This window comes from Urocitellus parryii, chromosome 3, assembly GCF_045843805.1.
Source record: "Urocitellus parryii isolate mUroPar1 chromosome 3, mUroPar1.hap1, whole genome shotgun sequence".
Taxonomy (NCBI): domain Eukaryota; kingdom Metazoa; phylum Chordata; class Mammalia; order Rodentia; family Sciuridae; genus Urocitellus; species Urocitellus parryii.
Window position 1 is genome coordinate 82,788,179 of NC_135533.1, and position 271,880 is coordinate 83,060,058.

The 271,880-nt window shown below is 39.4% G+C and overlaps 1 protein-coding gene and 1 non-coding gene across 2 annotated transcripts; both read right to left on the bottom strand.

Moving 5' to 3' along the window:
- Window positions 1-914: 914 nt before the first annotated feature.
- On the bottom strand, window positions 915-145,512 carry Osbpl3 (oxysterol binding protein like 3). The gene is made up of 23 exons (XM_026400221.2): window positions 145,477-145,512; window positions 84,042-84,275; window positions 67,065-67,181; window positions 66,851-66,904; window positions 65,836-65,949; window positions 62,067-62,234; window positions 61,353-61,476; window positions 58,982-59,085; window positions 58,688-58,780; window positions 57,399-57,555; window positions 49,286-49,416; window positions 46,232-46,339; window positions 38,445-38,579; window positions 37,155-37,248; window positions 33,845-34,095; window positions 30,055-30,192; window positions 18,189-18,252; window positions 14,941-15,019; window positions 13,718-13,862; window positions 9,043-9,187; window positions 6,310-6,436; window positions 4,593-4,715; window positions 915-1,011 (listed from the first exon to the last, which is right to left on the bottom strand). The coding sequence occupies exons 2-23, from the start codon at window positions 84,132-84,134 to the stop codon at window positions 915-917; spliced, it is 2,661 nt and encodes an 886-aa protein (XP_026256006.2). The 5' UTR covers window positions 84,135-84,275; window positions 145,477-145,512.
- A 46,539-nt stretch (window positions 145,513-192,051) lies between these two features.
- On the bottom strand, window positions 192,052-192,182 carry LOC113190754 (small nucleolar RNA SNORA70). Its single transcript, XR_003301823.2, has one exon. It is a non-coding gene; the product is annotated as a small nucleolar RNA SNORA70 (small nucleolar RNA).
- Window positions 192,183-271,880: the final 79,698 nt, after the last annotated feature.

Here is a 271,880-nt window from a genome sequence, read left to right on the forward strand (position 1 = left end):
TGTATGTTTTTTACTAAACAGGGACATTCCATACTCCATAGACCTGTGGTCAAACAGGAGGCCACAAAGGAGTCGGATGGGAAGCAGGAGATCACTTTTTAATTCATTAAGGACTGAGCTTTCTCACTAAGGAAAAAATTCCTGCTACCTCTCTGGGATGTCATTAGGACTTTAAATTAATGGGGATTTCTCGAATTAAGGACAATTTCTCTGAGCAAGAGGGTATAATTCTGTATATAAGGCAATAAAACTAAAGGGAAGGACAAACTCAAATACTTCCCCTTCAAGAAGGTGCCAGATCCATCTTATGTAAAAACATACATTCCACTAATCTTATACCATCCTCTTAACCACTAAAATGCAAATGAAAATATTCTTCAGAGTCCAGCACCAGCAGAATTGCTCGTCTGAGCAATTCAAGAGCTGTCTGAGGCAAAAAAAAAAATAGCTACCAAATTAAACTTGGGTAGCTTACACATGGGTGAGTAACCCTGGGTTTTCTTATTTCTTAATGCACCTGGGAGAGTTTGATTTATTTTTCTCCAACATAATTTTATAAGGCATAAATTTAATTTGAATTTTCCCTAACCTTTGGAAAAGTAGTGTTAAAGCTTCGTTTTTTTTAAACCCACACATTAACATTCAATTCTTTCACTTTTATTAAATAGTTTATATATAAAAGGAAATATTGAGGTGTTCTGTATTCATATAAACAATCATGGTAACATTTGAAATTGTAAAGAAACCCACAGAAGAAAATATGGACTTAAATACTTACAATGCTAAGCTAAGCACAAGTGATCATTCTAGATAATATCTTTTAAATAGATAGACACAGTTTGTGCTGCTTCTAGGAGCAAACACAGGAGAAGTACCCTCACAAATCTTTCATTCTCTTTACTTTTTTTTTTTTTTTACCACAAGACAGGATGGTCCAGTTTGGAAAAACCAAGATCTTTTCTAAGTTCCAAATAGGTGCCGTTGCTCACCCAAGAGTCGTCACTGGATTTCCTGTGGAAGAGGAAAGAGTTTCTTGCAGACTCTAGAAAGCATTCTCTTATTTTCTCTCTCTCCCTCCTCTCCATCCCCTCCTCCTAACGATCATTCTCACATGCATTTGACCTCCCTGACAGTCCAGTACTGGAACTGTGGGGAGGCTGGGAGCCTGGAAACCATTTTGTAATTTCTGACCTTAACTTCTGAAACTTGGAGGCTGCGAAAAGTGGTGCTTCTGAGAGAAGGACAGGTGGAGGGAGGCTGTGTGGTATATAAAACGTGGCCAGAATGACAGCCACCACTCTGGGGATGACCTGTGTAATCTCTACACATCCATGAGGAGGATCGTAGGATGATAAGTGAACATTAAAACAAAATAATGCTAGAAAGGATTGGAAGCCACAAGAGTCTGCAGAGAATGGTCTTGATTTACTTACTTTTTTGAATAGTTAATATACTGCATAGATTGGAATTCAAAAGACACGAAAGAAAACATAGCTTTTCAAAGTTCTCTTTCTCGTCCTATCTCCCAACCTCCCAATTCTTCTACTGGACACAGTGATGTTATCAGCTTCATTCTGTCAGAAATATTCCATGCACACACACATACACACTCCACCCTCTCCAGGTTTTACATAATGGTAGTACTAGACAGTAATCAGCACCTGGAGTATTTGACATAATATATATTGGAGATCATTTCTCAGCAAACTGCAGTCCAAGGATCAAATACAGCCTTCCACCTAGATACATATTTTTAGGGCCTCATGCATGCCAGACAAGGATCCTACCACTGAGCTACATTCCTAGCCCTGATGGTCTTTGAAATAATGTTTTACTGTGACACAACCATGCACATTTGTTCAGTATCATCTGTGGTTGCTTTTATGTGAAAGCTGGGTTGAGTAATTGCTACTGAGACCTTATGGCCCATGCAAAGCCAGGAATATTTATTATTTGCTCTTTATAGGAAAATTTGGTGACTCCAGCCATAAGAGATTCCTGATTTTTCTTTTAAAGAGTTGTAAGATGTTCCACACTTTTCTAAGTGATGCCCTACTGGTGAACAGTTGGGTTGTTTCCAAACTCTCACCATTATAAATAAAGTATTATGTTATTTTACACAAGTACAAGTATAGTTTCATTAAAAAATTCCTGTAAGTAGCGTTGCTGGGTCAAAGAGCATGTGTATTTATAGTTTTCACTGATATTATCACGTGTTTAGGAGCAAAAGTGGAGCACAGTTCCCCCACATTCTCAGGAACATAGATTTTTATCACACTTGCTTCCCTATCCCAATAGAGGGACACGTTTCAAATGAGCCAGTCTGTGTGTCAGATAGTTCACTGTGGTACCAAGAGGCCTGATTTGGTCTGAGCTGCAGTTTCCACTTGGAATTTCCAGTGATATTTTCACGATTCTTTGACAGATGCCGACAGTAACACCCAAGCCCTCATTTTCCTCTCCAAAAGCCCTTTGCCAGGTTTCTCGTTTGAACAGTTTCAAGGAGGATTGCTATAGCTGAACAACTCTCCTACTGAAAAAATCTTCCCCATCCAGTACTACACTGTAATAATAATCCTTTTATAAACAGTTTTTACAAGTGATTATATTAACAGCCAAAAGGAAAATGAGAGTCGGCTGTCCGACTGTGGTGGTTTCCAATCCTTTTCCATCCCAGACGTCCTTTTTAGAGGACGGTAAAGACAGGGCTGGCCTTATATCCACACTTTGCCTTTGAATGTTCAGTCGTTTCCCAGAGAGCTCCACAGACTTGGTGAGGCCATTCTTAATGCTTTTATTTCAGGTGCACTTGATGAATCTCCTTAACTAGTCTCCGAGACAGTCTGGCTACTCACAATTTTAAATGATCCTAAAATACACTGTAATGACTGTCTCTGTAAACATAGATTTTCTTTTTTTTAAAAAAAGATGAGACTAGGGCTGGGGATGTGGCTCAAGGGGTAGCGTGCTTGCCTGGCATGCGTGGGGCGCTGGGTTCGATCCTCAGCACCACATAAAATAAAATAGAGATGTTGTGTCTGCCAAAAACTAAAAAATAAATATTAAAAAATTTTCTCTTTCTCTCTTAAAAAAAAGATGAGACTAGATGATTTAAGAAGGAGAAAATAAAAGAACCAATATAGCTAAGGGTACGTGTATATCTCATTAACTTGTCAGTAAATCAATTGATTAAACTGTTAACTTATCCATTTTTCTATATGCTGCTTTTTTTTTTTCAATAAGGAATTTAAGGCGTCTCTCGAAAATGCTTAAATGAAGTTGTGAATATTTCAGGATAAAACTCTAGTGGTGTGATCTTAAATTGCTAATATCCTAAGTGGGAGGAAGGAACATTAGCTTAAGGAAAAAGTGCACTATATTGTGGAGATGGAAACATTATTTGTTGCTGTTTTGATGTTTTGGGATATATATTTTAATGCTGCTGAGAGATTAGTAGCTAAATCCTTCTAAAAGTTATTTTATTTGTCCATTAAAAGCAAGCAAACAAATAAAATACCCCCAAACAACAATGCAACACTAGTTTGGGTCCTGAGAGCAGGATGCAGTGGGAGGAGAGCAGGAGCTGGGTATGCGTAGGCCTATTAACTTTGAATAAAACAAAACAAGAACAAAAACAAGCAACAAAAACCCCACCTTAAACCATATAGAGCTCCAGCCACGTTGTCAGGAGAGCCAGGTCCCCAAATGGGATGTTCCACTGGGTCCTGTGTCAAATCACCGACAATTCCCTGGGCCTTTGTTTCTTCTCAGTTAAAATTTAAAAGGGGATGGGGACAGTGAAGACCTACAATCTTTCATACCTCTTTTAAAAAATTAAGGCTAGGCTGGTTGTGGTGGCCCACGCCTGTAATTCCAGTGATTTGGGAGGCTGAGCCAGAAGGATTGCAAGTTCAAGTCCAGCCTCATCAACTTAGTGAGGTCCTAAGCAACTTAGGAAGACCCTGTCTCAAAATAAAAAAAAATAAAAAGGGCTGGGGATGTGACTCAGTGCTCAAACGCCCCTGGGTTCCATCTCCAGTACCAAAATAAATAAATAAAATATCTGTTTTAAATAAGACTTTCTTAGCAAGTTATTTTCAATATATTCCAAATCCAAGCCCAAGTGTATTGGAATTTCTTCCATTCAAGAGTGAAATCACTTGGAATTCCACTTTGGTAGCCAGTGGGGCAATCACGCATTATCTCTATCATTGTATAAAATACATCTATGTGGGTGACCAATCTTAGCTATGAATTCCGTAAGCTGGCCTGGTATTGGAACCAGCTCTGACTATTGCCCTCGAATCTTCCACAGCATCTACTGAAACACTCCACCCACAGGGTGAGGCCCTGCAAGGGTGCTGGGAAAGAGCCAAGGTTGCACAAAGGAAGGTGCCAGTCCCACCCAAGGACAGTGATGAGAAATGTCACAGAAGTCAGGCCCTGGCACAGAGAAGGGTTTTGCCATTCTGGAGAAGAAAAATCCTCCAGAAGCTGTTGTCTGGGGAGGGGAAACTCTTGCTCTCTTTCTCCAGCCCAGCAGCACGAAATGTAGCCAGACCTCCCAACCCACGTTGGATCCAGGCACAAACCTGAAAAACCGAGGCTGGTGTTCCACGTTACTTTCTTCTAAGACCTTCCGCCTTTCTCTCTGTAGCTGTTCAATTCTCTGCTTTTGTATTTCAGCTTCTTCTATGTTCCCTTCTTCTAGAAATCTGAGGCATTGAGGGAAAAAAGTGAAGGATTGTATTTCCAAGAAAACATAACAATCATTACTACTATACTTCCACGTGTTCAAGACTAGATACTCAGAATCTTCTCCTACTTCTAAGACTCCTCTCCCAGCCCTTATCTTGAGGTACAGAGGGTTATTTTGTGAATTGGTGATCTTGACATGGATCAAAATCTTGTACCTATAAAAGGGAATTTGGGGCTCAGTCTCTATCGTCTCCAATTCCACTATGTCTCCCCAACCTTCCCACAGGCAATCCTCTATTATTAGTGTCTTGGGGGAATCTTTCCAGAGATTCTTTACGCATACTTAGGCAAACATAAATGTATGTTCTTATCCCTCCCTCCCTCTTAAAAACACAAATGGTAGCATACTGCAGTATGATCTATAACCTTGAATTTTTCTTTTGCTTTCCTTTTTACTTAACAATATATCTTGGTGATCGTTTTATGGTAGTACTTAGACCTATTCATTTTTAATAGCAGTGCAATATTCAATTGCATGGCTCTAAGTTAATTTATTCAAACAATTCCCTGTTGGTAGACATTTTAGTTCCTCATTTTAAAATTTACAATTAATGCTGCAATGAATGACTTTGTGCATCTGTCATTTTACACCCGGGAAAACATATCTGGAGGAAAAAATTTTTAGAAGTGGAACTGCTGGGTTAAAGGGTGAGTCTGTAATTTATATGTTATCAACCTGACCTTTATAGGGATTACAGCAATTCACATTCCCATCTTCGTGCTACGAGCAACCTTTTCTCTACTCAGAGCATATCAGATTTTAGAATTTTTACCAATCTGATAAGAAATGATATGTCCGGGTGGTTTTAAAATTAGCATTTTCATATCATGACCCAGGCTGATCTTCTTTTCATATGTTTAAGAAAAATCTGCATCATGTATTTTGTACACTGTCCATTTTCCTATGCCTGTTACTTTCTACAGTGTTGCTACTCTTCACAGTAAGAGATGTAAACACATATTTCTATCAGTCACCTATCTTTCAGCCTTGATTATATGTTTTTTTTTTTAATTTGGTCACAAAAAAGTTTCTTTCCTTTTTTAAAAATAAAGTCAAATGAGGTAATCTTTCTTTTGGCTTCTGGATTTTGAGACTTAATTAGAATGGCTGAAGGGCAAGATTATTATTCCATTTCACAGAGTAGGAATCTGAGGCCGAGAAGGATCAAGAAATTTATCATATATCACACGGCTTGTTAATAGCAAACCTAGTATCATAACTTAGTTCTCAAAATGGGTCTCCTGACCCCTCAAATAGACAAGAAGTTCTTAATTATTACATGCAGTGAAACTTTTCAAATCAAGATTTTCTTTTTATATTTCCATAGAAATGGAGCTACTGATAAATAAAGGCTGTGCCACACATAGATGGAAGCTGGTCTCCAACTCTTCCATGACACAATTGTTTAGCCTCCCATCCCTGACTCTATGACATTATCTACCTTGCTCAGTCTCCTTTGGTGGCCTGAAAGTTGTTTAATATGACTTTTTGTAGATTTTTTTAAAAATTTTACATCTCCAGAGAAAAAGATCTGAAAAAAAAATCCTTACCTTTGATCTGGTCTAAACCGAGTGTCAGTTGGGGGCAATAAAGACTTTGACAAGGAGTCCATTTCATTTAACTCCAATGCAAACTGTGTGAAGCCATAATATTGCTCATATCCTTTTGGCATGGGATCTAAAAAAAAAATAAATCATTCATTCACTCCTAACTTGCAGTTCATTTAGATTACAATTTAATTCCTTTACCTTTTCCATCTCAGCCCAGCTACAATTGTTCTCTCTTAGCTCTCAACCATTCCATTTTGATTACAATATTCTGACTAACAAATAGGTGCTGCATATTTCTCTATAAATTTTCTTCTCTGTTAATATTCTATCTACAGGGGTAAGAACTCTGTTCGGTCCTACAGTGAATTGAAACAATGCTGTGAAGGTGCCATACAGTTTGTTTTAAAATAATTTGCTATGAAAATAAACATGGTTAAAAGGACTCTGATCTATTTTCCCTGACCAGTTAGAGTTTTCCTCTCAAGAATTCGTTGTTTTTTCTTTTTCTTTCTTTTTTTTTTTTTGGTACCAGGGATTAAACCCAGGGGCACTCAGCCACTGAGCCATGTCCCCAGCCCTACTTTGTATTTTATTTAGAGACAGGGTCTCACTGAGTTGCTTGGCACCTCGACATTCTAAGGCTGGCTTTGAACTCATGATCCTCCTGTCTCAGCCTCCTGAGCCCCTGGGATTACAGGCGTGCACCACCGTGCCTGGGGAGAATCCATTTTTTCTTTGAGTGATATCAGACTCTCCTGAAACTGCCCAGTACCTGGAACAGTGTTGAACCATAGTACGTAATCAGTAAACCATAGTACATAGTCTTCTTTTCTTCCATTACTGCCTTTCTTTTCACCAACTCTTGTCCCCTAAAATCTTACATGTTTAACTTTAAAAAAAAAAACATTAAGAATATTGCCAACTTGAATTCTAGCAAAAAACCAAGCTAAACACACCCAAGTTTCTATATCAGGTAAGCCAAATGTAGACTAATAAAACTCTTATCATATTAACTCTCGCTATTCATATGTATAAATAAAAATGCTTTCCATGAACTTTCCTGAAGATTCACTTTTTGAAGCTTCAGAAAGTCCTCTTTGTAACTAGTCCAATTCTATGTGTATCCTAAGCATAAAAATAATAGCAAAGCTTCCTATTGTGTCTTCCACCCCAGCCCCCAGGCACCAGAGAGCAAAGATAGTGGTTCTTCTTCTTCTTCTTCTTTTTTTTTTTTTAGTATTTTTTTTTAGCTGTAGATGGACATAATATCTTTCTTTATTTTTATGTGGTGCAGAGGATCGAACCTAGTTTCTCACCCATGCAAACCAAGTGCTCTATCACTGAGCCATAAACCCAGCCTGTGGTTCTTCTTAAAGATGGCCCAGGGATGCTCATAGCCAATGAGGAGACGTGAAGTTAGGAATCACAATGACGGCTTCAATAGTGTTACTTTGTCAAGACTCTGCTTTAACATCCAGAGAGGTTGATAGTTCTCATCTTAGGTACTTCATGCAAAAGAGAGAGACTATCTCACTTGCAAAATCTCATGCATGCCTCTAAAGCTAACCACAGGGACAAGTCATTCCAGCCGCACTGTGACCTCTGCCATGGTGAAAGGAGTGGCCGCCACCTGTTGAAAGAGGCATTCACTGTGGCTGCCTACTTTATGTTCATTTCTCTCGCTTGCCAGAGGAACACGGATTCTGTTCAGGTGGCATTGTACCCTCCCCAAGGGATGAACCCACGTCCATCTGAATCTCTCCTGCCCACCTTCCTGCCAACCGTCGTTTCCAGAACAAGTCTGGGCCCATTTCCTGCTGACTTGATCTAAAGACATATTTTCTGGGGGATCCTAGGAAATACTGCATTCCTGAGGAAAGGGAAGCACTGGAGAACCAAGCTCTTTGTCCTCCCCTTCCTCCCCACTTGGAGCACAGTCACATGGTGATGAGCTATTAAGTTTTGTCAACCTTTTTAAATCCACAAGAAGAAACACCATGGCACACTGAGAGAGGCAGGATGGGCTTCCATTCATTGATCTATGTCTTTGGTCCCAGGTAAGACTGACCATGTAACAGCCAGGGCCACCACCCTCTCTCACTGGTAAGCAATGGCACATAGCCTCATGGTTTAAGCTACTCATGAGTGGTTTTCTTTTTGGTTTTTATCAGCTCAAAGCATCCTAAGAGCTTTTACATCATGCCCCTACTTGGAAACAATCTATTTTTCAGGTAGGAAGGTGATTAAACATTGTGGGACATGTTGAGGGAGGCAGCTGCTTCAAGGACCCAGCGACCTTCTGGAATCACAGGGGAGGTCAGCACAGCTCATGGGTTAGGTCAAACCAGGATCCTCACTCTTGTAGAGTCCCCAAGTCACTTTTTCCAGTAACACTTTCCTCTTGGTCCTTACTCTAGGATGACTTCTTGCACTTCACTGACCTTCCTTGGTAGTGCCCAGCACAGTCACATGTGTGGGACACACGACTGCCCATTGACTGGCAGCGGCCTATTCTGGGGCTGAGAACCCAGGACCTGGCAGCATCTGCGGTGCTGTGGTAAGGACCTGGGGGGACGGTTAGGTGAATGAAAGAAGAGCAAATCCCTCTAACCCGATTCAAAGCAGGTAGATACTGGAGACACTGAATGGAACTGATTCCTGTGGGACAGTGGTTCCTCTTGCCCCGTCCACCTGCCTTCTGTGTGACTCGGGTCAATGGGCCCTGAAACTCACTTGCTCGCCAGAGGCACATGGATGAGGAGGAGCCCCCGCAGTAGATGCTCTCATGCCATTTCCCAAAGAGCCTGTGCACCGCTTTCCCACTCCTGTCAAATACCGTGCCTTCGATCTCGTGGGCATTAGTACTCCAGTATTTTGCCTAGAATGCAAATGAGAGTTGTCTGTGTAGTACTTTGGTGTCAGCTTATTACACATATTAAGAAAAAGCAAAGCAAGAGAATGAATGCTAAGAGGGATTCTAGACCAAATATTGCATATGGCTTGCCAGGTCTGGGGTTGTTTGTTTTTTCTGACATTAAAATGTACAGCACAGTATTTCAAAATACGTATACAATGTGGAATGGCTAAATCAAGGTAATTAACATATTTTGCCTCCCATATTTATTTCAGTGAGAACATGTGAAACGACTCTCAAGTACATGGTACACCATCATTAACTATTCTCACCACTTCTACAATAGATCTCTTGAACTTATTCCTCCAGTTTAACTGAAATTTTGTGTCCTCTGACATTTCCCTCATCCTTCATCCACAACCCCTGGTAACCACCACTACTCTTTGATTCTTTGAGCTCAACTTTTTAAAAGTGTGCATATAAGTAAGATCATGTGGTATTTGCTTTTCTGTGCCTAGTTTCCTTCGCTTCCATGTTTGCCAGGTGCATCCATGTTGTTGCGTATGATAGGATTTTCTTTGTAATGACTGAATAATATTCCATTGCTTGTACATAGCACATTTTCTTTATCCATTCATCTGTTGATGGACACAGACTGATTCTATATCTTGGTTCTTATGAGTAATGCTGCAATGAACATGGGGGTGCAGATTTCTTTTGGATATTTCCCCAGTATTGGGACTGCTGGATCATATGGGAGTTCCATTTTTAATTTTCTGAGGAACCTTAATCCTGTGTTCCCTGTTGACTGTACTGGCTTACATTCCAACCAAGGGTGTGCAAGTGTTTCCCTTCCTCCACATCCTTGCCAACACTTTCATCTTTTTGATAATAGCCATTCTAAGAGGAATGAGGTGATATCTCATAGTGAGATATAATTTGCATTTTATTGATGATTAGTAATATTGAATATTTTTCATGTATCTGTTGGCAATTTGCATAGCTTATCTGGAGAAAGGTCCTTTTTTTTTTTTTTTTTTTTTGGTTTGTTTTTGGTTTGTTTGTCTGTTTGTTTTTCCTGTGCTGAGGATTTAACCCATGACTTTGTACATTCTAGACAAGTATATCCCTAGCCTCTTTACCCATTTTTAAATTAGATTATTTGTTTTCTTACTATTCAGTTCCTTATATATTTTGCATATCAACACCTTATCAGGTATACAGATTGCTAATATTTCCCCCTATTCCAAGGGTTGACTCTTTACTGATGTTTCTTTTGATGTGCAGAAGTTTTTTTGGTTTGTTAAAACCCATCTCTTTATTTATTATTTTTTCTCTTGTTGCTTGTGCTTTTGGGTTCTAGTTTAGAAAGAAAAAAAAAAATCATTGCTTGGATCCTTGTCATAGAGCTTTCCCCTAAGCTTTATCTGAGCAGTTTACAGTTTGGGATCTTATATTTATGTATTTAATCCATTTTGAGTTTTGTATATGAGGTGAGTGAAAGGTCTGATTTCACTCTTTTTGCATGTGGATATCCAGTTTTCCCAACATTGTTTATTTAAGAAAGAGTTCTTTCTCGTTGTGTATTCTTGGTATCTGTCAAAAATTCAGTTAATTATAAATGTGTGGATTTACTTTGGGGTTCTCTATTCTGTTTCCATTGGTCTACATGTCTGCATTTATGCCTGGGTTCAGGTTTTTTTTTTTCTTTAAAAAATAATAACTTAAAAAAAATAAAAAATAATAACTTTAGAGGCTCAGGTTGTGGCTCAGTGGCAGAGCGCTTGCCTCGAACATGTGAAGCACTGGGTTCCATCCTTAGCACCACATAAAAATGAATAAACAAAATAAAGATATTGCATCCATCTATAACTAAAAAATATTTTTTAAAAATAATAACTTTAGTTATTTAGTAAAAATCAGTGGTTAAATTTCTATTTGGTTTGTAATTGGATTATTAACATTTGTGCAAGATACATTTCCCCCTACCTTCCCTACATGCAATGTAGGAATGAAAGGCTCAATTCTATTCTTGGTTCACAAGCCCCCTCCTATGGAGCAGCTGTTCCATGGCTGTCTTTGTGACTCACTTCTAGGGCACTATGCATCTGAATACTACAATTTAGAAGAAATAAATTTGTAACTCATATTTTTTTCCTTAAAGGAAGTAGTTATTTGCAAACCAATCAAGGATAATGTTGCTTACATTTGCAGTTTATTATTTTTCCCCAAAATTAGTACTGCTCGTTCAGATCACAGGAACGTGCACAACCCACGTTTTCTCTGTGTATTGGTTGCCGTCAGTGACTGATGCAGCCACGCGCTCCATTCATTCCAGCTCAGCTCCAGCCCAGTTCAGCTCCGTCTTGTGGGTTTTGTACAGTACCACACTCCAGCCAGAAGAGGGAGCTCCAACTCCCTAGAGTTGATTTTTTTCAATTCTTCCCAACTACCTGGCTGCCCTTTAAAATCTCCATGAAAGAACAGAAGGCATTTCTCCATAAATCAAAAATCCCAGCACTATTTTCAGCTGAAAACAGAATCCACATTTGGAAACCAATAAAGTTGAGTGGCATTTTCAGGCCATATTCTGGTGGTTCAGTTTCTCCATTCCCAGGCTGAGGTAAAAATGGGAAGGAAGGGCAGGGTGTAATAGCATCTCAGAGGCAAATCCAAACTTTAAAACTGAGTTCTCCAGTCACACAAAAATGGAGGTGGTGTGGGGTGTGTGTGCGGGTGACTGTCCTTAAGTTCTTAAGTTAATTATGAAGCAGAGGTCAGATTTTCTCCTAGAGATATTTGCCAACAAATCCAACGCTGCCAATTCAATGGGAGGCCACAGAGGGGCCCAGCCATACTCCATAGGTAACCAGCATCTGCTGTCAGGTTCTCTTTCAGCACTAGAGGCAGGTCCAGTGTTCATTTCTCATAACTACCAAAGTGGATGAGAACAAGGTAGATGGTAGATGTTGGAGTTGAGCATATTTCCTTGGGGAAAATATTCAGAATTGGGCGATCCAGATCTTGCATTGGACAAGAGGTAATATACTCCTGCTCCAGGTTGCCTTTTGATTCTTTTTTGCAGAGAGCTTAGGTGAAGCTTTCAAGATAGGATCCTTTTTATTTCTCCCCAAATATAAGGTCATTACCAGCTTTATGTCTTTCTATAACCCAATTTGACTTACAGAATATCATAAAGACTCCAATCAATCTTATCATAAGTGTCCCCTATGGGTTACAAGTAGAGCAGAGAGGTATTGTGTGAAATTCCACAACTGGAACCTCATCACTCAGCTCATGATTTTGATCTTAGTTAAATGCAAATATTCATTGAGGAGGATAATGCTTTAAAGCCATTTTAAGTGCAAAAGATTTTCAAGGGCAAGAAGGATTCAAGGAGGGAGAGAATATGGAGGGAAACCTCAAATCAAAGCAGTTGAAAGATAAAAAGACTATTCTATATGTCTTTAAAAAAATCTGACCAATCTTTCCACTTATTCTCTGAGTATGATGGACCTCTGCTGTGTGCCAGGCACCCACCAGGTCCAGGCAGCAGAGATGATAAAATGGACCCAGTTTTTTTCTCTTGTAGAGGATGGTGAGAAGGGTATGAAGAGTAGGAAAACAAAACAAGAGCAATTTCAGATGGTAACAAAAACTGTGAAGAAAATGGGTTGAGAAAGAGAGTGACCGGCAGGTTGGGTGGTGATATCAGGGTCTGGGTGGAGCAGCCCAGGAAGAAGGAATTGAGGAAAGAGAGAAGGCAGAGTGGCCCAAGGATGGAGAGGAAGGACGAGATGGTAGTAGGAGCTGAGGTTGGAAAGGGGTGAGGGTGGTGTGTATATATGAGTGTGTGTGTCATGCATGCACATGTGCAAGTGAATGTGCACAGAGCTGAGGATAGGGAGTGCAGACTGTGCAGCACCCTGTGGGAAATTGCTGGAGGATTTTGCTCAAAGGACTGATATGGCATGACTTTTCTTATGGTAAAACATACAAACATAAAACTTCCCATGTAGCCATTTCCAAGTGTATGGATCAGTGGTATGACACACTTGCAATGTGGTGCAGCTGTCACCACTATTTCCAGAACGTTTCATCCCCATTAAATAACTCCCTATTCCTCCCTGCACCAGCCCCTGGCAGCCACCAGTCTGCTTTTTGTCTCTCTGATTTGACTCCTTGAGGGACCTCAAGTGACTGGAACCTGCAGTATGTGTCCTTTTGTGTCTGGCTTATTTCATGTAGGATAAAGTCTTCAAGGTGCACCCACGTTGGGGCGTGATGACGTATTTTAAAAGGCATTCTCTGGCTTTGTGCTGAGGACAGATCACAGGAGAGTAAGGGTGGAAGGAAAGAAGATAGGACGGGCCTTGGCCCTTGTCCAGGTGACAAACAAAGGTGGGGCTGTGGTTGGGCAGCCTCTGGCTCTGATTATGTGTTGGCACAGAGGTGAAGGTGACAGATGCCTCAGATGCCCTTTGTCCTGGGGCACCAGCTCTGCCACCGCCCTTCCAGGGTCAATGTTCAGAGAGCCCCCCACCCCTGAATTACCTTTATGAAATTCACTTTGCAGTGGCAGGAATCGTCATTCAGGTTCTTGATGACGATCTCTCCGTAGTGCTCAATCCACCTCTGTCCACTTAAGATGTTGTGGATGCAAGAGGTCACTTTGTTCCACTCAAAATGATCTCCAAAACTAGAAAGGAGGGAAGAGAAGTAGTAATGGTTCCCAGAGGAGCCAGCAGCAGATACAAACACTGGCTGCATTACAAACTAAGTCTGGCAAGTGTCACTCATCCCTTCACTCGGGGACCTCACACCGACTGTGCCAAGCGGGCACTCTGGGTGTCTGCTCTTCAAGGAGGACCTTCTGCCATACAGCACTCTGGAAGCCACCAGGGACTTTGCTAGAAGCTGTGGTTTCCTGGAGTCTCCTGCTCCCTCCTCTGATGAAGGAGGCAGCTCAGAGCCAGGAGCAGCCTGTGTAAAGTTATTGATCCAAGACAGGGAAGAAGGCAGGAGGAAGGTACAGGAGTCTTACACAATTTGCTACTCATCTATTATTTATATCTTATACAATGAGAGAACATTCTGATTTTACTTATGGAATTAAACAATAACTATGAAGAGACAGTAATAAGAAAAAAACGCTTAGGTGGCACTTGCTATGTGCCAAGTACTATTTTAAGCGCTTTACATATATTATCTATTGAATCTTCACAACTGCCCTTTGAAGAAGGTGGTTTGTTGTCTCCATGTTGCCAGTGAGGGAGCTGCTGATGTTAAAGGAAGGCAGCAGCCTGTTGGAGGACCACCATGAGCAAGTGGCAGAGAGGGCATGGGAATTGATGCAGCCTGGTTCCATAACCCCTGGTCATACTCATTTTGCTTTATAAATAAGTATCAATAATCTCTGCAAGATTGAGACTATGTCTTTTTATTTTTTTTAAGACCATGTCTTTCTAAAAAGGAATTTTTGACAATGAGGCAAGACAACAATGTTAAAGAAAACTACCATTCTTAACCTTGTTAGAGGGTAGAAGTGAATTTTTAAAAAGCATCTATTCAGAGAAACCTGTTCTGCAAGAGGCGTTTCTTCTTGAGGGAAAGAAAAAAATGAGACTGCCCAAATGAGAAATATCTGAACTCACTGTCAAACAGATTAAAAGAAAAATCATACTCTCATTGCTATAGGGTTGGCAGGCATCCTATCCCTAAAGTGGGTTCTTGGCCCTAAATTCTGTAAAGTTTCTAATCACAAAAGAACAACTTACGCTGGCAGAGTCACATGGGTTGTGCCAATAGGAACAATTTCCATGGATTTACCCCAGAATTTGTTTTTCCATCTCACATCTGAAATGAAATACCAAATAATACATACTTAGTAAGACAGTAAGGTAGATCAAAGAGTTCTCAGGCTAGATAAATGAACAACAACAATACAGTACAATCATCAGTTATTATATAGGAAAATATCTCATGTCAGTAAGTACCAACTGGGTACCTAGAAAATCATAAGACAATCAGGGAAACTAAAACTATAAGACAAAATCCTTCCTTTGGAAGTGTTAATAGCATGAAAAAGGTAGACAGAAGTGGAAACAACTTATGAGTACACAGAGAGGCCCAGGTACTCACTGAGTGTGTTATAACTGAATGGAACTAGAGAGGAAGGAATGACCAAAATGTCTGGAGACAGCATCAGAAGAGGTTCATCAGAAGGGGCCATTTAAATGAAGCTTGGTAGAATGTTTAGGAGTTCACCAGGCAGAGAAAAAGCAGCTTAAGGCAGAAAAAATAGCTTATTCAAGCAGACAGAGATGTAAAAGAGTAGAATGTGGTTTTGTCCTATAGGTCCGAGGTTGTCTAGAGAGAAGAGTAGAGATTTAGATGGAGGGAGGAAAACAAAACAAAACAAAACAAAAACCCAGTGAACTCTATAAGCCTGGCTGAGAAGTCTGGTTTGTGTGCACTGAGGGAAAATAAACCTGAAACCCATGTGATTGGATACAGACCTTGCAAAGACAAATAGAAGCAATGTGGAGAATGGAAAAAGGGTAGAAGAGATTAAAAACAAGTCAACAAGAGGCTATTGTAATCGCCCAGGGCATAAACAGGAATGAAGTGAATCATCAATAGCCGTGGGGATGCAGTTGTCCCATAAATATTAAAGGAAGAGAAATAGACAGGCTTAGTGGAAAATTATATAGAAATCAAGAAAGAAAGGGAGAATTTATGAATGATATCAGATTCTTCTAACTTGCATGAATGGTGGTACCAATCCAGGACACACGACTAGAGGAAGCAGGGAAGCCAGTGTGAGCCTGGGCTGGGGTCCAGCTGAGAGGTAAGGCTGAGACCAGGAGTGGCTAGCTGCATAGTATATGAATCTATTTATATGCAATGCCCCAAATAAGCAAAATTATATAAACAGAAAGTAAATGAGCAGTTGCCTAAGGATGGGGGATGTTGAGGGAAATTGGAAGGGGAAGTATTTGCTAAAGACGTTTCTTTTGGGAGTGATGAAAATGTTCTAAGCTTAACTGTGCTAATGACCACACAAATCTGAGTAGAATAAAACCCACTGAGGGGCTGGGGATGTGGCTCAAGCGGCAGCGCGCTCGCCTGGCATGCGTGCGGCCTGGGTTCAATCCTTAGCACCATATACAAAGATCTTGTGTCCGCCGAAAAACTAAAAAATAAATATTAAAATTCTCTCTCTCTCTCTTTAAAAAAAATAAAACCCACTGAATTGTGCACTTTATATGAGTGAATTGTATAGTATGTCTGTGAATTTTATATATATAAATTTGTGACCTAAACGATAAAAAGATAACTAACTGGTTGATGAATAAAAACTAATAATGTATTGTATGGTTTATAACATACATAAGTAAAATGTTTGTCAACAATAGCACACATACACACACACACACACACACAAACACAAAGGTTGGAAGAGGGGAAATGGAAGTATACTTTTAAGTTTTTCATTCTATATGTGAAATAACATTACTTGATGATAGATTGTAATATGTAATATTTAATATGAATCCTAAACTAACCAAAGAGGTATAGCTAATAAGCCAACAAAGGGAATAATAGAGTTACAGGAAGTATTCAATTAATAAAAAATAAGGGAGGAAAAAAGGAAGGGAAACAAAGAAGAGATTTGACAAACAGAAAACAAATAAAAAGAGGACAGTTTAACACAACTCTATCTATAATTGCAATAAGTGTAAAGATCTACACAACACAATTAAAAGGCAGAGAAATGTCAGATTGGATAAAAAAAGATTTAAGAATCATTGAACTTTGAAAATATAAGGAATTATCCAGAAAATGGTTGGAGGAAGAACTGCCCAGGAAAAGGATGATTAGGAACAGAGTCCAGGAGGAAACTGTGGCCCACCTGGAGCACACAGGGACTACCTTGAGAAGACCCCGTCAACTAAATGGACAAGTAAAAATGAACAACAGCAAAAAAAAAAAAAAAAAACATAACTTCAAAATAGCAAAGAAGAGTTATTCATGATATTTAGCAATTACGACATTAGAAACCTTAGGAGAATTGTTTCCAGAGAGTTTTGATGAAAGGTAGAGAGATTTCAAATCAAGCTTCAATTTTAACTTTAACAGCAAAGACTGAGAAAGGAAGCCATGGTACTTTAAACTGATCATATCAATTATCTCCAGAGAGAGGGACTGGGTGGCTGAGGAAGGGGATGGCAATGGAGTCACAGCCTACTGTTTTGTACTTTTTGAGTTTTACAAAGATCTGTAGGCACTGTGGGAAATCAGGTGACATCATTGTTAGCAGAGAAAAATGCTTTAAAAACTGACATGTGCTCACTGTTTGAAAACCCAGGATGCTCATGTTTTATTTCTAAGGTAGATTCCAATTTATTTTTTAATAAATGAAGATGTTAGTAAAATGAATTCACCCATGTCAGAAATATTTACAGCCTTGTTTATTCCTGACAACAATTTGCTACCCTTTCCCATCCAAAATATAAATTAAACAAAATTTTAGGAATGACAATCTTAAAATGAAAAAGAAGTCATCAATATAAAATGTGATTTCAGAAGTAAGATTTCAATGTTTTGAAAACAAAACTTCCCTTGCTATCTATACTCTGATAAATACAGGGAAATATTTAGTATCTCTTGAAATAAGAGAGGCATGACAAGTAGCCATGGAATAAAATAGAGAAAAAGTTACAGGAATAAATAGTGTCAAACTGACAAAGATGAAGGATTTATTTAAAGGGAAAAGCTAAACCATCTTTTTGAAAATATCAAACTAATATCAATTAAAATAAATCACTCAATATCAATAAACAATTGACAAATATCAACTACTCTTTAGAGGTAAGAGGTGAGAATGTCAAGTGGAGCAGGTCCTCCAAAGAGACCTAAGTCTTGGGATTATTTGATCTTAGTAAGCATTTATAGTAATTCCTGAATCAAATAAATCTATAATCATTACATAAAATGGAAGTCAAATATATTAGCACATTACCTTGCCAGAAAACAAAATTTCCAGATTCAGCATGACATGCAGAGATAGGTGGATGGTGGCTGACCTAATAGAGACAGAAGGCAAACACCAAAAAAATGAACAAAATGTTGCATATCATGAAATATCTTCTTTTCTCCTTGATCTGTGATATGACACAAAGTACAGAGACTTCACTGAAAGAAAACTTCTGTAGTTTCCTTCAACAAGTCTGTCCTCAAGAGGGCGCTCCTGATACAGTCATCTGTGAATTGCTCAGCTTGATCAGGGTGTAGAAAGTTGTTAATGGAAATCTCTGGAAACCTCTAGAAGCTTCCCTGGGAATGTGTCCCAGTAGCAAAAGATGAGGATAGAGAGGTATTTTAAAAGGTGTAAAAATAAAAACAGTCATTTGAGGACTGCCCATTCATAAACCAAATGATCTGACATTGGCTACCAGGTATTTTAGGTTTTCTAAAAGTGCTGGCAAATATTTTAACTAAGATGTCCAAGAAAAAGAGTTTAACATGAAACCTCCAAGCAATACAAAAACACTCTCCCTTGGGCTCAGCAGATTTAACTCTTGAAAAGTGCTTTAAAAGCTGATTTAGCCTCATTAAATTTAGCCTCTTTTAAAATCATCTACAAGAAGACTGATCCAAGATAACTTTCTCTTTTTAAAAAAATTTTATTTATTTTTAGGTGTAGATGGACACAACATAATGCCTTTATTTTTATGTGGTGCTGAGGATCAAACCCGGGTCCTGCCCGTGCTAGGCAAGCACTCTACCGCTGAGCCACAATCCCAGCCTCCCAAGATAACTTTCAAAAAGAATAATTTCTGTAATAAAGAGCTAAACAATTATAGAAAGGTTCATTAGCTGTTAAGAATTATGTATTTCTTTTTTGTCAAAATAAAAGTATCTTGAATAAAAAAAGTAATTATGTCCCAGAAAAGAAAATCCCTACAACAGAGACTACCTTTTGATGTAGGGTCACTACTTGTTTTACTCACTAATTAAGAAGATAAAGAGAAAATGGCTCTCCTTCCATTTTCCTGTTATCTTAGTAATACTCAAGGAACATGTTCTGTCACCATCATTCAGCGCTTGGTGAAACATGCTGGTAGTAGTGTTTCCAGAAATTCTCTGAGTTAGCTGGTTCTTAGCAGTAATACCTTAAGTTTAGAATATTTATCCCAAAGCCTTCATATTGTAAACACAGAGACTGAAACCGGAAAGATTAAGTAACATTTCCTTAAACACTGGTAGTTAGGGGAGAAATAGAGGGACACCAGTGTTTCTGGTTTATCTCAAATTGTTTTTACTCCCCCCCCCCAAAAAAAAAAGTTTTAAATAGGTGTACACTGTTTTCAAACACATGAAACACTCAGAATACTAAGTCCAGCCTGGAATGGACAGGTATGTTTGAGGAGAGGAAAAGGACCTCAGATATCAAAGGCATAGCCACTTGCCTTGATCTGGACCCCAATTGTGCAGAGGAACAGAGTTTGAAACCTGCTCTGTGCTCCCCACTCCTGCAGGTGGAGAACACAGGGATGGAGTGACCCTGAGTTGTGTACATCACAGACATGTGTGGCCAGTAGGATTGCAGCAGAACCCACTTGGGCCAGAGAGGAGTACAGATAAAGACTGACAGAGTGTAATCTTTCACGTGACTCAGGGAACTTAACCTCCAGCTGCTCTATGACGCAGGGGGTGCAAGTGTGCGGTCACTTGGTTTCTCTTAGCTCCCACATGCCTAAGAATGACAGTCCCTCACTGTCCTTTGGGATTTTCCAGGGCAATTTTCACTTTAAACTTAGAAACCTAAAGTCCTATAAAAGCAAATCTGTGTTTGCCTTTGATTTTTATTTATGTTTTTTTAAATCCAACCACTTGGAAGTGCTTTCATATTACAAAATGCTGCATCTCCTTCCTCCTTTCTCCCACCCAGAGAGCGCTCGATGAAAACAGCAGAGTTAACTTTAAACCATGGGATCATATAAAAATAAATCCAGGTCAGACAGTCCTTACCTGCCCCTCCACTTCCCAGCCCCACTGTGGAGTGGGAGGAAACTTAGGGAATGTTCCTCTCTCCCAAAAATGTAGACATATTTTAAAGTGGATTATTATAAAGTAGATTATATTCATCCCACAGAAACAATATAATAATGGGGGAGGTGAGCATTATAGCCTTCCTCAAGAACTTGGCATCTGTTATAGATTTAGCCAAATATAAACATCAAAGCAAAATAGAGTATATAAAAACTAGTCACGTATTCTGCAATATAGTAAATCCCATAAAACAGGATAAATAGATTGTCCATATAAATTATAAAAGATGACCTATCAGAGTCAGAAAATCAAGGGATAAGCAAAATAAAGGAAGGAGGAGGGCAGAATCAGGTATCATAAGGCCATAGGGAAGGTCATAGAGCAGAAGGAGGAGATAGGGAGAGAGGCGGGCTGGTGTGGGGAGGAAGCACAGAATGAATTTTTAAAAATCATGCTATATGCATATAAAATATTCCACAAGGAATTTCACCTTTATGCATAAGTAGAAAGAACCAATCAAAAATAAATAAATAGACGAGTGAAAGAAAGACCAGAAGAGTAGAAGAAGGAGAATGAGGGAAGAGAAGAGGGGACAGAAAAGGCAGGAAACGTGAATTGAAATTGAATTCCATGCTGTGGGATTGTGTTGGACTGAACCCGATTACTAGGTATAACTATAATCCTCCAATGTAAAAGAAGGGGCTATTATGCTACTATATATACATCTGATAAAATACAACTTTGATTTTAAAAAAAAAAACTATCATGCCAGATTAATAAATGGCCCTAGATGGGCCCAAAAGATGCTTTCCAAATGACTAAATATCAACATTCATGTATCAGTGATTTTGCTGATTCCCCTTTAGGTTAAATGGGTCTTTGAGAATGGTTTATGTGCACCATTTTGCTTTTAAGAAGTTAACAAAGCTTCCTGGGGCAATTTACAAGGATGCCTTCTTTTTTTAAATACATTTCCTCCAAGAGCAAAAATTATTTGTGAAATGTTTCTGGATCATGCACCACAGGCTGCACTAGGGTCAAGAAGTCAGGAGACCTTCTGTTGTCCCACCAATCCTGGTTCTAATTCTGCAATGTCATCTGCTGTCTGTGTACCTTTGGGAAAATTTCTTAATCCCTTTCAGCCTCAGTTACCTTGTTTGTAAAACAGGACTAACGCCACTGATGGCCTATACAAAGAGACCACACATTTAAAATGTGTACAGAATTGTATACTGTCCAGGCAGAGGCTAGATTTTAATTTTTCTTGAGTGTATGAGAGTATTTCCACCTGGTTCTCATGGTGACCTTTTATCTTCATTCACTTTATTTTATAAATAGAAAGTCAGACAAGACTTGCTCAATGCTACACCATTAATGAGTGACATAGGCAGCATGCAGTCCCAAATCCAGGGCTCTTTTCTCTATGTCCCAGTAGCCTTTCTATGTCTCCCCTCAAAGTGGAGCTCCTGTCCCTCTCAAAGACACTGCACATCATTATAGTCCCTTTCCGTGAACATTTAAAGAAAGCATCTTTTGAATCTGACCTTTCCCACCTCTCTGAATTTCATTTATCTCTCTGTAAATGAGGTCTTAGGATCTCTCTTGGCTTCAAAATGCTGTGATTCTAATATCTGCTCTCATCATCCTCTCTGACTCCCAGCACCACAGGGGGCAGGGGATGCCAGCCAATTTGGAAATATGATTCTAAGGCTCTGAATAGTTTGAATGCCCATGGGAAGGGATAATTTAGAGTTAATCCCTTAATCTTTGGTGATGGCAGTCTTTCTACTGAATAATGAACATAACCTAACCTGTCTTTGTTTATATGGGATTTGGTTTGGTCTCTATTCTTATTCTTATATCTTAATTCAGAACCCCCCCAAAAAGGCAATAGATGCTTTTGAGTTTGAACTGATTCAGCCCCAGAGGAGATACTCAGCCTATAAGACGAATAGAGGCAGACCTTCTAGCTTCCTGCTCCATTGCTTCTCTCCAAAGAAAAGCAATTCCTAATTTATAAGGATTCCTAAGGACTCAATTAGTATATTGTTTTACTGTGCAAGTATTTATATGACTTCTTTCTTTCTTTCTTTCTTTCTTTCTTTCTTTCTTTCTTTCTTTCTTTCTTTCTCCCTCTCTCTCTCTCTTCCCCCCTCCCTCCCTCTCTCTCTCTTTCTTTCCAGAGATTGAACCCAGGGGCACTTAACCACTGAGCCACATCCCCAGCCCTTTTTATATTTTATTTAGAGACAGGGTCTCACTGAGTTGCTTAATGCCTCACTTTTGCTGAAGCTGGCTTTGAACTTGTGATCCTCCTATCTCAGCCTGCTGAGCGGCTGGGATTACAAGCGTGTGCTGCTTCGCCTGGCAAGACGTGTATCTTTCTTCCTATGAGCTTCACTGTAATTCTTCTAATTCTTAAGAACACTTATAATTTATTATTTATTTACATATATGAGGCTTTTCTTTACCCTGCTATAAACATTTTGATTTATGCTTTGAAAGTATTTTATATAAAAGTTAGTGGTCAAAGGAGAAGCAGATGAGGACAAGATATATTTATTTTGTGCATTTTTCTTTTTTGGATTTAGAAAAACATCAAACATATCACTTTTCTCCTGTAACTGCCCAGAGACAGAGCTACATAGCTCTCCTTGTTCCTGCACCCTACAACAGTGTAGGACAGCTTATGGAAAAGGGAACATACACCAGGTGAAAACAATCACCCAGGGAGGGGACTAAGGGGCCATTCTTCCCATGTCATTCATCATTTACTGTCTGACTTGAGGTGTCAGGCACTGTCCTAGTTTCTGGGAATAAAATGATAAACAAAAACAAAACCCCTCACCTTCATAATAGAGTTTATATTTTAGGGCAGAAAAGGACAGACAGACAAGACATGTAAGCACCTCATCTGTCAGTAGTGACAGGTGTTAGGGAGGACAAAGCAGGGGGTGAGGGATAGAGGTGTGGGTGGGGAGCAAGATAGCACTGTCTAACAAACGGAAACCTCTGAGGCTGAAGGAAGCAAACCAAGAGGATATCTGAGAGAAGTACATCCTAGGCAGAGGACATTGCAGATGCCAAAGGCTGGAAAACAGTGTGAATGAATGGGAAGCAGCAAAAAGGCCAGCATGGCTACTGGTGAGGGAGGGGAGAATGCAAAGAAGTAAGGCGACCGATCTGCTGGCCTTGGCGTGTGTGGTGGGCATGGCCAGGATTCTGGATTTGATTCCAAGTTATTTGAGAAGTGGGTGGAGGGTGTAGAACAGATTTTGCTTCTGTTTAGAACACTCACTTTGGCTGCTGCGTGAGGAACTGGGTGTGGAAATGGGACCAGCTTGTGGGTCCAGTGCAAAAGCCTCAGTCACTGATGACCCAGGCATGGGCCTGGCGGGCAGCACCGTGGCGCCCTGCAGTGGGAATGGCTGGCTTCGTAAGGGAGGCCCCTGGGTTTGCTGCTGGATGGATGTGGATTATAAGTCACAGGGCTACTAAAGATGATGCCAAGGAGACTGGCTGATGTGGGTGAGAATGCACCTGCCAACTCTATTCTCTTCCCCTGTGTTCCAAGTTAATTACTCATAAACACACAGCTTCTTGCAAAACAATCCAAAACACAAAGTGATTATTTGACTTAGAAGGGTGGCAAACCACAAAGCAATGGCTTTGTTGCTTTCTATTTGGTTGTTACTAATTTTATTTGAACAGCTTGAATTTCCCCTCTGATGGTATTTCTAAAGTCAATGCAACTAACTTTGATCAGTAGTAAATAACTGTCACCAGAGGTAAAAGAACTATCCACCCAGGTCACACGTGTGTGCCAGGAGAAAAGAGATAAAGAGAAGCACTTGTAAATTTGGCCAAGAAAGTATGCTCAGAGTTCTACAAATGAGCAACAGAAAAGGAAGAAGAATTGAGCCAAGAGAGCAAAGCGGAAAAGACCTCACCTGAGTCTCACATTTCAATGACATTTTCCCCTTGCATTTTAGTAACTTAATAACCACATTCAGCATTTCTGCACAAACTCTCAACAGTAGTTAGCTGGGTGTGGAAACGGTTACAACTACTTGAATAAAGATCTATATGACTGAGGTCTCATGTACACAGAGGAAAAGCTACTTTTAGGTCACAGCTTAAGCAGCTCCAGGGGCACCATTGATTACAAGATCACAGCTTAATTGTGTGTCCCTTCAACACCAAACCCTTCTCAAAGGTAGGAGAAAAGCAGTGTGGCTAACTGCAAGGTCAAAGCCATCATGCTAGCCCCACAGGAAACAACCCTGACCGGCAAGGGAAGAAGGGTGCTTTCCCAGTCCTCCTTTTCTGGGTTTATTTAGAAAGCTGAGACTGATTCACGTTTCTGGCCACAGAGGTGGAACAGCCCAGGGGTGGAACACAGGACAGAATGTTTATGACATTCCTGTCAGTCTCTCATTCACAAAAGCCACACCTCATTCCACAGCAGGAAAGAATAAAGTCCTATGTTAGTTTGGATAGAGTGGCAATTGACAGGGGGAGAAGGAGAGATAGCTGATCATCAAAAAAAGGAAATAACTAGATAGCACTTCCCCATCAACTGGTTGCTAACGCCTCCTGTTGGGAAGGATTGCATTTTCCAACAGGAGCAATCATCACCTGTCTTTTAGTCATGTAGGCATGAGAAGAAAGAAAACCTAAAATCTATAAAAGGACTGTCAGTCCATCACCTACTGTCCATTTGTCCATCCACCCACCCAATTGGCAAAAAAATAAAATAAAAATAAAAATAAATAACCAACATTACATTAAGTGAAAAACTCCTAGGGGTTAAGTTCTGTACTAGGCGCTGGGCATCCAAAATTAAATAAGATCTAGGGCATGTTCTCACTTAAGATAGTTCATAGGCTAGAAGAAGTGCTTATAGAACAGAAGTTTTGACATGTGCAGGACTTTGATCTTTATAATGGCCCCTGGTTCAGTGTGGTTGTGTCCTTCTTAGGAGATAAGGGCGGGGCCCTGGTTCAACTTGGCTTGTGTCCTTATAGGAAGCTGGGTGAAGGGCCCTTGGCTTGGTGTGGTTGGTGTCCTTATAAGGAGATCAGGGTGGGCCCTTGGTTCAGCATGGTTAGTGTCCTTATAAGAGCAGCAGCACAAGTTTTGATCCAATGTGACTTCCTTCATTATACAATTATCTTCCCTCCTATTTAGTTGATATTGTAGTAAAACATGAAAATTGCCTTGCCTCTCATTTTGGGTGTACTCTACAAGTATTTCTTTGTGCTTCCCATGGGGGGGTTCCATTTAATGTCAGAAAGAGATGCCACTCGGATGTGAATCTATAGCAACATGACTTCAGTAGGGTACAGATGCAGCTGCTGAACCTCTCCAACCCTGCCCCTCAGTTACTGATGTTACAGTGTTATATATGGTATTTATTCAATACCATAGAATAAAATCAGGGTGTTTTGATACATTATTCTCTTATAATTTTATAAAAAACTAAAGTAGCACTAGCTTTTATAATTGTCATGAATCTGCTTTACCAGGGATCTTTCTGGCTTCATCAAGATCTGAGTTCCCATCTAAGGCCCTTCAGCGCAACCTGAAGGACTTCCCTCACACAGGGCACATCTAGTGGGGACCAACTCCCTGGGCTCTTGTTTATTGGGTGCTGCAGTTAGAATGTGTGTCTCCCGGGGCTGGGGATGTGGCTCAAGCGGTAGCGCGCTCGCCTGGCATGCGTGCGGCCCGGGTTCGATCCTCAGCACCACATACCAACAAAGATGTTGTGTCCACCAAGAACTAAAAAATAAATATTAAAAAATTCTCTCTCTCTCTCTCTCGCTCTCCTCTCTCACTCTCTCTTAAAAAAAAAAAAAAAAAAGAATGTGTGTCTCCCTCCAAAATTCCTGTTGACAGTTCAGCCTCAATGTAACAGTTTGAGAAATGGTTAGGCCAGGAAGTTCCCAGCCCAGGGATGGGATGTGCACATTATGAGAGCTTCTCTAGCATGTGCAGTTCCCAGCACTGTACGCGTGTGTATGCCACCCCCCCGCCCCACAAGTACCTTTTTCCAGCTGGACACAATGATGTATGGCTATGTTTTAATTAGCTTTTTGAGTGCTGTAATCAAAACACCTAACAAGAACAACTTGGAGGAGGAAAAGCTTCTCTTGGGCAAACAGTTGCAGAGGTCTCAGTTCACAGATAGCTGACTCCATTGCTCTGCCCAAGGTGAGGTCATCCATCATGGGGGAAGGGCCCAGGGGAGGAAAGCTGCTCACTGCAGGGCAGCAAAGAACAGAAGCCTCGAGTGTAGATATGATGAGGTCTTCCAAGGCCACAAAGGTATTACAGATTTTCTGACTCAAAATGAAAAGACCGCTGAAGTATCCCACAAATCTTAATTCTTTTTTTTTTTAAATTTTAATATTTATTTTTTTAGTTTTCGGCGGACACAACAGCTTTGTTTGTATGTGGTGCTGAGGATCGAACCTGGGCCGCACGCATGCCAGGCGAGCACGCTACCGCTTGAGCCACATCCCCAGCCCCACAAATCTTAATTCTGAAGTGCCTTTCTCTGGTTTCTGACTGCGAGTCACTGATATCGTGATTTTAACTCTTTTAGATGAGAAACAACATGGAGAAGCAAGCTTCCATGTAGCCAAACTCCGAAGTAGCCATCACTTCAACCTCTGGGGACATTCGCTACCTTGGACATTCACACTCCTACCCAAACCACAAAGCAACATATACCAGGTCTGGGAGCAAAGAGATGGATGTCACTTTTCAAATCAGAGACTCTGTCAGCTAGAAAACTCAGTCGAAAAACCCAGTTGTTTGCTCCAGGTCCTTTAGCCTGGGGATAAGTTATCCATTTGTTCTTTCTTAGGATAAAATTTCATGAAAAATACTGATTTGGGGACTGCTCAGTTTATTACATTAGTAATTCAGGAGCCTGTACTCATTGTAGGAGGCACAGGGAAGCAAAGAAAGCCTCCAACTCCAGAAGGGTAGCACCTGCCCAAGAGGAAGGATGCTGTCTCTACAAGGCAGGCTGTCTCCTGAGCCAGGAGCAGGAACAGCCAAACTGTCAGGCATCAACCTGAAACCTACAAACACCCTGGCATTCTCCTTCACCCTCCTCAGATGGGTTCAATGAGAAGGCATTCATGTGGGATGAGGCAGCTGGTTAGCACAGACAGACAAGGTTGGGAGAAAGTGTGTATGTGTGTTTTGAATTGGTGTCTTTGGTTAGTTTGAAGAAGGAGGACATGGCCACAAGCTCTTCCCATCTTGGGGGCAGAAGGCAGCCACATATTACTTATATTGGATACTCACCTATGATTCATTTAGCTTCCCATGTAACCTGCTTAGGGGGAAATCATGAGTGCTTACAATGGCCAGAGCTCTCTGGTTCCCATGACAGGTCTGTTTTTCACAGTAAATGCACATACAGCAGGAGCATTCTACCATATACATTAGTCTCTTGTAAGTTTAGCTAGTGTGAATCTATCCCAAGGGACTCATCCATCCTTGAACCAACTATCTGAGACTTACAGGGTGAACTCCACATGCCAGCTCCATCATGATCGGGACTGGTGTTGATTACCATGGTGAGGCTGGCCAGCCACAAGGATCCCTGGCTGCCTAATGGGTGGCTTTCTGTCTTACCAGTGACACTCAACTGTGCTAACTAGAAGAATAGATACAGCAGATCTTATTTTATCTTCTGCTTTTCCAACACTTCTCTTACTATTCTCAACATTTTATATTTAAAGGCACTTTTAACTGTTTCCTCTAAATATAAGAGCAATAACCATTCACCGAACATTATCAGTGTATCATTTCATTTAAGGCTTACCACAACTTTTGAACCAAGTATTATCACCCCTATTGCGTACATAACAGAAACAACTGAGGCTCCGAATGTTTAAGTAGCTGACATGAGGCCACCCCCAAGTACACGAAGTGGCTGGGATTTGAAGCAAGGTCCACAAATCTTACACCTCTAGAGTACTCCATGCCACTAACAATAACCAGATGTGTCTTTCTTGCTTATTTCTTTGGGATGCAGTTCATGGAACTCATTGTGTGATAGTCTTTCCATGGATGTGTGCATATGCCCTGGGGACTCTGATCCTAGCCCCACCACAGCAGATACACCAGCAGATCCTGAGCTTGGCCCCACCCCATCAGCGCTCAGAGGAATGATGCTAAACTTTACATGAGCTCATGTTACTACTCATTCTTATAGCTATTCATCCTACCCTGATTGTCTGTTGTGATTGGGACTATTTTTGGCCTTCTTTTTTTTTGTTTTTCCCACAAGACTGCAATATAATGCCATAGTAACCAAATTATATTTTAATTTATTCTCATTCCATTTTAGGTTCAGTATTTAAATAACCCAGTTGAATTTGAATCAGACAGACCATCTTATCCCTTTAACTACTGGTTTAACCCTCTACCTCCCCAGGAACAGTGTTCAGTTTCTTATTTTAGTTCCTAACTGGGAAGATACTGATCATATGCTTTAGGATTATTATAATTCACTTTCCTTTGAGTTCCCATAGAACACTGCTTGTCATTTTCAGTTAAAAGACAAGTACCATCTTCATGAATCTCATGGTTACACTACCCTTCCCTCTGAGCTCCCTCCCCCGATAATGCCAATCTATTGACAAAGAGGGCAGCAAGATAAGTGAAGAAAGGAATACTTTAGCAATCCACTCTCCCCACCTCCCTTCAGTTTTCTAAGAATTGGGAAGAGACAAATGTATCAAAGCAATGATTTTTAGTGTCGCTCGGATGACCCTTTAGGTATATATTATTGGTAAACATGCTCAATTGCTGATGAATGATGTAAGCAAGGGTGATTGTTTATTTTCTGAATGTATGCACTCTGTTTTAATTAAACAACTTTCCTTATCAACAGATACTTTGGATGTTCCCAGTATGCAACTACTGCATACTATGCCATTATGCATCAACAATGACATCAAATGTGCATAGAGTATTTACATGTCACTTATCAGAGCCTGCTCTAGGTGCTTTGGAGACAGTAAGTCATTTAATCACTATGGAGCCATGCATCACATACAACAATCTTCACCTCCACTTTAAAGAGAAAGTAAGGCACAGTGAAGCTAAGTACCCTGGGTTGTACAGCTAGTCTTAGGCAGAGCTGAAATCTGAACATAGCTGTGTGCCTTTTGTGTATTACTCTGTATTAATACTTATGTGGAAAGAACCTAATGGAACCCCAAGTCATGTAAGTATAATGTTTGTCCACCCATTTGATGAGACCAGGGATTCTTGTTTGGTCCCAATCTCCAAACCCACTGTAATTCCTTGGTACCTGGAACAGTGCCAGGCACACGACATAAATAAATAAATAACTTTCTGGTTTTCAATAAATAACTTTCTGGTTTGAATCATTCATTCGAATGATTCCTCTTGAATCAAAACTGACAACAATGCAATTGGCTTGATGCTACCATTCCCCTGAGTGACCAAATTGACAGAGGGCACCCTTTTAACCATTAAGTTACAACTGGGGCAAGTACTTCATGCTTTGAAAACTCCTTTCACTAATGATTCTCAAGAGAAAGGACATTGTTAATGCATGCAACTAAGCCAGCACTCAGAATTGCTAAGACCGTTGTGCCCACAGATGGTAGCTGGATTTCAGTGGAAGGGAAATGGATCCCCGGCTTTATGTTTCAAAGCACTGTAATTATCTTAGTTGCTTTGAAGCCAGTGAAAGGTGGGAAATAAATATTTTAGAAGCACATCTAATGGCAGGCATAAGCAACTTCTCCCAACAAACAAAAAGCATGCATATCCACCTGTTCTGAAAAAAAACTGAAGCCCTTGTCCTCTCGAATGCACTCATACGTTTCTCCAAGGACCGGGTTAAATGGCTTGCTCCCAGCTCGGAAGTAGCTAGACGCATACGCTGATACGGCAAAGGCAGCCACATACACCTAGGAGAGAAAGGAGAGGACTTGGTTATTTCTGCCTCACTAAGAATTTTTTTTCACAAAGTAATAAAATAAAAACCTTGATTTCTGTCTTGGAGGTTTTATTTCAGGAAGCCAAAAATTTGTCCTTAACTTAAAGACAATTAAACCAACATAGGTTTAAAGTTGTTGGTTTAAATAATATTCATTTTGGCTCAGAAACAAATTAAGCAAACATTTAAAACTGTCCACTCATTTTGATGCCTAAAATCCAGGAGATGTGATGAAGAGGATGACATTTACAAAACAAACTATGCTATTCAATGGAGTCTGGTACTTTCAGGCCCAATAGTATCTGGGAATCTTGATGTCATGGTTTCAGGTAACAAGGGCAGAGTATTAAAAAAAAAAAGCCAAACTTCCTCCAAAAATTCAAGAGGAAGCATCACAAATTTGACCAATCACAACTTGATATTATAGAAAACTAAAAATTCATTTAGTCCAAGGGAAATCTTTAAGAGTCATTTCCTGCCTCTGAGGAACCAGCATAAAATAGAGTGGCTTTGAAGTTCTGATTTTCTAGGAGGAAAAGTAAAACATTAAAAAAAAAATTGGGAGGGAGACTATATGTGAACATGAAATGAGAAAATCTTTTCATGGCCTTCACTGTGAGGACCTCAACATTACCAGCCCCCTTTTAGAGCTTCAAAGAGATATTATCTTTCTTCTCCTCCTCCTCCTCCTCTTCCTCCTCCTTCTTCTTCTTCTCCTCCTTCTCCTTCTCCTTCTCCTTTTCTCTCTCTCTCTCCTTTTTGCCAAAAAAATTAAACTAAAGTATCAGTTTAACATTACAACTCCTAATATTGAGTTGTAATGATCTCAATATTTCTTATTCTCAGCCCAATTCAGGAAGTTTCTTTTTTCTTTTTTATAGTACTAAAAGGACGGAACCCGGGGTGTTTTAACACTAAACTATATCCCCAGACCTTTTTTTTTCCGAGTCAGGGGCTGGCTGAGTCACTGGGATTAAAGGTGTGTACCACTGTGCCCAGCTAATGAAATTTCTTATTTTGAAGAAAAACTGAGTGCTTTTTATAAATCTTCATGAGTCATTTAACTTCCTTTTGTAAAATGTTTGGGTGTTTCCTGTAACAGGATCCACCTTGCCACCTCATGCCACAGATTGCTCTAGAGCTGTTGGATAGTTTATACAAATCAACTCATGGGCGGGGGATGTGGTAGAGTACTTGCTTAGCATGCATGAGGCCCTGGGTTCAATTCTCAGCACTGGAAAAAAAAAAAAAAAGCAATTCTGTACACTCATATTACACTCATATCAGTCCTACCTGTGACTGCCTGTGTTCTTTTTTTTTTTTTTAAATGATTTTACTTTTTAACTACATGACAGCAGAATGCATTACAATTCTTATTACACATATAGAGCACAATTTTTCATATCTCTGTTTCTATATAAAGTATGTTCACACCAATTCATGTCTTCATATATGTACTTTGGATAATGATGTCCATCACATTCTACCATCATTGCTAATCCCCTGCCCCCTCCCTTCCCCTCCCACCCCTCTGCCATACCTAGAGTTCACCTATTCCTCCCATGCTCCCCCTCCCTACCCCACTATGAGTCAGACTCCTTATATCAGAGAAAACATTTGGCATTTGTTTTTGGGGATTGGCTAATTTCACTTAGCATTATCTTCTCCAACTCCATCCATTTACCTGTAAATGCCATGACTGTATTCTCTTTTATTGCTGAGTAATTAGAGAAATACAAATCAAAACTACTCTAAAATATCATCTCCCTCCAGTCAGAATGGCAGCTATTATGAAGACAAACAACAATAAGTGTTGGTGAGGATGTGGGGGAAAAGGCACACTCATACATGCTGGTGGGACTGCAAATTGGTGCAGCCAATATGGAAAGCAGTATGGAGATTTCCTTGGAAAACTGGGAATGGAACGACCATTTGACCAAGCTTTTCCTCTCCTCGGTCTATACCCAAAGGACTTAAAAACAGCATACTATAGGGACACAGCCACATCAATGTTTATAGCAGCACAATCCACAATAGCTAAACTGTGGAACCAACCTAGATGCCCTTCAGTAGATGAATGGATTTAAAAATGTGGTATATATACACAATGGAATATTACTCTGCCTGTGTTCTTGAAACCTGGTATCTGTTCCTTTCTCTGCTTTGTGTTTCTAACCTGTGAAACAGTAACATCACATTGTCTTTGTGGAATGCTGAATGATTCTGAATCACTTTAACAATTTAAAATGGAAAAAATTGATAAACGAGACTTTCATGATGTGAGGGGTAGGGAGGGAGCGCAGGGGAAGGCAAAATGAAGCACCTCCATTCCGGTTGGCGACACAACAAAGCATCTACACAGGAGAATATGGTAACCCCAGAACAGAGGACAAAGCCCACAATAAAGCTCCTGTTCAGTGGTTGTGCTGGGGAAGCTGTGAAGCCTTTTCTCAGGCTCAAGGTTAAGTTCATGGATCAATCAGCTGAACCTTCTAAAGGTCCGTAAATTGCCATAAGAATGAAATACCTTAAAGAATACTTTCACCATCAAAGTCAATTGTTTTCTTTAAAGAAAAAAACTTTCCACAATGTCCACTTTTAACATGTGCCTTAAAAACTATTTGCTTCCCTCTCTGGGCAAAGGAAACAAAGAAGTTAAAAAAAAAATCCACAAAGCTTGTTTTTCCTTCCATCCTTATCATCATTAGTATCAAAAAAGTCTTTGATGGGGGAGGGGGTCCGCAGCCTGAATGGAATGAGAATGGGATGTCTCTTTTGGTCAGCATGAGATTCCCTTTAATCTTCAAATCCCTGAAGTAATGAAGTTTTCATGAGGGTTAAAACTGTAGCATGCTTAGCATTTAGAAAAGATTTCATCTTCCACCAAGGGAAGGGGCTGGCTGGGTGAGGTCTGTGAAGTGTGCCTGGGAGAGAAAGTCTGCACTTGGAGGACTCTGCAGTCTCAGTGCCCCAGGCAGGCAAGGTCCTTACCACTGACCAGGTCACACGTGCAGCGGCCAAAACAACAAAGTCAGAAAAAGCTTTTCAGTGGTTTCAAGAATAAAGTTGCTGTTGTTGTGTAAACTCCCTGTATAAGAGGGAGGAAAAAGGGAATCTTTCTGATGTAAAAACCTCTTCCATGAATGATATTTTCCAAAAACTTAGGAATTGATTGGACAATTCCAGAAATAAAAATGGTCTCTAGGGAAATTTACTCTGGATGAGAAAAACTGCTCAAGAAATTAAATTCTGCCCACCCAAGGCAGTAAAAAAATAAACATGCTGACAGCCTGAAGGCCATGATTTGCAAGCCAAGCTGATCAGAACCATCAGATGGAAGCTTCTGGAGAAAGCAGAAGCACAAACCACAAAGCAGAACCACCCTAGGTGCCAGCTGTTTCAGAGAGGCCCCTTCCCAACCCAGATCCTGGCCAGGTTCCTGGACAGTGAGTGAGGGGAGGGCAGCAGGTATCTCGGAGAAATGAAACTCTCTCAGGAGCCACATGAGAGCCAGAGGGGACCAGCGTCTCTAAGCTCCACCATCTTGGCTCTGATGGGCCTGGTCAGTGGCCACGTGCCTCAGGACGGAGGCTGCGCAGTGACCTGGGAAGGTTGATCCTCACCATCCTTTCCAGGGGACTGGGGATTTGTGCAGCCTTGTCCAGCAGCTCACTGTACTCCAGCTCCTCACAGAGCCTCTGCAGCGTGTTCAGGGGCTCATTGAGCTCCACTGGCATGGCCACTTTGGACAGGTCCTTCCCGATATTGTTTCGCAGAATGTTCCACAAGCTGATGTTACTGGTGTTGGGACCTGGCGCCGGCAGGCAAGTTCTTCTTTTGGACCTTGCTTCCCCACCACTTTCAAGAACAGGCCCTGAAAGGGAAAGCAGCCTGGTTGTCTCTCAAAGCCTTTTATTTATTTATTTATTTATTTTTAAATCCACCAATAAAAGCTAACCTATCAAGAATCCATTTTTACTATTCAACTCAGTTAACTGGAGCATGACTAAAAGCCAAAAATAAGCAAAAGAATTTTGAACAATTATATATCAAAAATTAGGGCTAGCAGTGTAGCTCAGAAGTAGCACACATGCTTACTATGTGCAAGGCCCTGGGTTCAGTCCCCAGTCCCTATATCTACCTACTTCCCTAACTACCAAAACTTACCACAATGAAAACTCATGGACTTTATTTATAGGGAAGCCCTTAAGTTCCTACTCAAAAGCTAGTTCTTCATTGCTTTTATACACTCGGAATAAAACTGAAAATTGGATTTCTGTGACTATAGCAGGTTACATTTATAAAAAACTTAAGATACTTTTAAAAAAATCACTTCAAATTCTGATAAAAACAATTGTGTTTAGTATAGAAGAGCAATAAAGGAAATAACAGTCATCCATTATTCTACCCTCCACCCTCAACAGCAGCCATTTATATTTTGGAATATCTTCATTTAGTGTTTTTTCCAACCATATGCATAGTTTTATGTTCTTATTCAGCTAACAGAAGTATTTCCCCATGTTACTTAAAATTCTTCTAAAACATCATTTCAAATAACCACAAAAGTATTTCACATTATAAATTTGCCATGATTTATTGTTATTCATATTCTGTTGGACTATTAGATTCATTTCAATATTTTCTTATGATGCAAACAAAATAAAACCAGCAAACAAAAAGTCAGTAGTGAACATTCACGTATTTAGTAATCTATTTGATTATTTCCTTCGCATATAGAGAAGCCTGATGACTATGTTAGAGACTGGAAATTTTTAGACTGTTGATTGATACAATCAGAATGCTCTTCAAAAAGTCTAACAATGTCCTCATCTTTTGACAGCAAATGTGAATATTCATCTCCCGAGGCCTTTCTGCTTGTCACTGTTCATTTTTAATTTTTGTCACATTGTTAGATGGACGATGCTATTTTCTTGTTTTAATTTACATTTAAGAACTTTCTAATGTGGTCTGAAATGCTGTCATGAACACTGCTTTTTTTTTTTTTCTGAATTGTCTGCCTTCCTATGTACAAATTTAAACCATAACCTTTCATCTTTTTATTTGCTTTACAATTAGATCCCCTTTTGGCCTTTACCTTTAAATTTGATCCATGAAGTTTTGGGCAAATGAAATATTTACATTTCAGATATATAAATTTATTGATCTCTTCCTTTGCCTCATATTCTGAAACTCCTTTCTCATCCTAACTTTGCCTATTTTCAAATGATATCTTTTACATTACATCATATATCTTATCAATATATCTATGTACATATTTACTTATTTAACACTTACTCATTATAAAGCAAATAACTCTGAATAAAGAAGTTGCTTTGATGAACAGATGAGTACAAAATTGGGTCCCTACTTGGCAGTCTCTTGTAAATCTATGCAAGCAATTAATTGTTCAATTTGTTTTACTAGCTTATATGGGAAAAATAGGACACAGGGAAGTAGCTACAATTGACAGTAGTTTTTAAAAACAGCTTTACAGGCAGTCTCAAAATATTTTCTTTGATTATGCTAATCTAAATTTTGAAATCCTCCTCCATCATTGGCTAATGCATATTTTGCTTTTTAAACTGTGAATGTCAGTCTTCTATGTATTTTACACATATTATTCTCATTTATTCTTTATGACTACCTCTTGAGGTAAACAGCAATATTATTCCCATTTTATAGAGGAAGAAAATGAGGCATAGAGAAGTTAAGCAACCTGCCCTGCCACACATAGGTGGTGAGCAGCCGACCTCGAGTTGGCTAACCAACTTGAATCCATATTCTTAGCCACTTAACCTCCTCTTAGCACTCAGACAGTGATTGATCCTCACATGTGCCAGGTAATCTTTTTGAGAAAGAAATTAACAGGAAACATTCTAAATACCTAGTGTTTATATGGGCTCCAGGGAATTCAAGTGTAATATGTACAAAGACCTTGATTCAATCCTGTTTTCTCCTATAGGCTAAACAAGGTTATAGGACAGAAAAGTTATTTCATTTCTACATCCATCTTTGAAGATGTTTAGAGATCTAATCCTCCCTATCAGATGTCTGTAAAGAATGGAGGAACAAACATTTTTAGTATTCAAATACGAAGAAGAAAGCTCAGTTCTGCCCAGTGTTTGTTTAAGTGAGGGCAACACTAGGCAGAACACAAATAAGTCAGAGTAAACCAGCTCTGACTTGTTCTAAGAGACTCCTGGCCCTTGTCAAGCCAGCACAGCATGGTCTCAGGTTCTAGACCATATTCTTTATTTCAGACTTTGGCCTCTGAACTCTGCATGCTACAAGGACCAGTGCAGAGAAATGATTACTTGGTAGATTCTTTCAAGGGCACCTTCCTAAACAGGCTTTTGTGTGCTCATGAAAAGTCCTCCATCAGACCTGTTTGGAAAAATCCAGATTCTCCTTGCACCCCACAGTTCAAACTAGCATTAAGAAATACCTTTCCCTCTTGCAATCAAGCAGTAATAAGGGGACAACTTAGGATACCTTGAGGGAAGTGTGTTATTTTCAAGTGAATTATCTTAAAGAATCTGACTAAATTACCTCTTACACTAGATCTTTTATTATTTAAAACTCTTAGATTCCCAAAGGAAAGAGGCTATATTCTAATAACGTTTGCCGAAAGAATATTTTACTGCCTAAAGGACAGCTGTTATATCATGTTTAGATACTCACATAAAAACTGGTATACTTTTACTTTATAAAATAAAAATTCACAAAAACAGACAAAGTTATTTAAATGAATTTCTCTTTCAAGTGTGTGTGCTGTCTCTTCACCTAGACTGTAAAACCATGGAGGGTGGGGGCCATGTGCTAATTTTCTTATGTCATGCTGCTCAAGTTCTATTTGTGGCAAGCATTCTACGTATACTTATTAGGATTCCATGAAGATGCTAACTTTCAGAGATCAAATAATGCAAATCTTACCCAAGGTCTGTCTTTCATTATCTAAATCATTACTGAGATTATCCAAGGAAAGATTATCACTTATGTCACTGACATATGAATCGTCATCAGAGATCTATGGGAAAGAAGAAATAATATACATCAGAATGAAAATAAACAAAAGCCAGACTTTTATAATCCCCTTATTTTAAACGATCAAACATACTGCATCCTACATTACAAATCTATAGAAATAATTTTGGATGCTATTTTCATAGAGGCTAATACATCCATCTGCCTAGACAGTGTTCCTAGGAAAATACCTGTTATTAAAATTCTTATATATTCTTGGATAGTTCTTACAAGGAAAAATAGCAAGTAAACTCAAAATTTCTGTTATTATGAAAACTCTTATTAATTGTCTTATTAATCCAGACTGCAATTTCAGAATTTTGTCAGTGTCTGAGAGTCTGGTGTGGAGGTACATGCCTGTAATCCCAGTGGCTCAGGAGGCTGAATCAGGAGGATCAAAAGTTCAAAGCCAGCCTAAGCAACTTAGCAAGGCCCTAAGCAATTTAGCAAGAATCTGTCTCAAAATAAAAAATTGAAAAAAGGGCCAGGGATGTGGCTTAGTGGTTAAGCACCTGGGGTTCAATCCCTGGTACCAAAAAAAAAAAAAAAAAAAAAGAAAGAAAAAAAGAAAGAAAAAGCAATTTGTAGTATTTGGGTAAAAGAAGTTACAATTTGTCTTTGAAATGTTTGTGAAAAAAAAAGGTCTTCTATGGGAATTAATATACAAACAAGATAAACAAGATTACTACTTCTATACTTAAGAGGCAATATTACTAGCACATATTCATAGTAATGTTAAATATGGTATGCAATATTCAAGAAAGTATGATTTTATACATTAATTTAAAGCAGTTTTATATTTATAAATTAATTCTATAATAACCACATAATGGTAACAATATAAAATTATGTAGCATATATTTAATAATTAAAAATATACAGAATGCTAATTTCTTTCCCTTTAATGGAAATATTATTAAATAAGTAGAAGTCAGAATTATCAACTTGCAATTTTAAAAAAGTGTGATTAAGTAATAGAAACAAGGAGGTTTCCAAAACTCTCCACTTTTACAACTGTTTTTCTTTTAGTATATTATTTCATTTTAGGCGTTTGGGGTATGACTTATGAGAGGACCTTCAAAAGGGGCCTAAGGGCCCCCCAAGCTTAGTGTTACAACATATAGATCTTTACTGAAAAGGTTAATCAACAAAGCCACAAAAGAGATTTTCAAGACACCTAGCTGAAAACAATGCCCAAACCTCATTTTCTGAAGAGCTTGGTGACAACAGAACTTCCTGTGCATCAAAAAACTCCGAAAGGGAGTCAGTGATGGAGAGCCTGCTTTCGTTGGAAAGCTGGTGAACCAGAGCTCGGTTTTCATCTCTGGAGTTTTCCTATTTAAAGAACAAACAACAACAATTTAAAAAAATGAATATGTTTAGAAAGAGTCTCAAGAGAATCTCCATAAACAAATGATTGAATTGCATAATACACAAAGGTCACAGGCCCATGCAAACAAGCAACTCAAAGCAGAGGTCCACTTCAAAGTCAAGGAGTGTTAAGCCTCACAAACAAAATGAATATGAAGTCCTTCCTCAAAAGGGAACTTCACCAAGGCATCATCAACACTCAAACACATGCTACAAATCTCACAGCAAAAAAAATGGCTGTCCAGGCCATTCTTTGTTCCGTTACAGAGGGGAAAATTCCAATTCTTTCTGAATCATATCCTCTTATTCGCTACCACCGCAGGGTGCGGGGTGCAGTCCGCTGAATGATGCTGAATGCACGTCTTTGCATGGCTGGGTCGTAGCCATTCAGCTTTCTCCTGCCCCTGTGAACTCTCAGAGGCCAATATGCTGTTTTTGAGGCATCCCTTGACAAATAAATACTGTGTTTTGGTCCAGAAGTGCTCCTGGTGGCAGATCATTCATTATTCATGGATAAGTGAGATGAATTCTCTTTGTCTCTCCACCCACAATGACTCTTCAAGGGAAGGAAACCCCAGATCCTTGGTATAAGCCTGGATACAAACACTCAATAGAGCACAGAGCCTTCCACCCTGCACTCCTCTGGGTTTAGACTTGTCCTTGGGGAAGACGTAAATACCCTGGGAGTGTGATTTCTAATCTTGTTGGAAGTAAAAATTCAATTCAACCCAACATATTAAGTGACTGATTCATATGCAGTCTTAGCTGGCTATGGAGGACTATAAAAAATAATAAAAGATCTCTAGCCTGAAAGGCTGGTGTAGAGAACACACCCCAACACACTAGACCAAGACCATGAAGAGACCACGGGCTACAGAAGCAGAGAGGAAGATGAGATTGACTCTACTTAGGGGTCCTGGGTTAGGGGATGGTTTCATGGAGGTGACATCTGACTTAGACCTTGAGGAAAAAAAAAAAAAACAGATTTAGAACAAGATGATTTAATTCCTTGGATTCAGAGAAGATCATTCCCCTCGGCTTCTGGATGGCTGGTATTTTTCACTGTGCTGGTAAAAAAGCTGCTCTTATACTATGGTGTATTTATTAAACAAGTTCCAGAACAGTCTGGCTAACAAAATGTAGATGTCATGCCCAGGGATTTAATGACTTCTGGATACCTTGCTGTGTCTCATAAACATAAATTATGCCCAAGGAGGGATGCTAGTACACGAGGGCCTACCAGAGTTCATAATTAATAAAAGGCACAGGGTCCCTTTAGGAAGTGTTCACTGTAGAACACATGGAAATATCTACCTTTTTCTCTTGGATTCTTCCTAAATAAGACCTTTGCCCCAGGTACTGGTTTAAAGATCTCACCTATTTAAATATCCGTGTAGCCTTCAGAAAAGCTACCCTGACAGAGTTCATTGTAGAATCTATAAATGATTATCAAAGCTATCATCTTAAGGGGACAGTCTTTCTCCTCAGAAGAGCCAGGCACAGAGCTATTGAGTGTGAAGACACTGCAGTGAATAATAGTTAAGCTCCTTAATGCTTCCTTAAACAGTAAAATTTTCCTGTGTCTCCAACATGCCCCACCATATGAGATGCTAATGATTTATTTACTTGTGCTATTTATTAATTCATTACTACACTCTCCTGCTCTCTCTCTTCCTCCTCCTTGACTTATGGGTCATAGGGATGTCCTGGATGATCAACACTGAAAATAATACAGGTTGAGCATTGCTTATCTGATATGCTTGGGAACAGATGTATTTTGGATTTCTGATTTTTCAATTTTTCAATCTGCACATATACCGATGAAGTATCCTGTGGTATCCAAATCTAAACATGAAATTCACTTATGTTTCATATACATCTTATATACATAGCCTGAAGTTCATCTTATTTAATATTTTAGTGTACTTGCATTTAAAATGAGACCTGTCACATGAGGTCAGGAATTTTCCACTTGTGGCATCATGTTGGTGCTCAAAAGGTTTTGGATTTTGAAGCATTCCAGGTTTTAGGAGTGCTCAACCCACATTCTTAACCCCTAACCCTTTCCAGTGCCCCCATTTCCAGGGCAAGTTCTTAGGAATGCATTTAAAAAGCTCATCTGGACAGCAGTAGCCACCAACCCCTAACATAATTTCCTGAACAACTCAGGGCCTCATTTGTTAAAAATAATAAAATTCAGTTCAATTCAATAGTTTCCCTGTTTCTACCCAAGAGTGGTTGTTTATCTATTATTTACATTACAAAAAAATTAAATAAATATAAACAGTAAACACTCATAATCCTATCATACCAAAATAACTACTACAAACTTTTGGACACATTTCTCCCCATTTTTTTTTTTTTTTTTTTGGAGACAGAATGGGTCTCAGCATGTTACTGGTCTTGAATTGGTGGGATCAAGTGCTCTTTCCACCTTTCACTCCCAAATTGCTGGGATTATAGGTGTGGGTTGCCACACCCAGCTATCTCTAATCTTTTTAATTTGTGTAGCTTTGTTCTGTTTTAAAATAACTAATCATTACACACACACACACATACACACACACACACAATTTATAAACTTTTCCCGAACATTGTACCAAAATCAATTTTTCAGTATTAATGTGTGTTGTAAGGATAAAAAAAATTCACATTAGAAAATACAGAAAAATGTAAAGAAAATAAATATCACTTCAATTTCCATCACCCAGATGCAGCTCTTCTAGCTTACTAGTACATATATTTTTAATTAAAATATTTGTATATACCTTTTTTATTTTGAAAAATGGGGATCAAATTGTATATTATCATTTACTGTCTGCTACATATGCTTAAATTATACTATAAACTTTTCTCAGGTCATTTAAAACTTCTCTGAGATGATGAACTTTAATTCATATTTTATCATATTTATGTGTTATAGAGTGACCATTCCCTATCTTGGAAATTAAGGAAGTTTCCAGATTTACAAAGATGGTGAGCATTTTGTAAATATGTCTTTGTTCATATCTCATTATTTCTTAGATTCAATTTTCAGAAATAGAATTATTAAAAATGTTTAAGGATACATATTACATTAACAAGTAAGAAAACTCCTATTTACATTCTTATATTAAGGGCCGTGAATATCACAATTTAGAACTGCTGTGCTAAGTTAGCTGTTTTACTTTTCAGTAGATTATATATCTTTTTTCTTTAAAAAAAAAAAAAAGATCTGTAGAGTTTAGATGTGAGGAAACGACAGGATAAATGGTGCATGGGCCCTTCCTCTGCATTACTCTGTACCTTCCCATGAGTTTATGAAGACAACCATGTATCATAGGCCAACATTTCTGTCAAAGGTCCCACAAGATTATAATAGAGCTGGAAACTTCCTGTTCCCTAGTGATGTCACATTTGTTGTAACGACAGTGCTAGGCATGACTTGTGTTTGTCATGCTGCCGGTGGAAATAAACTTACTGTGCTGCTAGTTGTATAAAAGTGCAGAACATACAATTATGTACAGCATATAGAGCTTGATGACTATTTTACTGGGTTATTTATGACACTTTTTATTTAATTTTGGACTGTATTCCTCCTACATTTTGTGTGTGTGTGTGTGTGTGTGTATATATATATATATATATATATATATGAAAAATAAAAAATAAAAAAGTCAACTGTGAAACAGCCACAGGCAGGTCCTCAGGAAGGTTCCAGAAGCATTGCTGTCACAGGAAATGATGGCACTACATGTTCTGCTGTCCCTGAAGACTGTCTCTGGCAAGATGTAGAAGTGGAAGACGGTGAGGTTGGTGATTCTGATTCTGCATAGGCCTACGCTAATGGGTGCTTGTGTCAGTTTTTAGCCAGAAAACATAAAAGACAAATGCAATACCATAAAACATTTCTAAAATAGCTAATAGCATATAACCTTGGTGTGTAGAAGGCTATCCCATCCAGGTTTCTATACATACACTCGATAGTGTTCACACAAGAAATCGCACAATGATATTTTTCTTATAACATATCCTAGTAGTGAAGGGATAAGGCTGAATTGAAAAACAAAAATTTAAAGCAAAAATAAAAAAATAAAAAAAATTGTGGTGCATGCCTGAAATCCAGTGGCTCAGGAGGCTGAGGCATGAGGATCACAAGTTCAAATCCAGCCTCAGCAATGGTGAGGCGCTAAGCAACTCAGTGAGATAATAAAATAAAATACAGAGTAGGAGTAGGGATGTGGCTCCCTGGTCGAGTACCCCTGAGTTCAATCCCTGGTACCAAAAAAAAAAAAAAAAAAAAATCCCACAACTGTCTGCATTATATCCTTTTCCATTTATTTGCTAAGGTTTTAAGGTACTTGACATGATTTGTTCGTTGTTTGCATATTAAGCACACTATCATTGATTTAGTATCATTTAAGCCTGTCATTCTCACTGAAAATATTTTTCATAGTCTATTATTTGCCTTTCTATTTTTTGACAAAATCCATTTTTTTCCTAAAAGAAATAGTCAAATCTAGTCAACATTACTTTTGCAATTTTTAAAGTACTTCCCAATTTAGGAAATTATCCCTGATCTAGTAGTTTGATAAATATTCAAATCAATATTTTTCAGTTTAAATTTTTATATTTAACTTGAATTGGCTGGTGATTCATTTTAACATGCAATGCAAAGACTTCAGCTTCTTCACAAATAGCTTTGATCTGCACTAACCTAATTTATTAAGTAATCTATCTCTTCTCCATTGGCTTTTAATCCCTTTCTCATTTATTTATTTTATATATAAAATAGTGTTTGTGCCTGGGAGAGTCATGCTGTCCCATTCTTATAGCATCACCATCTCATTTTAAATACTGGAGCTTCAGTGATTAATTTATTTTCCGGTGTGGCATACCTTTCCTCATTATATGACAGTGTGATGCTATAGAGCAAACGTGCTTTGGCTTAATTAATTAATTAATTAATTTCTATGTAGTGCTGAGGATCAAACCCAGGACCTCGTCCATGCTAGGGGAGTGCTCTACCGCTGAGTCACAACCCCAGCCCCATCAGATAGGGATTTAAATCCCAGCTTTGTTTCTAAAATCTGTGTGTCTCAGAAAAGTTATTTAACCTCTCTGGGCTTTATTTTCCTTATCTCTAAAATCAGAGTCAAGGGTAGGATTTTGGGATATGATGCATTTAAATGTGCCTGCAGTGCAGCGCCAAGCAGGTAGGCAATTAAAATAATTCAGTTTCCTTCTTCACTTTCAGACTTTTTAAAAAAGTTTTTGCCTTTTTAGTCTCATAACTGCACTTTAAATGCAAAAGGATATATGAAAGGCACGGTGTACACAGATAAGCTCAGTAACTTGGGAGGCTGCAGCACGGGGATCACAAATTCAAGGCCAGCCTCAGGAACTTAGTGAAATCCTGTCTCAAAAATCAAATAAAAAACAGCTGAGAATGTAGCTCAGTGGTAGAGTGGCCCTGAGTTCAATCCCCAGAACTGAAGAGGGGTGGGGGGCGCGTAGAAGGTTGTTACCTCCAAAAGTCATTCAGCCTTTCATTTGGGATATAAAATAATATAAAATCATCTTAGCACTGATAACCCAATAATATCAAATTTTCACATTCAGGAATTTAAAACAGGAGGGACTTGATAGGTTGTGAAAATAATTTCTGACAGGAAAAGAGGGATTTTAGAATTCAGGTAGCCAGATCCAACATCAAAGATGGGTAAGTTGTGCTGCTAAAAGAAAGCAAGCCATTGACATTAAAGACCCTAAAATCTGAGCCCCTTGGGCTGCCCCCAATGTTGGGGGCTGTCATTCCAGAGTATTTGAGGTGTCTGGGAGTTACCTATAAAAATCAACTGGAGTCGAACTTTCATTTCTACTTCCTCCAGTGCTTATTTCCTGAAGGCAACAATGGCTTTCCCCTTGCTGGCAAAGTAAGCCTGAGTCACTCTGTGCCTAAAAGGACAACTCATGGGAAAAGAAAATCTCTAAAACAGGAAATAAAGGAGACAACTCCATCACTGAGCCAAGACTCCGGAAGGCTGTTCCAGAAAGTGTGAGTTTGAAAAATGTGCTTGCCACCCTCAAGGACAGTTTAACTACATGTAAGTTTTCAGGTATCTTATTTTTGAGATTAGTATAAACTACGGATTTTTAGGTTAGTATAAAAATACAGATTTTTAAAGACTTGGGATTTGAATTTCCATCTCAAAACACAAATAGCCCCGAATACACATGCTGAGCATAAAATCTTAAAGATATAAATGAAGGTTATCTATTTCACTATTTATTAAATGTATAAATGTAATTTACATGATAATGCTGTGGAAGAGACAAGCTGTCTTTAGGAACAGTCACGATTGCCCTGGTGTTGGCATGAATGACCCTCAGTGACACCCGTCGCAGCCTTGCCTAGGTTGCCTTTAGTGAATGGGCAGGTTTGAGGAGGCCCCACCTGGTGAGCACATGTCTTGGAACAGGCCACAAAAGGAGACCAGTGTAAGTATTGCTAAGGGGCTAAGTCCTGCAGGTAACACTTTAGAGTTGGGCTGGAATAACTGAAAAGTGATCTTTTGGAGGAGGTGGTGTGTCTGTAGAGGAATCCCATTTCTCCACCTCGGCCATGAGCCTCTGCACAGAGGGTTGCCCTCTTGTCAGATGAATGGGCCTGCAAAAGGCACAGCCTGTGCTTCAGTCAGGGAGACACTGTGGCCTTGTGGTCTCTATCCTGACTGGTTTCAGCCTCTGTTCTTCTCATCACTCAATCCAAGAGCTGCCCATGGGACAATGGAATTGTGTGAGGGTTTTGTTTTCTTTGAAGACAGGAAAAGATAAAAGAAAGATTATGATACACATTTAAAAAAAATTATGCCAGGTGGGGTGGTGCCTGCACATAATCCCGGTGATTTAAGAGGCTGAGGCAGAGGATCACAAGTTGGAAGCCAGTTGTACCAACTTATGAGACCTCGACTTTAAAAACAAAAAAAAAAAAGAAAGAAAGAAAGAAAAATTTATTCATATGCACAGACACCCTTTGTCTATTATGTTCCTTATTTTTTATTTTAAGTCTTTTCATTAGTCTCCAATCTAATGAAAAGACTTTTAATGTACTTTTTTCTGACCAAGAGACTTCAATTGTAATGCAATATTCTTTCCCTCAGAGTACATAGCTGCTGTGTTCCATAAAGGAAAGAAATTTTGCAGGAAGAGGAGGAGGGGACAGCAGCAACTTTTTCAAGCAAAAGAAGGAAGTTGGCAAGGAGCTGGGATGCTATGGGCCAAAGAAATTTAGTTTTCTGCAGACACAACAGGAAAAACGTTTGCCTCTCCAAAGCCCCCACTCCCCTAACACCTAGCTAGCAAAAGGGGTGATGCTTAGGAGGGAAATGAGAAGAAGAAATACAGAAGGAAAAATGAATTTGGGGGACACACAGTTTAAAAATGTGCTTAGCAGCATACATTCAAGAAAGCTTTGCATCCCGAAAATCCAGTCCATGTGGCAGCTGTGACCGCAGCTGGTGGTGGTGGAGAGGCAGCCCACTCAGTAGGTGCAGTAGGAAGGCCATGCGACTGGACAGAGGACATCCCACGAAGGGAGGGTTGCAGAGACATTACCTGGCAAGAAACCTACCCACCTCTGCCAGATTGTCACCCAGTTTGGCAACAGCGGGCGAGTCGAGGAGCAGAGACTCGGCATGGATTCTGCGTAAGCGTTCTTTAAGATCTGTGTTTTGTGCTAGGGCCTGGAACATGTTAAAAATAGTGGGGCTCTGTTAATAAATGGATGTTTCTGAGCAGCCCAGCAGGTACCCACAGAAGCCCTATGTGGGAGCACCCTGATCCTCGGGGAGGCCAGTCTCAGAGCCAGGAGAGAACAAACCCGCAACCCTGGAAATGCTGCTCTTCACTACTCTCTTCTCCAGGAGTGGAAGGAGAGTTAGTGAGGGCGGCAGAGAAGGAAGTCACAGGCACCACCAGCTTTTATTAAGACTGGTGGTCTCACAGCTTCTCCTCCTCCTACCCAACTGGCTTTGGTCTCTTTGACCAACAACCCCCTCCCCACTCCTGTGCAATGATTCCAAGCTTTTCTCATCCTTGAAAAGAAACCACTCCCACCTTAGGATTGGTTTAATTTTCACACCAGTTAAACTGAATCTTAGGAAGTGTGCCAGGAAGGAGGACACAGAAGGTTAATTTTACTCTTTTTCCAACACAGGTGCTGATTATTTTATTTGTTTTTCATGACTAAGGTTTTTTTTTTTTTTTTTTTTTTTTAATAAACAAACCTCACTTACCTGCATAAGGATTTATGGACCATGGGAACAGAAACGTATATGGGACCTCTTTTACTCTCCTCTGTGCAAATCCCATTCCTTCCATCAGCCTCTCAAATAGGAGAGACCCGGTCAAAGGTAAAGGAACATGCCTCCTGCTCACTGATCCTCCTACACACTTCCTGACCAGCTAGTCTCCAAATGGTTCTGTCTTTGGATAAGGATGAATGCTCCTGAACGTCCCCCAACACTCCCTTAATCAGCTCCAGAGTCGCTTTTACACAGATCCATCCCATTTGTCTGACTCTTCTAAGAAGCTCAGAGACTTTCCCAGCTGTTGGGGCCTACAGGGCCCACCCACTGGGAGCTTAGTCCACTGCCTGGATCTTCAGTGAGGTTTTTGGCTTGATGTTTTAGTATCCATGGAAGGTACAGGTTGTTTAAAAATCCTCAAGAACTGAGCTGGCATGATAGCTCGGTGGTATGCCCTCGCCTAGCAAGCACTGGGTCAAGGTTTGATCCCTGGAACTGAAAAGAAGATCCTCAGGGCTCATTTAAGAAACACTGAATAAGAACTAGGGTCATTACAATGACATAAACAATCTCTTTGGGGCACTCACTTCATTCTGGTCAATACATCACTGGTATGGTGGCTAGGCGCTTAGTTTAGCCTAGAAATTGTGTTATATTAGTGGCTTCTCTTTCTTTTGTGAACCACAGGCAGAGCTAAGAAACAAACCAAGATTACTTGTTCAGCACCAGCCTATCCTTTCTGATAGCTTTGAGATGATTTTAAAAAAAAAAATTACTTTAAAAAATCTTGGACCAAATCAGGAATCCAAGACAAAAAGGAAAGAAAGGATTGTCCTGTTTGATCTTAAGTTTCCAAAATTGTGAACATGGGTGAAAGAGAATTCCTTAGCAAAGATGAAAATGACTTTGGTCCAGGAAACTATGGCCAAGTATGTCTTGATGTCCACACAAGCAGTTTAACAAGATGAGGCCAGACTCTGTGAGAGGGGGCTAGGAAGAGGGAGACGAGGGGGGGGGAAGAATGTTGAGGAACTCACAAGAGGCACTTAGTGCACCAAGAGCCAATCTAATGGGAACAATAAGAAGTATTTTGTACCACTAAGAAAGCAGAGAAGGGAAGGAAAGAAAAGAAATAAAATAAAACAAAACCACTCTGCTGCTCTCAAACCAAAATAGGAACCTTGTGTGGCTGGCTATTCACTGTGATCCAAATGGATGTGCTTCTCTGACCTTAAAATAATACTAAGACTTGAAGCCAATATCATTTTTTTTCTTTTTACTTTTTCTTCCAAAGATAGCATTCTTTGAATTGTTAATTATAAGAGCTAATGGCAAAGGATTCGTCCTTAACACTACATCAAGAACATTACTTTTCTTAGCCACAAAATGAATAGAAAATATGAGTGGACATTTTCTCTCAGCATCTCATAACAAGATCCTAAAATTCATCTTCCCTACCCAACCTGAAATAGAAAACTCGAATCTGCTTCAGATGGTAATTTCATATGTGCACACACACTTTCTCCTTTTAAAGCAGTAATTTCAAAGTATGAGCGAAGAGTCGGAGCATACAAGTGTTCGGTCTCAGAAATTCTCTAGCTCTCATGGATACAGGGAGAGGGCCAGACAACTTCAGCTATTCAAACAGAGCACATCAATCAAGCCCAACTATGCTGAGGTTTGAATTAAAGTGGATGAGAAAAAGGAGAGTGAGTGACAGAAGGGCTTACTCAAACACATCTGAAGCCTTGACAGTGATTTTTCTGTTACACTTTCCTTTCACCATCATTACCTGACAGACACTCCTGTGTGACTCTTCTCTTTGTGCCCATGGCAGAGGGAAAGCTAAATGTTTTGTACTATGTAATCAAATAAAATAACTTTTGTGTCTCTGAAAGAGCAATAAATAGGATCAGTGCTTTGCCGTAGAGAAGATAAGACTGTCAACTGGAAATTTGTCTCTGTTGCCTGTCATGTGTTAAGCTACTCTAAGCTTGTGGTGTCTCAGGGTGCACACAATCTCCTCCAAACTGTTAGATTTTGTAAGCATTAACAAATGTGTGAGACACACACAAATACACAACAAGAGTTTTATAGAAACAGAAAAATTAAGATAAATTGGAGAGAACTAAAGGAATCTAACACACAATAAAATACTAGCTACTAAGATTGGGGGTAGGGTAAATTTTGTTATTTTTGAATATGTATTGTCTCAGGAAAGGTCAGAATGTAATTTGGATAATTTGCTTGGTTTTCTCCTGAATTTTCAACCTAACCATGAAAATCATGAATTTTCAACAGAACCATGGAAATGGAAAATATAATAATTGACAAGCCAGAACACGTTTGCAGGCATTTCCGTGACTCAGACATGTAACTTACGGATGACAGAGCGTGCTTCAGACCGATGACCTGAGCAGAAGGGGAGGAGGTGGCATCCTGATCCATCAGCTGCTTCAGTTTCTCTCTCTCCGTTGATATGGTATTAAAAGCTGACCTTAAGGCGAAGTAAACTATGAAGATATAATCATAATGAGAAGGAATAAAGGAAGTGGCATAATTGAAAACAAAATACAGTAAAATGTTTTTCTTTTAAAAAAAAATTTAGCCAAATAACAGCCTCAAATATTTTGAGTGCAGAAAAAAATATCCTCTACATGGATAACAGCCCCAAATATTATACAGGACTTTTAAAAAACACATTTGCAATGTATCGCAGCAAGAGTGAACTCTGATGTAAACTACAGGCTCTGGGTGATAATGACCTGTCAATGCAGGTTCTTCAAATGTAACTTGTCCCACTCTGATGTGGGTGCTGACTGTGGGGGAGGCTGTGCCTTTATGAGGGGTGGCCAGAAGATATGGGAATTCTTTATATCTTTTGCTAAGGATCTAAAACTGCGTGAAAAAAGAAAAATCTTAAACTTCACACACATATGCACATTTACAGATTCTCAATGACTAGCAGTTTTTCGTTTTGTTTTGTTTGTAATCTCTAAAGACTGGAAATGGTTAAGAACAAGGCTTACTGGGTATGGTAAGAATGCGCAGAGAAACTAGACATCCCTTTAACCAGGTGATCACAATGAATTAAAAATGAGGGTTAAGCGGGCTCTGGATAGAACACCCTGAAAAAGACACAGCATCTTCTTTGGTGAATGTCAGCCAGGGGTAAGCAATCTGGATTTGATCATGAGGAAATGTAAGACAACTGGCCTGCATTCTTCAAAAGTATCAATTTTATAGAAGAGAAAAAATGACTGAGGAAATGCTCCCAATTAAAGAGGCTAAAGAGGCAAGAAGATGAAATGCAATATATGATCATGGATCAGATACTGTACCAAGGGGAAAACGACATGTAACTTTTGACAACATTTGATTTTGATGTAGAAGGCAGAATAGATAAGAAGTGCTGTTTTAATACTACAATTCCCGAATTAGATAACTATACTATGGCCATGTAACAGGGTAGCCCTATGTTCAGGAAACTTACACTAAAGTATAAAGCCATAAAGAATGACATATGCATAAATCCTCCTCTCAAATGCTTCCAAAAATTAAAAGTGTGTATATAGAAAGAGACAGTGATAAAAATAAATGTGGCAAAATAAAAATGGTAAATCCTCATAAAGGGTATGTGAGAGCTCTCTGTACTATTCTTGTAACTTTCCTGGAAATTTGAAAATTATTTCAGAATACAGTATTGCCTACCCTCTACCTTGTTAGTGCTTCCAGTTGCAGGACCAGAATTCCCACTTCAACTTATGGCACTCAGCCACTCTGTTCACTTTCAAGGACTTTAGCCCTATTAGGTACTCAAATGATTGAACCAAAGTTTTGAAAAACATGAACACATATGGCAAAAAAAAAAAAAAAAATCTATCAGCTTTTGATCACATAATGCATAAATTACCTCCTAAGGATGAGGAAATTGTCATCTAAATTACTGTTCATGGATATCACATTTGAATATTATCTTTCCAATGTCCTTTATTATGTTTTGTTTTAGAGAGGCAGGAATAAGGAAGAGATGGAGACACACTTCTCAAATGACCTGTCATTTACTGGATTCCATGGGCTTGCACTTTCAGAGGTATTGTTATCCAAGAGTGGCCTATTTAGTAACACAGAAACTAAATACACTTTATTGACTTACTTCCTGCATTTAATAGCAAGGAGAACAGCAAAGAGAACCTATCTATGTGTTCTCTCTGAACTTGTTTGAGGTGGTGCATTTAGTGATGAGCTTAAAGCATCTTTAGAAAGTCACAATACAAAAAATCAATTTTCACACACACACACAAATGGTGCTGCTTCTATCAACAGAAGAGAGAAGTCACTTGTTCACTTCATAACTTTAGATAAGTATATGAGGCCTGGACCCTAGTTTCCCCCCATGCAATGGGGATGATAACAGCATTTGCTTTATAGATTGCTATAAAGACAAACAAGATAATGCAGTTAAGGCACTTAACCCAGAGCAGGGCATGTGATAAATAATAAATGCTACTGTGATGATGATGAAGAGACATCCATGAGGGTAAAAGTAGTGGTGATGCAGCCTCCTGATGTGAGCAGCAGCTGTAGCAGAATATCTCTTGCCAGGATAATGCTTGCAAATAACTGCACACTGAGTAGAGATTCAATGAATGAGGGACTGGGCAGAGTCTACTGAGCCAGAGAGCAGCCTTGGGAGGAGAGCGATAAGCCATGCTGTGATCTCACTGCATTTGATGATTTTGATGTCCCATTAGCTAAGCATCCCCATCCCCAGCATGGAGGAACCCCATGACCTTCTCAATAGGTCCCTAGGAGTTAGGGGAGTGGCTATTTCTTCACTATTACATTTATTCCTCCAAATAAAATAATCGTAGCACTCAGCTGGCTGCCACTTTCCCAAATCGATTCTTCTGGCTTTTATATGCCCTGTTACAAAGCAAAACTTTCAACCAAACTAGAAGATTTCTTTCTAAAATTTTGAAACTTGCAGAATACGCACTATTTGGTTCAAAATGTATAGCTAAGACTGTGGTGAGCAGCATAAAATAAACAGAAGGAAACCCATATACTCTTTATATTTTATTGTAAGGTGAAAATCTCTTCCTCAATCATTTGACAAAGGGGTTCAGGAGACTAGATCCCTCTGCATTTCTTAAGTGACCATTAAGGTCCACTCAGAGGATGATAAAGTAGCCATTCAGAGCCACTGAATGATGTAGCACACACAGAGCAATGACTTGAGGCTGCTCATGGAGGATATATTTAAGTCAATTGTCAAAGGAACAGGATCCCAAAGGCCTGGGATATTTCCTGTGACAGGAATGTCTTATTTCCAACTTGATTCTAAGTATATTAGAGACAAATAAAAATCCAAATGAATACTGTATCTATGGACACTAATAAACAAAGCCACATGGAAAGTCTGAGACAGAATTACGAAGAATCTCAAAGAGCACCAGAGCCACTCACCCCAGAGCATGACAGTCCCTCCCCACCCCCAAAGACCTTGCCAGGTGGTCTACAGGCCCATGCTTCTCAGAGTCCTTGCTATCTTCTGAAGCAAGTATATTCTGCTCTGGGACTTAGTCCCTCCTGTTCCTAAGACATTTGCTTTGGTTTCTTCTCATTGCAAAACAGGACCACTTCCTTTTTTTGTGGGGTATTCAAGTTTCAGAAGACAATTATGGGACCTCGGTTTATTCATTTTCTCCCCCCAGGTTATCATTAGCCATTTCTCAGCCCCCCTTGCTGGACTAAGAGAGTGGGACTTTTGGCTGCAAGACTTAAGCATAAGTGGGTGATGTGAGCTGCACCCACAGAGCAGAACAGCACAAGCACCACACAACAGACTGGTGTCAGCACTGTTCCCCTTGCAACAGGCTTCTGTGTTGTACTTTTAGTGAGTTGGACTTTTATTGGTGAGATTATATTACATGGCATATTTGAGTGGCAACAGCTGATCTGAGAGCTCTACTTCTTAACATGTTCCTTCTTTAGCAGTTTTTCAGCATCAGGAAGGAATAAGATCTTGAGGAACACAGTTATGAATGTCATGGACACCACCCCTGGAGAGGCAGTGTGAGACAGGGGAAAGAGAGTCTATAATGAGGCAAACATGAACTTAAATCCTGCCTTTAATGCTTAATTGCTGTTTAGATTTTGGACAAATGCTTGTTTCCACACCTATATATTTGGGTAATCCCTATATCTCAGGAGTGCTTCAGAGAAACAATGAGAAAACACACTATCAGCACTCAACACACAGTAGGACTATTTTTCTTTTTAATAGAATCCACTTTTTTATTTGAGCTATCTTTAAAATATTAATATTCTTTTTTAAAAATATTTTTTCAGTTATATATGGACACAACATCTTTATTTATTTTTACGTCGTGCTGAGGATGAACCCAGTGCCTCATGGTGTGAGGCAAGCACTCTACCACTGAGCTACAGCCCTAGTCCCTAAAATATTAATATTCTTAAAATATTTGGGATGATTTGATCTTCTGCAATCTGCTTAAGTTTCAAACCTCATAGGATATCCATGGTTCTAAAATATTTTCTAATTCGTATTCCATCCAAACTGATTTAGATACGTTAGGTAATTTTACTAACTGGTGCCACTGATTTACTGATAAAGTACATGAATATAATTGCTCAGCAAGCTTATACTGAATTCTAATTTATGAATAATACATTTTAATCCATGAAAGAGTTATCATGGAGGCATACTTGGCATCCATATACTTAAAACAGTTCAGAAAATGACAATTACAACTCAATGCAAGAAAAGACTCCAGGAATAAAACAATAAGTAAATGTAATTTCACTTTGTGCTTTAGCTTTTCGTTTTTTCTCTTAGTTTTTATTATGGCTTACTTGATGACTCATAAGTTAATTTTTTAACATTTTATTTATTTATTTATTTTATGTGGTGTTGAGGATTGAACCCGGTGCCTCACACGTGTTAGGCAAGCGCTCTACCGCTGAGCCCCAGCCTCAGCCCAAAGTTTTTACATTTATAAATGAGGATTTCCCTCACCTCTTGGAAAAGAATTCAAGTCTTGTTTCCTTTCCATGGCAGAGCATGAATATCCACTTCCATCTGGAGAACCCTGACTCTAGTCCCATCCTTTCCCTTGCTTTCTCACCCTAAATCTTTTTACCAAGTTTGGCCATTTCTGTCTCTGCTGCTAACAGAATAGTCTCTCATAAAACCTTGCAACAGTAATCAACGTTGTGAATTCTCTCTGTTCAGCATAAAATAATCATAGAAGACAATGATAGAAGAGTCAGGACTGCTATTTTAGAACACTTAATAGATAAAGCAAAGGAGGGCAGAAAGGTAAACCAGGAATGCACAGGTGGTTGGTAACAGAGGTGGCCTGCTCAGTCAGTATAGGCTTATTAGTCACCGTGCTTCCTAAAGTATTTTCCCAAGGACTTTATTTCCGGGTTGTTAATAGCTGGTGGGGAGTAGAGAGTTTCCCAAATAACATTCAAAATCACTGAGTCATGCTGGGCGTGGTGGCTGAAATCCCAGCGGCTCAGGGAGCTGAGTCAGGAGGATCACGAGTTCAAGTCTTAGCAACTTAGCAAGGCCATAAGCAACTCAGAGAGACCCTGTCTAAATAAAATACAAAAAGGGGTGGGGATGTGACTCAGTGGTAGAGTGCCCCTGAGTTCAATCCCCAGTACCAAAAAAAAAAAAAAAAGGTCAGGTTTCATTGCTGTAGGATTTCTCAGGATCTTGACTACTTAGTTTGTGTGAATCCAGAGGGAACCGTATTTTCCAAACACTTTAAATCATTAAATTCTTGTTTGAAGTTTTAATCATTTTGTGGGTAAAGTGTTTCATAAAATACACTTTGGGAAATGTAAAAGCTAATATATGAAAGAAAAATAATGGCTTTTAGGTTTGGTATATTTTCATCTGTTTGCTTAATTAGGTGTCAACAGACAAAGCCTGAAGCTTGAACTTTGAGTATCAGTTCAACAATGTACCAAAAAATCAAGTTCACAGCTTGTCATGTCTAACAAGGACTTTAAATAATAGGATAGGTATATGTTGGGTTCTACTTGGTCTATAAAACCAGGAGAATTCAGATGCATTTGACAAGTAGGTCACACAGACTGTTACATCAATGGAATTTAGCTGCTTCAAAATTAGCCCCCTAGAACAGGGATGCTGGCAAAAAAAAAAAAAAAAAGAAGCAATAGGCCCCATCAGTAACCAAACAAGGCTTACACAGGAAGACAGGTCAAGATGCTTGAGTTGGAAGACGTGAAAGCAGAAAAGCATGTCAGTCAGAGGACTACCAGCAAATCTGAGAGCTGTTTATTCCCTGAAGCCCCACAAGTAGGGTCCACGGAGGAGACTTCCTGCAAGTGTGAATGCACACAAGCTCCTTAGGCTGCCTGTGGTACTCACAGTCCAACAGCCCAGGGGATGAGGATGTTGATGACCTTTCTTGCAGCACTAACTTTGACCTCCTTGAGGTACATGGTGACTCTGCAGCCAGCTGATTTCACAGAGCCCCCAAAGACAGAACAGCTGGCTGGGGGTCCATTACAGACCTTCAGAGACGTGGAGATTATATGGGTGATCAGGTGACCAGATGAATGGAGCCACTCTACACAGAACCTCTGCCCTGACAAGGGAGCAGCTTCTGCCACCTGGATAAAATCCAAGGTCTTTCCCTGCAGTAGGGAGGCATCGACTTTTCATTTAAAACAGACAGTGCATATTATTAAAAAGTAATGATGTTTTAAAAGAATTTCCTCCCCATAAACCTAAAATGCTCTAGATGTAACTGTTTCTTTAAATATTAAAAAATGCCCAAGGGGCATTTAAAAAGCTCTTAAGGGGTGGGCCAGGCAACCCTTCACATTTACAGACAGACTGTATAATAGCAAAATAATTACAGACAGAAAAAATAATTTTTATCCTCTAAAACACTGAGACATTCTAGTGGTGAATAAGATAGGGTCTGAGGGAGGAATCTGTTAAAAACATGAAATGGGTTACTTTAAAAATGTAATATATTTTCTCTTTAAGAAAAGTTTAAAATGTATGAAAATTTAAAGAAAAAAGATGATAAGTACTTATAATTTCAGCCTCCATCATGAAAACACTTCTAGAATTTTTAGTGTACCTATGTATGCCAGGCATATATCAATTTTTTTCCTTGAAAAATGGGGCCATACCTATACAATGTTTTGTAACATTTCATTTTTATGCAATGACACACTGTGGGGCATCTTTTCCATGTCTATAAAAATTAACCATGGCTACCTCCTGTAAGGTCAGAGAAACACCCTTATAAGTAAGGAGCATGTAAATTGGGGTCAGGCAAGTTGGGATTCAAGTCTCAGGCTGGCTACTTTATAATCACAAGATCCTCCTTTAGCTTCTCCAAGCCTCTGGTCTCTCATCTCTGCAACAGAGATTTAAATATTTTATTGCTCAGCAGTTTTCCATTATATTATGGGATGTAACATGGTTTGTTTAACAGTTTGTTTGTTGACGGACACTGAGTTGTTTCCAGTCTTTGGCTTACACAAATAAACCTGCTCTGAACATTTGAGTATAGGTTTTTACATGGACATAAATTTTAATTTCTCTAGGATAAACACCCAGGAATGTGAATGTTGGGTTGTATGGTGAGTATGTTTGGTTTTACATAACACAACCAAACTACTTTCCAGAGCACTGCACCATTTAACATTTAATACAGCCACCAGCAATATATAAGAGATTCTGTTCCTGTGGATCTCACCAGTATTTGATTTGGTACGCCATTAAAAAAAATTAGCTGTTCTAATAGGTGTGTAGTGTTATCTCATCAATGACTTTAATTTGCATTTCCCTAATAGCTAAAGATGTTGAACACCCATTTCTAACTTTTGATTCAAAGAAACAATGCTATAGTGGATAGTCTTACTTGGATAAATTTTAAGTTAATTGCTACAAATAGACTCTTCAAAGTGAAACTGCTTGATAGGCATATTTTAAAAAATGCTTGAAACATAATATCATATTTTTCTCCAGAAAAGTAAACTGCCCAGCTTTTAGAATGTCATCCCTTAGTATCACATTCTCCTGTATACTTTACAGCATCTCTTGATGACTTATGATACCTAATAAATGTAAATGCTGGGAAAATAGTTTTATATTGCATTGTTTAGGGAATAATGACAAAAAAGTCTGTAGCTGTGATTTTTTTTAGAGAAATATTTTCAATTTGCAGTTTGTTGGATCTAGGGCTTCTGTCAACTGTATAGCAAACAATCTCCCTGTCTCTTCTAAGAGGTTAAAAAGGAAACTTTCGAATGCACCTCCACTATCAAGGAAATGAATACAAATTAGTTTGCTCACGTTCTTAATAGAGCAGAAAATGAACCAACTATGACACGCTCTCCAAGGACATTCCAGTTTCAGGCTTGTGTCGAACACATTCATCAAACACACTAAAAAGAAGGAAAGCTCACTTACCTTTATGGGCAACATGACACAGATCTTCCTGCATTTTAGAAAACTCTGATGAGGTTTCAGAACCATCAGAATAATTTTTATCTTCTCCAAAATCTAGTGTTGACAGATTAGGATTGGAGGAGTGTAGTCTTACAGGGCCAGAAAAAGGTTTAGGGACCTAAAGTGACACCAAAGGGAGAGATTTCTGTTCAGATGCAGACTGTTCAGAACATGTACTTGATTCTAAGATTGGAACCTATTAAGGAAAGAACATTTTATAGGGAAGTTTTCCTACTTACTGAGTGTTAACTTGGAAGAAAAACAAATAAAAACTCAGGAGAAAACTTTCCACAGCAACTTGATTCTTATGAAATAAAAATGGGTGAAAAAAATCACATACTCATTTGGAGATGATAGAAGTATTAAAGCTATGGATTGAAAATGACAGCTAAACCTGCCAGGCTTTCATTTATACTCAGTTCCTTCCTCCCTTCTGCCATCATCACCAAGCAACTAGATGCTAATAATGAATAGGTTTTAAAATGCTCTTCTTTATTTGCGCTGGGGCTTCTACAAAACATACTAGCTTCTCACATGAGTGCATGGAACATTCTTTACTTTGAAAATATTTAAGTTCAACATATAAAGTGCTTTGATCCAAAGAGTATATACAAGAGTACATCAGATCCAAAAGCTTAAGATTTGTTTTTATTCTAACAGTGTTGCCGTTTAATATGTAATATGTAATGCTATTTAATATGTAATATGCAAATCTCGGCCTGTGATTTAGCTGTGCATTGGAAAAGACAGCTCCTAGAATGACACAATGAATTTTTGGTGGGGAACTGAAAGTCTGGAGAAAAATAGCAAGAGAGAGCTCCCACAATGTCTTGGGCCCAGAAACTGAGGCCTGTGGGTTCAGAGGGATGATAAATCCACTGAGCTTCAGCAGGAGAGGTGAGTCAAAGCACGGAGTCACAGCAGCCACAAAAACAGGACACACCCAAGCAAGAAGAGGGCAGACAGGCTAAACATTACAGGGGAAAAACCAAAAGTCCTAGAAATGGTGGCAGTCCCTCCAACTCCATGCCATTTTCCCTTAGAAAACACTCTCTCCCCTGCCCAATACCCATTACAAGCTTAAACTACTATTTAGAGGGTCTAAGCGATGAGCTCATGTCTCTACGTGCAGTATCGGAGAGAACAACTCCAGAGCATTCACTTGTCTGTTCTATTTAAGTCCAAGTAGCCCCAGCACATAGCATGCAGATCCAGCAGGAAAGCAGCTTGCTGGTGGAAGTAACGGTTACCTGCAGCGTTCCTTTAGCATCTTTGCCAATAGCTCTGGACCGCCACCTCCTGTGTGATCTTTTTTCCTTTTTGGGACTTTCAAAAACTCCACCCTTTGTTTCAAAACAGGAAAGAGAGGACAGACAGTAAGGTCCACCAAACCAATAGGGATAAATGCCCAGCAAAGTGACCACTTCCATCCCCTTGAGTTTGGCTCAAGCAACTGGCCAGACAACACCCATTGTTAGTCAAAGGCTGGGGAGGAGAAAGGAAGGCAGAAGCCAGAAGGCGAACAGAGGAGGGCTTGAGCTAACCTGGATGGCATTGATGGCAGGAGCCGAGTACGTCCGATGCAAGACGTCCATACTTTGTAGCAGCTGGCTCATTTCCACCAGGTAAGCATGGCAGTGTGCCAGGTCTGTGAGGGAAGAAAAGGGGAATGCTCACAATTTTCTACCAGCAAAAGGGATCACTGTGCTGGCACCAGAGATTGTTCTTTTTGTATATTAGAGTTTCTATCTGTACAGGTAGGAAACTTTAGTTCCTTTGTTACAAGAAAGGTTGTAGACTTTAGTGGAAAATCAGGCTGCCTTAGTTTGAATCCACTTAATGAACTGTGATTCTTGGGCAAATGACTTAATGCTCTGGGACTCAGTTTCCTCATCTAGAGGCTGGGAATCAGTACACACTTAGCTGACAGAGTTATTTAACTGAGCTGATACATGCAGAGTACTCAGATGGCCTATAGTATGAACAAAATAAATCAGCCAGCAGCATTATTATTTTTTTAAATTTTTTTTAGTTGTTAATGGACCTTTACTTTATTTATATGCAGTGCTGAGAATTGAATTCAGTGCCTCACACATTCGAGGCAAGTGCTCTACCACTGAGCTACAACCCCAGCCAAGCATTATTTTTTTAATATTTATTTTTCAGTTGTAGTTGGACACAATGCCTTGATTTATCCTTTTATAACTTTATTTTATTTTGTTTATTTTTAAATTTTTTTTAGTTGTAGATGAACACAAAATCTTTACACTTTTATTTGTTTATTTTTATATGGTTCCAGGGATCAAACCCAGTGTCTCATGTGTGCTAGGCAAGCGTTCCACCACTGAGCCACAACCCCAGTCCTAATACCTTTATTTTATTTATTTTTATGTGGGGCTGAGGATCGAACCCAGGGCCTCACATGTGCTAGGCAAGCGCTCTACGGCTGAGCCATATAACCTAGCCCAGCATAATAATCCTGCAATAACAGGATACTGCTTCCCACTTGTAAAGACCCAATACACATTAAATGGATGTGTTGATCATGGACCTGAATGAGGATAACGAACAGCTTCTGCAGTTGGACCTGACATGATAGAAGAGTACTCTCAGACCTGATCAGTAACTTAAAAGAGCCCACAACTGGCTGTTTACTAGATGCTTATGGATATTTTTGCTAAGGGAATTAAGGCCCAAAGGAATTAGGTAGTGACTTTTAAATTTTGGTGTCATCAGAAACAACTGGAAACTTGTTAAGACACCTATTGCTGAGTTCCACCAGTTTCTGATTTAGATCATCTGGGATGGACCTGAGAATCTGCACTTCTAATAAGTTTCCCTGCCAGGCCAATGCTGCTGGTGCAGAAGCAACATTTTAGGGACCACTTCACCAAGCTATCACTCAGGGAAGTTCACGAATGGTGTTTATTGGAAGGGTAAAGCCTCCAGCATCCATGGCTTAGTAGAAATAATATCTACATTCAACAAGATGGAAACCAATTTTCAAGGATAGCACCTAACATCTTTCTAAATTATGGAGACTTTTTTTTTTTTTCTTGTTTGGGATTGAACCCAGGGGCACTTTACCACTGAGCTATATCCCCAGCCCTGGGATCCTCCTCTGTCAGCCTGAGCAGTTGCTGGAATTGTAGGTGTGCACCACCATGCCCAACTGGAAACATTTTTTTAATTGCATATGTACAAGTCCCACCCTTAGACAATTAAATCAGAACCTTCCCCGTCCCACTGGTGATCATTCTTTTTTTTTTTTTGGATGAGTCTCAGCTAATTAAACTTAAGAACACTGAGATTCATTGTGGTAGGAAGGCTCAATGTTGGCTCCCTATCAAAATCACCTGAGGATCTTTGGAAAATCAGTGCCACCAGGGACCCACCCCAGACTAATTTAAAGAACATTTTTTGGAAGAGAGACCCAGGCATGGGTATTCTTGCATTTTAAAACTCTTTTGATGATTCTAATGTGCAGCCAAGGGAGTCAACACCTACATTGTGGGACTCTCTATTTGGTCACCCATTCACCTCTGGAACACTAATTCTTAATCATGAAGGTGCATCAGAACCATTTTTGGCACTTATAAAAAGAGAGAGCAGTTCAAAGCCCTGGAGACCCGGATTCATGGGCCCAGGTGGAAGTTAAGTATCTGTACTCAAAAGACTAGAAAAGCAAACCTGTCTCATGGACACACAGACAAGGATGAAAAGGTCTGAAAGGAAAGTGTCTTTTGTTGGCAATGAGTGCAACCTTAATTAGCAGAATATAGGTTATTAGCAAATGAGACAGAATATTAGCAAATGAAACTAGAGAAGGGAAGGTCACAAATTCATCTGAGGGTAAACAAACCAGCATCAGTTCAGAGCCATGACAGAAAGAAGCCAAGGTTTCTGGTCACTTACCTTTTGAGCATTTTTCCATATCCTCTGAAGACTGTAGCCATAAAGGAACTCGTGTCTCTCCACCACAAGAAAATGATAAATTGCTTCCAGTTTGAAATGAATTCTGCTTTGATATACTGCTACGCTGTTCCACAGATGACAAGAGCACATTATAAATGAATACAGAGCCCAGTAGGGACACTTTAGGGTAAAGGATAATAGAGTGGGTTAGTTTCTAATAGACACCATCTGCCTATAATGGGAAGAAGCTTCTAGCAAAATATCACACAGGAGGCCCTTATATCTTTGGCTGTCACCCCACCTTGGCCATACTATGCTATAAGACCTCAGCTGATGGTCCTTATTTTTTTTTTCCTGTCAAATGGTAATACCAAAGTAATTATATAAATGTTTGAAAATATTCTGCAATCCTAAATGACTGTACATGTATGTACTGCATTTTACAACCAGGTAAGAAAATCAAGGTCAAACTGGTCAAAAGACTGCTACAGAGATCTGAGATATTGAGCTGTTCCTTATATACTCTCACACCATTAACAGATGCTCATCTCATCTGGATTCTGACTCACTGGACAAAGAGAATAATTAAGTACCAGCCCAACTTCCCTGTTCCTGCCCTCCAACCCTTCCTGAGACCTAGTTCTTGAGATGGTCCTCCCTCTTCAAAGTTCATTATTCCCCTTTCATGTTCATTATTGGCAAAACACTTATTACCTTCCTATTAGAAATGGAGTCAAATGTCCCAGGTGCAGAATCTGTGACAGTCGACCCTGGGAAAAAGTGATTAACTTCATGTGGAAACATGGCGATTTCATTCTGGCGATACATTCTATGGTGACGAAGTTTGGATACCCACTCATCAAAGACTTCTTCTGACTTCACCTAAAATAAGTTCAATTGAAAGGAAGAAACCAGATAGTCCCTTGCTAAAAGGAAAAAATATTCATCAAATTGAGGTCAGTATTCACATGCTCTTTATAATGGGGCACATGTAGAAATAGCCTCTACTGACTACATTTCTTGTGCTCCATGGGAAGAAGTTTGAGGAGAAAATAGTAACACTTGTCCTCATAAAGAATATATTTAGGTTTTGTTTGAGAGTGTCCAATTGTTGTTACATACATTCAAGTATATGTATATATATTTTTATATAAATATATATTTCAATGACATATGTGTATATACATATATTTCACACACACGCACACACACACACACACACACACACACACACACACGATATTGAACCCAGGGGTTCTCTACCATGGAGCTATAGCCCTGTCCCTTTCATTTTTTATTTTGAGACAGGGTCTCACTAAGTTGTCCAGTCTGGACTCAAACTTTCAATCCTCCTGCCTTAGCCTCCCAAGTCACTGGGATTACAGAAGTGTGCCACTGCACCAGATTTGTTATGCTATTTTAAAGAAACCAAAACAGTACTAGTTATAATTAAACAACAAATAAACTGAAATTTATATTTGTCTCTTATAGCATTTCTGATTCTTTAGTCCCAGCTTTTCCTATCCCCTCTGAATATTATTGGCACCATATTTCTTTCTAAACTCTTATAATTCAAACTTTTCAGATTAATCCTCTCTGAACTGGAATAAATTAGTAAATTCTTTCTAAAATATTTAACCTTGTTCTTCTACTCTGACAAAGGGGATATTGCTGAAAAGTTATGTTAATGAATGTGAAAATTACTTAAAAGAATGTTTTTCCCACTCTCAGATACTAAGAAGAGTATCTGAAAAAGTGTTATGAAGCATAATCATCATTTATTGCGTACTCATTTAGTCATTCTCTTCACAGATGAGTGACTATCAATTTATAATACCTGGGAAGAATGTAATTCATAATTTGTATTAGAAAATATTTCAAATGTTCATAAAAATGCTAGAAAGAATAGAGAAAGCACCCATGTACCATTGATATTTCTTAAAAGTCAATATTTGTGTGTGAGAGAGTATATTAATATTTTCAAGGTGAAAAATGATAAACACCTGCATATTAGGGCATAAATACTCATGAAGCTGCAAATTCAAATAACCCAAAAGAATGTCTCGTTGGTTAACTTCCAAGATAAAAAATTCAGTCAATCCTGTGAAAATCTTTCCCAATGCTACAGCTGAGAACAGGGTGTGCAAATAAACATTGGAGGCATCATCCATCGAGAAACTGTCAGGTTGGCTTCTGTATGGATGAGGAGCAGCACCTACAGGACCCAAGGCTCCCATGTGTCGTTTACAGAAAGAAACAACACAGACAGACATCAGCTTGGTGTCTCCTCTATCTTATGTTCCTGAAATGCACTTCATTTCCCAGATGTGGTTAAGAGAAATTTTGTGAGAATCTTTTGTCATACTTGCACTGATGTACTCTCAGAGGCCCTTAATGCCAAAGTGCTCATTGTGACTCATCTTTTATTGGTTAAACAAGGTAGAAGAAAAACAGCAGAGAAAGCACTATATTAAAAAAATGACCATGGTTCTGTTCCAGCCCCTCCAGTAATTCCAGGACTATGGAAGGACAGTTCTGTGACCTCTCTGTTGCCCAGACCCCTCGTCTATAAAATGAGAGGGTGGACTGGAAGACCTGACATTGAAGCCATGAACTAGAACCCTCAGGTAACTACACCTTAACACTCACAGCCTCAGCTAATATTCAGAAGAAATTAGATCCAAAAATAGATCCAAAAGTGAATCACGCAGAAATTTAATTTATCATGATATTAGTATTCAATGTATCTTAAGACATTTGAACTCTTTAAAAATTAGGAGTTAATTATTATTTTTATTCTATTAACTACAAAAGTATATAAACAAGAACCTAATATTTCCTGACAATGTCAAAACACAGTACAAAGAGTAACTAGAAGTACATGGAAAAATAACCTAAGCCGTTCTTTTAGAAACTGACCACGAAATGGGACTTGGAGTTGGGGTTAATATTTTTCCTATACTTTTCCCCCAAGATTCTAGGTTGTTCCCCCACTTCACACTAGTTATCTGCAAGCAGGAGTGATTTCATCCCCCGGAGAAGCTTGGCAATATTTGGAGACATCTTTGATTGTCACACTTAGAAGGGTACCGTCAGCATTCAGTGAGTTAAACAAGAGGCAAGCATGCTGCTAAACATCCTATGATGCCCAGGACAGTCCCACAATAAAGAATCATCCTGCTCACAGCGCCAACAGTGCTGAGGTTGAGAAACCCTGCTTTACAGTGAGCTAATGCAGAGATTCAGGTGAGGCTAAGGGACAGGGTGCACTTGATGGTCTTGCCCAGCCAATCAAACACATGCATGTGTTAGGCCCATGTTGCTCATCGTGCACATGCTGGAGGTGACAGGGACACATTAGGACCTGGAGCTCATGATCTTGCACTTTTATTTTCCTAAAGTTCAGCCCCAAATCCAAAGTAAGTTGGCCAAGTAAGAAAAGTCTTAGTATCTTCTCAATTTCTAATACTGTTTCCACCTAATAATAAAAAACAGTAACTAAACTTGTTGAGTTTACTGTGGGCCAGACTTTATGCCAGTTTTTAATATGTAGCCCTATAAGAGAAGCACTTTAGACTGTAACACTTTTTTTTTTTTTTTTTTTTTTTTTAGGTAAGAAAACAGACTTTCAGAGATTAAATAATTGACCAAAGTTCAACAGTTTGTAAGCAGCCATGTCAGGATCTAACTAGTTCTGGATCTCACGCTTCATGCTTTATCTTCCTATACCACTTGTAGGGGAGAGAAAAGAAGGTAAACAGATTTGAGACTCACACTTAAAGAGAAAAAACTTCTGATATTTCTCTATAGTATGAGAATTTTAATGGGATCCCTATAAAATCAGCTGAAATTGTAAGACAGGGCTCCACAGATTAAATATTGTATTTCAGGGAACATATTCTAACCTATGGTAAATGGTTATTTATTAAAGATGGTATATGTCAAGAGCTTTGTAATATTTTGAACAACTAATAATAAAATAAATAAATAAAGATGGTGCTGCAGGTGGAGAAGTGATATGAAAACATGAATTTTTTTTGTTGTTGTTGTTATCGATCACTGCACAATCACTAGAGAGGAGAAGTGGTATTTGAAGGATGAGATAAGAAGAATGCTAACCCTTCAAGCAATGTTCTACACAATGGAGAACGGTCACATCATAATATCAACAGGATCCATTAGGAACACTTTGGTGATGAATATCTACATGTTGGCTGAATATCCAAAAGTCATCACTGACTATATAGTGACTGACAATCCCTCCTCAGTATAAAGGGGCTCTGCACAACCTTGCTGGGGGCAGTGGCGAACACCTATGGTTCTAGCTACTTGGGAGGCTGAGGCAGGAGGATTACTTAAGTCCAGAAGTTCAAGGTAGCCTAGGCAACATGGCAAGACCCTGTATCAAAACAACAACAACAACAAAAACAAACCCCCAAAAGGGCTCTGCACATGGGAGAAAGCACCTGGGAAGCAGCCTCACCTTCAGATGGTAGATGTGCTCCTCTGTGTCAAGATCAATGCACTTGGATGACTTCTTTACAGACATGACCGAGAGCCCCACGTCAATACAGCCGTGCAGCTTTTCTCTTTCTATCTACAGACCATGAAAAGGGTCACTTGAGAATCACAGTGTTATAAGTAACAGTCACTTTCCCCACTCTCCCCACCCCTCCCCTCCCCTTCCGCTTCCACTAACACAGACACTACCACTGCTGGAGCACGTGTGTGAGCCAACACTGAGTTCGGCACTGTGCACACGCTGTCTTCTTCACTCTGTGAGGTAGGAGGCACTCTCCATGCTTCACAGAGGAGGAGACTGAGATGCAGAGAGGTTCAGTGACAAGTAGTTCACACAGCCGGTATGGGAGGAAACAAGGAACCAAATCCCATGGCTTGACTCCCAGGACAAGGAAAGAACCTGTTTGCTGCACTGGCTCCTGCTGAATTAATGTCTGGTGTCCACGTTCATTTATAAGGGACTCAAAAGGAAGAGGATGGACAGGAGGCTAAAGGAGGCTAGGAGGGGAGGAATGGCAGAGAGGAGGACCCTCCAGGGGCAGGCCTACTGGCCATTTAGAGCTCTTACAGGGTGACTGCCTAGTGTTACCTCCAAGAGAAACGTCTTGTTGGCCAGGGCCTTTTCTACCAAGACCCTCAGTCACTATAAAGAGTGGGAATGCCAATTGTATTAGTTGTAAGGATGTCCTTTCCCACTTGAAAACCTCTAAGACCAGAACAGACCCGTGGCGACATGGTGGGGGGGTCTTAGACGCATCCCTGACCTCCACTTGACAGGGGGACTGAGCCCACCTAGAACCCAGGGACAAGACAGCAGGGATCTGGCACTTCTGTTCCTCCTGGAGAAACTACTGCCCTCTGTGGCTTCCAGTTCAAGGCACTGTGACCCTCAACTGTACACATTCTCACTCCTGAGATGACGACGAATACCCCTGCAGAATACTTCAGCGGCATGCTGAACCAATGAGAAGACTTACATCCGTTTGGCTCTTGGCATATTTCAAGATTCCTTTGTCGAGGTAGAAAAATCTCTGGGGGAAGAAAGTACAATTCATTGAGATGTTCCACTGAAGCATCCCCGTCCGGTTCTCAAATTTCAACTTCAAATCAAATGTTTAAGTGCCCCAGAACTGGGTGCTCAGTGGGGTAGGGTGGGTACATGTAAAGGAGAGGCCAAGGCCCATGTCTTACCTTGTGCCAGCCTTTTAAGGGCCATTTCCTCTTTTTCAGCAAAAATCCTTTCTGAACAGGCGGCTCCTGGGTGTAATTCATCTCCCCCCTCAGTCCTTCCACCACTTCCCAGCTGTCCTGTTCCAACAAAAGAGTCCATGCTAAATATCTATCTTTAAAAAAATAATGACATAAAGAAGCATTTCATACAATCAGAAAATCCATCAAAGATGAGCCTGGCTGTGTTTGTTGGGAAAAAGAAATTCAAATTTAATTTCCATACAGTCCTTGGACTTTAAAGATTTAATGTTATCATTCAGTGGCATTGAATTTTATTTTTTTTAAAGTCCTCTTTTAGAAGGGAATGTTCCTTTTTCTTTTTGGGTTTGAACCTTGACAACCACAGCTAAAGGGAAAGATTTTACTGCAAGTTCTATTTTTGTTCACCTTGACATCAACACACAATTACTGTTCACTCACTAGACTCCGGTCTAAATGTTAACCAAAAGCTACAGGCATCAGGATGGGAAGGATGTGTGTGTGTGTGTGTGTGTGTGTGTGTGTGTGTGTGTGTGTTAGGGTTGGCTTAAGACATGGCCAAAAAGTATGAGACTGGATGCAAGTTAGTAAGCATGACAATTTGACTGAAATAATAATTTAGTTGACAATTAATTGTCTTCAAAATTGAGTATTTAAGTAATGAAAATCTTGAAGCATCAAACAGATGAATTGGCAACAGGTGTTTTCACCCTATTTTTCCAGAAATAATTTTTTTTCTCATTTTCAAAAACGTACCTTTTTTTTTTTTTGAGTAATTTGTAGTTTTGAAGAGATACAAACAGTTGTTGCCATTAATCTTCCATTATGGTTATTTAGATAATTTCAACTAATTGAAAACAAATTTTAATTTCTAAAACATTAAAAATTCTGAAAATTTATTCTAGAATTCATAAATCATTGCTAAGTTATAAGATAAACCAAAATTAGCAATAACACAGTTACTGAGAGTTACTTTTACAAGTATTATGCATGCTTTTTATTGGGATATAGTGTATATGAAATGTACGTATCTGAAGAGTTCAACTAGAATTTACACACACTTCCGTAACTACCATCCAGATCATCTATAAGTCTTTTCCTACCTGGCCAAGATTTCACATTGACTACCTTGCTCTGAGTCAAGCTCCAGCCTCCAGGCAGAGGCCAGAGGTGCCTGGAGAGAGACAGTAAACCTGGACCTGCACCAGGGAGCAAAGGTAGTTACATTCAGGTCCCAGGACACAAATGGTCTCACAGGGCGGGAATGGACATGGAGAGAAGTCCTCAGTGGCTCGATTCCACGTTGCCATCAAGCCCAATACTTTTTCTGTAACAAGAATTCTTTTCTACATTAGCAACTGAGCTATTTCTCTAAGGATCCTGACAGATCTATGCACCTCCTATCTGATTGCCTTTTACTGTGAATGGAGTTAAAGGTACATTCCAGAGGTGTGAAATCCACAGAGGTCTCCCACAATATGGAGCTATGAAAGGGATTTCTTTGATGGAAAAAAAGAAAAAAAAATTCAGCTTTCAATGTAGAGAATTTTTTTTTTCAGAAAGATAGCAACATTGAATGAGATTTCTTCATAGCAATTATTGCCAATTATTCAAAGTCACTTAATTACACCCAGACAATAATTGGAGACAGCATATCATTAAGTGATGGGAAGCCACACTTCTTATTACATAAAAACCACAAAAATTTATGCTCACATGTATTTTAGCCAGAAAGCCATTCCTCAAAATTAAAGTGTTTTGCTTGTCTAAATGTTAATGAATCATTAAGATTCCTAAGTTAAAAATGCTATCTCCTCCAGAGGTGGACAGTGACTCCATCAATGTGCTATCTTCCTTTCCAAAGGCTCGCCATTCATTTATGATAATATATAGGTTTATCATCCCTACAGGACAAAAGCTCCTTGACAGTAGACGTTTACTAATGATTTCCTCACGATTTCTAACCTGCTATCCTGTGAATAGCAGGTATCTGATGGCAAGTGAATAATCATGGTCCTGGAATAAGGTTGTCAATAGATTCACACTCTTGGAATGTTAGAATTTGGCATGAACTTGAAGTGTGCACATTATCTATGGGCCAAATGACTATTTACAAATTAGGTACAATGTACCCATATTTGTGAAAGAGGGGTGTGTGTAGTGTTGTTATTAAATGTAAATTGAAGGCTCCAAATCCTCTGTAAAGTACTCTAAGTGGATCAAGCCCTTTGGATTTGTCTGAAGACTGCTGAGCAGAAGGCAACCTGCTGAGTGCTAATACTAAGCAATCATGCACATCTGCTCAGTACCTCCCATTGGGCACAGAGCAAATGCCAAGGGGATTAGTTATCATTGCATACTTCACAAAAAGGTGGGGGAGATGGATAAAATCACACCTGTAGTTTAAAGGAAAACAAGAATTAAATTTCAAAATAATTTCAATGATTCACATAAGAACTAGATTGCCCTTGAATTCTTGAGACAGTACATTCCTCCCAGTGAGCCAACGAAGAGAGCAGGGAATTAGGGCAAATATGTTGGCCTTTAACATAAATAAGTCAAAAAAGGTTTGCTTCATTTTTTTTCCCTACAAAATGTCCTTTTTTCCCTCCTCATTTTATCTCCCACCTGGGCTCAGAACTTGAAACTGTTGCCAAGTTGGAAAAGCTAAGTTTGAAGTATTTAAGAAAGTGAAGGCTTCCCTTGGCTGGGAGAGAAAGTGCTGCAGCCAACTCCTTTCCTAGGCTCCACATCCAAATCCTCCCACCCCAGCTTGCTTGTGTGTCACCATTCTTGAATTGGTGGCTGACACCTGACAGCCAGTCCCCAACCTCCAGTGGTTCTCAGTGGGCTGGGGCTGCTCCCCTGAGCCTGTGGAATCCTGGAGTCACTTGTGTCTGTCACAGTGATGGGGAGATGTCTGGCACCTAATGGCTGTGAGCCAGGAGACAATGTAAGACATCCCAACGTGCCTCAGTCTCGCACAATGAAAACGTTGTCCCCCATCCACCTTTCCAAGTGTTCTTAGACATTTCTGTAAGTGAAAGTCTGCTTCAAATCACTTGGGCGTAGAAGTGGACTGTTTCACACATATACCAATGTATTTTTGCAGGGTTTTTATGCACTCTGAATTCTCAGGAATGCAAGTAAGTACTGAATAACTAAGGGAAGACAGTACATACTTTGTTTTTGTTTTTGTTTAACCTTACCAAGCTTCACCCACCATTTGTCTAAACCACATCACTGAAGGCCATGATATATATATATTATTAACATGCCTGTGTTGTCTGCATTCATGGTAACTATATTCTACATGAGGGAGTATCTGACCACTTCATTAAGTTTTCTGGTATGGACATGTCCAGGCTTTTACATATGGAAAAGTATATTTTAATATTAACCACATTCTTTGAATTTTCCTTTATATTACAGAAAATCATGATGTTGAGAGTTTAAAAAATGTGTGCAAATTCCATTTGAGGAGAGTAAAGGGGCCATTAAAATTCTCACAATAAGAGGACATTGGTTAAGGGGATGATGGGATTAAGAAAGGCTGATGAACTGGCACAGATTCTGTGTACTATTGTGGGAAAGAATACCAGGCCAGGACACAGTGTAAATGAAATCCCTTTGAAAATTGAAAGGATTTTAATATTTTCTTATAACTAAGTCCTATTGGTTCCATCTTCAAATTTTTCTTTAAAAAAATAAGTTACACATTAGTAGAGGAAGAGAAATACCAATAGAAGGAAATACTGTAAATACCCAGGACATGGTCTTTGATGATCTCTTTCACCACTGATCCTTTGGTGATGAATGAGGGCATGTGCACACACACTAAGCTAGGTATCTTCCATTTTCTCCTCTAAGCACCCTTCACTTCTCTGTTCTGCTGACTACATTAGTGGCCTTTCTTGTATCAGAGTTCCAGTTGATTTTGTTCAATAAGGAGCATTGGGGGTTTCAGAAGTTCAGCGCATGGTAGGCCGACTGCATAGCTCTGGTGCAAAGTGAGGCAGAACATCATGGCAGAATGGCATGGAAGAGGAAAGCTGAGCAGTTCATGATAGCCAGGAAGCACAGAGCAAAGTGTCTATTTCTGTCCCTTCTTCTGTATTCCCAGCCCCAACCCTGACCCAGGCTCTCAATTGATTTCATGGATTGATTTCCCACTTCTTCTAAAATCAACAACCCTTTATTTGCAGGCTCCATTGCTGCCTACCCTTTGTGCAATATGAAAATGAGTATGACATAGTGTTCATCTTTATTTTCACATCTGTAACTTGTTTACATTGTCTCAGCCTCTGAGAATCTTCTTGATCTTTTCCATCCAAGTAAATTCTTCAAGATTTTAGTTCTGTTTCTATCTCCTTCCATTAACTTTCTAAATTATCTAAACCACATTAGTCAGGTATTCCTGTAAATAATAGTTACTGCTGCCCATAACCAGATAATTTAGCATTTAATTAACTCGTGATTTTTTTTTCCATTTGTATCCCCAGTGCTTTGTCTTTTCTTTCTAAATTATCATAGGGACCATCTTTTCAATTTGCTTAGAATCTCAGAAAAGTCTTATATATGTAATAGGAACTTGGAGAATTCTCCTGGCTTATTACTTTTTCTTGTCTTCAACCAAGAAAATAGATTCAATTCTCAAACCAAGTAAATGGCACTAGGTAGTTAACTTACAAGTAAGTATTAAGCAGTATCTTCAATTCTGTATAGCATGTGATTTAAAACACAAAATAGTATCTCAAGAAATACTATCCAGGGGGGTTGCTTGAAAAAACTACATAAATAATAATAAGATAAAATTATTAGAGAAAACTTTCTAGCTCTATGAAAGCAAGAACTTTCTGTCTTCTTTACTTCCTAAAATACTGAATAGTAACTATTAATAAATATATTGAGAGAATTAATGAAGCAATTACAATGGCTAATGCTAAGTATTTATTATATGTCTGTATGTTAATGGCATGTTTAGATTATCATGCTTAATCCTTGCATAATCCTTCAAGGTTAGATTTATTACTATTCTTATTTTTTGAATGTGGAAACTAAGGAAAAGAATTAGATGATCTCTCCAATACAAGAAGTCTACCTAGTGGTATAGCCAGCCACCTGACTGCAGACTACAGTTTTAATTGTTCTGCTACATATTCTAGCATGCTGCATCTTTACTGTAGCTTGAATACATACATTCTAATGATAAACAAGGAGTGAATCCTAGGCAGTAGGGGGATAGTAGTGGGTTAATCCAGGAAGTGACTAAGACCCCCAAACCACTGATAGGAGTTAAGAAGCAGTGCCCTGTGGGGAGAGACAAATAAGGTCTGGGATCCTGCTCTCTGTCCTGTGGTCCTACCACCCAGGGGCAGGAAGCTAACCCATTGCAAAGACTGCCAAACCTCCCTCATGCACTCTTTAATATCTACAAAGCCTGCCCCATCCCTATCTCAGCCCAGTGAATTCTTATTTTGCCTCAATCCTCCTTCTCCCAGTAGAAATTCTCTCATTCCTGATGATGGTCAGTATTAACACAAACCTGCTTGCACTGTCTGCCTCCCTGAGAATGTGGGTCCCATGCATTATTCATTATAATCTGTCTTTATTCATTATAATCTTATTACCTGGAAAATATAGGCCCTCAATAAATATTTACTGAATGAATCTGAGGACGGGGGAAATAAAAAGTGTCCCACAGGGTGTCGTATTTCAATAAGGCATTAAATGAGCTGAATCTCAGGACAGAAAAAAAATTTAAAAAGAGATGCAGGTATCTCTTGCTAACAGGTGAGTGGCTCCTGCTGTCCTCCACAAACCCGGTGGCTAGGAGTAGGAGATGCACCTTGAGTTAAAAATCCTGAAACACTATGAAGGGTGGATGTGGGCCACCTTAGACATCAAGGCCTTGCTGACAGCCCAAGGCAGATGGGCCCATGTCCCATGATATGGGAGTCACACTGAAAGGGCATCATAAATATCAGATGGAGAGAGAAATATGACAGGGGGCTGGGGCTTTAGGGTTTTTGCTTGAGTTTAAGGAAGACAGTTTGGCCCTGTCATCTGGCATTAAATTCAGTCTGTTTTACTGAATGTCTAAAAAGTGCCAAAGATAGAAAACTGCTTTGCGGTTGGAAAGGCAGCTAAGCATTTATTCATACTCACGAGCTGGCCAAGTTCATTTCCATATTGCTGAGTGCACGAATTGAAAGCACTTCCCTCCAGCACAGCTGTTTGCACAGTGTGCAGCTCCTAGGCACCTTTCAAATGCTGAATTCTCAGTTGCTGCCTTTGCAGTGATGTCAGAAATAGAAAATGATTTAAAATTTCATTCTTCTGCAGCTGAAAATGTTGGGAGAGAAGTTTGTGGCTGCCTCTATCTGGCCTGACTAGAGAGTGGGTTGTTCCAATTGCTTGATCTGTTAGGTTTTTAAAAATCACAAGGCCATACTCAGTATTAAATCACATGGAGCCTAATTTAATCTGTTTTGATCAACTTCAAAGGAATTTGTGATCTTGTAAAGCCTATCAAGAAAGAATAAAAATCATAAATAGTCCCTTTTGTGATTATACTATGGACATATGGAAATACTTGTCGATAGATTATCAATTAATAGAACTCTGATGTCAGACCAAGTCTGTACTTAGATTTCAAACACTGAAAGATGGTGGTGTTGCCTATGAAATGCTTTTTTCTCAAGATGTTTTGACCACCAGCAGGCCTGATAGTATTAGCAATTGAAGAAGAAGAAGAAGAAAAAGAAGAAGAAGCAGAAGAAGAAGCAGAAGAAGCAGCAACAACAACTTCATGAAGGGGAGGGGTGGTGTATGAGATGAACTTCAGTGCTTCTCAAATTGCAATGTGCACCTGAATACCTGGACATCACATGCACATTTCCAATCAGAGGTGTGGGGAAGGGTGCTGAGGTTCTGCATCTGCTCCTGGATCCAAAGGCCACTGAAAGTAACCACATTCCAGAAGATCAGACTGTCTTGAAGAATTGGGATCTGACTTAGACTCCAACGATAAAACCAGGACTAATGGGTGGGAGATATAAGGTCCTGGATTCCAGCTCTGCGTAAGAGACAGACTATCTGATTACATTAGCTAATATGTCAAATAGCAGCATTAGCTTCAGTGTGGTAAGCTCAGGTGACAATCTCTGACTTTAGGATCTAAGTGAGAAGATTCAAGAAAAGAAGAGACTGAACAATGAAGAGCCTGCTCAGATTCTGAAGGCCATGCGGGAAAGAGCAGCCACCACGTGCCAGGAGTTACTGTCCTTCCTCTCCCTTGTGCACAGAGATGTGGTTCCCTATACACACACACCAGAGCTGGGGAAACAAATATCCAGACGACACAGGCCCCAAAGTGTGTCCAGTGTTCTTTCTTAATCAGTCACACCCCACAAACACTACTGCCTTAATTACTTATGTAATAGGAGAATATGCACTTGGTCTTTGGGGAAAATCTTGACAAAGCATAGGAACGAGGAGAAGAAAAGAAGTCATTGCCAGATATCATTGACATGGATAATGACAATGGGGGGAAAAACATGTGAGCTGCCAGGTCTCATGGAGTGCCATCCGAACTCCTTCCCATCTAGGGTTTCCAAATAAAAGAAAAAGGGCTTACTGCAACTGTTTTGATCATAGATGGTTTTATAATTAAAATAGTATTTATTTAAAAAAATTATCACGCATACAATGACTATTTCTACTCTGTTGATGACTCTCACTCAGCATTTATGACTGCAATTACATTGGTACATTTTTAGGTTTCTCAGATATATCTGGAGGTTATTTAATTGTTAAATATTCCCCTAATGGTATCCAGCCCTTTAAGGCTATCAATAGCCTCTTCTATGCACTTTCTCCATCACTGGGTCCTCTGAAGAGCAGTAGCTTCTACTAAAGATGGAGACATCCAACCCATGAATTCCACTCCATACCTGGTAGCCATATAGTCCACTAGCGTGGTGATGGGGTCTCTATAGTTGTGATTATGAGAGTGATGATAGTATTAAAAATAATGACTACTATTTATTAAACATTCTCTATGTGCCTCTGTGGTAATTATATAACCTGAGAGTATTATTATTCCCATTTTACAAATGAGAACACTGAAGTTCCAAAGTAGCTTGTACAAGATTACTAATTATTAAGTGGTAGAAACCATCTGTGGGCAGGGTCTAGACCACACAGAGAACCTCTCAGACAAACGTCCACTCTGGATAGATAGATCACCTAGAAGTACACGGACATGGTAGAGTCCCTCCAGGGGCATCTGCCCACCTCAGTCCCACCCAGCACAACTCTCTCCCCAGTGGAAGAAACCTGACTCTCAATAAGATGATGATGACAGGAAAATGCTGTCTACCACAGGACTCAAGTGTCTTTTCTGGATTGTTTTTTGCTTCAAGGCATACTATAATGATTGCCCCTGCCCCCCACCATAGAGTTATAGAATACTTGTTTTGAACCTCAGAGTTTGAAAGAGATATGTAACTCATCTATCCAGATTTCTTCATTTTAGAAATGATAAATCTAAGCAAAATGATTTGCTTTGGACCACAAAATTAGGTGAGGGGCTTCTGAGAGCCAGAATTCCAAGGCTTCTGATTCCAACTCAACACCCCTCCTGGATCCCTAAGACTGACTTCTTTCCACAGGGGCACCTACCTGTGCAGGAAAGTCTGGGCCAATGCACCACACCTGGGTGTGTGTCACATGAGGACAGGGACTCGCCAATCCCAATACCTGTGTGAATGTGTCTGGGGCCTGAGGGGAGAAGGTGGGGATATATTTTTGCTTTTTATATCTTCCAGCACTGTTTTAATATTTTACCTTTAATGCCTTTTATTTTAAAAAGTAGAATCTTTTAGTGGCACATGGGAGGGCCCTGCCCTTTGGTGTTTGAGCACTGGAGCAAAATACAGACTTTGTACTGTGATAAAACACTTTCACACTCCAATTACAGGGCTCTTAGAACCAAGAAAACTCACTCCCTCGGTGGATGGTACCAGCTGATAACAGTGTGTGCTCAAAACTACTTTTCCAGAGCTGAAATTTACAATCAAAGTAGGCACACATGCTGCATGATAATGCACATATGATTAGGTGTAGGTGGCATAAGTTTAGTACAATGAACTCTTCCTTATCTTTGTTCCAAATCACCAGTGATTTGTTTTTTACAGAACTCTGAAATAACTGGTTCTCATAATGAGAACTTAGTGACAGGTTAAGATCTAGCAAAATCTTATAAATCAAAGAAGGAATGATTTTAGCATTAGGTCGGGTACAGTCCAGATTGTAACTGGCTTCTCCTTAAGGGGGAAGTCCCTACTTGAAGGTCTAAAGCTCAGGATAGAGACACAAAGATGTAAACCCAATTGCCAAAGAAGCTAGTAAATGTTAAAAATAAAAAGACACCCCAAGTTGAAATTTGTGAGTGCCAAATGGGAGATTCAAACAAAGCTGGTGTTAGAACTCAGGAGGGCACAATTCTCAAGGCTATGTCCCCCTTAGCTAGGACTAAGGGCTCAAGCTGGGACTCAGAAAAACTGACACAGAGTGAGAAGTAGAGTGTGTCCAATTCCTGAGGCTACCCTGACAAAAGACCACAAACCTGATGGTTTAAAACAACAGCAGTTTATTAATAGTCTAGAGGCCAAAAATCCAACAACAAGGTATTGGAGAACTATGATCCTTTTCAGGATCTGGGGAGATTTGTTCCCTTGACTCTTGCAATTTCTGGTGGCTCTTGGCATTCTGTGGTGTACCTTGGCCTTTAGCTGGTACTCCAGATGACCTCTGCCTCTGACATCTTCATACCACCTTCTCCTCTGTGTTCACTTCCTCCTGTGCATATTTCTTACAAGACTTATCAATAAGGCCACCTGGATAATTCAGAATGCTCGAGATCCATAAGTTAGTTACACCTGCAAAGGCCCTTGGATTCTGGGAATTAATATGTGGGTGGACCTTCTGGTGGATACCTTTCAGCTCACTTCGGGCAAGAGAGAACATGAGGCAGAGATATGACAGGAATGTGACTCTCCTTAGCTTGTGTACAAGTGCAGAGGGAAATAGCTGGTCAGGTGAGGGTGTAGGCCTTAGCGGGATGTCGGATAATTCTAGGGATCTTGTGTTTGGCCTCTGTCCTATTTACACTGTCACTTCTGGGTTGCTAGCATTTTAGTATTATCAAATCACTACAGTGAACTTTCCCTTCCCCAGGAAAGAACTGTTGAGTCAGTTCAGCTCACATTTGCCCACAGCTGCTCAAGAGCATTCCAGTAACCGCACAGCTGGTAAGTCACACTGCCAACCAAAACATCTGGATCAGGATCCTTCCTTCCTGCATCCTGCACCATGGCCACTGCCAACCATGAACAGGTATGTTCATTTTCTTGAAGCACCTAATGTAGTTTTTATCAAAGTAATATTTTTAAAATGCACCCAAATATATATTTGCAGCTTGTTATTCTGGAACTGCAGAATAGTACAGACAGTGCGGCAGCTTCCAGAGGTATTTTAGAAGTTCATTTCTCCTGCTCTTCCAAGCGGGAATGGAGCTGACAGTCGGTTGTTTGTGGACTTGGGAAAGAACAAAGACACCCTGACAACTCAAATATGTCACTTCAGCTGATGCTTTAACCTCTTCCAATGTCAAATGTTGCTTCTTTATAAAACTTAATGTGGAAATACATTGAGAAGTGAGCCTTATTTCTTTGCCCTTCCTCCCTCTAGGGTACAATGTTACAACCAGAGGAATAGAGAAAAGGTCGGCAGTCAGGAGTAAAAAGCCCATAAAAGGAGAAATGGGAAAACTAAGACAGAAGTATGTAGTTAATTCTTCTCTGATGGGTTCACCAGAAAAATCTCCAGGCAACAGGAAGCCACAGACTGCTCCACTCATTCATGTTAGTCTTGACCCTGCATTCAAAGAGGTGCTGGCTGATGGAGTCTTGTCTAAATGCTTATTTATATAAGGAACAAGGAACTGAAATTAGCTTCTGAAGAAGCTTTCTGAGCTTTTAAAAAGCAAAAACAAAAACAAACAAAAAACAATCCAGTGACCGCCAATAGGACAGTAGCTTGGTTCCCCACCACTTATCAGTCATGTGACTCTGAACACATCAGTTCCTATCTCTGAGCCATATTTTCTTTCCATGGTATAGAAAACAATGCAGCCTGGTTGAGTTGATTTAACACTTTGAAGGATGGTGTGAAAGGATCTGAGGAGCTGTAAAGATGCAATCAGATGGTTTTAACTTTTAGCGTCCCTTGCAGACTCTTCCTCTCAGTGCAGCCTGGACACAGGCCAAATTGCCTCTGCAGGTGCCACCCACCTCACAGCCAGAGGAGGCAACAAGGAAGCAGTCACCTGCAGGGCTGTTTGAGGACTCCCCTGATGGAGGGTGAATAGTTTGTCAGACACTTCCATAGACTTCCTACATGAAGACCCTGTTCTAACTAAGCAATATGCACAAACTTACATGGAAGCAAAGCACAGAAGGGGTATGTAATCTGCTCAAGGACAACCATCTTATAAACAGCCAAGGATTGAATTCACATTGGCTGGCTCCAGAAGTCATGCTTGCTGCCTTCATCTTCTATGACCTTCAACTGTGGTGTGAACATGGTTTGTCCCCTCTGAAGCTCTGGTTAACATTTGATTGTCATTATGGCAGTGTAGGGAAATGGGCCTTTAAAAGGTGATTAGGTCCTTAAGAGGGATTAATGTCTTTTGCTTCAGGAGTGAGTTCTCTCTTCCAAGCCCTGGATTAGTCACCTAAAGTGGGTTGTTACAAAGCAAGGCTGCCCCTTATGTTCCCTTTTCACTTTCTGCCATGAGTTAAAACAGGACAAGATCCTCATGAGAAGATGAGCACGTGCCAGCACCATGCTCCTAGACTTCCCAGTCTCCAGAACCAAAAGCCAAAATAAATTAATAATTAAATAAATCACCCAGTCTCAGGAATTTTGTTATAGCAACAGTCAATGAACTTAGACACCATCTTAGGACAAAGTGACAGTGATTCAGTTCATACTTAACAAAAGAAAGATGGTAAATTTCAGTATTTCCAAAGACATGATGAACTAAAAGGAAATCAATGGGACTAAGCATTTTTCAATTGATAGCTGAAAATATAAACACCTGAACATTATAGCTTTAATGCACTTTTCAAAACTTGGCAAATTCTCCCCCTTTCGACTCACCTGCCTTATGGATTCTGGCACTGAGCCTGGACTGGGTATGCTCTGCAGAGTGCAGCATAATTTAATTGCCTGCATAAGTAAATTTCCATCAGGTGACCCAGGGAGAGCTCAAATGCAACCTTCAATTAGCCTAGGGAAAGCAGGGTGACAAGAGCGAACTACAGAACTGTACAGAGACTTACCTAGCAAATCCCCTGAAATGGTAAGTGAAGCAGCTGTCAACTATGTTGGCAGGATTTACTTGCTGGTTTCTGATTTTCATGCCAAATGCTAACAAAACATAAAAAGAATGGTGCTCTCTTTACAACCCACAGTCTTTGAAATCAGAGCTGATTTCTTATTTGTAAAGATTTGTGCAGCTGCCCTGCCCTTTATAACTTCACATCTTCCTGCTCAGGGCCTTTAAATAGGTTCTGTCCAGATAATAGTTGAAGAAATAAAGCCCAGGGCTCTTGAACTCTTTCAATATAGACCAACCATATTTGTTCATCTTTACGGAGCCTAATCTGGCTTCTGAAATGTGTTCTAGGAAGGAAATGTAAGGAGGCAGGGGGAAAGAGACAAAAGGAAACTGCAATTACTCATATTGTATAGGTCCTTAAATAGCAATTCTTCCCACTTAGGTATCCCATAACCCACTTCCTATATCTACAGAGCTTCATGAATAGTAATCTTTCTACCTAGCAACTGCTTGCTGATTCATTCATTACCTTAACCCACAACTACTGAATGTCTCCTCTGTGCTAGCCTAGGTACTTTCATTTAGTTCTTTTTCTCCTTCAAGAAGTAAGATCCTTTAACATAGATATATGGATAGCACAGTAGCCACACATAAATGCATAGCACCTTTACATTATATGTGAAAAGATCTGGGGTAGGTACAAAGGACAAGTTCAAGTTCAATTCCAGAAAAGAAAGGACAAGGGAAAGTTTGGCTAACCCTGATCATTACCTGGCTGTGCTGGGTGAGAATTTAAGAAAAATTATTTAAAAAGAAAAACCTTTTCATGAACATGATGTTTTAAGTTTAGGCATATAGTGTACCTTCTTAACTTCCACCTCCATTCCAAACACAGTGAAAATATATATAAAGTTACAAGCACCTGGGGATCTTCCATGTTTGTATGATAAAAAACTAGACTACATATCTTCAAAGAAAATGTGATTTGAACCCCCACACACAATCACATAGAGAGTATATTACTGAGCCTTAAAAAAGAAGGAAATCTTGTCATTTGTGACAACATGGATGAACTTGGGGAACATTATCTGAAGAGAAATAAGCCAGGTACAGAAAAACAAATACTGCAAGATCTCACTTATAATGTGGAATTTAAACAAGTTGAACTCAGAGAGTCAGACAGTAGGGTGATGTTCCCAGGAACCAGGGGCTGGAAAAATGGAGAGACGGCCAAAAGGTTCAAAGTTCCAGTTAAACAGCAAGAATAAATTCTGGAGATTTACTCTACATCACAGTTCCTGTAGATAATAACACTGTGTTCTATGCACTTATCCCTGCAGATTCTGCATCTCTGGCTTCAACAAACGACAGACTGAAAATATTTGAAAAGAAAAATTGTCTGAAAACACACAGACGTTTTTCTTGTCTTCATTCCCTAAACAATACAGCCTAGCAACTGTTTATACAGAACTTATATCACACTAGATATTATAAGTAATTAGAGATGATTTAAAGTACCCAAGAAGATGTGCTCAAGCTATAAGCAAATATTATGCCATTTTATACCAGTGGCTTGAGCAGCCTCAGATTTTGGAATCTGTGAGGTTTTGGAATCAATACTCCTGTGGATACTAACTGTATTTGAAATTTGCTATGAGAGTAGATCTTCAACGTCCTTACCTCAGACACACACAAATAAAACTATGTGAGGTGATGGATACATTAATTAGCTTGACTATGTTGTCATTTCACAAGTTATACACATATCAAAACAACATGCATACACTGTAAATATACACAATTTTTATTTGTCAATTATACTTTAATAAAGCTGGAAGGAAAAGATCATGACAAAATAGTTTAAACATCTCCATGAAGTAGAAAACAAATAGAAATGCAGTAGGCAGGGGTATTCGATAGCTTATTTCTGTGGACTAACAGGGCTAAAAATGTCCCCAGGAAAAGGTTCAGACTCACCACCAGAATTCAATGAAGAGGGAAGCCCCTCACCACAGTGAAAGGGGGCTTTAAAACTCTGCTTGCCCAGGGAGGTGGGAGGAGGCAGATAGTCTCTCAACCAGACCTGGGCCACACTGACTACTGGCCTGGTGTTTGACCTTGAATAGTCCATCACCACCGTGGAAGAGCAAGCCCTGGCTGCAAGCATAAGACTGGGTTCTGGACCAAGGTTCTTGCAGGTAGGATACAGGCAACATCAAATCCCTAAATGAGTCAGGGTGAGTGCATTGAAAGAATCCACAGGAAACAAACATAAGATAAGGCTCTCAACAGTAATTCCAAAGCACATAAGAAAAACTAACACCACAAACCATGGCCAATAAAAATCAACATCAGACGAATCCCCTTCAGCCAAAAGGAAAAGAGCACCCTGGAAATGACTTTACACTGGCGTTTTAAAACCTAGGAGGAAGTTGTACAGATAATATTCAGCTATGTTTTAACATTCCTCAAATTAAATTTCTTACTATGGAAATTTTGAACTTTTACACATATAACTTGTACTTTCCAGTGATGTGGCTGGAAACACAGTGTCATCACCATATTTAACAACCAAAAGACCACCAGCTCCGGCTGTGTTCACTCAGAGTGGTAGCGAGAACTTGTGAGGTCCCTGTACCCTGCAACAGGCTGAAGGACAATCAGAATCTCGACCCAGCCCTAGGTGGAATTGACATGGTCTGCCAAGGTGCCCATGTAGGGGAAAACTCAAGTCTATCCTGGGCCAGAACACTCTTCATTAACAGAGGCTAGGACAGCAGATGGCCCAAGTAAATGGCTCCTAAAAATCAAACATGAGCATTATAACTAAATTCAGACTAAAGAGGAATTAAACATTAAATTCTCTACCTTCTCTGCCACACATGAAATATAAGTGTTTACATTTATATTGCAATATCACATTCATATTAAAGTGGGAGATCTTAAATATAGAAGATGACCATTGGATGAATCATTGACCAAACCTTCAAAATCAGAAAAAAGTTGAGTCATCAAGCATACCTCTTTTTACCCTTTATGATATATTTTTTACCCTTTATGATATAACCTCAAAAAAAAAGAGAAAGAAATATGAAAACCAAATTGCTTTCAAACACATTGAAAAAAGTTCCGGTAGTATCGAGCCTGAGAATGTCATGGAACGGCTCCAACTCCTCTGGCGTTATCAGCACCTGCTACTTCAATGAATCATGTTCTCTCCCTTTATCAAAGGACACAATAGATGCTACTAGGAGTAAAGGGAATGGGGTGGGTAAGGGAAATCACACATTCTGCTCTAATCCCAACCAGAATTTTGGCTCAGGGAGAGAAAAACCCTGTGGAAGTTGGCAAAGCAGGTAAGCATAGTTAGCTTCATGAAAATTGAACTCCAGAGAACCCTGGGGCATTAGCCAGTGACTAAATTTAGTCTTTTTTTCAAACACAGACAAATTTAACAAAATGCCCTTCTAAATCCCTCAAAGGAGATCTTGGAGGGCTCCCCAGTGTCAAGTCCATAGCAAACTCTAATTTGCTTAGAATCAGGGATTCGTGGGTAGCAAGTCCCCTGTCCCAGGCAATGTTCAAATGGAAAGACCCATGCTGATGTGACATGAAAGTATGGACGTGCCTGAGGTGGGAGGCTGCTCAATTGTAACTTTCAAGTCTGGAAGTGAGCACACTTGGCGGTTGTTAGGCCAGAATTTCCCATGAGGCAAAAGCAATGCCAACAGAGCCAGAGTACTCAAAAAGCTTGGAGACTCCTCAGGTTGTAAATCTAGCATTTTGGCAGCCTCTTCTCTCTATATATATATGAAGGAGGAAGACTCATAATGATTAATGTGTATTTGCTGCCTTTGATCGAAAACCAGCAAATCTTGCCAGCAGACATTTATTAGAAAGAAAACCAAGAAACAACATAAGAATTACCAGACAGTTATTTAGGAGTTAATAATTCAGTCCTTTGTTTTTGTGTGTTCTTCCTCCTACTTAATTCCTTTTGACCATTTTTTTTATGTTGATTGGGTTCCCTCAACTCACTAGTAAAGTAAATCAAATGAGTCTTAGAGTTATCGTGGGCAGTCTGTGGTTACAAGCTGTCGTAAAAGGTTTGGTGAGGGGAAGGAAGTGGGGGGTGGATATTATAATTACTGGAAAAGTGATTGTTGTTTATCTTGGTTAGCAGGGTATACAGTGGGGCTCTGGGGCCCAACACAACCTTGGTTTTTCATGTGCTCTTTACTAGCTGTGTGTCCCTGGGCAAGTAACCTGGTCTGAGTCAGCTTCCTCATGGGGCAAATGGGAATATTAATACTTACATTGGTGTGCAGTTGTAAAGATTGAATAAAATAATACAAAGAGCCGAGGAGAGTTCTTTCCACCAGCTAGGCACACAAGCTTAATGATTCAAGTTGTGTAGAATTTACTCTCCTCACACAGTGAACAAGAAAACAAATATTCCTAAACTGAGAAAAGGATTCCCCAAGCAAATGTACACATTTTAACACATTAAACTTCCTGGTGATTTAAATGTGCAAGAGTCAAACTTTTACCTGTCGACTTCCCTGCTTGGAGGAGCAGCTACTTGTGCTCCTTGAAGGTGAGACCAATTTCTGGGACACACCAAGGTTCTTTTCATCACTCATTGTCAGTCACTTGGCCTCAATGCAATCAAAATGCCATCAGAAGACAGAGGAGTTGAGAGGATGGAGGTCCCACACAGGTAGATAGGTCAGCTCTTATCCAGTATGCTCAAAAAGCATTTTTAGATGGCCCAGAGGAAATCCCTAAAACCAAAAGAAAAGCAATTAGAGAGGAGTCAGAGACCTAAATGTCTTCTCTAGTAAATCATGTAAGTGTCTTCATATTACACATGACAAAGCCTTGATGCTTAGGTACAGGCTATCAAGGAAAAATGTTTCACACTTTCCTCTTATGGGTAATTTTGTATAGGTGGTTCTTCATGCAGTTCTGTAAGACAACAGGCTTAAGAAGGTTAATATGGAAATTTGAGACACATACAAAATCAGTATCATAAAAAATCCCAAGCCACAATGAGACATCACTTCACATCTACTATGATAGCTATAATTTTTAAAAGAAAGGTAAAAACCAGTGTTGGGAAGGGTGTGGCGAAATTGGAACTCTTAGGTATTGCTGGTGGGAACAGAAATTGGTACATCCATAGCAAAAAACAGTTTGGTGGTTACTCAAAAATGTAAACATAGAATTATCATATGATCCAGCAAGTCCATGTCTAGGTATGTATCCAAAAAACCTGAAAACAGGAATTCAAAGAAAAACTTGTAGACTACTTCTCATGGCCACGTTATTCACAATAGCCAAATGTGGAAATGATCCAAACGTACATCAAATGATGAATGAGGAACTAAATCTGGGAAAGTCATACAATGTAAAATTATTCAGATATTGAAAGGATACACATTTTAACACAGGTGAACCTTGAAACACCATGCTCAATGAAACAAGCCTGACACAAAAGACCACATATTACACGTTTCTATTTATATGACATATCCAGAGTCAGCAATCTGTAGAGACAGGAGGGTGATTAGTGGTCACATGGGTGTGTGTGGGGGGTGTGATGACGGCTTACTGGAGTTTCCTTTGGGGATGATGAAAATGTTCTTGAAATAGATAGTTGTGGCAGGTGAACAATATTGTAATAGTACTAAGTGTCACTAAATTATACCCTTGAAAGTTGTTGAAAAGATGAATTTAACATTGGGCATATGAAACTACAATTTTAAAAAATCCCTTTGTTTTCAGAGAAAAACCCACATAAATACAGTTATCTTATATTAGACAAAGGCATCAAAAACATACATTGGAGAAAAGATAGCCTCTTCAACAAATGGTTCTGGGACAACTGGAAATCCATATGCCACAAAATGAAATTAAGCCCCTATCTCTCACCTTGCGCAAAACTCAAAGTGGATCAAAGACCTACAAATCAAACCAGAGACACTACCCAAACCTCCATCATGTCAGATTACGCCCCCACTTAAGACTCCTATAGCGCAAGAATTAAAATCAAGAATCAATAAATGGGATGGATCCAAACCAAAAAGCTTCTTCTCAGCAAAAGAAACAATCAGTGAAGTGAATAGAGAGCCTACAGAATGGGAGCAAGTTTTTATCACATGCACATCAGATAGAGCACTAATCTCTAGGATATGTAAAGAACTCAAAAATCTTAACGCCAAGAAAACAAATAACCCAATCAATAAATGGGCCAAGGACCTAAACAGACACTTCTCAGAAGATGATATACAATCAATCAACAAATATATGAAAAAATGTTCAATATCTTTAGCAATTAGAGAAGTGCAAATCAATACTACTCTAAAATTTCATCTCACTCCAGTCAGAATGGCAGCTATTTAAGAATACAAACAACAAGAAGTGTTGTCGAGGATGTGGGGAAAAAGATACACTCATACATTGCTGGTGGGACTGCAAATTGGTGCAGCTAATATGGAAAGCAATATGGAGATTCCTTGGAAAACTGGGAATGGAACCACCATTTGACCCAGCTATCCCACTCCTCAGTTTTTACTCAAAAGACTTAAAAACAGCATACTACAGGGACACAACCGCATCAATGTTTATAGCAGCACAATTCACAATAAATAAATTGTGGAACCAAACCTAGATACCCTTCAGTAGATGAATGGATAAAGAAAATGTGTATATATACACAATGAAATATTACTCAGCATTAAAAGAGAATAAAATCATGGAATTTACAGGTAAATAGATGGAGTTGGAGAATATAATGCAAAGTGAAGTAAGCCAATCCCAAAAAACCAAATACCGAATATTTTCTCTGATATAAAGATGCCGATTAATAATGGAGATGGGGGGGGCAGAGCATGGAGGAATACACAAACTTCAGATAGGGCAAAGGGAATGGAGGGGAAGGGAGGGGGCATGGAGGTAGGAAAGATGGTGGAATGAGATGGACATCATTACCCTAAGTACATGTATGAACACATGAATGGTGTGACTCTTTGTGTTCAACCAGAGACATGAAAAATTGTGCTCTATTTGTGCAATATGAATCGAATTGCAATCTGATGTCATATATAACAAATTAGAATAAATAAAATAAAAAAAATTTAAAACAACAAGCAAGAACATTGAAAAAAAATTTTTTTTGAAACAAAACAAAATCCCTGTGCTTTGGAGATGTGTTCTCCCAAAGGCTTTTCTTCTAGAAAAAAAAAAAAATCTGTAACATGATATAACAAAAACTGTGGGGACAAGCAGAAATTTCCACATCTATTAGCATATCAATAATTAAAAGAATGACTATTGACTCCATACAACCTACTGCCAAGCACTACATTAAGGACTCCCACAAATGCTGTTTCATTTAACCAACAGGCTGATGGGAGAATATTATCTCTATATGGAGAAGACAATTGAGTCTCTGTGAAATTGTCATCTGCCCAATCACACAGCTGGCTAGAGGCTGAATCAGGGCACTATCCTAGTCCTTTAGCCATGGTCCTGGAAACTGGCAAGACCCAAATTAGCCAGGTATGGTGATAACAGCTGTTACCCCATCTTGGAGACCTGGAAGCTGGGGAGAAAGATATAGGAGGGAGAATATCATGAGCCAGAGGCAACCCCCCCACCCCTGCCCAATTCCTTTCTATAGCACAATACCAACCTCCCAGATGGCAACCTAGGGTGGCAAAGGCAGTGACCAGGAAGGACAGGGAATACCCCTTACAAGTGGTCACCTGGGCCACTACCTGCCACCTCTGCAGATCTCAGAGTCTTATCTGATGGAGGCCTTCTCGCTTATCAGAGAGGAGAAACTCCAGAATTACCACCTCCATCCACAATGTAAGGGTTAAGGGTAACTAATATATTTAGTTTTGGCTTCAGAAGGCCAGGGATATTTATTTAACACACTAAGTTCCAGTAAGTTCTACAACTTTCCCATGCATATTAATAATGCTAAAAAAATTTATTTAATCCATCCAGTTACTGTGTTTACTGAGTGTAATTTTAAAAGAAGAGCCAGGGGCAGTGGCTCAGCCTGTAATCCCAACAGTTTGGAAGGCTGAGGCAGGAGGATCGCAAGTTCAAAGCCAGCCTCAGCAACTTATTGAGGCCCTATGCAACATAGTGAGACCCTGCCTCAAAAAAATAAAAAGGGCTGGAGATATAGCTTAGTGGTTGATCACCCTGGGTTCAATAGCCAGTACCTAAATAAATAATATCAAATAACTGTCCAGGAACCAGCTAGTTAGATACCAAACTTTTGGTTAATTATTAAATACTAAAATACCTATGCCTTCTCTGATATTTAGATCTTTAAAAATGAGTATGTTAAAGCCATAAGCTCAAACCAAAACAATGAGGAGAAATATCTAAATCTCAGAAAGAAAATTAAGGTACCTATAGCCATAGAAGTCCACTGCCATCTAACTCTCTCCACCAAACACCCCCTCAAACCTCCACCCCCACAATCTGTATCTATTACATGTTGGATCCAATCATAAATAAGAATAAAAGCAGCAAAGTAACGTCAGTCTCTCCATAAAGCAAGCTTTACTTATGAGAACATCACTAAGGGTACCTGAATTAGGAGCAAATTAATCTAGTTTAAAACTGATAAAAGAAGCTGCAAAGATATATTAATTTAATAACAGTGTTGGCTGCTGCTGTTGCAAGGAAGAGAAAAAACAACTTGAGAGAAACCATGAATGACTGAGAATGTGAGTGTGTGTGTGTGTGTGTGTGTGTGTGTGTGTGTGTGTCTGCCACCATTGCTACAACATATACAAGGTGGATGAGGATTTCTGTTTGTGTGGGCAGGTTTTTTGTTTTGTTTTCTTTGCAGCTGAAGCTCTGATAAGGAAGAGTATGGGGCAAGAAGAGTGTGTGAATTATGAAACAGGGTGAGAGAACTGAGCAGTGAAGCGAAAGTCACAGGAATTCTGAAACTGTGCCAAAGCAGAAACAGCACAACTGCCACCCCCAAACCCTCCCTTAAAGGCAACTGATAAAAAGGGTCTTCTTTATCTCTTGGCCTTGCCAACTTCAGAGAGAATAACTACAAGGTTGTGCACAGGCCAAACTGGTTCTCATCCAAGTTGGCATTTAGGGTTAAGGCCTCTGCCAGCACTGCAGCCTCCCTCTCCTCCTCCAGGGAAGCTCTTCCCATATCCATCTCCAGGGCAGAGCCCTGTATTATTGCCCAGGAAAATGCATCTATTTCAACCCCCAAATCTTTCTGCTAGTCTCATCAACAGAAATTTAGTTAAAATGGCCACATGAGGCCATTTTAAAGGGCAAAAGAAGTTGAGTGCCAGGAAAACGTTACAATTAAATGGGGCAGAATAAAGAAGGAGGGCAGCAGTAGCCCAAGTATGAGGTATCCCAGGCACCAAGGTGGCCACTAGGACACAGGCAGCCATTGAATCCACCATAGAAGACTTTGAAGGACAAAGGACTTGGCAGGAGTCCTCAAAAGAAGGGGTGTCTTCTATTCCAAGTAGCCATCTTCACTGTGCTAACTTAGAAAAATGATAATGACAACATTTCTTCAGAGGAGTGTGGGGACAGGATCCCAGGTCACTGATTCAGGGATCTAAGATGATGAGGTGAGTGCTTATGAAAGAGTGTGTGGTTCTCATCCCTGCCCAGTGACCCTTCAATGGCAAACCTCTAATTCAAGGAGTTTGCTGGTTTGAACAAAATAGAAAAGCTTCCCTGCTCACAGACTGTGAATAACTTCAGGATGATAATTTATTTCCACCAGTCTTCTGAGGTATAACTTTGATATGGTAAAGTGCACAGCTCTTAAGTGCACATACATTTATGTACATTTTCAAGTGCATGACTACCTTCCTTCCAAATCAAATATATATATATATATATATATATATATATATATATATATACACATATATTTAAATCATTTACAGCTTCTCCAGACAGTTCCTGGACCAGCTGGGCTTTGCCCAGTAAATCTCTCCTGCAAGTCCTTGTTAATGTGCCTGGAGGGACTGAAAAGGTTTTATGGCTGCTTTTGTGCAATCTGTCTATTACAAGTATTTGATGTGTGGTGAAATTGAGTTTGGAGACTTGCTTTTATGCCAACACAACACCAGGTTCAAGAGTAGAAGACTTATAACTATCCCTTTCCTCTAAATCTAGGAGGCTACCATGCCCAGTGTGAAAAACCAGAAGCACTTAGGCCAAGGCAAAACCCAGAGATGAACTGGGTCGTTTCTACCATTGACACCTACAGCTGTGATAAGTGATGGGCCAGGCCCTGGTGAAACTTGGTGTTTCAGTTGAAAGACAATAGGCACAGACTTTCAAAGATCTACCATCCTGGGGCTCCCACTAGGATTTCTATTTTTTAAAAAAATGGATATTGGTATTAGTTCTTTAAAGGTCTTGTAGAACTCGGCTGTGTATCCATCTGGTCCTGGGATTTTCTTGGTATTTTTTCAAAGAACCAACTTTTTGTTCTGTTAATTTTTTCAATTGTTTCTTTTGTTTCAAGATTTTAGCTCTGATTTTAATTATTTCCTGTCTTCTGCTTTTGGTGTAGATTTGTTATTCTTTTTCTAGGTCTTTGAGATGTAATGTTAGGTCATTTATTTGTTGACTTTTTCTTCCTTTAAGGATGAACTCCATGCGATGAACTTTCCTAATACCATTACTCTTCAATTTATTTCAAGAAATAGAAAAAGAGGCAGCACTTACAAACTCATTCTATGAGGACAATATCACCCTGATTCCAAGACCAGGCAAAAACACATTAAAAAAAGAAAACTTCAGACCAATATCTCTAATCAACATCAATGTAATAACTCTCAATAAAATTCTGGCAAATCGAGTACAAAAACATATCAAAAAGATAGTGCACCATGATCAAGTGGGGTTCATCCCAGGGATGCAAGGTTGGTTCAACATATGGAAATCAATAAACGTAATTCATCGCATCAATAGACTTAAAGATGAGAATCATACGATCATATCAATATATGTAGAAAAAGCATTTGACAAAATACAGCACTCCTTCATGTTCAAAACACTAGAAAAATTAAGGATAACAGGAACATATCTTAGCATCTTAAAGGCTATCTATGCTAAGCTCCAGGCCAACAACATTCTAAATGGAGAAAAGTTGAAGGCATTCCCTCTAAAAATTGGAACAAGACAGATATGCCCTCTTTCACCACTTCTACTTAACATAGTTATTGAAACACTGGCCAGGGCAATTAGACAGATGAAAGAAATTAAGAGGATACACATAGGAAAAGGAAAACTCAAATTAGCACTATTTGCTGATGACATGATTCTATACCTAGAAGACCCCCAAAAAAATTCCACTGTAAAACTTCTAGAACTAGTAAATGAATTAGGCAAAGTAGCAGGATATAAAATCAATCCTCATAAATCAAAGGCATTTCTGTGTATCAGTGACAAATCCTCAGAAAGGGAAATGAGGAAAACTACCCCATTTACAATAGCCTTTAAAAAAAAATAAAATACTTGGGAATCAACTTAATGAAAGAGGTGAAAGATCTATGCAATGAAAACTAAAGAACATTAAAGAAAGAAATCAAAGAAGACCTTAGAAGATGGAAAGATCTACCTTGCTCTTGGATAGGCAGAATTAATATTGTCAAAATGACCATACTACCAAAAGCACTGTATAGATTTAATGCAATTCCAATCAAAATCCCAATGGCATTCCTCATAGAAATGGAAAAAGCAGTCATGAAATTCATCTGGAAAAATAAGAGACCCACAATAGGAAGAGTGAAGCAGGTGGCATCACTATACCAAAACTTAAATTATGCTACAGAGCAATAGTAACCAAAACAGCATGTTATTGGCACCAAAACAGACTGGTAGACCAATGGTACAGAATACAGGACACAGAGACTAACCCACAAAATTACGATTATCTTAAATTAGACAAAGGCACCAAAAACATGCATTGGAGAAAAGATAGCATCTTTAACAAATGGTGCTGGGAAAACTGGAAGTCCATATGCATCAAAATGACCATGCACAAAACTCTCACCATGCACAAAACTCAACTCAAAATGAATCAAGGACCTAGGGATAAAACCAGAGACTCGGCTTCTAACTGAAGGAAAAAGTAGGCCCTGATCTCTGTCATGTCGGATTAGGCCCCAACTTCCTTAATGAGACTTCTATAGTGCAAGAATTAAAATCAAGAATCAATAAATGGGATGGATTCAAACTAAAAGGCTTCTTCTCAGCAAAATAAACAATCAGTGAGGTGAACAGAGAGCCTACATCTTGGGAGCAAATTTTTACCTCTCACACATCAGATAAAACACTAATCTCTAGGATATATAAAGAACTCAAAAATCTTAACACCAAGAAAACAAATAATCCAATCAATAATGGGGCCACGGACCTAAACACACTTCTCAGAAGATGATATATAATCAATCACCAAATATATGAAAAAATGTTCAATATCTCTAGTAATTAGGGAAATGCAAATCAAAACCACTCTAAGATTTCATCTCACTCCAGTCAGAATGGCAGCTATTATGAATACAAAGAACAATAAGTGTTGGTGTGGATGTGGGGAAAAGGCACACTCATACATTGCTGGTGGGACTGCAAATTGGTGCAGCCCATAAATATGGAAAGCAGTATGGATATTCTTTGGAAAATTGAGAATGAAACCACCATTTACCAGCTCTCTCTCTTCCCCAAAGGATTTATTTATTTATCCCCAAGGATTTAAAAACAGCATACTACAGGCACATAGCCACATCAAGGTTTATAGGAGCACAATTCACAAGAGCTAAATTGTGAAACCAACCTAGATGCCCTTCGGTAGATGAATGGATAAAAAAAATGTGGTATTTATATGCAATAGAATATTACTCAGCAATAAAAGAGAATAAAATCATGGCATTTTCAGGTAAATGGATGGAGTTGGTGAAGATAATGCTAAGTGAAGTTAGCCAATCCCCCAAAACCAAATGCCGAATGTTTTCTCTGATATAAGGAGGCTGATTCATAGTGGGGTAGGGAGCAGGAGCATGGGAGGAATAGGCGAATTCTAGATAGGGCAGAGGGGTGGGAGGGGAAGGGAGGGACATGGGGTTAGAAATGATGGTAGAATGTGATGGTCATGATTATCCAAAGTACATGTATGAAGACACGAATTGGTGTGAATTTACTTTGTATACAACCAGAGATATAAAAAATTGTACTCTATATGTGTAATATGAATTGTAATGCATTCCGCTGTCATGTATAAATTTAAAAAAATTAATAAAAGAGATATAAAAAATGGGGAAGAATAAATGGCAATCAATGTATGGCACAGGTTGATTTTAAGATTTTTTTGTGATGAAAAACATTTTATTCTGTTCAAAATAGACATCTGAGAGTTCTTAGTTATGGGAGCTTTAGGTAGTAGCTTAACCTGTATATCTGCAATTCAATCATAGTTGAGATGATTGAGATGATTTCTAAAATAATAATAATAATAATACCTGCAGTTACAAAAATCCAATTATCATGGTTAAAAGGATTACATTTTTCAGCACAAATGCAAACAAATATAACCTCCCTCTAATTATCAGACAGTATAAATTTTGTTAGTATATATTAGAGTTCTGACCTGTTTGATTTCTCCTGCCATTTCTGTGTTAAGATTTTTTTTTTAAATAAAAAGTTTCACTTAGAAGACACCATTTGGAAAAAGATGGAAAGGATAGATAGATAGATAGATAGATAGATAGATAGATAGATATAGATATAGATATAGATAGATATAGATATAGATAGATAGATAGATATAGATATACCACATATGTACGTTGGGAAGGGGCCAGACCTGGTCTGAATTGGTGCTTCCTTATTACAAACTCTGCACCTTGACAAATGCCCTGGTATCCTTTTTTCCTGTATAAAATGGGAAATAATAATATCTACTTCTCAGGAAATTGTGAGGATTAAATGAGAAAATGAAAACAATGAGTAGAATAACCACCCAACAGATGTGAATTCCATTTTCTCCTCTCCTGGCATATGCAGCCCAAGATAAGAACTTATGCCCCTCTTTCAAACAAAAACAATTAAGGATTCTATAGAATTTTAAAATATCTGTATCTGCCAATATATTAACATTTTCCCAAATCCATACCACAAGTGTGAACAGACTTTTTAAATCATTAAAACAGCATGCTTACTTTGGATGAAGGCAAATGCAGAAATTTAAAAGCCACATAATTCATCACCTTTGGATGTTTTTAAAAGCAACTTAATGTCAACTAGTAGATTGGGAACAGTGGCATAGAAAATAGCTATTTATTAATCCACTAGATCTGGGGGTCTATACTTGGTTTGGTTTGAAAATAACTCTCATGAAGATCACGAGGCACATAGTTCTAATTAATTTTCAATTTCTCAGCAAAATGGAGAAATAAATTATGTCCTGAATTACCACTAAAAAAATTGATAATGGGATATCCATTTCTGGTTTATGGTAAAAGGAATTATTCTAATACTAGATATATACCTTTTTAGAAATGGCAGCCTCTGAAACACCTTGATCTCAAAAACATTACATGATCAGAAGTAGAGCTTTGGTTATTTGGCTTCCAGTGCCTCAGACCAGGGATTCAGGATCAGAAATTTCTAGAATGTTCTAATTATAATAACCTCAGATACATACAAGTGACCCGGGACCTCTGTGTGAAGCACTGGCAGATCAGGATCAATGGTCTGGTAGAGAGAACCAATATCTGACTGTTGTGGGGGATGAAGACTGAAGCTCAGAATCCAAAGAAGTTTCCACTCCCATACCATTAAGGACAAACAACTCCCTGACAGAACATTTTTACAGTAATTGCTTTCCCTTGCGAAGACAGCGGTTAAGAGCCTAAAGATTCAAATGCTTTCTCTCTGTATTGTCCACACTTTGTTGAGCATGCATCACAACACTGACTACATATTGGAATTATATAGAAAACTTTAAAAATGCTGATGACTAGGCCACATCCCTAATATCTTTATTACCTTGAAATCTATGGTGGGGCCAGGTTTTGGTGTTTCCAACCCCTCACAGGTGATTATGGTGCAGAACCAGGGTTAAGAGCCACCATTACATGGTCTAAAAGGTAATGTGTACACCTAGCTCTAGCCAGATCATCCAAGGGTTGAATCTTCCAATCTTTAAGAATTGATTTTCCTATACTGACCTCTGGGTTTATGTCCTTGACCTACAATGAGAGAAATTATTAAAAATAAATAAATAATCAATCAACCCTGTGATATTGGGATTTTTTTTTCCATACAGATCCTACCTGAGACAAGTTCCTGGGCCGGAGAATGACCCTCCCCCCTATAAACTTGAAGAAATAAGACATGCTCCATCTGTGGTATTTTTATGATCTAGTAACCTAACCATAAAAGGAAACTAGGGTAATTCTGCACATCTTGTCTTAACCTAAACTGAGTCCCTTCCTACATGTGAACTCACTTATTTAGTAATAATGCACTCAAGAATTTTGCAGCAGATGGACAGAATCCATCAGTATGGAGTTATGATTCTGACCTCTGGATGCCTGTCAGAATGTCTTCAGGCTTGGGCTGGGGGTGTAGCTCAGTGGTAGAGCTCTTGCCTAGCATGTGTGAGGCACTGGGTCTGATTCTCAGCACTGCAGAAAGATAGATAGATAGATAAATAGATAGATAGATAGATAGACAGACAGATTCTACCAAGGACTAAAAAAAGTTTTTAAAAAAATGTCTTTAGGCTTATATCATGTCAATCAAAAACTTGGGGCCAGGACCTGGGCAGCAGTATCTTATAAAAACTCCTCAGTAAATTCCAGTGTACAATTAGGGTTGAGAATAATTGGTGTAGGGATTTCAGAAATTTCTTTCTCTTTCTAATCATCATCACAGCATTCATCCATTTGAGGATTCCAATATCTATCTCAAACCCCTCACAGTTTACCATCAGAAGTTCCGAAAAGACAGGTTAACTCCATCCCTGCTGTGTGTCTGGACTCTGCTGGATGCACATCTACCCCTTCCCTGTTATGGAGTTCACCCCTTGACTCCTGAGGTTAGCCTGCTTTCCGCAATTAGCACCTCTCCTTAGAAAAGAGACAGAAAATAAGGGAGAGGGGAACAATCCTTTTAACTCTTGATGTTTTGTCATAAGGTAAAGTCCACAAACTTATCTTTTACTTGTGCATCTGGATCTGTACATGTTTGCAAAACTGTTTTCTGACTTTTGACCACTTCTGGTAAGCATCAGTTCACTCCTGATGTCAACTCTGCAGACATGATTCAGCATGCCCATGTAGCACTCCTCAGGGCCTCCTGGACTATGAGCCTGGCAGTTCACTGTGCTAGCTCCTGCTTATATATTTATGTGTGAAATAAATACATAAATGTATATTTATATTACATGACATACTGTATTATATAGATAAAACAGTAAATATATATTTAAATGTATTTTTAATATCAAATATATAATCATTCAATATATTTTATATACTTAAATATAATAAATATGTGATAGATAATTTGTTATTTTATTATGGTCAGAACACAATATGAAATTCACAGCTTTCAAGTGTATAATACAGTACCATGAACTAGGGTGGCAGCACACTCCTATAATCCCAGCTACTCTTCAGGCTGAAGCAGGAGGATCTCAAGTGCAAGGCCAGCCTCAGCAATTTGGCAAGGCCATGTCTCAAAGTAAAAAGGTCTGGGAGTATAACTTAGTGGTAGAGTGCCCTGGGTTTGATCCCCAGTGTTGTAAAGGCGAACAACAACAAAAAACTTCACATTGCTTCCTTCCCCCATCCCCCCACCAGTCTCTGGCAAACACCATTTTACTCTCTGCTTTTCAGAATGTGACTATTTCAAATATATAATCGGAGTCATGCAGTGTTTGTACTCTTGTGACCGACTTATTTCACTTAACACAATGTCCACCAGGGTCATCCATGTTATTGACTATTGCAGAATTAATTTCCTTTTGTTTAAAGACTGAATACCATTCCTTGTATGCATAGACTACATACTATATTCTTAATGCATTCAACTGTCCATATGCATTGAGGTTGTTTCATCTTTGCGATTATGGATAGTGCTGCTATGAATATAGACATGCAAACTAACATCCTCTTCACCTTCAAGTGCTGTATACTGGCTCTTATTTATCTGTCCCAGTTACGTAGGCATTTAGTAAAGTTTTGTCCTTCCTCCACTTCTTGGTGCAAGCTTTGGCTCTTGGCAATCTTATCCATGCCCATGGTTTTGCTAAGGCAACTGTCCCTCACTCTGCTCTTTACCCTCCTTCTAGTCCACAGCAGCTGGGTGGCCTTGAATGGATCACTGGAACACCAAGCCTACTAACCTACTGGTAATCCAAGAGCAAACTTCTCACTCCCTCATGCTGATACCTGCTGTGGACTTCCTGGACTCAATTAAGACACCTATCACCCCTCCATCCAACCAAACTTCTTCTCCCAGGTTCCCCAATACTGTAGACTGCAACTCTCTCTGACCCTGACCTCATCACGTCCAATTTGTTTTATATTCTTCAAACACCAATCCATTTTAGACCCTCATTGGGCAATCGGCTCTACTTCTTCTCTCTCATCACTTCAATCCACCTTATATTTTGTCCAATTCATTCCCCAAGCTCTTTCCCCTGCTCCAAAGTCCCAGTGCTTACAGGATAAATAAAAGTTGCAAGGCCTGGCTTGCAAAACCCTCCAGGATACAGTTATACTGAGCTGACTTTGGACTCGTTCTTCTGGTATTTACTGTACATTGCTAAACTTCTGAATAGTTTCCTCACCTGAAAACAGGCACAGTTAACAGGATTAAGCCCTTAGGGTTCTGTAGTGATGAACTGAAATAATGCATGTGAAGCACTAATCATGATCCTTGACAGCCATCACTCACTTGCATTTTAGCTGACATTTGTGCAAGCTTTAGCTCTTGGCAATCTTACCCACACCCATGGCTTTGATTAGACAGTTCTTTGCCATTCTACTCTTTACACCTTCCCTCCAGTCCACAGCTGCATCACACCTATATGTGCACCCTGTATCCTAGCTAGTCCTTCATGGAGCACCCTCCTAACCCACTTATCTCTCCCATTTATGGAAATTTCCACCATCTTCCAAAGATCATTTTAACCATTACCTTCTCCATGAAACCTCTTTTCAACCCTTCCCCTCCCCCTAAATGGTTTTGTTTCTCTTTTTGGACTCCTGCTCTACTTTTGCAGTACCTCCAAGTATTAGTCATGTTTCCTGTATTTTGAGTCACTCTTGGTATTTCTATGTATTTCAGAATATTTTAACCATATCTTCCTTTTGAGATTGCCTTACCATTTTGTCTTTGACTTTGAGAGATAGCATTTCTTTTCTTTTTTAAAAAATACTTTTTATTAGTTGTTGATGGACCTTTATTTTATTTATTTATATGAGGTGCTAAGAATCGAACCCAGTGCCTCACACCTGCTAGGCAAGCAATCTACTACTGAGCCACAACCCCAGCCCCTCATTTATTTTCTTTTTTTGTTTTCCTATGACCTACCTGAGATGTTTCTAGGATACATAGCTATAAGCATCATTGAGGGATTTTCTCTCTCTCTCTCTCTTTTTTTTTTTTTTTGATACTAGGGATGAACTCAGCACAGCAGCTCTCTATCTCTGAGTTGTATCCTGAGCTATATATTTCAGGTCAGTTCTATTAATAAGTTTAACAAGAGTCTCTTGCCAAATACACTTTTTCTCAAAACATGGCAAGAGCTTGCCCTGCAGACTAAACTCTGTCAACACTATCTTTGGTGATCAACACTTGCCAACTCTGTTGATAAAACATTATCAACAGTTATAGGTACACTTTCCAGATCCTCTTCCAGATCATGTTCTATTGTCCTCTGAAAGGTAAAAATACCACACAACTCCTCAAGTCCTTCAGTGTCCGACTGCACCTTGATGGTATTCATGGTATATTTAAGGTTTATTTTGATAGTTATTTTTATTCAAGCCAGTAAGTGAGCTGATGCTTGAAGATCTGATATTTAGGTACATTACCATTCATGCCTTGGCTTCTTGTCCACCAATATCCATTCTCTCTTTAATAATAAGCTCTTAGGTTTCAGTTGGGTTGATAGTTATCTTATAAGAAGCACATTTCTACCTTTCTTCCATCTTGTGCCTTATGACCAAGTACCTCCAATAAGATGTGAGTAGAAGTTATACTTCTTTCAGGTCATGATCCTAAAAAGAAAAGTATATGTATTCTCTCTGCCCTCTCCTGATTCCTGGGGACCAGGAGATGGTGACAACTGGACCCAGAAATGAAAGCTACTAGTTGAGGATGTTAGTGTCACCACACCAGCCCAAAAATAGCTATATCAGTAACGTGAGAGAAAAATAAAATTCAATTTTGTTTAAACCATTTAATGTTGAGTTCTCAAATGTTTAATGCAAATAATATAGGCCCTAGGAAGTTAGCATGCTTTAAAATTAGGAAACTTGGGTCACATCTTTGCCCTACAACAGGAAGTGGCTAACGACTCCTTCCCTGATTGTCTTCCTGCATCAGAATCAGAGTCCCTAGCAAAGAGAATCCTGCTAATACTTTTATTTGTTCCCCCAACCAAAACAAAAACGAAACAAAGCAAAACCTCATTCCAAGTCCTGAGTATATATATATTATCCTCTCCTGAAATCACCCCACATTCTTCAAAGAGTAGGAATTCATTCACGTCATCTTTACTTTCCCCAGCAGGACAGCCCCCTTCACATTACCTGTGTCACCCCGGTGGTCCCAAGAGTCACCATGGGTCTGGATGACTGAATGTTCTGACTGGAGGGCGTAAGTTCACTGGTCAGATGACAATCCCTCCACTCCTGGAAGAATCAGAAATGGCCTGAGTTTTCCTCCTACTCTGCTGTGTGGCCACTCTAACCTGTTCTTCCCTGTCTCAAAAGAAACACTTATGGAATCCTGTGTGCTCTTGACTGCCAAAGGAGAGTAGTCACACTGAGAAAAATTCAATCCCCCACTATGTATCTGGAAAGTACCTACTGCAAGTTCACAGCTTCCTCAGCAAAGGAAACTAAGAGACAGAAGCTTAACTAAAGGACTGCACCGCTCTGAAGAAGATGTGTGAAGGGAAACAAACCAGAATACCTCAGAGGTGGGTGGTCTAATAGGTGGTCACATAGCAAGAGCTCAGTGAGCAGAGTTGTGAGCACAAGGGCAGAGAGGTGAATTTGAACATGGTGTGGGATCTGGCAGGGTTCAGAAGAATGTGCAGGGCAAAGTTGGGGGCAAGGCTAGGAGTGCAACCTCCTGAGACATTTTTCAACCCTGACTCACCCTGGGGAGCCTCTACCCAATTCCAAGGCCCAGCCCTGCGTCATTCCAATGCTTCTGCCACTCTGCGGATCAAGGATCAGGGGAGCTTTTGAGAATTTCCTCAGGTGATCCTGGTGCACAGTGAGGGTTGGGCCAGGGCCATAACATAATCTTGCATCCAGAAAGGATATATTTACTCCACAGAACCACCTTCTTTTATTTTGGTATTTGATTTCACTTGAGTATCTAATGCCAGACCTGTGTCTGCTGCATCTAATTTACACCAAATTAAAATGCAAAGCAGGATGTGACTTAGCAGTTTAAAGGGTAAGAAAAGATAGCACCACCCAAGAACTTAAAATAACATCTGGTGGTTTAAATTTTATCAGTGGGTGGTGTTACCCTTCCTTAACTGACTACTGCTTGCGGAAGCAGAGGACAGTTTTAACAATTGGAACCACACCAGGCCTTTCATTACTTATCTGAAAGAGACTATCAACTGAATCACTATAAAATGTGAAAGTGAATTTTTGAAAACTTCTCCATCTCCTAGAAAAATCTACTTATCCTCTTTTCAGACACACACAAAAAAATTGTTGCAGCTAACAATGAATAACCCTCGATAAGCCTGTCAGCCAAACACTCGAATAACAAGAAACTGGACACCCTGGTGGTTAATGTATGAGATGGACACACTTCCAGTTTGTTGTCCACCCAAGTAAAAATCACCCTGAGCCTGACAGTCTAAGCTTAAACCAAACTATAAAACTAAGTTCCCAAGATATCTCTATTTGGGGTATAGTCTTCCAAAATTATAGGGGCAATAAAAATACCTTGTAAGAAAATCACTCATGCAGTGAAGGTAGTGGGGAGAATGAGGGACACAGGAAGTTTTACTCACTCTTGGGGAAAGGATGACTACAAGAAAATGGACATGAGATACTTTTAAAGGTGCAATCTGGAAAAAGAAAATTCTAAGAAGAAATAGAAGGAAAAAGCAAAGAGAACAAGTTTTTTTAAAAAAAGAAAAAGCTGGGGTGGATTTTGGTAGACTACGCATAAAAGGCAAGAAAAATTCAGATGTGCCTCTGTTAGATTGTTACTGATGTTAACTGCAAAGACTATTTTATTCTCCCTAGTAAAGCATATGAATAAGTAGCAATGTGAAGACTTCATCTTATTCCTTTTTGGTTTTATTTCCTACAAACTAGCACATGACCTGGTAGCTGGTAGGTTATTTATTTATCAAATTGATAACCACCATATATATATATGTATTTTTTTTCACACATATATATTTTCACACATACACACACACATATATATATATATATAAGCTGTTGCTGGACCTTTTATTTATTTATTTATTTATAGCCGGTGCTGAGAATTGAACCCAGTGCCTCATACATGCTAAGTAAGCACTCTACTACTGAGCCACAACCCCAGCCCCTTTACAACTCCTTTTATCTCAGAAGTAGGAAAAAAATTCTAAAGTATTCATCTGTTGAACTTTAAAAATTTGTGAACATGAATCATAATTTTTAGAAGTTTACAAGACTCATGGATAACAGAAATTACAAATAAGAATATCTATTGCAAATAAGAAAATCTAACTCAAAATGTCATGGGTGAATAATGTATTAAAATTCCAGCTGGATTCTAGCATGTTAACTTTAAAAATCAAATTTGGCAACCAGGACCCTAAAGTTCACTGTCAATTTCTCTCCATCATACATTCACTGCAAATATCAGTTGAGTTAGGGAACTTAGTGCCTTGAGAGTGTTTTAATGCCCATTTAATATTTAGATAGCATCTTTCATCAAAAGACTCCAAATGCCATTCAAAGGCAACTCCCTTCTGCTCTCACACCCAACAGCAAAGCAGTCCCAGTGCAGAGGAGTTGACGGTCATAAAATGAGATGCACCCGGTCTCCAGATTTCAAGGCTTATTTCTGACTAAGAGCAAGCTGATGCCAATTCTGATTCATCATTACCAGGCATGCAAGATATTCTTTTCCAAGATGACCACAGCAATTATATCCCATCCCACATGTTCTTCTAACAAAACGACATTGACCCTTTTTCATAGGTAGGCGGAGTCTGTATTTTCTTCTTTGAATCTGGGTGGCCTCATGATTATAGCAGAAATAATGCTATGTGGCTTCCAAGGCCATGGTAAAAAATGGCAATACAACTTTCACTGGATGCTTTCTTGTCTCAGGATGTTTTCCCTTCAACTTAGCCACCGTGAAGTGAGCAACGCCAAGCTAGCCAATATGGAGGGGATCAAGAAGAGGCCCACCTGGAAGAGAACTGAATATCATCTCCTAGAGGTGTAACTGAGTGAACCTTCAAATGTTCTAGCTCCCAGCCTTCTCACCATCCCAGAAACCTGCTCTTTTCACAGGGTCAGCCCAAACTGCAGATCTGAAGGCTAAATAAATTTTGTCATTGTTTTAACCCACTAAGTTGTGGAAACTGATTATAAAAATGTAAACATTCTTATATAAAATAGCGCAAAGAGGTCATGGGGAAAACCACTCAGAACATAAACAATTATTGCAAGAACTGCCCTGCTAGGCCAAAAACAGTCTGCCTTGTCTGTGAGCCTATTTTTTCTTAGCAACTAATGACAGAACTATCAACTATCACCTTAAGACTAGCTTTCCTTAAGATGAGCTTTACATAGTCATTTCAGCTTTCACCAATCACAGCTTTCCAGCTTCCTCAAGCACCTAAAGGACCACTGAACTTTCTTTCAAAATGACTCGTGTAGATTTCTCTGTGATTGAAAGCAGAGGGAGTCAGAGGAGAACAACAACCAATTCATTAGGTCAGAAGCGAAACACTGAATGATCATGGAAATAAATGATCTGTGTGTAGACCAGAGCTACCCAATAGAATTTAGGTGCTGTGTATACCATAGTCACTAGGCACATGTGGTCGCTGAGCACCTGGAAGGTGGCCGGGCCAGTGCAACTAAGAAACTGAATTTTAAGTTTTATTTAATTTTTTAAAAAATTTTATATGTATACATACATTTTAGTTGTCGATGGACTTTTATTTTAATTAATTAATTTTATTTATTTCTATGTGGTGCTGAGAATCAAACCCATGCCTCACACATGCCAGGTAAGGCAAGTGTTTACCACTGAGCCATAACTCCAGCTCAAGTTTTATTTAACTCTAAATTATTTAAATGCACATAGCTATCGTATAGGACAACACAATTTTTAGGCAACAGCATTCTAAATTGCTTATTTCCTCCCCCTTTTCTGTTAGCACGAGATGAGAATACCTTCCAGGTGTGCTCTTCCCTCTGCCTTCTATGGCTGGGGAACAGCTGAGCCACTGCCAAGTGTGTTGGCCAAGACTTCAATGTATTGAGTCACATCCAGGCAATTTTCTTTCCCATTCATTTTACTGTCTGGATAAAATGATATATAGGGTAAAATAAGCAATGGGTTTCAACATGAGCTCAGCAGGGATTTTTTAGTAATAAACCAAGTTTAAACTCATAGGTACTATGAACTGTGTCTATACAGGGATGAGCTGCCCTGAAAGGCTCATATCCTCAGCTCATGTAACTTCAATGGAAAACCATTTAGGAATGTTACCAAAAAAGTGCGTAGAGTTCATAGGTCATTTACAAATGGCTTATGGTGGCTGCTCAATATTAAGACAATAGCCTGTGAGATAAGGCAAAGATTATATTTTAGAAAAACAAAAATAAAATGTTATCAGTTGCCAATTTTCTGGGTAGAATGAAAACATTTACCACTTTCTATCTTCTCAAAGTGGCAAAAGAGTCTTCAGCCAGGTATCTTTTTATAGTGAAGAAGGAAAGGTGAGCAGTTAAGAGAGTCCCCAGGGAATTAACGAAGTCGTAGAAAGTTCAATAAAACTACTCAATGCTACAGTTTGGCCTGCAGCAAAGTTGTTAATTTGGCAAAGAAATGAGAAATTCACCAAGGAAACAGCTAATTCCCAACACTGAAGTTTTCTCACAATCTGATGCCCAATTTACCAACTCAAACTTATTTCATCCACTGCCCAATTTAATAATTCCACCATTTGAGACAAGTGGATATCCTTAAAAGTTTCCCATTCAGAACAACATTCTCATAAACTGCTAGTAGAGTATAAATTGCAACATCTTTAGAAGATAATCTGGCAACAGAAAAGTTCTTTCAAAAATAAAGGTAATATTTGTTTTTTTTGGTGGTACTTGGAATTGAACCCAGTAGTACTCTGCCAATGAGCTATCCATGTCCATACCTTTTTATTGATTGATTGATTGATTGATTGATTGATGGTTCTTGCAAAACACCTCAAATTTTACTCATGGTACAAAAAAGCAATAAATAACACATTAGTACAGAAAAACACATAGCTTATGTAGTTCATCCTTCAAAACCAGAACAGGTAAGTGAAAAGTTAGCACAAGTTCTTATCTTGACTATAAAAAATTAAATTATAAATACACATTGGGAATTGAACTGTTTTTTTCTTCTTTTCAGGGATGTGACATACATGTTTTCTGATCACTAATAATCTACCAAACAATGTATTAAACCAAAACTGACAGATGATCAGTAAAGCTGTCCACTGCCTCTTATTCATGCTGAACTAGACCAGTGACCACTATCTTAGCAGGAGAGATTCTCACAGGAAGGAGAAATTGCAGAGTCCCTACCTACTTCAACAGAAAACCCAACCAATTTACACAGAATGGTTTTAAGCAAACATACACAAACACACGTGACATGCTTCAGCCTCTTTCCAGGAACAGCATTCATTCATGGGTGCCAGTAAAACAGGTGTAATACCATGAAAAGCATTTTTACCTTCACAGAACTAACAACCAAAAAGCATGCAGCACATAATACTTTGATCTTTAGGTGGATAATCATGGAAGTTCCAAGTATATCTCCACTAAGTTTGTCTGAGTATGTGACTATAAAAATAATTTTTAAAAAAATAATGCTTGAAAGAGACTTCTAGAAACAGTAGGACTGCATTAGGACCAGCGAGACACAGTATTACAAGGACTACATATGTTAAGACTGGAAGTTGTGGGCTGTGGTTGTGGCTTAGCAATAGAGTGCTTGCCTAGCACATGTGAGGCACCGGGTTCCATCCTTAGTAACACATGAAAATAAATAAATAAAATAAAGGTATTGTGTCCATCTGCAACTAAAAACTTAAAAAAAAAAAAAGGCTGAAGTTGATTTTCACATGTAGCTTTTAGGTAAAATATATCTCTCGGAGTTGATCCCTCCAACCAACACAAGCTGTCATCAAAGGAGAGAGAGGAATCTTAGGATAGGCAGCCTGCTCAAGTAATTCTGTAAATAAATACTCCCAAATAAAAACCCCATTGAGGGAAAAGGGCTGAAACTCTGACCCATGTAAAAGAGCTGAGTGCACAAAGGACTCATGTAAAGCCTTCTGGGAAGAAAAGGGTTCATCGTGTTGGTTAGACACTTCAATATGTCCTGGGAAAGGTCCCCCAGGTGGAATGGCTGGCATGGGCTTGATCAGAGAGACGTGACTCAATACCAGAGAGGTGACTAGATAGGGAGAGAAGCACTAATATAAGATAGCATGTCAGGAGAAATGGGTCCAGAAGGTCAGGTCATGCTGTTTCTGACCCATGAATACTTAACACAAACTAAGGGCTGCAGAACAGAGTCTGAGATGGACTCTGCTATTGTCATTACCTGAAGTCTCTCTGAGTCTATTAGACCCAGTGATAGCCAGAATGATCCTATTCATTGCCTGGAGGTGGGACCTGGTGCTGCAGATTGTCTGGGAAGCTGGCATAGAAGATGATTTGCACAATACAGTCACCACTAAGCCACTGCTTAAATCCAGTCCCAGGACTTCCTTTTCTGTAGTCCAGAAACATTTATGTAAAAGCTGGAAAAAAATCTGTAAACGTGAGTAGCCTGTGGAACACATCACCAACTGCTTGGTCTTAATGGTGTTGGAATGTAGTGAAAGCCGCCATGCTGAATCCAGGAATTGGCTCTGGTGGCTGTTCTTCAACATATTTTTACACCACAGAAATACATTCATTAAAATTGGGAATGTGAGGGCTGGGGTGTGGCTCAGTGGTAAAGCAGTTGCCTAGCATGCATGAGGCACTGGGATCGATTCCCAGCATCACATTAGGAAAAAAAAAAAAAAAAGGAAAAAAAAAAAAACTAAAAGAAAAAGATATTGTGTTCACCTACAACTAAAAAAATATTTTTTAAAAAATGGGCATGTAGATGAGTTTATTCTCTTCTGCGTCTTTAAGCTCCTGGTAATACATGTCCATGGAATTCTCTGTAATAACTAGAACTTGTCACCTATGATAATGTCCTCTAAATACCACCAGATTCTACAGAGGACACTGGGCTACCTCCATCTGCGCCAGTGAGCGGGCCTGTGCGCCTCCTACCCTGTTGGCCACCTGGACCCAGCCCCCATTCTCTTTTGAGGGCAAGGCAGCCCAAGGAGGCCTTGCTGCCCAGGCCACCCGCTGCTCAATGGCTCAGCTCAGCACCTACATGTGAGAGCCAACCTCAGGCCCCTAGCTGCGGGCCACACCAGCCGGACCTCCTTGCCCAGCCAGGGAGCTCCTTGCTCACCATCACCACGGCCTCTCTTTTTATTTTATTTTGAGGCAGGAACTCCCCAAGTTGCTGAGGCTGGCCTTGAACCTGTGATCTTCCTGCCTCAGAATCCACAGTAGCTGGCGTTACAGCTACACCATGCCTGGCCCAAACCTTACTGACCACAGAAATCCTCCAAATGCCAAATATGCAAATGAGAAGCCATCCCAAAAATAAGCAATGCTTAACAGTGTATTGATTGGGATTAAATAAGTAGGGAGATAACCAATAGAAATCAGAGCCACTGAGTGTTAGAAGCATGAGTCCTAACAAAACAAAAATAAAGCAAGCATCAAACACCTGGAAGCATCAGATCATTCATCATGTCATCCAGTTATGTTCAGCCCACCATGCCTACCAACCTCTTGGTAGTCTCTTTTCCAAACTTAAGAACACATAATTTTATGATAAAGAATTATTTTCAGAAGATTGGAAATTTATTTTCCTTTCTTTAAGGTCCAGTAAAATAAAACTGAATGCTTGACTTTTGGAACTAGGCTTTGTTTGAACTCAGTTATATGCCATATTTCTGCCCACTGCTTACCCACCCTCTATCATAATCCTTCTCACTATGCACACAGAGGCATGGCTGAAATAAAGGTTGATGCTGGTTATTTTCTGGTGGGGATTTTGGGATAATATTTTACTTTCTCCTTTGAACTTTTTTCTTTTGCTCCATTTTTCAAAATGAGGAAGACATATCGCTGAAATTAAAACAAAATATTAATTACTTTTCTGGGTTTTTTTCTTCCTAAAATATTCACCTGATCTTTATTTCTCTTATTGCTCCAGCACTCACCAACCTCAGATTCTGACTCAAATACCCCATCAGTCCTCCTTGTTCTGAGTCGCTTTTCTCTAGTTGTGTCACAGTTGTTGGAAAAACATTACAGGCCCCTTTCCAAAATAAGAATATCTGTTTAATACCATTCCTGTGCACAGTTATCACCTGCTTAATACAGAAACCTCCCAGGTACATAGATTAAAAAAAAAAAAAAAAACAATGGTATTTTGGCTTTTTAAACTAGAGGTGTAAATGGAAACTACCCACACTGGGAATCCCATCCCTGCGGCTGTTATACCACAGTGGTGACATTCACCACGACACAGACTGGATGGACTGGAAGTCAGATGCCTTCAAGCAACCCCCACACCCACACTCACACATTCACACTTCCTCCCCCCCATACACACACACACACACACACACACACACTCACACACATCACACACACACACACACACACACACACACACACACATACATATCTTTCTTTTTAAAGAAAATTAAATAACTCCTATTAGATGACCTGGAAGAAGAAAGAGAAAGTGTTGGGTAGAGGGAGGAAAGAAGGAAGAATCTTTAGTAACAAGAAGTGGCTAGGGCCTGCATCTGCCACTGGACATAGTAGAACTACAACAATGCATTCCAGTCATAGCAACTTATCTGCCACCCAGAAAAAAGATGTTAGTTGTCCACATTTTGTTCATTCCACAGCAGAAGACAGTGGTCTCACTTCTCATAGGTCCTATTCTATCCTCTTCCTGTCCCCTCTCTCAAGGCGTTATCGCGGAAATTGAAATTGTGAGTGCTTTAGATCAAGATCATCACATACCACAGAGACTGATCTATACAAGTAACAGGTTAAAAACAATAACAAATATTTACATCTTAGGAGTATTTTCTAAGTAATATACATATACAGAATTTTACCACTTTAATTGTAGCTCCTGGTTTAAGTTATCACTTCTGTGACAGTTCCTAGTAAGACAACAGTCAGCTTCCATGTTATGGATCAGCAGATAGGATCCTTTCTAGAAATGGCAATTCAAAAAGACAAAGAAAATCAGACTTCAAGTCTGAAAAACGAAGGTGTTACCCTGGTCACAATTATTTAAAATGTAGTCCGCTAAAGACCAGTTTCTCAAGGATCTCTCTGCAGCGGGAGTGAGACCCCCATAGACCAGTTCCTAGTAAGACCCCCATAGACAGTTCCTAGTAAGACAACAGTTTGGAGGTTGCTGGTCCTACATTCTCTCTTGGCACACTAAAAGCTCTCAGAAATCCTGCAGTTAAACAGTAATAACAACCACCACAAAACACAAACATGTTATCTTTTTTGAACTCATTCTAAAGCTATCTGACAATGGAATCCATTGTTTGAAGCAACTCCTACTCATCTACCAACATTCCTTCAGCCTGATGATCCTGAATTGCTTTCAAACTCAGTTATCCCATGAGTCCATGAAAGGATTTGAACTCTCAATTTAGAGGGTGGTTTATCCACAATACACAAAATAACTCAACAAGCACAGGCACCATTCCTTGGTTGTGAATCAGGCTCACATCAGCCAGTAATAACACATGGATATTCTGTTTGCTGTTTCATGGTTTAAGTTCTCACTTCTGGGACAGTTCCTAGTAACACAACAGTCAGCTTCCATGTTATGGCTCAGCAGATATGATCCTTCCTAGAAATGTCAGTTCAAAAAGATAAAGAAATCAGACATCAAGTCTAGAAAATGAAGGTGTTACTCTGGGTCACAATTATTTAAAATGTACCCTGCTAAATACCAGTTCTAAATACTAGATGTGGGAGATCTCCAGAGTCATGAGAAACCATGACCATAAACAACATTCATTGAGACTAGACCACACTTCCCTATTCAACTCCATCCTTCCTAAAAGACCCTCTTCAGACCCTCATTATCACATATCCTCATCTCTACCCACTTGTCTTCTAAGGTTTACTATCTAGACTCAATTCCTTTAGTATCTGTCAGACACTACCCATCTGGATCAGATCTTTCTCTCCATCATTTATAAGAAAGATGCACCCCTCAAGAAAGTTAAAACTCCAAGCTTTCTGGATAAACTTCATAGAAAAATCTTGTGGCAAATATTAATGAGATCTGTGGTTAAATATTCATTCAACTTACCTAGAAACATATATATAAGCAATTAGCATTATATTTCTGCAAGCAAACAAGAAAACAGGATCATTAGTATCCTATGTTCATTGAGCACTTACTATATTGGTTAGGTAAAGTTCTAGACACTGGAGACATTTAGTGCACTAAATTTGAAACACTACACTACAAATAATATCACAGAAGAGACTAGAAAATTCAATAATACCATCTGATGGCTCTGAAGAAAATGGTTTCTATATGAAAAAAAAAAAAGTCTGACTTTAAGGAAGAATTCAGAACCATATAAAAGGGACAAAGAAAGCCTTTTCCAGCTGCTCTTAAGTTACATGATTTAATTCCCAGGATTATCTTTTGATGAAGGTCTTAAGCTTCATTTTATAGTTAAGAAACCAAGACAGAGCTACTAGTCAAACTTTTGAAACATGTTTGATTCCATCTAAATCCAAACCATTTACACAAGAATAGTAAGGTCAGACCTGAAACTGAATTCTGGCCATTTTGAAATAACATTTCACATATGATTGATGAGGACCCAGAAAAGATTCCTCAAAGCATGTGAGGGTGATGGGTGGAAATCAATGTCATACAAAAAAATAGGAAGACTTGTACTTATTTCAAAAGTTGCTACAAAGCTATAGGAATCAATCTTCATGGCAGTACAGACTGCCATGAAGACAGACAGGTCAGCAGCATAAAACGGGGACACTGTTATTTTCATAGACAATCATTTTTGTTTATAAAGAAAAAAGGTTTATCAGGCACATGTCTCAGGAAATGCAAGGGTGAGGGGCCACATCTAGCAGTGGCTTCTTGATGACCCAGGGCCACTGGCAAGAGACAGGGACTGTGTGTGTATCTATGGTTGGTTCATTTTTCAAAAAAGCACCACGACAATCCAGTGGGGGAGGGAACAGCCTTTCCAACAAATGGTACTGGGGTAATTTGATATCTGCAGAACGATGAAGTTAGATGAAATTGAAGTTTTATATTACCCCACATAAAAATTCATTCAAAATGCACCACAGACTTAATTGTAAGAACTACAAACTACAAAACTCTTAGAAGAAAACATAGGAGTAACTCCCTCTGGCCTTAGGTTAGGTCACACTTTCTTAGATATGACACCTAAAACCACAAGCAATAAGGGGGTGGGGGGAGATAAACTGGATTTCATCCAAGTTAAAAACTCTTATGATTCAAAGGATAACATTAAGAAAATGAACCCAGAGTGTGGGAGAAAATATTTGCAGATCATATGTTTAACAAGGGTCTATTATGCAGATTTTATAAAGAACTCTTAAACTCAACATTTTAAAAAAATTGTTTTGGGGGGTGCTACATATTGAACTCAGGGTTGTATGCATACTAGGCAATTGTTTTACCACTGAGCTATATTCCCAACCTCCGAACAACCCAATTTTAAAAATTGGAAAATAGCTACATAGATATTTCTTCCAAGAAGATACAAAAATGACTGATAAACACATGGAAAAATGCTTAGCATTATTAACATTAACGAAATGCAAATCAAAACCACAACGAGATACTGCTTTATATCCTCTGGAGTGACTATAATTAAAAAATATTAATAATGAATAGAAGTGTCAAATACTGTGAAGGATGTGAAGAAATTGGAAACTTCATACATTTGGTAAGAATGTATATTTTGGAAAATGGCCTGGCAATTCCTCAAAATGTTAAATTGGGAGTTACCATATGACCCAGCAATTCTGCTCCCAGATATAATCACAAACATATGAAAACATAGGTCCTCAAAACATCTTGGACAACTGCATAATTCATAATAACCAAAAAGTAGAAAATCTAAATGTCTGTCAACGAGTGAATGAATAAATAAGAGGTAGAATATCAGTACAATGGAATATTACTCATTCATAAAAAGAATTCAATACTAAGTCATGCTATAATATAAACCTTGAAAGTTTATCCTAAATGGAGGTATCCAGAGAGAAAGACCATATATTTTATTATCCAATTTGTATAAAATGTTTAGAGTAAGAAAATATGTGGGGACAGAAAGTAGATTAGCATTTGCCAAGGGCTGGAGGCAGGAGAAATGGTTGCATAATTTTGTGAGTATACTGAAAAAAAAATACTGACATACTGAAAGAGTAAGGTTTATAATATGTGAAATAGATCTCAATTTTTAAAACCCCTTGAAAACTCCAACAGGAAAGTTTTGGAAACCCCAGGAAGACTCCTTTAAAATAGTATGCACAATTGAAAACCAGTGAGGAACATGATATCAACATGAGAGCCTACAATTTCAGATCAGTCCACACAAAACAGCTTCTACATCTATACCATGTAGTGAACTCATGGAAAGAAAAGAATGAAATAGCAAAAGTCAAAGGTCAAAGTCAACTTGTACACATGGAAACACCCATGCAAATTAGGAGACTTATCAACCCTGGCTGCTGCATTAGTCATCATGGGATTCAAATACATCTTCATCTGAAAGGTCATTGAAGTCATATCCAGAAACAAAACCTGGTCTCAAAGGTTTTCTTCTATTTTGAAGAAATAGAAGCAGCTATCTCTGAAGAAGCTTAGTTAGGTCTCTGAAGGTTTATTTACATGCAACCAGGGACTCAGCTGAAATCCTTACAGAATGACTAACAGCAAAATCTGAATGTGATGTGAAAATGACCTTCACACTCTAAAACAATTGATCTTCAATCTGTATATTTGCTTTACATTTAGCCTGTAGATGCATTAGGCCTGCATTACAAAAAAGAAAGTTACAACTCTACTTCTCAGAAATACCACATGTAGTTTAAAATAGATACACGGAATGCAGACATATTCACACAAACCAACCCACCAATAGTCAAAAGCACACAATACAAACTAATGAAAAGCCTGAATTGCACTGTCTGCAGTCAAAAGCACAAGATAAAAAGAGCAAGCACAGACAATGCCAACCTTTGAGAAGTTGTGCTCCAAAAGGTAATTGTAAATCACCAGTCTAAAACTATGCAACCACCCCCCTCACACCCTTTTTTTCCCATAGAAATTGGTTAGCTTGTGGTCATGCACCCAGGCCAACCCAGAAAAGCCTGTGCAATGTACTCAAAGCACAGTGCTAATGTACTTCTTTTAGGGGAAAATGCCTTTCGAGTTCAACTCCAGAATGTAGCTCAGTAGTAGTAGCACCCTGGCTGTCGCATCAGGAAGTGAAAAGACTGCACCCTCTCTGTCCCACCTTTCCCAATGTAACCTAAGCTCATGGACAAACATAGGGCATGGTGCCTGTTGGAAATCCCATCCTTTCCCATTCAGACCTACAATGCCTTCATAAGGGTCCTCGAAGCCTGGGAGGGCTGGTAGTTTTTTGCCACTGTCCCTGAACTCTAATTTCTGCCTATTTGGAAATGAAAGCAAATAAGAGAGCTCTTATTATGGGATTTTTCAAAAACTTTTTGTTGAAGTGCAACTTTCACAGAAAGCATCAAATTGCTGGATTTTTTTTTTCAAAAATACATTGCATAGAGAAGACACATGAAAAGTAGATTAGGAAGGATCAGTAACTTCCAGCAACTCCCCAGTATCTCCTCGGCCAATCCAGGTGCTGTGTTTTGCTACCCAGCAAAGAGGGTGACACGCAGCGGCCACCTGCAAACTACTTGTGCAACTCTATACGTTTTACATCTTTAGTATTGTGGGTGATATTTATCTTTTTCGATTATTATGGGGTAATTTACATACACTGTGGTGGAGATTAACAGGATCAGCCTTGCCTCAGAAAAGATAACCAGGTAGGCAAGAAATAGAAAAGAGGTAAAAGAGACTGGACTGTGTTGTGGAAAGTCCCAATAGGGGCAGTTAGGTGGACTGGGGAGAACCCAAACTTTGGTGCTAAAGGCAGGCTTGCCCTTGCCAGCAGTGTGACCTCATGCTTACTTGCCTCTTCGTGCCCTGATATCCTTAACCAGGGATCAGTCCCCTCACCAGGGAACTGCATGGCTGCATAATAAAATTATATAAATAATAATCATTATTATAAATAAAATTATTATTTCCAAATTATTCCTAATTTGGAAATCTAAAAAGGAAAGTTTGGTTCCACAAACATGTATCTTTCATCAAATAATTGAGACATAAAAATGCACCCCAGGATTCATCATCCCAGCAGGCCCCAAGTGAAAGCTGGGAAGTAGCTCCACCTGAGCCCTCCTCCCCCCAGCTCCCTGTCCCCTCCTGGTCTCCTCTTACTTCACTGAACGCCAGCTCTGCCCTCGCCTCCAGGCTTACATCATTCCAGCCTGTCCCGTGCTCCTGACTCACAGCCTCCCTGCCAAGCCTAATATTGGTGTAACTCCCGGTGTTCGGCTGCAGGTTTTCAGGTGGAGGATCTCAGTCCAATCCTGTCTCCTCCACCACATCCTTTGGGTGAAAATGATAACTCTTCCTCCTCTAAAAGAACTACAGGGCTAACGTGAAATCCAATACCAGCTTATTACCTTAGCATCAAGGCAGGGGCTACAGGGGGGAGTAGACTGACTTATTTATAGTTTTACCTATAAATAAGGAAAAACAAATATTAGAGATACTCTGCAGTATTACCCCCACACACCTACAGTAACAGAGCTAGAAGCACACCCTCCTCTTTAGCAAGAGCAAACCTAATTATCTGGGAGCCTTTCCATCAACTGTGGGCGATGATCACCAGGTGCTCACGGGAGCACAGGACATGCCAGCTGAGGGCTCCCTGCGTGGCAAGACAGCCAACTGGGGCCCAGAAAAGCCTCTTCTCCCCCAGCACCTGAGCCACACTGTATTTACCACCCTCAGGATGACGACTTCCCCCGGCCCCCACCAAAGGGCAGCTCCTGTGCTGACCTAGCTGAGCCAACCAGATCCTCTTTCTCAGAGTCTAGAAGCTGGACATGGGAACCTGGGCAGACTTTGAAGACAAGCAGAACTACAGGGACAGCTATTTCTACCCATGTGCAGGGAAAGCAGATGTAAGAGTGTGATGGTGGGAGGGGGAACAGAAGGAGGAGGAAAGAGAGAGAAGAGCAGAGAGAGACAGAGAAAGGGAGAGGGAGAGAGGGAGGGAGCAGACAGACAAGAGATCCAGAGAAATGCAGAGTGAGACACAGACAACACACACAAAGGCAGTGAGACAGAGGCAGAGGCAGACAAAGCAACAAAGAGGGTGGGGCTGGTGGAGAAGAGACAGCCTGCTGGGCTTGCTCTCTCACAGAGCTGAGTCCCCCAATCCACCAAGACACAGGTGCTTTCTGCTGCCTGCCTGGAGCTCCAGAGCTGCACCCTGCATACTCCAATAAAACCCTCTCTTCCCTGATCCCATTTCTGACACTATTTTTCATTTACAAAATGAAGAAAAATAATTTTAAATATCAACACCCAGTGAGGAAAAGGATCACCAATGTTGACACACATTGTGGAGTACAGTATACATGGATAAAAAATATTTGGTGAATCTATTTAGCCACTTGTGTATAAATTTTATAAAATGTTCTTACTTTTTTTACTCAATATTTCTAATAGGGAAAAGAAGTGTATATGAAACCTCATTGTCCCACAATAGAAGAAAAGTTAAGCACTAAGATCAGAATACATTATTTTATACAGTAAATAATATTTCCTACAAATATTTATGGTTAAGAATGCTGCAGTCCTACATGGGCATTTCAAAGGAAAAACAATTTTTTAGTGTAACTTAAAATGTACACTGGTGTCAGCTCTACCAAAAGTAAGTAAAGCTAGAGACATAAAGGAAGGGTTCTTGTGTGGGAGTGCCTAATAATAATGATCACAAAGGACTCTAGAGTTACAAGTTTGTCCTGAGTTAATTTGAGCCTAATCTCCTAAACCTACAAATCTTCCTTGATAAATTCAATCTGTTTTTCCACTGATACGATTATGAGTTACTGTCTTCATGGATTTCAGAGACTGGCTGGAATACTAATTGCTTTTGTGCTAACTGTTCACAAAAAAAGTAATGCTTTGTCTTGTTTATTGTTGGCTTAGCATGATCCCTGCCCTATGTATGCCTTGTCCAGTCACCTGCTATCTGCCACTGTGGACCCCTGGACTGCTCTGACGCTGAATACTGTCCACGCCCCACCACAGAAATGGAATGTAGAAATGAAGTGGAGAAATGTAACAGTGATCAATTTTATGCTTTGAATATAACCCTTGCTGCTCAGCCACTGCCACACATTTTTAAAATGGACTCTTTCTTTCTCTTCCTCTCTCCCTGCTCCACTCTAATCTCTCCTCGTACATAATCTCAGGGGAAACAGGATTACCTTTCTTTCCCATTTTAGGCAGATTCACCTGTCCCGGTACACACCCATCATAGGAAAAAAGTAATCCAGACTTTGGGGATGGTGCCAAAAGATCTCAAAAATGACTATCTCCCAAATTAACAAGTGAATGACAACTCCAACAGAGAACACATGGAATGTAGCCTTTGAGTCACCTCTTTAAAAGCCCCCTGTTCCTGCTGATGGGCAGAATCACAGACTCTGGGATATGAGTCCCCTGTGTTTCTCCTTTGCAAGCAAAGCAATAAACCTTCTTTTTCCTTTTTCTCAAAAAGAAAAAGAAAAGAATGCTAAATATAAAAGTACACAATGACATAAAAACACATGTTCAAAATAAAGATCACAAGAAAATAATCAAAGAGATGGAAGGAAGCTACATGTGGCTTTTAAATTTTTCTGTATTATCAACTTGCATAATGAGAATATAACTCAATATATATATATATAATTACTTAAAAATAAAAAGAAGGTGAAAAAAGGCAGTGAGAATCTATCCTTATATACTTTTTTATTTTTGGTGCTGGGGATGAAACCTAGGGCCTTGCAGATGCTAAGCTGGTGCTCCTCCACTGAGCTACCTCTACCCCCAGCCCACTATATATTTTTGTACTTGTTTTCCTTTAGTTATGACTTTCATAGTACTATGGTATCTAGCACAGAGTCCTACATAGAATTACTAACTAACTCCATGAACCGCAACCATCCAGTTAAGCTTTTTCCCATTATTGCCATGGTGACATTTTATTTAGTAAATACTTCCTCACTGCCTGCCCAGTTTGTAGGACAATTTTACTCTGATGGGCAACATTTTACTTTGTGAGGCAGCCAATTCTATTTTTAAGTGTTTTAGTAACATCAATTACCTCCAACTTAATCAGCCATCCTGAGGCCCAAATGAGCAGCTCAGCAATCTGATTGTAGTAGGAAGGCCATGTGATACCTGGCAGGTCCCTTTTCTTCCAAGACATTTAGACCTACAGCTATTCATGGTTTTGCCCAGGAATGGCTTTAGCCTGGCTAGGGTGCCTGTTTTTTCTTCCTCCTGATAGAAGTGCCCTGTTTTTCATTTGTGGGTTTTTAAAAAAAATTCCTTTGTAGTTGTAGATGGACAGAATGCCTTTATTGTTTATTTTTATGTGATACTAAGGATTGAACCACACATGCTAGGCAATCGCTCTGCCACTGAGCTTATAGTCCCCACCCCTCATTTGTGTTTTAGTAGCTTTTTTGCTGCTGTGGCTGAAGGACTCAACCAGCACAACAGTAGCAGCAGAAAAGTTTATTTGAGGGCTCATAATTTCAGAAGTCTTAGTCCATAGAAGGCTGGCTCCATTCCTCAGGGCTCGAGGTGAGGCAGAACATCATGGTGGAAGAGTGTGGTGGAGGGAAACAGCTCACACGGGGATCAGGTGACACAGAGAAAATCCATGGCCAGATACAAATATATACCCCCAGGCTACACCCCAATTCCCACCTCTTGCAGCCATGCCCTACCACTTCAGTTACCACTCAGTTAATCTCTATCAGGGAATTAATTGACTAATTGGGTTAAGATTTTTAACAACCCAATCATTTATCCTCTGAAACTTCTTGCATTGTCTTACACGTGAGCTTTTGGAGGACGCCACATCTAAATCATAACGATTTGTTTTTGTGTGTGCATGTACTAACGAGAGTCAAGCTCCCCGGCCTAGCACACATCAAGTGGTCCCTTGAGGCACAGCGGTTCCTTATTTCATCCAAGTCTTCTGGTCTTTCCAATTTAAGGGCACAGTATAACTCTACACATAATTAACATTCAAAAAACATTATCGAAGTTTACTGAATGGCATGACCAAAGATGTAGGTGTTATGTGAGCACAGGGTTGAACCAAAAGGAGCCAAAAGCTGAGATAGAAATATCCCTGGTACACTCTTTACTACCTACAGCCATGTAACAGCTCCCCTCTGTCAGCCCTTCCAACATGCATTGAGCATCTGGGCTGACCCAGGCAGGCTTATCTGACTTTGTCCTCCAAGACCTGGAACACTGTGGATGGTGCCTATATGGAGTAATATGTGGCCGGACAGCTTTTCAAGAATAGAAGAAACATCACAAAGACATTCAGACCTGATGTGGTATTCCTATCTTTCCTTCCTGACCCTCTCATTTAATAACAAAATCCACCTTCCTTCTAAGTGGTCAGTGGGCAAGTCTGCTGGGAGAAAATGGCACAAATATTTCACTGAGTTCTACAAAGATGGTTTTTCTCCCAAGGTAAACTAAGGAAGACAGCCCTCCTACAAGAACAATCTTCCAGCTTCTCAGGGCAGAAAATGCAGATCCTATTCAGATGAGAGTATTTCATTGCTGTTTGTAGCACACAGAATCACAGGGTGTGGAGGTGAGTTCTGCTAGTGGCACATTTAGGCAGGATTTCTCCTTCACACTTTCATGATGTGACACGTACAACCCATAGCCATTGTTTAATGCATATTTGTGACCTGCAAAAAGGATGCCTAGAATAGCTGTCATGGTTTCCATGGATGACTTTGAAGGCAGGATGCATACCTGAAGTTAGAAAGACAGAGCTTATTCTGTTTCATTGAAACAATCCTTCAACATGGATTGCCAGCACTGATAGCTTGAAAGCTTGCCAGCCTCATTCTGCAGTGTGATGCGGATGCAGGCTCGAGTGGTATGAGGTGGGCACCAGGGCAGGCTGGGTATATGAAGGTGCTGGGATCTGAGTATTTCTTCATGTCTAGAACAACTCCTCCAAGGTGTCCAGAATTAAGGAAGATCACAGTGAGTATTTGCATCTATGGAAGTAGTGCTGACAAGCTAGATGCTATTTCATAAAAAGTTTACCAGTTTTCAGTTTAAACCTGTCAGGTCATGTTATGGCAGTGCTTGAATTTTTTAATAGATGTTCATCACGTACAAATTGCAGGTGATCTGACTGTAGAATAGCATTATGTATGGACATTAAAAAAATGCATGCTCAGGTCCTCTTCCTGAGGATTTTAGTTCAACAGTCCTGGGATCTGATTTCAAAAAGTTTTCCAAATGATTAGAAGGTATGGTTACCAGACATAGTGGCACATGGCTCCCAGTTACTCAGGAGGCTGAGGCAGGATGATTGTTTTGAGGGTAGCCTGGGTGATACAGCAAGATCCTGTCTCAAAATTTAAAATAAACTGGGCTTGGGGTGTAGTTCAGTAGTAGAGTGCCCCAGGGTTCAGTCCCCAGGACCACACACACACAGGGGAGAGGAGGAGAGTTGGGGAATGATTAGAGATTACTAAATAGCACGACTACCAACTTACAAGAAGTCTCAGGTCCTCTGGGGTAAATACAAGCCTCAAATACCATGCCTACAAATCTTACCTTTTACCTTCCAACTACACCTGCAGTTCCCACAGCCTATGTAAGGATCTTTGAAACAGCCATTGCCACTTTCATTATAGACACAGCAGAGAAGCCACCACACAAGTTGCAGCTCAGAAGAGGGAGGCCACCTACCCATCCCTTCCTAGCATTCCCAGGCAAGAGCCCACCAGGCTGCCCTTACACAGACTTAATCCTAGCAATTCGATTTATTATAGTAAAGATACTTGCTTGCATGTCTGTCTTCTCACTGAATTGTAAGCCCCTGGAGGACAGACACTGTTCTTTTTCATTTCTATATTCTGCTGCCTAGCAAAATATCTGTCGTGTGATTTGATAGAAACTCAATAAATTATGGATACATGAATAAATGCAACATGTGAAAACAATGTAACTAACATGGCAACAATGAAGACTGACAGCATTATTTTGTTTTAGTTGAGGGGAAAAAAAAACTTGAATGGAAATAGTCACTAATTTTTTATTCAATTAGATTTCCTGTGCTGAGCCTTGGCTTTCAAGAGTGACTCAATCACCCTGGGGCACAGGACAAGAGAAAGCTCTTGGGAGGGAAGTGTCACCCCAGTGAAGGGCAAAGCGGCTTCCACCTCCCGTCTGGAACTCACAGGCCTTCATTTCTAGTTCTCGTCATCTCCCAGAGAAAATTCTGAAGACAGAAGCCAGCAGGGGAATTGGCAAAATGTAGATATATTTTATGTGCAGTTTAGAGTTTTCTGAATAACGTTTTTCTAAGCTACAGGCTTACAGGATTTAAAATATGACTCAGAATACTGACTGTGATGCCAACATTTTTTTATTTTTAGAATTTTTAAGCAGAAAATATGGCAATAAATTCAACCTACTCAGTCTACAAATCCTCTAAACTTCCTCCTGAGAACAGAAAAGCATTTGGCATTTCTTGGGTATTTTATTTGCATATATAGTTATGCTAGTAAAATTTTGGTAACTACAGAAGAATTAATAACTGAAGCTCTAAATGATTCCCATGATTGCTGCTTAAGTTGGCAAAATATCTTTAGGCACAGAAGTTACTTGCTCATGGAAATGTGTATGGGCGGACTGTTCAGTTTTTTTCACAGTGGTACACTTGCTTGTAGTTATATCTGTGGCAAGGGGACAGTTAACAGAAGGGCCACAGATTTCAGAGGGAAAGTGGAACCAGAGAAAATTCAATGACATCTTAAAAATATTGTATGTTTTATGCCAGCTATGATTTGAATCCAACACCTACGTTTATCATTGTCCTCTTTTTTAAAAATCATCTTTATTTAGGTATAATTTATACAATAAAATATTTACATATTTATGTGACAGAATGCACTCCTTTTAAGTGAACAGTTGGATGAGTTTGGAATGTGTATGCCCATGTTATCACCACCTCAGTTAACAAATGGAAAATTTTGCCTCCTTTAAAAGCTCTTTCATGCTCTTTTGCAATCAGCCCTGACCCTTACCTCTGTAATTTCTATCACTATTGATTAGTTTTACCTGTTCTAGGATTTCATATAACGCAATCTATACTCTTCTGGGATCTGACTTCATTCTCTCAATGTTTATAAATTTCTCTACTTTCTTCCTTGTTTCAGCGGTCCTTTCCTTTTCATTGCTAACTAGTATCCCTGTGTGTGTGTGTGTGTGTGTGTGTACACCACAACTCTTCTTCTCCCCAGTGGATGAACAGATGAGTTGTTTCCAATTTTAACCTGTTATAATAAAGCTATTATGAACGTTTGTACGTAGGTCTTTCTGTATGGAAAAACTGTAGGAGCAGAACTTGGGTTGTTGGGTAGCTCAACTTTGTAAATTGCCAAATGGTTCTTCAAAATGCCTGTTCCTTCATATTTTTATCAGCCAGGCCTGACAGCTCCAACTGCTCCATCTTCAAGTCAATGCTTGGTATTTCAGTTTTTTAAATTTTAGTCATGCTGGTGGGTATATAGGTATTCCTTACTGTAGGTATCAAACCTGTTTTATTCAACTTTTTCTCTCGCTATAGAACACAGGCTAACAGGTTAAGAAAGATCACTGGTCAGCATCTGTAATCTTGAATTTTATCAACAACTTTGTCACTAATAGTTACATAATGCCACAAAGACTATCCCATCTCATTTTTCCCTATAGGTAAGACTTAAATTCTTGTTCTAAATAAAAAATAAGCACAAAACAGTTTTGCCAAAAACATCACAGTTCTTTCGTAAATAAACATTTTTGCATAATGTCCCACAGTTTTCAAAGAGAATTTGTATATATCCTATTTAATGCCAAAGGAATAATTATCTCCAAATATTAGAGAGAGAGAGAGGAGAGAGAGAGAGAGAGAGAGAGAGAGAGAGAGAGAGAGAGAGAGAAATTGATCAAGGAAGATTTTATTCAATGTACATTCAAGGTAAGGCTCCCTCTGCCTGATGCTTCAAAGTTGATCTGTCAATCACTGAACCTTAGTTCATCCCTTTAGCTGTCATCTGAGCTTAATTTCAAATTGTACCTTTTTTAAAAAAATATTTTTTAGTTGTTGATGGACCTTTATTTTATTTATTTGTATGTGGTGCTGAGACTCGAACCCAGTACGTCACACATGCTAGGTAAGCGTGCTACCACTGAGCCACAACCCCAGCCCCCAAATTGTACCTTTTTAAAAAAATACTCCAAAAGCAAAAATAATCACCTTTGGTCATTTATGTTTTTCTTACTAAGCTTTAAATTTTATGGAATGACTCAATTAACAAATCATATTTTATATATTTTTGCCTTATGCTTACGTAATATTTCTTTCCTAATGTTAAGCCTCATGTCTAGTAATCTGAGGAAACTAAGGAAATGATGAACCCAGCCTACTTCCATTTTTAGATTGGGAGCCATCTAGTCACAAAGTCATGAAAAGTTCATTTCTGTTTTATTATAAATTACTGAAATTTCTAAACTTGTTTGGAATTCCTGCCGGTGCTCTGAACTCACCCATGCCTGGCTCTCCTTGACCAGATAACAACCCTCTCGGAAACCTCAGGGGCGCCTCATAAATCCTGAAGTTGGGATCTGAATTTATTCCATACCTTGAAATATCAAGCCATGTTGATCATTAATACCTTGTATCACGTTTGCCAGAATCCTGTTAGTTTTAAGTTCCCTAGACACCCCCTGGGTAACTTTCTGTGCTATATAAACCTTTTCTTCCCTGAGAGCTGGGCTGATCTCTAGCCCAGCTTTGGGAGAGACAGTCACTGGCCAGCCTTCATGTTTACAATACAAACTTGCTTTAATTTGATTTAAAATTGGAGTCAGTGGTCTTTTCTTTGCATCGTGATTCAACAGAAATCCCCAAAGTTCATCCTTGTCTCTTTGGGTCTCCATGAGGCAAGGGACAGGGAAAAGTGAAGGCCAAGTCAATGCTGAAGGAAAACGTCCTATTTCCTTATGAGGGAAGCTAAGGAGTTAGAAGAAAGGGTAGTAATCCAAGGTGAGGGGAAAGGCAGGGCAAGACTTTCAAGGAAATTAACTTTTTCAGTTCCAAAGACATATGTACCCAAGAAAAAAAAAATTGCAAATAAAACATCTGGTGCTTGTAAGGAGGTGGGGGAAAAAATCCCACACATTTTATCTTCAATTCCTGTCTAAACAAACAAATTATATATCGCCTATCCAAGATTCAGATTACATTTAACAAAGGTTTCCCCTATCTTGTTCTAAAGATATCTCACAACATGCCAGCAGAAACAGAATCACACTCTTCTTGCTGACAGTAAAAAAGACAAGGGCTTCAGTGGGAGGTCTATTTCAATATGAATGGGGGAAGCTGAATTGCTGCTAAAAAAAGATCACACATTTTAAAAATTGTATGCAGTACATTTCCAAGAGCCTTTTTACCTGAAGGGAAAATAGAAAATAATCTACCTGCCACCAACTCAATAGTTATTAACCTTTCCTGGGTCACTAACCTCTTGGAAATCTAATGGAAGTTATGTTCCCAGACTTTATAGAACAATGCTCTTCTAGTTTTCACAGTCCCAAGAGATCCAGGTACCTGAAAGGCTGGTGTGGACACTTAAAGAGCTAAGGGACCTGGGTTTAGATGAAGGACTCCTGATTAAATGAATTCATTGATGAGATTTCTACTGACAGGAATTCAAATATGACCAATAGCCAAAACCAAGAAAGCAAAATGCCAAATTCAAACATGACAGAATGCGAAGATGACTATTTTTAATTCCAAAAATTCTTTAACATTCTCATAGGAAGTACATGTTCAGAGGTAGAAAATGAGCTGTGGGAGGGCAGGATGCCCCCAGACATCCCGTCCCCAACTATCACCTCCTTCACATCAGGGTAAGCTGACAAGTTTGAACAGTCATTGAGTGCGTGGTGCAAGCGCCTTCCATTTCTAGAATAGGTCTATTCTAAAAGGAGGTGTTCTTTGTAGGGCACAGAGGGAGGAGAGTGCCTGGCTAGAAAAACATATGAGAACAGACTGAAAAATGTGACTTAATTTGGAAAAATTCAGAGCTGTGGGTGAAAAGAGATCATTTGGGAAACCTGAGTTGAAAGGCAGGTAGGCAGAATAAAAGCTTCAGCCTATGTCCATGTCTTAATCCCCAGAACCACTGAATGTCACCTTATATTGCAAAAGGGACTTTGCAGATATGATTAGGTTAGAGTCTGGAGGTGGGAAGATTATCCAGGACTATCCAGGTGGACCCAATCTAATCATAAGGGTCCTACAAGCTGGAGACAGCAGAGCAGCAGTGGACATCTAATTACAGAAGCAGAGGAGAAAAAGGGAAGGTCTGAATGGGCCATCAGCCAAGGAAAGCCAGCAGCCTCTAAGAGACAGAGATAGTAGGATGTGGATTCTCCATAGGAACCTCCCAGGAGGAGTGGAGCTTGCTGACACCTGATTCTAGGCTTCCACCTCCAGAACTTTAAGCCACTAATTTGATACAGTAGCCATGGAAAACTAATACCCTCTTTCCTTTTTTTTTTTTTTAAATGGGTAAGAAAATGAAGTATGATACAGCATATAGAAAAAAATATTTTCTGATGAACAATAACTACATCCATCAAAGAGGCAGAAAACAGCTCTGCATGGACAACCTGTGGTGAATCTATGTGCCTTAAAGGAAAAGCTCCAGGAGTCAGGAAATCTGGTTCTTGACCTTGCTCTTCCACATATAATAATATGTCATTGGGTTTCAGTGATTAATCAGTGAAATGAAACATTTAAACCAGATGAATTACAATTTCTCCTTAATAAAGGCCAGAAGACTTTCTCTATAGACTGGTTCTAACCCCTGGTAGGTTTTTCCCACAAACTGATTCTTGCATGTCTTGTCCTAAAGTCCTTATGCTACCATGTGAGGTTGGGTATATTCTTCTCTGTTGAAAGCGTTGGCAACTGAAGTTTCTGTCTCTTGCCCCACATCACTGGGACTTGAATGTAGGACCCCTTTTTGTCATGGTCCTGTGCTGCTTTTGCTGGCCCAGGTTCACACTGTGGGTCTGTGGAACTGAGGCAGTCTGAATGCAAGAGAGAGAACACCTCCAACACAACCAGGATCATGAATATGCTAGAGAAAAAAAAAAGAGAGAGACAACAAAGAGGTCTGTATCCCGAAATCCATATGCTGGAACCTAATTACCAATTGGATGGCAATGGGAGGTGGGCTTCAGGAGGTGATCCAGTCATGAAGACAAAGACCTCATGAATGGGATCAGTGACCTGAGAAAAGAGGCCCCCTAACTGGGACCTGGTCCCTCTGCCTTGTGAAGACACAGCAAAAAGCATCATTTATGAACCAGGAAACAAGTCCAGGCTCCAAACCTGCTGGTGTTTTGGTCTTGGACTCCAGCCTTTAGAACAGTGAGAGATAAGCGCCTGATGTTTATAAGCCATTCAGTTTAAGGCATTTTGTTATAGCAGGACCAAACTCACAGCACACGGCCTGGCATGCAAACATTTGAGATGCCAGTCAAGAATGGCTTTTCCGAGATCACTTTTTAAAACAAACAAAATTCAAGACAGGAATTGGTCCCAGCAGACCAGCTCCCCACCTCACTGTTCTGAGAGGTAGACTGCGGGTTAGGAACCAGTGAACCATCTTCCCTTTCAGATTCAAATTCCATATGGACCTGAGGCTGCTGCTGCTGCAACTCCAGGCTTCACGGTTCACGGTTCACGGGAGGAGAATGGAAAGGCTGCTGCCCAAAATAGTTTAATAAGGCCAGCAATGATTCACAGAGTAATAACAGGCCAAGCCAGCAGATGCCTGCAAACTGGGGCCCAGCTGAGAGGGGGTTTCACTGCTCAAGGTTACAACAGAGACTAAAGAGAACAGGGGCATTCAATTACACATGTTCAAGCAGGGAAGGATCTTTAGTATCACTTGTAAGCTCCCCAAAAGGGAGTCACGTATGAGGCATTTCAGCTTGACAATTTATTACACTGTCCTAGTATAATAGGACACTAGAAAGAGACCTATGAAGGTTAAAAACAACGATGCAAACCTGCTTTAGAACATGTTCTCTTGAGGGGTTCTGATTCAGGCTTCACATTGACCAAATAAGCTCAGGTGCAAAACAGTAGATTAAATGTATGAATAGTTAAGAAGCAGCAGAATATGAGAAGAACAAAACCATGCGGACAACATGAAGGATATTGACAGGCACAGACTAGTCTAATACCCAGCCTGATTCACCCCACAAGACACATACTTAGATCATTAATCATATTTTTGCTTAAGCTTCTGTTCCCAAAGAAAACTATTCATTGAGCAAAATCTGAAGCTGATTATATAAAAGAGAAAGAAGATTGACTTCTCCATAGTTTATTGGTCTTACCTTCCAATCAAGGCAAGTATTTGCCTGTGCTCCCAGTTTTGATCAGAAATGGATGTGGACATACCCAGTTGAGAAAAGCAAACTTAAGGGCAATTCACAAAGTTCATATCTGTCTGCTTTTGCTGTGAAATTTTGGATTTTAGCCAAATATCTAGTAAAACATACCTATATAAGATATTCATACTTATACATACATATTATATGTGGCATAAATAGAAAGGATAAAACAATAAATACTATTATTTGTTGGCATCACATCAGTTTGTTCTATAAATAGTCACATGGATAAAATGAGAAAAGCAATGTTTGAAAGAAGGAAGGGAGAGAATGTGACAGAGAAACATTCTATGGGAGAAAGTAGATAGACCCAATGCATAACAGGCCTAAAGAATCTAAGAACAAGAATCTAAGAACAAATTAATTTTCTCAGCTGGAGCCAAGAGTTAAAGCTTGGAAGCTATGGAAAAAACATCATATGATAGCATATTTTCATCTGAAAAGTTAAATCTTACCACTTCAATACAGGCCTCATTTGAAAAACACCAGCATCAATCAACTCAACAACTTTTTATTCAAAAATCACACAGATAAACACAGCATGTGCCACACTGATCTTATTGACAAGTATAAGTCGTCTTTGCAAGACACTGAGAAGCAAGGAGCCTTTCATTATAATCCTATCATGTGTCTAAATTATAAGCTTTGATGACAAATATTCAAGTTCCTTGGATCAAAGACACAATCTTAAGTAAAAGAAAATAAGTGAGCTGAGTATTTGTCAACAAAACAAGCAAAACACCTTCATCAACTGCTGTGCCCAAATGGAAAACAATCCTCATATGATGCATGATTTACCAAAAATAGTAATATCTCAGGTCTCAGCCTGTGGCCAGGCCAGTCTTCTGAAAATCATCAGAAGTCAGGATGACAACAGCAGGGAAACAGCATATTGCTAAATGGCTTTATCATCTAAATAAAGACTGTGAAGCCAAGGTTGCCGCCTACCTGAGGTGTAAATGAATGTTTTCTAGGCATATTTCACCCTTGAGAAACAATGTAACGGCCTGGGTTGGAATTAGGCTGACTTTTCACTTATTATCTTCTATTCCTTGGCTCAGGGTTCCATATGCTTGGACTTTTGGAGAGACAGATGGAAAAGCCAGATATGACAATTTTGCTGAAATCCCTTTTCTCTGGGGGAAACTTAATGATCCCTCCTGCAGTTTTGCCTCATTTTATCTAATGCATGGTCTTAAAAGTGATATGTTAGCCATCAAAAAATGAATCACAGGAGTTGTTGAGGGCCACAGCCGAGTCGGGATGACGCATGGCATTTTTGCCAGAAGTAGTGGTTGAGAGGTGACGCCATCGAGCCATTAAGATGATGACTTTTGAGTTCTCGAGGAGTTCCCATTGAGTTCCTGTTGACCTCTCGCGGGGATTCCTGAAGAGTTCCCGTTGGTTGGTGAGTTCCGGTTGGTGTGTGGTATGTTCCTGGAGGAGCAGCGTGGATGGTTGGGGAGAGTTCCCGGGGAGTGTGCTGGTGGAGTTTGGAAATAAAGTTTGTTCCTGCTTGAGTGGCTTGTGATTTGTGCCCAGCCAGACTGTGGCAAGGAGTAATGCAGTGGCTTTTTTCATCTTAAGACCCCTTTTGAAAAATATGTACAAGGTAGTTTATCACTAAGTAGTCCGTATTAGTAAAACAAACAAACAAACCAACAAGAAAATACCTAGATGAATAGAAAGTTGGTTAACTAATTCGTGGTGCACTTATGAGACATCCATTAAAATAGTAAAACAAACATAAGGGCTTTTTAAAAAATTTTTAGTTATTGATGGATCTTTATTTTATTTATTTGTATGTGGTGCTGAGAATTGAACCCAGTGCCTCATGTATGCTAGGCAAGCACGCTACCACTGACCCACAACTCCAGCCCCAAACAATGAGTTTTTTAAGTTTAAAAGTAATTATTGTCTTACAAGAAGTTGTGAACATAGTACAGAGCAATCCAGTGTACCCTTTACCCAGCACCCGCAAAGGTAGCACCTTCCATGTCGCCATAGACAGAAACAGAGAATTAACACTGGGTACAATATAATTAGACCGAACTACATAGTTTGATAAGATTATAGTAAGCTAAAGAGCTTACCCAGAAACTCATTAGCTTTGAATGAACTCATTGAATGTATGTTACATGTGTGTGTATTGTGTATAGTTCATAAAATTGTATAGTATGTATAAATTGATATAATTTCCAGCACAACCCAGATTCAAAACTGTTCCATCACCATGAAAGAACTACAGAAAGCCTTTAGTTCTAGAAATGTTCTACATCTTGATTTGGGAGGTGGTTATGTTATATACTTAAAATTTAAATAATTAAGACTATAAATTCTGACTCAATTTTAAAAGAATGATGATGCAGTCTAATTGGTTGATGCAATACATTAGCTTAAAAACAAGTTACAAAACAGCAATTACAGAAAGATCCCTTCTTCATGTTACTCTATCTGTTCAGGGGGAAAAATTTCCCCCCAAACACCAACATTTAATTTTCCTCTATATATTCTATTTTATGTTTTCTGATATTTGCTTTTTAAGTAATAAGAATGACTTACTTTAATAGAGCAGAGGGAAGACCAAAACCAGAAGGCCTATATAGTCTTCAAGAAGGAATCTTTTTGTCACCACTTAATTCATTGTCAGATTTTTCCTAGTTGAAAGCTAACTTGACTATCTCCAGCACAATCTTCCTCTCTCTTTCTTGAAATACAACCTCTATCAACTTTATAATGAAGGGTCCTTAAGCCACCGGTTCTGATTAAAAATGAACTTGAAAAGGCCTTCCCCGTGATGTCCAGTGTGTTCAAGTATGTAAGAAATTTTCAAAGGAAGTACATACAGACTGTAATTTAAAGCTATCTTTTCCTTTCTCAATCTACCAAAAAAAAAAAAAAAAGCAACTTTTTATGACTCCAAATTATGTGCTAAAATCAGTCAAAGGTGCTCCAGGACCTCAAGTTGCATGAAACAAAAATCCTGCTCTTAACAAGGTCAAATGTGTAATACAATGAGCCGAGGCCCATACTGCCAGTGAAAATTAAGTTCTGGGAATATATGGAAAAGTAACCAAATCTGCCTAGAATGGGAAAGTGGAAGGATTCTGGAGAAAGGATTCTGGTTCTGGGTTTCAAAAGTTTATATTTGGGCTTCTGCCAGGTGCAAAGGAGAAAGCAAGCATGAGGGAGTGTCATTTTAGTTACAGACACTGCCTACGGGCATAGGGCTTGCTGGAGAGCAGGTATGAACAGGTTCAGGAAGATGTGAAGGACAGGATTCTGGAAACCATCTGGAATACCATAAAAGGTTGCCTTCATTACAGTATGTGAAGTAGGAAACACAGGGTTTTAAAGAAGATAGGTAGCTTGCTAGCAGTGTCAAAAGTGAGTTAAAATGGAAAGAATAGAACAGGAAGATCAATGATTGAGTTCTTAACAGTATGGCAAGTGAAAGATAAATCCCCGGAAGGGGCAGCATGAGCAGTTGTGATAGAGGAGAATTTCAATGAATCAATTTTTATTTAATTTTTTTAACTGTATAAGTGGTATATAATCCAAAACTTGGCCTTTGTGCTCAACATTATTCTTTTTTTTTAAAGAGAGAGAGAGAGAGAGAGAGAGAGAGAATTTTTTAGTATTTATTTTTTAGTTTTCAGCGGACACAACATCTTTGTTTGTATGTGGTGCTGAGGATCGAACCCAGGCCTCACGCATGCCAGGCGAGCGCGCTACCGCTTGAGCCACATCCCCAGCCCTCAACATTATTTTTGAGATTTTTCCCATAATGATACAGGTAATTCTAGTTGTTTCATTTTAGCGGCTTTATAGAATTCAGTTGATTGAATAAGCCACAATTATTTATCCATCTCATTTACGTACATTTAGGTTCCACTTTTGTTCTGAAAACAACACAACAGTGAACAAAGCACACATACCTCTCAATACAGATATATGACACTTTTGCACATCTGAAAATAGAACTGTAGGTTTATGGTACAATAAGTTATGAAACATCTTAAACCAAGCTACTTAGTTAACTGTCAAATTATTCTCTAAACTAGTTCCAGGTGATAGTCCCATAGGTAAAACATGAGTTTCCACTTTCCATGTTGTTACCCATATATAGAATAATTAAACTATGTAACAAGAATAGAAATGTTTGTATGTTAGGAAATACATTTAACTGCAATTAACAGAGACATCCCCCACCCCCTCACCCTTCACTGCAAATTGTAGGCCAAATAGACAAGGCTCACTTGCTGCTATAATGTTTGTGTCCCCCACTCCCTCAGTTCATACACTGAAATCTAATTACCAATGTGACAGCATCAGAAGGTTGGGCTTTGGAGAGGTAATTGGGTCATAATCTCATGACGGGGATTATAAAAGAGGCCCCCCAGTCTTGCCCTTCTGCCATGTGGAGACACATAGAATGCTCCATCTATGAAGCAGAGAGCTCTTACCAGATACCAAATCTATCACTTCTTAATTGTGGATTTCACAGCCCCTAGGATCAAGAGTGATAAACTCCTATTAATCATAAATTACCCAGTTCAGAGTGTTTTGCCATTGCAGCCTGAACTTAGATATTTGCATATAAAAATCCAGAGGTAAACATTCCAAAATTGATAAGGTAGCTCAATGGTCACAAATGATCCAGCATCCTTCTGCCCCAACTTCTATCTTCAAGATCATCTCAGAGGTTTTCGGATATAGCTCAGTGATAGAGCCCTTGCTAGCATGCATGAGGTTTTGGTTTTGATCCCCAGTACTACATAGATAGATAGACAGACAGACAATCACCACAGGGCACAAGACAGTTTTTGAAACTCTGGTCATCAACTTTTAAAGCCAAAAGAAGAAAAATTGGCAAGGGGGCATACATCTCATCTGAACAGCTTTCTTTTTATTAGCCTACCTGGACGTCTCATACAGTACTCCTAAGTCACACACATAGGCCAGACCATGGTTACATGGCCACACTCAGCTGCAAGGGAAACTGGACAATAGGATGCTACTGTGTGGTGCTTGTTTTTTCGACATAATGTACCCAGGAAAGACAGAAAGGAAGAAAGCATTCTGTTACTAAGGAAAAAGTACATGATGGGATGCAACAGTATCCATCCACCATAGTGAATGACATAATTAAATAAGACACAGAACACAAAAACAAATAGGAAAACAAATGGAACTCAAGAGGTAGAGGTCAATGAGAAATGCAGATTTAAGAAACCTCAGCATACCAGATGAAATCACAGAAATTATTAAGATACCCAAGGGCCACCACTGAACAAAAAGAGACATGAGGTCAATATACCAAGAAAGCCAAGATTTAAGAGAAAAAAAAGAGAAAAAGTCAATGAAGGAAAGAGGACATGGAGAATATTCAGAGAAGGAAGTAAATCATTGTCCAAATTCAAGGAAGCAATTTTCAGAAGGGAGGAAATGGTTGTGGAATCTTCTGGTAATTGTCCAATAGCCATTCTCTCTGTGCTTCTTGGTTTCTAAAACTCCAGTTTTGTTTAGCTATTGGGAAGCTGCATACTTGAGGAGTTTCGTTTGTTTAGGATGTAAATCTTAACAACCCTAACTCTGTAGGGAAGCCCATTCCCTTGCTATTGATTAGCTTGGGCAAGTGCATATGACGCAGTCCTGGTCAGTGGGACCCTGGGGAATGTTTGGGGGGGTGTAGGTAAATGCTGAGAATAGCAGGGAGGAAGGACTAAGTAAGCTGGGTGCTTAATAGCAGTGTCAAGCCACCAAATTAAGACACTCTGGAACTGCCTCACTTCTATACTTCTTTTATGCAGCTTCTTTTGATTTGGGTTTTCTGCTACTTGAGCCTAAAATCATCCTAGCAGTCAACAAAAGTTATAAACAGGCCAGGATATCATCAGGGGGCCACGGGAGGTAGCTAGGACAGAATGGAATGTCTCAATCTAATTACTGAGGAGGGGAGAGAAATCAATAACTCTATGGACTGTAAATAAAATTTGGTCTATTTCTTCCAAGTATCCTCTATATCTAGATGAAATGAAGACAAGTGCAAAGGCTGAAAATGAAACTGCAGAGGAAAGTTTGTCTTGCTGATGTACTAGGGATTGAACCCAGGGGCCCTCTACCACTGAGCTATATCTCTAGCCCTTTTTATTTCGAGACAGGATTTTGCTGTGTTGCCTAGACTGGTCTCAAACTTGCAATCCTACTGGCTCTGGGAGAAGTAATAATATGAAAGTAGTAATTACAGTGTAAAATAGCTGGTACAGAAATGGCATCTGCCAAAAGATTTCTAAGTAATATCAAGGGCTTCTGTTAATATTAAATCATAAGTTTGTAAGGGAGAAAATAATCAGAGTTAACGAGTAAATACAAAGACAAAAGTAGGCTCTGGGTTGAACCTGAGTTGGAGAGAGATCTGAGTACACAATACCCGGGGTGAGAAAAATTACTGGTACCAGTGACAGTTCATCAAAATGGTTAACTATCCAGACACTTCAGAGGAGAAAGTATAAATCACACAGACTGAGAAAAAAGGGAATACGTTTGTTCGTAATTAGTCTGAAGAACAGGTTCAATGAGTGAGAGCAGATAGGCATCTAGGAAATACAGGGCTAAGATAGGAAGGGAATTTCAGAGATAACCATCACAGAAGTGAAAGTATTAAGGTGTGGCCACAAGGGGTTTGCTGAGGTGGTGTGGGAAGTCACTGAAACCAAGCAGAGGGAGAACAAGTGAATGGGGATGTCCATCAGCAGAGTCCCCAATGGGCACAGCAGAGGAAAAGAGCAGACTCAGGGATCAAAGGCAAGCAGGAGACCGTAGGGAGCTGGATGTTCACACCCCACACACCATTCTTCAATACTTCTAGTTCTAAGAAGAATTCTATTAGTCTTGGCAATAGTTTCAGGTAGACAACAACATACAATATGTAGACCAAAAATATCAGGAAACCCAGGCTACTGTTAGACAACTCCTCCTCATTGGGTCTTCCTTCTTATCAATTGAGAAGTACCCTTGAGGAATAAGATGAGAGTAGCAGAAGCAATCTAATGCATCTCAGATGCTTCCTAAAGTCTCTGCTGCCTGCATTCCTTTCTTCCTATCCCCACTGTTACCTGACAGATTCAGGAGGCAAGGATTGTTTCTAGCTTGTAAGACTGCAACGGCTCCTGCCTAGCTTGCCAAGCTTGGGCCGTCCCCACTCAAAAGCATCCCACACACAGTAACCAAATTAGCCCTCCTAAAGCCCTGATCATGCCACTCCTCTGGCAGAGACCTGAAGTAACTCCTTCTTAACCAGAGCACTAGCTGAGTTCTTACAGCTCCTCAGTCCATGAGCTGGGGCATGGTGGTCCCCTCACCAAAAGCAAGTAAGGGCAATCTATTCTCAAACACAAAAAAGAGATAACAATGAATATTTTTGTCCACTTTAACATTCTCTCCTTTAAATTTTTCTAACTTTGGCACCTATTTCCCCTTGTCTATAACAGCATCTAGTAGAAGAGAGCTCACTTAGCACTAGTACACTTGGTTATTTGGAGGTAATATGTCATTGTATGAAATTCTACATGCCAAACTTATAAACCAGTGATGTACAAAATAATGTCATGGGCTGGGGTGTGGCTCAGGGGTAGTGGAGGGGTACCCTAGCATATACAAGGTTCTGGGTTTTATCCCCAGCACCAAAAAAAAAAAAAAAAAAAAAAAGTCTATAGTGGTAGCATTCAAGGTCCTCTCTCACAAGTTATGACCCAGTTTTTCTTCTCCAACTTTGTCACATTTTTCTTCACTTATCCTAAATGCAGCTAGGCTGGCTCCAAGGACACAGGGCTGTATCTTGTTCTATGTAACATATAATAGAACAAGAAGGAATAGTTTGTTCCACAAGGCTTGCCATGCATCTGCCCCACACACTTGGGGCATCAATGGAAATGTCTGCTGGATCCAACTGTTTCAAGTAGCCTCCCCTTCACACTATCTCAAGAGAAGTTTATATCTCAGAGCTTTATAAAGAAATTAATGGAATTACTTGAATGGAACTCATACAACATGGAATGAACAAGACCAAAAGTACTAAATAGTCAATCTAAATACAGATTTTTTAAGCAACCAATATAAACAACACATAGTTCTAAATGCAACTAAAATCCACTGCTCCTGACCATAGCCCAAACTTAAATCACAGGTAGGGGACTAGAGCCAGGTCTGTTCCCTCTCACACAGACACTTTGCTTCTGTCACTTCCTGCATTTAGACATTCACAGAGACTTCTCTGGCCCACTGTCATCCACACTGCCCACCAATAGAATAGAAAATCAGACCTCAGCTACTTAATCAGAGAGCATTTAGAATCCCCAAAAACTTGAAATTGGGACAAATACAAAGTAGAGAGGTTTCTGTGTTTCTCTGGTTGTGGCCATTTTCCTTCCTATTAGGTGCAAGTCTTCAATCCCTTTTATGAAAACTTAAGACCCTGAAATATTTAGAATTGTTAGATTTCCTTAAATTTTAAAAAGGTATCAGGTTATACATGTCATATATTGTATAACACCCAGCAGAACCTAGACCAGCACCTCATAGCCAAACACATAAATATGTATGAACATCTCTATTAAGTAGGATGTATAGTCTCAAATCAGGGTGGGGCCGATCTTGCCATCAAATGAGCTAATGAAAAATAACAACAATAACAGACCTGCTACTATTCAGATTTTGCAGCTATGGTACGAGACTGTCTTATAAACTGCACAACCCTAGAGTTTAAGGAGCTAGGCAGCACTGCTGCTCCTTCTCGGGGGATAAGATGTTAAGAAACATCCAGGTAAAATGTGACCTGAGAAAGTTTTCCTCTATTAAATTATGCTATAAGCCATTAATCCCTCTGTAACCTAGCCTGGCTATGGCAGCCCAGGGACTTTGATTTATATACCCTTCTATGGTTCCCTGGTCATATTCATGCTGAGAATATGGCTCCTCCCATCCCAATTCCCTCTGTCAGACCACAGCAAGGCACGACAGTGAGCAAGACCAGGATGCTCATTCTGCAGAGGTGACCTGTACTTGTCTGCTTCAATCTTAGAGGCTGAAAGGAAAGGCAGAAAACATTTCATTCTGTTTACTTAACCATTTCATTAAAAAAATAAAAAATAGCAAGCAAGGTTTCTAGCTTCAAGTTGGGTCCCCTCTGAAGATTCTAGAGCAGGAGAATATACCCTTTCGTGACATTCCCAGGCCCAGCTTCCTGGCCCTCTGGGAGAGTTACACTGGTGTTTAGTAACCAGCAGGTTCACTGCCTTGTCATTTAAAAAACAAAAAGGAAGGGGGCAGAAAAAAAATGGGACCTATTCATCCCCACAGATGTGAACACATCTGTCTGAAGACACATTTGTTGAAAATGACTAAAGAAAACAGCCCGAGGACTACAAGAATGGTTATCAAATGTTTGTGCCAGATCTGTCTCACCATTTATGTATGACAAATGTCAGTTTGCATTTCCTCAGACTGGGTCTCAGCATTACAAAACACACCTGTATTGGGCAATCCAATATTAAATGTGTCTATTCTCTGATGAATCAATCGGTTCAAATAATTCTCACATCTTTGTGATGTCACAAATTCCCTCAAACCCCAGCTACACTTCTTTAAAATCTTTCAAGTTTTACAAATGAGAATGTAGAATCTTTTTCTCTTAATAATAAGTAGAAAATACCAGTTGCAAGTTCATTCTCTTCCCACAGGCATACAAATTCCTGTAATTGCTGGCGTCAGGACTGGGATTTTCCAGGTTCATTGATCTTTATAGTCTCTCCTTTTGGAAAACCCATCTGGAATGACATCTGAAAACACTGTCGTTTCCACTGTCTCCACCCCCACCTTCCCTGCAAGAAAGCACCACACTCATTACCAGGAATGTACCATCTCCTTTCTTACCTGCATCGTTTCTAATTTTGCTTTTGTGGGATAATTTAATGACCCAAGTAGAAACATACTTTTCTAAGAAGAGTTCCATTAAACTAGATAAGGTCAGGGTTAGCACTATAACTCTGCATCTATATATATCTCCAAGGAAAACCATCTAATATTAGAGTCATGCTAAGAAATAGATTCAATTTTGAAATAAACCAGGCAAGTAAAATTCAATAAAATGAAAATGTGACTGTAAGAAAAGCTCTCACATTTCCCGGTATTGATAATATCCTCACTACAAGTCAATAAAATAAATCAGGATGGACTGTTAAAAATGTCACTCTTATATTCTAAGCAGGTATGGTTTGGGTTAGTCCACTGAGTCTTCTTACCACTTATCATTGTACTCCACCTGAGAATTCAGCCTGTGAAGTTTACCTTATGTTTCAGATTAAACATATACTAGAAGAGACAACACATGAATTGAGAATCCATTAATTAATTAGTCTTCCCAATACAAATAGGAGGAAAATAGTCAATGAATCCCCTTAATAGGCAACGAAAACTAAGGACAAAATTTAAAATTGGTCAATCTAAACTGAAGGATAATTTATAAAAAAAAAAATTGAGGGGAAAGATTATAAAGTAATCTTGTATTAGACAAAGGGGAATAAAGGGAAGGAGGCAGGATGGAAATAGGAAAGACAGTAGAATGAATCCGACATAACTTTCCTATGTTCATATATGAATACACCATCAGTGAAATTCTACATCATGTACAACCACAAAAACGGGATCCTGATTAGAATAAGATATACTCAATGTATGTGTACTATGTCAAAATACACTCTACTGTCATGTGTATCCAAAAGAACAAAATTTTTAAAACACAAAAAATTTCAGAGGCAGCAGGAATCTTTATATTCTAAGATGCAACATTCTGGTTACAAAAATGGTTGTAGCATTTTCTAAACTTCACATGAGACTTTGAATCAGAGCTTCAAAGTCTTTTTCATTCCCATTAAACTTAACCTGATCAATGACTGAAACTTCATGTTCTAAAAATAAGAATTTGAGGGGTTGGGGATGTGGCTCAAGCTGTAATGGGCTCACCTGGCATGCGCGGGGTGCTGGGTTCCATCCTCAGCATCTCATAAAAATAAAATAAAGTTATTGTGTCCACCGAAAACTAAAAAATAAAACATTTAAAAAAAATAAAAATACAAATAAGAATTTGAAATCTCAGTACTTTGAGCCTCTTCTCCCTTAAAAGACATGGAACACCAAAGGCTCTTCTGTGTGCCCTTTTACCCAAAGGTTTGTACTACAAGTCGGATTTGTATTTTTCTCATCTGGCAAGGTGTGTAACTCCTCCATAAAGTCCTTCTTGTCCTCTCTATTACTGACATTTTAAATGAATGAGTAACCTACACCTACCATGTTATTGTCAAAAAATATTTTAGAAACCATGAAGTAAGAAGCAATAATTCTGACCCAAAGTGGTCAACATTTGATTTTTTTTTTTTCTGATGAATTCTAGGATTGGATATTTTCTTGTATTTGAGTATGTCCAAACCTACTCCTGTCAGGTCATTTGATGATAATATCTTCCTAAGACTTGATACTTCCTATAACTTGATAATAAAGAGACAAAGAAGAAAAATACTTTATTTCTAAGTAGCACCAGTTCTCTTCCACAGGGTAATCCTTTACTTCTTTAAGCAACTCTTCCCTCACCCCCCCAGGATAAATACCTCCCCCTAATTTATTCATTCTCCCACAACAAAGTGTCCAGCTTCGAGCTGGGGATGTGGCTCAAGCGGTAGCGCGCTCACCTGGCATGCGCAGGGCTCTGGGTTCGATCCTCAGCACCACATAAAAATAAAAAAAATAAAGATATTGTGTCCACCTAAAACTAATAAATAAATATTAAAAAAAGAGTCCAGCTCTTCCTCCATCCTTGTTGCTCTGCTAAGAACAAAATCTATTTCAAGTCTGTGTTCTGACCACCGAACACAGTGTGCCACATTTATTCATTCAACAAAGACTTACAGAACATCAACTATTATTCTCAGAACTGGGACACATGGGTGACAAAAATCACTGCTTTCTTGAAGTTCAGCATCTCATCTAGTATATCAAATAATATTAGACACAAAGTAAGAACTCACTAAATATTCATTGAAAACATTCTGCACAAAATGTAATACCTGAATTAGAATACAATTATTTCAAATGTGGTAAACATGTTGAAGGGGGCATGTTCAGACACCGTGGAATGATTGCTGGCAGCAAGTAAAGAAAAAAAAAAAAACTGGAAGTACACCTAAGACTCTGACAAGCTAAGCAGTCTAGAGTCCCTTTGCCACTCATTTTAAAGCTTGAGGACATAAGTGCATTAATTACACTGTAAGACTCTCACTGTTCATAAGAGATTCTAACTATGTCTAGGCTCTGTTCAAGAATAAGTAGGGTACAAAATACATTTGAGAGAGATGCGAATTACATTCAATTTTAAATATTTTTATTTTAAAGCTTAATGGCTTTAAACAAACATTTTATTTGCTTCCTAATTTGGGGAGTCAAGAATTCAGGAAAGATTGGGCCGTTCTCACTTAGTGTCTCCCAACTGGCTGCCGTCAGAATCTAGGTGGTGCTGAAATCATGGCAAGGCTCAGCAGGGTGGGTGTCCAAGGTGGCTCCCCACAAGGCTGCTAATTGACGCTGGTTGTCTGCTGGGAGCTCAGCTGAGGTTGTAGGTTAGAGCAGCTATTCATGGATTCTCTGGAATGAAAATCTCAGTCATTTTTTCTTTCTTTCTTTCTTTTTTTTTTTTTTTCCTCTACTGGGAATTGAACCCAGGGCCTTCAGTGCTCTCCCACTGACCTACACCCATCGACCGTTGACCATCACAGTACTCCTATTCTGCATGGCAGTTAGCTTCCCCTGAACTAGTGGCCCAAGGGAAGCAGGCAAAAATTGCACAACCTTCAACAATTCAGTGTTAGGAGTCACGCAAAGTTATTTCTGCCCTACTCTAAGGGTTGAAGCAGTCACAAGCAAACCTATATTCAAGAAGTGGGTACACAGATTCCACCTATAATGGGAGGTGAATTTTGGGTCACTGTGTGTGTGTGTGTGTGTGTGTGTGTGTGTGTGTATGTGTATGCTAGAGATAAAACCCAGGACCTCCTGCATGCTAGGTATGCTCTACATTGTGCTAAACCCTCATCAGTATGGTGATTTAAAAAAAAAAACAACAAAAAACTGCCATGGTACTTAAAAGAGTAAGCTTAATTCAGTGTATTAAAAAATGCAGTTCCGTATAACACCTTGTTCTAGACATGAGTCATTTTGAAGGAAATCAGTTAATTTTATCAGTTAATTTGTTCAGTACAAATATCTTCTTTAATTAAATAGGCTAAGGTTAACTAATTGATTAGCTTAACAAGAAGGTTATAGAACAGTTTTTGGACTTTGGACTCTCAAGCAACCAAAGTCCACCAACCACAAGAGTCTGCCCACTTCTGAAGGGCAAGTTCACCGTCCACCTTCGAGTCTCCAGGCAGTAGGATTCCTCCCTCCTCTTCTTTGCTCACGTCACTGTTCACATATTTTGGATTCATGAGCTATGGTAGCAGGTTGTGGGGGGATGTGAGGGTGTGAGAGGGGGAGAGAGGAGGAAAGAGAGAGGAACTGACTCCATCTATATGGTTAGCACTGTGAGGATCAGAACTGTCTTCATTCTTTCTCTTCCGCATAGCACCCAGCAAGGCATCCAACAAAGGCTTTCCCTCTGGCTGTGTTCAAAATAAAAAGGATGAGTGTTGCTGTTATTATTCCTGTCCCTTTCATATCTCTAAATCACTAAAATAGTTTTCAACAGGAGACTGGACTGCTGAGTTCCAGCAAGACTTAGAGCTATCCAAAAACAAAGTCAAGATTCCCCACCCCTGACAATGATCAAGTCAATGTGTAGTAGAGAAGACTGACCCATCCCAGGCTGGTGAACCCCAAGATTCCAAGGACTCTTCTAAGAAAGACTCCTATAATTCTGTAAATTACAGGATTAATTTATTAGGATTCTAAAAATTAAATCAAAACTGAATTCCTACAAATGTGCAGGATAGCACTATGCACTATCCTTCTATCTCTCTTCACTATCCTCCTTCCAAAAATGTACTAAAGCAGAGAAGAAGATAGACAGGAATTTCTCTGAACCAAACCCTTCTAGGCATAATGCAACAATCTACAGAAGGTAACAGCCCACAGACCTGTGCAACCTGGCTCTGGTGAAGCACCAGGAACCTCCACGTCATTCCCCACAGGCTGCCTTTGAAAGTCACAAACTCTAATTTCACAGAAAATATCTTGCCATGGTGACTCACAAGAAATGACTCTCTTAGGAGCATTTCTAACATAATGCTTTATCCCTAACAACTTCCCTACCTATGTGGGAAAGGAAGTGGCCAAATACTGCCAAAAATATCTGGGAGTCACTATTTCTAAGTAGAAAGCAGAATAATTCCCGAAATTTGAACATTAGAAATAAACTACATGCTAGCTGGGTGTGGTGGCACATGACTATAATCCCAGCTGCTTGGGAGGCTGAGGCAGGAGGATCAAGAGTTCAAAGCCAGCCTCAGCAAAGGCGAGGAGCTAAGCAACTCAGTGAGACCCTGTCTCTAAATAAAATATGAAATAGGGCTGGGGATATGGCTCAGTGATCAAGTGCCCCTGAGTTCAATCCCCCACCAAAAAAGATGTAAACTACATGCTAAATCTATGATCTGAACACAAGTAACATGTGTGTATATGTATAAATACATATGTATATTCAATTGAAATATGTGTGTGCATGTATATATATATATTCATTTCATACTACCCATGCACCAGACTTTGTACTTGTGTTGGTGATTTGACAGTTGACTGGCAGACAGTAAACAACCCCAAAGCCCTTCCATTTACTTTATGTCAAAGATGCAAGAGAATATATCACAGATTAAACATTAAGAACAATAAGTATCTTTTTAAATATAGTGTTCATTTCTAAATACTTTACTGGCAATAAAAGATGGAAATTTTAAAAAATTCATCAAATACCATATAGCAAATTCACAGGCCCACAGGAAATTCCTTTAGTTAGATCTAACAACAAGGACACATTATATAGAATCACAACTTCCCTGAGCTACTGAAGATGAGACAGAAAATTCTCCAGTGGTTTCAAGTCTGAGAATGCTAACATAAAAAAGAAAGGCTTAGAGAAGACAAGATTTCTATTTTCAAATATTTGAAGTATTGCTGAACAGAAGACATCAGACCTATTCTGCTTCAGAGGAAATATTTGATGTATTGCTACATAGAAGACATCAGACTTACTCTACTTCAGAAGGGAGGCCTAAGGCTAATGGGTAGAAATAAAAGCAAACAGAACTTCATCATTCAAACAATACCTTCTAACAACTTGAAAACTCATAGCTGGAATGAGCTGGATGCAATGGTACTGAGTCTCTGAAAAACCTTTCAGAGGCTAAATGATTTTTGCCAGTAAAGTTATATAGATTACAGACCCAGGTGGTGTACTGCATTGGATGATATGTAAGATTCTTTCCTCTAACCCTAACATACTATTATCCATTCTACAGAAGAGGAAGTTTCCAGCTTTTTTCTTTGAGTAAATAATCTCCAAGTCATCCACTAAAGGTCTCAGGATCCAAATTCTGCATCTTTACATATTTGTCTGCCTGTTGAAGTCAGCTAGTCTTACTAAGCCCTCTGTTATCAAGGACTGGGGAAAGATGTTAGAAGCATCTTAATTGGAAAGGTAGTTAGCGGGATTCCCCAGGAAAAAGCTTTTCTGTGTATACAAAGTGTATGGTTGGATATGATTCATCAGAGGAAACCAGCTGTTTCTAATGCCAGTGCTGCTCCTTGGTCAACAGAAACAGTGAGTAATTGAACAATATCCAGGGGGGTTTAGACCTGACCTTCATGATTTGTCAATGGTTTACTAACAGATGAAACAAACCATGATTTCTCTGGACCTCTCTATATTTTTTTATTTGTTAATTTTACGGTACTATGTAGATTCTAATCATGGAAATATTGTTAATCATCTTACCATGCTGGGGAAAATAAATGTTAGCAATTCAGTATAAATCCACCTGGAATTTATCCACCTTTTTCTTCATATGAATGGAACAGCATTTTACATACTGTTTTATAACCTGCAGTTTTCACTTAATGTATTCCAGATAGCTTTCCATGAAAGGACATACAGACCCACAGCATAGTTTCATATTATTTACTGTATACTGTGTTTCATCAATTCTAGAACATGCTTCTCCCCACATTTAATATCTCTGTTATTGAGTGTCTCATAATTAAGACTGACTTGGCAACATATTTTCTTTCCTTAGCAGTCCATTTTATTTTTTAGTGGTACATAAATTAATGGTGGAGCTTACAATAAACACAGTCTTTGATTCGGTTAAGTAGATTGGCTTTACTGTACATAATCATTCCATTTTGGGTATTGGCCCCAAGACTCTTGGAGGTCCCTTGTCATGTTTCCTCAGTCCAGCTCTGATTTTAGCCATGGCCACAGTGGGAAGTACAGGTGTCTCTTTTGTTCTCTGGAGCCTTCTCTGAAGCCGGGTACCAACCAGCCTGAAGGCAAGTACAGCTCAGAAGTGTGGAGCACAAATTGCCCAGGGCACACGTTGACTGGGGACATTGGGCAGGCCCAAGATGGGTAGCCTTGAGGATGCTTCCTGAGGGATATGTTTTTTGTATGTAGCCAAGGTCACAAACACCCTGACTCAGTGTATCTACTCAAGGTCATAAACATTTGCTTGTGAGCATGTGCTCACTTATGTAACCTATTGGCAAGGTGCCTTCCTTATTTGGCCTGCATATAAAAAAGCCCTATGGAAATGGCTCAGGGGGCTAAATGGAACTGAAGCTAGAGCTGAGCCATGGCCAGGGACTATTGCTGCCCTTGAATAAAGAATGTCTACTATCCCAACCATGCCTCACTTCTTTACCTGCCTAGATCCCATCTCTTGTTTCCCAGGGTCTGAACCTGCCCCCAGGACAGGGGGATAAAGGGTAATTGTAAATGCTCTAGTTCTTATCTTTTGAAAGAAGGAATTTGGAGGTGGAATCAGATTACTTCCAGCATCAACCTTCACAACACTCTGATAAATGGACTTTTCCACCTCCCTGGTCTCTCCATGCTCCCCTACAGGCTTCTTAGGAACACCTCCCAAATAAACTACCTCCACCCAAATCCTTGCTTTAGGCTCTGCTTTCCATGGGAACCAAAACCAGGGAAGACTCAGGGGAACTGAAACAAAGCCCCATTCCAAATGGACTATTCAAACAGTCTCCAGCGAAGCAATGTTTTATGCTTCAAACACATGTTTATAAATCAACTGCTTGGAATTGACAATCCATTTTTCCCACAGAAATTCTATTATAAATGATTAGACCATAAAAACTATTTACTCAGTAACATCATGGAGTGCCAGCACAAAAGTTCCTAAGGAAACTCGTAACATGGTCACATTGCATTTCTTAATCAGAAAAACATCAGTCATTCAATCAAGGCTCCAGAAACAAATATCCACTCACTTAGGCACATACACACAAAAATAGAGACACACATACACACATACCAGTAAAAGGATAGTTCTAAAGAATCAAAGTGCCTGTTTCACTATTCATTTAAGTCCTTCTAACTACTTGTGACTTGAAATTCAACATAGACAGAAAAAGTTAAACTCACTGAAGCTCCTAAAAGGAGCACAGCAGAAATGATTAGTTTAACACAAAAAACATGTGAAACTTTGGTCTAAGATCAATCAAAATCTCATCAGAGCGTAAAAGGAAAGAAAATAGGCCATTAAGAACAAGTCTGTTCAGAATTAAAGTGTTACGGAATTTGGAACCAGAATCAGCACAAAACACAATTTAAACTTCAATGTCCAACAGCTAAAAGTCAAGTATCAATCAAAGCAGACTGAATGTTGAGTTTTAAATTTTTTTTTCAGTTTTATATTTACATAATGGTAAACCTTATTTATTTATTTATTTATGTATTTTGAGATACTGGGGATGGAACCCAGGGCCTCATGCATGCTAGGGAAGTGCTCTACCACTGAGCTACACTCCCAATCCCATTAAATCTTAATTAGTAGATTAAAGTTGCACTTATATGAAATTATATCAAATCCCCACAATTACTATTTGTTTGTTCAACATACAAATCAACAGTCTCCCTACAAAATTCCAATAAGGAAAAAAATAAACCCCTTCCCTGACACCAATTATTGAGACTTGTGGCATTAAGAGATCAAATAATCAAATGTGAGGAAAGAAATTTAGAAAAAGACTATGAAAGAAATCAATCAAAATCTTATGTAAAAATCTTTTTTTAATGGCCTAACATGAGAGGAACCCTTATGGGGTCTTTTTATCAAGTTTCTTAAGAACAAAAATGCCTTTAAATAAAAGCAAGTCCTTGCTCAAGTAAAAAGAAAAGCAAAATCACTTTTTCAATTACAAAGAATTTATATTTAACGTCATGTTTCTTCCAGTAAAGGGCGGGGTGGGGGGGATGGGAATGAGAAGGAAAAGAAAAGAAAAAGGTCACTAAATACTATTCATATGTACATACAAGCCCATGCAGATGCAAAAACCAAAAACATGCTGGGTTCTGGGAAAGAAATTCACTTTGCAAAAGCCAAAAGACCATTAGTGTTTATGATTTAAACTTTATTACCATGAGCACACACAGAGGTTGTCTTTCTATTCCCTCAGTTCCCAGTTTATTGGTAAAGATGAAAACCTTGAGCTTAGAGAAAAAATATATATATATATTCTTTTACTCTTTTTTTCCATGTAAGGGCTGACCAAAAGCACCACAGGGAGAAACCTATTTTAATGGTCCTTGTTGTTTGCAAGAAAAACTCTCCATTAATTTCAGTCTAAACAAATACAAATAAACAGGGACAAACACTTTAGGCATAAACCTGCTTCACAGGCTCTCCAGAATGAGACGGAACACCCACGGGGCACCTTTCAGTATGAATAAATAAACACTTTCAGTGAGACCTCAAGTGCTTTCACTTTTTAAAAAAAATATCAAAAGGAATTATTTTATTCAGACATGAATGAGACTGTAGAGAGCTTTGGTGTTGTTGATAGCAACACTTCTTGGGGATGCTATTAACTGGATTATATTCCTGAATAACTAAAAGAAAGAACAGGAGGGAATGTGGAGGGGCCTCCTCCAGGCTGTTCCCTGAAGCTTTGAAAAAGGAACTCAGACATGAGTAAACCCTTGGGAAGCAATGGACAGGGGCACTTGAACTACACAAACGTTAGAATGGCACACAATATTCTGAACAGCAAGGTTAATATTGGGTGTGAGTAAGAAGCTAAGCAAATTGTAAGTAGTCCAACCTTTGATTTCAGGGATGGAGAAACTGAGTCCCACGAGACTCAGGATTTGCCCAACGTCATGTAACTGCTCACCAGAGACTTGGTTATCTAGGTCGCTTGATACAGTGTGTACCAGTAGACTTCAGAAATACTTCCAATATCTTTGAAGAATAACCTGAAATTGTTTGAAATTTGAGATGTTGCTCTACTGATAAGGAAACACTCTTGTTTGAGCCAACTCCAGAGACTAGATATTTAAATTGTTCATCTAGTTCAATACAAATTATGCCAGGCATATGCATATTCCCTATGCAAAATCCTACAACATTCTTAGCTCTCTGCATTACATCAACACTATGAAGATTAAGGTGAGGTCATTTCAGGGTTCCCTGGCCCTAATAGTATGCAAACCCTTAGCTGAATCTATAAATAACACCACCATCAGGGTTCCCACCCAATTCCCACTATCTCTTCCCCTCCCACATCTCTTTTTAAACTAACTCTGGGCTTTTCAAAATCATACTCCCTTAAAATATTAAAAGATTGAAACCTTCACTGGAGTAGTTGGCTTCATCATCCTAAGTCCTCTGGCAAACATCTACAGCTCAATCCTTGATATCCAACCATTTGTCAGCTCTGCTAGGGAGTTAGCTCAAATCCTTCCAAACCAAGCAACTCATCCTTTAGGTTTCTTTCAAGGAAAATTGTATCAGCAGGCTCTAATTTCCTATCCCTGCAGGAAAGGTCGCTCAGAAGTTGGGTTTAAATGTTTCTAATTAAAGAACAGCAAGTCTATTGCATGATGATCAGACTTTCAATATTCCCTTTAAATATAAGTTTATTAATTGAGCATTTGTTATTACTCTCAGTATGAAAACCAAATACATAATCAGAAAAATAATTAGGCACATTAGGAAGTAGCAGGATTCTATCACTGATTAAGTCGCTCATAGGAAGGAAGTTCACTTTGTTTATTTTGGGGTGCTGGGGACTGAATCCAGGGCCTCATACATGCTGAGTGTATGCATGAGCTATACCTCACTTCTGGAGGATCACTTTATACAGATGCTGCAGATCTGTATATTACCTACTTCAGGTCCTGGCACAGTAGGTGCTCAATAGATGCTGTATGAATCAATGGAAGAAAGAAAAGAGAAAAGAAAAAAAGAAGTCACTTTAGACCAAGGTACAATTGAGACTCCATTTCAAAACTGGTCAGTGCCACCTGACACTTCATCACCTAGAAGAATGTAGCATGTAATCCAGGACAGCTTTTGCTACACAATGTCAGATGGAACAGCTCCTGAAGAAAACAACCTTCATGCTAATCAATCTAACAGGAGTGATAAACAGTCTGAGATAACTCCTCAGATATTAAACATACTTGGAGAAAGGGTCTGGGTAACACAAGGTAGCGGCCACATGAAACTTCTCCTTCCCAGACCTTCTTGCCTATTTCATGGTATTCCACTTTCTCTAAGAGTTATGGATTTCATGTGAGACACACAGTCACTCAAGCCAAACCACCACCCAATCCCCAGAAGCCATCCAGCTGCTCTGGTCAGCACTGAAAAATGCGTTCAGTCAAATACTCTGGAGTATCATTATTGCAAATGAAATTATCTTTAGACATGAAGTTATTATTTATTCTCTGCACCAAGAAAGACTGTTGCTTTTTAATCCTTTCTCCATAAGGATGTAAAAACCTTCCAGTTCTAAGGTAAATCATCAAACAAAAATAGCTTCTAAAGTTCTGTATAATTATGAAGGCTGTTACAGCTACTCTTATGCCAAGAATCATTTACATGACTTGAATTTATATAAACACATCAGACCCACTTAACCTGGGCATTTCTTCTGCAAAGAAAGTATTTAGAAGCAGTACTTTCTCCATTCCCTCCAAATTATTCAGTGCTGTCTAAACAATTCTCTCATACAGCTTAGGGGGAAAAGTGGCAGAAAGAGGAGTACAAAAAGACAAGTCCTGCAATTCTCCTTACCCCATCTTCTATAAATAAGCTTAGGTTCCATTTAATATCACAATAAAGAGAATTAAAGACTTGGATCCTGCTATGATTTGAAAGTTTTGGAAAATTTATCCAGAAATATATATATTAATAGTATTTGGAGGTAGAGCCTTTGGGAGGTAATTAGGATTTGATGAGGTCAGAATGGTGGGATCCCTATGATGATATTAATGATGTTCTAAGAAGAGGAGGAGAGACCTGAGACCCAAGCTGGCATGCTTGCTCTCTCACCGTGTGATACCCTCTACCATATTACAAAGCACCAAAAAGGCTTTTGCAAGATGCCAAGCAGATGCTGAGCAGATACTGATGCCATGTTCTTGGACTTTCTGGTCTCCAGAACTGTGAGCCAAAAGTTTCTGTTCTTTATAAACTCCCCATCTCAGGTATTTTGTAATAGCAACAGAACATGGACTAAGACAGATCCTAAACAAATAATAAAAAGTTATTCTGCATTGACATTCTCTAAGTTCAAATCTGTAAGTTTAAACAAGAAAATGGTGACTAATCAACAATATCTGAAAATTATAAGGGTAGAAGACATTCTGAAAGGGTATTTTCAAAATAGCATACTAAGAATCATATTGGGTCTTATAAGTAGTCCTTCTAGCCAAGGATTCTTGCTGATAGTATTAAAGGGTTGGATCTAAGTGGAGGGGGAGGACACAAGGAAGGTGAGGGAAATGAGCTTACGTTCTCCATAACCATGATCTCAAAAGTCCATAATGTGCTTTAGACAGTGGAAGATTCATGAAGGCAAAGATTTTATTTTGTTCATGGCTATACATACTGGCAGCATGTGAACAGTATCTGGCATATAAGAGGCTCCCCATAAGTTATTTTTAATTAATAAATAGTTATAGCTCATTCATTAATTTGCTTAAAGCCAGTACCAAATTCACCAGTTAATTCTCCATCAATAAGAAAAAAAAAAAAAAAAGCCTTTCCCATAATGAGACTGGTTGCCACTTTGTTATTCTGGGACTTATTTATTGGCCAACAAAAATAGATTGAACACCTACAATGTGCTGAGAATTTTTCTGCTGTTGGGGATACAGTGGTAGACGAGACAGAGGGTGTTCTTGTCCTCATAAGGCTTCTGTTCCAAAGATGCTCCCTGGTTGCTCTATGGAGAACAGGCTACTGGGGTGGCCTCGAGGTCTTTGCACTTCCTATTTCCTCCACCTGGATAACTCTTTACATAGACTTTTGTGAAGTCTGTGATTCCTCTTTCTTCAGGTCTCTGCCAAATGTCACCTATCAGAGATCTGGTTGTTAGCCATTCTAAGTAAAATCAAAAGGCCACTCCTGGTCATCTATACCTTCCAACCTTCTTAGCCATGCTTTAATGTTCTTCATAGCACTTATTAACACCTGGCATAAATATTTGTTTCTAATGCAAACTCCATGAAGGTGGGCACTTTGTACACCAGACCTATTAAGGGGTTTGACACATGAGTTGACATTCAATAAAGGTGTACAGACGCAATGTTTTTAAAAATATATAATCATTTAAGCTCCTTCAGCATATCTATTGTTGTGCAGCTTGGTCACTGTGACCTTATAGATCTTTTGTGCTCCAACTAGTTCTTGGAGATATCCCTGTCCTTATATTTATGAGCTCAGGCTGTTTCCCACCTACTTCTGATTTACCAACTTATTGTACTATCTGCAATCTAAAAGTATAATTTCCACTTTCACTTCATATTCCAGATCATTAATAAAAATATCCATTTCTACCAGGCCCTGGATCCATCTCCATGGAAAATACTTGGGGATTCTTTATAGGATGGTGGTGGCCCACAGCCAACAGCTGGGTATGAACTCAGTGCTGACTTCCATCATCCATGACCCCCTGTGGCATCATGAAGACTTACATAAAACTGTCCTGCAACAGAAATACTGCAAAGCCTGTCCCAGGGTGATCCCTGACCCTGCCTCCAGGGTTCCAGCTGCTTACCAGATAACTAACCCTGTTCCATTCTTCTCAGATATATCCATATCTGCACAAGATGCCCAAAGACAGAATTGCTTGATTCACTAAACAATCAGACCACTCAGACTAGAATGGACCTATCTTCAAAAACTAATCCTTCATCCATTTTCTCTACTCAGGCTTTATTTCCCATCTGTTCATACCATGTATTTGTTGTTACACTGGAACCTCTACTACCTTTTCCACATCTCCTAACTGACAAATGGACTCCTTGCTTTGTCTTTGGCACACACAGGACACCCACTTCTCAAAGATGACACTGTACTTGTAAAGCTGGTCTCATTATTAGACTTAAAACTTTAGGATTCTTTGCATTTTTCCTTGTGAATGTGGCCTTTTCTAAAATTTTTTATCCCCCCCCCCCCCCGCCTTTGGTTCCTTACCTAATTTCCTTTTAGGAGTAAAATGTTATTGTTCACTGAAGATATGCTGTTTTGTTTCTTTATGGGAAAATCCAGCTTGTTTTCTCTTAATTTTCTTTTTATGGAGTTCCTTTGGTCTGTTTAAATTATGTTTTTAAATAAATTATCTTTGTCCTTCTGAATTGCTAGTGCCTGGGTTCATTGTCTGTTGGACCAATCAAAGTGGCAAGACTCTGGACTCATCCAGTCACATCTACAGGTCTGGCAGCTCATCAGTATAAATGAAATAAGTTATGTTCTCTCTGCCTTGCCCAGTACTGTGAAGGTCAAATAAGACCGACTAGGTAGAACTGCTATTTTAAATGTTCTAGAAAGTTCCAGTTTCTATACTTGAATAGGCCCACTGCTTGTGATAAAAGAGGAATTTAATACTCTGAAAGAAGGGGCCCAATTCTATTGAAGTCACGTTAATCCACTCACGTGATCTTTGCTGAAACATGGCAGAACAGACAAAAAAAGAAAAAATTCACCATCATCAATTTAAGGTTTAGGGAACAAATCCAATGCCTGCCTTCTCATTGATCAAAAAAAAAAAGAAAGAAAGATAGATAGAGGATTGTAGTAGTAAATATGCCTCACCAGTCTACAGGGGGTTGCATTAAGCAAAAAATTATGAAGCCATTAGGCTGCTTTTTATTAATGAATTCTAGAAACCAAGCTTTAATCTAGGCTGAACAGCTGAGACTGGATTACATGGTAATAGGGTGCACAGATCTAGATTGAATTGCTGATGCATATTTCTCAAATCATTAGTCTGCAACTACTGTTATTTGGTATATATTCATTCTGCCTAAAATACTCTCATATTTTGACTTTTGTTCTTTTTTAAATATTTTTTTAATGGACACAATATCTTTATTTATTTATTTTTATGTGGTGCTGAGGATCAAACCCAGTGCCTCACATGTGCAGGACAAGCACTCTACACCGAGCTACAGCCTCAGACCTGACTTTTGTTCCTTTAATAACCAAATTATAGGAAGTGAAGTTATTTCCTAAACAATCCACTTGATGTTCTCAATTTTAATAGTTGCTGAAAGACTTTATGTAAACTGCTAAAATACCTGAGTCTCAGCTTTCTCCTTTGTCAAAACAAATAAAAACTGCTTCCTCACTTGGTTATTGTGAGAATTAAAGGAGGATATGCACTTGAGCAGATTTTGTAAATCCTAAAAAAGTAGATATATATGTATATATGTATATGAATGTATGCATTGTGTATATCCATAATTATTACACTATGATTAACAGTCCTCCATGATCTCATTCCTCTTTGGGGAAGGAGGAACAACTTTATTTATTTTAAATAGATAATGCATTCACAGGGTTCAAAAGTCTAAAGATACAAAAGGGTATTTATTGAAAAGTCTCCTTCCCATTCCTGTCCTTCAGCCACCTTTTTCTCCTTTCATTGAATAAATGGACTATAACTTATTTAATATTCTCCCATGTTTAATTTATTTACAATCTTTTACTATACTAACATTTTGTTCACATCGAGCATATTTGTAAGGTACATTTCTAAACGGAGAATTTTGAAAAAGAATGCCAGATTACCCTCCATAGAGGTCTGGAGCAAGTTATCCTCCTGCCAGTCATAAATGGAGACTGTTATTATGTCATCATAATCTCTTACCAAAAATTGTTGTTAAATCTCAGCCAGCAGGATAATAGAAAATGATATCTTAATTTAAATATGGTATTTTAATTTACTTTTTTATAATAAGGTTTTTGGTAGTCACTCTTTGAATATTAAGAAAATTTATTCCACTTTCTTCCTCTAAAACCCTCTGCACATCCTATGATTCAGCCACCCTGAGCTATTTGCTATTCTCCAAGTGGGCCATACTTGGGGATCCTTCCATCTTTTGCTTAATAAAAATTTTTTGACAGTCAAGTTTCAAAGGCATTTCAATGCTTATGAAGTTTTCCTAAATTCCGCCCATGAACTTAAACCTCCTCCCCTTCTCTGGAGTGCCCAGAGTTCAGTTTCAAAGTTTCAAAAAAGTATCATTTCATTGTGACACATACATGAATGTGCTTCTTGGTGGTTGAGACTGTCTCCTTCATCTTAGCATCCCCAATGATGTTCAGCACACTCACTCTACTGTGAGATGGAAGACTCAATTAGAAGGAAAGACTGAATTTTTTCTTTTCTTTTTTGCATATGTGTTCTTAAACATCTAAAACAGCAATGCAAATCTACTGATCGGAATAATAAAATAAAGATTTGGAGACTTGCTTTTGAGCCTATAGGCTCATCTTACAACTTAATAAAAACTGATAAATCTTCCCTCTGTGTTAATGGTTAATGTTTGTTGTTTTAATACTGATTATGACTTACATGACTAAAAACATAAGTGAGATCAAACTATTTATAAAGCAATGTACTAATGCCTAATAAGTCTATGAAAAAATGGCTGACTTCTTTACTAATCAAGATTATGCAACTTAAAAATAGCAAGATACCACTAAACATTCTTCAGAATGGCTGAAATAAAAAAAAAAAAAAAACAGGAAATACCAAGAATGGATGTAGAGCACCTGGAACTCTCATATACTATTGGAGGAAATGTAAACTTGCACTGTAAATTTGGATAACTGTTTGGAGAATCAATCAAGCTATACATATGCCAACCCTGTGACCTGGCAAGTCTACTTCTGGATTTATATTTGATAAAAATGCATATGTATATTGCCAAAAGCTAGGTACAACAATATTCACAGTAGCACCAATCAGTAACAGCCCAAAGTGGGAAGAACCAAAATTCAACAGTAAAATGTATAAAATTTGACATATTCCAAGAGTGGAATTCAAACAGTAATGGGGATGAACAAACTACAACTGCACACCAAAATATGAATAAACCTTACACATTCAAGAGTCTATATGACTCAATTTATATAAATTATAAAGTTAAACACATCTAATCTGATTGTGTTACAAATCAAGAGAGAAATTACCCACCAGGAGTAGAGATGGGAACTGGGGACTTGGATATTTCTTAATCTGTATGCTGGTTACATAGATATGTTCACATTTTTTTTATTTCAAAATTTTTGAGTAGTAGATGGACACAATACATTTATTTTATTTATTTTTATGTGGTGCTGAGGATAGAACCCTGTGCTTCACATGTGGTAGGCAAACGCTCTACCACTGAGCCACAACCCCAGCCCAGATATCTTCATCTTATAAAACACATTAAACTATACATTTATGCTCTGTATACATTTCTTCATGTCTGTTATACTTCAATTAAAAAGCTTATCTAAAATAATAGAAAAGCAATAGGCTAAACCTCCCAAAACAGGGTATGTTTCCCTTAAAATGTCTTTAGTGAATAAATGTTTTTTAATCCTGTGCTGATTATTGGCCACTTGCAAAATCCAATTGACTTGCACTTGTTTCACCCAAGAGATCTCAAATCAAGCAGTTTTCTATTTATGGAACAAAGCAGGAATTCAAATTTTTTGGTTAAGAAACAAAATGAGGTGACCAAAGGAAATCAGCTATTGAGAACAGGCAAAGATTGGAGAAAAAGAGAAAAGAACAGAATTTCCTTTAAATGGTACCAAAATAGCTTTAATTTTTAAAAGAAGTTTTTGTTGAACTACTGAGAAAAAATACAACTATTTATCCCAATATAGATATGTGCCTCCGCACCCAGCTTTCTTCCCAATATTATTTTAAAATACTGCACAACAGACAAAGAAAGAAAGAGCGCACACACCACGGGAGTAGTAATTAATGGCAAATGCAGGTGTCTGAATAGAGGAAAACTAAGGAAAATAAAACACAAATCTTTCCACCTCATTAGTCTTCTAAAAATATCCTCACATAATACAATGCCATGCCCTGCTTGTGTGGTATATAAATGAATGAGAAGCCTAATCAAAATGGTTTTTGTGATTCTTGACCATAGCCCAGATACAAATACTTTGGAGATTTAAAATGAAGACCAAAAAAAAAAACCCCAATGGTGCTGAACTGGCCAAGCAGGGCTTAAAATAAACAGAGAAACTGTGCAACACAAAAGCAATGTATAGCAAATTCAATTATCTGTGCTAATGGAGACAGATTTTTTAAAAAAATTTTTTCCATTAGGCTGAGAAATATCAAAATAATAGGCACTTTGAGACTGATGAATAGACCCAAACACTTGCCCCCTTCTGAACCTGCATTAATTCATTTTTAACTTGATTCCAATTGGATGCAAGAGGGAAGAAAATAAAAAAGATCTGAAGTCTAGGCAACCACCAGGGTAAGGTGAGCTCACAGATGACTCTCAACTTCCTGTTGTAAAAGGAGACACCAAGAAGATGGTTAACTGAAATGCATAGCTAATCCTTGACAATTCATAAGTTGGTCAATGTACAGAAACTGGTTTTACACAGAAACACCACTAAGTAGATTATCTCCACAAAGAGAAATAAGAAAAAGATGGAATGCTACCAAGATGTTAGTTACACCCCTCCCTCTAACCTTGTCCACCTTCAGCCATAGGTGCTAACAAGCCGTGAAATTTGCAGAACAGCAGGTAGCAACAGGAAAACAAGCAAGGGTTTTGGATAACCAAACTTTCAAGTAAAATTTTAAAAATATGGAACGAGTAATTCTTGGTCCAAATAATGATTTTTTTTAAAAAAAATTCTTCTCTCCTTATAGAGAGAATGATTAGAATTAACCATTCATGAACTGAGCTAATAAAGGCATGATGGAAAAAGGAAGATCAAAATTATATTCTTCTCCCTAATGACACAAGCATCTATGCTAACAATCCAACCCAAAACAGACATACACTGTCTTATACTGACCTGGTGTAACGGGTACAGAAAAGAGGATCACCATGATCTAGCCAAGACTAGTGGAAATTAGCAATAGGAATAGTAAGAAGGGCAGGGTTTGTGGCTCAGTGGTGGAGTGCTTGCCTAGCATGTGTGAGGCACTGGGTTCGATCCTCAGCACCACACAAAAATAAATAAATAAAATAAAGGTATTGTGTCCATGTACAACAAAAAAGTAATTTAAAAAAGTGGGGGAATAGCAAGAAGCAATATTCAATGAGGATGAGCTATGGTCCAAGTGTCTGTATCCTTGACCCTCCCAATCCATATGCTGAAAACCTAATTGCCAAGGGGATAGTGTTAGGAGGTGCCTCTTTGGACTTTGACCCACCTGTAAGTAGATTATCAAGATGGAGCCCTCATGAATGGGATTAGTGCCATTACAAAAGAGGCCCCAGGCAGCTGCCTTTCTCCATCCACCATATGAGGACACAGCTAGAAGTCACCATCCATAGAACTTAGGCCCTCGACACCAAATCTGCCAGTACCTTGGACTTCCCACCTGCCAGTACTATTAGCAAAATATTTCTGTTATTTATAAACTTATTCAATTTATGTCTTCTGTTAGAGCAACCTGAATAGAATAAAGCAAGATGGCACATTAATCAAGGAATAACTAGGAGGTCTCTTAGAAGAACTCAGAAGTCCACAAAATAATTGAGAGACTTGGTAAAGGACTCAATAAGCAAGCATGGATTGCATCAGAGCTGAGTATGTTCTCAGGTGTTCACAACTCTGCAGAGAAGTTTTGTCTGCTAAGCCAACTGCCCCATTTGGTACCAGCACCACAATTTTTCTGTGTATCCACGAGTGGCATGTGACCCATGCCTGGCCAGTGGCAACCCTGATAACCCTGGCCCCAACCACCATTTCAGGTTTAGGAGCATGACCCAGGCAGGAGCAATCAGAGCTAATAAGCATCTGTAAAAGGGATGGAGCTGCTCAGCATGGAAGAAATGAACAGTAGTGGCTGAGACATACCCCTGCACAAGGCTGCCTGGGAATGACCCAGAAGAAATGAGTTGGGAGGTGGCATTGTGTACAATCAGAGAAATTAAGAGTTGTGCTGCAATTGTGTACAATGAATCCAAATGCAATCTGCTGTCATATGTACCTAATTAAAATAAATAAATTTTAAAAAGAGAGAAACAAAAGACATAATATGAGCCCCTAGGTCCAGCTCTGACTGAAGCTAGTCAGACTCTTAAACTTTTTAAAACAAAGCCAATCTTTTTTTTTTTTTAATTGTCCTGATGCTGGATGCACTTCTGTCATTTGGAAACAGATGTCTTAAGATATTATTGCTGCAAGTTCCTTTAAAAACCTTTACAGGAATTTTTAGCTAGATTTCCCAGTCTCAGTTATTAAAAAAAATTAAAATATTTTGAAATGGAACATTCTGAGAAATGAATATGAAATCACTTTGTCCCTTATTATTCCCTGCATTTTAGGAGCCTTTGGAGAACTGCATTATTTCTTCTCTCACAGAAGAAAATGCACTTCTTGGCATAATTGATTCTTTACAATTGATCCTAATACCAAGTGATTTTAAGCTTTAAGGACATTAAAAACTTGTCTGTTCAATTCTGCCTTTGTGGCTCCCAGGATGAAGTGAAATTTGAGGATTTTGCTGCTTGAATTCACTTCTTTCTTGAATTTATCTTCCTCTAATGAGAAGAGCAAAAAAGAAGATTGTGTTGGATTCTGTGAGTCTATAATGGGTTCATCATTACAAAACTCCATTCACAGACTTGCTTCTGCAGTCTTCCCGAGGAATCTGGTCAGTACCCTTTGCCTCCTTTTGCTGACATCTGCTCCAGCTAAGCAGTAGTACATCTAGTAGATTTCACATTTGGTTGTCTATGCAAGTGACCTGGGTGAAGTAGAAGTGTGCAGAAGCTGGTCCTGAGCCACAGAATCTGCCAGTATGAAGTGTTAGAAAGGGCACAGGTCTAGAAGTCCAGAGGACTTGGTCCTGGTCAACTAGGAGTGGCATTTCACTGTGTTTTTTCACAGTGGGTAAAACTATGCGTGTAGTGGGTAGTAAGACTGATTAAGTAGATCAAAGTCATGATTAAAAACAAAATGATTCTAGAGCAAGTACAGGAAATATACAAAATGAGCCTAGACTACCTTATAGTGCCAGAAAGTAAGGACACGCTAAAAAAAAAAATCCACAATAATGAGCTCTGTCAAAATGACATAGGAGTCAACTGCAAGAGCTCCTATTGCCAAAGCTAGAATGATTTGAGGAATAAATATTATTGCACTATAAACCAAAATATAAAATAAATACCCATGAGTTCATACTGATATAAATATGGCTTAATGGAAAAAATTAATAAGTGCAAAAGAAAAGAATAGGCAAATCTGCCATAGAAGAAGAATCTAAATAACTTATTACATAGTTCCTCCACCCTCAAGCATGGGGAGCCTAACACTTCACTCCTTAAGGACAGGCTGTGCACAGTGACCTACTTCCAAAGAGTAAAGAATGGAAACAGGAGGGAAAGGATAACTCTACAATGGAGAAACCTAACAAGTACTACCACAACAAGATTATAAAAGTCAGCATGCACATGAAAATGTATCATGAGAGGACAAATCCTCCATGTGACATGGCAAGAATGGCAACTTACCTATGTGATCTTCTTCCCTCAAACCTGTAATCCATTCTAATGATGAGAAAAACATCAGACAAATCCAAGTGGAGGGACAGTTACAAGATACTCCTCAAAATTGTCAAGATCACCAAAAATAGGGAGAGCCTGATGCTATGGTCTGAATGTGTCCCCCGAAATTCATGGGTTAGAAACTTAACTCCCAATGCCACAGTGTTGGGAGGTGGATCTTTTGAGAGGTGTTTAGGTCATGAAAACGGAGCCCTCATTATTACATTAATACCACTATTAAAGTGGGGGGGGGACTTGAAAGAGTGGGTCCTCTGGCTTTCTCTTCTGCCTTCCGCCATGTAAAGACACAGTAAGAAGGCCCACACCACTTGGCAGTGATTTCATCTTGGATTTCCAAGTCTCCAGACTGTGGCAGAAAAAAATGCATGTTCTTCACAAACTACCCAGTCCCAGGTACAATGTTATAACACAAAATAAGCTAAGACATCCAGGAAACGGTCACAGCTAAGGGGAGTCTAAGAGACATGACGACTAACATATTATGGAATCCTAGATGCACTCCTGGAATAGTCAAAAGATACCAGGCAAAAACCAAGGCAATCTAAATGAAGTATGGGTTTTACTTCATTGTTTTTGGTTCATTAATCATGACAAATGTACCATATTAATGTAAGATATTACTAATAGGGAAAACCAGGTTAGCGCATAAGAGAACTCTCTGTACTATCTTCATAACTTTTCTGTAACAGTGAAACTGTTCTAAAATTAAAAGCTCTTTTTGTGTTGGAAAGGTGTGATTAAAACAAACAAACCTGGACAAGCTTTGAGTGTTTCCAGGGCAGATTAGCTCTAAGCCTTTTACCAGCTTTAAAGGAAATGTGGGGGGTACGTTACATCTACAGTAAGAAAGTCTAGATACAAGTCTTGGCTTAGTCACTGATCCCTGGGGTAAGTTACTAACTTATCCTTGGTCTGCTTTTCCCCAGTTGCCTATCAAAGTTAATACCTGTCTTGCCTACCTCACAGTTGTGGTCTTGGGAGGCTGTGTTAGTCAGCTTTCCATCACTGTGACAAAACAACTGAGAAAAATCAACCTAAGAGGAGGAATGGTTTATTTTGACTCAGGGTTTCGAGAGTTTTGTTCCATGTTTACTTGGCCTGGTTGCTTTGGGCCTATGGCAGAGCAGTAGGAGCATGTGGCAGAGGAAGACTATTCACCTTGGGTTAGCCAGGATGCAAAAAGAGATAGAGAAAGGAGCCAGCCTCCAAATATCCCCTTCAAAGCCATGCCCCCAATGACCTAATTTCCTCCCACTACGCCCAACCTCCTAGAGGTTCCACCACTTCCCACCAGTGTCCCAGGATGGCGACCAAGCCTTCAGCACATGAGCCTTTGGAGCACACTTCCAAACAAGAGCAGAAGCAAAGCCTACTAAAGTGATTTACGGACTTGGAAATACTATTCAAAATAAAGGATTCTCTGGATCACCTGAGAATTTATTAGAAATACAAAATCTTGGGTCCCATTCCAGACCCATTAAATCCAAAACTCAGGGGTAGGACCCACAATGAGTATTTTAATAAGTCCTCAAGGGCATTCTGGTGTTGCTGAAGCTTAGAAATCTGCCCACAAAACACCTATCACTGCGTGTCCTATTCACATGGTCCCACTCCTCCAGCTGGCTCTTATTTCCTGTACAGTCCCTGTCACATCTATTAACACTTGACTGAAAAGATGCAGCACTGTCCACAGGGATGTAGGCACATCCATGATCTGCTAACCTTCAGGGTGAGTTAACCATCTGTGGCAAGTTCCAAGTCCCTTACTTCTTAGAACATGGAAGTTTCTTAGCAGTGAAGGAAACTATGGCACCTGTTGGGACCACACATTTCACACTGAGAAAACTCAAATTCCCACATTCTGTCCTCTGGTCTCTCACATTTTTCAGACCAAAGTGGCAATCTATTAGTTAGAAAAGGCAGTTAGTTGTCTTATATAAATATCCAGCTGCATCTGGCCACATACACCTAGAAAAACAAGACCTTTGGGTGCCAGAAGGAAAGAGAGAGAGAGAGAGAGAGAGAGAGAGAGAGAGAGAGAGAGAGAGAGAGAGAGAAAGTTCTAGTCCCTTAATCAAGGGACAAATAATGCAGAACTGAAAGTAACAAGCAAACTGGAATGCTATTTTGGCCTGTGGGATTGCAGTCTAGAAAAACAGGAATTACAAGTCAGGAGTACCCTACACTCGGGGGTTTGCACAGAGGTGCATGCAGTCCTGTTTCTGAACCATGTTTTTAGGCCATGCATGACCTTTATCCTCTTTCTTTCTCACACCTTATGATTGACACCATTCCTTAAACACACACGCAATAAACTTAAGACTTCGCTGGGCTAAAGAAAATCTGAGCTGAAAATCTATCTGGGGGAAATGTTATACTCTGTTTGTGGATATGTGTGCTTATAAGATAGAAGAGCTGCTGGTACAAACAGCGTCCCTCTAAGCACAAACACAGGGCACACATGTGCTTTGTGAGGAGCATCATTATTTCTCAGGCATAACTCATAAATAAATCATACGTATAAAAATACATCAACAAATAATCATTTCTTTATTCACTTCTACTTTGCTTATTTTCCCTGCTGTAGTGTTCTAGAGAGTAATCTCCATTCCAGAAGTTACTGCATAACTTACAAAGATACTACAATGCCACAAAGGCAAGTTCAGCTTAAATCAAAACACCAGCCAAGATTTTGCAGTAGCCCATGGCACCTGTTTTCAGAGGCTACAAATGCCTGTATTCATAGGCCATCTGCATTACCTATGTCAAGTTTTATGGTAATTTTTCTCGTCTCCAACCATCTTTTCTCTCCCCAGTGACCATACAGTAAGTGCTTCAGTAATAACAATATTTACTTTTTGTATCTGACTACTCATTAAACCGATGAACACATAACCCCTTGCTCAAAACACTTGGTGGCTAACTGGCCACACACCCCTATCAGGTTCCCAGCAATTCCTAACTTCCAACCACAAAGTATAACCCACTTTCTGTCTCTGCTCATCATTCCCTTCTGCCAGAAGTATCTTTCTTTCCCAACTTCTCTACCTTTTGATATTGTACAACATTCCGAAGTCCTACTCCGATAATATCCCTCCCAGGATATTTCTGCTTCATTGTGTGGAATGACTACCCACCCCAATTCAGTGGTTATCACAAAAACAGCCCAAAGAGTGGTTGTGAGAGTTAAATCAGTGATATTTTTTCAAAAATAATAGAAAGTACTATCTCACTTTTAGTAGATATGATATGAAAAAAACATGGTAATGATCTTATGATTCCAATGCCTGTGTGGCTAGTTACCCTTCCCCTGCCTACCTCCTAGTTTACCTTCCCCAAGATGCCACATACACTCCGTTTTCTCCTGGAAGCTGTCCCAGAGGTTGTACAGGTTGGGCTTCCCTTGGAAACCTCAACTGTCACAGATTCAGCCAAACTGCTGACCCAGCACTGATCACAGTGGCACCTCTCTCCTGAGCTGCTGCTGGACATCTCCCCTCGACAGCACTTCAAGCTCAGCACGCTCAAAACCAGAACATTCTTTTCCCCTAAGATCTTCCCATCTTTCTATTTTCCCTGACAGTAATCATTGGTGCCATAAATAAGGCAGACAGAGACCTGAAATTCTGAAGGTATTTAATATGTGTATTTTAACCTCAGTAACATATTGACTTTGAACAAAATTCAAAAGGTACCATTTCACTCTCTTGCCTGTCCTCCAGCTCCCACTACTCTTCCTGGGGGAATCTGAAGTTACCCATCTCCTGTATTACCTTCAAGAGATATTTTTTATTTATATATACACACAGTGGGTACTAGTAAATGTTTATCAACCCACATGCTGAAAAAATAAAAACAAAACAACCTGATTGGTCCTGTCTGTTGATATCTATGGTGTAAGTATGCCCACACAACTGATTTCATAAGACCAACTCAAGACACCAGCTTGGGAATAGAAACCACAACTGATCCTCTCAAGCAGTGTAAACTGGCTTCAGCCCAACAGCTTTATGTGTATGTTGGCATATTTATAAATATATGTACATGTGCATGCATAGGTATACATGTAAAATATACTGTATGTGGATATATTTTTAACAAATGGGTACATATCATATATACCTTTGTATATATTACATGTATATCATACTTATGTATGTACCTATGTAGAGCTACCTTATTTTTAACTGCATCATCATTAGCTAGTAACTATTGATGTAAATAATTATTTTTGTTTGTTCAAATACTGAAATACATCATTTTGCACATACATCATTTTGTGCATTTGCATATCTATCAGATAAAATTCCTAGAATTATTATTGCTGATTTTTGAAAGACACCACCAATGGCTCTCTGCAGACCTTGGGCCAATTCATACACTTTGCATGAATATCTACTTCCTCAAACCTTTGCCAACACTGTAATCACATTTTCTGATATTTGCCAATCTGATGGTGGAAAATAGCATCTTACTAAAGTTTTCATTTGCATTTCTTTTTTTTAAATATTTTAAAAATTTTTTTTTAGTTGTCAATGGACCTTTATTTTATTTACTGTACATGGTGCTGAGAATCAAACCCAGTGCCTTCACACATGCTAGGCAAGTGCTCTGCCACTGAGCCACAACCTCAGACCTGCATTTCTTTTTTATGAGGTTAAAGTTTTAATATGTTAAAGAGATACTTTTAGACCATTTTGTGAACTGTATGTTCATATTCTTTGCCTCTAGAGTAATAAGCTTTCTCTTATTGATTTGTTAGTTTTTTTAATATACTGATGAAAGTAGATCTTTATGATATGAATTGCAATTATTTTCCTACATTTTTGACATAACTAAAAAAAATCTTGCCTTATAAAAATTACAAATGTTCAAATGAATCAATCTTTTATTTTATACCTTCTGGATTTTATGTCATATCTAGAAAGAATTTTCTATCTCCATTATTATTGAACTGGGATTCTATTTTCTTTTCCTATTGTTTTAATATGAAATATTTTATCTCATGGAATTTATTTTGGTGGGAAGTGTGACATAAAGTTTCAATTTTATGTTTTGCCTGATGATACCAACACAATAATCTCCACCATGGTATCACCTTTCCCTTCTCCCTCAACCCACTCTCCCAGTCCCTATTCCTAGAGGCTATTGTTCTATTCTTTCAATATTGCATGTCTTTCTTCTTCCACTTTGACAGTCCTCATTCAGGTGTCATCACCTTGTGCCTGTACTCCCAACCTCTGATGTTCTCTACCAGCACCAGAATACTTTCCTCTGAGAAAGCTCCCATCATGTCACTTCCTTGTTCAGAATGGTCCTTAGACTTGTACTGTGGGATTCAGTTGGGTCCCAACTTACCTCTTCATTCCTGTGCATGTTCTGTCACTTTTCCCATCTAAACAGTCCTTCCACTCATCAAACTAGAGAGTTCATTAATCCTTAAAGTGTTATACCTTGGCTCATCCTACACTTTCTGTCTAGAAATGTCCTTTCTACTAAGTCCTCTCTATGTTCCTTCATCTCAATCCTGTGTGTCCTTCAAGACTTGGCTCAAATGTCCAATTCTCTGCAAAAGTATCTCCCACTGCTCCTGAGCTCCTTTGGTTGTGTGTGTGTGTGTGTGCACACACACACGCATTTTGGTCTCTTTGTGAACACAGGGAATCTACTTAGCCCTCTATAGACTTGTGATAGGCTTCTTTGGATGGAAGGAACAGAAAACGAATCTGGCAAACAAAACCAAGGAAAATGTATTAGAAAAATATCAACTCAAGGAACTACAAGGAAGCTCAAGGCAAGCCCTGACACAGCTCCACAGACTGAAAACAGACCATATGATGTACACTTGGAAACAGTCTAGTCAGGATGCATACTCACTACAGAATCTCCAAGATCTTTGGCTTTGGACCCAGTGTCCAAAAAGAAGCATCTTGGACACAGAGCCACCCATGGCTGGGGGGAATGAGACTCCTTGTTCTGGTCGTAGCAGACTGTGTCCAGAGGCGAGAAGTGATTTCTCAAATGGAAATTAGGGAGGGTAAATGTGTGTCAGAAAGCCAAAGAGCAACTACTCCCCAACTTCTGTTCTCTATTGTTTAACTAGAATGGTAACCACCACTATATAAGAAGATCTAATGAAGCACTCAGCCTGACACATGATAGTTTCTCATCAGTTACTGGATGTCATTGGTATTTTTGTTGTTCTTTATAATGATCATCATCACCTTTAAAGGCAGGAAGATTCCCCATTCCCTAATGATTCCAACAAGCTCCAAGGAAACAAACCTGTTACTTCTATATTCATTAGAAATTAGCTCGAAGCAGCTGTGAACCTGTGAGAAAAACTCAAGTGAGCTTCCCCTATATTCTTTCAGATTTTCAAATACCCCTAATTCACCTCAGATGGTAGACAACTGAGCTTTGCTAGAATCAGAGCCAGTGAGTTATTTCCACCTACTTTCAGGGCTATACCAGAGAACAGGTTGTTATATCTCATTCAGATTCAGCTACAAAGGTGATACAAACACAGCTTTGGATTCAATTTCCATCAGCAAAAAACCAAACCTGTGTATAGCATCACAGGAAGCAATTCAAACTCTTAGAAGAGGATTTAAAACCATCCTCCTCCCCAGCTCCACATGGCCTCCTGCAATCCCCAGAGAGACACAAAAGGTCAGGATTCTGCTCATCTCATCCCCCCCAGAGGATTCCCTAGTCACGTCCTCTTTTCTCTTCTTTATGCAGATTCTTGCAGCCTGAATCATAAGCCAAAGAAAAAAATGGAACTTTTCTCCCTGGGGTCTCAATTAAAATCCAGACTCATTCCCTTTGAGTCACATATCATGATTGTAATTAATGAATTCTCTGTTTAACATTTCTGTCTCCTTCTGGACTATAAAGTCCTTAAAGGGAGACTCTGCCTCTAATTCATCATGGTATCCCCTGCTCCCAGCCTGGTACCAGGCATTTTGCATGTGTTCAACAAATAGCTATAAAATGCATGAACAAAAATCTTAGTACATATTTTGATTCTAGGGAGGCATTTACTTCAAGTTTAATGGCATTTGTGAGATTCAAATTATATATATTAGTTTTTGCCTCTGAACATTTAAGATCACTGCCAGCTACCAATGATTTGAAGAGGAATATTGTTTTGATAGGCTTAAACAATTTTAAATTTCTTGAGAATATTACAGTATTTGCTATCAAGACAAGAAACAAGGATGGGAATCAATGCTAGTACATTTTAATACATAAATGGAGAAATGTAATATTGAGAAAAGTGTTTGACCACTTTTTTGTAACATTTTTAAAAAAGATTTTAGAACTTTAACTGTAAAGAGTAAAAAAAAAATAGCAAACTATTTATATTGACAGACTGTGACCCTCTGCTGATCTCTCATGGAGCTGTGCATTGCAACTGGACCCTGCTCTGCTTGGCATTCGAGCTGATATTCAATTCAGTTCCACTCTCGAAGTGTCAGAATCACAGATGAGAATATCCTCCAAGATTGTTCATCTAGCCCTCCGCCCCTCAGAGAACTAGGTTTCCTGTTCCTGCTGTTATTTTGTGATTAAATGTAGATATCCACATAGCAACATAATTTTCATCTAAAGAAATTTTATGTGAACACAATTTGCTTTTCAGCTTTAAATCTGCACACTATTATTAAAGAACCACATTCCACTCATACTCAAGTGGGTCTGAGGCAGTTTAGAAATAATCATATTCAGGCCCCCAAACAAACAACAGATTACTTAGGTAGAGGCAATTATAAAGCTAGTCCAGGGGAAATTCAGTTTCAGGAGAAATTCAGTTTCAACTATGTGTCTACATACAATGAAATTACCACTCAACTTTCTATACTTTTCCAAGATGAAGGAAATAGTAGCTAAATAAAAAAGAGTAAAAGGAAACAGGTGAAATTAGTTTGATTATATATTATTGGATCCAAAATATCTTTTCAACATTTTATCAACAAAATACATTGGGATGTTTTTACATTCTTTTTTACATTCCATCTTTAAAATTCAGTGTGTATTTTACACTTATAGCACTTCTCAATAACTACTAGCCAAATTTCAAGTGCTCAAAGGCCAAACATAGCCAAGGACTACCTATGGACAGTAAAAAGAAGGGCATTAAATTTACAGAATATGTTGTCCAGCTTCAGCAATCATCAACTCATGGACAGCCTTGTTTCCTCCATCATTTCTCCCTACCCCTGGACCACTTTGAAGCAAATTCTAAAAATTGTAACATTCCATCCATATTCATAAATTTCCTTGATTATTTCTTTTTGGTTTGTTTTGAAACAGTTGGTTTGTTCAAATTGGGATTTAAGCAATCAACTCTCGGGACTTCTTTTTAATGATAAGATTTAGAGATGAGGATGTAGCTCAGTTGTACAGTACCTGCTTAAAGCATCTCTGAGGCCTGGGTTTGACCCTCAGCATCACAAGGAAAAAAAAGAAAAAAGATTTTGTTTTTAAAAATCCCAACATAAGAGTCCTATTTTTAGTAAAATGTTTTATTGATTCAGGTATTTATTACACATTTATGTTGTGCCAGGCATGGTTCTAGCTCCAAGATACAAGACTCAAAGGAATTTCCAATTTAGTTTTCATTGTGTATGAGAAAGCTCATGTACTCAGGGAAACTTTAAAAAAAAAATACCATTTCTACCAAATGGCAGATGGGTAAATACAACATGATATTTTTATAATTTATATATTTATATATTATTATATTATATATTAGTATTATTTTATATATATACACACATACACACACACACACACAATAAATGAAGCACTAACTTCTGCTACAATAAGGATGAGCCCTGAAAACAACCTGTTAAGTGAAAGAAGCCAGAAACAAAAAGCCACATATTGTATAACTTCCTTTATAGAATAAGCAAACCACCCAGATACAAAGTAGGGTGATACAATGTTCAAAAGTCAATTATGGTAATGGGTGCACCACTTTCTGATTTTGTACTAAAAGTCATTGCATCATATACTTTAAATGAGTGAATTATATGATATGTGGATTACTTATCAAAACACCTATTATTTTTAAAAATAGAAGTAAAAGAATAAAGTATATTATGTTCACACAATTGAATATGGTCCAGCTGGGACTCTGGCTGGGGCTTAGTGGTAGAGTGCTTGCCTACCATGGGTGAGGACTGGGTTCCATCCTTAGCACCACATACCAAAATAATCAAGTAAAATAAAGGCATGCTGTCCATCTACACCTACAGAAAAAAAATTTTTAAAAAAGAATAATATCCAGCTATAAAACTGATCAAAATGATAAAACTCCTTTAAAAAAATTCCAGTCACCAACCCTCCTCACCCCAAGTCCAGAAACTTTGGAAGTAGGGCCTATGCAGATAAAAAAAAAAAAAATTAAAAATAACCAAAGAAGATCACTAGAATGCAAAAATAACCAAAGAAGAACGGTGGTTTAGGGCAAGATTCAGACAAATGACCAACAGTTGATTACAAAACAGTACAATGACTGCTATGCGTTAAATGGGTAGGCACAGAACACAGTGGCCATTCTCCAACTCCAAGTCAGCAGGAGGCAGAGGAAGGTTCCTACAGGTTGCATTTTGCATTCCATGCTAAAATGTGATATGAGAGAGGAAATGAACAGGAGCTTATGAGTGAAGAGGAAAAGATTATGAAAAGGACAAAAGATCATGCAAAAACTATGGGGCCAAAGCCCATCCAGCATGGCCCTGAGGGTAGGGATGGGTTGCTGCATTTAGTTCAACAAGACTGGAAAAAACAGAATCAATGATAAGTGGTGATTATGAAGCCAGAATCTGAAGCTGATTCAAAGAGATCTCAAGATCTTATATGTCTAATGAAAAATGTAAAATACTCATTAATCAATTGATCAAACACAAAAATTTCATTTGAATTTCACACAAGTTTTAATATATTTTAAATAATAGCATTACCATAGATTTGACTATGTACTACATATCATTTGCAAGATATTTATTCTACAATGTTTGTTACATATAAGAATTTGTGATTCCCTCAAAATATATCCATAGTCCAAAGGTAAGGACAACCAGAATAAGTACTTTCCATGGATTTAATCAGGAATTCTATTACTTCATCATAAACTGATGAAGACTTTAAAATACTGTGGATTAACAAATAGAAAACAAAAATGGAATATTCTAACCACTTTTTTCCTAACAGAATGAAACCAAATATAATTATTTAATATTCTTTTCAAATTGAGTACCTACTATGGGTAGAACACTAGGCCTAGTGATAGGAGGGATAGAAACATGAATGATACATATTTCCTCTGCCTTCAGGGCAAAATCTATAGGGGTGGGTTCATTTGAATAAAAAACTAAGCAAAAGGACAAGAGGAGGGGAGGTACAAAATGCTGAAGGACACCTTCAGTGATCAAAAAAAAGGAACTAAGGACTGACTCATATTTTTTCTTTTTCTGCATTTTTTATTGGTGCATTATAAATTGTACATAATGGTGGGATCTATTGTTAGGTATTTGTACATGCCCACAATATAATTTGGCCAATATCACTCCCCAGCACTTGTTCCCTCTGTCTCTCCCCTCCTCCTACCTCTAGGTCACCTTTCTCTATTGTTCTTCCTTTGAATTTCATGACACTCCTCCCCACCTTTCTCTTCCTTTTTCCTCTCTAGTTTCTACATATGAGAGAAAAAATGTGACCCTTGACCTAAGTTTGGCTTATTTCACTAACAAATTCCATCCATTTTCCTGCAAATGACATAATTTCATTCTGCTTTCTGGCTGAATAAAACTCCATTGTGTATGTATACCACATTTTCATTATCCATTCATGTGCTGATGGACATCTAAGTTTGGCTATTGTGAATTGTGCTGCTATACACAGGGATATGCATGTATGATGACTAGTTCTTTTGGATAAACACTGAGAGTGGCATAAGGTAGTCCTATGGTCAGACTGGTTCCATGCCTAGTCTTTTGAGGAAACTCCACACTGGTTTCCATAGTGGCTGTACTAATTTATAATCGCACCAACAGTGTAGTGTTCCTTTTACTCCACATCCTCTCTAGAATTTATTGTTGTTTGTATTCTTGATGACTGCCATTCTGACTGCTATGAAATGAAATCACAGTGTAGTTTGGATTTACATTTCCCTAATTGCTAATGATATTGAACAGTTTTTCATATATCTGTTGGCCATTTGTATTTCTTCTTTTGAGAAGTGTCTGTTTAATTAATTTGCCCATTTATTAATTAGAGCCTTTTTTGGTGTTAAGTTTTCAGTCCTTTATATATTCTGGATATTAATCTTCTGTCAGAAGAGTAGCTAGTAAAGATTTTCTCCCATTCTGTAAGTTTCTCTTTTCATATACTTATTTACTAAGCTCATAGAATCTTTTTAATCTGATGCCATTCCATGAATTAACTCTTGGCATCATTTCCTGAGCTTCAGGGGTCCTACTGAGGAAGTCATTGCCTGTGCCTATATGCTGGAGTGTTGACCCTATGCTTTCTTCTAGGAGTTGCATAGTTTCTGGTCTGATTCCTAGGCCTTTGATCCATTTTGAGTTGATTTTTGTTCAGAATGAAAGATAAGGGTCTCTGACTCATGTTTTTTTTTTTTTTCAATGTTCAGAGACATTATAATGACAGAAGTAGTTAATGAGTTCAGCCTTGAAAGAGTTAGGTTTTCAGAAAGAGAGAGAGAGAGAGAGAGTGAGCTTTCTAGGCAACAGAAATGCATGGACAAAGGCAAAATGTTTTGGGAATGAAGTTCAGACTGTACTGACACAAGATTGAGAGAATGATGAAGTGAAGGCTGATGCTGAGCCTAGGATGCCAGATCCTGACTTTAGGTCCAAGGAGTCCACTTAACGGGTACAGAGAAGCACTAAGGGTTTGAGTCTCAGCTCCAACGTTTATTGGTTGCCAAGTGAACATAAGCTTAACTTTCCCTAGCCTCATCTGGAGACTAAGGGTCTAGTAGCACCTTCTTTGATGTCACTCTCAAGATTGAATGTAGTAATACAAGTTCACATTTAGGCTAGCATCTAGCACATGAAAGTTCAGTGGCCGTTGCTGCTGTTATTATGAACTATATAAGCCACCCAATAATTTTTTAATAATATTTTAGTACTTAAGGAATTTATCTGATCATGCATGCCATGAAGGAGAGAAAGGTAGGAAAAATCCTACTGTAGGCAACGTCAGAGCAGAGCAAAGTCCCTAAGAGGCAGAACTAAGATACAGGTACGGTAGAAAAGGAGCCATGTGCAAGACACTGACCTGAATGTGATCTCAATAGTAGTAACTGGTAAGTCTAGAAAGAAGTTTCCAGAGAGGGCCAGAAAGCTGACGAATAAGTAGATGCAGATAGGAAAGAAATTTGCAGGGAGCAAAAACAACTGACAATTAAGGCTCTTAAGAACTTCCATCTTCCTTAGTGTCTCACACGCCCCCTCACCTTCCATGGGCATTCTATGCCAGCCCTCCCTGGAGCACTCCGGAAATGGAAATGACAAATCAGAAACCACAGTACTGCTGAGAAGCACATTATAAATAAAAATGGATTATCCAGACCTTGGTACAAGGAAAAACATTGTACTAACCCCCAAAGTTGGAATGAAGTAGAAGAAAAAGGGATCTCTACTTCCTTCCCCGCGCCCTCTTTTGCCATTAGCCCTTTGGGAGGTAACCATGACACTCTTTCCCAACTTCTCCAACCTTCAGTTTCAACATAAGAGCAGAAAACACTAAAATGCTTCTATTTTACTAAAAGGCTGCTACAGAATTAATGGTCTCTAACTGTTCTCCATATGGGAAACGAGAGACTAGCTGGCTTTCCAATACTTCCCCTAAAGGGTAAAAAGCACCACTGTTCAGAATTCATTTACCACAGTGGGTAAAAGCAATCTGATTTCTCTTTAGATTAGGTGAAAGGAGGATTTCCTTTCCTCCCTATTAAAAGCCTCCAATCTACCAGGCCCACAAACCATACACTTAACCACAAAAATCAATGGCAGTAAGAATCTCAACAACTCAGAAAACAGTACACCTAGACACTTGATATTGCCACCAGAAAGTTTATAGCCCAACTTCAGACAGCTTTAATACAATTTATCACTGGGCTCTATGAGTATGAGTTAACATCCAATTAAACAGTAGGACAAGAGACATAATAATTTAGTAGAAAGAGCTAAGGGATTAGAGTCCGAAAAACTAATAAAATCTAGCTCAGCAATTTAGTATTGACCTTGGGTAAATTCCTGAACCTAGCTTCAGTTTCTTCACCTAAAAAACAGAGATAATATCACAACTCTGTCTATGAAGGTGATGATTAAATGTGATAATATAGCCTATGGCAGCCGGGTAGTATCTGGCCTACAACATAACTATTAGTTATTATTGAAAATATAGCTCAAAGATAAAAGAACAAATCTTTTGGCTGACAATAGCTTTTGTTACAAATAAAGCTAAATGCCAAAAATAAATAAATAAATAGATAGACAGATAGATAAATAAATAAATAAATGAAAAGCTAAATGCCTATTGACTGTAATGGTGGAAACCATATTTTAGTTTTCTTGGAAGTGGCCCAGCACAACAAAGAGAAAATAAATAGGCTAGAATCCTGGTTCTGCCTGGATGATTTTGGGAAAATTGGTTAACTTGATGAAGCCTTAATTTTCCATCTGGTTCAAAATATACTACTATGAATCCTGCTAATTGTAAATAAAATCATATAGTACTAATTACATTAATAATAGTAACAATAATAGAGGAGAGTTCAGTAATGTAGAGCAAGTTGATCAGGGGAGGGAGGAGGAGAAGAAAAGGGAAGGAATTGGGAAATGAGGATCAAAACATGTTAAATGCATATATGAATATGGCATGAGACCCACTATTATGTGTGATTATAATGCATCAATAAAAAATACCTAGCTAATAAGACTACTGTAATGTTTAATGAGATAATCTAGGGGCTGGGGATGTGGCTCAAGCGGTAGCGCGCTCGCCTGGCATGCGTGCGGCCTGGGTTCAATCCTCAGCACCACTTACAAACAAAGATGTTGTGTCCGCCGAGAACTAAAAAATAAATATTAAAAATTCTCTCTCTCTCTCTCTCTCTCTCTCTCTCTCTCTCTCTCTCTCTTTAAAAAAAAAAAAAAAGAGATAATCTACACCATACGAATCTTGGAAGTTAACTACTATTGCTCTTCAATGGTAGTTACTGCTATTTGTTAATTTTCCCAACAGAAAAAAAAGAGAATCATCATCAGCTAAGAAATCACCTTTTCTCATATTTACAGAGAAATTTTCACTTATTCATTCCATAAAAATGTACTGGAAACCTGTGTGTCAGGCAGTATTCTTGACATTGAGGATTAAGTAATGAACAAGACTGACAAGGTCTCTGCTTTCCTGGAACTTACATTCTCAAAGGGGAAGGCAGTAAACAAACCAAGATCATTTCGGTGAGAGAGAGAGAGAGAGAGAGAGAGAGAGAGAGAGAGAGAGAAGGAATAGCCAACAGGGTGGCTTGGAGTTGGTGGAGGAGAAGGTCATTTAGCCTAGATGCACTGCAGCCCAGGCCTACCTGGCTAGTCTACTTTGGTCAGAAGGGGGACCTCAACTTGTATGATGCTTGAGGTTGGACTGTGGATGATCAGATAGATATTAGACCTGTGCTTTTTTTCTGCCGCTAAAAGTATATCTTTAGCAGTTATAATTTAAAATATAGTATTTTTAAACGGCCCCATCCCAGTAATCAAAACCTGCGGGGTTAATGCAACATCTATGGAGACTCCAACGCCTCAGCATAGTTCCCAGGTACATGGGAAGTGACAACTTCACAACCCTTTCAGCTAAGAGAGTCTAGGAAGGGCGTCTGGCTTAAGAACTATTTGGGCGATGTATGGCAGTGTCATCAGCGACTCCAGAGGCTACAAAAGCTCCCCGAGGCACCTTTAAGTCCGAAGGGACCAGTGCCGTTGGTCCCCAACTTAGGCATTGGGGAGCGGAGCAAGCCGAGGTGGAAAGGCGGTGGAGCGTCGCTGGGGTCTGCCTGCCGCGCTCCAACTCGCGGATGTGGTAAAGCCTCGCGACTGGCCCAATTAAACAGGTTTCCTGTGCCTCTAGCCCCGGAGCGGCGCCTGGCCCTTCCCCGGGACAGCTTCCTTGCACCGCATCCTCCAGCAAGTACACGCAGTCCCCTGCGCTCAGCTCCTTCTCACCGTCAATCACACAGAAGCTGTCCCTTGACGGAACACTAAGAGGACAGCACCTGGGTCCGACCCCCCCCCCCAGGGGGGGCTACAGCCAACACCAAGAACGATCTCCCTGTCTCAGGTGTGTCCCACTGGATGGCTCTTACCCAGACAACAGGAAACACACTGCGGTCCTCTGGGACTGGCAGCGACCCCCGAAACTGCAACGATTCTTGTACCCGCCGCCGCCGCCGGACCCCCACCACCCTCCAGCTCCATTCAAGCAGATTCCCCACCGCTTACCTGCGCGCTCTGCCGCCGGGAACACCGCTTCGTCCCCCGGTGCCCCGCTCCAGGGTTTGCTCACAAACCGGGAAGGAGGCAAATCCAGCTCCTCAAGAAGCAGCTGACAGTTGCCGCATCAGCCTAGGAGACTCGGACGCCGACCGCCACTGAGGACTGATAGGAGGACCAAAAGCCTAGCTGCTCACTGGCCGTCTGGCGCTGAGGTCCCTTCGTCCGGGGAGGTTCGCTGGCAATGAGAATGCGCTACCAGTTCCCAGTACTTTGCCCAGAACTTCTAGCGCGCAGCCTGGCGATTAGTCTGAGCAGCCAGCAAGAGGCGGGAGCAAAGAGGAGGGGCCTGCGGTCAACCCTGGGGGCGGGGCCAAATGGGGAGGGTAGGGGACGACGGAATAACCCCACTACAACCAATCAGGAGTCGCCCCGGGAAACGAGGTGGGGCAATGCCTTGGGAAGAAGCGGGCGAATTTCGTGACGCGTAGAGGGAGTTGGGGACCTGGACAAGTAGGAAGGGCGGAGGGCGTTGAAAGCTTTAGAGGGGCGGGGCGGGGGCTCTCGCCCGCCCAGCGCGGTGCCTGCGCGTCGTAGGCGTTGTATAAATGTTGGTCGGATGTCGTTTCCGGGCAATGAAAAGAGAGAGGAATGAGGTCGATGTGGAGGCACTGGTAAAGAAGATTCCAGGGGACGTTGGTGGTCAAACACCTGATCACTTAAAGTCAGACTGAGGCAGGGAGCCAAGAATGGAAAAAAATACGTAATGAGAGGAGGACGGTAGGCACCGGGTGTCGAAGGACAGAATTGGTGTGGGACACTGGGCTCAGAGACTATAACCCTGCCTACAGAGGCAGTCATGCAATTCGCACCTGGGTGTCTGGAGAGGCTTGAGGAGAGAGTGGTCGTTTGGTTGGGCGGGGGTGGGGTGGGGTCGGGGGTGGGACGGGTTGCGTTACGGTTGCAATTTGAAATGCAGGAGCTTCTTGATTGACCGGGAAGTCCACCCGATTTAACTGCTCCTCAGCCTCCTTTCATCCCAGCTCGAATGCAAGCAACTGATAATTTGGGGTCAGTTTGCAGACTGCACACGCATCAGGTGCCGCAGGTGGAGGGGTTGGCAAGGAAAATGCACTTACTGAGCGCCTGCTATGTGCTAGGAGCAGTGGTGGCCCTGCACCTGTGATAAAAGGCACACCAGGCTTCCTCTCTCAGGGAGTTTACATTTTAGTGCAAAGGCAGACAATGAACAAGAGACGATGCATATATTAAAAAACAAGAAAATGCTGATGAACTATTAGCACTGGGATGAAGGCCATGTAGAGCTTTCAAAAGTGGTGATCTGTATGATGGGGAGCTGGACAGCAAGGGTAGCTTTCATGCAGATTCTTGAGGTAGGAAAAGAATCTACCTACCGCGTCCAGTCTTCGGAAGAGCATCCCAGGTACTGGGTACCGCAAGTGCAAGGTATTTAACCTTATCATGGACCTATCCGGCCTCCTTCACAGAGCTGAGCAATGCCTGTGGCTCGCTAGGCTGGGCTCTTGACAGGTTCCAGAATACTCAGTTTCCAATCTCCACCAGCACATATCCAGTCCCCAGACTGACCCCAAAGTAAGGTTCTGAGGCTCTTCCTGCAGCTATGCTATCTTCACTTTATTCATCATGCTCGGTTCTCCGCTTTCTGGAACCTTCGCCGTCGCGTAACGTCTGGGACTGTCTGGCCCTCTGGCAAGCGGCGGTCTAGCACAGGGGAATCCCGAGATGTTGAGATGTTGCAGAACGGTCATGCTGCCCGCGTTGGCACACGAAGAATTAATTTCGTTGGAGAAATTTTCAAATTGAATGACTCGGAAGTATCGAAAGCACTCACCAACACCTGAGGAACACAGGTCGAAGAACGTGTCTGGCTGGCATGTGAACCATTCATGCTGAATTCAAGGAGGCACGTTGCCCACCCCAGCTGCTCACATTGTGTTTTCCCAACCTTCCTTTTCTTTTCCAATAACACTTCTTTTAGAAACTCGCTCAGTCCCAGTTCCCGCCCCCTTCCTCAGTCAAGCTATTTCCTTTTGCTTTTTCTTTTCCTCTCTTCACATCCACCTCCCCCTTTTGGACAAACCTTATGTCCAAAAGGAATTTATTTGTAGGACCTTATTTAAACTAGAAGCCTGTTCTTGGCTTTTTCTTCAGTTTCTTTCAAATGGCGTGTGTGTGTGTGTGTGTGTGTGTGTGTGTGTGTGTTTCCCTCATTGGTACTTATGACAGTTAATTGGACAGGATGCAAGAGTTATTCAGGTTGTGTCTTGCCTCCAAGAAAAAAAAGGAACTTTACTGTGTCTTTTCATAATTTCATTTCTTCTTCTACTCCTAAATAAGCTTCTAGGCTCTTCAGCTCCTACAATCAAAAGGGGAAAAAAATTAAAGTTGAAACCCACATAAAGCTAATTATTCTTGAAAAAGCTTGTTAATGTCCTAAAATTAGCTTTCTCCTCAGTTTCATTTTAAAGCAATGATCTGAATATCTACTAAAGATCAATGGTTGCATAGTAAGAGTTCTTAGAGTTCCTTCTTCTTTGAACTATTGGACAAATACTGTTTATCTTTGGAGACATTCCCACAGTGGTGGGAATTTTTCACAGTTGGCTGAGCATTTTTAGCATCTGAAATCTCAAAATAGGTGAGCATGTCCTGCTTGAGTTTGTGTGTTTTGATAGTAAAGGAAACTGATCATAATGGAGTGTAGGCCTCTAGAATCGGCCTACCTGGGATCCTATCTTTACATCATCACTATTTCCTGACTCTGAAATTACCTTTTCTACTCGTACAGTGGAGACCATAATTCTACCTACTGGTCTACAGAGTTTGATCATCTGTCTAAAAACAATTGCCACATAGCCTAGCACAGAGTTCTCAGCACTACTGACATTTTGGGCCAGATGTTTCTTTGATGTGTGATTGGCTGTCCTGTGCATTTAACCACCTCCCTGCTTCCACTCACTACTTGGAAGGAAAACCCTCTTCTCTCCAACTGTAACAACCAAAAGTCCAGATTTTGCCAGATGTTCTCTGGCTGAGGATGTGGCACCTAGCAAAACCCACAGATTGGGAGGCAGTATATGCAATTGCTTAAGGCTGTGGATTTCTGGAGTATAAACTTCTGGAAAATCGTGCTTCCCTAAACCTCAGCAGTAAAATGGAAATCATAATAATGCTAGCTTCTGATAATGCTAATTGTCTAGGAGTAAAAACACTTGTGTAAAAACCATTTGCTTGGTGCCTGGCACATGGTAAGCTCAGAACATGAGCTTCTTGTCTCATTTTCTTCCAGAGAAGAGAAGGCATTGAGCTAGATGAGGAATGGCATATTTTGACTTATTTGCTGCTGCTCCTTTCCCTGCCTCATGGAAGACAACATTATTAAGTCAAGGCTGACCTTCTCACTAAGTTCAGATAGGGCCTTTAAATCCTTCTCAATACAGTGCTCCAAGAAGCCATTACTGATAGATAAGAATCAGCAGTTAAGAGGATGCTACATTGCTATCCGAGAGCTAGAGAATTTTCAGATCTCTAATACTCTCAATTTTCTGGAATAGTGATTTTACATGTAAGAAGGAACTATAGTCATCACCTCATCAACCAGTTTTACAGAGGAGTAGGGGACCAAGGCCCAGGGAGTTCCAACATATTGACCATAATCATACAACCCTGAGGCTGGCTCTCCTACAGTCTTAAGCGGTCCTCTTTTTGCCATGTCTGGAGCAGTGATGCCACCTCCCCCCATGCTGTACACTCCTACACATCTCCCTCCTTCACTGTATCTACAAAAATGAATCAAAGCATTTCATTGCACAGGAATACCTTGGAAGCAGTCTTCCAAAAGTGTTAGTAAGCTCACGACAAGAACTGCACAAGAACTCATCAATTCCTTGATTAAATATAGATTGACTACCACCTTTGTATGAGCAACCATTCTTAGCAGGCACGTCAAGAGATCAAAAGGTGAATCAGTGGGTGTTCCTGCCCTCTTTGCTTTTATAGTTTCATCTTTGGGGCAGATCAAACATGGATATAAATAACTATAATACAAGTTTTTTAAAAATGGAAAATGTCCTAAGAAAGGTACCAAAAGTGTGTTCAGAGAAGGGAGAAATTATTTTGAGAACTAGGAACCAAGAGTCACTTCCTCTGTGTCTTTGTTGACATTTTTAACTTTTGATCAAAAATTCATATTTATTACAGTAAAATTTATTACTTGTTGAGGAAGTTGCCACATTGTTAGGTTTCCTGGTTCACAACGGCTATCGGCTATGGGTGAACCTACAGGTCACAGTTCATTCTAATTCTAAATGAGTCATTTTTGTCAGATGTTTAAAATTGCTGGGATGTTCTAGATTGCTTTAGAAACAATAGGCTAGCTTTCTCCAAACCATTAGACAGAACCAGTTTTTTAAGCATGTTGTACTACAGTAGCATACTTGTAAAAACAAACAACACAGGCAGAGGAATATCATGTTATATACATTAAACCATGAGATAGTATTTCCTTCAGGACCAAACTACTTAAGAGTCAGGCTAACACTTAATTATCTTTAAGTACTAACTCTAAAGCACATACACATTCCATACTATTACCTGCTATAAATACTAAGTATAATAAGAGCCCACATGTAGAAAGCTAGGCCACTGTCAAGTTAGGCTGCTGAGATTTCTACTGCTATCAGGAGTCTGCCTGTAAAATCAGAAGGATTTGGTAGAACTGCATACCCCTCTGTTACAAGCCACACCAGTAAAATATACACCTCGAAGCCTCTTGCTCTCCCTTATTACATCATTTCAAAATTCATGTTTTGCACGAATGCCTCTGATTGGTATGCTCCAAACCACATCTGCAAATCTATCTGCAAGGAAGGCTAGGAAATGCACTTTTTATCTTCCCAGCCCTTGTGCTATGTGAAGACACATTAGAGGGAAGTCGGATTAGAAGTTGAGTGAGCCAAGCCACAGCACCCACTGTGTCTTTTCCTCCAAGTCTTCAACAAATACGCTGGCAGAAAAAGGTTATATATTTTATATCTGCTGTTTTACTCGGCTTTTTCCCTGCTGAGACTAAAGGACGCGACCAGAACAACTGTAGAGGAGGAAAAGTTTATTTGGGGGCTCAAGACTTCAGAGATCTCAGTCTGTAGACAGCTGGCTCCATTCCTCAGGGCTCAAGGTGAAGCAGGACATCATGGTGGAAGAGTGTGGCAGAGGGAAGCAGCTCACATAATGATCAGAAAGGAGGGGGCGGGGAGAAAGAGAGATCTCCACTTACCAGATACAAATGTATACCTCAAAGCCACACCATGCTCCCCGCCTCACCTCCTCCAGCCACCCCCAACCTGTCTTCAGTTACCACTCAACCCCATCAAGTGATTAATTCACTGATTGGGTTAAGGCTCTCATAATCCAATCATTTCTCTTCCAAACTTTCTTGCATTGTCTCACACATAAGCTTTTGGGGGATACCTCACCAAACCATAGCATCCACTTTAGTGTGTTTCAATTTGTAGAGATTAACTCAGAAGACCTAGTTCTTCATGAATCCCTCCAAGTTCCCATCTCTCGTACCCACAAGAGCTATCATGCTGATCCGAACACCATTTCTTACCTGGAAAACTGTAAAAGACCAGGAATTACTTTTGCCCTTCTATAAGCCATTCTGTACTCTGAAGTCAAGTGATTTTTTTTTTAAAAAAAAAACTAAATCTGATAATGAAACCTTTTCACGGTTTCCCATTGCTCATAAGATATAGACAAGACTATTGACATGGTTCTCAAGATCCCATGAGCCCTGGCAGCTACCAGCTTCAGCTTGTGCCTTGTGGCCCTTCCTCTCCACATCACCTGCCCCTAGAACTTTGTTCTGTCCTGACACAGGGCCCTAGCACATGCTGTTCCCTTCCCCTTCCCCGAATGTACTGTTCCTTTCTTTTCATTCAGTTGATGCTGGCTCATCTTTTAAGTCTCATTCAGCCATCCCTTCCTTAGGGAAGTCCTCCTTGATTTTCATGATCAGGCCTATTGAACTGATTGTTGCCCTGGTTGAAATGTTTTGGTTTTCTTTTTTTTTTTGGGGGGGGGGGAGCAAAATTTAATAGACCTACCAGAGTTATATTCTGTTTTTGTGATTTTTCTGATTAATTTCTGTCTCCTAACTGGATTATAGGCATTACAAGTTGGAAGATTATATACACTTTTAATCTTCCAATATCCATCTCAATATCTAGCAGCTAGTGAGCCTTCATATATTAGTTGAAAAAAAAAAAAGAAAGAAAGAAAAGATAAAAGAATCCCAAAGAATGAACTTTGATGGTAGCTGGGTGAGGAATTAGAGGGGGTGCTCTTGTCAGGCCCAGTGGGCAGTGACTGCTCAGTGGCCAGGTCCTAGAGATGATCTTATAATAACTTCACATCAGATAGGTGCTATCTCCTTTATGATCACCATGGCCACAAGTAACTAACTTTTGTCTTTTTTGCACTTCAACATTTTTCCCTATTCCCTAGAAGGCAAACTTCAACTCTGCCAAACATCAAAAGACACTTGAGAAGTGAGCTTTGTTTGGCTGCTTCTACTCTGCTATAGCCCAGTTCCTATCAACCTTTCCCTATGTGAAATGAAAACTAGAAATCCTCCCTGGGTATACATATTTTGCTTTTTTTTTTTTTTTTTTTTTTTTTGCAGTGGGGTTTCACCTTTGTGTTAGGCTCTTCATTTCTCCATAGAGTTGATAGGACTTATACCTTATGGTTTCATTAAAAAAAAAAAAGAAAGTTCTGTATTCCTTGACACTTCTTACTGACCCACAATTCCCTACTGATCCACAGCAATGGGAATATCACACCCAGAGGAAATTAGCACTTAGGGGAAGAAACTGCACCTGTCTTGCTTGGCTTTTATGGACTGTTAAAGTAATGAAGAGAATTTTTGGAACTGAAAATAAACTTTTCTGTGAAGACAATATACTCAATATGAGGCATACCAATACCAACAATCCTTTCTTTATCTCTCAAATGAATACAAGTTGTAGGTACTATGAAATGGGGGAAGAAAGTCTGATTCCAGTGTTTGCTTTACATCAGTATTTCTTGCAAAAACAACTTTATGACAAAATAATAACAGCAAAACAAAAATAATAGAAATTCAAGGAAATGAAGCTGCTTATCACATTAACTATGAAAAAATCTTTTTGTTTTTATTATTCAAGTTTCCTTCTAACATTTTTTTCATGCAGTTGTAATTTTAGGGACCATATACACGTATGCTATTTTTGATATATTATTGTATATGCTTTCCTAATTAATGTTCTATAACTATGAACAGAATTTCATGAATTCATTAATATGATCATCGTAAAGACTGTGAAAACCCCTGAAAAACATGTATGATATCAATTAAACTTGTATCATCATGGAAATAACTGAACTTTGAATACAAAGAGCTGGATTTAAATCTACCTTTTCCATTTAGTAGTTCTTTCTTCTTAGGCAAGTAACTTGAACTTGCTAGATTTTTGCTTCATAGCTCATAGTAGCTGCCTCATAATTATTAAAGGAATTGAAAGTCATAATGTGATCAGCTGAGTCAGGTTCCCAAGGAAAGGAAAATATTTATATAAATTTATTTTTTAAAATAATTCCCCTTTCAATAAGCCTTCCTTTCTCCAAAAAAACTAACTGATCTCTATTTTAATCATGTTACAATGAAGCGTCTATTTTCCCAAAGGCGGATTTACTCTGTTAAAATATTCAGCATGTCTACAAGTCTGAAAATTGGCTTCCTCAAGCTTTGCACTAGTGGAAGTAGCTATAGTGATGTTGGAGCCTATCACTCTCCCCATCCTCTCCCACATTACAGAGCCACATTTCTAAGGGACATGTATAATAATTATACACTGAGCTAATAAGAGTCTGAAAACCTGCTTCTTTATCTCATAAGCTTAAATCACTTCTTCCTCGATTAGGATGGTATCTGAGCAACCACTTTCCAACTAAGAGTAAACAGGAAATCATAATATGACCACATGCTGAAGGAGCCTTAGCTCTGGGCACACTCTGCACTGGACCATTTGTGTCTACCAGTTTATGGCTAGAGTGCTCCTGAACCATAAGTGGGTGTTACTTTAAGGATTGAGGCCAGCAACCTCTGATAGCTATACTCCTTTCAGGATAAGAAGCAGACCCAAAACACTTGGATCTTACAAGCTCCATCCTGGTTGCTTCCAGAAGCTCAGTTTGTCTTGGCAGGTATTGACCTTTTGTATCAACTGTTCTAAATATGAATGGGTGGGCTGCAGTGGCACACACCTGTAATCCCAGCAATTCAGGAGGCTGAAGCAGGAGGACTGGAAGTTCAAATCCAACCTCACTAGGATGTGGGGGAAAAGGCACACTCATACATTACTGGTGGGACTGCACATTGGTGCAACCACTCTGGAAATCAGTATGGAGATTCCTCAGGAAACTTGGAATGGAACCACCATTTGACCCAGTTATCCCACTCCTTGGCATATTCCCAAAGGACTTAAAATCAGCATACTATAGTGACATAGCCACATCAGTGTTTATGGCAGCTCAATTCACAATAGCTAAGCTATGGAACCAACCTAGGTGTTCTTAAACAGATGAACGGATAAAGAAAATGTGGTACATGTATGCAATGGAATATTACTCAGCCTTAAAGAAAAATGAAATTATGGCATTTGCTGATAAATGGATTGAACTGGAGACTATCATGCTAAGCAAAATAAGCCAATCCCCCCAAAAAACCAAAGGCAGAATGTTTTCTCTGATATAGGGATGCTGACTCACAATAGGTAGGGGAGAGGGAGGAGTAGAGGTTCTCCAGATTGGACAGGGGCAATTGGGGGGGGGGGGGAATGGGAAAGACAGTAGAATGAATTGGATATAACATTCCTATGTTCAAATAAGAATATGCAACCTTTGTAACTCCATACCATGTACAACCACAAAAATGGGAAGTTACACTCCACGTATGTATGATATATCTAAATACATTCTACTGTCATGTATAACTAAAAAGAATGACAACAAAAAGCTAACCACAGCAATTTAGTGAGAACCTAAGCAACTTAGCCAGACCCTGTCTAAAAATAAAAAATAAAAAGCACTGAGGATGTGGCTCAGTGGTTCAGTGCACCTGGGTTCAATGTACAGTACCCCCCCCCCAAAAAAAAATAAAGAAAGAAAGAAATAAAGAAATGAATAAATGAGAATGGGCATGTGCCCCAATTCTGGACAGTGAAACATGATGATTTCTCTGCTGGGGGCTTTTGAATAACTTATATCTTTAATAACCTAAACTCAGAGTAATGTTTGTAATAAAAGAATGTTTTTATATAACAGCAACATTATATTGTGGCATCTCCTATGATTCAAGATGACTCATTTCTTTGCAAACTCACTTTATATCCCATCTGGATTATAAGTTCTTTTTCTATTTTATTATTTTTCTTGGATGTCTTTCCTTGACATAAAAGACATTCCATAAATTATTTGTTGAACATATGCACAAGTATACTTTCCTCAAAACTACTATCTAAATTCACTTGACAGGTCGTAGAATCACATTTTCCTTGTCTGCTAGGATACTTTGACGGTAAGCAAGAGAAATTTAATTTAAAAAAAAAAAAACACTTAAACAAGAGGCTATGCTATGTCACCCACCAAGTCTGGAGATCCACTGACTTCAGCATTGGTTTATTCGGTGGCTCAAACATGTCAGCAAGAGACTGAGATTCTGACTTCCTGCTCTGCTCAGTTCACTGTGAGGGCTCCTCCTCAGTCTGAATTGGATACAGATGAAATAATTACAAAGATACATGTCCAGAAAACTATCATACCAGAGGCACAAAGCAACCCCTTTCCTTGAATCCGTTCTATAAGTCTGGCAGCTCTCCCAGAAGCCCCCACCCTGGTCATCATCGTGTTTTATTGGTCAGAATTGGTCACATGAACATTCATACTTAACAGCCATCTTGGGCCAAGACGAAATTGCTGCCATGGCTGATTTAGATTGTAGGGTTCATGTCTGGAAAACAAAACAAAAATGAAAAACCTAAAGTTTGCTTCACACCACTCTGAGTACTGAAGGAATTGTGGAGTCCCTCCCTACATCTCCATTCCCAGATGCCAGTCAAGCCAGATTTTCTAAAGATGGGAGTCTTAGGTGGGCCACTCTTTTCTGTATATCTTCTCTATACTTGAGAAACGCTTGTCTACACATTAACCCTCTTGATCAATAAACTCATTCTTCCCTTGCCAACAGCAGGCTGAGCACATGTATTTTCAAGGATGTCTTTATGGTCTTGGCTATGTATTCATGGCAGAACTTACAGAGCTTCTTTCAGGAAAATGTTTTGATGGTAAATGTTTAGTTAGCCTGAGGGAGCAGGTGTAGAAAACTTCCTAGGGCTGCTCAAAGTAAGCCCAAGACACAGGAAATGATTTGGATGTGGTTTGTTCTGCAAGAGCTCATGCATTGGAAATTTAGTTGCCAGTGTTGCAATGTAAAGAGGAGTGGGAGCTTTAAGACTGGGAGTCTTATAAGAGGTCCTTAGGCCACTGGGAGTTTGTCCAACCAAGAGATTATTGCACTTCTCGTGGTACCCCAGTTAATTCTGCGTCTCACTCTCTGGCTTCCAGTCTTGACATGTTTTTATCACTCCCTCTCACATGTCCTTCCACATTTGTCATGATGTGATGCAGCCAGGGAGGTCTTTGCCACAGACCTATTTGGACTTTCAGGCTTCAAAACTGTGAGCCAAACTTCTTTACTTTATGAAAGTACCCAGCCTCAGGTGTTTCACTGCAGTAATGGAAAATGAATTAAATGCAACATGTCAGTGAGAGCTTGGCTTGGTCAAACCAAACAATAATGACTCCATGTATCCACTGTTTTTTGTTAAAAAAATTTAAACATTTTATATAATATATCAAAAAGTTGTCTTTCTAACATGTAGTCAAATAAAATATCCTGATGAGCCACTATTTATTTTTGATACTAAAATTTTGAAATGCAGTGTGTATTTTTCATTTACAGTGCAATGTCATTAGAACTAACTCACTAGTGCTCACTAGTCTATTTGCTACCATATAGGTCAATACAGGTCAATATAGGTCAATACAGAATATCCACTGTTATTTAAAGGAGTCCTACTCTTCAACAGTGTATATTATTTTGACAGTCATCTCTTTTCAGTTCTCCGACTTCCCCATAACTGTCACTATCATCATGAAATATAAATCAAAGGGGTCATGTTTTTAAGCACTTGCTCATATTTTAATAATTAGCAAGAAAATAAGTTCAATGTTGCTTTTGCTGCTGGGGGAGAGACCACGTTTGTATTTAATGTTCATATTGGAGAAATGGAGATTCCATATTGTTGACAACACACAGAGACAACACAGTGACATGGCAGGGATGTTGGCCACATTGGTCCAGAAGTATTGTCCCTGATTTGGAAAGTGGACACCTAGTAGGGGAGTAAGTAGAAAGAAAGCAAAGTGGGGATCACGGAAAGACTGAAAGATCAAAGGGGGGTAACTACATAACCAAAGACAATATTTACTGACTTCATAGTTAGGTTTAAGTCCATTTCTGATAATAATAGATGACTGCTATTTTAAAACATGAAAAAAAAAACTTGTTTACATTTTGTGTTAGTCAGCTTTGCCTCACTGTAACCAAAATACCTGGCAAGAACAACTAAAGGGAGAAAAGTTTAGTTGGGGCTCATGGATTCAGAGGTTCATCCCATAGCTGGCCCACTCCATTGCTCTGGGCCCAAGATGAGGCAGGACATCATGCCCTCAACTAAGGTAGACTGGTTAGGTTACAGTTCTCACAACCCAATCATCCCACCTCCAAATATTCCTGCATTAACACAGGAGTTTTGGGGGACACCTCATAGTTAAACTATGATACATTATGTTTGGAAAAAAAATATTTTTTGATGCTGGGAATTAAACTCAGAGACTTATGTATGCTAAGCACAAATTCTACCACTGAGCTACAACCCAGATCTTAAATTTCTTTTAGAAAATAGAGAGATCAGGGACGAGAGGTGGGAGGGAAAGGGAGAGAGAAGGGAAATTGCATGGAAATGGAAGGAGACCCTCATGTTATACAAAATTACATGTAAGAGGAAGTGAGGGGAAAGGGAAAAAAATAAGAGAGAGAAATGAGTTACGATAGATGGGGTAGAGAGAGGGGAGGGGAGGGGAGGGGGGATAGTAGGGGATAGGAAAGACAGCAGAATACAACAGACACTAGTATGACAGTATGTAAAAACGTAGATGTGTAACCAATGTGATTCTGCAATCTGCATATGGGGTAAAAATGGGAGTTCATAACCCACTTGAATCAAATGTATGAAATATGATATGTCAAGAGCTTTGTAATGTTTTGAACAACTAACAATAAAAAATAAATAGAATTTTAGACAAAAAAAAGAAAATAAAGAGATCATATAGTATAGATGAATGATAACACAATATAGTGGAATGACCATGAACTTTGGAACCCAAAAGACCTAGATTAAAAAAAAAAAAAAGGTGCTTCTCCACCTGAGTAAAAGGACCATTTTTGATCCCCAGGAACACTAGGCCAATGTCTGAAGATATTTTTGGTTGTAAAAACTGATTGCGGAGGGACTGCAAATTGTTTCAACCACTATGGAAAGCAGTATGGAGATTCCACAGAAAACTTGGAATAGAACCATCATTTAACCCACTTATCCCATTCTTAGGTTTATACCCAAAAGACTTAAAATCAGCATATTACAATGATGCAGCCACATCAATGTTTATAGCAGCTCAATTCACAAGTAGCTGAACTATAGAACCAAATCTAGGTGGCCTTCAACAAATGGATGGATAAAGAAATTGTGGTATATATACACAATGGAATACTACTCAGCCATAAAGAATGAAATTATGGCATTTGCTGGTAAATGGATGGAACTGGAGAACATCATGCCAAGCAAAATAAGCCAATCCCAAAGAACTAAAGGCTAAATTTTTCTCTGCTATGCAGATGCTAATTCACATAAGGGGGGCTAGGGAAGAATAGAAGTACTTTGATTAGACAGAGAGGAGTAAAGAAAGGGGAGGGAGTATGAGGGTAGGAATGATAGTAGAATGAATCAGACACTATTACCCTATGTGCATATATGATTACATGACCTGTGTAACTCTACATCATGGACAACCAGAAGAATGAGAAGTTATACTCCATTTATGTATGATGTGTTAAAATGAATTCTACTGTCATGTATAACTAATTAGAACAGATTTTTTTTAAAGCATAAAAAACTGGGGGGGGGATTGTCAGTGTAGATGCTACTGGCATCTACTTGTAATATTGCTAAACAATAGAGGGTACCCCCTCTCTGTAGACAATTATCTGGTGCAAAATGTCAACAATCCTGAAGTTGAGAAACCCTAGTTTAAACACTAGTTTAACACTAGTTTAAACAAATATATTGGCCTTGAGCTTAAACTCTGAATCGCATTCACTCTTTCCATATGAAAATGGGGGAAATAATACCTATGCTACAGTATTAACACCTAAAACAATGTCAGGCATGGCAAACCAAGATAAAAAGGCTGAAATTTAGAGAGGTTGGTCAGCAGTGTAATTTGCAGAGCCAGGGAGCAACTGGCAGAATTTGGACTTTGTATAAACACTATCATTTTTATCTAGCTTGAGGGGTCTAGGATTCCCCTGACCATTTTGTTAGATGAGCCACTTGCTGTACCATAACCACCTTCCAAAGAACTGATCAGAATTATGTAGATTTATTTGCAGCACTTGCTATCTGGATAAAGCTGAGGTGTTGAAAAAGCAGTAGCCAGGAGCCAAGAATGTAATAGAAGTGATGCCCAAATATCTCCAGAGGGTTGAGATGCATTGCAATCAGCGGATAATAGACTTACTGGATGGAAATAGACAATCTAACGTCACTCTTCCAGGAACAAAAACCCTGACTCCAGCTTTCCAGAAACACAGGATGTTTAAGAGCCCCAACACCACTCCCTCGACTGCTGCCAAAACATACAGCCAAAGTGCTTGAGCTGGAAGCGTCTCAAATGGATTTCTTTAGCAGAAAACAATGGCTCTATAAACAAGCACCAAAGGTGTTGTCCTTCCCTTTCATACATATATGTTTTTCATTGCTATTTTTTTAATCTCAAGAAAAAATTCATGAACATCAGATATAAAATTCTAACATAAACATCAAATATGGATCTAATTCTGGACAGACTACCTTATTTTCCTGGGATAAGGATTCCATATTTACAGGCAATAACAGTCTCAGCTGCAACTAGTATAGCTGTTTATTGCATGTATATTACGTTCCACATTCTTGACATGTACTATAAATAATTCCTGTCTTACAAGGTGAGGATGCCAAGAACCAAAAGAGGTCTAATGGCTTTGTCAGAGATAGAAAGTAACAAAGCAGATTTGAACAGGGATCTCTGAATCTGAGGCTCATGTCATGCTGCTATATCAGCAATGAGAACTGTGATGCACGAAGAGAGACCTCTGCTGCAACTTCAAAGAAGAAAAGGGAATTTTAGAGGGAATATTGGCAATAGCATCTTTAGGTTATGATTCTGGCTACTTTGCAGGAGGCAAAGTGTGGTTGGTAAGAGGAGCTGCAAGTGGAGTCAAATTAGATTTGAATCCCATGTACTAGTAAGTTCTAACACTGTTTTCCTTTCTCACTATATCAATATTTTAATTTTTATATTAATTTGTATGGCTGCTTAATCTATATCATGTACCTATTTGAAGATATTTGAGTGATGGGATTTTCGCTGACCTTTTTATCCCTAGAACCTAGGCAGAGCTAGGCATGTAGTAAGTGCACAATGAACATATTTTTTAAAGGACAAATGGATAAGATGGTGTAGTGTGTAACCTGTAGTCCAGCTATTGAGGCAGAAGGATCACCGGAGCTCAGGAGTTTAAGAGCCATCTGGGCAACATAGCCAGACCCTGACTCACTCTCTCTCTTTCTCTCTCTCCATACACACACACACACACACACACACACACGAAAAAAATTTTCCTGGACTATGCAGTTTTGTATTTTGATGGTAGTAGCTAGCATCAGCAATATGCCCAACACTGTCACTGATTGATCACTAGATGGGTTTTCTTTCCTTTGCCAGAGCTTAATAACTGATGGGCAGGGACATTTACTGTAGGATGATTGAATGCCATGCCTTCTAGCATGTGCCAGGCAGAAGGGAGATACTCAGCAAATTGTTATTATACCAGAGAAAACTAAATGCGTCTGGGGTTTTTTAGACCTTCATGGGCAAAGGGTGGCTAAGATGTTTGGGGAATGTAGGAGTGGAAGTGTGGAAGAAGAATTACTTTCCTCCAGAGAACTAAAAAGTCAACCTGCCCAATACTACAAAGTACTTCTGTTTTTGACAATTTATACTCTCATCAGCAGTGCCTGAGAGTTCCCGTTTCTCTGCCCCTAGAACTGACATAGTCTATTATTAGCCTTTGGATCATTGTCAGGAGATCATTAGGGTTGTCAGTAACCCTACGAAAGTGCCATTCTTATTTCTGCAGGCTTTGCCATCCTGGATTAAACAAGTCATTGAAGAAACAAGTGTCTTTGATTCTTCCACAATACACAATAGCTGACATTCCAGCACCCCTCAAGTATCCTCCATGAATTCGATATGTTTCATATGTCCCTAGCAAAGGCCTTTCTGTTACCCATGGTCCCCCCATTTTCTTCTCTCTCACATTGTCCATGTCAACCCTGGCACCACAAGCATGCACCCCTGCCTGTGTCACAGCAATCAGTAAGAATTATATAGTATTTGTTGATGCTGTTCTGTGCCATTGACCCATCACAGAGATTTTAGAGTGATGGTTCCTTCAGGTTTTTATCAATACAGGGTTGCTAGTGAACTTGCAAATACAGGATAACATAGACTAGACGGTCCTTCACTGCTTCCTTACAAGGTTTTCTTGTGCCGATATTTACCTATGCACATACATCATCCTAATAAAATTCAATTCTCCACAGAGCCAGTCTGTGAATAAAGTTAAAGTCAAAGAAATATTAATTAGATCCATGAAATATTAATTAGAAAGCATTTCTGGTCCTTGTATCCATCTCTTGAAAACCCTTAATGGCCCCCGATGTACACCACACGCTATACTTCTCAAGCTGCTCAAGAGGTCTCATGTGAGAGATCACAAGACTCTTTTTCTGCCCCAGTTTGTGTGTATTTCTCTGCCCTCTCTCCTTCCTTCTTTTCTCTCTTCACTGTGTAGACAAGCATATCCTTTCGCTAATGCTTGCAGCTTCCGTCCTCTGCCTGGGCAACTAAACCCTTAGTGTATGGAAGGAGAATAAGTTTGAGGAAAGGTAGGAATAATCACATTGTAATAAATCCTTCTCTGTCTACCTTGCATCCAATTTTATTTCTACATTTTCAATATATATATAGGATCCTACTACATGTACTAAACAGCGATTGGCTTTTTATTTAATGTTCATATATAATGTATTAGTATCTATTCCTGTCAAAAATTACTCCAAACCTTAGGGGCTTAAAGCATCAAGCATTACTACTGCAGGATTGGGTGGATGAGTTTCAGATGCAACTTCTTTGGGCCACCCTGACTCCAAGTCTCTCAATGCTGTAGCAGCCAAACTTTTGTCTGAGTCTGTGGTCTCATCTGAAGGCTTGATGACAGTGAAATGGGAGTCTTCTTCCAAACTCATGGATGTGCTTGTTGGAGGGCTTCTGTACTTTGCCACATGGGTCCACACAGAGGTTGGTGGTTTGACTCAGGATATGGGAGCTGGCTTTGACCAAAGTGATGATCCCAGAGAGATTGCACCCAAGATGGAAACCAGAGTCTTTTTGTTACCTAATCTTGGAAGTGACACCTTATCACTTCTCTTATATTCTGTTTATCAGAAGACAATTGGCAGGTCCAACCTACTCTTGAGGAGGAAGTGTTACACAAGGACGTGAATGCTAGTGAGCAAGGCTCACTGGGCACCAACAGAGATGCCTAGCATGTGGTACACCTCACTCTTTTTAACTATGGCACAGTATTTCAAAGTTTATATGAACTAGACTTTTACAACTATCAGACATGATTTATTTTTTTTTTCATTTTCACTTTCTTTTATTAAATTGGTTGTGCTTTATTTTCTAATGCTTTAGAACTTACATATTATATTGGTTAATATTAATTTTTAACATTGTCAAGATTTTTATTTTGCTGCCTGTCCTGAGAATAAGATAAGATTCTTGGCATACTTTAACTCCTTACCTATATCTTTATTTTCTTAAAATCACCTGAATTCTTAACACTAGATCTAGGATATATAATATTATGGTACTAGACATACATAAAGGTCTTCAGAAGCACTGAAGATGTGGTTGGTCTGCATTGAGATGTGCTGTAAATATGAAACATATGCTGGATTTCAAATACAAAATAAAATATATTGTTAATAATTCTTACACTGATTGAATTTTGAAATGATAAGATTTGGGGCATACTAGTTTAAATAAAATACATTATTAAAATTAATTCAAATTGTTTATTTTGCTCTTTTTAATAGAGCTCCTCAAAAAACTTTTTACAATTATTTACGTAACTCATATTTACAGCTTACATTATATTTCTACTGAACAGCGCTGCTATGGGTTGTAGTAGTAGTTTTTATTTTTAATGTAATCACTTTATATTCTTAGGAATAATTTCTTAGCAATTGCCTTAAGCTTTTTATCCATATTTTCAAGAACTGTTTGGACTTCAATTTAAGTTTTATTGGTGCTGTCTTTTCATTTTTCCTTGTATCCCATGACTGTCTCTTTCTTGGATTTATTGCTTATTTTGGTAACTTCAACCTTAAGTCATTCTTTCATATAGAGTCTGTGGAGATCAACTTTTAAAGTCCTTATCTATCTGAAAATATTTTTCTCTCATTCTTGATTTTGCTTGGCTGGATAAAGAACTGCTCTGTTTTCCCTTACAATATATTGTTGGTGGTTCTGATCAATATAGGTAATCTGCTCCCTTTTTTCTGATTGTAAGGTCTCAGGGCTTTCTCTTTATTCATACAGCTCAGACTTTTCAGTAAAATGTGTCAAGGGCTGCTTTTATTTTTTCACTTCTTCTGCTTGGTTCTCGGAGGACCCTTCTAGAACAGAAGACTCTCATTTCTTCAGTGATGTCTCTAAAAAGCTGCTCGAGAGGTCTAAAAAGCATCCCACTGTTTATTTTCATCTTTTCTAAATCTCTGGATGACCTATTATAAGGTTGTTGGGACTTTAGAGTTGTCCTCCAGACTCATTTATTTCTCTCCCATTTGCCATCATTCCAGCAGAACCCCTCTGCCCAGTCTTCCTTTGATTAGATCTTCACTGGAGTCCATTCTTCTGTTCTGATACTGATAGTTTTGTTGGTTGGTTTTCTGTTTGTTGTTGTATCTGCCTTTCCTCTTCATTCTGTACTTCAATAGGAATTGAAGAGGAAGAATCCGTCAAAGCCTTTCAGTCACTGGGAATTGTATTCTTCCAGTTTGTGTTTATTCTTTTATTTATTATTATTTCTTAGTTTTTTGGACATGAAGTAGGATTTATTGTTGGACTGAGTGAGAAAGGGGCAACACAGAGAAAGTCTTCTTGAGTGCAGGCTCTACCACTGGGAATATTTGATAAAATAACCATCTTAGCCACCATGTCTGCTAATTAACCTGTATTAAACTTGGTAAAGCCCACCAATTTGGGATGTAGATGTTCTGGTGGCCAAGGGACTTAGACTTGGCCTTGATAAGGGCCTCAAACACATGTTCCTTGTTCTGCAGCTTGGTGCATGCAGAACTGATGACTTGGCCAATGCGAACTCTGGCCATCATGCTCTGGAACTTCCCCCAAAGGCACCCTGCATACCTGTCTAGACCTGAGATAGGACACAGCATAGGATCAGAGACAGGAATGGGTTTTGGAAAGGGCTATCTCCATGGTCCTTCAGGGTGACCTACACAAGCTACAGGCTGCCTACACTTCTGAGGAGGTTACGATTTGCAGCTTTGCACACTAGGATCCCAGTAGCAAAGGAGTTTAACTGGCTGAAGATGCTCTTTTATTGGAGATTTAGAGTTTTTACCCATAGTGCTTGACCAGAGGACAATCTTCTGACAGAGAACACCTACCCTTCTCTATGAACTGGAAGATCATCCTTAGATCAAGCTTGGATATCTCAACTCTTGTCTTGAAATTCATCATTATTTCCTAGATGTACTCTGTATTTATCATGTTCTCAAACTTGCTGCAAGTTAAAATATTTTGTTTTGTTTATTTTAGTTGTTATTTTTATTATGACAAAATGCACATTACATAAAACTTATAATTTTAACCATTTTAAGAGTATAATTCAGTGATGTTTACCACATTTGCAATTTTGTACAACAACAACAATTAAACTATTAATGACCCCACTCAAAGGGGATGTGTTAGACAGCTTTTGGCTGCAAGTAACAGAAAATGCAATCTAAACAATAAGGACACATTTTGTCACCCTAAAGGGAAACCCAAGTTTTGTAATATACTTAGACAAACAAGAAGGTTTAAGCTCTAATTTCCAAATGCCTCCAAATTTGGGGATGGGAGTTGAGAAGGGTTCTACAGTAACTGTCATCTTCAAAAGGGATTTAATAAATGGTCACTTGTCTGTGGACTCAGAGATGACAGAAGTGTCTCTGATACTTGGCTACAAAAAAAGTACTCAATTCTCCAGTGAGCTACAAACTCAACCACTTGCAGTACTGAGACAAATAATCAAACATGATGACATGCCAGTAATGTAATACCAGGGTAAATTAAATCTTGCAGTATTGATCACTGTGTTTTTAATATTCCATTCAATAAAGGCCTTTCTACTTGACACTTTTTCTTTGAATTCCAATAGTCAGTTAAATACAAGTAGGTGAGTGAGCCCAGGTTTTATAGATTAGCATCATAAACAGAAACTTCAGCCATGTTAAAGCCTTGAACGAATAAGTATGAACTAATTTCTTTTCTAATTTTTGGACACAAAGAGGTGGATATTTAAGCATTCAGTAAACTAATGTATCATACCTGACACTTATTATACATCAAATACCTTTCAAAGGGCTTTTGAACAGTCCCGTGAAATAGTCAGAAAAGTATTAATGACCCCATTCACAGGGGATGTGTTAGGCAGCTTTTGGCTGCAAGTAATAGAAAACACAGTCTAAACAATAAGGAACATTTATAATATCACAGAATTATTGCAAATATAAATAAAATTAATATTCCAGAAGAGGAGGAAGCCAATTAAAATACTAGCTGACAGGATAAAATTTGTGTATCTATCATTTATCTATAACTTACAAAGACAATGAACAATGTTTTGCTTTGTTTAGCTATTTGGAGATTTAAAGATGGGAACTGGCCACATTTAGAACTATTATGTCTTTCCATTTCTGGGTCACAAATTCTTTTTTTTAAAAACCTCTACAGGCTACAGTTGTGGCTCAGTTGTAGAGTGCTTGCCTAGCATGTTTGAGGCACTGGGTTTGATCTTCAGCACCACATAAAAATAAATAAATAAAATAAAGTTATCTATAACTTACAAAGACAATGAACAATGTTTTGCTTTGTTTAGCTATTTGGAGATTTAAAGATGGGAACTGGCCACATTTAGAACTATTATGTCTTTCCATTTCTGGGTCACAAATTCTTTTTTTAAAAAACCTCTACAGGCTACAGTTGTGGCTCAGTTGTAGAGTGCTTGCCTAGCATGTTTGAGGCACTGGGTTTGATCTTCAGCACCACATAAAAATAAATAAATAAAATAAAGGTATTGTGTCCATCTACAACCAAAAAATTAAAAAACAAAATCTCTAAAACCAAAAAAATTGTTGCATGCTGGGCTCAAATATCACAGAGCCCATGAGAATCCAAGTGACACTGTCATAAGGAAGGACACCTCAGGGGTCAGAAGCTGGATAAGCTCCAATCCAGCTTCTTTTTGAAGAATGTGGCCAAGTTCAAAATCCAGTTCCTGGTGAGAAGGTCTTGGAATCTTGGCCAAGCAGTTTGTGGAAACCTAACAGGTCAGGAGGAGTCAAAGAGCACTGAGGGATATGAAGTCAAGGAGGAGGGGGCATGTGCTGATCACCCACAGCATGACCAGCCTTTTAGACTTCCATTCCATTTAATGCTATATGAGGGTGTGCTGGGTACCATGCTCTGGCTGCATTCTCCACTGTTTCTTCCTTTGTGCCAGGACTGCACAGAGGTTCTTTAAGCATGCTCTGCAGACTCGATGCGATTGTTTGTTGCCTTGTGAGCGAAACTAGCCACCTTTTCTTGGAACATTATTTTGACTTAAAAAGAAATATTGGCAGAAAAACAATGGTTATTTGGCAGTGCACAGTCTAGCAGGAGAATATCCTGGTATCCCAAGAGGCTAATAAAATATTTTTCCTTGTTTAACAACATACCTGTGCAAAAACCCGATTGTTTTCAAACAAAACAATGAATAGTAACAAATTCGATGCAGAAACAGAATTGAGAATTCAGTTGCCTTCCATTGAGTCAGATTTCTAAAAATGTAAAATAGTGTCACTCCTCTCAGAATTTTTTCTTTTGGTTTGGGGAAATAAAAATGTTTATGCTGATATTTTCTGAGTTTATTATTTTTATATGTATGGGTAATATTTAAAAGTTTACCAGTATTACTGTCAAGTGTGATAAATATACAGTTTAACCTATATAACCAATAGTTCTTTGCAATCCTCAATGATTTTAGTGTAAGGAAGTCTTGTGACCTAAGAAATTGAAAATCATTAATTTAACAAAAAGAGATACAAGTTGTTCTGAATTTATAGTGAATAGCATCATTTCACTTAGGTAATAAGTAAGCTTGGCCATTACCAGCATTGTGAATTCAAGCAAGCCTTCAGCTTTTTTATGTATGCATTATGTTAAATTTGAGAATTTAGGGAAGACTTAGGAAATTTGTTGTGATGGTTAATTTCATGTATAAACTTGGTGGGGCCAGGGTGCCCTGATGTTAGATCCAACATTCTGGTACATCTGAGAGTGCTTTTTGTAGATGACATTAACATATTAATCAGCAAACTTTGAATAAAGCTTTTTTTTTGTGTACAAGGATTCAACTCAGGAGCACTTGACCACTGAGCCACATCCCCTGCCCTATTTTGTATTTTACTTAGAGACAGGGTCTCACTGTGTTGTTTAGCGCCTTGCTTTTGCTGGGGCTAGCTTTGAACTCACAATCCCCTTGCCTCAGCTTCCCTAGTGGTTAGGATTATAGATGTGCACAACCGCACTCAGTTTGAATAAAGCTTATTACCCTCAATAATGTAGGCGAGTCTCATCCATTCAGTTGAAAACCTTAGTACACACACACACACACACACACACACACCTAAACAGGAAGGAATTCTGCAGCAGATGGCCTTTAGACATGAACTGCAACATCAGCTCCTCCTGGGTCTCAGCCTGATGGCCTGCCCTGTATGTTTTGGATTTGCCAGCCTCTGTAACTGTGAGGCAATCCCTAACATAAATCTGTCTTGCCAAACATATATACACACACAGCTGTTTCTCTGGATAAACCTAATACATTAGTCTTCTCAAATATAAAGGATTTACAATAATAGTCAATAAATTCTTGGTGGGGAAGGAATAAAATTAAAAATAAAGGGACATAAAAATGTTTAAAGTTTTATTCATCATGTTAAGTAAACATATAAACTATGTTGAAATAGCACCAATAAACACATATATGACTTATATAAAGTCATGGTTTTAAACCTAAGGCGTATGCCTGGCAAAATCACAAAATAGTTGACCTTTACATACTTCTCCTTGCTCCTCCTCAGCCCTTTTCAGGGGACTTCCCCATCCCCCAGGGCTTAAGCATTCACATTTTCTCAGTTTCTTTAATTTTGTGAAACTATTTCCAAGTAAGGTGTTAATGACTTTATTCCTCCTAAAACAAGTTATATGTTAAATGGCATCTGAAAAGAAAGAGGAATGTTTAGCCCATGAAAGTAATTGATTTCTAACAGTGAGTGTGAATTCTGAGTAGAATGAGGTATGTGAGGTAAGGGTCTTTCTGAGGGCTCTCAGATTGGGCAAAGGAGTTCACCACCCTCTGTATTTGACACATCTTTACAAAGGACTCTCAAAGCAGCCCAGGTATAGCAATCCTAACTCTGTACCTGGCACAGTAAAGTAGATAATGTGCATGGAAAGTGGTGATGTAAGACACTGAAGAACAGAGCTGATCCCTTTCTATAGGAGAAGGGCAGTGGCTGTCATCTGACATCAGCTCATGGGACAGAACATCATGCATGTCCTCTCATAAACCACACACGTCTACATAATTTAGAATTTGAGGATTAACTGTGGTGCAAACAATCAGGTGTGAGTGTTTTTTTCTCTCCCTCACCCAAATATAGAAATTACTTTTTATCTGTGTATTTAATATTTATACTTGCAATATAGCCAATTGAAGTCAGCTCTCTGCTAGATATATGTAATATGCTGCCATAACACAATAAACGGGTTTGAAAATTTCAACTGTATGAAATATGGGTTGAATTACAGCAAAGTTAGTAAAGTGACTGGAGTGAGTCCATGCAAATTGGCTTGGATTTTCTTGTCTCCATTCAAATCTGATCCCACTGCTTGGTTTGGGGTCAATGCCAACTGGTTGCAGTTGTTCACTCTACCTTAAATATTGATGGCGACCATTCTTGGTCCTGTGTCTGGCTGGGAACTCAAGGGCAGAGGATCATTTCCAGGAACTAGCACACTGGTGAGCAAGCATCCCACTGGGAAGGTTTTGCTGCCTCCACCTGCCTGGGAAGGAGTTGCCTTCTGGAACTTCAGTTTGCTAGCATTTAACAGGGGAGTGGATCAAGAGTCAACAATGAATCAAAAAAATATCCAAATTGAATTATCGTGGAATCTATACCTATATACATACAACTGTCTATACACATAGAGAAGCTTTGAGTAAAATGTAGAGGTATAAAAACCATCCTGGTACAGAAGACTAAATATTGAGAGGAAAAGGAAATAGACTCCACGAGTTAACTCATAAATTTAAAGTATTCTAACCTTAAATCCCAAAGAACTTTTTGGGGAGCTAAAAAATAAAATAATTCTAAAGCTGATCCAGAAGAGTAAACAGATTACTACTGTCAAAATGTTTGAAAAATAATAGGAAAGCATGCCTCGCCAAAACAAACTCTGAAAAACAAATAAAGCCACACAAAATTTTGAAAACCTATATGATAGAATTAGAATTGATATATAAATCCTAGATCAGAGCAGATATATAAGAAGCTAATTATGGTGTATAAACTAACTCAACTTATTATAAAGGAGGCATTATAAATCAGTTCAAAAAGAAGAATTACCCTATTAATAAAGGGAAAATTCGTCTAAGTCTAGGAGGAAATAAATCAATTTAGAATTTTCACCTTATATATCAGCCAGAAAAAGTCCTACATGAATCAAAGAACTAATTTTTTTATTGATTGTTCAAAACATTACAGAACTCATGATATATCTATCTTTCATACATTTGACTCAATTGGGTTTTGACAAAGAACTAAATTTAAAGAAGAAAAACAAAATAAAAATGAAACAAAACAAAAACATTTTTTTCTAAAAACTAGATAATAAGAACTTTTTAAACCTAAAGTAAATGGAAAAAGTCACAAAAGATAATATGATTTGATGACTTTACTATTTATTATTAATAATTACAAAGCAAACAAGTTACAAAAAACTAGGACCAAATGTGCAAAATTTTTCTTATATACATATTTTATAAAAAATACAAATGTGTTTTTGTAACAATGCCTATAAAAAACAAGGGTTGGCTGGGCACGGTGGCACACATCTGTAATCCCAGTGGCTTGGGAGACTGAGGCACGAGGATCACAAGTTCAAAGGCAGCCTCAGCAACTTAGTGAGGTCCTAAGCAATTCAGTGAGACCCTGTCTAAATAAAATACAAAAAGGGATGGGGATGTGACTCAGTGGTTAAGAGCTCCTAGGTTCACTCTCTGGTTAAAAAAATAAAAAAACAAGAGTTGACAATGAAATTATGAAAGACCGAAATAAAATTTTAAAAAAGGAAAACTTAATTTCAGTGAATATCAAAAAATGCATATTTAATAAAAGCAGAATATGTTTAGGATCTTGGAGTAGAGAGAGACTCTTTTCAAAAGGACACAATAAGCATAAATCAGAACAGAAAAAGACGAAAAACTAGAGTCTATTAAGATGTATATGGGGCTGGGGATGTGGCTCAAGCGGTAGCGCGCTCGCCTGGCATGCGTGCGGCCCGGGTTCGATCCTCAGCACCACATGCCAGCGAAGATGTTGTGTCCGCCGAGAACTAAAAAATAAATATTAAAAATTCTCTCTCTCTAAAAAAAAAAAAAAAAAAAAAAAAAAAAAAAAAAAAGATGTATATCATTTTATCAGAAAACATCCCTAAAGAGTAAGAAGACAATCAAACAGTAGAAGAAGATATTTGATATCAGAAAAAGGAGTCAAATCTAGAATATAAAAATTGCTTACACAGTTCAATAACAGATGGACAACTTTATAGAAATGTGGACAAAATATTCAAGTAATTTAAAAAGAAGATTATCTACAAATGGCTAGTAACTTTACAAAAAAGAGTTCAATGAGAATTAAACACCAAGAAATGCAAATTAAAGCCACAATGATAAACCAGCATAGCAAACTAGCTAAGACGCAAAAGAGTATTAACCAGAATTTTTTGAAGCTAAAATTCTTATTCACTCCTGGGAAAAATCTAAATTAAAGAACTATATTGGAAATCACTGTTGGGCAGTGTCTATTGAAGCTGAACATAGGCATACCTTGTGGTCCAGGAATTCCACCTCTATATGTATGCCCATCAAAAATATCTTCATATAATCACAGAAATGTTCATGGTCCAAAATTGAAAGCCATCCAAATGTCCATTCATAATAGACTAGATAAACACATGATATACTGGATTTCTAAAAGTAGAATAATATACTAAAACAGGAAAGAAAACAGTGAGAGTAGTGGTTATACTGGTGGAGTAGTGACAATGGGGCCCGGGGGAATTTCTGAGTATGGTGTTCTGGACGTTGGTTGTTCAGGTGGACTTGCTTTGGGACAACCATACACTTCTCTGTGTGTATCTTTACATAATTTCATTTTTAAAGTTTTAAAATAATCAGATGGCATCTTTTATAGTTTCTAAATTGATAATTCTCATTGTTGGCAAAGGTACAGTACAAGTTACCTTACATACTTATTGGTATATCTGGAAATCTAATCAACCCTGTTGGAAAGCTTTTTAGCAATATGGATAAAAACTCTTTCAAATGATATGTTCTTTGACATGAATCTATACTAATAATCCACTAAAATGAAGATAAAATAATGCATAATAAATTTAAAACTATGTACATATGGTACTATCTAAACTGTTTTAAATATACTTAGAAAAAAATAAGAAGAAAATATACCTGCCACAGTCTGGCTGGGCACAATCAGGAGCCACTTGTCAAAAGAAACTAACTTTAGTTTTAGAACCACACACGCCAAACAAAACAGCTCCTCAGGGAAAACTCTCAGAGCCCTACTGCCACCACCGGCTTCCCACAAGCCTCTCCCCAAAACCACAAGCCTCTCCACCTCCCACAATCCTCCTGCTCTTGAGGCCGATTGGCTGGGTCGTGTGGGCGGAGCCAAAAAAAGTCCCCCAATGAGCAGCTCCTTAGTCTGAAAGGGCAGGGAAACAGCCCAATGAGCATCACCGCAGAGGAGCCAATCAGCTAGAAGTTGCTGGGGTGCTGTGAGCCAATCATCAGCTGGCAGTCTGAAAGTTTTGCTGGCGCCCCTTCAGCTGTGGCTCTCAACATATACGAAAAATTATTATTAGAGGTTGAATGTTATTGTGCCCAGCCCCCCCCCCAATTTTTATGTTGAGGGCTGGGGGTGGAGGGCTGGTAGCTCAGTGGTAGAGTACTTGCCTAGTGCATGCAAAGCCCTGGGCTCAATCCTTGGCCTCCCTCCCAACAAACACACAGAAAATTTGCTTCCCCCCCCCAATGTGAATGGCACTAAGGGGTGAAGCCTTTGAATGGTAGTTAGGTTTGGAGGAGGTCACTAGTGTGGGGGCCTCATGATGTGGTTAGTATCTACATATGAAAAAGCAGAGACATGAAAGCTCCCTTTCCCTCCACCATGTGAGACCACAGCAATAAGGTGGCCATCCACCCCCCTAGAAGAGGGCCCTTGCCAGAGTCCTATCTTACTGGCACTCTGACCTTGAGCTTTCTGGCTTCTGGAACTGTGAAAAATAAATGTGTGTTGTTTAAGTCAAAGTCTATGGTATTCTGTTATGGCAGCCCAAACACACTCAGACAGCAATCAACTGTTATACCTGTGATTGAGGGTGATTTTTATCTATTCTTATCATTATTTTCCTCAAACTTTATGAATTACATTCTAATTTTTATAAAGCACAATTCTCTTTAATGTGTGACTTCGTCCCCACTGTAAAGGTCAAACAATAGAAAAGTGGAGAATAGAACAATAGAGAAACACATGCAAGTTTCCTTTTAACACTCTCTCACCAATCCTCCTTGGTGGATTTTGTTTCTCAAAGGTAAGCACCAGTTAACAGTCTGAATTTTAAACAATTTATATCTATCTTTCCAGATGTTTTACTTCTCATATACGAACAAGCATATATATGTAAAGAAATAGGTAAAGAGTTTGGTTTAAAAAGATACTTATCCACAAAAAATAAAACCACTGGGGTGCTGGATATTGCCAGTCTGTTGGTTTTATTGTTTGACCCACTCAATGATTTAAAAGGTTTCATAGCTACACTGGTAACCACAACATAAACTGCTTAGCACCTGTTCTGCTCCACACCTGGCCCTCCACATTTTCAATACAGGCTTGGCTTCTATAGATCTTTGTGTTTGTCTTTCTGGATCCCTTTAACATATCATAAGATGCTTTAAATCCATGCATGCATGTGTGCACATGCGTGCACACACACACACACACACACACACACACACACATACACATTCTGAAAAATAAGTATGTTTGCATGTTCATGTCTAGATATACCTCATTCATTTCTATGTAGTATTCAATGATTCACATTACTTCATAATCAGATTTTTGAAAGGTGCACTTTTTTCAATGCAAATTTTCAACTTGATTCAGGTTCCTGAAAGCATTTCTATCTGTCCATTAGCTATGAATTCTTTTAGTATCTGTTTAATTTTTCATCAAAGATGGTTCGTGAAAGGATGTGTTGGTGATTTGGAAGGCATTCTTATACTAAATGCTACATAAATAAAGACTCCTGTTTGCATAGTAGAAAAACAAAGTTATTATTTAGAAACTACTGTTATAGGGACAAATGAGGCAAGGCACCCAAGATAGCAGGAAACAGTTTTATTTGGCTGCAGCCTGGTTCAGAGGGTACAGCCTTTGCTGTAATCAATCAATCCCCTGAACCCCAAGTTCAGGGAGTTTCAGAGTTTTATACCTAGTGTGTAAGGGGAGGGGCTCAGAAGTTCACAGTCTGCAGAAGTCCACATAAAAGCAGCTTTTGCTTTCACTGTTCTGGGCAAGTTAACTCTTCAAGGACAACACCTGAGAAGGGGAGAGCTTCTCCCCTTTCTTTCCTCCCCCTGCCAGCTGTTACCATGGAGCCCATTTGTAACTTATCTTAAAAATGTAGACATCCCTGTGAAGCCCAGCTCAAGGCCAGAGGCCTTGTTTGCACATTTCTTCAAAGTACTATACTGGATACATGTTTGTGAAAAACTAGTAAGGGGGTGCCCAGCACCTGGAATGCTGGTATCTTCTCGGCCAGTGGTTAAGTAAACAGGGTGACATGAAAATAGGAAGTTTATCTACAATGGACTCTTTTCCTGACAGTCCTAAAATTAGCCATGGTGAAGAGGGCTTTTCTGTGGAGAAAAGGGGTGCCACTTCAATTCCCCCCTTTAATGATGCTCCCCATAATTTAATCCTTTGAATTTAAGAGCATCATTACCATTATCTTGGCTTAAAGTCTTATACAATGTCAAAACCTTAGTTGTTGCCATCCTTTTAACAGCAGCTTCTACAGTGGACCCAATAGTTTTAATGCACAGTGGAGCCAAACATGGGAGCAATGAACAGGCTAACAGCAGAATACCCTTACACCAGTTAAGCTTTTAAATCTACCAAGAGTTGAAAACCATCTCCCAAAAGCATGTTTGGGACCCAAACTTTAATGCCCTTCTAGGTATGAATGAGCACATGTGCTAGCTCTCTTGTGTGGTTGGCTATTGTCATCCATTTGGATGCAATAATCTGAGCTGTTGAACTCTCCACATATTTCTTTTTCCTTAGCCAGTAGGTAAGCTCATGCCAAGCAGTTTTGATAGTTAGCAACTTGCATCTGATCTGTTGTATAGCTAGGAGGTCAAAGGCTGTGGCAGTCTTATTAATAATAATTTCTAGTACAGCTTGTAAGTGAATAATTCTGTTTAACATGTAAATAGGAGTTCTATAATGTCAATTGCCATTTTGTGCCCAGGTAGTGAGACCATAAGTGGCAATAATCCTCTGGGGTGGCCAGTTACCTTCACCCCAAGATTGGTGACCTCCTAAATCAAGTTTCTTTTCAATGGACCTCTTTTTCCTTTCCAAACCGTCATCCATCTATAACATACCTCTGGTGGGACAGGTCCTAAATATATGTTTTACCACCTCTTAGATATAGTAGATTGTCTTGACACATGGTTCACATGATCTCCATGGTTGGAATAGGAGTAGGGCAGAACCTCTTAAGGTTATCAAAGGAAACCAAACTAAATAATTGACTAACACTTTGGTTAGCATAGGTTAAACAGCATGAATTAACAAAGGCAAACTAATAACACCAAACAAATCCTAGGAAACTTATATAAGCAAGATAAAAAAAAATATAAGAGAAATTTTGTTACCCAGAGTCCAGTCAGTTAGGAGTTACTGTTAACAAACCAGTAGTTAAAACCAAACAGAGAACTGTGTATATACCTAGAAGCAAGGAGTGGTAATGCATTACTGTATAAGAACTATCTCAGAGGTTGAAAGAGTTCATTAATCCTGGTGGGAAGTTTATCTTTCACGATGTATTGATCAGTTAGTCCTTCCTGTGTGGTTGAAACAGGGCCGTAGTCTCCTCAAACTTTGGCCGTGTGTAGACCAGTCAGCTTCCGATGTGACTGGAGCAGGGCTGTTGTCCTTCTGATCCTCAAGCTTCTACGGTGCTCCTTTTTCTTCAGGGTGGTCAGCTTCAAGGGCGTAGCAGCATCTGGAGAGCAGGCATGAATCTGGTGTAGTGAATCCAGGGACCTATCTTTGCAAACTTTACTGCAGTTGGGGTGGATAAAATAACATTGAAAGGGCTCCTCCAAAGAAGTTTAGGGGCTGAATATTTCATTCTTTGACCCAGATTCAAACTCCAGGCTTGAAGGAGTGTGCACCTGGGTCAAATTCACTGACAATCTTTCTCTAACCCATTGGTTGAGAACCTGTAAAGTTTTCCCTAAGTCCTGAAGCTGTCGACTCAGGGTTAATTTCCCTATCTCTCTTAAGTCTCCCTGTAGTCCCCTAATAAGAGGGGGGGCCTCCTATATATTATCTCAAAAGAAAAGAATCCAGTCCTCTTAGTGGGAGTGGATCTAATCCACAACAGTGTGATAGGGAGAAGTTCATCACAATGTAAGTCTCCTGACATAGCTTACCCAATTGAGCCTTAAAGTCCTGTTCTTCCTTTGAACTTTACCAGAACTCTGCAGCCTATAGGCAGTACATAACTTTCATCTGATATTTAAACTCTTGGTTAGTAATCGTATCACTTCTACCCCAAAGCTGGCCCATTGTCTGAGCCAATAATTATTGGGACACCTTAGCCTTTTCAGTGCCGGTGGGAAAGGCTTCCATCCAGTCAGAGTATGAACTCACAAAAAAAACAAAAGTTATTTATAGCCCCATGAGCATGGTAGTTCAGTGAAGTTTACTTCCAAGTCTTTAAAAGGTGTTCCTCCTATAATTTGGATTCCTGGTGAAAGCTTTGGCTCCTGACAAGAATTGTTGTGAGCACAAACCTCATATTGTTTGCATATCATCCAGGTGATGTTTGTGAGCTGGGGATCATAGAAATGTTGACTCAGAACTGTCTCAAGTGCTGTATGTCCAACATGTTTTCCTGCGAAACTGTTTGATAAAGGCTGGGGCTAGAAACTCCGGGATGGCTATTCCAGCCATCAGAAAATCTCCACCATCCACCTGGGAGAAAATTTTCTTGTTCAGTCTTAAATCACTTACTTTCATGTTGGGAGTATGTTGGCTCCCATTCTGTTAGCTAGTCGGCCAGGCAGAAGGGCAGCATTTAAACCTGGGACTGGATTTTCTTCCCGTTTCTTGCAGACAGCTAACCTGGCCTTTTTGTCAGCTCTCCGGTTGCCCTGAAAAACCATAGTGTTTCCCTTTTGATGACCTTGGCAATATATAATCACAACTTTCCTGGGAGCCCACAGTGCATCCAAAAGTTTAAGAATTCCTTGCCCATACATCATGCCTTTTTTTTTTCTCCTGAGTTAATGAGCCCCTTTTCCTTACATAAGGCTCTATGAACATGAAGATAGTGAACGCATATTTTGAGTCTATAAATATCCATATAGACTCCTGCTGTCAACTGAGGTGCTTGAATCAAAGCAATAAGTTTTACTTTTGTGCTGAAGTTCCCTGAGGCAGACGTTCTGCCTTGACAGTAAAGTCCAGAGTGACCATTGCATATCCAGCAAAACATACCTCATCTTTTATTACACTGCTTCCATCTGTGAAGTACTCTGCATCAGCATCTTCGAGAGGCTGGTCTGTTAGTTCTGGTCTGCTGGAGAACACTTCATCCATGACCTCAACACATTTGTGATCAGGTTTTCCAGGTCCAATGGGCAGCAAAGTTGCTGGGTTTAGAGTTCTGACGACCTCAACATAGATATGTGAGTTTTCACATAACATGCCCTGATATTCAACCAATTTTTCATTAGTCAATCAATAATGTCCTTTATATTTTAACAATGTCAAAATTGAATGAGGAACTCTGACAACCAGTTCTTGTCCCATGGCCAGTTTATCAGCTTCCGATACCAGAAGAGCTGTGGTTGCAAGGGCCCCCCCAAAAATGGTGGCCAGCCCTGGGCTATAAAGTCCAGCTATTTGGACAAATAGGCCACTGGACGGTGCCATGTCCCCAGCATCTGATCAAAACTCCCAAAGTTACTCCAGACAGATCATGGACATACAGAAAGAAAGGCTTTGTGAAGTCAGGGAGCCCTAATCCAGGTGCACTGGTGAGTGCTTGTTTAATGTCCTCAAAGGCCTTTTGCTTAGTTGACCCTCATATAAGAGGATCCCATTTTCCCCCCTTTGTGGCTTCATAGAGGGCTTTTGTCATAACTGAAAGTTGGGGATCCATATATGTCTGAACCCAGTAGCCCCCAAGAATTCTCTAGGCTGATGGCAGGTTGAAGGGACTGGAATTGAGCAGATCTCCTATTGTCTGTTCTGTTGCCGAGTCAGATGATAACAAAAGTATTTGACCTTTTTCTTGATAGATATGGGCTTTTAAGTTAGAGTCCAGTGCTGTCCCAAGGATGGTGTACTCAAGCCCCTGGGGGGAACTGTCATTTAGGGAAGGGAGGCATACATAGAGCGCCTGGCGCTTTAAGATGCAGGAATTTTTTGTTATCTCCCAGTGCAGGATATTGGCTGCTAGGATTCTCCAACTCTTAAATCTAATGTAAATCTTAGCAGAGACTGATGACCTGGGACATCATTTGTGTAAAAGGCACCTATGTCAATTTCGCCGTGGGCTGTCTGCCAAGGTTGGAGGTCAGCCGTGTGGTTCCGTGAAGGTCCCAGTGTGGCAGCCACATTGTGCCCACCTAGGTGTTGCTGTTTGACTGCGTGGCTTTTTCCTCTTGCCAGGTGGGAGCCTGCTCTAATTGTATACAGCGGCTGCCCCCTTGTGTTTTGTTCAGTATGCCTGGGTGCATGGGGCTCTGTGGCCCTTCCTGCTGGTGGCTCACAGTGTGTGGCTTGGAGCCAGGGTGGCGGATCCTTTTGGATATGGCCCACTATCAGCTGTTAACATGAACATATTCCTGGTTCATATGGGGGCTTGCAGCAGCTGAGACCTCCTGAGGCGCTGGGTCCCATGCATCAGATACAGTTGTGTGTGTCTATTGGACCCCTGTCATATTTGTCAATCATAGACTTCCGAGCAAGTGGGAAGAAACTGAAAGGAGGGGCTGAGGTCAAAACATTCATTTCTTCTCTGTTCAAGTCTTAGCTTTTGAGCATGGCAGTGGGTACTTGTCTGCCAGGGCCATTGGTGGCTTCCCCTTTTGTCTGGCTACGCCTTTTTTTTCCCCTTATAAACATTTGGACCACTGTCTTTGTACTAGTGAGACCCCCCTTTGAGTGAACTCCTGGTTTGTAAGGAGATCCATCTTCCTCTTTATCTTTCTGGTCTGCCTGTCTTTAAGTCTCTGGATCTCGATTGATGAAAACTGTGGTGGCCATCAGCTCACTGGCACACTTCTCAGTAAAGCCCTCTAGGATGGTAAATTTTGGCAAATGGCTCTTTGAGCCTGTCCCACAAAGGCTGCATTGATCACCTGTTGCTTGCGACTGTGCATTTCTTCACTGACAAACTTGCACTGTGGCTGCTACACTTGTATGTGCCCTTCCTCCCCCGGGCACCTCTGGGCAGAGAGAGGGGCGGCAGCAGCGGTGGCCTGGACATTTAGCTCTGAGTCAGTTGGGCACATTTCTTTTGATCATTGTTGCCAGTTTCATAGGGCAGAGGGGCCTTAGGCAGATGTGGGGCCCAGAGAAACGTTCAGAGCTATTGAGGGTGCAAGAGGGAGATGCTGGAGCAGCAGGAGGCTTATCTCAGCTCTGTTAGTCTGCAGATGCTCGGCTTAGGCTAGGGCTCAGGGCTGGCTCGGATTCCTTCTAACTCTTGGGAACAGACAGTGTGCTTTATTCTCTCTCTCTCTCTCTTTTTCTTTTCTTTTAGACTTTCTATGAGGGCTTCTTGACATCTCTTTATTTTAGACCTTCTTCTTTGTTGGGACCCCATCCTAGGTCTGGATAATGGGCTGCATCAGATCAGTCATGGTCCAGGGTTTCTCAATGTAGGAGGGAGTATGATTTTTCCAGCTTATGAGCTCAATGGTGGAGAAAGGCTGGCACACAAAACTGCCTTGTTTTCCTCAGGCGTTTCCCTCTGGTCAATATGGGCAGGTCCTTGAGTCCCTTGCAGGGGCACCTGGAGAGTTCTCATCCGAGTTGTGGCTCTGATCTTGGGACAAATCTCCCACCTCAATCTTGGGAGGTGAAAGAGTCTTTGGTCCTAGGAAGCCTTTGGCTCTGAGGCCATCACAGAGGAAGGAATAGCCAGTACTGGGGGGCTATCATTTGTTGCCTCTGAGGACAAGGGGGCTGAGGGGACACTCTGCTCTCCCAGTGGTCTTGGCAAAGTTGGTCATGGGTCCTCTTCTGGCTCATGGGGAAAACTGTTTCCCTTCCTGTCTTTCCTACTCAGGTTTTCTGTTTAGCTGCTTTCCACTGGGTCTTAGAGACCACTAGGCTCCTGGCTAACATCAGCTTGGACTGTCCATCTAGACAGGCTCTCAACCAAGGGGGCTGTTTCTGTATTATCTCTTGCCAGCAATCAGTATAAGAGAATTGGTTCAGAGTTCCAACAACAATCAAAAGGACCTCAGCAATGACTCTCTCATCTAAAGATCCCTCTGGTGGCCAGCCCACATCTTGGGTGAGCCACTCTAATTCACAGAGTATGCAACCTTTGTGGAGTGAGTCTCACCCCACAGTTACCAGGAAAAACCTTCCTAAAGGTTTCTCACACACATTTCAGAAGGCTCAGTTTCCTTAGGTGCCTCCCATGTTCCACCCTGCATTGGTGTCGCACACTTAGAACAAAACACACTTAGGACAAGACTCACTTCGTCCATCTCCGGCCGCTCCCCTTGCGGGGACTCAGGGCCCTCTTAGCCTTTCGGGTCGTTATCAACCCTGACCTGGAGCTTTCACCTAGACTTTGGTTGGTGAAATTCCTCCATAGACTGTAAGAGGGGCCACGGAACCGCGGATCAGGACTCTGCACTCTCTTCGGCCCTTGGATTGGGTCGGAACCCTTCCCTTTGTCCGCCTCATTCACACACTTTCACACAGACATGGCCAGGACAGAATTTCTATACCACCCAAATTCCAACAATTCCAAACCAAACAAAAAGGGAGTCACGGTTTCCCCTCTGCTCGCTGACCACAAACAGAGACTACTCAGGTGACTCCACGGGTTCGTTTCAGCTCCAACCACTTTGGAGGGTACTCTGTACCCAACAGAGGGTGATCAAGCCTCTCTTCCACCTGCTTAGGCCTTGAAGGGGAAGTCAGGTGGGCTGCAAACCCAAATGGACCCGGGTCCTACCTGTTCAGATGGGCGGTGCTCCAAAACCCTAATTCTGGTTCCTGCTGCCTGTGGGTTCTGTTGTGCTCCAGGGTGGCAGCCCCAGGGCACTGGGTGAGTCATTCTCCTTCAGGCCAAGAGTGGCCTGGGGACGCCAAGGGGACCGCTGTCCCCCATCACCCGAGGGAAGCTGGTCCTCGGAGACAAGAGAGGCAGAACAGCCTTCCTTACCTTCTCTGTTCCATCTGGGTCACCAAAAATGTTGTAGGGACAAATGAGGCAAGGCACCCAAGATAGCAGGAAACAGTTTTATTTGGCTGCAGCCAGGTTCAGAGGGTATAGCCTTTGCTGTAATCAATCAATCCCCTGAACCCCAAGTTCAGGGAGTTTCAGAGTTTTATACCTAGTGTGTAAGGGGAGGGGCTCAGAAGTTCACAGTCTGCAGAAGTCCACATAAAAGCAGCTTTTGCTTTCACTGTTCTGGGCAAGTTAACTCTTCAAGGACAACACCTGAGAAGGGGAGAGCTTCTCCCCTTTCTTTCCTCCCCCTGCCAGCTGTTACCATGGAGCCCATTTGTAACTTATCTTAAAAATGTAGACATCCCTGTGAAGCCCCGCTCAAGGCCAGAGGCCTTGTTTGCACATTTCCTCAGAGTATTATACTGGATATGTTTGTAAAAACTAGTAAGGGGGTGTCCAGCACCTGGAGTGCTGGTATCTTCTCGGCCAGTGGCTAAGTAAACAGGGTGACACGAAAATAGGAAGTTTATCTACAATGGACTCTTTTGCTGACAGTCCTAAAATTAGCCATGGTGAAGAGGGCTTTTCTGTGGAGAAAAGGGGTGCCACTTCACTACCTTGAGGAGACTTTCTTTTCACATGGAATGGGTTATATACAAATGTCAAAGGAAACTTCATAATTTTTGTAGATATTCTTCATGCTCAGGAAACAGCAGGTAGTTGAAGATCTTATAAACCATGTGTACCTCTGTCACCTCAGACATCTTAAATCTTTTTTTAAATTCTAATTTGTTATGTATGACAGCAGAATGCATTATAATTTATATTACACATATGGAGCACAATTTTTCATATCTCTGGTTGTACACAAAATAGAGGCACACCATTCATGTCTTTACACATTTATTTAGATTAATGATGTCCATCTCATTCCACTGTCTTTCCTACCCCCATACCTCCTTCCTCCCCTTTGCCCTATCTAGAGTTCGTCCATGCTCCCATCCCCAACCCCATTATAAATCAGCACCCTTATATCAGAGAAAATATTTGGCGTTTGGTTTTTTGGGATTGGCTTACTTTACTTTGCATTATATTCTCCAACCTTATCCATTTACCTGCAAATGCCATGATTTCATTCTTTTTTAATGTTGAATAATATTCCATTGTGTATATATACCACATTTTCTTTATCCATTCATCTACTGAATGGCATCTAAGTTGTTTCCAGAGTTTACCTATTGTGAATTGTGTGGTATGCTGTTTTTAAGTCCTTTGGGTATAAAACAAGGAGTGGGATAGCTGGGTCAAATGGTGGTTCCACTTCCAGTTTTCCAAGGAATCTCTACACTGCTTTCCATATTGGCTGTACCAGTTTACAGTCCACCAGCAATGTATGAGTGTGCCTTTTCCCCTACATCCTCACCAACACTTTTTGTTTATATTCTTAATAGTTGTCATTCTGACTAGAGTAAGATGAAATCTTACAGTGGTTTTGATTTTCATTTCTCTAATTACTAGAGATGTTGAACAGTTTTTCATATATTTATTGATTGATTGTATCTCATCTTCTGAGAAGTATCTGTTCAGCTCCTTGGCCCATTTATTAATTGGGTTATTTGTTTTCTTGGTGTTGAGATTTTTGAGTTCTTTATATATCCTAGAGATTAGTGCTCTATCTGATGTGTGTGTGGTAAAAATTTGCTCCCATTCTGTAGGCTCTCTATTCACTCCACTGATTGTTTCTTTTGCTGAGAAGAAGCTTTTAACTTTGAATCCATCCCATTTATTGATTCTTGATTTTAATTCTTGTGCTATAGGAGTCTTATTAAGGAAGTAGAGGCCTAATCCCACATGATGGCGATTTGGGTCTACTTTTTATTCAATTAGGTGCAGAGTGTCTGATTTAATTCCTAGGTTCTTGATTCACTTTGAGTTGAGTTTTGTGCATGGTGAGAAATAGGGCTTTAATTTCATTTTGTTGCATATGGATATCCAGTTGTCCCAGCACCTTTTATTGAAGAAGCTATCATTTCTTCAATGTACGTTTTTGGTGACTTTGTCTAATATAAGTTAACTGTAATTATTTGGGTTTGTCTCTGTGTCCATTGGTCTACAAGTCTATTTTAGTGCCAATACCATGCTGGCTTTTTTACTTGGCTCTGTAGTATAGTTTAAGGTCTAATATAGTGATGCCACCTGCTTCACTCTTCTTGCTAAGGATTGCTATAGCTATTCTGGGTCTCTTATTTTTCCAGATGAATTTCATGACTGCTTTATCTAATTCTCTGAGGAATTTTATTGGGATTTTAATTGGAATTGCATTAAATCTGTATAGTGCTTTTGGTAGTATGGTCATTTTGACAATATTAATTCTGCCTATCCAAGAACAAGGGAGATGTTTCCATCTTCTAAGGTCTACTTTAATTTCTTTCTTTAGCATTTTGTAGTTTCCATTTTAGAGGTCTTTCACCTCTTTTGTTAAGTTGATTCCCAAATATTTTATTTATTTTGAGGCTATTGTAAATGGGGTAGTTTTCCTTGTTTCCCTTTCAGATGATTTGTCACTGATATACAGAAATGCCTTTGATTTAAGGGTGTTATTTTATATCCTGCTACTTTGCTGAATTCATTTATTAATTCTAGAAGTTTTCCAGTAGATTTTTTTGGGTCTTCTAGGTATAGAATCATATCATCAACAAATAGTGCTAATTTCAGTTCTTCTTTTTCTATCCATATCCTTTTAATTTGTTTCATCTGATTAATTGCTCTGGCTTGTGTTTCAAGAACTATGTTAAATAGAAGTGGTAAAAGAGGGAAACCCTGTTTTTTTTCCAGTTTTTAGAGGGAATGCTTTCAATTTTTCTGCATTTAGAATGATGTTGTCCTAAGGCTTAGCATAATAGCTTTTACAATGTTGAGATATGTTCCTATTATCCCTACTTTCTCTAGTATTTTGAACATGAAAGGGTGATAAATTTTGTCAAGTGCTTTTTTTGCATCTATTGAGATGATCATGATTCTTATCTTTAAGTCTATTGATATGATGAATTACATTTATTGATTTCCATATGTTGAACCAACCTGGCATCCTGGGATGAACCCACTTGATCATGGTGCATGATCTTTTTGATGTGTTTTTGTATTTGATTTGCCAGAATTTTATTGAGAATTGTTGCATCTATGTTCATTAGAGATATTAGTCTGAAGTTTTATTTCTTTGATGTGTCTTTGCCTGGTTTTGGAATCAAGGTGATATTGGCCTTATAGAATGAGTTGGAAGTGCTCCCTCTTTTTCTATTTCATGAAATAATCTGAAGAGTATTAACATTAGTTCTTCTTTAAAGGTCTTGTAGAACTCAGCTGTGTATCCATCCAATCCTGGGCTTTTCTTGGTTGGTAGGCTTCTGATGGTGTCTTCTATTTCATTGCTTAAAATTAATCTGTTTAAATTGTGTATATCATCCTGATTCAATTTGGGCAAATCATGTGACTCAGAAATTTGTTGATGCCTTCAATATTTTCTATTTTATTAGAGTACAAATTTTCAACATAATTTCTAATTATCTTCTGTATTTCTGTCTGTTATGATAGTTCCTTTTTCATCATATATGTTAGTAATTTGAGTTTTCTCTCTCCTTCTCTTTGTTAGCATGGCTAAAGGTTTATCAATTTTATTTATTTTTTCAAAGAACAAACTTTTTGTTTTGTCAGTTTTTTCAATTGTTTCTTTTGTTTCAATTTTGTTGTTTTCAGCTCTGATTCTAATAATTTCCTATATTCTGATACTTTGGGTGTTAATTTGTTCTTCTTTTTCTAGGGCTTTCAGATGTAATGCTAGGTCATTTATTGTTGACTTTTTCTTCTTTTAAGGAATGAACTCCATGCAATGAGCTTTCCTCTAAGTACTGCCTTCATAGTGTCCCAGAGATTTTGATATGCTTTATGAGCATTCTCATTTACCTCTAAAATTTTTTCAATCTCCTCCTTGATGGATTTTGCAACCTATTGTTCTTTTAGTAGCATATTATTTAGTCTCCAGGTATTGGAGTAGCTTTTATTTTTATTTTATCATTAATTTCTAATTTCATTCCATTATGATCTGATAGAATGTGGGGTAGTATCTCTACTTCTCTGTATTTGCCAAGAGTTGCTTTGTTGCATAATATATGGTCTATTTTAGAGAAGGATCTATGTGCTGCTGAGAGGAACATGTATTCACTTGTGGATGGATATATGTCAGTTAAGTCTAAGTTATTGATTGTATTATTGAGTCCTATAGTTTCTTTGTTCAGCTTTCGTTGGGAAGAACTATCCAGTGGTGAAAGAGGTCTGTTAAGGTTACCCAGAATTATTGTGCTGTGGTCTATTTAAACTTGAGAAGAGTTTGTTTGATGAATGTAGATACTCCATTGTTTGGGGCATATATATATTTATAATCATTATGTCTTGTTGGTGTATGGTTCCCTTGAAAAGTATGAAATGTCCTTCTTTATCCCTTTGATTAACTTTAGCTTGAAGTCTACTTTATTTGATATGAGGATGGAAACCCCTACTTGCTTCCATAGTCCATGTGAGTGGTATACTTTTTCTCAACCTTTCATCTTCAGTCAGTGGATGTCTTTTCCTGAGATGAGTCTCTTTGAGGCAGCATATTGTTGGTTTTTTTTTTTTTAAAAAAAACATCCAATCTACTAGACTGTGTCTTTTGATTAGTGAGTTTAGGCCATTAACATTATGGGTTATTATTGAGACATGATTTGTATTCACAACCATTTTTGTTTATTTTTGGTATTCAACTTGACTTGGTTTTTTCTTTGATTGGTATTTACTTTAGTGTAATACCTCCCTCTGCTGATTTTCATTGTTGTTTTTCATTTCCTCTTCATGGAATATTTTGCCGAGGATGTTCTATAATGTAGGCTTTCTAGTTGTAAATTCTTTTAACTTTTATTTATCATGGAAGGTTTTTTATTTCATCATCAAATCTAAAGCTTAATTTTGCTGAATACAAGATTCTTGGTTGGCATCCATTTTCTTTCAGAGATGGATATATGTTGTTCCAGGATTTTCTAGCTTTTATGTTCTGGGTTGAAAAATCTGCAGATATCCTAATTGGTTTCCCCCTATGTGGAATCGGATTCCTTTTTGTAGTGGATTTTAAGATTCTCTCCTTATTCTGTACATTAGGCATTTTCATTATAATGTGCCTTGGTGTGGATCTGTTGTGATTTTATACATTTGGCATCCTGGAAGCCTCTTGTATTTGGTTTTCCAATTCATTCTTCATGTTTGTAAAATTTTGTGATATTATTTCATTGAATAGATTGTTCATTCCTTTGGTTTGGAATTCTATACCTTCCTCTATCCCAATAACTCTTAAATTTGGTCTTTTTATGCTCTCCCATATATCTTGAACGTTCTGCTTATGGTTTCCTACTATCTTCACTGTGTGATCTACATTCGTTTCAAGGTTACATATTTTGTCTTCATTGTCTGAAGTACTGTCTTCCAAGTGGTCTAATCTGTTGGTATGCTTTCAACTGAACTTTTAATTTGGTTTATTGTTTCTTTCATTTCAAGCATTTCTATTTTGTTTTTGTTTTTGTTTTTTAGAACCTCTATCTCCCTATTGAAGTAATCTTTTGCTTCCTGTATTTGCTTATGTAGTTCTTTATCAAAATGATCTTTTGCTGCCTGTATTTGCTCTCTTATATCATCATTTAATTCACAGAACATTTTAATGTGTAATCCTGAACTCCTTATCTATCATTTCTTTTCTGTCTGGCCATGGATTCTGATAATGTAGTATCTTGATTTATTTGGGGCACTTTCTTCCCTTGCGTTTTCATGTTTGTGTGTCTTCCCTTCTAGCAATGCACATCCGAGGAATCATCGTTTTACCCTATAAGCTTATGGTGCCCCTGAAGGGTTCTAATACCTCTCCTTGGAGGGGAAGGATGATGTTAACAGATCCCAGTACAAACAATATACTACCTTAAACCAAATAGACTATTAAGACATTTAGAGTTTGGTCATAATATACAGAAATGATGATTTCAATTAATATCGACAATATCAACAGTAGGTTTACAAAAGGGTTTTACAGTTTCTGATGGTGGACAGAGAACTGGGGGTGAGGTGTAGGATGGGATGTTGAGAGGGTAGGAGGTGAGGATATAGAGTTATTATATCTTAGGATGTGTGAAAGAAGAATCTAAAAAAGAAGTTTAGTAACAGGAGAAGATAGAGGAAGTAATTTTGGGTAGACAAGTAAGTGGGATGATAGTAAAGTACATAAAACAAACACACATAAATATTAAGAAAAATAAAAAGTATAAAAATATGAGAAAAAAGACTATACAACACAACTGTAATATTCTACTCAGACATCCTAGTCCTCAGTATCCTAATTCATGCAAAGTACTTGGTTTCACATATGTTGGGGATGTGAGGGCAGGAGAATAGAGTGGGAGAAGGGAAAAAAAAAGAAAATCTCAAGGAAGAAATAAGGATTGTTTTGGTTGGAGATCAGTATCTTTCCTACTACCCTTCTCATCCAATAGATGGGGTTATCTGTTGTTAGCGGGTATCTCCACTCTCAGAATGGTGAAGGTTACCAGAGTGGGAGGGTTGGTCTTTGGTTCAGGGCACCTAGAAGTGGGCTATGGCACCTGCTGGTACCCAATGGGAGACTGCATCTCAAGGATCTCTTCTGGGGCCAGCTTGTGTGATGTGGGCAACCTGGTCTTATCTCCTTATCTCCCCTGTAGACCTCACAGTTTCTGTTAACTAAATTAGTCTCTAAACTGTATCTCACTCACCCTCTCCCTTTCTACTTCTTAATCGGGACTTTTCTCTATGGAGGTCTTCTGGGTTGAGCTTTGGGGACTGCACACATGTCTTGGAGAGCTGTGTTGTACTGGGCAGTCACCGTGCTGGGTTAGTGGCTGCTGAGGAAAGAGGGGAGTTGGAAACTACCTGCCCAGCCGGTGTTCCAAACTGGGAGTTACCCCAACTAAAGATGGTGACACAGGTGACCCAAGATGGAGGCAGCTACTTTCAGTAATGGGGTGTCGGGTAGGGTGGGGGGAGCTGGGCAATGGTGTTGGGTATTGTGTTCAGAGATGAGCTCTGTGGCCACAGTGTTGTGGCTGTTGTCTGTGTTCAGAGCCTGTGAGACATTGCCAGGTGCAGGTAGGCTATCACACAAAGGAGAGAGACTATGGCAGTGGCTGCAGAGTCCCCAGACGGAGGCAATAGGGGGAGCCCCATATTTGTAGGTGGGAGTCCACATGGGAGTGGTAGCACATGGGCAGCAGCCAGGTGTCCTGTGTGGGAGCAGAATCTGGGATTTCTGCATGGGTGGGTGGCCAGGAACCCTGTGTGGGTGCTGATGCCAGTGGTCCTGCTTGGTCATCCGTGAATCCTTTTTGGGTAAGTAGTCAGGAGTCCTTCTCTGATGCTGAGGCCTGGAGCTCTGCACGGGCAGGGCAGCTGTGATTCCTGCACATGAGCAACTGTTGAGGGCAGCGGGGATCCTCTATCACTCGCAGAGAAGCAGTCTTCCCACTACTTGAGTCCCAGGTCACGGAGTGACACAGATTGCTGCCTCCCTCTGGCCATCTTGGATCCCCTTAAATTTTTGATTATACTCAGTCCCGTACATTACTGTATACTGTCTTGCCTTATGTTCCAATCTGTTAGTTTATATATTTCATGCCTTGTTGGTTTAAGTATTTAAACCTTACATCTCCCAAATGCAGTAATTTTCTTGGAGAAATGGTATATATATATATATATATATATATATATATATATATATATATATATATATAAAACCTCTATGCAGATGAAATAAAAACCCAGCACCCACCTGGCTTGGTCTCAGCAGAGTATTGCAGACTGATTCTAGCAGTCAAGGGTAATTAGAAGTAATTCCAGTCTTAACTGGTGTTTCTCTGATATCATTAGAAGAGGATCTAATGCATAGCCCAAGGCAACAATTCTCCAAATGCTCCTTCCCTGAACAATCTGTCCCAAAGTGTCTTCCCTTAGAACTCACTTTAGTCTCTCCTTTTTCAAAGCCATTGCCCATCCTTGCTGCTCTGTTCATCCCCAATGGATTACTTCCAATCCCTAGTTTAAGACTCAGGCAGAGGTGGAGATGGAGTTGGGGATAGAAGGGGACAGTCCTATTAGACAACACCAGAATTTTCCACCTCAAATGAGGAAATGGGCATGAGAGATGGAACAAAATCTAATTACTTTTGCTTAGTCATTTTTGTACCTATTAAATATATATACAAAGACTAGATCTATTATAGACAAGGTCTAGAACTCAGCGTATTAAAGCTGAGATTGTTTTGGAAATCAAGGGAGAGGTTTTTTGCAGTTTGTTTGCTAGTTTTTCTCTTGAGAAAGAAAGTGATATTTACTGAATGCAGGATACTGTGGAATGCCCCTTTCATATTATTTTGTTCAGCTAGTTCAACATTGCTAAGAGGAACATATTATTGCTTTGGTCTTACACTTGAGGAATATAATGGGTTCCTTCAGTGTATCTGTACAGCTCATTGCATTCTCTAAGAAATTGTCCTGCCAGATTCCCCCATCCACAAAGGTAACCTTCTTCATTGTTGGGAGCTGAGGTATACATGTGACATGAAGTGAGCCAATCAGGTGTTCTGTCTCAGGAATTTGAAATTAAGGTTCCATTTTGGCAGTGGCTGGAACTGGAACTTGTAAGTCAATTAACCCTTTCAGAGAGTGGGTCTCTGGATAATCTCAGCTAGCTGACTTGCATGGTGAGGTAGGTAGAAGCTGGAGAAGGACAGTGTCCCTGATAACCTGCTGATGGAAGAATAGAGAGACTAAGAAAACTACTGGGGAAGGGGAGATCTAAGAGCAAACCAGATGAGGGAAAAGAGAAGAGCCCTTGGGGAAGTTTTAAGAAGAGAAGGGGAATTTGAAGGATTTGCTGGGCGTGTGGAGACACTTCTGCACTGTCCATCTTGTGGGAGTCGTAGCAAGATCAGTTGAGGCCCTTCTGTTTTGAGGAGTGCAGGCTGTTCCTGAAGCAATGCATTGTCCTGTGTCAATGCTAGAGTGGGGCAGGAGCAAGGGCTGGAAGTGAGGCTAGCTGGCATATGCACTAAACAGGTAAACTGTGGGGCTATGACAGATCTCTATGGACAGAGGAGCAGACAAAGGATTTCCTCCAAAGCCTGGCTTCTGATCTGTAGAGAGATAAGAAATCTTGTCTTCAGACAGAAATAAATGTGAGGGATAGAGTAACAGTCTTATGTTTTGCGGGTGGTGGTAATGTTTGGTTAGACACAATTTCTGGTTCTTGCTCTTTTCTGAGGTCTTGCTCCTTTTGGGCCTGTTATGGTCTAGATGTGAGGTGTCCCCCAAAAACTCACAGTGCAAGAAAATTCAGAGAAGAACCCAACCAGTGAATTAATCCCCTGAACGAGATTAACTGAATGGTAAGTGAAAGTGGGTAGAGTGTGGTTAGTGGAGGTGAGAATTGGTGGTGTGGCTTTGGGGTACATATTTTGTATCTGGTGAGTGGAGTCTCTCTCTGCTTTCTGATCATCATATGAACTTCTTTGCTCCAGTAAATTCTTCTGCAATGATGTTCTGCCTCACCTCGAGCCCTAAGGAATGGAGCCAGCCTCCTATGGATGGAGATTTCTGAAAGCTTGAGTCCCGGAGTAAACTTTTCCTCTTCTAAAATTTTTCTTGTTGGATCTTTTAGTCATAACAGTGAAAAAGCTGATTGAATCGGGGCCCTTGCTTCCTGGGAGGCATTCTCACATACTTATTATAAATTATCTTTTTTACTTCGGCGTAGCTCAGTATGGGTTTCAGTACTAGCTATAAAAAACCTTAATACCATTGGCTCTCCGTATCCACAGGTTTCACATTTGTGGATTCAAGCAACTTCAGATTGAAATTGCTTGGGAAGAAAAATGTGCCTGAACTGAACATATATATGTTTTTCTTGTTATGATTCCCAAAAATACCATGTAACAACTATTTACACGGCATTTACAATTTATCATGTATTATAAGTAATCATAAGTAACCTAAAGATGATTTAAATATAGAGGGGGAGGTGCTCAGGTTGTATGTGAATACTACACTATTTTAAGTAAGGGACTTGAGCATTGGAGGATTCTGGTATCCTTGGGGATCCTGGAACCAATTTCCTCTGGGTACAGAGGGAGACAGCTATAATTGCATTGAATCTATGGCTCCTACAGATTTAAGAATTGATCAAAGTCCTCTAGCTACTGAGTGGTACTTGCTGGGATTCAAACCCGTCTCCTAGCACTCTCCCCCTCACATTCTGCCCAGTCACTCTTGTCACCTCCCTGTTTTTCAAATGCCAGACTCATGCCTATCCTATTGGGTTCTGTTTATATTGCTCCAAACAATCTTCAAGGTCACTCCCTCACCTCATTCAGGTCTCAATTCAAATGCCACTCAGAGTTACCTGCCATGACGACTTCATCTAAAATAATTACTTTCGAATTTCTTTCTAGGCTTTATTTATCTATTTAATTTTTACTAGTATGTATCAATTCCTAATTTCATAGTACATATTTATTTTACTTATGTAATTCTTTTAATGAGAATATAAGCTTCTTGAGGGCTGGGATCACCTCTCTTATTTATTGATCTATTTTTGGTGCCCTGAGTAGAACTTGTATTTGGCATGTAGGAGGCACCTAATAAATGTTTAATCAATTAATTAAGTGCATATTTATTTCCAACTTCCATGTTATTTTCTTGGCCCCACAGTGCATGATACAATCCTAGGAATATTCACAAATAACACCCTCTCAGGTTAAGGATGGAAACCGTGTCTGAAGGGCATGCTGTGGAACTCGACTCCTTGGTGTGCAGGTACAATGGGTAACTGATGGCTATTCTTCTGGACCAAAGAAGTGGAGGCGGTTGCAGAATGCTCTCATCCAGTGTTTATAACAACAGAATCAAAAGTGCATAATCTCCTTTCTAGCTGCTTTCCCACGGTTAGTTTTCCTGGACTTGGAAACAAAGCCTCCGTGACAGAGTGCTTTTCTCCCCGTGGTACCGTGTGGTAACTCACAAATGACATCTACTGTGTGCTGATGTTTTCAGGGTCTGTGGCAAAAGACTGTTGACTTTTATCATGCCCACTGTCCCCAATCAGCCCGAGAAAGATTCTGGCTTGCTAAGGCTATCCTGACTCCACAATAGAAAAACTGTTGAGGACTTGGCAGGATCCAAAAGTGGCACTTATGGGAGGTCAGGAGGGACACATTAAAGAAGGATCCAGAGGAAATGGGGGCCAGTCTATCCGGGCCAGTCTAGGCTCTTTCGGTGTATCATTTTGAAACAAGCCTATCAATCCAAAGGTTTAGCTATGGCTTTCACATCTGCCCCCATGATACCATGAGGATGGTGATTCCCACTGATTTTATTGCTTTCAACCATGGACTAAGGAGAAGATCCAAGGGTATATCCACCACCAGTACTGGAAAAATGCAAAGATAGATACGAAACTCCAGGAGGGGGAATGGGAAGGGCAGTAGAATGAATCGGACATAACTTTCCTATGTTCATATATGAATACATGACCAGTGTAACTCCGCATCACGTACAACCACAAGAATGGAGAATTATATTCCATGTAAACAGAATCTTTAAGGTTACAAATTCAGAGCAGCTTGAAAAAGACAGTTGATAATTTTTTATTTGATGAATCACAACATGAAGCCAGACATTTACCCAAGGTGGATGATAGCCTGGTTTCTAGCCAGAGTCCTGTCTGATGCAAGGGAAAGATGCAGAAGTATTTATAGCCATCTCCAGGCCTGGGGAGACAGTGCCTGGAGCCTTCCCACCCAAGCACATGGAGTCAGAGTCACTAAGACTATCAGTTCCATGATAGGTTAAAGGCACTTTGTTCCTTGACTTAGCCCTGCCAAAATTCAAAACCTGGTGAAATGGCTGCCATGGCTGACCAGATGTCCTTTCTTCTCAAGCTCCCTGACAGGAAATGAAGAGGAGATCTCATTCAGTAACTCCCCACCTAGCTCCCACAATCTGAAGACATTAACAGTTCATTCCAATCCTCCCTCCCTCCCATCAGGAGCTACCCAGATGGTTGCTTACTCTTTCCCTTGCCTGGGCATATTCTGAAGGCCTACATGTCCATTACCACAGGAAGTGGCAGCCTTCTGTCTCACCTCTTTGCTTTGTTTATCATTTAAAAAATATGACGCGACAGGAGGGATGATCTGATGCCCAGAGACTGAGATGTGTCAACAGATGGCGTGGCAGAAGGAAGGGGTCCTGACCGTACACAGAGCTACAGGTGGAAGGAAGGCCTTGAGGGAGAGAAGCCAGCAGGAAGCCATCTCTTCCACCTTCAGTTTGAAAGTCCTGAAGTGTGTGGCACAGCAAGTCCACTTCTGAGAATTTATCTTTATGCCAGTTGGGGTCCAACCTAGAAAAAAGAAAAAAAAAACCTGGGTATTTGTGGCAGAGATTAATACAGGAAGTTGTCTTCCACATTAAGGGGCACATTCCAGAGCTGAGCACCATCAGAAAGCTCTCCACCCACTGGGCTGATTGGACCTAGGGGAGAGGCATATAATCAGATGAAGAACAAGGTCACCTGAGGATTCTACTGGGCCTGTCTGGCAGCAGTCAGACCATAGAGGAGAGACACAGTTGCTGGTACCTGATCTTCTGCTCCCTCTACTTTCTGTCTCCCATTTATACCTCCCACTGAACAAACCCAGCTGGAAACCAGGGCTCAGCCTGCGGGGGCTCACCCAGCCCTAGGAGACAGAGCAGAACCAGAAGAGGGTAAGAAGTGGACCTGCGTGCTCACTGGCCTGGGGAAGCAACCTGAAGTAAAATAACATGCATTTCAAAAACGAAATGCTTGCAAATGGGTAAATCATAGATTCTTGTACCTAATTATAAGAATTAAGTTTGGATTTAAGAAGTGCTGAAATCATCAGAATCCATTCTAGAGAAAGAAATCCTGGAAAATATAATGGAAGTAGGATAGACGGAATAAAAGTCAGAGTTAGGATAAGTAAAAATAGATTGTGTACTTGTAAATGCTAAGGGGAGAAATAATTCTAGTTGACGTTGGATAAAATATGCTGAGACAAAACACAAATTACAGCTCATGTTCTCACAAATGATCTGGCCCCCATTTATAAGAGAAGAATGTCTAAATGTTCCCTGCGATATGACATGAGATGGAACTGGTGACAAAGAATCATAGAAAATATGCCCTTTGCCAGGCACAATGGTGCATGCGTGTAATCCCAGCCGCTTAGGAGGCTGAGATAGGAGGATCATGAGTTCAAAACCAGCCTCAGTATCAGTGAGGCACTGAGCAACTCAGTGAGACCCTGTCTCTAAATAAAATACAAAATAGGGCTGGGGACGTGGCTCAGAGGTTGAGTGCCCCTGAACTCAATTCCTGGTACCAAAAAAAAAAAAAAAAATAGAAAATATGACCTTCACCATGAGGTCTGACCACATGTTTAGGCACCAGTTCAATATCCCGATAGATGATTGGAAACAAAGGATAAAATTGACGAGAAGACAGTAGCACAAGAACTCATCATCGTGAAGCTATGGCCTAGTCCTTCACAATGATGAGAATAAGATTAAAAAAGAAGAGATAAATTGATCGTCAAAGAACAATCTAATTTTCATGTTGCCAAGAAAACCTAAACACACAGAAGTTGTGAATTACAAATAGCATATATCAAAGAAGGAGAAGGACAAAAAAGTCTCAGAATAAGGCCAGCTCTTTAAATCGAATTCATTTTGATAAAATTAACTTGGTATATCTTCCCATCTTTCTCCTTTTGCTACAAAGTAATATTTGGTGACTACTGCATTTTACAACTCCTGAATTTCTTCCTATTATCAAGATTCTGTGACCCTGGCCTGTTTTGTTAGAGCAGATTTATTCTATGTCAGGCATGAGCTAAAAAGATTGTTAAGTGAATAGTTAAATTTAATTGATACCCAGAGAGGCAATTGATTTTCCATCAATCACCACCAATGAACCTTAGTGGTAGGAGGAAATCCACTCTCTCAGCAAAAAGAAGGAGGAAGTGTATTGGTCTCACCCTCACCCCCAGCAGCCTTCCCATTGGAAACAGATGAACTTGACTTCTATTGCTAAATCTCTTTGGACCACACTGAGCACTTGACTCCTAAAGCAATCAATCCCTCCAAACTAATCAAAAATTTATGGAGTTGGGAGTGTCCTGGTGCAGGAAACATCATCCAAACTGGGATGATGACAGCAAACCAGAGAATGAATCTTTTTGAGATTTGACTATGAGAGATATGTAGAGAGAAGGTAGCTTCTCATTATGCTAATGTGGTACCATCATCAGTCTGGAGACTCAGTGGCTCCCCCAGAGGCCCCGCTCTGCCATGTGGCTGTGTGGAGTGATTCCTGAAAACTTAATCTTGAGCCTTTCTTTCCCCTCTCAATGGCTCTATAAGCCATTTAATATCTGCAACAAATCCTTTCCTGCTTAAATTGGTGAGAGTAGCTTCTGTTCTCTGAAACCAACTTTTGACTAATGCAAATGTAACTCCTGCATTAAAGGCATCCTGGCCCCTGGGGGAGCCAGGCAAGTAAACAAATCCATTTGTGCTGACATTCTGGTATACAGACTGCATTGGGCAGGTAGGAGTGAGCCCCCAAACCGGAAGGAGCCAAGGAATGGTTCACGCTGACCTTGAAAACTGTATGGGAGATTAGCAGAACACAGAGTGAAGTCATCCAAGGCCAAAGACGTGGCAAGGGCATAGAACATGAGCAGTGGGGTTGGCAGGGTAATGCAGAAAGTGGCAGGCAACCATATGTTTAGAGAGCAAGAAAACCGAGTGGGGGAAGGTGGAGCAGTTTGGAAGCCCCTTTGAGTGCATAAACTGAGTGAGGTTGCAAGAGCTCTGACTGTCCTGCGCCTCATGCTTCACAGGATCCATCTGAGGGTGGTGCTATCATCTGGAGATGGTTTGAGTGTGTCCCCCAACAATTTCATGTGTCGGACATTTGGTCCCAAAAGAGGTGGTGGAATCTTCAAGAGACGTGGCCTAGTGGAAAATGATTAGGTCACTGTGCAGTGCCTTTAAAAGAAATTAATATGGCTTTGTGGTACCCCAGTTAGTTCTCATAAAAGTGGGCTGTTCTAAAGTCACATTCTTGGGATGCATTTTCCTTCCTGCTTCTCTGTCATTTACATTTCTGCTCCTCTGCCCTACCTGAGGGAGCCCTCACCAGAAGCCATACAGATGGGCCACCTGACCTTGAAATTTTAGCTTCCAAAACCATGAGCTAAATAAACCACTTTTCTTTGTAAGTACTTTGCATCTGGTATTTGGTTATAGCAACAGAAAACAGACTAATACGGTAAGCCTGTCACATTCCTGTCACATCAGCCCTTTGCTGTCGGGAGCTGCTCTGGACAGAAGCTATGTGCACACCTTTAAGTCCTGAGTAAAGAGGAACTGAACAGCTATTTTACCCCACAATACATTGGGCTTAACCTCTGCTCTGATAAGAAAGGTGTGGCTCCAAGGGTGGGAGTCACCCAATGGGGTTGAATTACACCCACCCGTTCCCTTGTAATCCTACCCCTTTGCCCTTTTTGGGATAAAATGTTCCATGGAATCTCCCCTTGTGTGACCCCTATATAAGAATAAAGAATTCCAGTGGCTCATTCTCTTTCCACAGACCCCTAAGTTCACAGAGCCATCCTCTGATTTTGAAAAGGTACTTCTGTGTGTTTGCGTGCTTTCTTCACCGTTTTCTTAAGTTATTGGAATAGTCATATTTTGTGAATCCAGCATGAGGGCACCAGCTCAGGTAGATGGTGATACTTTGCCTGCTTCATCCTTCCAATGATAGCCCTGATCCAAGGTAGGTTAATCACTGTGGCCCTGTCCTATAAAGCAAGTACTCTGATCTCTGAACATAAAGAAAGAAGAAGGGAAGGTGTGGATAGATTTGCCCAAGTCTGTGACTGCTTTAAAAAAAAAATCAGGAATCAGCTCTCTCCTTTATCTCCCACATTCAGTATGCATTCATTCATCTCTTTGTAATTTATCCATCTATTTATCCTCCATTCATCCATCCATTCATTCATCCTTTCCATCCACTCTTCACTGTTGATATTTCTCTGTATCTATTTATTCCTGTATCTGCAGCTACAATATCAAATGTTTAGTGCTTAGTATAGGTCAGGAAGTGCTCCAGAGGCTTTACATATATCCACTCAGTTCATTGATCCTCACAACCACCCTGTGAGCTGGGTGTTATTTTTATCCCCATTTTACAGATGAGAAAATTTGTCTCAGAGAGGTTAAGTAACTTGCCCAAGGTCACACCTTACATCTATGTCTACCTACCTTTGTCTTTATACCGTTCCTCAAAGGGGGACTCTCATTCCATGGATCACCCAGTTTGTTGATTCCATTTTCCAAATACCTCTCAATTTTCCCCTTTCACTCTTTTTATTCAAATTCTATTGTATTTAGTAAGGGATTCTGTTTTCCAGTTAGTCACTCAAATTTCAACTTCCCCTTTCTATTCCTCCACATTTCACAACTTACCCCCAGCACAAGTGGGGTGATCATCCAAGAACAGTGTTCTTAAGGAAGCTGTCCTGAGCACTGAGGTACATGTAGCATGCCTGGCTTGGGGCTGCTACATGGTAATTGCACCCTGCAGGCACTATGAGAAACAGAAATGCCAGAGAGACATTTTTAAACATCTTAGTTGAAAATCTCTATTAGAAACATGTACATATGGGCTAGAGATGTGGCTCAAGCAGTAACATGTTTGCCTGGGTTCGATCCTCAGCACCACATACAAATAAAATTAAAATGTTGTGTCCACTGAAAACTGAAAAATAAATATTAAAAAATCTCTCTCTCTCTTTCTCTCTCTTTTCTCTCTCTCTCTTAAAAAAAAAGAAAAGAAACATGTACTTATGTATGATATAACACTTAAACCTATTTGAAATCCTTAGATAGGTTTATTCATTGAGACACGTTGATCCCTGACCACATCAGACACTGGGCTAAGCAGTGGAAATAGTGGTGAATACACCACACCAGAGAGGCTGAACAACTCTTCAAGGGTTGCACAGGAGCAGTGCAGGCAAGAAGAGCAACAGGAAATGCCTCCTGAAGAGTAAGACTTGAACTGCCTCCTGGAAGAGGAGCCACAGTTGGCTAGGCAGGCTGGCAGCAGGGAGAGGACGAGCATTCTGATCAGAAAGAGCATCATAGGCACAGTTCCCCGTGAGAAGGAGGTCACATTGAGTCCTGCAGACACAAGAAATCTGGTGAGGCTGGAGGAGAGCAGTGGAGAGGGGGAGGTCCAGGAAGAGGCAGAAGAAAGCCATATTCTATGCAGAATCCAGGGGCCATGTCCAGGGTACTGGCCTTCATCCCAGGACAAACAAACATGGTTGCTTTAAAAATCAGTTTCACCCCAGGTGTAATTTAAAAGCAGTAAAATGCCCCTTTGTTGAGTGAGCAGCTCAGTGAGCAGCCACCAGCATAGTCAAGATAGAGTGCACTGCCATAATTCAAAAAGTTCCCTCCGGCTCCTTTGTAGTCAATCCCCGGCCCCTGGCAATTGTGGCTCTGCTTTCTCTTTCACTTCAAACTAGATTTGCCTGTTCTGAATTTCAGCGAAGGGTACCAGTGCTCCCTCAGGCTTCAGTGTGGAGAAGAGGTTGGAAGGGAGAATGCCTGGGAGAGGTCCATTAGCAGGAGCCTGCAGTCACCCAGACTTAAGCTGCAGGGTGATGAGGTCAGCAGAGATGGAAAGACATAACACGCTGGGGACATAGGACAGAATCCAGCTTCTTAGCCCAGCTCCAAGGTCCTGTCCTGGTGAGCCCAAAGCCATCCTCCCCAACTGAAGTCCACATGTGTGATGCTCCCTGCTCAGAACTGCTCCCCAGTCCCAGGCCCAATCAAGGCCCTCCATACATATAGCTCTACTGTGAGCTGCTACCTCCCTTTGAAAGTCTCTGAATCTCTACCAGGATAAGTCTAGTTCTTCCTGACAACCCAGCATAAAAGTCACCTCTTCTGGGGAATGTGTCCCAGCTTTACCTGGTAGATTCAATCATTTCCCTTTTCTACCATCTCTGCAATCTCAGTAAAATCTGTAATATTATTTGTGTATCTCAATCCCCCACAGACTGGAAGTTCCTTAATGATAGGGGCCCTGTCTTCATCATATTTCTTGTGTGATAGATACTCAATAAATAGCTGTTAAACAGATCAGTACCCTCCTTAATGATCTCTATCTCCCTCTCTCTGTCTCCCACTCCATCTCTCTTTGTCTCTGTCACTATCTCCATCCCCATCTTTATCTCAATTGATCTCTTTTATGCCAGAGGTTGCTGTGAAGTCATGAAAATAAACCTTGGTGATAATCATAATAAAATGGGTAGAGGACTGGGGCTTATAGCTCAGTGGTAGAGTGATTGCCTTGTATCTTCAAAGTCATGGGTTCGATTCTCAATATCTCACACACACTCACACACACACATAGAAATTTATTCCCATGGCCAACCAGATTGCAAACAAGCATGGAAGTTCAAGTTAACATTCTTAGACCTACTTCTCTGTGATAGGACTGTTCTGCTGATGAGAGCAGCATAATATTTTGGCCTGCAGCTGGCTGTGCCGATAGCATACAGAGAAGACCCAGGGACACAATTCTGGGAAGCTGGCTTGGTGTGCTCCCAGTCAGCTAGAAACCCACTCACTTCTGACCCAGCCCCGTGTTCTGGATTAAACCTCAGAAAGACCAGACAACCCACTTCTTGGAAGACTGGCTGGCAGGCCTCACCCAGCCATGCTTGGGTCACCTCTGGCTCCTGTTTCCTAACTGCAAGAGCAGATCTGTGATCTGGCACAGTGTCCCAGATTACCCAGGAGTGGATCCTAGTCCAGAGGGAGCTCATTTGTGATCACTGAACCATGATTTCAGAAGGAAATGACACTTCCTTTCTGTTGTCTTTTCTTCCCACTTATGCTTGCTTTTTATCCAAATCCTATTACCCACCCTTATGCTCTTAGAACAGAGTCACCAAGCTGAGTAAGAAGGTAATGAGATAGGAGGAAATGGATGTTGGAACATGCAACCTCATGGGTGCTTGAGATCATTGCAAGCCATATTTGAGTCGACAGTCCCTTCTTTTTTCTAATTATTAGTGTTCTTTGCAACAAGAAAGCCCCCAAATCTGACTTATTTATGGTATGAAGGAATATTCAAGTATATTCTATTTTAGGCCTTCTGACCTTGGAGGGTTTGTCTTAATCAAAATCAGGTTAAGACTTCAGCACTTGCACTGTTTGAAATAAGTTCTACATTTTCCACTTAAATCATATCCTTTGCATGAAATATTTGCTGTCATTGGCTAAAGGTTGCAGAATAGATATTTTTTAAATTTCTTCTTGATCATAATGAATAAAGTTAATTTGAGATTTGATTCTAAAATACATTACCATGATTAATTGGATCTGGGTGTTCTTAATAAAGGGGAAATCTAATGGACTTTTAAATATGTTAATATATTTTTAATTTTAGGATAGTTTTAAATTTACAAAAAATTATGAAGCTAGTTTATATACCTGACATACAGTTTTCCCTATTATTTGCTTAAATTAATAATATTACACTTAAGTTAGTTTACTACATTTGTTCTAATTAATAAATCATTATTGATACAATGGTGCTAACTAGTGGACAGGGGATATAGTTCAGTTGGTAGAGTGCTTGCCTCGAATGCACAAGGCCCTGAGTTTAATCCCCAGCACCCCACACAGACATATACACACACACACACTCACACACACACACACTCACACACACACACACACACACACAGAAATGGTGCTAACTAAAATTCATGCTTTAATCATATTTCATTAGTTTTAACCTAACATACTTTTTCTGTTCCAAGATCCCATTAGGATATCACATGTTTGGTGCTCCTTATTCAGGTTTCTCCTGGCTGTGGCAATTTTTCTTGTTTTTAATGGCTTTGATAGTTTTTGCCTATTTTGTTCTTGCTGTTCTTTTTTAATGTGTTAAAATATGCATAACATAACATTTTAACCATTTAATTGCATGGTTCAGTGGCTTTAGGTACATTCACATAATTGGGTAACGATCGATTACCACCATCCATCACCAGGTGCTATACCCATCAAACAAAACTCCCCATTACCTCCTCCCACCCACCCCTGGGAACTACCATTCTACTTCCTGTCTCTATAGAGTTAACTCCTCTGGAGATTTCACATATATAGAAACATACATTATTTTTCCTATTGTGTCTTGTCTTATTTCACTTAACAGTAAGTCCTCAAGGTACATTCATATTATAGCATGTATCAAAATTTCACTCCTTATTAAATTTGAACAATATTCTGTTGTTTGTATACACCAAATTTTGTTTATTTATTCATGTTTTGATGGACATTTTAACTGCTTATATCTTCCAGCTATTGTGTTTATTTTTAAACTGTCAAAAAAGTACTATTGTCACATTACTTTCTCGAAAAATGCCAAAGACAGTAAAACCTGCATAAAAAACTGGTTCTTTGGGGTTGGAGATGTAACACAGAGGTGGAATACTTGCTTAACATGTGAGAGGCTCTGGATTCAATCCACAATACTGCAAAAATAAATAAATAAATAAAATTTTAAAATGATCCATTTGGTTAACAAGAAACTTTAAAAAATATGTACCAGATCCTTTGCCAGTTGCTGGGGAATACAGCAAAGAAGTTAACATGTCCAAACCAAATAATGAGTCACAAAAGTAAACAATTCCAGCATTGCATGGTGTGTGTGTGGGCGAGGGTGGATGTGTGTAAGGAACCAGATCATAAAAGACTGGATCAAGGCCTGTGGAGAAGGAGGACAAGAAATCTTCATACAAGTGATATTAGAGTGGCCTTTTGAAAGCATCAAATAAGTAGAAGAAGTATATTCTGAGAGGAAAATAATAATGTCATTAAACAGTATTTTTTTGTGCACAAATAGTGATCATTCAGATTTCCAGTGTGTGCATGTCTAGGTTATGGACTTAGAGGACTGGTGCCAGGACACTTGGGTTCTAAATTCCAGCTTCAGCACTTACAATCCCTGTAATTTTGAACAAAATTCTTGACTCTACTTTCATTACCTGTCAGGAAGGGTAAAAAAAATAATATCTCCACCAAAGGACTTTTTAAATATTAAATGATATAATTCCAATCAAATATTTGGTATATACTTTCTAGGATGAGGGAAGCTTTCCATAACAATTCTTATTATGGAGGCAGAAAGGAAGGAGCATTTGAGATTAGTAAGAATTAGTAAAGAGAAACCATGCAAGCTACAGCAAGGAAACCTCCCAAATGTTTCCATCCAGGGGGTGGGGAGGCAGATCTGCACCTGAACAGGTGAAAGATGGGGTGAGAGAGGAGGCAGGGGAAAAGGCTATTTTAATAGTCCAGGGAAGACAGAGGGACCCTGAGTTCAGGCAGTGGTGATGGGGATAGAGGATCAGGGGCCAGGAATGGATTTGAAAGATATGAAGTGGGTAAGACTGATGGAAATTCTTGACCACTTAGGTGAGAAGAGATAGGCAAGAGTATGGGACCATGTCCAGACTCTGGCTCTGTGCTTTGATACTAGAGGAGTCACCAACCAAGATCATGATATAGAGGCAACTGTGGTTTGCAGGAAGCATGCTGTTTGTTCATGAGTGTGGAGGTGAACAATGAGTTCAGTGTTGGACCCAAAGACTTTGAGGCACTAAAGACTATGAGGAGGGAAGGAGATGGGTCAAGGTCAAAGGGAGGAATTGTTTTTATTTATTCATTTATTTATTATCTTTATTTGGGCAGAGAAAAATATTTTTTGTACTACTCCCAGCCATCTGCCTTCTGTTCAAGGAGGGCAGAGTCCACCTCAGGAGGGTTCAGGAAGCAGGAAAGAGAGACTTGGCATGTTTATAGCATGAAGGGAAGGAGCAGAGAAAGGAAGAGGTTGAAATACAGGAAGAAGAACATCGATCAGGGATGTGTGAGGTGAGAAATTTGGAGCAGGCATCCTCAGCAGGGTTGTTGGTACTTGTGTTAGTTTTTTTGTCACTGTGACAAATATCTGGAAAAAAAATAATTTGGAGGAGGAAAGGTTTATTTTGATGCATGGTTTAAGAGATTTCACTCTATGTTTGGTTGGCTCCATTGTTTTGGGCCTAAGACAAGGCAGAACATCATGGTGGAAAGGTGGAGGAGAATGACTCAGTTCGTGGCAGCAGGAAGGAGAGAGAAGAAGAAAGAGGAAAGAGCCAGGGACAAGATACTGTACCCAAGGGCACATACCCCAAAGACCTACTCCCTATTATTAGGTCCTATCTCCCATAATTCCTACTATCTTTCAATTTTCCATTCAAACTATGAATACCTCAATGGATTAATCCACTGATGAGGGTAGAGCTCTCTTGATCCAATCACTTCCCATACCTCTGATCACTGCTGCATTGGGGACCAAGCCTTTAACACATCAGCCTTTGGGGGACATTCCAGATCTAAACCATAACAGTCCCCACAGACACCTCAGAATGGAATTGACAGGGCCGTCTTGCTGGGGAAATGAATTGTGCCAATTATTCAATTTACCTGTAGTTATGAAAAGTGGCATGGGTGGTTGGTACTCTAGAGGTCATATTTCAGAAATGAAGCAAATTACTTGAGCTCTTTGCTGAGAATTTGATTGACCTCTCCTGTCATTAAGCTGAGCTCTGGTGATCCCTTAAGTCTCCTTCTTCTAGGAGAATTGATTTCAATTGCAATTGATGGCTTTTAACAGCAAAATGCAGTCTGTATTTTCAGAGGCAGGAAGTGGGGAGACAGCTTCGTTAGCAAAGGAAAGTCTTACTCTTTGTCTCGCTCTTGCTCAGAGACCCCAAGGAGAACTTGTGGAAATGTTCTCTTCCCTCAAGAGTGGGAAGAGCTCAAAATCCCAAACCTGCCAACTGCTCTGCCAACTGTGATATAGTACATTATGGAAAAGTGTATGCTTTTTACACATAATTGTGCAGGCTCTGTCAATATGTTAGACACTGAATTCTTTTTAAATAGGGGAAGACATATAGCTTCTCTATATCCCAAAGCCCTTTGCTCGCCTCCATGTTAGAAAGCAACATATTATGCTGATTTCCTTGTTCATGGCAATGATCCCTACAGTTCTGAACATTGTTTCAAGAGCAGTGACCAAGTACTCTTCAACTTCTTGTCCTCTGTGCCTAGCATGAAGCTTTTCATATACAGTGGGTGCTACCACTGTTTAGTCAAATTATTCAGTGAATAAATGAAGTTACATTTAAGGAGGGAAAGAGGAGAATTGTTCATAATTATATGTTGAGAAACATGGGTATTTTAGCAAAACGTCAGAAAATCATTTGGAATTAATCCAAAAAAAATGAAAAAAAAAATTTAACCAACAAAATTCATTAAGAATTTTTTCAGGGACTGGGTTGTGCCTCAGTGCTGAAGCGCTTGCTTAGCACTTGTGAGGCACTGGGTTCAATTCCCAGCACCACATAAAAAAATAAAATAGAAGTAGTGTGTCCATTTATAACCAAAATTATTTTTTTAAGATTTTTTTTTACTTTATATCTTTTTTGTTTGTTTTATTTTTCAGTACAAAAATAAATAAATAATTGAACCCAGGGGTGCTTTATTGCTGCATACATCCCCAGTCCTTTTTTAAATTTTTTATTTTGAGACAGGCTGTTGCTAAGTTGCTGAGGGTCTGGCTATATTGCTGAGGCTAGCCTTGAACTTGAGATACTCCTCAGTCTCCCTGAGGTTCTGGAATTACAGGTATGTGCCACCATGCCCTATCTCAACTCTTTATCCTGAAACAATTTTAGGCATATAGAAAAGTTGCAAAAACAGTGGAGTTCACATATAGCACTCAACCTGTGTTCCCCAAATGGTAACATCTTGCATAACCATCCAACAGGAAATTTTCATAGGCATAATACTAAGGCATAATTAACTAAGTTATGCACAGTTTTGAATTCCCCTTGTTTACTCTCTCATGTCCTTTGCCTGACGCAGGATATAGTCCATGATCCCACATTGTATTTAGTTATAACATCTCCTTAGTCTTTTTGAATCTGTGAGAGCTCCTTGTCTTTCATGACCTTGACATGTTTGAAGAGTGGTGGTCAGTGATTTTGTAGAATGTCCCTGTTTGGGGTTTGTCTAATGTTTAATGTGATTATGTTGAGATTATATATTTTCAGGGTAAATATCATGTAAGAGATGTTGTACCCTTCTCAGTGCACAGTAATCAGGGGCTGTAAGATGTCTCTTCTGTTCTTTTCTTTATTTTTTAATTTGTTCTTTTTAGATATACATGAGAGTAGAATGGATTTTGACATATTATATGTACACATGGATTATATCTTATTCTAATTAGGTTCTCATTCTTGTGGTTGTACATGATGTGGAGTTTCACTGTGCTGTATTCGTATATGAATATAGGAAAGTTATGTCCAATTCATTTCACTGTCTTTCCTATTCATCTCCCCTTCTTCCTTTCATTCCCCTTTGTCTAATCCACTGATCTTCTATTCTTCCCCAATCCCTCCTTGTTGTGTGTTAGCATCCACATATCAGAAAGAACATTCAACCTTTGTTTTTTAGTATTGTCTTATTTCACGTAGCATGACAATCTCCAGATCCATCCATTTACTGGCAAAATTCATAAAGTCATTCTTTTTACGGCTGAGTAATATTCTATTGTGTATACATACCACATTTTCTTTATCCATTCATTTGTTTAAGAACATGTAGGTTGTTTCCATACTGTAGCTATTGTGAGTTAAAATGCTATAAATATTGATATGGCTGTATCACTGTAGTTTGCTGATTTTAACTTCTTTGGATATATACCTATGAGTGGTATAACCAGGTCAAATTGCATTCCATTCCAAGTTTTTTGAGGAATTTCCACACTGCTTTCCAGAGTGGTTGCACCAATGTCTGTGTTTTTTGAATATTTGGTTAGGGTGGAATCTGCTGTATTTCTCCATTGCTAGTCCAATATCTTGGGTGGGATACTTTGAGGCTATGCTTATATAATGTCATTTCTCAAGTATTTACGCACTGATTTTAGTCCCCATTAGTGTATCCTGCCTACAATAGTTAAAACTGTAGTGCTTACCAAATGGTGATTTTCCCTTATTTCTTCCACTTTTTAAAATTAGAATTCTTCTGTAAGAAAGAATTGTTCCTTATTTTCCTTTTAAAATTTAATTTAAGAAATAGTTAATTATTAATTAATACCATTAACAATTCATGGCTACTCATTTTATTTTTTGGAGTATAATCAATTCTATTTTTATTTACTTTATTCCTCCAGTGGTTCCTTCTCTACCCTCAGGGAACCACTCCTGGTTAACTTTTATGTATTTTGACAAGCTCCTCTTCTTTTAAAAGCACATCCTTATGTTGTGGCATCATAAAATGTTCCAACCTCATTTTGATTCTTTCCTGTCAAGTCCTGAATCCATCAATTCTGTAAGAAGCCCTTGTGCCTTATATTGGAAAACAGTTCTTAAGAAATCAAGATCTGGATGCTAAGTATCAACAGAAGTCTTCTGATGCCTTCTTAACCATAAAACTATCACCCTCGATTAAATTTTAACCATACCCTGATGATTCAGGGTCATTATTTCTTATATCAAGTATGGAAGTGATACCATGATGACCTCAAGAATTACTGTGATGTCTGGGCTGGGGTTATGGCTCAGTGGTAGAAGGCTTGCCTAGCAGGTGTGAGACACTGGGTTCAATTCTCAGCACCACATTAAATAGATAAATAAATAAATAATAACAACAACAAAAGGAATTACTGTGATCTCTAAGGCTATTAGCTTCCATAGTAACCAACTTTTCATGATTTTTGCTTCTGAGGTATCAATGTCACAGGCCTTCTCTGCTGAGAGCCATAGCCAAGTAGGAATGACGCATGGCAATTTCCTTGTCAGCCTACCCAATGTTGCTTAGAGGGAGGACTCTCCATTGTGGAAATGGGCTTGCCTTGGACCCAGGTCATTTGCAGTGACATTGCATGAATGTTTGAGAGTTTTGGTTTGAAAGGTGACCCTGCTCAGGGATTAGGGCGGCTCCAGGTTTAGGGTGGATCCTGCTGGGAATAGGGCGTATCCTGCTGCCTCAGGCGCCTGCTCCTTGAGTTCCCGTTGAGTTCTCGTGGGATTCAGAGGGTATTTGGTATGCAGAGCCTGGTGGAGGGTGTGCATTTTCCCAGAACATGCGTGTAGAGTGCCGGTGAGAGTTCGGGAATAAAGAGTTGCTGTTGGAATCTACAAGGCTTTTGTGGTGGCTCGGTTATTTTGTGCCCAGCCAGACTGCGGCACTTCTCAGCAGATAGGAATTATGTGTGTGTACTCTAACCCATGCACATGTGTATTCAACTCAACATCCATGTCCATGTGTGTCTGCATTTTAAACTGATATCTCTGGTTTCAGGGCAACATCATAGGGATCATTTTGATCTTTCTCCTTTATTTGCAGCTTCTTTCTTGATAGTGAAAAGTTAGCTCTAATTATATCATTAAGAATTTTTAAAAAGAGTACCTCTAGGGAGGAATGGCCCTGATTTAATTATGATTTTTATAATGAATATATTAGGTTACTTTTTCTCTTTTTTTCACATTTTTATTGATGCATTATAGTTGTACTTAATGATGGGATTTGTGATTACATATTCATACATGCACACAATATAAAATATAATTTGGCCAATATCACTCCCCAGCATTTCCCTCTCCCTCCCCTCTTTCTATTCCTTAGTCCTTTTCCACTATTGATTTCCCTTTGATTTTTAGGAGATCTATCCCTTCCTTTCTCTTCCTCTAGCTTCCGCATATAAGAGAAAACATAGGACCCTTGACCTTCTGAATTTGACTTATTTCACTTAATATCATGATCTCTAATTCCATCCATTTTCCTGCAAATGCCATACTTTCACTTTTGTTTATGGCTGAATAAAATGCCATCATGTATATATACAACATTTTCTTTATCCATTCATCTATGGATGAACTCCTAGACTAATTCCATAGCTTGGCTTTTGAGAATTGTGCTGCTATAAACATGGGCATGCATATATCACTGTAGTAAGATGACTTTAATCCTTTAGGATAAATACCTAGGAGTAGTTTAGCTGGGTCATATGGTAGTCTTTTTTTTTAATCTTTTATTGATTTTGTTTTTTTAAATACACCACAGTAGTGGAATGCATTACAATTCTTATTACACATATACAGCACAATTTTTCATATCTCTGTATATAAAGTACATTCACGCCAATTCATGCCTTTATACATGTACTTTGGGTTTTTTGCATTACAATTCTTAATACACATATATACCACAATTTTTTATATCTCTGTTTGTGTATAAAGTATGTTGACACCCAATTCATGTCTTCATACATGCACTTGGATAATGATGTCCATCACATTCCACCATCCTTGCTAATCCCCTGCCCCCTCCCTTTTCCTCCCACCCCTCTTCCCTATCTAGAATTTATCTATTCCTCCCATGCTCCCCCTCCCTACCCCACTATGAGTCAGACTCCTTATATCAGAGAAAACATTCAACATTTGTTTTTTTGGGTTTGGCTGAGTTCACTTAGCATTATCTTCTCCAAAGCCATCCATTTACCTGCAAATGCTATGATTTTGTTCTTTTTTAATGCTGAGTAAAATTCCATTGTGTATATATGCCACATTTTTTAAATCCATTCATCCATTGAAGGACATCTAGGTTGGCTCCACAGTTTAGCTATTGTGAATTGTGCTGCTATAAGCATTGATGTGGCTGTGTCCCTGTAGTATGCTGTTTTTAAGACATTTGGATATAGTCCAAGGAGAGGATAGTAGTCTTTAATTAAACTGTATTCTTAATTTTACTCTCTCTTTAATTCTTTGGGATATTAGGTTATTTTATGGATGATGTATTGGTATATTATTAATTCATAATTAAGAGACTATTTCAAGATTGTATCCATGTGTTTTGAAGTCTAAGTCCTAGGTGAAAGGTCATAGACCACTTCAGAAATACAGAAACTGATAACCTTAACCAGCGTGGTCCTGATTCCTCAGTGGAACAAAGAGAATCACATCCATGATCCAAACTCCAATATAAGCCCAGTGTCCCTCTCTCTGGAAACCAGGACCCAGAAAGAAGATATGAGAGGAAGCAATTCTAGAGAAGTTACTATTTCTCTTCAAATGGAAATAATGGCTAAGAAAATCAATTGTTCTGGACTTTTTTGGGTATCTACTCCAGTTGTTTCTTGGTATTTCTAAAAATTCAAATGCAAACTATGTCTATGAGAAGGATGGCTGAGCTAATGAAATTATCAGATTTCAAAATTGATTTTGACTGGCATATCCAGATGGATTTCATATCCACCAGATCTTTTATTAATTTTCTAACTTCTGCTTAGACCCTGAGCTGCAGACTCCATACTAGACAATGTAGACATGTTTGCAGATGCATAATAATCAGACATGTAGACATTAACTATAAAAACAGCCAAAGTTTTTAGGTACTTACTGGTAGCCAGGCATGACACAGTGTGATTTATATGGACCATCTTGTGAATCCTCATAACAATCCTCTGAAGTAGGTGCTTTTATTTCCCCAGTTTTACAGAGGAGGAAACTGAGGCACAATTTTAGTGGTGAGTGACTGAGCCAGTTGGACCATAGTGGGCTGGCTTCAGAGCCTGTGCTCTTAGTATATCAGTGTGTAGAGAATCAGATGTGACTGTGAGCTTGAAAACGTAATGCTTACTGTCCTTTATGGGGCCTGCCTGCAAACGGGAGGTTCCGTCAGGTTTAGATAGGTAACAGTGGACATGCTTGAAAACGAGGTGTTTGCTGTCCTTGGTAGGACTTGCTTCCAAACGGGATGTTCTGCCAAGTGGGCTAGGAGGGCGCTGAGAAAATTTTTATCTGTTCTTAACAAAGAGCAGAGCTCAGTATGCTCCGGGCCAAGAGTAGATTAAGCCATAAGAAGTGGGTCACTTCTGACTAGAAAGTAAGACTTCTGTATACTATGTTTAACTAGCCTAAAGACCTGATTTATTGCTGTTGGAAGGCTGCCTTCTTTGTTCACAATACTGTAAAAAGACTGCTGTATACAATAAAGGGGCTTTTTTTCTTCTGCTGCTTCGGCTTCTTCTGCTTCTTCTTTCTTGCTCATGCTGACCTGCCAGTGAGTGATTTGCAGCATCGGTGCATCTCTCATCTCTACCTGGACACCTCCAAACCCCTCAAACTCAGTCTTTTCAAAATTAAACCCACAATTCCCTCCAGTGTATACTATCTAGTCACTCAGACACTCAAAATGATTTAAAAAAAAAAAAGTGGTAAAAAAAAACTTACCATAAAATTCACCACCTTAACAAAAGTTCAGTGTCCAGTTCAGTAGTGTTAAGGGCATTCACAATATTGTGAATCAGACCTCTAGATGGTTTTCATCTTCCAAATCTGAAGCTCCATACCCTTTAAACAACAGCTCTCCATTTCTTCATCCCTGAAACCCCTGGTAACCACAGTTCTACTTCTGTCTCTATGATTAGATTACTTTAAACACCTCAAATATTTGTCTTTGTATTTTTTTTCTGTGAATAGACACACTTAGCCTAATTTGCTCCAGGTTCATCCACGTTGTAGTATATGCCAGACTTTCTTTCCATTTTGAAGACTGAATGGATATACCACATTTCTTTATCCATGTACTTGTCAGTTAACATTTAGATTGCTTCTTCTTGGCTATGGTGAAGAGTGCTACAGTGAATCTGGGAACATATGTGAGCCTCTTGAGACTCTAGTTTCAATTATTTTGGTTTTTTTTTCTTCTTCTTTTTATTGATGCATTATAATTATAGTTTCAATTATTTTGGATACTTACCCAGAAGTGGGATTGTTGAATGAGATGGTTGTTCTATTTTTGATTCTTTGAGGAACTGCTACACTGTTTTCTAAGATGAAATTCTTGACTCCTCTCTTTATTCTCCAGATACCATCAGCACCACATGCTGAGAAATCTGTCCTTTCTTATCTGTGCCTTTATTCTAGGGTGACACTCTGTGTCCTTCACACACACTTTCCCTCTGCCAAAGTTACCTGCTCATTATGATTCACACACAACCTTTACCATCACATGCTTTCATGCTTACGTTGGAGGCCCTGCAGTATTCTTTGATCTTTTACACCTCTATCTTGCGCATGTGCAAGTTCACTGTTTGGAATTCCTTCCCCCTCTGATAAATGCCTAGTCATCCACCACACCCAGCGTAGCCAGCATTCTGCCATGAGCCTTCTCCCATCTCCAGCTAGAACATCCTATTGAGATCCTCTTTCCTCTTTATACTCATTCTTATACTGCAACACCAAACATAATCCATTCTATTACTTATTTATTGGTGCACTAAAAAGAACAAAATGTTTCTTTTTAAATTACTTCCAGAACACCATTAGGGAGAAAGCTGTTTATATGTCCCCTTTTAGGAGCCATTTTTATTCAGATACTAATGGCAGGGTGACTTCATAATATTGGAGGATTTAGGGATAGGCACATTTTTATTTCCCAGAGGAATGTGAGTTCCCTGAGAGCAGGGACTGTCTTTTCCTTTTTCAGTACCTGATGGGCATGTGGTGGGCTTTCAGTATCATGTGAATAGAATTTGGACTCATCGTGCTAACACTGTTATGTAACCCTAATCCCACTGGTTGGTGGTAGTAGAAGTAAGTCAGTGGTAAAAAAACAAAACAAAACAAAAGCATTATTATTAAGAACAGTTAAAAAGAAAAGTTTATTTTAAAAATGAATACCTACATGGCAAGATAACCTAATGTAAACCTAAAAGTGAAAACCTAATTTGAGTGTGAGCTGTATTAACTCTGCAATAGAAAAACGAGTCTGACTAGGAAGGAACCCTCCCAAAAAAGTACAGAATTCCTCCGTATTTATACCAAGGAACTGAAATCAGCCTACTATAGTGACACATGCATACCCATGTCTATAGCAGCACAATTCACAATAGCCAAGTTATGGAACCAGAGTAGATGTCTAACAATGGATGAACAGATGAAGAAACTGTGGTATATATACACAACGGAGTTTTACTCAGCTATAAAGAAGAGTGGCATTATGTCATTTGCAGGAAAATTGATGGAAATGGAAAACATGGAGTTAAGTGAAATAAGCCAGACTAACAAAGTCAAGGCCCATATGTTTTCTGTCATATGTGGAAGCTAGAGAGAAAAAAGCAAAAAACAAACAAACAAATAACAACAAAAAGATCTCATGAAACAATATCAAAGAAAAAGAGAAACAAGGAGAGGGAAGAAAGGAGGGGGGAAGGAGGTACTGGGGACAACATTGAGCAAATTATGTTATGTGCATGTGTAAATATATTACAGTGAGTCCCACTTTTATATAATTATAGTTCACTAATAAAAATTTAAGAAAGAAAGCAGGTCTGAAAGCCAACAGCCTGGTTTGGAAGCACATTTGTCAGTATTGCTTGCCTTCCCTGGGCAGAAGCAGAGTTAATTTGAGGTGAAATGATTATGAGGTTTTGGAAAATAAACCCCGAAGCTGCTTTCAATGGAAGTCTTAGGATCAAAGACCTATACCTTGGGGAAAGGAAAAGGTTAGCAGCCGGCCATTCCCTTCCTTCCCTGAGAAGCCTCTGAAAAGAGAGAGGAAAAGACAGAGGAAGATAATTGGGCTCAAATCTCCTTTTCCAATATTAATACAAACCTTCTAGAAAGCTACTAATGATATTTATTAAGAGAGTCCTTATTTTTATAAAACAGGACAGGATATACCTGCTGGTCAGTCTAGGATGGTTATGATAAACACACGTGGAATCTGTGATTTATGGAGCACAGGTCCCTGGAAAATGTCAAACAAACTATGTAACTATATGGGGTAAAACTAAGACATTTTAAGACCCAAGTTGTTCTCTATACCTTAGTGATGATGATATGCATTTAATAGTGGCCTTTTATGTCATGTCCTTGCTGGAGTGCAACCTAATGTGGCAAATAAGAACCTAGGAAGAAGCCAGGTGCGGTAATGCACACCTGTAATCCCAGAAGCTGGGGAGGCTGAGGCAGGAGGACTGTGAGTTCAAAGCCAGCCTCAGTAATGGTGAGGCGCTGAACAACTTAGTGAGACCCTGTCTCTAAATAAAATACAAAATAGGGATGGGGATCTAGATCAGTGGTGGAGTGTCCCTAAATTCAATCTCCAGTACCCCCCCCCAAAAAAAATAGAAGAAGCTTTGATGGACCAGGGTGACCTGAGATTCACCTGTACTGCACAATTATGTGTATCCTTAAAATTGCCACCAATGTTTGTTATTGGGTGCTGTGGTTTGAATGAGTTCCCAGAGTTCATGTGTTAAAAACCCAATACTCAGTGCAATAGTGCAGGGATGTGGCACCTAATAAGAAGGAGGTGATCAGTCCTCATGAAGGGATTAATGTTGTTATCGTGCCAGTGAGTTAATTACCATGAGACTGGATTTGCTATAGGAGAAAGTTTGGCCCTCTTTGTTCTCTCTTGTCCTCTCTCTGCCCTTCCACAGCAAGATGGTCTTCTCCAGGTGTCTCAGTTCCCAGCCTTCAGAACTGTGAGTCAACAACACAAAATGGAGTAAGACACTGAATAAGGTCTCTGATTCCTGTGAGTCTGATTTGGCTCATAGGTGTTAGCTTATCTTGAATATTGAACTCTTCTAGATCATTTATATTTTCTTTATTTCTTTTAGTTTTTGAAAATATTGCTTTAAGATAGGTAACATTACCACCATTTGCAATGAAAGTTCACTTAGGGGACCCCTGGATACACTAGGAATGATCTTGGAAGACTGATTGTATGTGTGCATATGTGTGTACTTAAATGTGTGTGCTTGCAAAAATATGCTTCTTTAAGGACTTGGCCCTTCTTGCGTTTCTAAGAGATGCCATCTTGGGGTCCAGCAGGCACAGCTGGCACAAATACCAACCAGTGGCCCCAGTCTCATAGGAAAGGGAAGGGTAAGGGGATGCCCAGGAATTTTTTTTTTTTTTTTTTTTTTGGTATGGGGGATTGAACTCAGGACGCTTAACCATATTCCCACCCCTTTTTGATTTTTACTTTGAGACAGGGTCTTGCTAAGTCAGTTAGGGTTACTGGAGTTAGCCTGGCAGTTGCCTTGGCCTTCCGAGTCACCACCAACCCCCAGCATTTTAAATCCTGTCCCCTGGAGGGTGCTTAGGGATGCTGCAAGAAAGAAGTCCTTTTTTTGCCTTTGGTTCCTTCCTGTGCTGTTACAGCAAACATGTTTTTCGTTTTTCATCTGGGAAGCTAAAAAACATTTGTTAAAGTCCTTTTTCAAAAAATAAAAAAAAAGCCTCAAAAAAAAAAAAGATAGGTAACATTTATGAAGTCCTTAAGGTCTGATATATAGCAAAGCACTCAGTAGTTATTAGCTTATCCTTCTTCTTATTCTTCAGAAGTGTAAACTTGTCTGTTATGTGGAAGAGAGGACAGGAAAAAAAGAGGCCACCATGTGGCGATAACATTTGAAATAGAATTAAAAGATTCCAAAAAACATAAACACTCAAAGAAAGAGCTGTTGAATATTTATAGGGTCTTCCCTTTCCTTTTGGAGGTTGTTCTATCCCGAGCTCTTCTCTGCTTGTTCCTAGAAAAATTCCAAAAAGAAGTCAGAAGACACTAATGACTGTCATGAAGGTCATGAGCTCACCCAGATAAGATTTTGTGTGGTTCCATTCCTCAGTTAATTCCCCTCAACTGTGAAACACAACTTACAGGCTCAGACACCTAATCTGTCATTGTCCCAAGAGAGAATTCATCTTTTAGGGACAGACTTACATGAATCAAGCTCAGACACGGAAGTATACAAACTCAAGCATCTGTGTATTTCATAACATAAGAAATTGAGCTGTTAGGAAGGTAGGACATGGTTCTATATGTAATTAAAAGAAAAAACGGTTCTATATGTAATTAAAAGCACTTTTGATTTCAGATAGAGGATGACTATCTACAAATGCATATATATATACACATTATTTTATATAATTGATTTTATATATATAATTCATATCATTTACACACACACACTCTCTCTCTGTCACAGAGACAGAAAGGCAGCAAGAGGGATTGGGAAGACTGTGTGGAAGCAGGGAACTAGTTAGTAGGCCATCACTGTGGTCCCAACGGAAGATGATGGGGATTGGCGTAAGAGTCACAGTGAAGACAGAATAGTTAAAGAAATATTTTGAGGGTACGGCTATTTTGATGGGCCTCTTTATTCAGATATAGAAGACAAGAAAGGATCAGGTTTGCTTCCTGGGTTTGGGTGATCTGAATCATGGTTTGAATGGTTTAGGTGTCTGGATGATGACTTGTGGAGTTTCTCTTTGCTCCAGATGCCAAGTGTAGTGTTGCAATTTGTATCTGGAATGTCCCCCAAAGGTTCATGTGTTTTGAAGGCCTGGTCTCCAATGCAGCAATGTTCACCGGCAGGGATTTTAAGAAGTGATTGGACTATGAGAGCTCTGACTTCATCAATGAATTAATCCACTAATGGATACATAGCTGATTAATAGGAGGTGATGGAAACTGTAGAAGGTCGGACATCACTGAAGGGAGGGGGTTCTTGGTTGCATGCCCTTGGCGACTATATCTTGCCCTGGCCTCTATCTCTGCTTCTTGGCTGCCATAAACTGAGTAGCTTCCCTCTGCCATGCTCTGCCACCATAACGTTTCTCCTTGCTTCAGGCCCAAAGCAATTAAACAAGTCCTGAAACTCTGAACTTTGCTGTAGTTCCTCCTCAAACCGTAGCTCTTATGAGTTGTTCCCAGGATAGTTGGAGAAAACAAAAGCCAGTCACCTTGCATGTAGAGGACATGCTGAGAGATTAGAAAAAGCAGTGGAAATTCAGATGAGTTCAGTGCAACCCAGGAAATCCTTGTAAAACACCAACCCAGATGCCCTTCAATAGATGAATGGATAAAAAAAATGTGGCATTTATACACCATGGAATATTACGCAGCACTAAATAATGACAAAGTCATGGAATTTGCAGGGAAATGGATGGCACTAGAGCAGATTATGCTTAGTGAAGCTAGCTAATCCCTAAAAAACAAATACCAAATGTCTTCTTTGATATAATGAGAGCAACTATGAACAGAGTAGGGAGGAAGAGCAGGAAGAAAAGATTAACTTTAAACAGAGACATGAGATGGGAGGAAAAGGGAGACAAAAGGGAAATTGCATAGAAATGAAGGGAGACCCTCATTGCTATACAAAATTACATATAAGAGGTTGTGAGGGGAATGGGAAAATTAACAAGGAGAGAAATGAATTACAATAGATGGGGTAGAGAGAGAAGATGGGAGGGGAGGGGAGGGGGGATAGTAGGGGATAGGAAAGGTAGCAGAATACAACAATTACTAATAGGGCATTATGTAAAATTGTGGATGTGTAACCGACGTGATTCTGCAATCTGCATTTGGGGTAAAATTGGGAGTTCATAACCCACTTCAATCTAATGTATGTAATATGATATGTCAAGAGCTTTGTAATGTTGTGAACAACCAATAAAAAAAATAATAAAAAATAAAAAATAAAAGATTAAAAAAAAAACATTATTACTTCCGCATCCAAAAAGTCAAGCTCCATCTCATTCATTATCTCAGTTATCTCATCCACCAGTGTCACCCACAGACAGGATTATTTTCTCTCCAATGTTGGTACTAACCAGACTTTAGCTCTTGTTTGTACACTGGTCCCCTCCCAGCAGCTGCTCCTCCCCTTTCCTCAATCTCAGTAAGAACCAAATACTTTATATCTGTACAACATTTTATGAGTTAAAATGTGCTTTTGTCTATTTGACAAGAGCTCATTTCAACTTTAAACAACCCTGGGAAAGCAAACAATGTGGAGACTGATATACTATCTGATCATGTGGGTGACTTGTCTGAGGTCACAGTCTATATGTCCAGTGTTTGTACTGTGTCACATTATCCTTCTGCCCAAAGCTTTTTATAGCACTTGTTCTCAGCAACCCTCTGTATCTCTATGAATATGTGCATATCTGCTCTGATACAGAAAATGCCTATAATCTGAATATAGGCAGCTCTCACTTGGATTTGTTATAATGTATTCCTGGAAACTATCTGATTAAGAGGATCCAAGTTTGCTATAGGAAAATGTAATTTCTGAGAATTATGTTGCTCACCATGACCAGTATCAATTGAATCATAGATTAGAATCAATGTGTGTTGGAAAAGCAATGGTGTATCAACTAGAAACTCATAAAGTTATTTGATTTACTGCTTAAGATGATAGATAATGGAATTTTAGAGCAAGGAGGAAACCTTGAGGTCATGTAGTACAGCTCATTTCCTTTGTATTTCAGGTCCCTGAGACCCATAGAGATTAAGTGAATCCTGCAAGGTCATATTTATCTCTAAGTCAGCAAAGGAACTGAGACCAGAAGAAAGCCTCTGGTTCTCTACCATTCCACTTTGCCTACTTATAAAAATCCTACTTTAGGGCTGGGAATGTAGTTCAGTGATAGAGCATTTGCTTTGCATGCATGAGACCCTGGCTTTGATCCCTATATATACATATTTTTTTTCCACTCATATGATCAGCTAACATATCTGTTTCATTATTGTCTATTTTTCTAGCATTGTTTAAAGACGAAATGAGATCTTGTCAAATAGGCAAAATCACATTTTAACTTATAAAATATTGCACAAATATAAAGTACTTTTCTCTTATTGAGATTGAGGAAAGGGGAGGAGCAGCTACATGGGAGAGGACCAGTCTATTAGACAGGTCTAATATATAATATATATACATTTATAATTCAGTGCACACTGATTATTTGAATGACCTAAAAAGACTTTTCTTCCTTTAGTTTCAACTCCTAGTTTTTCAAAACTTGAGAAGTACAGAGATTTAAGTGAAAAAATTGATGAGTTTTCACAAATGTATACTATACCTATATAACCACCACCTTAATCAAGATACAGAACATTTCTGTTACCCCAGAAAGTACTCCTATGACTCCTTTCCAGTGATTTCCTTTTTCCACCTAACCAGAGGCAACGACTGACCTGCTTTCTATCACTGAAGATTTGTTTTCCATTGCAGAACTTCATTGAAATGGAATCATGCAATATGGAAGCTGTTGAGTTTGGCTTTCTTTCACTCAACATAATAACTGTGAGATTCGTCCATGTTGTTGCATCTTTCAGTAGTTTTTCTCTTTTTCTGTTTTGTAAATTCTTTTCTTTTTGTTGCTGTTGAAGGGAATATATCACATTTACTCTTTGATAGACATTTGGATTATTTCTAGTCTTGGTTGTTATAAATAAAGCTGGTAGGAATGTTTTTGTATAGATATTTTTGTAGAAATATATTCTATTTCTTTTGATTAAATATTGAGTGGAATATCTGGGCAGATGGTAAGTGTGCTCCATAGTTTTTCAAAGCAGTAGTAATTCTACATTCCGCCAACTATCTATGAAAGTTCTAGTTTCTCCACATCCTCACCAACACCTGCATACTGTCTTTTTAATTTAACCTTTCTAGTGGGTATAGAGTGCTATTTTATTGTGTTTTTAATTTATATACCCCTGGTGATTAACAAAATTGTGTATCTTTTCATGACCTATGTTTTATTATGTGCATGCAAGAGAATTCATAAATTCAACCAAATGAATAAACAAGCCCCAATATAATAATTTTGTTAGCCCCATAGATGAAAGTAATCCTGCAGGGAAATGTAGATTTTCTGGTTCTCTTTTCATGACTCTCCAGGCAATGTTCAACTGATGCTTTCTTTTCTTTTGACAAATTACTTGTGATAAGGAGAGATACCCAGAAGTATGCCTTTAGTGATTCTTTCTAAAGTTGTTGTGGCAATTAGATATTTGATGATTTCAATAAGGACATTAGTTATAAAAAATTTAAAAGAGAGAGAAATGGAGTACAGGGGAAAGTATGGGCTTTGAAGTCACAGAGAATTAGATCTGAATCCTGGCTTACAAAAAACTTTAAAGTTTCAGTTTCTTATCTGTAAAGTGGAGACAGGGGTACCCACTGTCTTAATTCCTTAGTGATACCCTAACAAATTACCCAAACATGGTGCCTTAAAACAAACAAATTTATTATTTTAGAGTTCTGGGTCATACTGGGCTATATTCAAGAGGGTGGGAGGGCACGTGTTTTCTGGGTTTCCTTGTCTTCCCCAATTTGTGGAGGTTGCACACATTCCTTGGCTAGTGGCCTCCTTCCCTCTTCAAAGGCAGCAATGGCAGGCCATTTTCTTCTCTGCGTCTACTGTCAAAGTTCTTTCTCTGACTGTCCCACCTCCAACCACACTGCACAGTCCTGGAGGGCACCATTCACATCTAGTGCCATGCAAGTGCATATATATATATATATTACAACCACGTTTCAACAGATGGCAGTTGAGGACCATAAGGAAGGGCACTTTTTTCCAATTCACTAAAAGGTACCCTGAGGACTAGCAGCAGCTTGCCGAGGAGAGGACCTTGGAAGCTTATCATCCCTCTCTGCACACAATAGGCAGATTCCACCCTGCATATCCTGTGCTCCATTCTCTTGACATCATCCCAAGCCCAAAGGATTCAGAAGGTCCTCACCAATGAGCACATGGAGGCCCAATCTGTACTCTCAACCAGGATACAAGACAGAAGTGCACCTAATGTGCCTCCCTCAAGTCACTGTCCCTCCTCTTCTTCCCTTGTACCTTTCCTGGAAAAGATTTCTCTTTTGCTGGGATGCATGAGGCATGAAGCCCTCTAGTCTCCCTTTCTGCATGGTTCTTGGTCACTGGAAGCCCTACAGATGTATCTGGGTCAGGGGTCAGTTTCATTTCCAGGGTAGCAGAAATCTCTTTTTCTGGCTCCATAAAGCACTGCAAACAAGGGGGTGCCTGCCAGAGTGTCAGGCAAAATTCTTACAGAATGGGTCACAAGGAGCAGAAATATTGTGCAGGGAAGCCCAGAGCCTTCTGGCAGTTTAACTTCTGGCAGGGGCTGCATTGTGTGTGCAGCAGGAAGCCACAGACCTCAAGGCTCAGCCTATCAGGTGTAGGGCAAGAGTGTCACCGAGGGAAAAACCACGTTGACAGTCATCCATCACATCAATCAGTGGCTGTGTGATCTGTGGAACAGGTGACAGCAGAGGGATGATTTCTGAAAGAACTGTCGGTGGGGAATGAGCTGGCTAGTGACTGTCAAGAAAATTAACGATGAAGTTTCCAACAGGTGAATGAGTGGCAACCCAGCAAACATCAGCAGAGATTCCAGACCCACTTCCTCCTTTCTCCCCAGACTACTTGGCGGTGAAGGTGTGTGCATGCATGTGAGCTCACACACCCGGCTCAGTCACAGTGGTGACTCTGTGAGTTTCTTTGGTCTCCGTATGTTGTAGACATCATCGTCAGAGGGCGGTTTTACGAAAATGTTTCTGTTCTCCATTCATTCATTTCTAGCTTTTTCTCTGAAATAAAGGCAAGTCTCAGTTCTGGTTTGCCTTCCAGCCATTGTTCTCTGGGAAGACTAACAGCTCTAAAAGTGACAGTGGAAAAAAATAGAGATGTAAAAATAATGTAATAGGATAATATTATCTGACTTTGTGTACTTTAAAATCTCTCCCACACATTATCCCATCTGAAGCTATCGATATTAGAGTACCATGAAGAAAAACAAATGATAGCAAAGTACTTCGTAAATAATTAAGTACCTGTCATTCATCCCGTCAGGTTCTAAAGGAAATAGCCTTAGGTGGTTTTAAGAACTTGCACCATAAATAAACCGCCATAAAATGTGTTAACGTTCCCCTTCCCCTTAAATTGTTGTTCTGTCTCTTAAAAAGTTACTGTGCTAAACTGAAAGAAGCAGAGTAAAGATTTTAAAGCAAGTGGATAGAAACGGCTTATAACAGGTTCCAAAGGCAAGGACAAAGTGCAATATTAACATTTAATTGCACCAACTCCTTCACAAAGCCATTTTGTGCTATTTTTTTTCCTTGACCTTTTAGCAGCTTCAAGCTTCTCCTGGGAAGACCCCAACACCACCAGCCACCACCATAAAGCTCATATCATCTCCCCTCCTGGTAGGAAACTGTACCCAAGAGATTTTTCCTCTTATCCTATTAATGTCTGTATTAATTAGCACATAATCTAAAAGGTCAAAAATCACTTACATTTTGATTTGCTCATTTTCCAAAAGAATAAGCCAGGTTCAGTAGTTGATTTTTGTTGTTTGCCTTCTGGCTATGAGTCAATCTTACCTTACCTTGCAGTTATATATTTGTAAGTTCGTGATTGACTTTTTCTTCTTAATTAAATAAAGGCAGAGTGCACTTTTAGTCTCTCTGTTTTTTTAGCTTATTTAATACTGCCTAAAACCAACTGATGGTATATAAAAAGGGGCAAGTCCTCTCTCCTCCAAAGAATGGCACCTCCTTTGATGGAGTGATGCCTTCTCAGGTTACCACAGGTGATGTGACAGTGGATGGAAAGAGGATACCTGACCCACCATTTTTCACTATGGCTCCATGATGGTCCTGCAGGGATGATGAATAGTCTCTTGCAAGGATCAATTTTCCCCTGGAAGGAAGCTTTGAAAATGACTGGAGTGATGGTTCAGAGCAATTACTAATGAACTTGGAAATTATTAGAACATTGTTGTGAATTTCTTTTCTTTATTTTTCTTTCTTTCTTTCTTTTTTTCTTTTTTTTTTTTTTTTGTGTGGTACTGGGGATTGAACTCAGGGCTGTGTCCTGTTGTGAATTTCTAAGAAAGCAACTTTGAATTGTTTTTGATGGATTATCAATAAGAGCTAAATACTTAAGTATGATAAATTCAATTGATTTTTTTGCGAATACTTTTTAAGATGGTGTCCTAACCATGGGTGTTGGTTTGTTGTTGGAATGTCAAGTCTGTGAGAAGACTGAGGTGTTGAAAACTGTGTTAGTCAGTATATTCCATTGCTGTGACAAAATGCCTGAGAAAAATCAACTTAAAAGATTTATTTGAGCTCATGGTTCCAGAGGTTTCAGTCCATGGTTGTTTGGCCCTTTTGTTTTGGAGCCTGTGATAAGGTAGTATATCATGGTGGGAGCATGTAACAGAGAAACTATTAGCTTCATAGTTACCAGGAAGTGAAAGAGAGAAAGGAACTGGGCTCCCAATATCCCTTTCAAGAGCATTCCCCAAATGACCTAACTTCTCTCCACCAGGCCCCACTTCCTATAGCTTCTATCACTTCCCAGTAACACCACAGGCTGGCAACTAAGCCTTTAGCATATGGGCCTTTGAGGGACATTGAAGATCCAAACCATAACAGAAGCAGTTGGTGATGCTAATGGGAAAAATGAAAAGGTGATTGGCTGGCTGTAGAGGCCTGGGAACACTATACCATGACCAGGTAATGCTCAGTTTAGTACCCCAGAATACTGAGAGCAGATGAGAATGTGGTGACACCTAACATTCCAGTCCCCTTGCTGTCTCCCACAATAGCCAATGATCTTAACACTACCCTTCCACACAGTCACTCAGTAAATATCTACCTGTAGTTATCTATATCCCTGCTGTTGGCCTAGGTGCTGGGGATGTAATACTCACTGAAGTCTTGTCCTCAGGAAACGTATTTGTAACAAAAGAAAAACAATAAGGTAATGTCAGGTGGCAATGGCTGCCATAAAGGTAAATAAGGCAGGGGAGGGGAGAGGGATGCAGCTTAGATACCATGACTGAGGAAAACCTCCCTGTGAGGCTGCCCATGAGCCAGGTCCTGAAGAAGAGAGGATTCTGAACAGAAGGAATCACTAGTGAAAGGCCCCACAGTGGACAGTTAGGATGCCATTGTGACTGGAGTGGGGTGAATGGGTTAGGGGGTCATAGAAGGTAAAATAGGTAGATCAGGTAGGTCTGGGCAGGCCGTTCGTATGACAGTGGAAATGGAAACCATTGGGGTGTTTTGAGCAGGGAATGATTAATCTGCTTTACTTTGTTAAAAGTCCACTCTGTTTGCCATGTGAAGAGCAGAGGGTAAAGGGCACACAAAGGTCAGAGCAGGGTGCCCAGTCCCAGTGATGACACTGTGCTGGCTTGCTGTGGCTTGGATGTGTGTCCCACAGGGTTCATGTGTTGGAAGTTTGGTCTCCAGGGTGGAAGTATTGGAAGAGGATATGGGACCTTTCAAGGGTGGGGCTAGAGGTAGGTCAATTATCGGTGTGCCCTTGACCTTGTTGGTTTTCCAGAGAGGGTTGTTATAAAAGCCCAACCCAAGCCTCACACCAGCCAGCTTTCTCTGGCTTCCTATTTTGTCAGGGGGATCTCTCACTTCTACATGTGAACTGCTATTGTAATCTGCCAGGAGGTGATGCAGCCAAAGGGGTCCCCTTCAGGGCTTGCACCATGCTGTTTGGCCTTGCAGCCTCCGAAAGGCTGAGCTAAATCAATCTCTTCATAAGTAGCTGGCCTCAGTTATGTCACTGTAGCAATGAAACCAGACTAATTCAAGGTGTCATTGTGGAGATGGTAAAAAAATGTTCTGTTCAAGATGCACTTTGAAGCTGGGACCCATAGAAGTTGCCATTGAATTTGTTGATGGACTCTGAGAGGAGTCTGGAAATGACAGTATCTGGCCTTAGCAACTGGGTGAATAGATGCATCAGTTTGAAATGGATGAGATTTGATAAGAAACAGGGTTTGGGGCGGGGGGGACTTAAAATGAGGCTGCTGATATGTAAAATTTGAGACCTATTAGAGGAGCAAATGGAAATGCCAAACAGCTAACTGCATATGGAGGCTGGAGTGGAGGAAGAGGTTAGGGTTGATCTACTAATGTGGAAGTCAGTGTGTGTAGATGGTATGAAAGTTACACAAGCACATGAGGTCATCTGGGAGTGGGCATGACTTGGGATGATATCCAAGGCTCAGCCCTGGAGTATCTCACAGTGAGATGCCATGATGAAGAGTAACATTCTGCTAAGACAAAAAGGAGAGGCCAGGGAGGTTGTGGTGAATCAGGAGATGAGAGGGTTTCATCAGGTAAGAAGGTGCAATCAGCCATAGCAACAACACTCAAGGTGGATGAGGACTGTGATCAGCTAGATATTGGATCTGGCAACGTGTGTTTTCCTGGGGATAGATGGGCATAAAAGTCTAACTGGGGAGAAGAGGAAGTGGAGACAGAGAGTTTAGTCAACTCAAACTTTTCTGTGAATGAAAACAAAGAAACCAGGCAGAAATTGGTCAATGGGCGATTGCAGCCATGTTTGCTGTTGGGAATGATGAAGTAGAACAGAAAGAGGTGGCGGTGCGATGGAGTCAGAGCAAATCCCAGAACAAACATTCCAGTGAGCCAAAGCTCTTGGAGTCCAGGATGAATGCTCCCTGTTCTTCCCCATGTGCTCCATTAACACCTGGATTAACTGTTGGTAAAGGTACAAGAGTTAGAAGAAGCAGCTCTAAATTGCGGCAACACTAGGTAAAATATGTACCTGAATGTCCGGATGTCTCTTATAAATTATTACCTTATAATATCATGACATTTAGGAAGAGGATTTTAGATTTATGTATGTTCTTTGATCTGTCCTTTTAAGAATATCTAAAGCAGGAAAAGGGCTGAATGGGACCAGGGCAGGAAGGATAATTTAGCTTTCAATAGCGACATCTAGTGACAGAGAATAGCACTAGCTGAAAAAATTATGTTTCGGACTGACCCAATTTTCCATATATATTTTTTTTCCCTGTCCTGCGGTGATATTGTCCAGTACTGAGCCCCTTACAATGAATGAACTTCCCTAAAGTCTCTCGGAGTCATCTGAGTATGGAGATCCCCAGAAAGAAAAACCCCCCAAAGCCATTTCCCTGGTGGAAAGAATGGTAGGAGGGGGGCGGGGGTAGGGTGCAGGGGACAGAGTCACAATTTAATTTAAATCATAAGGACAAATTATTCACTTTCAGAAACTGATTGTTCTTCTGATAATTTTGAGGGTTAGGTTCTCCCCTAATCTGAATTTTATGAGGAGAAACTTATGCTGTTACATGCAATTCTTGCTATGTAAACTCAGACAAGGGTCAGAATAAACTCTGGCCAATAGAGTCTCACCTTATAGCTTTGAACAATAGGAAAAGGGCAGCAGCAGATATTCAGTTCCAATTAACTTTTGTTGCCTCTTTATTTTCAGCTTCTCTCAAGACCTACAAAGGAGTGCCACAGTCACTATGAAAGATACCTTTAAATTTCATCTTCTTTTCTGCCAATAACTTGATGCTACAGGTCCTTAAGAATCTACAATTTCCACAGGTAAAATAACTCATAGGATCCCATTAGTGTCAGGGCACAATATTCTCAGTCTTTATTTTAAAAATAAAAGAAGAATAAACTATGCAAACAGATGAAAATAACCAAAATAATAAAGGGGAAAATTCACACAGCTGAAAAAAAATGTGTCTTCCCTGAAGTATTAAACAAAATATCATAAAAGGTCATCATGCATATGGGAATGTTGCCAGGATTATGAGACAAATAAAATTCATGGACTGGACTTGCAAATCAACTTCTCAGCTGGATTTTGAGACAAATAAAAACAAGAAGCAAACTGCCAGAGCTTGGATTTTCAACTTCTTTGTGAAAGTAGAATTCTTCCCTTTCTCATCCAATCTGGTATGTATTTTCATATTAGCTTCTTTATTGCTTGGTTTAATGTATAGGAGGAAATGTGTGTTTCATTGGAAACTGCACAGTCTAGACTGTATAGAATCCTCCTCTGGGTATCTGATTCCATGACTAGAAAGCCATTTTGTAACTCGGAAAACCATAGGTGACTAAGAGCAAATACATTTTGTCTACAGATTCTGTCCCATCTTGTCCAGGCTAATTGACTTCCTTCTTCCACAAAGAGGGGGCTGCTTTGCTTCTATTTACACTTTCATTGCAATATTCCTGATCTATAATTATGTTGGCTTTTCAACTTCTCCCTTAAATAGATTGTAGGACCCTTAGCAGTTTCCTTCTTAATTACACTGTTAATACATTTTCATTTTCACATCTGTATGTATGTCATGATTCTATCCTATTTTGAAAATCACCTTTCAAAATGGTCATTTTTGAAATGACAGAAAAATTATTTTGAAAATTAACATTGTTTTGGTTTTTAAAAAATTTCTTCCTCCTTTGGTTTTACATTGCCTTTAATATGTTTACCAAGCTTTTAAGTTGACTTAAGTTTTCTGAAATAAGTTGGGGCATAAATGAACCAAGCACTTTAACCATATGCTTCACTTGGTTACAGAACACAGTTACCCCTCTGCCTACTGTCATTGCCAGAAAACACAAAGTCTTGATTTAAACACACTTTTGAAAAGGAAAATCAGTAGCAAAATTCCTTGTAATCCCCATGCTACCTGGGACTATAGATATGCAGGGGTAAAAAAAAAAAAACAAAGTGATTTATTTACTATAGGTGACTTGTGCTACACACTGGCTTCTACAGCCTTTGCTCTAGGAAGCTGGGGGAAGGAGGGAGGGACTAGTTTGAAATTGGCCCATTTTTAATCATCTGTATAATTTAAGACAGAAAAAGTCTGAGTGGTTTTATTAAAAAAAATGTAAAGAGGTTGCTTTCTTTTTCAGTCTTAAAGAATGCTTTCTGGGATGTGGGGTTGTGGCTCAGTGGTAGAGCGCTCGCCTAGCACATGCGAGGCCCTGTGTTTGATCCTCAGCACCACATACAAATAAATAAATGATGTCCAACTACAACTAAAAAATAGATATTAAAAAAAGAGAGAATGCTTTCTTTCCATTGAGGTGGTATTTAAATGGCCCACAGGCGGGAAACACAGGCTGCTCTTGGCTGAGATCAATCAGGCTGGGGAACCTGGCCACTGTGGCTCCTAACCCCTTGGGACAGCAGAGGGCAGGAAGTTGCCAGAACACTGGAAGCCACTCACAGCAGGTGAGCTGCGAAGCCCTCTCTTGGCAATCAGCATGGTTGATGAATGCAAATTTTAGAGTCTAGCTTCCCTCCTTCTGCTCAGCTGCTAAGCCATGCCACATATTTTTGGTCTTCCTTACAAGAGTACCCTTCTTCATGATATCAATCCTTGCATTATTTAATTTCAACTCCTATAATAAACAGAACCAAGATGTAACAGCTCAAATTAAAAAATAATAATAATAATAAGCTTCTGAGGCCTGGATGATTCGGGTGGATATTGCATGATGGTGGTGCTCTCTGCCATGGTGACTTGGGTTCTTCTATATCTCCTGGCTCCACCAGAGGGTCCTGGTCAACAGCTCAACTCTCTAAGCCGTCTTTAGCACAGTGCCAGTTATCCCCGAGGGCAGACTTGGATCATGGCTCTTGCTCACTAACTATATTCTACAAAATACTGAGCAGGGATTTCAGATAATATGAAAGCTATACAATGATATTGAAAAATGTGCATGAAAGGGGATAAAATTGTGAGTTTTTTTTTTCCAGAATGTTCTTTTCTTTTCAAATCAGGAAAAATAAAAGCTAAAATTAGAAACAAAAGAAAGTGCATTTATAAGAACATGTCAAAATATCTTTTTAGCTAAAGTTCTTGAAAAGTCTTCGTTTTTACTCAATAGGGTAAACAATTATATACAAAAGAATCGATTTGAAAATCAGGAATTACTATTCATTTGCTCTATGTTTTATGTCGTAGTGGGTACCATAATGGATGCAGAAGCAAAAGACAGGGCCATTGACCTAAATGAGTTTCATAAGGAAACCTGTTAGCTTACGATTAATTGAGCTTGGAAAGCAAGTTCAATTAATAAGGGACAATTTCCACACGGAGAAAAATTACCAAAACTTCAGAGACCCTATTTTACTTACCTACTTCATAACCTGCCTTTCCCTAAGAGATGCCCAGTTCTATCGCAGATTGTCTTGAGGACAGGGACCTTCTTAATCTATCTCTAAGGCTATGGTCCAATCATGATTATAATTGGTCCCTTACTTCTCCATAAGCCTGGTGAGATCCAACTGGAACAGAAATGTTTCACTAGATCTGATAGAAAATACAGTTTACTCATCAATGTCTTTGACTTAACAGCTGTCTGACATAACTGGCCTATCCCATATGGTAGTGTAAAGTTTGTGAACCATCCACAAGACCTTCTTTTTTTTTTTTTTTTTTAATGAATTTGTTCTTTATTTTATTTTTGGTACCAGGGATTGAACTCATGGGCACTGAACCACTAAGCCACATCCCCAGCCCTTTTTTAATATTTATTTAGGGATAGGTTCCACTGAGTTGCTTAGGGCCTTGCTGAATTGTTGAGGCTGGCCCTGAACTCATGATCCTCCTGCCTCAGCCTTCTGAGCTGCTGGGATTATAAGCATGCACACCACTGCATCTGGCTGTTCTTTTTTAAAAAAAACTTTACTTATTTGTTTTTATGCAGTGCTGAGGATCAAATCCAGTGCCTCACGCATGCTAGGCAAGTGCTCTACCACTGAGCTACACCCACAGCCACAAGACTTTTTTCTTTTTCTTTTTTTATAACACCAATTGCAAGTTTGAGGATCTCCAAGACCACCTCCAGATTCAATAATTCAATGAAACAGAATTCACTCACAGAACTCACTGAAGGAGGTTATACCTACTGTCATGGTTTATTACAGATTAAAATCAACAAAAGGAGAAGACACGTGGGGATAATCCCAAGAAAGTGTAAAACGTGGATCTTTCAGTTCTCAGTGGAGTCATAGATGGCTCTGACTTTCCTAGCAGTGACACAAGAGATGTCACTTGAATCTTCATGTCCCGAGTTTTTACTGGGACTCAATTACATAGACAGAGTCAATTCCCCAAGTGCCAACCTTTCGCACCCCCTCCCCCACAAAGGTAGCACAGATACCATGTGATCCAAAACCCCATCACAAACTCCATCGTTAGGCCATCTGGTGTGGCCCAAGGTCCCCAAGTAAGCAAAGACCCACTTGTCAGGCAGGGCTTTCCAGTGGCCTGGAGCTCACCCTCTGGAAGCCAGGACCAAGGGTCAGATCTCTCTTTGCGAAGATTGATTCTTTCCTACACAGAAAAACGGAAGCTCTCCTGCCTTTGACAGTCAGGAACTTCTGAACTGATCATGGGAAGATGAACACAAACCCCTTATATCTCCACTGAAGTTTGACTTCCAAGTAAGGATTCTTGCCTAAGATTCCATCTTTTTTAGGGAACACTTGACTTACTGCAAGTTTCAGTGTTAGAAGAGTTTAACGGAAAAACTATGCCAGCATCCAACACAACTCTTCCCAAAGTCCACTGGAAGAACAAATGCACAACAGAGGGTGGAGGCGAAAATCCGTTTTGTTCCAATATGGGATTGGGGTTGTAGTTCAGTGATAGAGCACTTGCCTGGCACATGTGAGGCACTGGTTTCAATCCTCAGTACTACATGAAAATAAATAAAGGTATTGTGTCCATCTACACTATATATTTTTTTAAAAAATAACAATAACTATGAGCCCACCGCACAGAGAAATCCTTCCACTGCTTCCATTTAGTCCACCTCATTCCTTAGGCTCCCATCCTTCTCTCTGAGGGACTTGCAAGTATTAAGGCTGGTATAGAAAATTGCCACAGGTGACCCATGTTCTGAGCTGAAAGGTATCTTAGTTTGAATTTGCCCCCAGCAATGGAACCTAACAGCTTGAAAAAAGATGGTTTATTTTTGGAAGTGGTTGCAAAAGGGAGGAAGAGGAACTGGGAAGACTGAGTAACTGGGAATATTGAAGCATGTTGATAAGAGGATCACCACTGGAGACTGAGGCTAGAGGATCCTGCTGGAGACCTGCCAAGAGCCATGCAGAATGTGTGTCAGAATTGTGTGCTGCAGAAGCAGAAGGGGCTGTATCCATACGGTGCTTCCTGTTCTCTTTGGGGAAGTGTTTGCTCCCTGCGATGTTAACTTCCTAGTGTATTTGGTCTGCACAGGTGTGTGGCTGAATGCTTCTCACAGTGGTATCAAAGAAGCTCAAAGCAGAAGGCGAGAAATATGAGTCTTGGCATGCTGGGTTCCTGTTGCATTGGCTGGAATAAAACGGTGAGCCAAGGGATGGAGTTGTAGCTCAGTGATGCAGTGCTTGCTTGGCATGTGTGAGACACTGGGTTCCTTCCTCAGCACCACATAAAAATAAAAAAAATAAAATAAAGGTATTGTGTCCATCTATAAATAAAATATCTTAAAAAATAGTGAACCAAGAAGGTGAAAGTAGGCGCACAAAGTTTAATGATATGGAGTGGGGGGAGGCAGAGGAGCAACAGCAAGTAATGTGTTCTGGGTCTCTGTGAGAGTACCTCCTTCACCTTCCACCTTCAGGTTGAATATTTCTCATCCCTTGGCTGTTCTTCCTGAAGTACCCTATTTTCCCTTTTCCAATATCCTGAAAGTGAAACTCTGACACTGCAACATTCTCTCAAGAAGAGAATCTTTGCAAATTGGTACAACCATTATGGAAAGCAATATGGAGATTTCTTAGAAAACTTAGAATGGAACCACCATTTGATCCAATTATCCCACTCCTTTGTCTACACCCAAATGAGCATATTACAGTGACACAATCATATCAATGTTTACAGTAGATTAATTCAAAATAGTCAAGCTGTGGAACCAAACTTGGTGCCCTCAATGGATAAAGAAAATATGGTTATTTTCTAGGCAATCATTCTACCACTGAACTAAGAACACTGGCCCCATGTTGGGACAAAATGTATTTTCTCCTCCACCTACTGGTATGCACTAGTTCTTCCAGTGGACTTTGGGAAGAGTTGTGTTGGATGCTGATGTAGTTTTTCTGTTAGAAGAGTTTAACACTTGAATTACTGAATAATTCATTTCATCTCCTCAAACCTTCATTTTCTCATTGCTGAAGTGAGTGGTTTGACTGTCTCATCTGTAGAGAATCTCCTGGGCTTAGAATTATATTTGTTGGAGAGGAAGGAGGTGGTTAAAGAAGGGTAACGGTGTGCAGATGGAGTAAGCACAGATGGCCCAGAGTCAAGGGGTCCAGATGAAGTTGTCACAGGAGACCAGGCACCAAGGCACAGGATTAGAATCTGGACTGTGTGGTAGCCAGGGGGTTGGGGGGAGGCGGGGATGAGATAGGAAGGGATTTTTTTAAGAACAAAATCAACTTGTTCTGGTGTCCAGGTGGTTATATGACATGGGAAGAATGGAAGATATATCCATTACTGGTTTTGAAGTTCTGAGTTTGGATAATTGAGAGACTGTTAGCAAATAGCCCCAGCAGACCCAGAGCCAGAAGATTCTGTCCCTCATGCTGGGTCAGGCACTGATTAGTTGGGTAGCTCTAGACAAATAAATGAAGGGAAAACAGAGAATATTCTTATTCATGAAATCTGGGAATCTGGGAGAAAAAAACAACTGGATAGACAGGGAGACCCGGGACCTACAGGAAGAAGTAGCTCAGACAGGCTGAGTGTGAAATAGCAGAGGAGATAGAGCTTAGGATTGGGTGAGAGGAAATAATCAGTTAATAGATTTGGAGGATAGTCATTGTCTGTCACAGAATGGGTAAGTTATTTTTTGGTTTATTTTGGCTCTTGGTTCTGGTTCAAGGTCAAGGGACCACATCTGCAGATCTGGCTCTTGCTGGCAGAGTGCCGAAGCAGCACAGGGCATCTTGTGGTGATGGGGAGTGGGTATATATTCCGGACTCTCTCCCTCTTCTTATAAAGCCACCAGAGTTCAATAACCGGAGCTCCACCCTAGTGACCTTATCAAATTCGAATCACCTCCAAAGGCCCTGGCTTAAAATAGCATAGTTGGATGGCTTCCACCCTCTTAATATCACACAGTGGGGATTAAATTTCCATATGAGTTTCAGAGAAGCAAACCATATTTAAACCAAAGCATTTCTTCATTCAGAGCATTATAATCATTTGCTACGTGTGAAGCGTCAGTTCGTCGGGAGAGTGAAGTTGGCAAAAGGGGAGGGTTTGGGAAGGACCCAGTAAGAGGCAGGAGAGGGAATTCTAGGGAGTGCCCAAAGCTAGGGATCAGGAGGAGAAAGAGTGGTCAGGAGAGAAAACCCTGGTGTGATCTGAGCAGCAGGAAACAAATAGGAAGCTATGGGAGGCATTTAAAGAAGGATGCCCTTAGTACAGAACCCAAAGACTCAACCAGGGAAGAAAAACATAATTTGAGGGAGCAGTTTTGGGAGGTGCCATTTTTAAGGCAGACTTGAACTCCCTCTGCTAAATCTTTCATGATATTTTTTCTGTAAAATATGATGCTCTGTGAAAACAAAACATTTTATGAGAGGTTGTAATACGGTGTCGTTTATGTCTAGTGGATTAAAGATTTTCAGGTCAAGAAAGATAAACCTCTGGTTATTTAAGAAAGAGCACTCTTCTTATAAAACGAAATTACCAGCAAAACAAGTCTCTCAACTCAAAAGCTGCTAATAAAAGAAAAACTTACTTGTCAAGTGCCAAACATAATAGCATGTGATTTTTTTTCCTTCTTTTCTAAATCATAATCTTTCCTTAAAGGCAAATGTTGTTGCAGCAAATAAAATTAACTAAGTGGAAACCTGAAACTGCCAAGTGACCATAAAACTCTATTTTGTGATCTGTCAAGACTGGGGGAGCTTTCTCCTGGACAGCGCTTTCATTCTTGTTGTCATTGTCATTATTGTTTATGAAATAAACAATATCCTGAATTTTCAGGATATTCTGAAACAGAGACTGGCCAAAAGGATGCTATTCCTATCTGTTCTTCCCAACAAAAATGCAGGGCCCAGGGTCCCCCATGTTATCTTCACCACTCCTCCTGCCCTCTGCCTAAGGTAAGAATCCTCATTATCCAAATAGCTCAGAGCGGGCTGGGGATGTGGCTCAGGCGGTAGCGTGCTCGCCTGGCATGCGTGCGTGCGGCCCAGGTTCGATCCTCAGCACCACATACCAACAAAGATGTTGTGTCTGCTGAGAACTAAAAAATAAATATTAAAAATTTTCTCTCTCTCCCCTCTCTCTTTTAAAAAAACAAAACAACAACAACAACAACAAAAAAACAAATAGCCCAGAGCATCAGAAATAGAGCCTAGGGGGCTGGTGGTGAGGGTGCAGGTCTGTCCCCACTCTAGGCCACTGGCTCACTGTCACTATGAGCAGATGACTGTTGCAAGAAAGACAAAGTGTTTTGACACTTTTTATTGTTTTCCTCAGGGCAGAAAATGTGATCTAAAAGAGACATGCAGTTGTAACTCTTAGAGGCAATGATGACAAGATATTTTTTCTTTAGTAAAAATATTACAATACAAGCAGCACAATAGTTTTACAAGGAAATTTTTATAGGAAATCACAAGGATCACAAGTAGTATTCTATGTAATAATACTAGTTTGTGCTCTGGAAACATAACATTTGTGCTCTGGAAACATAATACTAGCAGTGCTGCCCGTGAGAAAGACAGCTCATACCACAATCTAACATAAGGTAATGTAACATAATAGAATATATACATTTTACATAGTACTTAATATTAATATAATTAGTTATTGTGTTAATTATTACATACAATTAATTATATTTGTATGTTATTTATATTAAACATAACACTTTCTGATGTTTTTATTGATATTTTTATATTAATTTAATTACTATTATGTTGATTATTAATATAATAAGACCTATATTTAGTTAGATGATCAAAAGTTTCACTTAAGGAGGAGAAATACTAAAATAGATACACATCAAAATAAAATATGCCATATATGGTTGCGATAAATAAATGTACATTTACTTTGCAGATTGTTTGATTCAGAGCCAAAGCATTCCCTGGGCTGCCATCTGCTGATTTGTGTACTTCCATCTTTCATGCGTAAATCATGTCCATAAATCATCTTCTATGATTTCTAGTTTCCTTTCTTGAAGTAGAAGCCAGGACTTAAAGATACCATTAAAACAATCTGAATATAGAAATCTTATAAATTTTTCCTACCCACTCCAAACTTTACAGTCAATTTGACCATTCCCAATGTGATTTGGAATGATGTTGGTTTTAACATTGTAGAATGGGAATTCTATTCCAAATACTTATAAATATGGAAAAGAGATGATTCACTAAGATGTTCTGTGCATCACCATTAATACTGATGAAAGAAAAATTCATGTATCTTTGTTTTGGGTTGGGGGGAAGATACCGGGGATTGGACTCAGAGGCACTGAACCACTGAGCCACATCTCCAGCCCTATTTTCTTTTTATTTAGAGATAGGGTCTTGGGCTGGGGATGTGGCTCAAGCGGTAGCGCACTCGCCTGGCATGCGTGCGACCCGGGTTCGATCCTCAGCACCACATACCAACAAAGATGTTGTGTCCGCCAAGAACTAAAAAGAATAAATAAATAAATATTTTAAAAAAAAAAGAGAGATAGGGTCTCACTGAATTGCTTAGGGCCTTGCTTTTGCTGAGACAGGCTTTGAACTCACGATCCTCCTGCCTCAGCCTCTCAAACTGCCTGGATTACAGGCGTGAGCCACCATGCGTGGCAAATTCTTGTATCTTAAATAAAAGTAGTATCTGCTTACTCAAGGGAATATTATATAGTCATTTAGAATGTTTATGCCAGGTAGCAGTGGCGCATACCTGTAATCCCAATGGCTCAGGAGGCTGAGGCAGGAGGATCTCAAGTTCAAAGCCAACCTCAGCAACAGCAGGGTGCTAAACAACTTGGTGAGACCCTGTCTCTAAATAAAATACAAAACAGAGCTGGGAATGTGACTGAGTGGTCAAATACCCCGAGTTCAATCCCCAGTACCAAAAAAAAAAAAATGTTTATAGTTTTATATAATGTCATAGAAAGTGTGTATTGTAAAACAATAGAAAAATTTAAAATTACTCATGTAGTTATCAAATTATTTTATATATTTACTAAAAAAATAACAAAGATTCAATTAAGTATTTAATGGAGTGTTTGCTAGGCATTTAAGTGATTTCACCCTTCTACTTTGTTTTCCTTTGTGATAAAGATAAAATATTATTTTTAAAAGTAGCATCATATCTTTGTTTAGCACTTTTCATTTTGTGAATATCTTTCAAAAACTATGTATTCTGTTTAGAAATGCAACAATTCTATATGAAAAAATAGGGCAGGGAATGCTAGTCCCAATACACAAAAGAAGAAATTAAGGCTCACTGATTTATCTAGGATTACTTAAGTTTCTCTGCGTGTAGCTGATGCCTGAGAACTAATGGTTTTTAAATGTCCATGAAACTTCATGTTAAGTGAAAATTATGTCCACAAATCATTATGATTATGTCCATATACATGAAATCATTTGGATTATCATCAAACATGAAATGGAAGAATCTTATTAATTATAACTACTAATTTCAGTGTTAAGAATTTTATGAAAACAAAGACCAACTTTTTTTCCAGGCTGGGAATTGAACCCAACCAATGCTGGGCCAATGTTTGTTCTGCTAGTGAACTACACCCCAGCCCCAGAGAGCCATCTTTTGACAAATGATTCAACATATGTCTTATGTCACTTAATTTTCGCAACTATTATGGTGAGTATAATTATTTCCCATTTAAAAAATGAGAAAGCAGAGGTTCAGGGAGCCTAAGCAATTGTCCAAAGGTTATATAGCTAATAGGTAATGGTTGGGATTTGATGCTAGGTCTTTTGACTCTAAGCTCAGGTTATTCTGTTCATAGCCCCCTAACCTGTCCTCTCTTTTTCCAGATGTGGCCACTCACACATGTGGCCATTCATTATCCAGGTTTACTGCTCTCTCAGGGAGGATTTCCAATATTACTCTGGTAGATTCAGCCCTTACCATGGTTCTAGCACTGAGAAAACACTAACAGAGAAGAAGTGAACCAGCACTTTCTGCTGACTCACGGCTCAGGACCTGGGGACATGAACCAGTGGCTCCAAGAAACACTGCAGTCTTTCTTTTGCTACCAAACTTTTAGAGAGTCTCTTCATTTTCTCTTTATTATTCAAGACATTCTCCACTGAGATATCACTTGCAGTCACACCAAGACTTAAAATTGTGAAAAATTGGGATTGGGGTTGTGGCTCAGTGGTAGAGCACTTGCCTCATACATGTGAGGCACTGGGTTTGATCCTCAGCACCACATAAAAGTAAATAAAAAATAGAGGTATTGTGTTCATCTACAACTAAAAATATAAAATAAAGCAAGTTAAATTTAAAAAATTATAAAAAACGTTCCAATGATAAAAAATAACTTCTAATAGCAGCTATATAATTATATTTACTTTATACTTGTACTTAACTATAAGTATATAGTTAAGTATGAAGTTTAATTATACTTAAGTATAAATAAGTATAAAATTATAGTTAAGTATAAAATGTAAATGTTTATTTAGTTATAAAACAATATTTGCTCATAAGTTAAACAACCAGAAATGTTTATATACATATACTATATATATAAAACATATATATTAAAAAATATACATATAATGTGTGTATATACACATATGTACACATACATATATACATACATACAAAAACATATTACTCATGGAAGCAGAGAGTATCCTGGTGGTTACTGGGGGCTTAGGGGTAGGGGTAGGTTAGACAGATGTTTGTCAAAGGATGAAAAAAACGTAGAGAAGCGACATGTTCCTTCACATTAAGGAGAAAATTTTTCATATTGTTTTAGTCAGCTTTTTCATTGCTGTGACCAAAGGACCTAACAAGAACAATTAGAAGAAAAGTTTATTTGGGGGCTCATGGTTTCAGAGATCTCAGTCCATAGACTGCCTGGCTCCATCCCTGTGGGCTTGAAGTGAGGCAGAACTTCAAGATGAAAGTTGAAAGCAATTGGAGGAACTTGGCACCAGGAAGCAGAGAGACCTCTGCTCACCAATGACAGACAAAATATAAACCCCAAAGTACTGCTCCCCAGAGACCCACCTCCTCCAGTCACACCCTACTTGTCTACACTAATCATCAAGTTAATCCCTATCATGGGATTAATGCACTGATTAGGTTAAGCCTTTTATAACCCAACCATTTCATCTCTAAACTTTCTTGCATTGTCTCATATCTGAGATTTTGGGGATGTTGCATATCTAAACCATTACATATAGGTTCCTTCTACTAACATCCCATTAGCTGGAACTTGGCCACACAATGTCACCTAGCTACAAGGAAGGCTTGCAAATTCAGTCTTTAACTGGGCATCTATGAGCCCAGCAATAAATAAATCCTATTTTTATGTAAAAAAGAGGAGAACCGATGTTGAGGAATAACTAGCAATCATCTGCCACATGGATATAGATTCAACTCAACTATTTCCATTGCTACAGAATAGTGCATAGAATTAAATATTCCTCCTAATGATCATTTAGCTTGTTTCTGATTCTACTTTGTCCCTGCAAACGATGCTGCAATATCTATTTATCTATGTGTATCCTATTATATACCCTATGTGCAAGGAATTTTACCTTTTAGGAATAGAGTCTCCAATATGGATTTAATGGGGTTGAAGTATAAATGTATTTTAAAATTTTATGGAGGGCTCTGCTTCTAATGTGTCCCACTAAATAAGCCCAATATGACTTCAGCCAAAACATAAAAAGCAATTACACAAATAGTCTAAAATGTAAACAACAGTAGCAGAGAGGTTGTCTTCACAAAAGAGAGTCAAGACTAAAGAAACAACCTTCAAGGCAATGTTTTCCAATTTTTTTCCCCATTTTTCTTGCACAGCTTTGTCCAGAGAGCAGGAGACAGCCATGTAATTGTAAGGCAGAGCAGCAGCATTGATGGCTAAAATTCCTATAGAAAACTCATCTTTCTAAATCAAAGTTAAAGGGATTATGGGATATGAAGAGTGTGAATGAATTGAAGAGGAGAGAAATGGAGATAGGGACTTTCCAAATCTGTACAACAACTTGCACAAGCCTCTGTCTCTCCTTGAGCAACATAGGTTTTGAGAAATGGATTGATATTAAAACCATAGCCTATATATATTTATAGTTGAAACCTACCCAGTTGGATCATCTGCAAACACAAAGAGAAAAAGTCAATCCTCTCCTGAGAATTATAACAGGACCTCAAATTTACCCATTCAACATTTGCACTATCTAGGATACAAAATTATTTGACAAACACAGAGTCAAGTAAATGTGACAAATTCTTAAGGGAAACGACAATAGAAGCCAACACCAAGATTACCAAAGGTGGCTTTAAAGCAGCTACTGTGACTATGCTCCATCAGCATCCACATATGGTAATACTCTTGAAGTAAACAGAAAGATAGAAATTCTTAACAGAGAAATAGAAGCTATATAAAGGAATCAGTTAGTTTAGAACTGAAAAATATAATTGTTGAAATAAAAAATTCACTGGATATAGGTGCTGAGAGCCATAGCCAAGTAAGAATGATGAATGGCATTTTTGGTTGAAAGGTGACCCTGCTCAGGGATTAGGGTGGCTCCAGGTTTAGGGTGGATCCTGCTGGATTAAGGTGACTCCAGGTTTAGGGTGGATCCTGCTGGGAATAGGGCGCATCCTGCTGCCTCAGGCGACCGGCTCCTTGAGTTCTCGAGGGGTTCTGAGAGTATTGGTATGGAGAGCCTCGGGGGAGGGAGTGTATTTTTGCAGAACGTGCGTATAGAGTGCCGGTGAGAGTTCAGGAATAAAGAGTTGCTGTTTGAATCTACAAGGCTTTTGTGGTGGCTCAGTTATTTTTTTTTTTTAAAGAGAGAGGGGGAGAGAGAGAGAGAGAGAGAGAGAGAGAGAGAGAGAGAATTTTCAATATTTATTTTCTAGTTCTCGGCGGACACAACATCTTTGTTGGTATGTGGTGCTGAGGATCGAACCCGGGCTGCACGCATGCCAGGCGAGCGCGCTACCGCTTGAGCCACATCCCCAGCCCCGGCTCGGTTATTTTGTGCCCAGACAGACTTCGGCATATAGGATTCACCGGATGTAGGAAACAATCAGTGAACTTGAAGATAGATCAAAAGTAATTATCTAATCTAAAAAAGCAGAAAGAAAAAATGGATGGAACTGGAGAATATCATGCTAAGACAAATAAGCTAATCCCAAAGAAGCAAAGGCCAAATATTTTCTCTGATATGCAGATGCTAATTCCCAGGGGTTGGTGTGGGGGTGGGTGTGAGCCAGGGAAGAATAGAGGTACTTAGGATTAGACAGAGGGGAGTAAAGAGAGAGGAGGGGGTGCATATATGATTACTCAACCTGTGTGATTCTACATCTTGTACAACCAGAAAAATGAAATACTCCCATTTGTGGGTCAAAATGTATTCTACATATAACTAATTACGGGATATATATATATATATATATATATATATATATATATATATATATATATATATCTCACTGATTTAATAAACATAGAAAAAAAGAGCAGAAAGTTAAAAAGTTTGAAAAAATAAACAGTCAGTCCTGGTGGCTCATACCTGAAGTTCCAGGTACTGTGGAGGCTGAAACAGGAGGATCTGAAGTTTGAGACAGCCTCAGCAATTAGAAAGACCCTGTCTCAAAATTTAAAAATTAAAAAGACCGGGAATGTATCTCAGTGGTAAAGCACCCTGGATTCAACCCACAGTACCCCCTGCTCCCCTGACACACACAATGAAGGAAAAAGATTCCGGAGCCTGTGGAAATTGTAATGATTAAGTTTAATGTGTCAATTTGACTGGGCAAAGGGATGCTCTGATAGCTGCTTAAACTTTATTTTGGATGTATCTGCAAAGATATGTTTCTGAACAAGATTAGCATTATTTAAGCCACTGAAGGACTGAATAGAACAAAAACACAGAGGAAGGACAAATTTCCTTCCTATTTGTCTGGGGAATAACTATAATCTGTTCTCCAACATTGCTTCTTGTTCTTAAGCCTGAAGACTTGAAGTAGGATTCACCACAGTGGCTCCCAGTGGTTTTCAGGCTCTTGAACTTGGACTTGATTATTCCTGATCGACCATCTTGCAGATGGCAGATAGTGTACTTCCTGTACTTCACATACTGCTAAGAGATAACAAGCATGTATAAGATAATAAAATTATAGAACAAAGTCTGACTATATCAGTAATTACATTAAATATGAATGGTCTGAATAAACCAATTAAAAGATAAATTTAATAAAAGATTAGATCAATTTGATGCTGAGAAGCCCATTCTAAATTTGAATACGTACACAAGCTGATGCCTTTATTGTTGTCAATGTAGATTTCGAATTTCCGATCCTGTTGCCATCTCTTACAAATATATGATATGGGGAAAGTTAATTAACATCCATATGCTTCAACTGCCTAACAACACAACGATAGTAATACAGATCCCTGTATGTCCTGGTTTGCCTGGGATAGTCCTGGGGGATTATGCTTATTTTCCCACTATAATTATAGTAGTGTCCTGGTTTGGATGATAATTGGCATACTCACTCCAGTAACAGAAACTATATGTTATATAGGGCTGTTGAGAGGCTTAAATTAGTTATTATACAGAGTGTTTGAGAATAGAGCCAGGCAGCCAGACTTAATCAATACTTGAGTGCCTGCTACAGTCCAAGCATGTTCCTACAAGTAGGATATGTGGTAAACAGGACAGACTCAGGCATAGAGGTTCATAGAGGTTCAGCGCACAGGTTCTCATGCTAGACTGAGTGTGACCTGCTCTAGTGTCACCTTGAACAAGTAATTACTTTATCACTATAGTATGAATTGTTATTAAGATTGAATGTGTTAATATTTGCAAAGCTCTTAGACGCTTACCCGGGTATACACAAATGTTTGTTAAATAAAATAAATAGAATTTACATTCTACGTGTTAGGAAGACTAAATGCATTAGTATATGGAACATCTATATGCACTAACACTGAAATTAAACTTAAAAAAAAAAAAACTAAAGTTGTCAATTCTCGTGGTTTTTCCAAAATAAAGGAAGATTCATTGAAAAGCAAATTGATAACTCCTCCACTTCTAGAGACAGAAGACTGCCAGAAAACTTTGGAAGACATTTCTTTTCCTAGCCAAAAAAAAAAAAAAAAAAAAGTGTACTGCAGTCCTACCATGTTCTCACAACAACCACAGGAAGTAGAATTATTGCTATTGTTCTTATAAGGAAACTGAGACTCAAAGACTCACCAAAGTCACAGAGTTCTGTGCGTTTTGATCCAGTCTTGGATCAAAAGGCGTTAAGTAGAATGTGGTATTTAAGTGTGTTTGCTGGAGGACAGCTAGTAAGCTTCCTTCCCCAGATCTGGAGAATAAGTAACAAATAATACAACATCAGAGCAAATGCGAATAATCTAGATGGTTCCATTATTAGATACAGAAAAGCTGTAATAGCGAATCCTTAATTCAAACACAGACAGTTCCACTCCAGAGACTACATGTAGAAAACTGCAGTGAGAGGAAAAGCAGGGAGCCTGATACTGAGGGATAAAGATAGAACAGTCAGCCCTTATCTTCCACAGGATGGGATAACATCTCCCCAAGTGTGCCACTTGAAGCCCGATCACAGTGGACAGGGTTTAAGGGCGGCACTCATCCACCCACCCCCAGGCTTTGACAGATTTTACCCACCATCATTACTAACATCCACAAACAAAAGAGTGCTTTATTTTCTCACTGTCAAGGGACCCCAAATATTTTCAATAGCAAATCTATGTGTATCTAATTCAGCCTTTGCAGGTTAAGACTTGACTGCAATGGTGACCTTTCTACACTTAGTAATGTTGCCCCCTTGCCCCCACCTCTTGGAAATGTGTAAAATGTGCCTGCTAGATATGTAATCCTCTCCACTCTTGGTGTCCTTCTGAACCAGGAGCCTTGTAAATGTTCTTCACATAATGGCTTATTTTTAAGGTTCCCCTTGGGAATGACGATGGCACTTGGGCCTTCAAATCTAACAGCATCAGAGATTGCCCCTGTTTTAAACATTACCTATAATGAGAAAGAGACCCTGAAAAATGGACTACCCTTCCCCTTGGTTTCTCATGTACCCTAGAAGTCCTGATTCAGAGGCACCCACGAAATCAAAGCTCAAGGTGCAACTGTTGCAGACTCACCTGGCCATGGGCTGATGTGAATAACCTGGAGTCAGCCACCAGTCTATGCTATCTCCCCGGCTTCTCTGGACAACAGTGTGGTGCTTTCCAGATCCAAGAGAAAAATAAAGAACAAAGACTGAAAATATTAGAATGATGAGAATCATCTGCTTTTTCTCTTTAAATATTCATTCTTTTAAATGCATACTTTTAAGGATACATTCATTAATCCTACTTGACAGTCCTCGTGAGGCAGATTTCATTTACTTTTTCTATTTATAACCAGGGGGAAATCTAAGTAAACCCTCTAGCTTCACTTGCTCTTAGTTCATTTTAAAAAAACAACGATATTAGAGGTCACACAGCTGAGCAACGGATTATTAATCTCCCACTAGCTTGACTGTAGATGGAAACTCTGACTGAAGCTGCCTAACAGGTTAAAAGTGTTCTGCAAAAGGTGCCTCTTCAGTGTCTTCCCTGTCGTCTGTAAAAGATGCCTTTTGTATCCTGATGGTCAACTGCAGGATTAGCTCTTCCTGGGGAAAGGAACTAAAAGACACGAATCATAAGACTTTCTAAACAGTAACTTTTCTAAACAATAACTTTTCTTATAGAACCCAGGGCATCCAGTGACATAGAGATAACAGCAGCTCTGTGTCAGAAAAAAGAACTCCTGAAATTTGTAATTGCCTTGGTCCCTGCCTATGTGATATGCCTTCCCTGAAATTCCTACACAAGTCTGTGCCTGTGACCTCTAAACAGGATAGTCTTTGTTAGTGATAGCCTACACTCTTTTGATTTGCTGGCTTTCCAAATAAACCTTTACCCTTTGCACCAACAATTTGTCTTCTAATCATTGGTGAGTAACAAACTTCTGTCCAGTAAAATATTCTGGCTAAATCCAGAATACCCATTGAGTATTCTGTGCATTGCTAGCAATCCTGTGGCTTGCTCAGTGCACAGTTCTGAATTAATTGTTCTCTGCTGATAGTTGTTACTTTTTTCTACTGGATTGTAAATTTCTAAGTTGTGAGATGCCAGGCAAAAACACTGGTGAGACAAGAAAAAGGATAAAAAGGACAAAGAATCTGAAAAAAAAAAAAAACAAAAAACAAACCCCTGCTTTCTCCCTGGAAGACTTTTCTGTTTTCACACCACAGAAAACAGTGGAACCATAAAAAATCCATTACCCCTAGCGTTAGTGAAACTGAGAGCTTTGGAAATCTCCTTCCTGAACAATGGCACAAATCCTGATGCATTTTGCAAAAATGAAAACACAGGATGTCATATTCGTTCCTAAATTGATATGGTTCCTACATAAGGTAATTTTTAAACAAAACGTTATAAAGATGAATTTATTTTTAAAACGAATTTTATAAGTGGCAAAAATGTATTTATTCTCTAGAAATTATCAGAACCACAACATGTCACTGGTCTATATCATGTGGGCTGACACTTGATCTGAAGGAAATCCAAGGATGAGGTAATTTGGCCTTGTCACCAACTGGCCACATTAATCTCCAGCTTTTTCCCCAAGGCATTAAATTCTGTCACCTAATGTATCTACCAAAGTGAAAATCCTCCTATTGCCTATGCTTTGCCAGGGCAGGTAGAAGCCACA

Coding starts and splice junctions, on each gene's coding strand:
- Osbpl3 (XM_026400221.2), bottom strand. CDS start 84,134: ATGAGTGATGAAAAGAACCTTGGTGTGTCCCAGAAATTGGTCTCACCT. Junction 58,781..58,981: donor CTGCCATCAATGCCATCCAG/GTTAGCTCAAGC, acceptor TTTGAAACAAAG/GGTGGAGTTTTTGAAAGTCC. Junction 15,020..18,188: donor AAATTTTGTTTTCTGGCAAG/GTAATGTGCTAA, acceptor ATTTCATTTCAG/ATGTGAGATGGAAAAACAAA.